This window comes from Heterodontus francisci, chromosome 8 (assembly GCF_036365525.1).
Source record: "Heterodontus francisci isolate sHetFra1 chromosome 8, sHetFra1.hap1, whole genome shotgun sequence".
Classification (NCBI taxonomy): domain Eukaryota; kingdom Metazoa; phylum Chordata; class Chondrichthyes; order Heterodontiformes; family Heterodontidae; genus Heterodontus; species Heterodontus francisci.
The window spans coordinates 40767156-41055513 of NC_090378.1; the positions used below are offsets into that span (position 1 = coordinate 40767156).

A 288358-nucleotide genomic window follows, 5' to 3' on the forward strand; every position below is an offset into this window, starting at 1 on the left:
GAATGAGATTTGATGCCAAGTTATGATAAATAATGGATACTTGTGTATAGTAGATTTGTGGCCATTAAGAGCAGGGTTAGATCAGCCCAAACTTATTTCACTTAGCCAACAGAAGGAGATGATCATTCCTGGGCTGGCCCAGAGCTGAAGGGATAATGTTTTTATCCATCATGTTACCAAGCTCACCAACCAGATGACATTTAAAGAGCCTTTGTTCTCCCCCACCACACAAAAATATGTACCTTCTCCAACTTTCCTATTACTTACAAATCTTTCAGCCAGTCGCACATACTGTAACTGAAGCCTCCATCTACAGTAAGCTCATCCATATCTGAGAGCCATTATTTTGATTGTAGCAATTACCTATGGCATGGAGGGTGTGAATGTGGATCTGCTCCTTCATTTCACCAAATAGTGAGTCCCTAGTCTGATCTCCAGTGGTTGGTGGAGGTGCCACGTGGACGTGAAGACATGCCACTCATATTTTACAGCACAAAAGGGAAATTCAGAGGGTCACTTAATGTGGGCCACTTCCATGCACTCTCCAGTGCTTTCTCATTGTAAAATGGCCCTGCCTGAGGACTAGAAGACTACTTATCTTACTGAACCTCCTGTGTGGGGAATGATGTGATAAAAGGCAAGCAAAACATGGATGATATTAAATTTTCTGTTATTTCCTGGGGGAACTGGCTGGGCAGTCTGGATTTGACTCGTAAAGGCTTGAGTTGTTGAAAAAGTTTTAATTGCCTTTTTCAGGCCAGTCAAATTAAACTTTTGCCTGAAGGAAAAATAATGCACACTTTGCATCAATTATTTCAAATACCAGCCTAAATACATACAGCTCACAGGGAAATACTTTTTTTTTGACAAACTATGATCCAATGAAGGTGTTTCTATTTATCATTAATGTGGCAATTTGGTTCACAACTAGAATAGCTTGAAATTACAGTGAAACCTGGTTACCACTAACTCAAGGGAGGGGAAAGATGAGAACTAGCCAAGTAGCTCTTATCAGGACTGTGCATCTTATTATTAAGGTTTATAATCTTTAACTTGAAACATGTTTCAGCAACAGTTGGGTCCAGGAGATAGAGGTGGAGAGGAAGTTTGTTACAATTGATGATTTGTAATGAGAGGTATTGTTACAATGAGGCATGACCTGTAGAATCTCACTTTTTAATAAAACATTCACTCAGTTTTGTGATTTCTCCCCAGTGATAGGTATTTTTAAGAGCATGAACATTGTTATATTAAATGTACAAAAAGCAAAATACAGTCATGAACCACAAATAAAAGTAACATCAGATCTCATACTGAAATGTGTATGTTTTACAGTATTCATTGATGTCTGATTTATGCAACCGACCCCAGAATGAAAGAGATTTACACAAGTAAGTAGCTTCTTTAATATATATTTCTCTGTTCTCCTAAACACTGAAAGAATCAAGTAAACTGTTCATATAAGACTACAGGTTACAGTCACTTGAAACAATATACACTATCAAGAAAATACTGTGTACACAATTATAGTTCTCATTTTGAGCTATTGGCACATTGGAAAGTAAAAACTTCCTTTATTTTCCAGCACATACATCTAAACGGAAAAGCAACTTAAATCACACCTTAAACACAGCATGAGTGTTTTATATAGATAAAGGTCAGAGGTAGGAAGGAAGCACAGGTTACAAAGGTCTTTCCTTTTCTGTGTGAATACAAAGAGTGTGCCATTCAGAAAAGGTGAAAGAGTTGGACAATTGCTAGGTGCAATGGAACACTTGATAGATTACAAATCTACATATTTACAGCTATAAATAGGCAGAAGGATTGGTAATTGTGAGAAAGAGATAGAGGAAGTGCATGCACAAAAAACAAACTGAACAGAGAGTAATGAGAACATTAAAGCGCACCAGGAACATGGTTCAATCCAGATCATTGTTTCTACTATAAAGGTGTGTGCTTGAGTGAATTTTACTGAAGAGTGAATTTCGTAATCTAACCATCCCCTGCCCCCAACCCCTCACCAAATTGAGACATATCAGTATAGCGTAAAACATCATTATGGTATGAAACCAGTGTGACCCCTTAATCTTCTATGCTGTGTGCCACAGAAGGGGTCATGTGGTGTTGCTGCGATGTTTTCTAGGATTGAACAGTCCAAGGTCTGCAGCAGTGCAAATATCATCTAGAGAGAGATGTCACTCTATATGTATGTGCAAACATATTGTCGAGATTTCCAACATTATGTAATAACAGGAGACATGAATCTGAATTTTCCAATGAGTGTTATTTTAGTGCAAGTGATAACCCATTTAAAGCAAAAAACCATTTACTTAATTTTAAATGGTTTACTGCTTGCATTAAAATAACACAGATTAGAAAATCTAAGCTCAGATGTCTGTGAATGGGGCAGCACTGTCACTGGTGGAAGATAATGTTTACTGACTTGGTTGGCAATTACTTACACTATTGCAGAAGTGAAGAACACCTGTAACTAACATGTATGCCAAATTTTACTGAGCTGTTAGTGACTAAGTATTCCCTTGCCAAACCAAATTATTACCAGTCAACCTTTACTGAATTAACCTTCATTGTCACACACATTTTGCTTAGTTACCTGACAGCTAAAGATGATTATTCCCTTAAGCTAGAACAAAGTTTGTCACTGAATATTAATACTAATTAATTAATATATCAAAGCTACAACAGCTTAGAGTCGAGTCAGGAAGCTATACAGACATAAATCAACTTGATCTAGCTTGCTTAGACTGACACACAAAGTGCGATTAACTGAACTGTGTGAGAAAATACGTCTCCCTACTGTTTGCTAATGAAAGTCAGCAAAGTGCAAGCTACAGTTTTCTCAATATGAGTTAAGGGCCAGTATATGTAGCTCAGGAGTATAACAGAACACATATTTACTAGTTTTTTTTTGGTTGTAATTTGTAAACCATTCCCCATTAGGTTGTAAAACTGATTGAATGTGTTGTTTGCCCTGAAGGCATGAAACCTGCATCATAATGGCTTGAAGGGCGAGAGACTAATTGTACACTCTTCAGGTCTCTTCTAGATCAAAAAAGAATGACTTGCACTTATATAGCGCTTTTCACAGCCTCAGGACGTCCCAAAGTGCTTTACAGCCAATGAAGTACTTTTGAAGTACAATGTTGGCCAGAACACTGGAGAGAACTCCCTGCTCTTTTACAAAATAGTGCCATGGGATCTTTTACGTCCACCTGAGAGGGAAGACGGGGCCTTGGTTTAACGTCTCATCCGAAAGACAATGCAGCACTCCTTCAGTACTACAACGGAGCATCAGCCTAGATTTTATGCTCAAGTCTCTGGAGTGGGACCTGAACCCACAACCTTTGACTCTGAGGCTACTATTACCCTCAACTGCAATCAATATGTGCATAACATTGGTTGGTATGGGCTGATAACTCAATTGCCCGGCCCAGATTAAACCACATATAGAAAGTATATAAAAAAATAAATTTGGATGATGAGTGATTTTAGGACAGAATGAAAAAGGGAAAGGGATAGAAAGGAGAACAAGGAATGAGGCAATTTAATTTGCAGCTTCATAATGGCAATATCTACTCCATTATATTACATATTTCCATGTAATCAAGATTTCACATTATTAAGCAAATGCAATGGAATCTACATAAATGTGTATCACGGCCAGGCACAGAATCCCATCACGACCATTCCCATCATGCAAGCATTCCGATATAAACATAATTCTGCTCCAGAAATTGAATCCTAATGGAACCTTCTCATTTATTTCCACTATATGGAAATTCCCAATCTGATCAAAATTTGGATCCAAGCACATCTCTTGGCATAAACCCATTCTGTATTTGTTAGGTTAGGACTGGAATGCACGCTATACAATTTAAGCATTTAACATATAATCTGACATATCAATGCAACTGTACAAGGGTTTTAAAGGGCCACCTTTGGTTCTAAATAATGAGGTGACCTATTTTGTTACAACTTGGTTTGCGGGAAAATACAGCAGCAAAGGAATAAGTCATCTGGTTGTGCTGTTCTATCTCTCTTTACAGTAAGCTCTGCAGGTTTATGAACATCTTCTCCATTTTTCTTCCAAACTATTTTAAATTATTGGGTGCAAGTTTTAACTTTGGCCTAAAATGGGTGCAGAGTTGGCAGTGAGACCATGAAAATGGCAATCAGGGTCCTACAAAAGGAAGAGGACCTTGATATGTGTGTTTAAACTGCCTCCTGCCTCATTTGGGCAGGAAGGGTGCCCATTTAAATTGAATCAGACAGGCCTTGGGTTTCAAAAGGAGTGGCAATGATGATAACCCAATATGAAATGGTGAGCAGCAGTAGCTAATCACTCCAGTTTGGATGAAAGGTCACTGACCTGAAACTTTAACTCTGCTCCTCTCTCCACAGATGCTGCCAGACCTGCTGAGTCTTTCCAGCACTTTTTGTCTTTATTTCAGATTTTCAGCATCTGCAGTATTTTGCTTTTATTATATGATAATCACTCCTGTTGTGCTTAAACGGTACTTTTCCTTCTTGGGGATATTTCGTTTCTGAAACTATTCCAATGCAGCAGGTAGGTAAAAGTTTGTGCAACAGTTCTAATTTTCCCAACTTAACCACTCCAGCACTGCTAAAGGCCCTAATGCAAGAGCTACACTGAACCAGTGCTTTAGACACTGTTCGTATCTGTTTTAAAAAGGCATTTAAGGGAACCTAGGTTAAAAAACAATCGGAAAGCCTCCATTTCTGAATGTCTCTCAACTTTGCATTAGGTCCCTCTTTGCTCCAGGATATCCTGCACCATGATTTCTAACACCCAGTTGGCCTTTTTTCCCAAAATCGATTTTTAAAAAAGACACCTCTTGAAAGTCAATTACAGTCTTTTAACAGCTACTGGCACCCAATAACCCATCTCCAGAATCTCGGTGCCCTCCCTGCATGAAATGTGCTATGAGCTAGTAGCACTGTCTAAATAATTAAATGAACTGGCTTTGCATTGTGGGGCCAAGTCAGCTTGCAACTCCTCAGATATCGCCACTGTTTAATGTTCCAGGAATGCATTATCAGCCCCAATCTCTTTGCCAAACTTCCCATTAACACATCACTGCTCCTTCTTTAAAAACTACGCAAACCCTTGTTAACAACTGCTCTATGTTGGTTAATCTCTATTCAAACAGTACCTATCAGGTAAACAACAGGTTAAAGTTTGTGACAGGGTTGTACCAATGGATTTGGGAAATTGAGCATTTGACATATCAATATTCCTATGTATTCATGCATGTCTGATACTGTGTTGGATATGCACACAGTATAGTTGGTTTACTAGTACTGCCTCTCTCATGTAGTGGTACTGATAATGAAGAGAATATCTGAACATAATATTGATGGACGAGTCACTATTACAAACGAGACAAGCTATTTCAGTGATAGGCCAATTTTCGTGGATGGATAAAAACATTCAATTATCTATTGTATCTGGTAGCTGCAGCTGTACGAAAGGTTTAGAGCTTCAGTAAAATTGAATTACATATGAGTAATATACCTTTTATCTGTTTCTTCTGTAAAAGTTAGCATGGAAAAAGCTTACGATGGGGAAAATTTATATATATTAACCCTCTGGTTAATATATATAAAACATTAAAATGCACCCAAAAAAGGTACAAAGTTACTACATACAGTGACCAGAGTAATTCGTATCCCAAGATAGTTTGGCTTGGTAGACAGTGGTCACTTTGAAATGTGTGCTGTCACATATTTCCGATAAAATGGGCATTAACTTCAGCTTCTTTCACTAACTATCCTCTCATCTTTTGTGTTACTTAATATCTATTGTGATATAAAACTTGATATCGATAAAACGCAGTGCTGTAGTGCAGAGTAGATAGGCACAAACAGATGTTCAAAAGAAAGAACACAGCCAGAAAAAAAAACTATATTGAGACTGGGAAACTTTTTGATCAGCTATCAGTTGTACTAATGTACAAATAGTATGTATACAAAGTACTGCATTCCACAAAATGACAGCAAAAATAACTGATTTCTGAAAAAAATCAGGTTTAAATATTAAGTTATGAGATTCTACTGATATCTATAAAAAAAAAGAATGAAAAGAAAAAAGAAAACACACATACCTGAAAAAAATCAATTAAGTTGTATTGGCTACTTGTCAAATTCCATAGATCAGATAAGAAATTAAAGGGAAAGAACCTTTCACCATAAGTAAAGGCTCTATTTCCCACCCACCACCCGCCCCTCCAATCCCCCCAATTAATTGTCTTCTTTGATTTAAAAGGACTTTGACTACACATTAGGCTCCTGTGTTCGGGCAGAACCATTGCTACCCTGGATGGTGAGGTTATGTTCTATATTTTCTGTTGGTAGTTGCTCCTTCTCTCGCTCTTTATCTGGATTCAGTTGTTGAATTTCAAGATTGAACTCGTAGGATGAGCTGCCCACTGTGGCGTATCGATCAGTACGGTGCTCTAACAAAGTAGGACCCCAGTCCTTGCTTGGTTTATTTGCATTTTTCAGACGCTGGAAAAGCAAGAAAGAGACTTGGTGAGGCTGAACTTGCTTATTGAGCTGTGACAGCCAATCTTAGAAAAGAGGCAGTTCTGATGAAGGTTCATCGACCTGAAATGTTGGGCCAAATTTTATTCCGGCGATGAGGGTCCCCACGGCAGGCCAGAAGTATATATGACTACTATCTAGTAGTAGATAATAAGGAAATGGCAGATGAAATAGTTTGCTTCTGTCTTCACTATCGAGGATACAGAAAACATTCCAGTAATAGCTGTAAATCAGGAGGTGGAAGGAAGAGAGGAACTTGGTGAAATTACAATCACCAGGGAAGCAGTACTGAGCAAACTGATGGAGCTGAGGGCTGACAAGTCCCCGGGTCCTGATGGACTTCATCCTAGGGCCTTAAAAGAGGTGGCTAATGAGGAGGTAGATGTGTTAGTGTTAATTTTTGAAAAATTCGCTACATTCTGGCGAGGTTCCATCAGACCGGAAAATAGCAAATATAACCCCTCTATTCAAGAAATGGAGGAGGCAGTAAACAGGTAACTATAGGCCAGTTAGCTTGACGTCTGTCCTGGGGAAGGTGTTAGAATCGATCATTAAGGAGGCTATAACTGGGCACTTAGAAAAATTCAAGGTAATTGGGAATAGTCAGAATGGCTTTGTGAAGGGGAAGTCATGTTTAACCAATTTATTGGAGTTCTTTGAAGGAGTAACATGTGCCATAATTAAAGGGGAGCTTGTTGACGTACTGTACTTGGATTTCCGGAAGGCACTTGACAAGTTGCCACATAAAAGGTTATTGCGCAAAGTAGGAGCTCATGGTCTAGTAGGTAACATATTAGCATGAATAGAAGATTGGCTGGCTGGCAGAAAACAGAGAGTATGCATAAATGGGTCCTTTTCTGATTGGCAGGATGTGATGAGTGGAGTCCCACAGGGGTCTGCTGGGGTCTCAACTTTTTACAATTTATATCAATGACTTAGATGAGGGGAGCGATGGCATGGTAGCTAAAGATAAGTAGGAAAGTATGTTGTGAAGAGGACATAAGGAGGTTGCAGACTGACATAGATAGGTTGAGTGAATGGGCAAAAATCTGGCAGATGGAGTATAATGTGGGAAAATGTGAAGTTGTTCACTTTGGTAGGAAGAATAAAAAAGCAGAGTATTACTTAAACAGAGGAGGACTGCAGAACTCCGATGTGCAGAGGGATCTAGCTATTCTCGTGCATGAGTCACAAAAAGTTAGTATACAGGTACAGCAAGTAAAGCAAGTAATAAAGAGGGCTAATGGAATGCTATCATTTATTAGGAGAGGAATTGAAAATAAAAGTAAGGATGTGATGCTTCAGTTATATAGGGCGTTGGTGAGACCACATCTCAAATACCGTGTGCAGTTTTGGTCTCCTTATTTAAGGAAGGATGTAAATGCATTGGAGGCAGTTCAGAGGAAGTTTACTAGATTGATACCTGGAATGAGCGGGTTGTCTTATGAGGAAAGGTTGGATAGACTGGGCTTGTTTTCACTGGAGTTTAAAACAGTGAGGGGAGACTTGATTGAAGTATATAAGATCCTGAACGGTCTTAACAAGGTTGATGTGGAAAGGGTGTTTCCTCTTTTGGGTGAGTCCAGAACTAGGGGTCGCCCTTTTAGGACAGAGATGAGGAAAACATTTTTTTCAGAGGGTTGTGAAACTTTGGAACTCTCTGCCTCAGAAGGTGGTGGAGGCAGGGTCATTGAATATTTTTAAGGCGGGGTAGATAGATTCTTGTTAGGCAACGGAATCAAAGATTATCAGGGGTAGATGGGAGTGTGGAAGTCGAGTCACTAACAGATCAGCCACGATCTTCTTGAATGGCGGAGCAAGCTAGAGGGGCTGAATGACCTATTTCTGCTCCTAATTCATATGTTCGTAAACGTTGGTCAGGCCACCAGACATAACTCCCCTGCCCTTCTTTGAAAAATAGTGTCATGGGATCTTTTCTGTTGACCTGAGAGGGCAGACTGGGCATCGCTTTAACGTCTCATCTGAAAGATGTCAACTCCAGTACTCCACTGGAGTGTCAGCATAATTTATTCTGCTGAAGTTCTGGAGTGGGACTAAAATCCACAACCTTCTGACTCAGAGGTGAGAGTGCTACCAACTGAGTCATGGCTGCCACCTAACTGTTAACAAGACATAAGGAAGAATTTCAATCAATGGAGACAGTGAAGAGTATGACATAGCTGATCCCTAGCACTGCAGGATTGAGTTACGAGGAAAGATTTCAGAAACCTAGGCGTTTTCATTTGGAAAGGAGGCAACATTTCTAGAAGTATAAAAAAATTAAATGGAATGGATAAAATTCATCTGAGCTTTACTTTGAAGAATGACAGAATAATAGAACAAGGAAGGGGCAGGGTTAAAACTGTTGGAAGGAATAATTAGGGTATGTCAGGAAGAACTTCATATAAAGGGCCATCAACCTTTGGAACAGATATAACATTGTATAGTTTTGCAATCTAATGCTTTCTGTCATAGGACTCATACCTAGAGCTCCTGATTCTTCCCTTTCCCCTTCAATCGGCAGGCCTTTAAAAGACAAGCCTAGCAGCACATAACCACCACTTTGTGATTTATTTTTTCTTCTCTCCTAACCATTCAAAACATTATAGCGTCCTTCACTTAGACTTCTCAATTTAAAAAAGTGTTACCCTTTCTCTGGGTGCATATAAGGAATCAACTTGTGACTTTGAACACTCACCTCCCAAAATGTGGAGCCTTCTGACATGCATATCTTCCAAATGGCATAAATCGGGATACAGATTACTGAGGAGAGTGCCATCAAGATACCGAGAGTAATAGCCCAGGATGGATAGATGTAATCATTGTAACTTATGGGCTTATACTGGACCACAGTGAACACCAGTATGAACTGGAGGAATCAAATAAAAATATGATTGAGTTCAGTCAGATCTAAATGATTAACATACTTAATAACAATCCTGCTAAAAGCAAGCTATATTTAAGAGCAAGTTTCTCATGGTGAGATTTTTTTCTTATTCATTTAAATGAGCTCAAATTAATCTTGGAGCAAGCTATCCCTCATAAAAGCAATTTTTTCTCTTCAGTCTGTCATGTCTGTTTGCTAATGAAAATGTTATAGATTTTAGACAGTTATTGTAAAATGCTTTATAGCATTCACCACTTAAAAGGCTGTTTAGAAGCAATTTATCCCTTGGCAAGCCCTGAGTCAGTTAGTAGCAGTGGGTAGTAGAAAAGAGAGTTCCTGATAAAAAGAAATACCTAACATGATCAAGCTTTTATTGGTACATTGAACTTGCTATTGGTAAGAATTGGCTATGCACAATCAGAAGGGTAGAACCAGCACAGACATGGTAATGTAGCACACTGTTATTCCTGCACACAATGGGCTGAATTTTACCGGTCCCTCGACGCCGCGACATCAAGAAGGGCCCGCCTCATATTACCGGCGGTGGCGGGAACTCTGTGCAGCCCCCCCGCTGCCTGGCGGGGGGCCCTTCATCAGCATATGTAAATGACCATGTAAAATATTTAAATAAACTTAACTGCAGGCGGCGTCCGCCCCACTCCGATATTACGGCCGTCGTTCGTGATCTGCGCGCCTTCGGAACTCCATACGGAATTCCGGGCGAAAACCTGGTGGGGAGGGGGGAGGAATAAAATCTACAGGGCGGGAGGGGTAGAGAAGCGGGGAAATCAACTTTTATTGGATGTGGGGATGGTGAGAAGGGGTTGAAGGGCAAAAGATTGGAGATTGGGGGGAAAGTTTGGGTATTGGAACAAACAACTGATGGTCATTTCATTGCCTGAAATGACCATTGAGGGGAGGGGGGGGGGGGTGGAATTGGGGAAGGGCCTCCATCACTTATCTTTCAATGTATTAAAAATCTTTTATTTTATACCCTTTAAAAATTAAACTTATTTGTGTGGGCTTAAAGCCCTTTAAAAATGGTGCCAGCGCCTGCGCGGTGGCGCCAGACGCCTTTGCCAGGGTTGGGGAGGCCGCCACGTCTACGGTCATTGGGGTAGCTGCTCTGTCCCCTCTATTTAAATGAGCCCCCGCGCATAATACTGCGGGTGCTCAGGGACGGCACATCCGCACGGGATGCACTCTGTTCTTAAGAGTGCGCTGCCGCAAACTGCGGCGCACTCATAACATTCAGCCCAATACCACAGGGTGGTAGGAACTGGGTTCCAAATCATAACCCTTCCTCCTGGTGAGTTCTTGATCCTGGCTGTGATAGGAAGGGAGGTGGTTAATAGGAGGGAAAGAGGGAAAAGGTGAGTCACCCTGGGCCATTTCTGCTCCTTCCTAGTGGTCAGTTAAATGGCACAGGCTGAGGCCTGGAAGCAGCGCAATAACTCTCTTCCTAAACGGAGGATGGTGTAATGTAATGTGACATTTAAACAGAGGAAGACAAAGAATTGTTAATAATAGGGTGAACAAAAAATAAAATTCCTCCTGTTAATTTCTACACTTTAATCCCCTTTAATAAATGTACACGTGATTCTCACAGAACGAAAAGGGCACTTTCTACAAACTTTAGTGGGGGCGTTAAACAGGTGGTAGTGGATCAATTCTGCCCCCACTGCCCCCCCATCCACCCCCACCATATCTCAGGTCAATTTTGTACCTATTAAGATTATGGAATGCAATATTCTTTTACTTCTGTCCCCAGTGTCTGGGTATATATAACTTAGGTTAGATGGAGGGTATATGCTTCCTACTCTGGCTCAACCAGCAGCCTTGGAAGAGTAAACCCTGACACCCACTGCACGACGATGACCATTTTCAATTCCTAAACCAGACATCCTTTTGTGAAGTTATCTAAATAATGTCAATTAGTTGAAAATTATGGGCAGCTAAATTTGGAGATTCCAAATTTATGGCCAGTTCCATGTGTATGGAGATTCCAGATTTATGGGTAGTTCTGAGGTGCGAAGAGACACCATACTGGGTCCTCAATTCAGCATATGAGATTCATTTCTCCTTACACCCTTATAACCTTTAAAGAGAAAAATCTAATCCTCTGAGTTTGGATGGAACTTGAATCCAGGTTCTGGAGGTGAAAGGACAGGGTTCTAACTCAATGCATTTAAGATCAATGCCATTTGTGTGTGAAAATGTGACCCATTTGCTCCACACTAGTATTGAAAGCATTTTTATTTGTATAACTAATAGTTACTTACAAAAATAATGCTGGGTGACACGAAACGCCAGCAGATTTGGAAGAAGATTGGAGGTGGAAAGCCAAGCATCATCTCAACATCCTTGAAATAGTTATGATGTCCTGTCAAAGCCAAGAGAGACAATAGTTATCGATTGCCAGAGTCTCCAGAACAGCCCATCTTTTTTACTCCATTGTTATATTTGCAACATCCTCAAATGGTGACAATAAATTAGGTAAATTTCATCTTACAAATATGTCCTTTTATGAGTTTTCAGTAAACCCTGCTAATAGGTGTTAATCAGGTGATAATTAAAGGTCTTCAGTTTGCTTTCGCAATTCAACTCTTTTTTTAAGTAACTCAAATTTGGATCAGGAATGTCACAATGGGCTGAATTTTATGAGTGCGCCACAGTCCGCGCAGGCGCTGCCGCCATTTTTAAAGGGCTTTAAGCCCTTATAATGTAGTTTCAATTTTTAAAGGTGCAGTCATCGGGAAGTCTTAATAGTAATGAATAAAGATGTTGAGGCCCTTCCTCAACCACCCCCTCCCCACCCCCCCCCCTCGGCCAATGGTCATTTAAGTGGCATTTATTCTCAAAGAATAATTTGTTCCCTTCCCGAGCTTTCCCCCCAAACCTTTGAACATTTGGCCTCTAACCCCTTCCAATAAAAAGTGTTCTCCCAGCTCCTCCACCCCTCCCGCCCTGACAATTTTATCACTCCCTCCCCTCCCCACCAGGTTCTCGCCAGGAACTCCGTATGGAGTTCTGAAGGCGCACGGAGCATGAACGGTGGCCGTAATATTGGAGTGGGACGGCAGCCGCCTGCAGGTAGGTGAATTTGCATTTCATTAGGCCTAATTTTAATATGGAGATGAAGGGCCTGCTGCCTGGCGGTGGGGGGACCGCACCGAGGTCCCGCTGCTGCCGGTAATATGCGGCGGGCACTTCTTGAAGTCGCAGGTCGAGGCGGGCCTCTCCCTGCAGTATTTTATCAGCCCCTGCACTGTGGCCCGCAAGCGTCGAGGGGCCAGTAAAATTCAGCCCAATATATATGCATGTCTTTCTTTTGCTGTCTATTAGCTGAATATGCTTTCTGAAGGTTTCTGAGTATAATCTGGACACCAACTAAAGACACAACAGATGCGTAATCATTTCCGTCTGTCAGATTTTGTTCCTCTTTCTCCCTTACTTAAATGCACAAACACACAACCTTTTTTTAAAAAAAAAGTTGTTTTATTTGAATGAAACTTCCTCTCCTCTCATTTTTTTTTCAAATAACTTTGAAAAACAACCAAACAGATTTTGTTAGACATTATCAGTTGGCTAGCTTAAATGCGACAGAACTGGTGCACTGTGCATACTCAAACTGTAGGGTCTGTCTTTAATGAACATAGTTTCCATTCTGACCAAAGATATGAAGGCGAAACCCACTGTTTTGGAAAAGCCTAAGACCCTCAAGTAAAGCCTCTAATGGAAGTACTAAAATACACCCAAAAAAATGGATAAATGTAGCCATGTTGTGAAATGTGTAACATTTTGAATCATTTGCTTGAAACCTTATTTTGGGCATTAGATGTTTCAGTTACTGAAAAAAATGGTAGATTTTTTCTCAAAAAGCATTTTGAATGATGCAGCTGGTTGATCAGCAAATATTACAGGGAAATGCTTACATATAGTTTTCTCATTATAAAATGCTCACAAATGCTTACATAAAATTTGCAAGTTTGCAATATTGTTTGAAACAGTTAAGTACTGTTTTTGTGATGTACACCAAAGGCTCATTGGACCTACAGTTCTCTCATGTTAATTTTTAATGGTAGAAATAAGAAGATTCCTTTTGTGTATCCTCAAAGAATGCTGTCTATTACCTTGCAACAACAAAAACTTCTTTTTATATAGCACTTTAAACATAATAAACTGTCTCAAGATGCTTTACAGGAGCATTATAAAACATAATATGACACTGAGCCACAAAAGGAGATATTAGGTCAGATGACCAAAAGCTTGGTCAAAGAGGTAGCTTTTAAGAAGTGTCTTAAAGGAGGAAAGTGAGGTAGAGGGGCGGAGAGGTGTAGGGAGGTTATTCCAGAGCGTGGGGCCTAGACAACTGAAGGCACAGCCACCAATGGTAGAGTGATTAAAATCAGGGATGCTCAAGGGGGCAGAATTGGAGGGGCAAAGATATCTTGGAGGGTTGTGGGGCTGGAGGAGATTACAGAGATAGGGAGGGATGAGACTATGGAGGGATTTGAAAACAAGGATGAGAATTTTAAATTAAGATGTTACTTGATCAGAAGCCAATGAAGGTCAGTAAGCACAGGGGTGATAGGTAAATGGGACTTGGTGCGAGTTCAGACATAAGCAGCAGAGTTTTGGATGATCTTGAGTTCACGGAGGGTAAAATGTGGGTGACCAGCTAGGAGTATGTTGGAATAGTCAAGTCTAGAGCTAGCAAAGGCATGAATGAGCTGAGACTGGGCCAAGTCAGGTGATGAACTTTCAAAGAACTACAGAACAGCAATGCAATCAGAGGGTTCAGATAACACCATAAACTATGCCAACAAAGCTATATTGTACTATGGGAGATGGAGATCAATGTCATACGAATATAAGGAACCAAAATATTGAAAAAGGACTTCCAGCCCATCAAGTCTGCTACTTTTGCATCTCATATACAATGTGTCTGAATATATGAGCAATATTTGGTTCTTCAATTGTGAGAAATAAGTGGTCTGCTCTGTGAGACATGCTCAGTCCATACTTGCATTAGATCAGCTTGGGACACAGTGGGGCAGTGTAGATCTCCATTGATACTTACCGTAAATATACATGATGGCGATACACATAATGCAGGAAATCACAACAAGTGAAAAACTGGCTGCATAGTTATCCATGAGGAGGAGCCAGTAAATGCCAGCCTGTGAATGAAAGATAGAAAAAAGGGGATGATCATTGTCTGCCTAAATGAATCCACTGTGAGACGTAGGGTTTTATCAACACTTGAGCTTGTTATTAAGTACCTGTTGCCTCTTCGTAGTTACTCTAAACAATGGTTAATCTTTTTTAAATTAGGTCTCAATTTAAATTTGTGATTCATCTGATATGTACTCAGCCAGATTTTTCTCATAGTATTAAATTTTTCAATTTCAATTTTTTGACACTATTTGCACAAATTGGGACCAAAAGTCTCAAAGAGTACCAGAGCATTTCAGAAACGTAAAGCATTAGACACATCCTCAATGTAATATGATTTTTTTGTTTTTAAATCTTATACAGGAGCTAGTTACTGTGAGGAATCAGAGCTTAGAAGCATGTGATATAAAAAAATTAATAAGTCTTACATAAAAAATAAGCTGAATTAACCATAATCAATTTTTGTAAAAGTATCAGGAATAGTTTATTGCTCAATGAAATTTCTTTCTTTTGGGCCTCCTTATCTCGAGAGACAATGGATACGCGCCTGGAGGTGGTCAGTGGTTTGTGAAGCAGCGCCTGGAGTGGCTATAAAGGCCAATTCTGGAGTGACAGGCTCTTCCACAGGTGCTGCAGAGAAATTTGTTTGTTGGGGCTGTTGCACAGTTGGCTCTCCCCTTGCGCCTCTGTCTTTTTTCCTGCCAACTACTAAGTCTCTTCGACTCGCCACAATTTAGCCCTGTCTTTATGGCTGCCCGCCAGCTCTGGCGAATGCTGGCAACTGACTCCCACGACTTGTGATCAATGTCACACGATTTCATGTCGCGTTTGCAGACGTCTTTATAACGGAGACATGGACGGCCGGTGGGTCTGATACCAGTGGCGAGCTCGCTGTACAATGTGTCTTTGGATATGCCTTTTAAATACGTATGGAATATACTCATCATGAGGGTACCATTAAACTCTACTGTGAATCCATTTTTAACTAGGGTCAATGTTTTCCTTTAACACAAGTTGTAAAAGCTGGTTAAATTTCCTCTTAACGTAAATGGAATAAAGCAGTGTATAGCATATGTACATTTCCAAAGGTCTTACTTGTGTAGTTAGTGGGATTCCCAGAAGAAAGCCAATAATGGCAACTGACAGAGTCACATAGGATTTGTGCTTACGGATCCAGTCACTGCCAATTTCATCAACGACAGCAGTGACCAATGTTTCCAATAGACAGAACTGGGGAAACAAAAAGAAGAATTACTATTTATTCTCCAGTATATCCTATACCATATAGGGTAAATGACACTATATGGTAGACATTATAGAGAGTGTATATTTCAAAATATGGTGTAAAGTATTAGATATTGTATTTATGTAGTGAATAATTAGGGGAAATAATTTACCTCAAGTTGAATTCTTGGGACAAATCCCAACACCTCCTGCGTTCACTGTTGTTTGTTGCCTCAGTACTGCTATTCGACAATACAGAAGCTCCTCGGAGCTGCTCCAGCTCAGCGTTCTGCAACACTTCAGTGAAGTAACGCTGGTGAAACAGGAGCAGCTCAGAGCAAGTTCCTGGACTGAGAGCCAATCTGAATGCCAGTTTCCGAACAGAATGGAGCTTTAACAAATAATCTGTCTTTCACAGAGTATAATATGGAACAGTGTGCATTGCATTATAGCAAATAGTATATAAGTGACATAAATTACACTATACAGCACAGATACTATTAAGTATATAATGCAAAATAAAAAGTGTACTGTACAGTGTAATATAAGTTACATAATATAATTAAATTACACTATGTGGTATAATAGTGTAAATATCACATTGTGTATATTAGACACTGTATAGTATACTGTAATTTTATTATAGTATAAAGTACAATATACAGCGTTAGTTACACTATATAACATAATACACAGTAACTTATACTATATACTATGTATTACAAACATTATATTAAATTGTGTATGCCAGGTTATATAGTGCGTATTTATTTCCTGATATTCATATACTGATACAGGATAGAAGAAGGCACTCAGCCCATCGTGCCAGTGCTGGCTCTTTGAAAGAACTATCCACTTAGTCCCACTCCTCTGTCCTTTCCCCATAGATCTGTAAATATTTTCCCCTTCAAGTACTTATCCAATTCCCTTTTGAAAGTCACTACTGAATCTGCTTCCACCACCCTTTCAGGCAGTACATTCCAAATCATAACAAAACGCTGCGTAAAAGAGTTTCTCCTCATCTCGCCTTTGGTTCTTCTGCCAATTACCTTAAATCGATATGCTCTGGTTACCAACCCATCTACCACTGGAAACAGTTTCTCCTTATTTACTCTATCAAAGCCCTTCATGATTTTGAACACCTCTATTAAATCTCCCCTTAACCTTCTCTGCTCTAAGGAGAACAATCCCAACTTCTCTAGTCTCTCCAAGTAACTGAAGTCCTGCATTACTGGTACCATTCTAGGATATACAAGGACTTAACATCCTTCCTAAAGTGTGGTGCCCAGAATTGGACACAATACTCCAGCTATTCCGCTGTATGGGGGGAAAAAAGCTGGTAATACCTCAGTACTAGCTACAAGATGCCAACATGTTATCTCACATGTACCAAAATGTACCTGTCAGATGATGGTTAGAAATAATTAAACAGAATGTTGCTATTTAAAATTAAGTTGTCTATAATATATTGCAGCCTGTTTGTGAGTGGAATTATGTGGTTATCGATGAGATGTTAATGATGTTGATTGTGACTCAGCCAAGGCATCATGTTAATGGTACTGCAGTATAAGTTTTTTTCCTCCCTGGGGCGGTTTAATTATTTTTTTATGCAATGAAAGTGGCCTTGGTGATTGGGCTGATGCCCTGCTCTGCACAGCCATATAGAATCTTTCACAACAGCGTGACTAGTTGTCTCAGGTACCATTCCATCTCCATGGAAGTAAAGTACCGGACCAATAAAAAAAAAATTTTGTACAATGAAAGGGCTGACATTTCTCACCACCTTCATTGTATAAATAGCAGCATAATGCAATATTTATACAATTCATGAATCCAACGGACATAACACTCTTGTAACTTCCTCATCATGTGTTACCTGGTTGGCTTGTATAAATATCGTATCGCAGGCTACCCATGGGTATGATCTTTAAAAAAACACAAGAAATTGGGTGAATTTTTTGCGCTCATTAAGGCGTGGCTGTCAGTGCTGGGGTATTCATTTCTTACTCTTCACACCCAATGTCGGCATCAAGTGCTCCCAGGCCAGCGACAGTGTGGAGTAGATGCCCAGTAAAGTTTCCTGCACTTTCCGAACTTATGTTTTTTATTCTTAATGTCAGAAAATAACCCCTAGTGCACCAGTATGACATTTCCATTTCCCACACAAGCTATGACTTTGACCTCTGTCAAGCCAGCAGACAGTAGAGACTTTCATCCCATTTGTCTGGGGTAGGTTTGAGTCAAGGTCCCATAGGTGAAAGGGCAGTGCTCTAACTTCTTACCACCCATTCCTTTAGGCACATGACATTTTCCATATATACGATTAAATATACAATATTTTAATGCAATAAGTACTAGATTATGAAGATGAATTGCTTCTTGTTCTATGCTGCAGAATTGAGAATGTAAATGTCTTCAACAATTCTTATATCACTCTAATGTCGAATTTATCATAAAACAAAGCAGAATAGCAATCTCAATAAGAATGTGATGTGTTAATGTCATGAAACATTATTTGGAAATGGCATCATGATATATTACATTGAATTATGTCCAATATACAGAACAGAAACAGACCATTTGGCCCAACCAGTCCATGCTGACTTATGCTCCACTTCAGCCTCCTTCCAACCTTCCTCATCTAACTCTATCAGCATAACCCTCTATTCATTCTCCCTCATATGCTTCCCTTAAATGCATCTGAACTATTCACTTCAATTCCTCCCCATTCCCAGCACTCTCTTGGTAGAGGTTTCTTCTTTATTCCCTGTTTGATTTCTTGGTGACTATCTCATATTGACGGCTCTAATTTTGCTCTTCCCCACAAGTACACACTTGCTCTGTGTCTACTCTACTAAAACTTTTCAGAATTTTAAAGACCTCTATTAGGTCCTTTTATGGCCTTACTAACCTGTGTCACTACTTTTAGTGATTTGTGTATTTGTACTCCTTTGCTCCTCTACCTCATTTAGTTCTTCTTTTCCAAGTAATATGTGACCTTCTTATTTTTATCAAAATGTAATACTTCACATTTATCGGTGTTGAAATTCACTTTTCGATTATATGACATAATTTACAAAAACATATGGTGTTTTCAAGAGATTCAAGATTGGTTCATTGATTTCAGGCAAAGCAGACTGGATCTGACCACTTTTTTTTCAAACCATGAAAAACTGCCTTGTCTTACTTTTAAATAGGGCCAAATCATTGAATTTCTTTGAAGCTTATGCAGCCCTCAAAGCCAAAAAGAAAGACAGAACTCTGAATACTTGCCCTCGGGTGTTTTATTCAATACAGTTTTCATCAGTCTGTCGACCCTTCATTTTAACTGAAAACTGCTATTCAAGGAAACATAATGGAAAATGTCTCTTACCTGTGTACCCAAGCCCAGCAGAATCAACATGAAGAAAAAGAGAAGGGACCAGAAAGGTGAGATCGGCAGCAGAGTCAGGGCTTCTGGGTAGGCCACAAAGGCCAGTCCAGGACCATGATCTGCTACTTCCGACACGTCGACCCCCAGGTGTGCAGCCATGAATCCAAGAATGGAGAAGATGACAAACCCAGCATAAATACTGGTTGCACAGTTGGTAATACTGATAATGATACTGTCCCTGCAGCAGTGAGAGGAAAAACAGTACTAGTTGGAGTGAGATTGCAAGTCACATGTTAAAGAATTAAAGAGCTGAAAGACTTCAGCATCAAACTGTCTTCGTTCAAACACCAATACTTATTGTTATGTCACAAATTAGATGAGGGCCTGAAATTGAACAGTGCTTCTGGTAGGCCCCACCAGATATAGTGAGACCCCTAGGAAAATGGTACCAGGTTTCTGCCATTTCTAGGAGTTTCTTCAGCACTTTGTAAGAGACAGTACCCTTATAAGATAAGTAATGAGCAGGGGTGAGAGAGGCCTTCCATGGGCTTGAAGTTTCCACCCTTACTCTTCAGTCAGGACATGGTTTTTGTGTGGAGGCTGGTACACTGAGTGAGCAGAAGCATGCCAGCCTCCACATGGGAGTACACGAACCTGATCAGTAGAGTCCAGGCTAGGTTGACGGCCAAAAGAATTGCAAAATTGTTTTTTTTAAATCAATGTAACCAGATTGGTTCCCTTGCTCAGAGTCACTGGCCTCGTTAGAGAGGCGTGGGGATTCAGGACAGTCAACCATTGGCAGTTAGGGGCATGCAGGCTCTGGAGAGGTACTCAAAGTAGTGTTTGCACCAATATCATGACCTGAGGAATCCTGGGGCCGAGAAGTGAGAGACAGCCATGCAATACTGTAAATATTGTAATACTTTAACTAAGAGTTGCACTGTTTGTATAATTCACTGTATGCACCTCTGTTGCTCTTTAGATATGTTTTCCCAACCAACTCTATACTTGAATGCTAAAACATATGGTATGTAAGCCACAAGTACCTATGCTCTACTCCCATAGGTTATCGAGAGTTCCCCTTCAAAGTGCAACAGTAATGGATAATAATATTAGAAATAAACATAAAAATGTAGTAAAACTAGCACATTGTTGACAGCAGCAGACCTCATAAAATGATATCTATTGTTTAACCACAGAAAATTCTGGTTGTGCTTCCCAACTGAAAACGTCCTAATGTCTTATTAACTATTCATAACATCATTGGGTGCAATCATCTATGCCCTATGCTTATAGTAGCACTACTCTCGGAATGAGCTGCTCCAAAGATAGGAATATCTTTAGTAAGGAGCAAGGTCTGTGTCTTATATGTGATATTAAAGGTGCACTTCCTTCAGTGAAAGGTGGTTGGAAAACTCTTTTCTTGCCTGTCCACAAACATACAATGCAAAGTATTGAAAAGAAAACTCATTTGGGATGCCTGTAACAAATAAGATGCACAGCTCTTGTGGGAATTCTCCCATTACCAGAGAAAGAATGGTTTATACTGAAGTCAGGTATTTTTGGTCTTGATTCCATGCCATAGCACATCAAGCTACCAATACAATGTCTTAAAAGTCTTCTTCCAATAAGATTGGATAGGAAGGGGCCTGTTTTGTTTTTCTTCTTTGCAGTATTCCTTTCCCAGTCCAGCCACGGCACAGGCTAATAGTAGAAAAGAAATAGACCACGCTCATCTGAATTTATATATTTGGAATCGGCCGTTATTTGGGCCTGGATTAAGAGGCCTGGCTTGACTTGGCACTAAACAATCCAGAAATTTTAAACCTTTCCATGAGGAGAGTCAAGCATAACATACTAAAGTGGAAAGTGGAAGGAGTTAAAGCAAAATGCTGTTTCTTGAGAATACTCCCTAACCTGTAGCAGTTATTGTGGAACTTGTTGTAAGATGCCATGGTTATCAGGCCACCCCAGGCACATCCCAGGGAATAGAAAATTTGGGAAGCAGCATCACCCCAGACCTGGAATAGAATGCAAAACAGACAACTGTTAACATTTTACAAAACAGAACACTAAAGATATTCACTTTTTTTTTGCTAATTCTCTGAGAATTGTTATTCCCAGATTTTTCCCCATGTGCAGTTCTGTTGGGGTGGTGCGGACATCCACACTGGCAACGCTACTTCATAATCAGAGCAGGATGGAGCTTTTTGTTTGCATTCAAGTCTTTTTAAATAAATACATTTCCTCCCATTTCTATTGTTTAACTCCTCTGAGTTCATCTGTCTACTTAGTGTGGCATACCTTAGAGCATGGCTACCCGACCCGAACCAGATGGGACCCGACGACATGTGTCGGGTTTGGGTTGGCTCGCTCTTGCGGGTCTGGCATTCGGGCTCGGGTTGGGTCGGACACAGTGGCAGTACTGCCTTTTGGTCAGGGAGGGAAAGGCACAGTGGCGCAGTGGTTAGCACCGCAGCCTCACAGCTCCAGCGACCCGGGTTCAATTCTTCGTACTGCCTGTGTGGAGTTTGCAAGTTCTCCCTGTGTCTGCGTGGGTTTTCGCCGGGTACTCCGGTTTCCTCCCACCACCAAAAGACTTGCAGGTTGATAGGTAAATGGGCCATTATAAATTGCCCCTAGTATAGGTAGGTGGTAGGGGAATAGAGGAACAGGTGAGGATGTGGTAGGAATATGGGATTAGTGTAGGATTAGTATAAATGGGTGGTTAATGGTCGGCACAGACTCGGTGGGCCGAAGGGCCTGTTTCAGTGCTGTATCTCTAAATCTAAATCTAAATCTAAACGTCATTAATTTCTGGTAGTCGAGTCGGGTGCGGGAAAAAACTAAAGGACTCGGGCCCGGGTTAGATGTGGTCGACTCAGGCCCAGGTTGGGGTTAAATTGTATACCTGAGCAGGCCTTTAGCATACCTATCCCAGGATCACAGTGATCGGCAGGCAACTTGATCAGCATCTGTTGGTGACATTTTGGAACTGGGCACTTTGAGATTTGTAAGAGTTGGCTTTTTTCCAATATTGGGTGAAACCTTCAACCTCAGTGGGGGCAAAAAACAGTGGTAACAGATCAGCCCCCAGTTGTACACCACTTCTGGTTTTCCCTTCTGGTATTGTATAACAAGTGACCAACCCACTACTGCCCATCTTATAACCCAGCTGAAGTGGAAAGTTTCATCCATTATCTTGCCCCGACCTATGCTTAGCATCCTCCCTGATCTTAATAACCAGGCTGAGATTGGGAGCAATTAAGGGAATCTTCTACCAAATGACTAGATGCTGTGTAGTACTTTAACTATTGTTTGTTGTTTTATGGGATGCTGCGAAAACTGGAAAAGTTGAGTTAGTTGCATTGGTTCTTCACTTCTCTCTCCCTGTGAGGTAGTGCCTAGTCTCTACTTGGCTCTTTTCCCTAATGGTACGTGAACACTGAATTTGTAAATGAGAACCACACAGCACAATGCCACCATACAGTCCGCAGGAACACAGGACTTTTCTGAATGAACTCTGATCAAGCCACAAGCTATGATCTACTCACCTTTGCATCTAAAATCATGTCCCACTGAGGCGTGAGATAGTACTTGATGCCATTGACAGCTCCATCCAGAGTAATTCCACGGATAAACAGAATTGTCAGAACAACATATGGGAATGTTGCTGTGAAGTACACCACCTAGAAAAACAACATAGCAAATATTCACGCTAGAAATGACAGGACTAAACCAACATTTGGGGCTGGATTATGCATTCCTGCCGTCACGAGCGGCAGCGGCTGTGGAACATGGAGGCCGTCTCCCACAGGACCCACACCACAGCGATTATGCGGTGGGCAGCCATTTTACATATTTATGGTGGCCGCACCCCCCAATTATGTGGCGGGGGCGGCCTCAGCGATGCCATTCACGGCGTCACCTGTTAAAGGAGCAGGTGCTGACGCCATTTTTAAAAGGCTGCCAGCCCTGAAGAGTACACCATAACGCAGAGATCGCCCCTTCCCCCCCACTCCCCCAGCATACCCAGAGTGCAGAGTTCACCCCTACCAACCCCCCAAATCCATCAGAGTGCAGAGTTCACCCCTACCCCCACCATACCCATCAGAGTGCAGAGTTCACCCCTACCCTCACCATACCCATCAGAGTGCAGCATTCACCCCTACCCCCCCATACCCATCTGAGTGCAGAGTTCACCCCTACCCCCACCATACCCATCAGAGTACAGAGTTCACCCCTACCCCTCCCCCCATACCCATCAGTGCAGAGTTCACCCCTACCCCCACCATACCCATCAGAGTGCAGAGTTCACCCCTACCCCCACCATACCCATCAGAGTGCAGAGTTCACCACTACCCCCACCATACCTATCAGAGTACAGAGTTCACCCCTACCCCCACCATACCCATCAGAGTGCAGAGTTCACCCCTACCCCCACCATACCCATCAGAGTGCAGAGTTCACCCCTACCACCACCCCCCCATACCCAAGAGAGTACAGAGCCCACCCCTTCAGCCCCCCATGCTCAACAGTGCAGACTTCACCCCTTTCCCTCCCACCAATGAGAGCACAGAGTTAACCCCTTCCCCCATACCAACAGAGCGCAGAGTTAACCCCTCCCCCCCATACCCATCAGAGTGCAGAGATCACCCCTTCCCCTCCCACCAATCAGAGCACAGAGTTCACCCCTTCCCCTCTCACCAGAGTGCAGAGTTAACCGCTTCCCCCTAAACCAACAGAGCGCAGAGATCACCCCTTCCCACCCCATACCCATCAGAGTGCAGAGTTCACTCCTTCCCCTCCCACCCAAAAGTGCAGAGTTCACCCCTTCCCCACCCATACCCATCAGTGTGCAGAGTTAACCTCTCCCACCCCCATACCCATCAGAGTGCAGAGATCACCCCTTCCCCTCCCACCAATCAGAGCACAGAGTTAACCCCTTACCCCCCCCAGACCCAACAGTGCAGAGTTCACCCCTTCCCCTCCCACCCAAAAGTGCAGAGTTCACCCCTTTCCCCGCACGCCCCAGACCCAACAGAGTGGAGAGTTCATTCCTCCACCCCCCCTCCCCATCAGAGTGCAGAATTCACCTCTTCCCCACCCCGGTAGCATTAGCTTTCCCTGGATGGGAAAGTGAAGGCGCGTGAGTGCTGCATGTTGCGCTGAAGATCGGGAACTGAAGGTAAGATCGCTGCGGTTTATATTTTAATTCATGCAAACATCTTATTTAAGTATGCTAACTCGGGTCCCGTTGGACAGCGGCGGAGTGGTCTCCATGCAGCTTCCTCACCACTGGGAAGATCGGGTCTGGCAATCCCAGCGTCAGGTTCCGTGGCGACCACTGCCACTCTGATTTTCTGCCTCCCCCTGACACGGAACCCGATGTCGGGCTGGGAACAAAATCCATCCCTTGATTGCCGTTTCCCATCTAGCAGGTTTGTTGCTCGGAATAATGGAGCAACAATAGAAAAAAACTGTATCAGGAAATTTATGTTCAGGGAGATCTTCCTGGGTATAAAAAATGAGTGGAATGCAACACCTATTTGTGGAGAAAGGAAGCAGCTCCTTGTTTTTGATATCTAAAATGGGGCACAAATTATTTTTTGAATACCCTAAACTCCTCTTAAAGGAGATCAGTACAGTTGAAAAATTACCATCACAGTTTTCCAAATGTGTTTCTCGACATGTATTGTAATGAGTTTTGCTTTGCAAAAAATTCACAACACTGCCTGTTTGCATTGTAGCATGACAGAATAATATTGAGCTCTTCCAGAATCTTCCACAGCCTGCTTAAATGAATAACATGGTTTCCAATATGACATTAACTGATGTGGACTATTGTGCTAAGCAACATTTCCATTTTTCAGATGAGTTCTCCTGCCCTTCCATCTCAAGACAGTTGTAGCCCAATGAAATGAAGTGCAACAGGTGAATTACCGCTAAGTTGAGAAGCTGGAGAAATCTCTAAGACATGGAGCGAACACAATTTATCAGTTATTCCCTGGTCCAGTCTCTTCCCACCTATATCCGTGGCTCTCCTGACGCACTACCTCATTTTGACAATTTCCAGTTTTCTGGCCCTAACTGCCTCCTCTTCACTAAGGATGTCCAATCTCCCTACACCTCCATCCACCACCAGGATGGTTTGAGGGCTCTCCGCTTCTTTCTTGAACAGAGGCCCAACCAGTCCCCATCCACCACCACCCTCCTCTGCCTGGCTGAACTTGTTCTCACATTGAACAACTTCTCCTTCAACTCTGCTCACTTCCTTCAAGTAAAAGGTGTTGCTATGTGTACCCATATGGGTCCTAGTTATGCCTGTCTTTTTGTGGGATATGTCGAACATTCCTTGTTCCTGACCTACTCAGGCCCCCTCTGCCAACTCTTTTTCCGGTACATTGATGACTGTATCGGTGCCGTTTCCTGCTCCTGCCCCGAACTGGAAAACTTTATCAACTTTGCTTCCAATTTCCCCACTTCTCTCACCTTTACATGGTCCATCTCCGACACTTCCCATCCTTTCCTCGACCGAATGCTGTCCTTCTATGGCGTAAAATTACTCTGTCTCCATCTCTGGGGATAGGCTGTCTACTATCCATTATAAGCCCACTGACTCCCGCAGCTACCTCAACTACACTTCTTCAGACCCTGCCTCCTGTAAGGACTTCATTCCATTCTCCCAGTTTCTCCATCTCCGACTCATCTGCTCTGATGATGCAACCTTCCACGACAGTGCCTCTGATATGTCTTCCTTTTTCCTTAACCAAGGATTCCCCCCTACTGTGGTTGACAGGGCCCTCAACCGTGTACAGCCCATTTCCCACACCTCTTCTACCCTCACCCCTTCCCCTCCCTCCCAGAACCACGACAGGGTTCCCCTTGTCCTTACTTTCCATCCCACCAGCCTCCACATCCAAAGGATCATCCTCCGCCATTTCTACCATTACCAAACGCATCGTCCCCTCCCCTCCCCTGTTAGCATTCCGAAGGGATTGTTCCCTCTGTGACACCCTGGTTCACTCCTCCATTATCCCTGACACCTCGTCCCCTTCCCACGGCACCTTCCCGTGCAATCGCAGGAGGTGTGATACCTGCCCTTTTACCTCCTCTCTCCTCACTATCCAAGGCCCCAAACACTCCTTTCAGGTGAAGCAGCAATTTAATTGTACTTCTTACAATTTAGTATACTGTATTCGCTGCTCACAATGAAGTCTCCTCTACTTTGGGAGACCAAACACAGATTGGGTGACCGCTTTGCGGAACACCTCCACTCAGTCCGAAAACATGACCCCGAGCTTCCTGTCGCTTGCCATTTGAACACTCCCCCCTGCTCTCATCTCTGTCCTGGGATTGCTGCAGTGTTCCAATGAACATCAATGCAAGCTTGAGGAACAGCACCTCATTTACTGATTAGGCACACTACAGCCTACCAGACTGAACATTGAGCTGGACCCCCCCCCCCCTTTTTATTCGTTTTATTTTGTATTTTTATTTCATTTTATTTTAGTTTGTTTCATCATGACACTTTTTTTTACCATGTGCCTGCTCACTTTTTTTCATGTTTTGCTTTTGGCTAGGGCTTTCATTATTCTGTCATTTAACACCCCTCTCTGCACTAATGCTTTGTATTTCACCACACCATTAACATACTCTTTGTCTTTGCCCCATGACCTCCTTGTCAGTTATTCTCTGTGATCCTCTGTCCTATCAACACCTTCCCATTTGTTCTCTTTTGCCCCACCCCCACTTTATTTGTTTAAAACCTATTACATTTCTAACCTTTGCCAGTTCTGATGAAAGGTCACTGACCTGAAATGTTAACTTTGCTTCTCTCTCCACAGATGCTGCCAGACCTGCTGAGTATTTCCAGCACTTTTTGGTTTTATTTCAGATTTCCAGCATCTGCAGTATTTTGCTTTTATTACAATGTATCAGTTTCTACTCTTCCCATTCTGTAGGATGAGACTGCACTTTTTTTTATTTTTGAAAATGGATAAAATTTATTGGTAAATTTTATGAATGAGCAACTATGCTTTGCAAAGCTTCTACATAAAAACATGAGAAATAGGAGCTGGAGTAGGCCATTTGGCCCCGCGAGCCTGCTCCGCCATTCAACGAAATCATGGTTGATCTTCCACCTCAAGTCCACCTTCCCACACTATCCCCATATCCTTTAATTCCCTGGGTATCCAGAAATCTATTGATCTCTGTCTTGAATATACTCAATGAGTGAGCATCCATGGATCTCTGAGGTAGAGAATTCCTAAGATTCAGAACCCCTTGAATGAAGAAAGTTTTCCTCATCAAGTCCTAAATCGCCGGCCCTTTATTTTGAGACTGTGATCCTTAGTTTTAGACTTCCAGCCAGGGAAACATTCTCCCAGCATCTACCCTTAAGAATTTTATTTTTCAATGAGATCACCTCTCATTCTTCCAAACTCGAGGGAATATAGGCCTAGTTTACTCAACCTCTTCTCATAAGGAAAATCCCCTCATCCCAGGAATCAGTGTAGTGAACGTTTATTGCATTCCCTTTAAATCAAGTATGTCCTTCCTTAGGTAAGGAGACCAAAACTGCACACAGTACTCCAGGTGTAGTCTCATCAAGGCCCTCTATGATTGCAGTAAGACTTCTTTACTTTTATACTCCAATTCTTTTGCAATAAAGGCTTACATAGCATTTGCTTTCCTAATTACTTGCTGTATCTGCATGTGAACTTTCTGTGATTTATGTACAAGGACACCCAGGTCCCTCTGAAAACCTGTAAGATTCTGTATTTTAATTTCGACCCTAGCTCCTCAAACTCTCTCAGCAGAACCTCATTCCTATTTCTACCTATGTCATTGGTTTCTATGTGGACCACGTCAATTGGATCCATCCCCTCCCACTCAAAGTTCATACTCAGCCGCGAGGAGATGTCCTTAACCCTGTCACCGGGCAGGCAAACACAACCTTTTGAACTCCCTTTTGTGACTGCAAAGAACAGTATCTATCTCCTTAACTATACAGTCCCCTGCCACTACCACAACCCTTTTCACTCCCCCACTTGAATGGCCTCCTGTGCCACGGTACTGTGGTCAGTTTGCTCATCCACCCTGCAGACTTTGCCCTTAACTATATAGGCAGCAAGAACCTCGTTCCTGTTGGATAAGGCCACAGACCGGTGCTCCTCCAGCACTGCACCTGGGGTCCCCTTACCTTCTAAATTGGGAAAGTTAATTCATTTAATTTACTCCAGAAAATGTTTGGCTCTTGTAAACCTATTGAAACTGATAAACATAGAAGATTGCTGAGCTACTAATTTTCTTCGCGTCTCCCTCACCATTGGTCAATGCATCAACAAACCAACTGGGAAGATTTGCAAGAGTGGCCACTGCTTAGCTGTGGAGAAGCTTCACAATGCATTAACTTTTATTAATTAATTCATCTTCCCTTTTAAAATTAATTTGTACCTGCCCTCATAGTTGCAGTTAATGCTGCCTCCTTTAACTTTCCTCCCCTCTCTCTCTCTCTTTAGGCGATGGCGTAAAATGGGTGATTTTGTATCAGCCATCCCACTATACACCTGGTCACTTCTCTTATTCAAAAAAAAATGTATAATCAGCAGCCAGTCTGATATCACCTATTTTGCATTATTGCCAAAAGTTAAAATTGTGAGGGAGTACCTTGCCTCTATTCAGGGCCTCTAGCTCACCCAGTTCAGACCTGAACTGATCATGTGAGGAACCACTGGTGAGAATCTGGATCCTATCACTATAGGAACTGATGGGAGCTTATAATGCTTCTGAGTGGTAATCACAAAAGCTTTGTAACTCAAAAGATTCTCAAGAGGCAAATGTTCATATGTTGTGCAGCTGGTGTAAAGTAATGGTTGGGTTATCACGCGTGATGCACAGACTATCAGTCTGTGTTCTGGTGGGCTGGTGTTTGAAGGTAGTGAATTTAGCATTTTTAATGTTTTCTTCATTTTAACTGAAGTTTCTGGGCCTAACTTTCACAGAAAGAATTGGATCTGCTCAGATCCCATAGCCAGGATTGGCATTACCACCAGATATTCGACGATGTGGGACATATTTTGACTTGAATAAAAGTTTCATTGGCATTTTTCTTCTTTTCCTCAATGTGTAGTGCCATTGTTAAGAAGCTGGGGCAGATCTAACTTTGAATGTGGTGAGACTAATGGCAGAAACCAAATCTGTCCCAATAATATATAAGAACCCCACTGACTACACCTTATAATCCACAAAATTCTCCAGGTATTTTATTTTACTCTATCTATTTGTTGGTATTGTAGTTTAAGGAAGTAAAGCTTCAGGCGGTAAAATGGGGAAATGTCCTCTGTTTTCCTGGAAACATTGCTGGAAAGACATGTCTGAGTGGAGGGTATATGTCTGCTTTGTCTATCTGTACCTGGTACTGAATTATTTATGTCTGATTTGTACAGATTCAGGGATGTACCTGTACTCTCACCTGTAATCCCATGTAACATAATAGCAGGAGAGTGGGGCCTGTGAGGGAAAATGCCTTTGTGCTCTGGAAAATTACTTGTGATCTGGAAAAGTTAGCATTTCTCTCTGTCGGACACATCATCACTCCAACCCTCACCCTTGCCCCACTTCCACCAAACATATGTCCTTAGCTCTAGCCACCTGGACCAGTGTTTCTATTCAAATTGTTCCCATTTGTGTATTTGTAAATAGCAGCAGTGCACTTACTTTTCCTGAAGATTTGACCCCTTTAATGAGGCAAAGGAAGACCACAAGCCAGGCCACAACGAGGCAGCCCAGCAATGGCAAACGAACCTCCCCAAAATTTCCAATGCCATCGGATATCTTCAGTACATGATAACTGTCAACAAATACAACCATAGTCAGAACAAATTCAAAGGTTATATTATTAAGGTCAAAGGTCAATATTGTATTCACCTCCTCCAAACTTATGCTTAACCTTCTCTCACTTACCTTGGTCTCAGCCTCTATAGAACAACTGGGATCTTTGAACGAAAAACAAATTAAGACAAATATCCTAATAGGAAGCAAGTATTTATGGCTGTATTCTGATAAAAATGTTAGCATAACAGGTGATATACTATAAAAATTCATGAGGACAAGAGCTGAGATATATCCTCTGCAACAAACAAAACTGCATTCCAAACTCGATATAGCCTAAATAGTAAGTATATTTTGAGAACTGGATTTTTGATAAACAACAATGTTGGGAACAGACTCACCGTGCAGCATTTAAAATATGCCGGTAGGTGGCAGCGTCGCCAGGCATGAGTTTGGAGGAGGTGAAAACTAGGCATACATCTTGGGTGCCTATCAGTCACAAGAGGCCCCAAAATGTGGCGGGGGGGCTGCCTATTCTGGGAGGGGTGGGGATGATGGGGTGATTTCAAGCCCAGTTACAGGACTGGAGCCAAACTGGGTCCCACATCTGCTGGTTGGCATGCCCGTACGCCTGCTTTCACTCCGTGTACTTAGCTCCCTGTTATTCTGCCAGGCTCCAGACAAGAAAACTCCCAGCCTGGGAGACACCCTGGGCCCCTCTCCCCCAACACTCCTGCAGCTATACACTCTTTGACCCAGGTGAACATATTTGGGCCAGGTTCTGCAGAAACTGGAAGAGAAGGGTGGGACCAAGTGTATCTGGGTCCAGGCCTAATTGATATTCTCAACATACTGGACTTTTGCCCCGTATAAAATGGCTTTATTGAAATGATAGATGAGGCAGGGAAGCATCAATTTTGGGGAACCCAAGTGCGAGTGTTGATCAATACTGGGAGTGGAATACGAGTCTCTAAACTATGAATCAAAAACTTGTACTCATCAGCATGTTCTTTTAAGATCAAACATTCTGGAATTCCTAATGCAATAATTCTATTTTCCGTTTTGACCCACACATTCACTATAGATTATTTCATCGATAGTAAAGAACTTACTGACTATTCTACTGAAGAACGATATTGAATGCTAACATCATGCTGCCTGCTCATCTGAATGATTTCTGCTCCTGCCAGCGCTCACCGCACTGTTCATTACCTGGACTCATCAGCAGGGGGCCAATAGCGTGAGTGGCCAGCACCAATTAAAGCCAGCTTGCACTGCTTATGGCTAGCTTTTACCTCTTAAAGGGGGAGGTGCATTGTGGCTGGAGCAGATGCTGGAAGTTGTAATGGATGCTGGAAGTTGTAATGGATGCTGGAAGTTGTAGTTGAGGAGAATGTGACCTGGGAAATCATGAGAAATGGCACAACAGGGGAGATAATGGGCTCCAAGATTTTCGGGTGCTGCAATGGAGGTGTTAGTGGAGGAGGTAGAAAGGAGGAGAGATGTCCTGTATCCACTGTGGGGGGGTGTAGGGATAGAGGCCCTCCAGACACATGGTCAATGCCCTGAGTCAAGCCCCAAGGACATGGATGAAGTGTGAAAGAAACTTGATGACCTCACACAAGTGGTGAAGGTTAGTGAATGCATCTCCAAATGCCATTTCCCATCAACTGCACTGCTAGCCTCAACCACTGCTGAAATCACCACACCCCCATCACTCACCTACCAACAATTCAATCAATCACAATTCATACCTAGCATTAATACCTTCACCTTACCCTCACATGCTTAACATTACTGCAAGCCTCACACCCACATCTCACAGCTTGCACACTCCCAGTTATTCAACCATGACAGCCACATCAGCCAAACAGACTATACCCCACTCAGTGATACATTTCCCTCTTACAGGACAAGGTGGTGCACAACTGAAGGCAGCAGGAGCTAACTACAGGGGGAGTAGGTGCGTCTGTACATCCTAACCTGTATGGAGGAGACGGTGCTGCCATTACTGCAACACACATTGCTGAGGTAATGGTCAGTGCAGGGGCTGAAACCATTGAAGATGGCAGTATCCTCATACCTAATCCTCCTTCTCACATTCCACTTCCCCCTCATTCCAAACATACATGTTTCAGATGACATAAGCATGCACTGTTCACCTGCCCACACACCACAACCTTACCCTTGTACCTTTCATATACCTGAAAGGTGCAACCTGACCAGGCAGTGGAGGAACTCCAATAAGAAAGTGATGATGAAGGCACAGTACCATCACTTGATTTCACACTCGCAGCCATCAGCTTGAATATTGACACTGCCACCTAAGAGGATAGATTAGAGGCAGGATCTGCACGTGGTGAGACACTGGGCACGTGGGCTATAACCAGGGCAGGGGCAAGCTCACAAGGGGGCAAGGTCACAAGCAGGTTCTGGCACAGAGGACTCAGATGAAGACACTGATAAGGCAGCCTACAGAAGAACGCTAATGGGTATGCACAACAAAATGCTTTGTGCATTGGGAAGCCTACCAGAAAGCCTGCGGTCAATGGCAAGGATGGTGGAGGAGTCCAGAACTAACTGGCACAGGGCTTTACGCAGAGCTTGGAGCTCATTCTTTCCAGTATGGAAGTGGTGACCCCATCTATTTGCACATTTGTGGACCCAGCCATTATGAATTGTCTGATGGGTGTTGTTGTAGATTCCATTGCATCACAAGCAGCAACCACCCAATGGCTGAGTGCTGCACTGAGAACTCAGCTTGCTGTCATGCAAACTCAGACTGCTGCCATCATGGCATCAGTGTGTAAAGGGGCTTGCAGGGTATCACAACAGTCCAGCAATCTGTCCTCCAAGAGATTACTAGAACAGGCGAGTAACCCTTGCTATTGCCTGTCAAGCCCAGACTGCTGCTGCCTGTGCCATTATGGTGTATTCCGCAGCTGGGCTTTCTAAGCTGAGAGCTTCTTAAGGTCATCCTCCAAAGCCATTTGCAGCCTCCTCCACTGAAAGTCAGCAGCCTTCCACCAGCCATGCTCCAGCTACTGGCGTAACACTGAATAGGAGCAAGAGGATAGGCAAAGGGACATGGAGGGCAGGCAAGAAAAGAATGGATAAGGATGATAAAGGTATATGGAGGACATGCACTAAGGAAATGCACAAGGGTGATTAGTTGACGTTTGTATGCAATGTGGCATGATTTTTACAAATTTGGTTTGAAATGTTTATTTTGTGGTTACTTTTATTTTTGCATTGTGACCAAGAGGATGCTGTTATGGTCAGTGACAGAGGGAAGGGAAGGTGTTAGTGAATGAGCAACCGAGGTTGCAGTTACTGGTATTGAACTCAGTTCAATCCAGTTCTTCGTGGATAGCCTGAGCAGAAATAGACTGCCTAGGATTCCTACTCCCTTCTTCCTCCTCTTCTCTCTTTTCTTCTTTCTCCTCCTCCATCTCAGCTGCTCACTGTATAGCTGGTGGCAAGGACTGTTCCTCATGATGGCAAGGTGGTGCACCATACAATATAACATGGTAAATCTAAACATCTGCTCTGCCAAGTACTGCAATACTCCTTCTGAGCAGTCCAGGCAGCAGAAGCATTGTTTCAGCATGCCAATGGTCTGCTCGTTCGCATTCCGTATGGCAGCATGGCTTTCATTGTACACATGGTGTGCAAGTGCACGTAGGTTGCACATCAGAAACATCAGCTATGTCATCAGTGGATAGACCTTGTCGCTCAGTAGCCACCCTTTGGTTTGCCATGGTGGCTCAAGTGCAGCTGGCACAGCAGACGGCTGCAGAATTAAGGCATCATGACTCCTTCCAGGTTACTGGGCACTGACCTGCCACACTGCCTATGGTCACACACCAGCTGGGCATTGAGGGAGTGGAACCCTTTTGGTTCCGTTATAGGGGAGGGTTGACATGCAGAGCAAAGCAACGTGCACGCAGTCAATGGCACCTAGCTCCGTAGGGAAACCTGCAATCCTAGTGAAGTCACTTGCTTGCTCTGCCTACTTTTCTCTGGAAAGAGAATGAAATATAGTTAGCTCTCATTGAATACAGTGTCTCAGTGACCGCCGTTGTGCAACAGTAGACAGCAAGCTGCGGCTGAATGTGTGTTCAGCTGTGTGAGGTTAAGAGTGGACATTGGCTGGAGTGTTGAACTCCAAAATGACACCAATGGCATCAAATCAGCGTAGGACACTGATTGACGTCATGATCTGTCTACTCTGCATACTTCCAGTGGATGTTCACTTCACGCACGCTAAAGATTGCGTTAATATGGCATCCAGTGGGATTGACCGTACAAATGTACGCTTGCTGTGGACACCATTTTGGAGTTTTAATGACACTGGTAACACCCAAAATACAGGTGCTGATGTACCAATTTCTCGTCCATTGACTTCGGCCAGAGAATTGAGATCAATAAGCAACCTCCAATCCAATCAAAGTGCTGTTAAACCCAAATATGACTGAATGATTTGATAGATTAATGGTAGGGAAATGTTTCAGCGGAACAACAGCTTCCTTCATTCTTGTGGTGAAGACAAAGCCCCTTAAAAATACATTCTATTACTTCCTGCTGTTGAATAGCTGGTGATAGACAGCAGTGTATTTATAGCCACAATCCAGTAGGAAAGTTTTAATCTCTCGTCTTTTCATTTAGCATTGACTTGGAAACATTGTTCTATTTTACTTATCAATTGCAGATTCCATTACAATTCTTCTCTTTAGTTTAGAATGAATTAATTGTTGTCATCATTGTGTCAAAGTCTTGCTGATCACACAGGAGGCATTTAACTTCAGCGATTATTTCTAGGGTAGAAATATGCATAATTCTTGGTTACACAGCAGTGGTGGGGAAGCCTGTTTCATTTACCTTTGACAGAATCACAATCAGAATGGTGTACTGTTCAGCATGCAACGGAACACAAGTCTGTGCCTCTGATTACCCCAGACTGGGTGAGTACCCAATCTCATTGCTGTCATTGAAGGTAGAGGGAAGGACAGGGTACGTTCATCAGTGTTGTCACTCCCAGACTTACTGTCAAGGCACATCCTAATCTCTGGTGCATTAACAGAGACCAGAAAACATTTGATTTGTGCATGGTACAGAAGGTCATTTTTTTAACATTTATTTAAAATGCACATGAAGCCAGGAAACAAGTGTTGATTCCTAAGGTCAATCTGCATCACCTCATGGCATCTCATGTTCTCTTGTCACTACTATCCTAGCTCCCAGACAGTACTCAACAAGAAGCTGGGTTGGCAGTCAGCAATCCCTGGCGAGTAAATAACCCTTCTACCATCACTGCTCCTCTTAATGCTTTCTCTGGAAATTTTAAGAACTGAAGCAATGATAAAATTTGCCTGAAGGCTTGGTTGGTAAATGAACTGGCATGGTGTGGTACAAACCATGCAGCCAAGAAGATTCAAGGTTCAAACCCTGGTTTGACAACTGATGCTGAGTTCGCTGGTCTCAGCTTGAGCAGTGAGTGGGAATGACATGACAATTAGACTCAATTCCTCCAGGCTAGGAAGGGGAAGAAAGTTAGCCAGGATTCTGGTTCATGATAGGCATCCATGATCTTTGCCCACGTATGTGCATCACGAGGACAGGATTGGGCACAGTTGTGTTGAGTGAACAGTCCCATGAGTGAATAAGCTGACTGACACTTAGACCCTGAAAATCTTTCGTCATACTCCCTGCCTCAACTTTGGTGGCATTCTGCTGGAAGGGCTGGAAATTAGACTGGGACTCAGATATGCCAGATCTGGGCCATACATCAAGGATTCCAATTGGCCTGTTAGTGCCCAGCCGGGGGATGGAGATTTCCTATATGAGGAGTTCCAGTTTTCGCAGCCCTAAGTGGATGGCAGAGTAGTCTCAGCTGACCTTACCAACGAATGGCAGATGTGGAAAATACAGGGAGGGTCCAGGCTGGAATTGTGACCAGGAATCATGAATATTCAAGAGACAATATTTTTCTTTCTATAAAGGGTACAGCAATTTCTCCTGTTGGAGGAGAGGAGTGCCATACCCCCATTCCCCCACTGCAACCCCCAAAGTACACTTTAACCAGGTTTCCTTCCTTGCGGGTGCCCTAGATATGCCCCTAGTGGCACTGGTGACCACCATAAGCAAATTAATGAACAAATCTCCCCTGGACACTGGGAAGTCTGCTAGGGTCCGGGGCAGAGGTTGCCAATGGGCCTACCAGCACTAATACTCGGATGGGACCTATCATAGATTTTCCAACTTTGACACTAAACACAGACAGTTTATATGCGTGAGGAACCAAACGACTGCTAATGCCCATGGAATTGTGCCCAATTTGTAAGCCATTGCATTCAGCAGAGGACAGAATTGGAAATAAATAACAGTAATAATGCAAGCTTTCGCTGACATAAAAGTCCCATAGCAATACATTGTTCTTAACTGGAAAGGCTGCTCTTACTTCCAGTACTCCTCACTAGGACTGGTCCGCTTTACAGTTTGGTTCAGCAATGTTGAGATGTTTTGTGACAGATCACTGATGTTGGCAGTTCTGTTGGGGTTCAGCATGCTACTGCAGTCATCCAAGTTCCACTCGTTATTGCAGTATGTCCATGGCAAAAGTGTAGTCATGGAGGAGAAGAAGTAGTAGAAGGCGATGCAAATAACCACATTGTAGTAGATCCCAATGTATGTAGACACAACCATCATCCCATACCCTACTCCTGTTCACAAGAATAAGGAATACAAGTCAAACAATTCTATTTTGTACATCTCAGGGTTGTTTAGTTTCTTGTTTCTGTTGGGAAATGTTATGCTCATTGAAGCAAAGATTTCAGTTCTTGGAAAATGTTCTTGGCAAAGCTGAGCCTTCACCTCAGGTCAGCTATATCTGTCCTTGGAGGAAGATTTCCTCTGTGTACCATGTGTAACAAAATTGTAGACTCTATTTTTAGGGAGTGCACTTGACAATTTTGTCACATATAATGCACAGTAGAAATCTTCATCTTTGTGGCTCTTGGGATGAGGGTGTCAATTTAGTATCACAGTTCTGAATTGTGGCAGCTTTGATGTGTGGGTTTTTAGGGCAAGTAGAAAATTGTGCCATTCCTGACCATAGATATCCTTCACAATGATCAGATCAAAGTTTAACAAAAGCTATAAACTTTACTAATGAGAAACTAAAAACATAATGAAACAATGCAGGGATAACCTGAGAAGCAACTAGACTGAGCAGGTAATCAGGAACAGCAGTAAAGACAAAGAATGATTTCTACACATTATCATATGACTTGAGATCAAGATATTTTCTATATGCACACAAATACAAACAAGTATAGAATCTGCTTCAGGCACATTAAATTGGCCCTGAATTTAATGCGGGGATGGTGGTCGTGGAGGGGAGCAGGTATAGTGCACGATTCCTAATGTGGGAAGTGCACCTGGGGAGTCCAGGGAGGGGGTGGCCTGGTTGAGTGGGAGTGGGAATTGAGGTGGGAGCCTGCCACCACTGGGGCCTGGGGGAATGGGCCCCAGAATAAGGTAAATGCCCAAGGCTGGGGGGTGGGGTCCCAAACTAATGTCTGTGTGGGGTGGGGGGGGGGGGGGGGGGGTGGAGTTTGAGAGGGAGGGCCGGGCCAAGAGACACACTGAGATTTCTTCCTGTTCCTCCGAACAATCAGAAATGTTCCTTATCCTGGCCCGTTCCAGTCACTCTGGAAGGTTTCTCTGGTGGCTTGGACAGGGGCAGGCCTCACCCCGAATCATTGTTACAAGCACATTGTGGTACCAATGTTGTCATCAGGGCCCGACTCTTACATTTAAATTATGCCCACATTTTGCCTGCAGCGGGAGCCTTGGCCGACTTCAAAGTCGTTGAAGATAAGATGTTGCCAGGTGGGGATGGCACATCCTGAGGCCGATAAATGGACTGAACCTGTTAACCCCTCCCAAGCACCATTCTCGCTGGGGGTGGAGGGATGTAGGGTGCTGTTAAAATCAACCCCACTGTTTATTTTCCTGGTGGGTTAGCATGAATGAACATACAGGAAATAAAAAGCACAAGGAGAACAGCTAGAAAATACAACAAAAATATGTGATGAACGTGAAAAGTCTGATCAATTTACAGGATACTGGACTCATAATTGTTTGGAATAGTTTGGTTTTCATAAAAATAACAGTTACTCTTTAATATGTCTCCCCCACATTCCTGCAATATAATTTAACAAATATGTGACAAAACATTACGATAATGATCATTTTAAAAAGACTTGTCCTAGTAAACTTATATACATTTGATTGCGACACAATTGGTGCTTGTAGTTACATAAATAAAAATTGCTGCAGATATTACATCTTACTACAGTACAAAATATTCCCTGACAGCATTTAATTTGAGTTCCAGACACAGGACTCCAGAGTCTGCTTGGAAATTCTTCCAAAATCCTTTAAATGCAGATGCTTCTTAAGTTACATTCCCGTCTCCAGCTTTCTCGTGCTGCCTATCCATTCCCTTGTTGTACAGCAAGGTGATTTTTGAAATGGATCTTCTTACCTTTGAACATAGGGTTAACCCTCCACACACCAAGGCAGCCTTGGCTGGTGAACTGTCCAAAGGAAAGCTCCAGAAAAAAAAGAGGAATACCGCAGAAGACCAGCATGATGATATAGGGAAACATAAATGCACCTTTAAAAGAAAAGACCCATCATTACAGACTGTACAGTCAGTATGTCTAAGAACAGCTTGTACTAAACCTCAGTTTCAGATTGGAATGTTCCTTTAGCCAAGAACACAACAGTGGTTAAACCTAACTCTAAACTTATAGCTGCCTGTTCAGGTTGCATAATGGCAATGATGAATAATGTGATAGGTTGGGGTAGTTATGTTTCATTCGGCTAATTATGTCAATAGTTCTGATGTTTAATGTAAGCTAAATAATAGTTATCTGTTTAAAAAAAAACTACATAGATGTGCAAATTAGAAAGTTACTATATTCATACTTAGGCTAATTTGATGCATTCATGCTGAATCTCCAGCAGCCGATTTTCACCGTCTCCATGGGGCAGGAATGGGACAGTGGTGCAGATAAAAATTGCGTCACTGAGCTGACCGTTCTGTTTCTGCTCACGAGCCGCCCACTACCATTTCCAACTGGACCTGGAAATGGGTGACCAGAGCCTGTATCACGTGGGTGCCTCATTAAGGTATGCACATCGGCACGTCCTATGAAATGCACAAGACCCCAATGCAATATTCATCTACCAATGGAGAGACTGCCTGTTTTGGCAGTTGTCTCCTGCAGTTGTTTGGGATTCTGTAGCATGAAAGCTTTATGCGTTGGTAGCCTTCACTTCTATGGGAAGGGTTGCTCTGTCTCAGATACAGTCAGTAGGTCACCTTCAGTAGATTGCACAGAACGTACAGCATGGCCATTCGGCTCAACTGGTCTGTGCTGGTGCTTATGCTCCACATGAATCACTGCCCACCCCACTTCAGCTAATCCTAGCAGCTAACTTTAACATAGTGCAATGCTGTGACAAGCTGCCTTGTGAAGTGACACATCAAAGTGCATGTGGGTGGGGGTGGTGTCTATAAACATAAGTGGTGGGATGGCTCTGGACAAAACACCTCAGGTGTTGTTGCATCTACATTCGTTGAGTCCTCAGGAACTCTACATCTAAATCCTGTAAATGCTAAAGGAAGCCCCAAATGAATTCCCACCCTCACCATTTTGTATGGTGTTATTTAAATAGCAACAGCAACAATGAATAATAGACATTGGTAAAAATGGTGGACTACCCTGCAGAAAACCATTGAACAAAATGCTGCATAATGCAACTTCAAATGCTTAAAATATCAAGCACTTTAAACAACAACTCAAACAATAACCCCTTAAGAAGCCAAGTAAGATTTCCAATGCTTCCACTTCATGTGGCCATGGGTGAAGCCTTGCCTAAGATCATGAAAATTAGCATGAGAGCTAATTTTGCTAAATATGCAATGTTATTGAAGTTTAAGTTTGCCTGCAGTACAGCCCTATATTCCCTGAAACCATGTGCAGCAATATGTGCTGTGCAGTGAATCTGGATTGCATGCCCAATTTTACACCAGACATTCAGTACCCTGTAGTACTGAGACTGTGTAGTGCTAGTAGAGCTCCTTGTAAAATTCATCCAATTAAATATTGGTTTGAAACCTTTCTTGGAATCAAATATAGAAGAGAAAAGTTTGCTGTCTATTTTAGTAGTCCCCGTCATTTCCTTAGATAAAATCAAGTTTTAATTCAACATAAGAGGCTGTTTGGTGTAATTCAACCTACAAAGTAGAATGTTACAAGTAATATTTATGATCAACATGGCTGACAAAGAATGCAAACTTTTTTACATTTATTAGGTTGTTTAGTTCTACAAGTGGCATATATTAGCATGAGGTAGATTTAATTTTGGTTAATCTGTACTCAGTTGAGCAACTGCAGATTAATCAAAAAAAGGATCAAGTCTTGGACATGTTTTGTACCTGATTATTTTGCCAGGATTAGACTGCACTCTCACTAAGGTCACAATTTGGCTGCAAAGATATTTAAATGACTTCAGGACATATTTCTGGGAGATTTGCACAGGGTTGGACTTTTTTCCTATAAAGCCCTTTCAAAATGGATGCAAAGGGAGTTTCTTCTGCACTGGAGTAAAGGGGAAGAAGCTTTGGACCATTTTGCTCTTTTGCAACAGTTTTGGTACTATTGTTCTTAATGAGAGATATTTTCAATATATTACATATTACATTTTTATTTCAATAAATTTGAGGAATTCTTTCTTGATGGCAATGTTTGCTTAGATATTCCAAAATGAGTCCATTATAGCCCACTAATCACCAGAAAGTGGATCACTTGTGCTCCAACTCACCAAACTTAATTAAGACTGCAGAAATAATGGATTTATAAATGAAAATAAATGTGAACAGTACCTCCTTAATATTACACATTCACACTGGTATCGCATAAATCTGGGATAACACAGGTATCACACTTCCAACAGAAAAAAAGTAGCCGGCAATGTGTTACATGCAGAAAAACAGTTATGAATATGATATGTAAAGAATTACAGATACTCGTGACACACGGAAAAATATAGATTCTCGAAAATTTCCAGAGAGTAACAGACATCTGATAATGTGTTACAGTAAGTTTTACACAGAGAATAACAGGTGTTTGGAAATATGTTAGACTGTGAATAACAGATACCAGAGAATGTGTTACATACAGTTACATACCATCTACAGCATAGAAACAGGTTGTTTGGCCCAACCGGTCTGTGCTAGGGTTTATGCTCTACACCAGACCAGTCTCCTCCCACCCATGTTCATCTAATCCTATCAGTATATCCTATTCCTTCCGCTCTTTTGTGCTTATTTAATTTCCCCTTAAATGCATCTATGCTATTCACTGCAACAGCTCCTCACATTCTTACCATCCTCTGGGTAAAGAGGTTTCTCTTGAATTCCTTATTGGAATTATTAGGATGACTATCTTATATTTAGAATCATAGAGAGATACAGCACCAAAACAGGCCCTTTGGCCCACCGAGTCTGCGCTGACTATCAACGACCCATTTATACTAATCCTACAATAACCCCATTTTCCCTCTCACATCCCAACTTTTCCCTCAATTCTCCTACCACCTACCTTCACTAGGGGTAATTTTTACAATGGCCAATTTACCTATCAACCCGCAAGTCTTTGGCATGTGGGAGGAAACCGGAGCACCCGGAGGAAACCCCATGTGGTCACAAGGAGAACTTGCAAACTCCACACAGGCAGTACCCAAAACCAAACCCAGGTCGCTGGAGCTGAGGCTGTGGTGCTAACCACTGCACCACCCTTAGTTTTGACCCCTAGTTTTGCATTCTCCCACAAGTGAAAACATCTTCTCTACATTTACCCAATCAAGCCCTTCCATAATCTTAAAGACCTCTATCAAGTTATCCCTCAGTGTTTTCTTTTCTCAGGAAAAGAGCCCTAGTTCCTTCAGCCTAAATATTAATTACTAAATACAGACACTCAAGAACAGATATCTGATAATATGCTAGACTTAGAATAACAGATACCTGAAAATGTTGACACATTGTGAATAACAAACATCTGAGAACATGACAGATTGAGAACAAACACCTTAGGATGTGACAAAATGATAGTGTCACACTGAAAATATGAGACACAGACAACGAGACATCTGAGAATGTGACACACTGAGAAATTGTCACACTAAGAACAGACATCTGAGATTGTGTAACAATGAGAATGTGACACACTAGGAACAGACATCTGAGAAGGTGTCACACTGAGATTGTGTCACACTGAGAACAGACATCTGAGAATGTCACACTGAGAATATGACAAAATGAGAATGCGTCAGACTGAGAATGTGACACACTGAGAATAATAGACAGCTGAGAATGTGACACAATGAGAATAACAGACACGCGTTTCTAGGATACAGAGAAAATAATACTTTATTGGAAATGTCCAGAAAATAATACACCTGGCAATGTGTTAGACTGAGAATAACAGACAGCTGAGAATATGACACCATGACAGCAGATATCTGAGAATGTGAGACAATGAGAATAACAGACATCTGCAAATGTGACACAATGAGAATAACAGACACCTGATTCTGTGATATGGAGAAAATAACACTTTATTGGAAATGTCCAGAAAATAATACACCTGGCAACGTGATACAGGTAAAAGAAGGAAGTTTCACAAAAAATAGAGTGAGTAAAAGAGACTAACTTGGCAATGGGTTACATAGGAAAGTCTTTTATGCAACTGATGGTTTTAGATTTTATTTCATAGTGACATTTACCCTGTCTGTATTTTTTAAATTGATACTTCAATTTTTAGCTTCTTTGTACAATTGAGCCAACCACTGGTGAAAGAAAAGTAGGCAGTCTAGTGTGTATTTCTGCTGATGTATAAGTGGCTTTTTGGAAATATAAAATAACTGCGGAGAAGAGTGGAAGGAGTTTGTAGAGATTGTAATCAAAAAGGCCTGCATTTTATAGAGGTGAGCAAATATAAATTGGGAATGTTCAACAGAAATGTATCATATAAAATTTTCCCAGGACATTGAGCACATTGAATTGGTGATACAGAATTAGGGCTCAGTTGACTGTTTATGATTCAGATTAACTCTTTGGATTCAGGAAGCTACTGGAATCCAGGGACTACAGTACAGTTAGCTACAAGGTATGATATTACCAAGTATTATTCAGTCAGACCTGCAGTGCAATGTGCCATGGAATGGAAAGATAAGGTTTGACTCTCACTTATGTTCATGGCAAGTTTCTAACCTTAACCATGCCATTGTGGGAGCTGCTTGGAGGCTCTGATTTCTCCACAAGGGAGGACGAGAAACATTAGGGAGCGAATAAGTCCAAGCTGTGCTCCCCTTCCCATTTGCCCCTCAGGCTCTGGGCATCTCCATGGATACCTGCATGCTGGTGGTGAGGGAGGAATGGAGTAGAACATGCTTTATATATAGTATACCTGATACACGCGCACACGTGTAAACACACATACACACAAAACATACGCATATGCAAATTCACACATGCACACATACATACACATAAACACACATACTCACAGACACACAAACACAGACAGAGGGCTGGATTTTATCAAGCCTTTGACATCATTCTCCATGGCGGGGGGTTGAAAGATGGGGCCAGCAGTGGTCCGCCACGGAGCCTGATGTCGAGAGGGCCCGGTGGTGGTGAGACTCCTTGGCCCCACCCTCCCCCCCCCGCCCCCAGGCGATGGGACCTGGATTTCAAGTTTTAATCACATGCATAAATTTAAATGGAGACTTACCTTCAATCTTCCAGCCCGCGGCAACTGGCACTCCCATGTCTTCAATTCCTCGTCTGGGGAAAGCTGGCGTGCAACAGGTGGGGAAGGGGGTAGAGTTAAGAATTTCAGCGCCGGAGTGGGTGGGGCGGGGGCGGGGAGGAAAGGGGTCAAATAAACGTAATGGGTGTAGGGGATGGTGGGAAGGGGTGAACTTCAAACTTTGTGCAGTCTGTGGGAGGAGTGTCAGATTTGAAAGGTAAGTGTTTTAGGGAGGGGCGGAGGGCAAATAGTTAATGTAATTGTTATTGGGGGGTGGGAAAGGTGAGTTAGAAATTTATTTAATAAATTTTAGGGGGGGGGGGGGTATCTTTAAAACCTCAAATTGACCAGCAGAGCTGGCTGCCCTTTAAAAATGGCACCAGCGCCTGTGCACAGGCAGCTGAGGCATTGCCGGGTCAGAAAGCCGCCCCCTCCATGAGATTGGGAGCAGCGTGCCGCCCCGACTGGCACCATGCATGAGATCGGCATATGGCACGCTTGCCACCGCTCTTGAAATCCAGCCCATACTCACAACAGGACACACACTCACACATCGAAAATTACAGAAATTTTACATACCTCCACCATTCCTGTAGCACAGGTAAGGGAACCTCCAGACATTTCCAAGACCTACAGCATATCCAACACTGGTCAGAATGAACTCTATCTGATTGGACCAGTTCCCACGTTTCACGTTTTCATCTTTCTTCACCATCTCACCTGGAATAGCACCATTCTGCAAACAAGTTCAAATAAAATTATCAGTGTTCTGGAGGTAATCCCAGTCATACTTTCTAGCACACTGCCACTAAAATATAAAATTAGTTCAATTTTAATATACTTATTTTCTTCTTTCAAAGTCTCCGTGGCCAGCTGTCCTACATGCCATCATCTCTAACCACAGGCTACCCACTCCCAGTCCTCTGCTGATGTCACTCGTTAGTCAGCCTCCAAGAAATGGACAAAAATGTCTTGTTGTGAATTTGTTTCTCTGCTTCTCTCTCCTTCCTGAGTTGAAATGTCTGATCTTTATCTAGCACCATCACAGGCTGAGTCAACCCAGAACTAGTTTTGCACCCTCCTCAGTAGCCTGTTACACAGCACCATTGTATGTAACCATGAAGCGAGTTAAAAGAAAATGACAGTAGAATCAGAATTAATAAATGGGATCTTCCAGTGGTTCAGTAGATAATGCAACTGCAGGGTGTGATAAACTGCCATACAGATCAGGAAGGTTTCAGTTGCAATCAATGCAAGCTCGAGGAACAGCACCTCATTTACAGATTAGGCATGCTACAGCCTGCCAGACTGAACACAGAGTTCAATAATTTCAGAACATGACGGGTCCTATTAGGCATGCTACAGCCTGCCAGACTGAACACAGAGTTCAATAATTTCAGAACATGACGGGTCCTCCATTTTAATTTTAGTTACTTTTTCTTTGTTTACTTTATTTTATTTTATTTAGTTTGTTTCTACTGTGCCTACCCTCTGTTTTTTTCATGTTTCTGCTGGGGGCCAGGGCTGTTAATTTTACCGTCAATTAGCACCCTCTCTGTACTAACGTTTTGTCTTTCAGCACACCATTAACATACCATTTGCCTTTGTTCCATCACCTTCTGGCCAGTTATTCTCTGTGACCTTGTCCTATCAACGCCTACTCTTTTGTTATCTCTTGCCCCACCCCCGCTTTACTTTCTTAAAACCTTTTACATTTCTAATATTTGTCAGTTCTGATGAAGGGTCACTGACTTGAAATGTTAACTCTCCTTCTCTCTCCATGATGCTGCCAGACCTGCTGAGTATTTCCAGCATTTCTTGTTTTTATTTCAGATTTCCAGCATCTGCAGTATTTTGCTTTTAATTCAGTTTCAATCTTGAACTGTGTTTGATGTGCATGAGGGAAAGTTCACACAGTCAACGGGAAAAAAATCTCAGACATGTGTCCCAAATTTCTTCTCAAACTTGTGACAAAAGTGAGTTAGCTGATTTCAGTTTGGGCGTCAGGTGGAGGGGGGGGGGGGGGGGGGGGGGGTGGTGAGGGTGACCCTCAAGGATTTAAGGGTGAAAATATCAGTTTTTTCCCCTGGCTGTTATCTAGTGACCCCTGCTGAAAAACGTGCTGGTATGGACATTATTATCCCCTCTGTAGTTGAATAGCCCAATGACAATCTGTCTATGCTCACATCTGAAGATAACCACTGCTGAAGGTGGTAGTGGGTGCCAGCTCCCGTGAAACCGTATCTCATTATGTGACACCATCTTTGAGAGAAAATAAACCTCAGGAAAAACTAAAAAGCAAAGCTGAAGGCAGCTGCTACAGTAGCAGAATTTGTGTCTCTGTAAACTCCACAAAGTAGGATTAACAAAAGATAATCTTTGTTATGTTAAGTAAAACAATGTAGCCCTTTGTTAGAATGTCAGCATCAATGAATCAGTGCTTTTATTTTCATTGGAGTGCGTGGAATTTGAATCCAGACAAAAGGAGTTACATGTGAGATTTTGCAGTCCGAGATACAGAATTAGTTTGTTACAAACAATTCCACAGCTCCACTACAGAGTATCCAGCATTGTGCACACGGCCATTGTTCTCAGTGGCCAGCTTTTCAATAGCAAATGGAACCAGTCCAACACATTCGTTGCTTGGTTTTGGTGCACAGAGTAACTTATTGCCAGAAAATCATGACCAGAATCTAATAATGCTATTGTACCATCACATGTAGCCTTGTTAAGTCACTATTTGTCTTTGCTATTCTTTGCCCTCCTACAGCATGGAAACATTTCACCTCCACAATAAGAAAGGTTAGAAAGTAAATAACTTTTCTCAACCCCAGCTAAATACTTGGATTGCACTGTGCAATTATGGTCCAATTGCCCACCAATGTGTACTCTCTAACCTCACACATGAAAACTGGCCACTAGTGCAAGATATGCAAGGGTTGCCAGCCCAAATCACCTTCAGGTGAAGAAAGGGAGAAACACTGCGGGGAGGTGGGAAACTAAGAGTAATAGATAGATGCCAATGAGATTCAAAAAGGCTGAACTAGATTGGCATGGACTGGGGAATCAATCTCCATTCCAAATTGGCAATCATAAAGGAAAACAGTATAAACATCCATAGCTTCATACTGGTAATCAGTGACTCCCACTGAGCAGGAATCAGTGCCTCCACCTGATGTGAAATATTACTTCTCATGGAGTTTGGCTCTGAACTTACATTGACTTTTGTCTATATATATTGTGAGTCACTGAGTATGGAATACAATTAATTGGATTCGCTACTTCATCACTGTTATTAGTACTAGAGACAGAAGAAAGAAGTGCCAAAAACTACTGCAGTCACTCGGTCTTGAATTGATCTCTAAATACAGGGACCACCAAATTGGATCGGGCCCCAAAGTGGATGTGGGGATCACGATGTGGGATTACCCTGTACCCATTGCTTCCGAGGAAGTGCTGGTGTTGTCAGCCTACACGTGAAAACTAATGCTGTGTTTTCGGATGATGTCGCTGAGCAGCAGCATGTAGATGAGAAATAGGAGGGGGCCAAGGATAGATCCTTAGGGGAGACCAGAGGTAATAGTGTGGGAGTGGGAATAGAAGCCATTGGAAGTGATACTCTGGATATGATTAGATAGATAACAATGGAACCAGGCGAGAGCAATCTCACCCAGCTGGATGGCAGTGGAGAGGTGATGGAGGAGGATGGTGTGGCCAACGGTGTTGAAGGCTGCAAAGAGTTGAGAAGGTCGAGAGGGATAGTTTACCTTTGTCCCAGTCACATAGGATGTCATTTGGGACAGTACTAAGAGCCATTTCAGTACTGTGTCAGGGGCAGAAACCTGATTGGAGGGATTCAAACATGGAGTTCTAGAAAAGATAGGCACGGATTTGGGAAATGACAACGTGTTCAAGGACTTTGAAGAGGAAAGGGAGGTCGGAGATTGGGCGGTAGTTTGCAAGAATGGTGGGGTCAAGGGTTTTTTTTTGAGGAGAGGGGTGATGACAGCAGATTTAAAAGCAGAGAGGGACAGTACCTGGAGACAGAACTGTTAACAATATCAATTAACAAGGGGAACAAGGGATCTCATGGACAAGATGAGCTTGGAGAGGGCATGAAGAGAGACAGGAAAAAAAACTAGAGAAAGATGTGAGTTCAAGGCTAGGGCAGAGGGGGACTTTGGAAGAAGTTTAGCTCAGTGGGTTAGTAGGTGACAGATTTCAGTGAGGATGCCCTTAGTGAAGTGGAGATTTCTTGCAAACTGCTCCTCACTCAGGTTGAGGTAGTGGAATTGCTCCCTGATATCCTGGGTGGAAAATGACCTCAGCCCGTCTCTTCCCCCATTCTCCTCTCTCTTCCAGCAGTTTGTCCTGCTTTGTTTGCCTCTGCTCATTCTCCCTGCTGTGCTGTCATCCAAGGGGCATGTATATCACTGCACCCATATTTGGAGCAAGAAGTTAGTGTAGAATACTTGGTCAGCAAAAAGTCCTTCAGCACTTGCCACACCACGCCCTGTACACTTTAGCAACTTTAAACAACACTAGAAAGCACCATAATTCTAAAATTGCAGCAACGGCCAGTAGAAATCAATCAGCAACTAACCTGAAAGTAGTTCTTGATTCCTGTAAAATAGGGCTTGTAGCAGATCTTTCCTAATGCTGAATGCATGCTCTGCTGTGTGTAGTTAAGAGAGGGCGTTAACTGGAGCATTGAGCTCCAAAATGGCAGTGCTGGCATCAACTCAGCATTATATGCTGATTGACATCACAATCTGCCTACTCTGTATACTTCTGGCAGACAGTCCATGTATGCGTGCTAATGCCCTCATTAAAATGACAACTAGTGCTGCTCACCCTAGAAGTGTGCCATGTTGGCGGCAAAATGCCATCATAGCATTGAAAAACTGAGCACCAAGGACCCGAATTTCGCGACCAGGGAGTTTATTGAGTGCTGAACTGAAGCCCACATACTGGGAGTTTATTGAATGAGTAGATCAAGCCCAGATACTGGGAGGTTCCTGACTTTTTTTTTAAAAGAGGTGCTTAAATTAACCTTGGTTAGGAAATTGAAAGATGGACAGGATTCCAACTCCTCTCTGTGACCATTGTTGAAAGTGCCACACATGGGAGCCAGGTGAAAACAGGAGGATGTTCAGTTGGATCAGTTGCATCCCTCCTCCCCCGCCCCAGCTATCTCTGTGATACAAGAATTACCGACACTCACTCCCATGGCTCAATGATGAGGAATGGGCACTTCAGCAAGGCACTGAGGAGTGACTAACATCCATGGAATCATAACCAGCAAAGAGCCAATGCTTGTAGGATATGAGAAAGTTGGCTGAGAAGACCTTTTTTCCAAAAAACAGCTATACTATAATGAAAATGCATGCGAGGCATCATAAAAAATTATACTGAAATATAAACAGTATATCATGCATGGGTTGGGTTCAAAGAACTCCTTCCAGCAGCTGATTTTATATAAAATGCACAGTCAACAATGTGTTATCGCAGTGATGCATCAATGAGCCATTAATAGCATCTGAACCTCAAAACATTGCTGCTTTGTGAACTGAAAGAGCAGAATTAATCCATTTGCAACTTTAGTCCCAGGCAATTGCGTTCCAATCAGTACCAATGTACATTGCTGCTCCTGCCCATTTCAAAGCCACATTAGTTGGCATTGCATTAAGTTCAATGGAGAGGTAAATGTTCTTGTGTCAAAGTGACTACCAATACATGCCAAGCCAGATTATGGAATCTGACGACTGGATTTTCCCTCTTGGGTTGGGAAATAGACTGTTTCTGGGTGCTAAACCTGCCCCCAGAGGAAACAGTCACTAATTGTGATTTTCAAGGGCACACCCCCCTCAATTGGCTCAGAGACAGGTTCTCCGTCCAATTAGGGATGGTGGGCGGGCTCTCAAAGCAGGAGGACCAATCAGAAGCCTTCCATCTTGAAAGGAGCTTCAGGCTGCAATGGAAGGTAAGTAAGAGAGGTACTCTCTCTCCAACTTTTTAAAATCTTTAATTAAAAAGTACATTCAGCAGCCAGCCCACCACTGTGGAGAGTGGGAGAAGCCCCTCTCCGGGGCGACCTGTGGCTGCTCCTGCACCTAGGCAGGCAGGGGGGAAGGGTCTCCTTTATTTGGCCTCAAATAGTCTCTAATGAACCTGATCAGCTACCCGCCAGGGTAATTTTTAGCCCCATCTACATCTGATCCTAGCCCCAGCATTGTTCGAAAACCCAGCCCTGAGTCTTTAGCCAACTTATCACACTTAGGAGTTTTAGGTGCCCATACATTATTTGCATTTGCACACACACAGAATGATTCTGTAGGGTGAAGTATTGAAGAGTATAAGAACCAATGTTAGAGAACAAGAATCCAACCGACTGGTTCTGGATTGGCAGTAGATACTACAAAATTCATTAGTAGAGAGTGATTCTGTACATTCTGTTTTTGCAGATGATCTATATATTTTTATTTATCATCGTCATCGGCAATCCCTTCCCCGAGGATGATTCTTTCTTGTGGATGTCTGGGTAGAAGTGAGATGTCAGTGTTACCACATCTTGGGGGAGCCTGTCGGTAATAAGTTGCAGTGTTGCTGCAAACAAGATTGAGAATAGTGCTGGGTGCAATAATATATAATAATAGCATTGTGTCACATTTTTATTAACAGTTAGAAGGTTTTGCAAATTTACAATGGAATTAATATAGAGGAAAAACAGCCTAGTGCAAAGCCGGGACATGACTTTCATATGGATAATTGCAATATGGATTAGAGCTTGTCCTACATGTGGGGTTCCCACAACTCGAGAGCGCCATTTCAAACTTGACAGAAAACAAGACTGAATATAAGGTTAGCAAACCCTCTCTTTCCAAGTGATTATGATCTGTAAAATGTTCCAGAGACAAAGCCGTGAACCCACTGGAATCTCAGGGGTCATAAAACAGTACATGCATTCATGGGGAGAGTAAGCAGATATTTTAACTGGAACTTAAAATGGAAACTTCCCCAATTTCCTTGGAAGCAGAACGATCCAAATGTAATTTGCTGATTCTTGATGGGGCTTGCATCTGGGTAGTAGAAAGTGTGTTAGCATCTGCTCGCTGTTAGTGCGCTGACCCTGCCTGATTTTCCAGTTTGCTTCATTTATATAGTCCATACCGTGTCTGGTTATGGGAGTTTGTACAATATCAGTACGTTTTGAGTATAATAAAATGCTCCATAGCATTCTTACTCTGGACAGTTTACCAGACTCTACATAAACAGGAGCATAAAGCAATGGCAGCACCATATTTAGCAGCTTCAAAGGTGTCATAAACCATGTGGGTACAGACTAATCTGGGAATCTCTGGAAAATAGAAACAATTAATAGAGAAAAGGTATGGAAAGTGACATGAGTGATTAAAAATAAAATCATAAGAATACTGCTGGACAGTCTGAGATAATATGCAGGTTTATTTAACAGCTTCATAGCAAGGAATACCAATGTCTTTTTCTTTTTCTTTTTCCTTTTTTATTTGGATATTTTATTTCAGTTTGATTAGTTTGTTTCTACTGTGCCTACCCACTGTTTTGGTTTTTTTAATGTTTGTGCTTGGAGTGCTTTGTGCTTTACAGTCAATTCACACCCTGTCTGTACTAACGCTTTGTCGTTCAGCACGCCATTAACATACCATTTGCCTTTGTTTCATGACCTTCTGGTCAGTTATTCTCTGTGACCCTGGCCTATCAACACCTTCTCTTTTGTTATTTCTTGCCCCACCCCCGCTTTACTTGCTTAGAACCTTTTACATTTCTAATATTTGTCAGTTCTGACGAAGGGTCACTGACCTGTAACGTTAACTCTTTGAAATTGTAGTCCTAGTGCTGTTCTAGTGGTAGGAGCACTCCCATTGGATGTGTCTTCCATGACAAAATCTTGTCACTCTTCTCCCAATGTATCAGACTTATGACCACAAAACCCTGGAATTTCTCAGCTCGAGAGTAGGAAATAGTGCTTCTCTGAGGTCAGGGGACTAAGAAGCATTGGTGAACAATAAAGAGCTTCACCTTGTATCCAGTCCATAATGGAGCTGAAAGTGTTTGATTTAAGGATGAGATGCAACATGTAGATAAATATTAATTTACCCAGCACTTACATCCCTCATCTTGATCAGTACAAAAACTCACCAACAAAATTAGAGTAAAATAAACCAGAAGTTGGAACCAGCTGAACATTGACACACAATCTGGTAACTAAAGTATGAACTATATTGTCCAAATTGTCAGCAAATTATGCAATCTGATCCAATTAGGTTAGCCAATCTCTTGTCATTCTCCTCATCCTGGCTCTAATCTCATCATTTAATGTATCTTTCCAGCAGCCAGAACTTAGTGCTGCTTTGTGTTCTGAAACCGTGAATTCTAACTTTCCACAAAGATCTTTGAAATGTACTTTTATATTATAGTTGTTAAACTCTGTGTGGATCACATGGTAAAACAATGGCAGTCAAGCCACCCACAGTGATAACATCTGACCCACATTGTACTAGAGGAAGGAGAAGCAATAGCACTCCAGGTGGTGGGAAAAAAATGCAGCATTCCGGAGACTTCTCCACAATTCATGTGGACCACTTGGCATACAGGAGGACTTTATTTTGTGTATCACCGATTGAAATTAGTCATGTTTTGCAACAGGGTACAGTTCTCCTTTAAGATAAAAAAAAGCACAGTTGTACCACATGGTCCACTGACTTCATTGGGAAAAGCATCCTGTTAGGCAGCTTCTGCACAAATGCGTGCCAGGCACCTGGATATAGTCAACATTACAAGCCAGCTGGACATCTTTTAAATTAAAGCTGTAAAGATTTATAATTAAGAGGAAGAAAGTTGCTTCTCAGCAGCAAATTAAGACTCTCAATTATAAGTTGTGGGACCTGACAATCTATAACGGAAATATAAAAATAAGGACAGAATGTATGTGTTTATAATGGAGACTGAATTGTGGCTGCATGCCTTGGTCCAATTATCCCTGGCCATTAATCTCATTTCACCTGATGACTACACCTGACTTCAACTCCTTGTGTGCAATGTTGTGGGTGGTCAACTAGTTTTAAAAGATGTGTGCAACAAGCATGGATGTACAGCGTACTTCCAAATATCTACTGCCCTTTCTTTCTTCACAAACCTTCTTTAATGATGTCACATCATTAATCCTCTAATGTAATGATCCATCAAGAATGTGGAGCCCATTGATAGATCACAGATTCACCCTGTAGTATGTGATTTTGGTGAAGGTTTTGTTTTCTATTTATACCGAAATTCTAAGAGTGAATGTGTGTGTGTGTGTGTGAGTGTGTGTAAAGAAGTCATTTATTATTTCACAAGAAACAGCAAACAAAAGAAATCGTCCCCCATGATACGAATTCTATGATAAGAATTTGATAAGCATTTCATTCTTCAGTATAGTTGCAAATAACAGTGAATTTAGGAGAAAAAGGGAGCATTACTCTGTGTTTAAACCATGCTATAACCTGACCTGGGAATGCTTAATACTGATAGCAGGTGCTCATAAGAGGAAAATTGTTCCGTCTCTCAAGTGTTAACATCCCTGTTATCTTGATAAATGTGAAAGTGCACTGGAGGTAATACTTTTTAAAAGGGGTCCTGATAGGGACAAGCATAATTTTGAAAAAGCATTTTAAAAGGGGCACTTGTTTTTATGATATTTTAATCACATATCTGAGCTAGGACATCTGTGCAGACCAATTACCCATGACCCCAGCCTTTGTACCTATGCTTTAGAAAAACTGCTATAGAGTACCTTCAGTATTTATTCAAAACCAGGCAGCAGAATTACTGTAGACTGTATGGCAGAGACTTCACTCAACAAGGTTAATCTAAGGACAAACTGTTCTCAAACCTTAACTCAGTGCTTCAGTGTTTTTCCATTTTTTACTGTTTCCCATTAAAAATGCTGCAGGGTAAACAGATGTACTGCAACCACTTCATCAAAATCACGCTTGACTGCTATGGATGCACTGACTGGAAGCTGGCATGTTAACATGGCACATGGTGCACCGAGGAACCAGGAATTAAACACAACTCACTGACCTCTGCAGATAAATACTGCAGACATTTTAGTTGGGCAGACATTTAAAGGGGAAGTAACCTTTCTGTAGCCATTCACTTACTGCACCCTGACAGGTCTGGAAAACTGATCTGGAAACTCAAGATAGTACATTTCAAACAAGCCATAATAGACAATTCAGAAAGAAGCATTTAAACATCAATGCTAGAAATTGCTATGAGTGATATTATTGTACAAAAGCTTAATACATTCAAATTCATTAATCCGGTTAAAGTGACTGCACTAAACCTCCGTTAAAATAGCAAAGGCGTTTATGTGACAACATTGCACAGGATCAATTTCAGCCTTGACTGTTGATGGCCTTTATTTATAAATGAAATGTAAATTTTCCACAGGATGGCTAATGTAAAGAACATCCATGTGACATGGACATCCAGGGTTGCTAGATGACCACAAGTAACTTGTAGCTCATGGAAAGGACATAATTATGTAAAAGTCAATTTTAGACAGTAAATCATTTTCCTTCCGCTGGCGCTTTACATTCTTTATGCTAGTTGACCAAATTATTTGCATTTTGTCCCCAGCATTGCTATTGGTATGTATAGGTTTCCCAACTGAATCCCTATCTGATTTTTTTGGAAGAAGAGGATGATCTATACAGAGATGTCAGACCAGCCAGACTACATGACAATGCTCTTCGATTAGTGCTGTGGGTTCTTTGATGTCTACCAAAGACAGCAGATGTGGCCTCAATCTAATATCTCATTCAAAGGAGGTTTACTAGCACTTTTTGATTACTCCATGTCTATTTGTGTGCAAAGCGCAATTTATCTAGGGCTACAACACATAGCAAATAGTTTTTTTAAAGAGGAAAGTACAGGAGCGCAGGAACAGAGCTTGAGAATTAAGTTCCATATGTCTTAAGTGGATCGAATCGTAATTTTAATATTTTAAGATTTTTCTGCACTCCATTGAAAAATATTACCGCACACCAAGGTGATTAACAGTCAATGCACCCACTATGATGTCAACCCTTTTTGTAGGCCCTGGCACACCTACCTGGCGGCAATCGTGCAAAACTATCTTCTCAGTACCGGAGTTGACCAGCTAAAACCAGCTGATTAAATGGCAAATGTGCTATGAGACAGCCAAGCTTTGTGCAAAATGAATACATGGCTCCATTTTATTGCCACTAGATAGCTTTTCTTTGCTAGGTTCTTTTAAAAATAGGATGAGAGAATTTCTCATTCGGTATGTAGCTTGTCAGTTTTTCGCCTTCCAATAGCTTGTTGATGGAGGAAAGATACTGAGGGAAAAAATGGAGAGACCCTGAAAACAGGCGCGGGGATTGCGATGCTAAATTAGCCAATGCCCACTGCTTCTGATGCAGGCAGCCGGCAACATTTTAAATGATTATAGCGTGCAGCCCAGTGCTAAATGCACTGTTGAGTGTCTGCACGCCTCAGCAGGGAGCCTACATTTGTGTAAGGGTAGCACCTCTTAAACTGGCACCAGTTAAAGCCAGCCTGCACCTCTTAATAAAGGGGAAGTGCATTCTGGCTGGAGGAGGTGCTGGAAGTGGCTGGGGAAGAGTGTCTGGCCTGCAATAAGAGTGACTAATGGTGCAACAGGGGAGACAGGGTTTGTCAAGGTTCTAAGACACTGCACTGATGGCTTTGGTGCAGGAGGTGGAAAGGAGGCATGTCAGTTATTGAAAGGTGGCCAGGAGGCCCTCCTGACAGACATTATAAAGGCAGTGGATTGGATAGCCACCATGGTCAATTTCAGCAGTCTAGCCCCGAGGACCTGGATGCAGTACCACAAGAAGTTCAATGACTTCACACATGTGGTCAAGGTCAGTGAATGCATCATCAAATGCTATATTCTATTAACTGAACCACTAGCCTCAGACACTGCTCAAATCACCACACCCCCATCACTCACCTACAAACAATCTTCATCAATCAGGACTCATTCCTAACATCCAGCTTCATCTCACCCTCACACACATAACTGCTGCAAGGCTCATAGCCATATCTCACCACTTGCACACACTGCCAACGATTCAACCATGACAGCCACATAATCCAAACACATTGTATCACACTTACTGACACACTTCCTTGTCTTTTGCAGGGCAAGGTTGTGCACAACCAGGAGCAGCAGTACCTAACCGGCAGGGGACAAGCTTGGCTGCATGTTGTCACCCCAATGAAGAAGATGGTGGTTGCCATCATTAGGGCAGCCATGGCTAAGACTGTGGTCAGTGGCCGGGCGGAAACCATCAAAATGACATTACGCTGATACCTAATCTATCTTCTCAAATCCCACCTCCCCTGCATTCCACAATCTCTTCTGATTTACAAGTTTCAGATGGTGTAAGCATGCGTCTCTTGGTTTCGACCTCTTCTCACAGCAGAGCCCTTGCACCTTTCTCCTTTCAGTTACCCAAGAATTGCAACCTGGCCAGGCAGCAGTGGAAGAGCAGAAAGACAGCGATGAATAAGAAGCACTGTCACTCACTCTTATACTCGCAGCCATCAACTCAGTTACTAACACTAACATTAGAGGATAGCTTAGAGCCAGGATCTGCACATGCTGACACACTAGACTTCAGTGGCCTGCAGCCAGGGCAAGGGACAAGGGTAGCACAGGTGCCAGCTCAGTGGAGGGTGGGGGTCAGATGAGGGTGGCCTACGGAAGAAGGCTCATGGATATGCTCACTGATATGCTTGGTGCATTGACAGGTCTGCCAGAAAGCCTGTGGTCAGTGCCAAGGAGCATGGAGAGTCCAGCACCAACTTGCATAGGGCTTTGTGCAGAGCTAAGAGCCTATCCTCTCCAGCGTGGAAGTGGTAGCCAACTCCATGAGAACAGTTGCAGACCCAAGACCCATCATGGTGCAGCATTTGATGGCTGATGGCTCAGCTTTCACTGCAGCACAAGCAGAAGCCAACATTTGGGGGCTGCAGTGTAAGATCAGACTGCTCTCAGGAAAGCTCCGCTTGCTGCCATCATTGTGCATTGATCAGTGCGCAGTGTGGAATCTGTCCAGCAATATATTGCTAAGATTGCCGAGATACTGCCCCAAGGGAATGGCAGTGTCACCATAGAGCACACATCTGTTATCCCTCTCTCAGAGGTCAGCATTTGCCCTCTCACTACTGCCACTCCTCGAGTGCCCTTGCTATTGCCTGTCAGGCAGCCAGCCCAGACTGCTGCTGTCCTGCCGAGAAGGAGCTGGTCTGAAGCCAGGAATTCTAGGACCAGAGTTCCCCGAGGTTGTCCTGCAGGACCATCTGCAGTCTCCCCCACTAAAAAGTCAGCAGCCTTCCACCAAACCAAGCTGCAGGCAATGGGGCAGAACTGGGTAGGAGAACTAGGACAGGCAAAAGCACACAGATGACAGGCACTAAGGGAATGCACAAGAGGGATTAGTGGATTTTTAAAGCAATATTGGATGGTTTGATTAATAAATTTGGTTTAGAATGTTTGCTTTGTGGTGGTTTTTTATTTTAGTATTGTGACCAAGAGGATGCTGTGATGATCAGTAACAGAAGGAAGGTAAGCTGTGAAAATGTTGGTGAATGGCTCTCATGATCTGCCTGCTGACCACCTGGTGCATGGGTTGTGCACCAGAATCATGAGCCATGTGGCCAGTGGATAACCTGCGCCACCCACTAGCCACCCTCTGGTTTGCCATCATGGCTCAAATTCAGATGGTACAGCGGATTACTGCAGAATGAAGGCATCATGACTGCTTCCCTGATACTGGACACTGACCTGCATGATATGCTGCGGGTGGTCATAACACCAGCTGGACATTGAGGAAGTGGAATCCCTTCCAGCTGTAGTATATCTCAAGAGCTAACATGCGACACCCACAAAGTGATATGTGTTCAGTCACTGGCACCCTGCATTGTAGGGAAGCCTGTAATCCTTGTAAAGCCGGATACTTGTTCCACCTACTTCTCTCTGGCAAGAGAGAATGAAATGTTTTTAGCTCTCTTGGCATACAGAGCCTCAGTGACCGCTTTTATGCAACACTGGACAGCTTGGAAGGAGCGAGACACATAAAGGTTCATGGCCATGGTCACCTTCACAGCCACTGACAATGCCATCCTCGCCGTGCTCTAAGGGTACAGTTGTGGTTGCAGCAGGTGGCAGATTACAGTGAGGACATGCTCGCTGAAGCATAGATGTCTCGCATATTGTTGCTCACTGGGTTTTAGAATTAGAATTAGAACATTACAGCGCAGTACAGGCCCTTCGGCCCTCGATGTTGCGCCGACCTGTGAAACCATCTGACCTACACTATTCCATTTTCATCCATATGTCTATCCAATGACCACTTAAATGCCCTTAAAGTTGGCGAGTCTACTACTGTTGCAGGCAGGGCGTTCCACGCCCCTACTACTCTCTGAGTAAAGAAACTACCTCTGATATCTGTCCTATATCTATCACCCCTCAAATTAAAGCTATGTCCCCTCGTGTTTGCCATCACCATCCGAGGAAAAAGACTCTCACTATCCACCCTATCTAACCCTCTGATGATCTTATATGTCTCTATTAAGTCACCTCTCCTCTCCAACGAAAACAACCTCAAGTCCCTCAGCCTGTCCTCGTAAGACCTTCCCTCCATACCAGGCAACATCCTAGTAAATCTCCTCTGCACCCTTTCCATAGCTTCCACATCCTTCCTATAATGTTTTGGGTAACAGAATTGCGCTGTGAACACTCTGGGTGGATATGGCCTCCTGCTGAGAGCCCTTCTCCCCTCCTCCTCCTCCCTCTTCCAGCGGCTTGTCCTGCTCTGTGTTGCCTCTGCTCATTTTCCCCGTCATGTAGTAGCCAAAGGAGGATACGAACTAATGCACGCACGTCTGGGAGCAAGTGTTCTGTGCAGAATCCTTAAAGTCAGGACCAAGTCCTTCACGCCACTTCCTGTAGCCTTCAGATAAATAACAGTACAAACCACCAAACACTTACACAAATTCAGCAACAGCCATAATTGAGCAATGAGCAGCTAACCTGAAAGTAGTGATGATCCCTTTAAATGGCGCTGGTGTAGGCTCCTTCCTGCTGCTGAATGCAAGTTCAGCTGTGCAAGGTCAAGCCAGGGTGTTAGCTGGGGCACTGAGCTCCAAATTGGCAGTGCTGCTGTCGAATCACTGACTGACCTCCCAATCTGCCTTCTCTGCATACTTGCAGTGTACATTCCCTGAGCTCTCGCTGATGACCTACCCGAGATGGTCTGCACCAGAAGTGTGCACACACATCACAGCACCAGTTTGGAACCAAAATGGTACCTGTAGCAGCGAGAAAATAGGCACTACACAACCAAATTTTGCAGCTGATTTTTTTTCTTTTTCTGCTAGGTGAAAGGGTCTCAGAAACTTACTTTCTTTCACATCCCATATCTACCAGACAGTCAAAGGCTCAGAAATGTTCCATCACCGGCCCAGTTCCGCAGACCTACAAATTTCAAACTATAAAATCTGCTGGCTATCCTAGCAGCAGTGGAGGACAAAACTCCCCACAATTAAACTCAGATATTGAAACAGTGAGAAGCTGGCGAGTTCGTAAGAAAAATTGGAAGATTGTATCTCATGAGGTGCTAGGCACTGTGGTTTGCACAGACCAGTCATAGCTCTCAGCGCAAAGGGAGCCAAGCAGTTGACAGGATGGTGTCGCAACAACTTTTTCACAGCAAGTTAATTTTGGCTGATTTTTGACATGAGGTTGCCCAAGAACAAAGAGGTGGTAATGCACTATTTAACCTTCAATCACCTAAATAGGTTGCATATGTTGCTTGGTTTGATTGATCAGTGATCTGCTCACTTTAATAACATTTTCGGAACCACGTTTTGCAGTTTTTTAACTGGTAGGTTTTTCACTGTAGAAACACTGAAATCAATCACACTGGGAAAAATGCCATACACTTGAGCCCAGTGGACAGTGCAGGGATTGGTGTGTTTACTGGAAATCGGCAATAAAATCATTATTTAAGTTCCTTTATTTTTTCTGCTTTACTTCTTTATTTGTTGTGCCCGTTTAAAATTTTTTTTTTTGTTTTATGACATTGGGGCTGTCTCCTTACTGGTTTATTTAGAAAAGGCATGCTATGAGAAACATTTTATCTCCTCTTTGTGCTTCTATTGTGTTCAGCTTCTGGCTGGCTGTTTGTTTGTTTTTCCTATGGTGGACCCAATCACGTACTAAAGACAAACAATCAGCTTCCCTGTCGCCTGCCATGACAGATTCCCGCTTCAATGTTCACAGCAGGCCCATAGAACATAAACAGGCAAGTCCGAAAGTATTCCCACGGCTGACTGCCCACCTCTTTCACTTAGCCCTTCCCACTTCCACAACCATTTTGCCAATAGTATTGTCTCAGCTGTAACCTGCTGCATGTCCCCTGGGCCTCCTACAGCTCATTATCTCTGCCTCCCCCCCCACACCCGCCAGCTAGGCAACTCAGCTCTTGCCCGCCTCTAATTCACTACCTTGCCAAGAATATTTAGAAAATAACTTGTAAAATATTGAGTATATTGTGGAAAAACAAAAATTATAAAGTAGCTTGGAATATTTAGGGATGCAACACATTCTTCAGTTAATGGTGCTGATTGTCTTGAGTGTGTTACATCCAGACATTAGTTTCTGTGTATGAGTATACAGTACATTTGTGAAAATATCAAGAAAAAAGCTTAGCTGAAAAAAGGTGTATCTAGGTAGAAGTCTAATTTTGAATCAAACTAAGTTTCCTTTGTGGGGGGAAAGCGGGTACAGCAATCAGAAGCTCATCTTCAAATGATATGTGCTTTGTAATGACCATCTCAAACAGTTAAACAGAAAAATATTTCACTGTTGGGAAAGCTCTTTTTTGGAATTCTCTATTAATCTATTGGAATAAAAGCCTAGTTCAGTAAAAGCAACAGTGTACCCTTTGATTTCACTTGGCACTGGTCCACAATTCTTGATTTTGATTACTATTGACATTAACATGCGTCTTGCAGTATTATTTTGGTGTGTTGTTGCTTTCTGTCACATGTCCATGAAATTCTGTTAAATTAATTAATATTGGCAAAAATTACTCATAAAATCATAAGCAACTCAATTTCCTTTTCCACGGGCTGAATTTTACCAGTCCTATGGCAACAGGCTGGGAGATAAAAGGGCTGATAAAATGGCGGGGCAAGGTGTTGGGAAGGGAGCCCGACTCCTTCCCTCCACCGTGGCATAGTACCAGTGGGAGGAACCTCAGCAACGTGGCCGCAAAGTGGGCGGCCAATTGAGCCAAATTAAAGGCCACTTCCTGCCCCGTTGGCATTTTGCCCGCGTCAGGTGGGCCCTCCTTTCTGGTTGTTCCATGACCCACTGTTGCAATTTGCCCCACCCCCTGATCACAAGGGCCTGCCTGCCAGGAACCAGCTTGCTCAGCAAAACTTGTCTCGTCTTCGAGGGCGCCTCGATATTGGACAGTGTCCTCTATTGGACAGTGGTCCCGGTGGCGGCCTTTTAATTGGCTGCCGCTGGTAAGATGCCACCCCTGGGTCTCACCGCTCGCCGACGCGAGGTGGGCTCCTGCTTTTAGTCCTGGCAGCAGAACTTCTGCAAGGCTGACAAAATTCAGCCCATGAGTCTGTGATGCTCTGTTCCCATGGCATGTTCACTTGATCAAGTCAAGGGTTATTCATTTGATCAAGATCAAGATCAGGGTTTAATTTAATAGGAGCTCCAGGGTATTGGGGGTAATGTGTTGGCATGGATTGAGAATTGGCTAACACAGAAGGCAGAGAGTCGGGATCAATGGGTCTTTTTCAGGTTGGCAAGCCGTAACTAGTGGGGTGCCACAAGGATCAGTCCTAGGGCCTCAGCTATTTACTATCTATATTAATGCCTTAGAGGAAGGGACAGAGTGTAGTGTATCCAAATTTGCTGACGATACAAAAATAGGTGGGAAGGCATGTTGTGATGAGGACACAAAGAATCTGCAAAGGGATATAGATAGGTTAAGTAAGTGGGCAAAAATTTGGCAGATGGTGTTCAATGTGGGAAAGTGTGAGGTAATCCACTTTGGTAGGAAGAATAAAAAGGCAGATTATTATTTAGATGGAGAAAGACTACAAAATACTGCAGTACAAAGGGATCTGGGTGTTCTTGTGCATGAAACACAAAAGGTTAGCATGCAGGTGCAGCAAGTAATTAGGAAGGCGAATGGAATTTTGGCCTTTATTCCGAGGGGGTTAGAGTTTAAAAATAGGGAAGTCCTGTTACAACTGTACAGGGTGTTGGTGAGGCTATTCCATGAGCACTGCGTACAGTTTTGGTCCCCGTATTTGAAGAAGGATATACTAGCATTGGAGGCAGTTCAGAAAAGGTTCACTAGGCTGATTCCTGGGATGAAGGGGCTGTCAAGAGCGGCTAAACAAGTTAGGCCTTTATTCATTGGAGTTTAGAAGAATGAGAGGTGATCTTATAGAAACATATAAGATTTTAAGGGGGCTCGACAAGGTAGATGTTGAGGAGATGTTTCCACTGGTGGGGGAATCTCGAACTAGGGCACATAGTTACAGAATAAGGGGGCACACATTTAAAACTGAGATGCGAAGGAATTTCTTCTCTCAGAGGGTGGTGAATCTCTGGGATTCTCTGCCTCAGACAGTTGTGGTGGCTAGGTCACTTTATTTAAGGAGGAGGTAGAAAGATTTTTGAAATCTCGGGGAGTCGAGAGTTAGGCAGAGCAGGCCCGAAAGAGAAGTTGAGGACTGGGACAGATCAGCCATGATCTCATTGAATGGCGGGGCAGGCTTGAGGGGCTCAATGGCCTACTCCTGCTTCTATTTCTTATGTTCTTATGTTTCTTATGTAGGCCCATTTAACAAGGCTCATGAGTAGTTTCCAGAGGGATTAAGTAGACAAACTGCGGACTGTCTGTCTTAAGCTCACTGTCTGTGAGCGATGGTTTTGGGACTGGTTTCTTAATGGATGTTAAGGGTGCTGAGAAATATTTGATACCATGAGCAGGTTACAGATTAACTAACTGGTTGCGTAGTCACCCACAAGATAACTACAGATCAGAATGGCCATTCAACGATCTTAATTCATTCATCCACAGATACACTACAGTTGCAGCATCTAATTGCTCTGACACAATTCCAGGGATTTTGACTCCACACTCTATCTGCAAGTTCATTTCATGTACTGATCACTTTTTGTGTGAAGAACTTCCTGATCTTGGTCCTAAATCTGCCCTTTACCAGCCTGAACCTATGTCTTCTTGTCCTGTACACAGTATAATTTAAAGTTATTTTCCACTTTTCCACTTTCCATATGATAAAATATCTTATATATTTCTATAAAATAATCTTTTCAAGGTTGTTGCTCAAGATTAGGGCTCATGGGATTGGGGTGTAACATGTTAGCATGGATTGAGGATTGGTTAATGAACAGAAAACAGATTGTGGGAGTAAACAGATCCTTTTCAGGTTGGTAGGCTGATACTAGTGGGGTGTTGCAAGGATCCGGGCTTGAGCTTCAGCTATTTACAATCTATATCAATGGCTTAGATGAGGGAACCGAGTGTAATATATCCACGTTTACTAAGGATACAAAACTAGGTGGAAAAGTAAGCCAAGAGGAGGGCACAAAGAGGTTAGAAAGTGATTTAGACAGGTTAAATGAGTGGAAAGAAGGTGGCAGATGGAGTATATTGTGGGGAAATGTGAAACTGTCCACTTTGGTAGGAAGAATAATGAGGCACATTAATTTTGTCATAAACATTAATTTTAAACTGTTGCTGGAGTGAGGAAATGACTTGTTAAACAGATCAGCCGTGGCTGAAAAAGATATTTGCATACTAACACAATAATTGGAAAGACAAAGGACCATTCCCCGACACAATCAACTCACAATGGATCTTGATCACCAGGTATTGTGTGTAAGAGCAGCAAGCATGGGCGTGTCATGTATCCATAAGCGTTAACTGAATTAGAGTTTAAGTTTAATAAATTTCAGCCTTTCTTCTTTAAACCCAAGAAAGCCTGTTTGTGCTAGTTTCTTTGTCTTATAATTGGAAAGCGGTGAACAAGGATTCACCAAGGGGGAGCTAAAAACAGTGTGTTTAAAATTAAACCCTGTTATGGTAAGACCAGGTGAAGGCTGAAAGGGACCCCTAGACCTCTTTCTCACTGGGTCATAACACTTGCAAATGTTGCTATGCAGAGGGGTTTGGATGTACTGGTACACAAATTACAGAAAGTTAGCATGCAGGTACAGCAAGCAATTAGGAATATAAATTACTATGGGCTTTGTTGAGATCACACCTGGAGTACTGTGTACCGTTTTGGTCTCTTTACGTAAGGAAGGATATATTTGCCTTAGAGGAGATGCAACAAAGGTTCACTAGATTGATTCCTGGGACAAGAGTGTTATCGTATACCGAGAGACTGAGTACAATGGACCTAATTTAAAATAAGAGGTGATCTCTATGAAACATGCAAAATCCTTAGAGGGCTTGATAGGGCTGATACTGAAAGGCTGTTTCTCCTGGCTGGAGAGTCGAGGACTAAGGGTCAGAGTTTCAGGATAAGGGGTCAGTCATTTAGGACTGAGATGAGGAGAAATGTCTTGTGTTATAAATCTTTGGAATTCTCCACCCCAGCAGCCTGTGGATGTTCAATTGATCAGCATATTCAAGAATGAGATCAATAGATTTTTGGGCACTAAGGAAATCAAGGTATATGGGGATAAGTCAGGAAAGTGGTGTTGAGGTAGAAGATCAGCATGATCTTACTAAATGACAGAGGAGGCTTGAAATGCCATAAGGCCTCCTCCTATTCCCATTTCTTATGTTCTTATATTTCTATCTTGTTTGAAGAGCAAACTTCTTCAATCTTTCCTCACAACTCAGATCTCTGACACTAGGAATCAGCCTCAGGCCTCTTTGCTGCACTCCTGCTCAGTTGAACTGAAGGTCAATGCCATAAATGGGACAGTCACTGTGAAGCCAGTGTGCTTCCTTAGCTTTGGCTGGGTCATTAATACGCAGTTAATACTGGGATAACTAAAGAAAAATAAAGGTATTATTTAATGAGTGCAAGTTCACTTTCATTGAGGTAAGGAAAGTCAAGTCCTGGAGACTGGAACACTTTTTCTGTATCCAGTTACAGCATCATATATTCTCAAAATACCTAAATCTAACAAAACTCTCCATACTCTTCCCCAACAATATTTCCTAATGTGCCTCCATGCTGTGCTGTTGGATATTTTTCAATTTTCCACAAATGTCCCTGTTCTTTCTCAGATATCTTAGAACCAGTTATGCTGAATTATAGAATGTTTGGCACTGTAAACATATAATCATTGAAGTTTACAGCACAGAAGGTTCTGTGTTAACTATTTGCTCGAACAATCCAAAACAAATCATGCTGCCCTGCTGTCTCCCCATATTCCTGTATCTTTTTCTGCTTCAAATGTTCATCTCTTCCCTTAGAAGGTGCAAAGGTCTCTACCTCAATTACTTCCTGAGCCAAAGATGTCCATACTCCAAATCCCTCTCCATAAAGAAATTTCTCCTAACTTCTCTCCTTCACTTGGTTAGTGAAAATATTAAATTAATGAAATCTTGTCATGGACACCCCAACCAGAGGAAGCATTTGTCCTACATAAACCCTAATGTTTTAAAAATTCTATTAAATCCCACTCTTCGCTTCCTCTGCTTGAGCAAAAATAGCCCCATATCTCCTCAAAGCTCTAGTTTCTCATTCCTGGTATCACCCTGGTAAGTCAATAATTAACTCTCTCTGTAATCTTTAAATGCTCATTCTCTAATGGGACACCCAAAACTATACACTACTGTATTTATGCCTTAACCATGACTGATTATTCATACTTTCTTAGCCCTTGTACTCTATGTCCTACTTATTAAAATTTCTTTGTGGTTTTATATACCTGAACTCAAGGAATTATGTATTGTACTCATGGGTCCTTCTATTCTCCATGCTTTTGGCATCTTTCCACTGAGCATGCACTCTATTCCTTATTTTTCTTTCCAAAATGCATCACCTTACACTTCTCTGCTTAAAATTGCATCTCGCATCTGCCTCAAGGCTTTTACGAGCTTCACTGGGAAAAAACTTGCAATTATATAGCACTTTTCACTACCATCGGAAGTCTCAAAGCTTTCCAACCAATGAAGTACTTTTTTTGAAGTATAGTCACTGTTGTAATGTAGGAATGTACTGTCAGTGTTTGTCACACTCTGTACATTTGTGTTGTGTAAAATATTTATATGGGGCTCCCTGTGTCCAACTCCAAATCATTAATATATAAATCGAGAACAAAACCCACTTACCAACGAGATACACCCCTTCCAACCCGTCTTCATTTATAAGCAATACACATTTACCCTAACCCTTTGTTTCTTGCTTGCCAACCAATCAACCTTTTATTCATGTTGGTACATTTTCTCATTGCCTAGACCTGAATTTGTCATAAGCCTCCTGTGAGACATCTTATTGAGCAGCTTCTGACTATCCATATACACAAGATCTATTGCATTCCCTTTATGTATACAATCAGTCCTTTCTTCCAAAAAAAACTATTAAATTTGTCATGCATGACTTGCCTTTAACAAAGCCATACTGGTTATCCTTTATTATCCTATCAATCTCTAAACACTCAATAATTTGATTGTGAATTATGGATTCTACAATTCTGTCCACGATTGATGATTGATTAGCTGGTCTATAATTACCTAGTTTATCCTTCTATCCCTTTAAGAACAGAGGCTATTCTCCAGTCTGGACCCAATTTACTTCCTTGTCCATGACACTACTAAGTTCCTATTCTCAACTTCCCGAGAAATCACAACTGGAAGCTAACCATGCACTTAATTTTCTCCCCATCCTTAATCAAGGGAGAGAACATAAAGCCTGGGTGCATTCCCAAAGGGGGAGAAACATCAAAAACACAGCTGTCCTCATTCTGTGCATCTCCAAGCTGCTGGCTCCATATGGCCCTGGCTGAATTCTGAGTGGAGGGCTGTGGGGAGGGGGGGGGGGGGCGGTGGTGGCCAGGCAAAATTTCTGAATGCTGTTAATGCATGGCACAGGAAGGATAGGGGAAAAGGGGAGGGAAAAAATGAGGTTTATAACCCCCCCCAAAAAAAACCTCCAGCATTAATGGCTCCAGACAGTTCCAGTGTTTCAGGCGGAAATAATGTAAATATACAAAATTCATCTAAGGCACATCATACTTTTACACGCCTCACCTGCCAGGTAATGTACTAACTTGCCAAGATTACAATATTTTTGTGATGAGTTTCACAAATACTGAATTAAAGTGTGGCAGTTGGTACAAAACAAACACAATTGGATAATCAGCTGAGGAGTGGCACTTGTAAAGAACTTCAGTCTGGAAATTACAGGTTCAGATCTTGACTTCCCATCCATTTAAGTGAATGGATGGAAAATCAAAGGCTGTGATTTCCCAACCAGCACTCCCAGGGTGCTGCTTCTCAACAGGAGTGCCCAATCATAGAATCATCCCAAAAAAGTCACTGTCAGGTGAACTATTTCAGGGTACAATCAAAATAATGTACTTTGTATTGTAATGTATTTGTTTCTCTCTCATTCTCACCTGCTGTAAAGAAAGATTGCGTATTGATATAGCATTTTCACATCCTCAGAACATCCCAAAGTGTTTTGCAATCAATGGAATGTTCATTGAAGTGAAATCATTGCTGTTATGTAGGCAAACAGAGCACCCAATCTGCATGCAGCAAGTCCTACAAACAGCAAGTGAATGAGTCACTAGATAATCTGCAGCTCCATCTTCATGTGCACACTTTCACACTCTTCTCCACCTTAGTTTCACCAAGTTAGTGCTAGGTGTTAATGTATTCACATCATTACAGTATTATGGCTGAATGTTCTGATGGAAGATCTAGAGAGCCATGAAAAAACAGATCTCCACTATTATCAGTGTAGAGGTAGAATCATTTATACTTGTGTCAGCTATACTCTGGCTTTCCATATTTGTATGTTCGTATAACCCAAATAGCCATCATTTCAAACCATGAACTCAATGTCTATTTCTCTAGAAATCAACATCCGCTAACCTCAAGCACATCATTCTTTCTTATTCAAACATGGTTATTACCATTGCACACAGACCTCCAAAATCCTTCCATGTAGAATCCAGGCACTCATCCCATCCATCTTCAAACCAAACCAGAATGTACAGAACTAGGTCGTCACTCCACCCAGAGATAGATGCTGCATTCACCTACACAATAGTAACTGTACTTAAAAAGTAATCAATTCTATATGTTTTGGGATGCTTCTAAGTGACGTAATAAAGTGCCATTTAAATTCAAGTTCTTTCTTTCTACTGATATTCTAACGGTAAATACAAATATACCAAGCAAGAAATCTGAAACCAGTAATGTGGGTTTTAATATATTTTGTGCCCAAATACTTGCCTGAGACCTACATTCACTCATTCTTGCTGTCTTGCTCAGTTCCTGTCATTGCTCTCATTCCTTCTGTGCCTTATTTGTTCTCTTTGCATCTGTCTCTTATTCTTTCTTTCCATATGTCTTGTTTCCTCTGAATACACTCAGCACAAAAAATGTCATTTTCCATTTGCCATCGATGAAAATGAGGAACAAACGTCTAGTTAGCAGTTATGGTGAAAACATTTATTGAACAACTCCAATTTTTAAAGCTTCCTCTTGCTCACACCCCTTCTGTTACATTTCATAAGAATGTATATATAAGAGTTCCGATTTTTCTTGGAAATTCCCAAACAATGTTCATTGTTTATAATTCCAAACTTGAATTCCTAATATATTCTTTCTTCACACAAAGCTTTGTACCATCAGATCTCCAATGCATACTACTAAATTTCACACAATGCAGGATTATTAGACAAGTGGCAGTGTTGGGACATATTGCACAGTACGGTGAAGGATTCCTGTAAGAGGGTTGAATTTTATCAGCCCTCTAGGGCAGGGTGGTGTGGAGGGCCATACAATAGCAAGGGAAGGCGGATGGGGGGGGCGGGGGGGGAGGTGGGGTGCCCATCATCTTCCCGACGCCATTCAATTTTGTCAGGGGTGGGGTAGACCGAGGATGGCCTTCCAGCCCAGAGGCCAATTGAAGCCCTTAAGTAGCCAACTAATGGCCACTAAAGAGCCTCTTTCTGCCACCGCGGGTATTTTATCAGTGGCTGGTGGGAGCCCTGCCACATATGGAGTAGTAGAACCAGGCAGCCTCCCTGCTGGCTGGGAGGCCTCCTGTTTGGGCAATCTGTGGCCCACGGAGGATCCCCAGCCACCCCTGCGCCCACCACCTGTCCCACTCCTCACCAGGTCCTGTCTGAATGGCCCCATTGAGCCCGCCCCACTTAGCTGCAGTCTAAGGCTCCATGACTGCTCCTGGTCATGGGCTTACTGCATTTCCAGCAGTGGCCACCGCTCCCAATGGCACTGCCGAGACTGCTGAGCTGCCAGCCCTCTGATTGGCAGTTAACTGCCTGAGAGTTGTAAAATGTGGCTGGGGATCCTCCAGAATGGCTGAAGCCAAAATCCCCTCGCCTTTTTGGACCAGCATCGGGATCCCCATCACCTGCATAAAATCAAGCCCAGAGACACAAAAGAACTCTTTATTGGAATGAACTAAAGCAATCCTTCATGATACTGCCAGACACAATGTAGTATTTTTCTTGATGTAATAAAGAATGTTGATAACATAATGAGGTCTTCCTCCTCCTCCCCTACCCCACCACTCTGGATAGACATATGCCTTCACTTCTAATTCAATTAGTTCCAAGACTCCACTGAGCAGCAACTACAGCATATTGTTCAGCTACATGGCAACAGTGCACATAATCAGGTGATTTTATAAGAGTGGATAGCTAACATGGAGCAAGACCTATTTGTTCCCCCAATATATTAGTGGGTGTTGAAGAGAAAGCAGCAGATAGCAGATAGATCAGGAATTCCTACTGAAGTGAATGCTAAGGGAGGACAATGCTGCATAGAGAGGGATATTTAACACAAGAATTATGCAGTCAGAAATTTGTCCAACAATGCCACCTGGAGCAACCACTGGCCAGTGCGGGAAAGAAGAAAACACAGTGTATTACTTCTTCTGAAGTACCGAAGCATCACATCCTCAGGTGACCTTCACAAGTTTCGCACAACCTCTCTTCCAATGTCCTGAATCATAATGGACAGTGAATTGGCAGCAAGAACATGAGGTTCATGATGAAACTAATGCCCGTAGTGCTCTCACTTTCTCACCCCGGCCCTTCCAGCAAATGACGCTGGCACTACAATAAATATTTTGACAAATGCTTTATGTGGATGTGCAATGTCATGGGTCAAACTGCAGTGTGTATTATTAAAGCCTGGGAAGGTACAGCTGATTCCTGTTAAAAATGAATAGCCTACCTCACACAAGCCATTTGTCTGTCAGAGGCGCATACTTAACAGGAATTCGCACTGAATCACTGAATCAACATTTCAATCTGAGAGTGTTTCTCATGCTAAGGTTTATGCTCATCAAGGTGAAGATGTCAATGTTGGGGAACAGAATACCTTTGCCACCCAGTGTCAGCATGGAGTATTCAAGGTTGGGTGTAGCATGGCCATCCATGTGTCATAGCACCAACCTCAGAAGAACACATTCTGCTGCACCAGCATGTGTTTTTCCATTTCCAACACAATACATCCTTATGGTTTCTTGGAGTGATACTGCCAGCCGTTAGCCATCTCGGCTAAGTTAAGAGCCCACTAGGATCTGGGATGACACTACCGAACATGTTTCACTGTAGGATCCTCATGTCCAACATGCAGTAAAGTCTTGTATCCTATCAATCTGGCTGAATTCAAATCCAGCTTCTAGAAATGAAAAAACAGTGCCATCAATGCTTGTCTTTCAAAATCTATGGAATTTGGAACTATGTGCAGACCTAGCTGGTTTGTAGTAGAATCATAGGATCTAACAGCACAGAAGGAGGCCATTCAGTCCATTGTGTCTGTGCCAACTCTTTGAAAGAGCTATCCAATTAGTCCAAATTAGTAAGTGCAAGACTATAATAGTTGTGCGAAGCAGTGTATATATAGTAGTGCGGTGTCACTGTACAAGTTATTTTTCAGTGCATATCTTTTTTGCTGGTAGCTATTTTAATGCGTAAGTGCATAACAGGAGTGGGAGTAGGCCATTCGGCCCTTTAAGCCTGCTCCGCCATTCAATATGATCATGGCTGATCATGGCAGTGCACTCTCTGAAGAGAAATTGACATTTCGCCTTTATTTTTGGAATGCAGTCCCACTACCATCTTCTTAATCCCTGTTCTGAAATGACAAATGGCAGTTTTGCTCTCACACTTCCACCAATAATATTCCACACTAGCTGTTAAGAGGGAAGTAAGAAACCTGCCTATCTTACGTAAAAAAAAATTCCCAAAGTGTGAAACATTCTCAGCTTGGGCCAGATGATTTTGTAAACTGCTTGAACTTTATCCCTATAGTGTATGACAGCAATCATTGAGCTGGATTTTACCAGCCTTTTGGGGACTAGCTGGGAGGTGGGAAGGCCTGTAAAATAGCGTGGGAAGGCTGGGGTGGTGTATCCATCATCTTCCTGCTGCCATGCCATTTTACCAGTGGTGGGGGATGGGGGGTAGGGGGGGGTTGGGCGGTGGTGGAGTTCCTCTGCTGCATGTAGACACCATCAGGTAAGCCCTGGCAGCCTCCCGGCGGGCTCTGGGGTAGGGGAGAGGGCGTCATCGGGCACTCATTGCACCATGAAGAGGCCTTCCCGATGGTAACGACTACCCCCGCAGCAACAGTGCTACCTGCCCTCACCAACATCACCCCCCACTTCATCAGGGGGTGGTGTACGTCCACCAACGTGTACTTTTCCTTCAGGGGCAGCCCCAACAGTGGCCACCGCTCCCAGTGGTGGGTGCAGGCAGGTGGTCACTGACAAAATTTGGCACAGGTCCCACTGACCACCCCCCCGAAACAGGATTGTCCCCTGGCCCCGCTTTCGGGCCCAGAGTCGGGTCCCCTGCCACCAGCATTAGATTTAGCCCACTGTCTTCAAGTGTGCTGTACTTATGAGATATTCCTGACTATCCTTAATGCTTGAACAACAGACACAGGGAAGCAAATTGTCTTTGAAATCAGTGTCAAGTATAACCTGTTGACAATGTAGATCCTGAGTTACAAACCCAGAATACTATCAGGTCTTAAAATATAAAACCAATTAATAACATAAATGCAATGGAACAAGGGGAATTGAAATTTCCAAAATTATGGAAGCAATTGATAAAATTGATCAAAACTGAAAGTTCATATTGATCAACAAAGCAACCGCATTTAGAACTTAGGGGGTAATTTCTGCCTTTAGGACTCTTGGCATAGAACTTCACACACTGTACAGTGGATATCAGGAAATTGGATATGTTTTAATGGATGGAAAGTTGTAGCACCAGTGAATAAATTCCCGGCATATGCTTTTGGTCCTCGAAGGTCTGTGCTGGGAATGCTAAAGACAAAAACTCTAGGAATAACGGAATTGCAGCACAGATATTTTGCTTGCTGTGCCCAAGATTATACCCAAAATTGCCAGGCAAACCAGGCCATATACTGACCACATGAAGTTCTAGAAATTAATCTTGGTCCGCTTTTAGGCACAGAATTGTCATGCTCCCAGCACATGCCTGAAACCAGAGGCGCTCGGCTCATCCAAGGTTCTGCCTCGGCCCTCACCTTAATAATTGAGGCACGATGTGGGAGCCTGCCACTCCTCCAAAGGCAGCTCACCAGTTTGCAAATCTCTCATATGAGCTGGCTGCCTTACTGGCAGCAATCCTCAATTATGTCCTGGGGAAGGGTGTGAGGGAGGGTGCGAAGGAGGGTGCAGGAGGCAATGCAGTGGAACTGGGACATTCACTACTGCTGTTCTCATCTCCACATGAAGGTTCTTTTTTTTGTCCATTAAGGACTATTGGTTAGGCTGCTGAGCACCTGAAAAACTAAGCTATGCACGGCCTGACAGCTTTCCACTCAGTGTTAACCAGTTTCTGAGACTGGTCCTGAAACAGGAGTTTGGCCTCTCATTAACTTATGCAAAGGGCCAAATGCCTGTTTTAAGCAGCTGACCGGAACGCCTGAATATCGTCCACTCTAATACAGTGTCTGACATATTTCAAATGCCTTTGAGGAAAAAGCACCATGAAATTGATGCTGCTTCATTCTATTCTGTGCTTGAAAATTGAGCGCAGCAGGGGCACCCAAAATGGCATCTCTTCTCTTTCCAAATGCTGACTGACTTGCTGTGGATTTCCAACAGTTTCCATTTTTATTTCAGATTTCCAGCAGTTGATGGTTTTTCTTTTTACTTTACTATTCTAAGAGTAACTGCTCCAATTTCTTTATTTTAAACCCTGTTTTCAGCGCAAGTTGCTCTGGGTCAGTATTTCACAGCACCGATTAACAACCAGGGACTGGAAACAGGGAAAAAGTAAACATGAAGCATAAATAGTGATATATTATGACTATTGTGCATTAATCTCTGGGAGAGGAACTGCATGTTTATCAGAAGGCCATTTGTCTTCATAAAAGTGTTTGGCAGTTTTTGGAATGGAGAAAAGCCATGCGCTGTTTTCATCATGACGATGTTACACGGTAATCTATTTGACACGAGCCATGTAATCACGGCATGAGTTTATAAACAAACAAAACATTTGCCAAATAATTTTTCAGGAAGATGGCGCCACTTACAGAAGGCTCCTTTGTACATAATTGTTATGCAACTGTTACTTTAATGTACCATGCAGTCCTCGTCAGGATAATATAGCAGCTGGAGCGGCAGACCCGACTGTTTATTGTGTCTATCATCGTATCTCCCACTGCCTTGAAATAGAGCATAGTGTGGGTACAAGCAGACTCATCGCCTTTTAAAACTGTTCTATAAAATATGCATTTTATATGGCAGACTGTTAGTAGTGAGATTTTGATATTTAGGGCTTTTTCTGCTGACAATGACAGAATACACAGCTCCACTGAAGAAGGAATGTTACCAACAGGATCCTTTTAATCTAATCATGATCACTCATCTTTTAAGCTGTTTATATAGCAATTGCTGATTGCACCATAGGGTGGGCGAGCCACCTAGCCTTCACTCTGCTCTTGCCCACAGCAGTGTGACCAAGGAACATTAGCAGAGTGAAGCAATTGAATGACACGGGGCTTTGGTGCCCTGATGTACACAATTTATTTTAAAAGAAGTTCTTCCTGTTTTGGTTCTCTAGAAAGACGGGGAAACTGGGGTTTTCTAGTGTCCCTTTTCCGGAAGGCCAAGTTTCTCCCTTCCGTCTCCTTACAGGCTTGTCGTTTCTGAGAACTGTTGAAAGTATCATAATTGGCCAACTCTCAACTTATATTATTGACACAGCTGAAAAGCCAAGCTCACACTCCACTCCTGGGAACAGACTAACAATTGAAGGCTGCCAGCTTCATGGGGTGCAAAAGAGAGCACAGTCAATCTGTAGCAATCCCTTCAAATCAAAATGGCATTAAAACTAACAGTTTGATTAGAAAAAAATACATGGACTCCTACTGTTACAATTACATTATTTGTATTATAGTCCATACAGTGTGTCACCGTGCAAATACCTTACTTATGAATTTGATCAGTAGTAAACAGTTGAAATATATGCAGAGAACCTTGAGTGTATCTGCATTGCTATATAGAGTTCCCTGTAACTCAGATGAGTGGCTGGGGTATAGTCAAGCCAATGAAGCTGGTAACATTTATTGGTAGAATATACATTTGTACTTATCCAAAAGTGGCAGTTCCTTGGCATGTAATACCAGAATGCAAGTCTGCATCTAAAATAATGCATGGGTACTAATTTTAGCCATGGCACTGTTGGGAGACAGTTGGCAGAAGCTCAGCATTTTTCCACAAGGAAAATAGTAAAACTAGGACAGCGAGTCACCCCACCCCAATCCCAAAGCCAATTTCATGCACCTCTAGCAGCCATTTTGTAGAATGGCCTAAGCGGACATGTGGGAGCAGTTAGCTGCATCCTCCCAAGGACAGTGCAAGGGGAGACACGGGGAAGTGGGCAGAAAAACAAAAGTAATTCCACAATGCAGCACATGAGTTTTACAGTTCAGTGAGAGTCCATAGTAGGTGAGGGAATGATCCATTGAGAAGCTACTGCCTTTAGAGGTCATCAAAGGAACAATCTATTTACTAACCACCAGGCATGAGTTATTTTCCCATTTTGGTCAAACTGAAAAACAAAGTAATTCACAAGCCTGCTTATTACGTCATCATGTTTATCCCTATGCTGCACTCTTTCAATGCCCCTTTGTTTGCTTACTTGCTCCATCTGGTCTTTTGCACAGTCTACAGTTCTTCCCTTGGCCACTGCTACGTTTCTCATCTGTACTAAAAGAAGCATTTTTTATCCTTTTGTTTCAGATTCATTTCTTTTGCTTTAAGGACTCAAGTTTTTCGCAAGGAATTTTTTTATAATACAATAGATATCTTTAGAAGGTTGAGGGGTTGATCTAATCAAGGTGCTTAAAATAATGCAAGTATTTGATAGGGTACATATTCCCTCTGGCAGGGGAATCCAGAACAAGAAGGCACAATTTTAAAATTAGAGTTAGACTGATTAGCAGTGAAATCAGGATGTACTTTTTCATACAAAGAATAGTGGAAGTATGGAACTCTCTCCCACAAAAGGCTCGGATTGAAATTTTCAAGATTGCGATCAATGCATTCTTGTTCGGAAAGGATAGCAAGTAAAATGGAAGAAAATGGGAAAATGGGGTTCATGTACAGGTCAGCCATGATCTAAGTGAATGGCAGAACAGGCTCAAAGGGTTGAATGGCTTACCCCTATTCCTATGAATCTCTAGTTCAGCAATGTAAATTAGGACGGTTGAAAAATTTGCTGCAAGTTGTCAGATTGTCAAGAAACTACAGTGGCTTCATGAAAAACCCTGATTTAGTGGCACTTCACAATGGATTGGAACGTCAAGGGATTCGGTTCACCTTTCTATGAAAGTTCCACCCCAACAGAAGGAGGAAGACAGTAGAGCCTGTGCTATCTTGTCAGGCACGAAGGAATATCAGTGGGCTGCATCACCCTGCCTTATTCGGCAAACTTGGCTATATAATGGTACTGATAGAAGTCGTGGAACAGGTTCCCAGCCTGTCATCTTGTTTGGGAATGGTACAAGTGGTAGAGGAACTAAAGAAGAACAGAGAAATAAATGCGGCAAGGAAAAATAAAACACTCGATTAATTTTCTCTTATTACAATTCTTTTGAATACTGTGTCTGACGGACATTTTCCAATGTGGCACACAATTGTATCCTACGGTTCCATGCCACTTATAAAGGTGCCAATTTGAATATTCTGCATTTACCACAAAGCTTGTTGAAACCTGCATTCCTATCACAACTTCTAAATGAGATCATGATCCACAGTTGACAAACATACACAGCTCCAGCTATTTCACTAAGATCTGACTATTAAAGAGGAATTCTAAACTGTTGTAAAGAGCTATATGCCATCCTTAAAATAATTAAAATTTTGCTGGTTTGATGCTCAATCTGTCTTAAAAGGCATTTCTTTAAGTTGCAATAGTTCTTTGCAATTGTGATTCTAGCTTGGTTATACCAGGATGTAGTTAGTATTGAGCTGCAGGAACCAATATTTAATTTTTTTAAAACTAAAAAGTTATAAAGTTGCTTAAAAGTGAATCCTACTTCCAGAAAATGCTAACCACTGATTAATATTCTAGCAATTTCAGCAAGTAAAGATGCCTTAGATAAGTCAAATGTATAGCATAAATCAGCTATGTGTAATATAGCTCAACTCTAAGCATAAGTTATCCTTTATGCCATACAAAACCTACCTATATAGAGAAGAATGTATGAATCAGAGTGGTTTATTCAATCCAACCAGTTTGCTCTCCTCAGGATTCAGACTAAACACTTTTTAAAATAATTATTTCTCTATCCCAAACCAAACTCGGCTCCTCTGTTGTGAATCTTTAATGAAAAATCTTCAATCTTCGATGCTTTAGCTGAGTCAGTATTTACTGCACTAGATGGCAGTCTGTTCCCTAGATTGACAATTCTATGTGCAAAGAAGTTCTTAATCGAAGCTTATGGCTTCTTTAGTTTATAATCAGTTCATAACAACCTTTGGTTCTGCACATGAATTTGCACAACTTACCTTACCTTGCCCATACCCTTCATTATTTTAAAAGCCTGAACCATATTCCTCGTGAATCTTATTTAATGAAAAAGATTTAGCTTCCTTAGTTTTTCTTCATAGCCTGATGACATAAAACCTGTCATGACCTCTGTGCACTTCTCTGAGTCATTTCCATTACCTCCACGGGGGTGAATTTCTGCATGTAGGTTGTGAGTGCCCACAGTTATTTGCTGTTAAGTGAATTATTCCCATGGGGAAATATGCCAGTTTCTGAAAAGTTACCAACTTCACTTACTTCCTGCAGTAAGATGAAGTGCCTCATCAGTGTTCAGGCGCAATAATCACAATTTATCACCTTATGAAACACGAAATGAGCCTCGTCAACCAGGTGTGAGGTGATGTTGACGTAGTGGAAAAATTGTAATCTAAAGCTATAAAGGAAGATGTGCTTTATTGTAGTGAAAGCAATCTTATCATACTAGGGATATAGATGAAGGATCACTGTTAAGATGCTAATATTTAAGCTGGGATCATCCACACATCAGAAAAATGGGAGGAAATGGTACCAAATGGAAGGCAATCTTGACTTTAATATCAAGAAGGACAAATAAAGAGACAAGTGTTCTGGCCAGGCAGACCACTGATGGGAAACCATGCCAACTCTTAATTCTTATTGAGTTGTAAAACTCAGAATCTGGTGGTAAGCTAAAGAAAGCTGTCATGGAATTATTCACCCTCCCTCCTGTGTTTTTTACTTTTCAGCTAATATGAGACAAATGCCTGCTATAATAATTGAACAACATGTGATTACCTCCGAAAACTTGCTTCAAATATGTCATTATCCTATACCTACACATGGCCAATACTTTTGACAATAAAATAATCTTATCCTAACAGGCACCCTGTTCCTCTCCCCAGATGAATTTGGACCTAGGTTTATTGCAGCACAGACAATTAGAATCCTCACACCTATCCACACAAAGCACCAGCATAGACACAGCCGACAACTCTACAAATGAATCAATCATTAATGTTTTAATACTCACTGAAAGTAGAGGATGGAACCCTTCCAGTGGTCAAGGGTGCCATCCTAAACATGGGGCTCAAACAGATACATGGGCAGGGATGGCTTGTTGGATCGAGAATTCTTTTCTAAACTAGATTTTGAAGGTTGTCAAAGTGAATTATCACCAACATGGTAATGAATCAGACTTTGTAAATCAAAGCAGCCAGTTGAGACTAAATACCGGCTTCAGTATTTCAACAAACACAAGTAGTTGAACTTTGGAACAGAAAGTCATAGAGACTATTTCAGGATGAGAAATAAGAAAATCAAAAAGACATATTTTGATTATAGTATGATTATGCCCCAAAATCATGGTACTCTCATACAGGCGTTCCTCAGAAATTCCTCATTCTTCTGTTTCAGTCGAGAAGTTTGAAATAATCGGGCCAATACCTCCACTGATATAGTGAAGAGAGCAATTTCAATGTTGCATGTTCATAAGCAAGTACTCCACAAGGTAATTTGAAAGACACCGATACAGCAGCAAAGTACTGCAGATGCTGAAAATCAGAGAGAAATACTCAGCAGGTCTGGCAGCATCTGTGGAGAGAGAAACAGAATTAACACTTTAGGTCGATAACCCTTTGCCAGATGTAACAGTTTTGAGACAAGGCAGGGAAACAGGGGGAAAGAGGAGGAAAGAACTAAAGGACAGGTCTGTGACAGGGTGGAAGGCAGGAGAGATTAAATGACAAAAGGGATGCTGGTGAAAGGCAAAAAGAGTTGGCAATGGGACAAGGTTCATTGCAACAGTGTAAGAGGCCAAGGACAGAAAAGGAGTGTTTGGGGCCCAGGACCGCAAGCATGGAGGAGGCAAAAGGGCAGGTGTTGCATTTCCTGCACATTCTAGGAAGGTGACATAGGAAGGGGAGGAGTTTTTTTTATTCATTCATGGAATGTGGGCATCGCTGGCTAGGCCAGCATTTATTGCCCATTCCTAATTGCCCTTGAGACAGTGGTAGTGAGCTACCTTCTTGAACCGCTGCAATTCATGTTGGGTAGGTACACCCACAGTGCTGTTAGGAAGGGAGTTCCAGGAGGACTCCCAGAGCAACTCCATCCTGCCTGTCTACCACTGTGCCATCACCACTGCTGGGTCTGTCCTGCCAGTGGGACAAGACATACCCGGGAATGGTGATGGCGATGTCTGGGACATTGTCTGTAAGGTATAATTCGATGGGTATGACTATGTTAGGCTGTTGCTGAACTAGTCTGTGGGACTGCTCTCCCAACTTTGGCACAATCCCCCAGATGTTAGTAAGGAGGACTTTGCAGGGTTGACAGGGCTGTGTTTGCTGTTGTTGTTTCCAGTGCCTAGGTCGATGCCGGGTGCTCCATCTGTTTTCATTCCGTATTGACTTTGCAGCGGTTAGATACAACTGAGTGGCTTGGTAGGACATTTCAGAGGGCATTTAAGAGTCAACCACACAGTGGGTCTGCAGTCACATGTAGGCCAGACCAGGTAAGGACAGCAGATTTCCTTCCCTAAAGGACATTAGTGAACTAGATGGGTTTGTACAACGATCAACAACGGTTTCATGACCATCATTAGACTTTTACTTCCAGATTTATTAACTGAATTCAAATTCCACCTTCTGCCGTGGTGGGATTTGAACCTATGGCCGGAATTTTACTCCACCCCAGCGGGTCGGATGGTGGCGTGGGGGTGGCGTAAAATTGAGCGGCAGGCTTCAGGAGGCCTACTCACCCCACTTCCGCCTCCGGACAAGTTTACAGTGGTCAGGCAGGGGGTGCGGGGGGTGGGAAACGGCCCACCCGCCCAAGGTCAATCAAGGTCCTTAAGTGGCCACTTAGCGGCCACTTAAGGGCCCTCGCCCGCCTCCACGGGTATCTTACCCATGGCAAGCGGGTGTGCTGGGGATGCGAAAGGCCGCCCAGCAATAGCTGCTGGCCATTACGCACCCCGGTGGGGGGACATGGCAGTTGGGCACAGGGTGCCCGATTGAGGGCCGCCCCCTCCTCCCAACCCACCCTGGGACCCAAGACACCCCCCCTCCCCCCAATCGACCACTCCAGCCTCACCAGGGAAGGACCGATCCTCCTAGTGAGGCATGCCGCTACTTACCTTCCCTCCTCGATCCATGGCATCGGCTGGGCTGCAGTCCCAGCAGTGGCCATGGCTCCTGATGGCGCTGCTGGGACTAAGAGCTGCCAGCCTGCTGACTGGCCGGCAGCTCACCGAGGCGGGACCTCCTCCCTCAAGTGGGTGGAAGTCCCGCCTCTGGACACTTAAGGCATGAGGACCTGAAAAATACAGGACAGATCCCCGGGCTAGGTGGAAGCGGGTTCACCACCAACTTTCACGTTGGAGTCCGGCTCCCGTCCATCCACCGTAAAATTCCAGCCCATGTCCCCAGAGTAATATTCTGGGTCTCTGGGTTACTAGTCCAGTGACAATACCACTACGCCACCTTCCACCCCACCAACCTCCGCATTCAACAGATCATGCTCCACCATTTCCGCCACCTCCAGCGTGATGCCACCACTAAACACATCGTCCCCTCCCTTCAGCATACTGAAGGAACCCTGTTATGGCTCTGGGAGGGAGGGGAAGAGGTGAGAGCAGGAGTGCGAGAAACGGAATGGACACAGTCAAGGGAGAAATCTTTGGTTGAGGAAAAAGACATATCGGAAGCATTGGGCTGGATTTTAAGAGCCTGCTGTTGATCTCGACGGTGAGCTCAAAAAATGGCGGCCCGAGAGCTGGCACGATCTTAAGCGTGGTGGCTCATTTAAATAGCTAGAGCAGCCTGCCCCCGCCAAGCATGTGGAGGGGGTGAGCTGTCCGTCCCAGGTAATGGCGTCTGCTGCCTGTGCATAGGCGCTGGCACCCTTTTTAAAGGGCAGCCAGACCTGCCGGCATACTTACATTTTCTTTTGCGCCTTTCCCACCCCCTCAATAACAATTACAGTAACTATTTGCCCTTTCCCCCCCAAAATCAATTACCTTTTACATCTGACTTTCCCCCCCCCGCAGACTGCACGAAGTTTAAGGTTCAACCCTTCCCACCATCCCCTACACATTACATGTATTTGACCCCGTCCCCACACTACCAACCCCGTTGCACCGATAAACATACCTCCTCCCCCTTCCCCACCACTGTGGCGCCTTGTTTCCCTAGACAGAGATCTGAAGCGCAGGATGCTGGTGGCCGTGCCGAAGATTGCGGCGGGCCCTCAAGATCTCAGGTAAGTGTATTTAAATTTATTCATTTTATTGATTTGTTTTCTAATTTCACTCCTGAAAGGTCCGGCTCTAATTTTTAGACTATGTCTCCTAGTTCTAGACTTCCCAATTCGCGGAAATAGTTTCTCCCAATCTGCCCTATCTGTTCCCTTTGTAGCTTGAAAACTTTGATCAAATCACCCCCTAACCTTCTAACTTCCAGGGAATATAACTGTAGTTTGTTTAATCTCTCCTCATAGCTTAACCCTTGGAGTTCAGATAGCGTTCCAGTAAATCTGTGCTGCACTCTCCCCAAGGCCAATATATCCTTCTTAAGATCTGGTGCCCAGGACTGTTAAAGTGGCGGAAGGTGTCGGAAGAGTTACGGATGCAAGTGGGAAAAAAATGGCCAAAGGGATAGGAAGAAATGAGTTCTGTGGAGCAAGAACAGGCTGAAACGATTGATCTACCAGAGCAGTGCAGTTTGTGGATCTTGGGAAGGTGCAGAAGCTGGCCACTCAGTAATGCCATATGGAAAAAGTAACTGGGTGAGAGATCAGGAATGCAGTTAATGTGAAAAGAGTCAGGGAACGACTGGAATGGGCAGTGCTGGAATAGTCAGTGATGGAATTGGGACAGTGCAGAAGTGGTGGAGATGGGAGGAAAGTTCATGACAGTTCGTGAGGCTGCAGTTTGTGTTACAGTCAACTGTTTGTATTGTTTTATTTAAAATCAGCGTTCTAATTTTCTGGGAAAGTGAAGACAGCAAGGAATCTTTGTTGCAAGTGGATTCACGTATGAGGTGGTTCGGGAACACTCAAGAGTAAAGGTATTTTAAGGTGTGGGTTTCTGCAGGAAACTGAACACCCAACAGAGGTAGGAGTAGAAGCGTGGGAGCCCAGGTGTGTGTGGGGCTGACAGGAGTGCACTGAATCAGGTAAACATGCTGAGGACAATGCACAGTAAGTAGTGGTTATAACAATTATGGGGCAATAAAACCATAAAGTTATACTAATTATATTAAATAAACCCTGAATCGTATCTATAATTACTGTCCAGCTGGTTCATTATTAACATATGAGCTGATCAGGTGGAAAAAAATATGTACATGGGCCAATCAGCTGCGCAAGATTTAACTTGAATAAATTTGCTTATTAATTATGTTAGGAAAGTATGACAGAGAAAGCATGGCATAAATGCACAAAAGCACCATGATTAATACAATTAATATTAGTATAACTAGAAAATCTCCAATGGCATAATAAAAGCAAAATACTGCAGATGCTGGAAATCTGAAATAACAGAAAGTGCCTACCTACTTTTTTTTTCATGTTTGTGCTTGTGGCTGTTCAGTTTTCTGTCCATTAACATCCCATCTGTACTAATGCTTTGTCTTTCAGCACACCAGTAACATGTTGTTTGCCTTTGCTCCATGACCTTCTGGTCAGCTATTCTGTGACCTTGTCCTATCAATACCTTCTCCTTTGTTATCTCTTGCCCTACCCCCGCTTTACTTGCTTAAAATCTGTCACATTTCTTATATCTGCCAGTTCTGAAGAAGGGTCACTGACCTGAAACGTTAACTCTGCTTCACTCTCCACAGATGCTGCCAGATCTGCTGAGTTTTTCCAGCACTTTCTGTTTTTATTTCAAATCTCCAATGGTGTTGCTCACTGTGCCAGCGTTGGCTCAATAGCAGCACTCTCACGCTGATCACAAGGTTGTGGGTTCTAAGCCTCACTCTGGAGACTTAAGCACATCATCCAGGCTGACACTCCAATACAGTACTTGGAGTGTACTGTAGGAGGTGCATCTATTGGATGGGGCGTCAAACCTCGATCTCATCTATCCTCTCAGGTGGATGTAAAAGAGCCCCAGGCACTATCTGAAGAAGAACAGGGGAGTTCTCCCAATATCCTGGCCGATATTTATCCCTCAATCAACAGCTAAAATCACACAATCTCATTATTTATTTCTGGTCATAAATTGGCTGCCTGTGTTTCATACATTACAACAGTGACTACACTTCAAAAGTACTTAGATGTTGATGATGGAGAATTTGGCAATGGTTATGCCATTCAAGGGGAGGTGGTGAGACTCTCTTGCTGCAGATTGTCATTGCCTGGTACTTGTGTGTCACAAATGTTACTTGCCACTTATTAGCCCAAGCCTGAGTATTGTCCAGGTCTTGCTGCATGTGGGCATAGAGTACTTCATTATCTGAGGAGTTGCGAATGGAACTGAGCACTGTTTAATCATCAGCAATATCCCCACTTCTGATCTTATGATGGAAGGAAAAATCATTGATGAAGCAGTTGAAGATGTTTGGGCCTAGGATATTGCCCTGATGAACTCCTGCAGCGATATCGTGGACTGAGATAATTGGCTTCCAAGAACTAAACCATCGTCCTTTGTGCTAGGTATGATGCCGGCCAGGAGTTTTTTTCCTAATTCCACTAACTTCAATTTTACTAGGGCTCCTCGATGCCACATTCAGTCAAACACTGCCTTGATGTCAAGGGCAGCCACTGTCACCTCACCTCTGCAATTCAGCTCATTTGTCCATGTTTGGCTCAAGTCTATAATGAAGAATGTAGCCGAGGGGTTCTGGGGAAACCTAAATCAAGTATCATTGGGCAGGTTATTAGTGAATAAGTGCTGCTTAATAGAACTGTCGGCGACACCTTCCATTACTTTGCTGATGATTGAGAGTAGACTAATGGAGAGACAATTAGCCAGATTGGATTTGTGCTGCTTTTTATGGACAGGACATATCAGGGAAAATTTCCACTTTGTCGGGTAGATGCCAGTGTTGTAGGTGCACTGGAAAAGCTTGGCCAAAGGTGCAGGTAGGTCTGGAGCTCAAGTCTTTTGCACTACAGCTAATAAGTTGTCAGGGCCCATTGCCTTGCTGGATCAAGTGTGCTCAGCCATTTCTTGATATCATGTGGAGTGAATTGAATTGGCTGAAGACTGGCATCTGTGATGTTGGGGAGCTCAGGATGAGGCCGAGGTGGATCATCCACCTGGCACTTCTGGCTGACGATGGTTGCAAATGCTTCAGCTTTGTCTTTTGCACTGACATACTGGGCTCCACCATTACGGAGGATGGGGATGTTCATGGAGCATCCTCCTCCCATTAGTTGTTTAACTGTCTACCACCATTCATGCCTAGATGTGGCAGGGCTGCAGAGCTTTGATCCGATCTGTTGTTTTGGGATTGCTTAGTTCTGACTACAGCATGCTGCTTTTGCTGTTTAGCATGCATTTAGTCCTGTGTTGTAGCTTCACCAGGTTGACACCTTATTTTTAGGTTTGCCTGATGCTGCTCCCTGAATACTCTTCTACACTCCTCATTGAACTAGTTTTGATAAGTTACTCACTAAACAAGCCAGAAAAAGTTAGGACTTGTGCACTCAGGTCTATGTGAATTTTTAACAGCATGGTAAGTTTTAATTACTGCCGAGAAACCTCTCTGGCATTAAAAATTTTACAAGTGAGGAGTCTCGTTCCTTCAGAATGAAATCATTGTTGGAGATTTATGAAAAGATTTTTTTACCATTTTTTTATGCCTCTCTCTCTCTCTCAATCCATCTTTCTTACCATCTCTTTGTTTTGCTTTCTGTACATGATTTTACAATGGATTAAATATTCTAATATTCCTGGTTTAGACTCTGCGTGTCTCAGTGAGGACTCTTAAATATGATTTGTTGAAGAAGTCACACTATTGCTTGCCCTTTTCACCCATGTCACAGATCCTCTGTAGAGGGTGCTGAGTTGGAAATTATCTCCAGGAACTGTAAGTTGCCATTCAAAAGCCCATGAAAAGTCTGTGGGCAGCTGTAAGTGTGATGAACACCATGCGCTGTTCCTTCACCACTGACTGCAAAATCTGAGCCAGCTTCTATTAGACTGTGCAGACTGGTTCCTTATTAGAAAGTCAAAAGATAATGAAACCTGGAAGGGGGTAATAAAGGACCCTTAAAAAAAGTCCCTGATTTCCATGATGATCTGGTAACGCTAAACAATTAGCATACTATTTTATTTTCCTCTCCATCTATTGCACTCTTGTTGTGCAATACATATACATTGCTAAACATTAGTTACTCTCTTTGCAGCACATCCTAATGAAATATTCTGTACATAATGAGCTAAGTTTTACTTCTCACATATGTAGGTTTTTTTTATTGGAAAATAGTTTTTATATCAGGTTTGCTAAAGACAGAAGTCAAAATCCTAAATTCTTAGAAATATATGACTCTTAGAAGATCTGGCCCAAGATATACTCATAAAGGGGCATCCAACTTATTTATTTTTTGATTTACTCTCCGTGAACAGCCTTTTGTAGTCATGTAGACACGGACATCTGTCAATTGCCAAGAACAGCTCCATTCTCCCCCGCCCCACCAAAAATAAAAAGTAAATGTCATTTTGCATTTGTTCATACTGTCAGAGGTTGGCATCAAGCATGCTGTGCACTTAACCAGAACATTTAATTAGTGCGCAGGGCTGCCACGATCTGACAGCCGGCAATTTCTGTACATAACTGGGAGGCAGCACAATCTGCTTCCTGCACGTGGCTGCAGTATTTTGTTCTTGTGAAGGGAAAAGGATACCAGCCTGGGCCATTTACTAGATGTAGTGAAACATCAATATGTTTGGCATTACTGGTAAGGATGTACAAGAAGGATTCCTCTGCTTCTTTGTGTTTATCACCATTTCTAGCAAAATAATGTAAAAGTGCACTGTTGTTTCACTTCAGATCCAGGATTTGAATCCCGCCGAAGCAGAGAAGAAAGTCTTTTGTTGTGGGATTGGGTGGAACAATTGGTTACAATACAGCTTTTTCCAATTCAGGATCTAGGCTTGAATCCAGTCCAGGCTGAAGGCACAGCTGTTAAAGGTCCTGTATTTTTGGCAGTATTAATCTAGTTTCCAGTGGGCATGATTCCAAGCTGCAAAACTGTTCATAAAGTGGCACTAATTCTCATTAAATTGGCAGTCTTGTTCAGAAAGACCATAAGGATAGTGGTGTGGAGATGGAAATGTCATGACGGATGCTGCTATGATGTTGGCATTATTTAGGCAGAGTAAAAGGAGATCTGCCTGGCACCCACACTATAATTTATTTGACATGAGAGTGACTGATGTTGACAATGGGTGAAAAAAATCAGTTAAGTGTTTCATACCCTGGCAATGACGACCCTCCCACCCCACCCGTTGAAACAGAAAGGAATATTCAAAGCATCCTATTTTCAAATGTTGGTCCTCAAGGGTCCAACTTAATATTGCAAGGTGGAAAATCTCAATTAATTTCCCACTAGACTCAAAACATTAGATTAACGCTCATAATTGTAATTCCTCTCTTACTTGCTTTATACGGTCAATGCTCCACATCATAACTGGGCTCTTGCTGCAGCATTTCTGTTTGTTTTTCTGTATGTTATCCTTCGTACAGATGAATGCAAACACATCACACCTACACCACACTTATGTTGTATGAATATTGGAAATATTTTGATCTAGGTTCCAAAGTGCTTTTCTAGTGTTCTTTTGCTCTCCCCCACATTACTGCAGCTCCTGTGTCTCTTTGCAATCCCTTTTGTTCCTGCAGTTACCTCTTGCAGTTCTTTGCTTGATGTTCTTTGCGCCACTCCTTTCCTTTCAAAATTTTGGATTGTGCTATTTTAATTTGTTTTTCTTTCCTTTCCTCCCTTACTCATTCAGTTTCTCTCTCTTCTTTCACATTTTCTTGCTTTTCCTAAACCGTTTTTACATTTTTGATGAAGCAGCTGGATGCTTCCTTGAGTCACATGCCATATTAAGTTTCACAGTGGGGTGTGGGGGTTCTCCACTGTCACTAGCCACTTCTTAGTACCTGTTCTGCCTTTTGTTGAAGCATAACATTGTATGTAGTGCTTTCCTTGCCCTATTCCACTTTGGAGTAGGGGAAGACAGCCTGAAGCCCCTCATTATGATTTATAGTAAGTCTGGGGAATCTGAAAGGAAGTCTATGGGTTGACCGTTGTGCAATTTTCTCTGCTCATCTGATGGCTTTCAATGGGAACTCTGGATTCTTTTCCCAGGGACAAACACTGTAGCTCAGAACATACCATACCGGGCATTTTTTGTTCCTGTGCTTAATTGACCGTAAAATATTCCCAACACTGAATCTTGTGCTCTTTCTGGCTGTGCAGAGACAGGGTGGTTGTCTTGATATTTACCTGGTATTTTTATATTTGTTGCCCAGCACTGCAATTCTTTTGGGGCAGAGGGAACTGGATACTTTACTGCCCTGTAAACTATCCAAATTTTCCTCTGAACATGGAACAAAGTTGGTGAGTCCGTTAGTGAACAACAAGGAAGAGCACAAAATTCAGTGTTAATAATATTTTACAGACAAAGTGAAATAGGTTAAGGAAAGCACTAAATCGCTCCACCTCTCTTCTCCTCTAAGATGCTCCTTAAAACCCACCCGTTTGACTAAGCTCTTGGTCACCCCTCCTAATGCCTTTTTCTCCAGTTCAGTGTCCTTTTTTTGTCTGATTACACCTCTGAAGTACTTTGGGATGTTTTACTACAATAAAGGGTCTGATATAAATGCAAGTTGTTGGAGTATGTAATATACTATTGCAGTTATTACTGCAATTAAAACCTCCACACATACAGGTAGCTCATTTCCTATAATTATGTTTCAATTTCAAAATAGTTTTTCCTGTAGAAAGTTACCAGATTTCAATACATATTAGGAACTAACCACATAGGCACTTTCCCTCCCTTCCTGCCTCCGTCACTCTGGTGTACTTTAGATCTTTTAGCCAGAGGTGGCATCCACTGAACAGCTTACTGTGGAATGCAGTCCAGCGAGCGAACACACGCAAACACGAACACACACACACAAATTTGCTGTGAAATCCCTCATCCACATGTGAACACTTTGGGACATATTTAGAAAATTAAATTAATGGAGTTTGCAGTAACTTTAAATATGAGGGTTCTTTTTGTGTTTCAAATTTTCAAGAGAAAAGAACTTTGGTGGGAGAGCTTGAATTTGAAGGAAATTCTAAACTATTTTTGTGCCTGCTTTATACCACATCAAGAACAATGGATACTTGAAACTGTTTACAAGGCCATAATTTAATGAAAGATCAGATGGCTATTATAGACAATGCTGGAAGCAATGAAGACAAAATTTTATTGAGTCCTTCAGATAATGTCACGTAAATTCCTAAATATTATTTTTATGGCAACCACTCATCCACTGTAAAAATATATATTTAACAGTATTATTTACAATAGTTTGCTCCTTTGCACTGCTGTCTGCAGAAATTGTTTCATTTTGCCCATGTGGATTGTGATGGGCACTAAGGGAATTGATGTGGGGATAGAAACAAGAAATGCTGGAACCACTCAGCAGGTCTGGCAGCATCTGTGGAAAGAGAAGCAGAGTTAACGTTTCGGGTCAGTGACCCTTCTTCGGAGCCGAAGAAGGGTCACTGACCCGAAACGTTAACTCTGCTTCTCTTTCTACAGATGCTGCCAGACCTGCTGGGTGGTTCCAGCATTTTTTGTTTTTATTTCAGATTTCCGGCATCCGCAGTATTTTGCTTTTATTATATTGATGTGGGGATAGACTGGGAAAGAGGAATGTTACTGTGCTGTACATTCTATGTAAAGAAAAATGAAATTAAGGTGTGATTATGTCTACATTAGAGCAAGACTGATTGTGGATGCAATTACTGCAAATGTAGGGGGATTAATTAATTGCAATTTACAGGTAGGACAGGTACAGGCTAAATGTGCTGCGATTTTAGTCTTCCTTTTTCAACTGCTTTTTCTCATCATCACTTCAATTTTAACAAACAGTGGGCTGAATTTTATAATCCTGCCTAAACAAAGGCAGCCCGCCTGTGTGGGCTGCACTTCACGGAGACGCCATGATCCTAAGTGTGGCAGGTCATTCAAATAGCCAGGGCGGCCCCACCCCACCCCACCCTCCGATCACCGACTTCATTTTTAAAGGGCTTTGAGCCCTACCGTAAATTTCAAGATTTAAAGAAACAGTGAACGAAAAAAATTAATTACATTTTATTTTGCCCTTCTTCCCACACCCTCAATAACCATAAAAATAATAACTTGCCCTCTCCCCAAAACACCTTGTCCACCTGACCTTCCTCCCCACCCCCCACCCAAAGCATAAGCTGTAACCTCAAACCCGTCCCACCATTCCCGACACCCAATGATGTTACTTTGACCCTGTTCTTCCCCCCTCCCCCAACAGTGAGAAACTTAACTCCTCCCCCCTGCCCACCAGTGTTCCGCCTCAGTTCCCTGGACAGGGATCCAAAGGCGGGGGAGTGCCGGCCAGTGGCGGGAAGATCACAACGGGATGGAAGGCATAAGTATGATTAATGCATTTATTTTAATTTATTTACATAGGCAAATGGGGGTCCTGTCCCCGAGCGGCAGGGAGGCCACCATGAGGCCTCGCCGCTGCCGGCAATATTGGGCCGGGCCCTCCCGGCGTCGGGGTGCGTTGCGGCCCTCTCCCGGCGGCATTTTCTGGCACCCCCCACCACGAAACCCGATCGCGTGGTCTGTAAAATCCAGCCCAGTATGGTTTATCTGCATTTTGTTAAGGTTCACATTAATATCTCACTTTTTTCAGTGAGAACTTTCTCCAAGTGCCTGAAAGTATAATTTATTGGCCTGGATTTTGCAATCAGCAGTGAAGCAAGGGCACTTGCCACTGACCGCGAAGAAACCCTCACTGAGGGATCTCGTGATTTCTGTGGCGAGAACTTTACCTCCTCTTGCCTTGCAACTGAATGTTAAAAAAATGTTGTTTAAAAATCTAATAATTAATCATAACGGAAACATTTAACAATACTCCACAAATACCATTTTTATTTCAGGGCTAGATCTGTTGTCCAGCAATAGTTATTACTCAGATCACAGTTGAAAACCCAGTTACACCCGATAGAAACCCCATAAAAAGTTACATATTGTTCAAACAGCGATGTGACAGCAGAAAAGGGACTGATTTCACTGATTTCTGGCTCTGGTGGGGGAGTGGGAGTGGGAGATCACACCGCAGCCTGTGGCAGAGCAGTGAGTGACACACCGCAACTCAGGACTTCTGCATTAATCAGCCCACGCACTAAATCCTGAAGTTGCGGTTAGTTTCAGAGGGATAATGACAGCAAAACGCTGACAGTCCATTGTCAAAAATCTCTGCAAAACCTAGGGCCTAATGGATGGTACTCTATAACTGAGTTTGCAACCTGGTTGTCTGCCACTCCTGCACCATCAACAGCAGTAGTGATCAGTAAATGTACCCTCACAGGTATTATGCCACATTGGCAGTGTTAGCAAACTGAAAGACTACATTTAGTTCGGGAGTCTTTTGTGCTTTCTAGATGTTCCCTCAGAATTCGTGTCTCAAGTCTGACATTTCATTTGTTCTCGTTTTATGGGAAATAGGTGGATTTTGTAGTAGTGCCTTTGGTAGAAAAAAAAAACTTCATAGGTCGGATATAATTGTCAAAACTATGCAATAGAAGAAAGTAAATAATTCAAAGTAATGGAGCAAGTCACGGGTGCTCTGTGGAGCCCTACAGCAATGAATCTCTGTTTGAAAACTTTAATCTATTAATGGGCAAACAAACTGTGACTTGGGTCTGGTATAGATGGGCCTATTTTTACATATTTGTGCTAGCAGAGTCAGTATTGTCTGTCGGTCAAGTAGTAATAACGGGGACATGGTTTAGGTTTGGACAGAACTGGAAACTTAATATTCTTGATTAGAACATTTTGAGCAGAGATATGGAGGCAAAAAAGTGGAATGAGGTCGGAGTGTAAGTAAAGGATTCTGGCACATCGCAGGAACACAAGATTGCTGAAGGGGTTTGTGTCAAGACAGAAAGAGAAATGGTAAAAATCTTGGCGTGCATTCAGGATGTAGAACAATTTTTTGAGGTAACTGTAGTCATGGAATAGGTTCTGAAGGATTGAACAAAACTCAAGGTGCATCAGTTATCAGGCCTTGATGGCATGCGCTATGGAAAGAAGCTAGGGGGGAAATGGCAAATGCTGCAATTTTTCAATTAAATATAATTTCAAAAAAATTGCAAATTAAGGATAAACGATAGACTAGTTAGCCTATCAGCTGTAGGCAAACTCTTAGAAGCCATAATTTGAGATAAAATTAGTGAGCATTTAGAAATGCACAAATTAATAAGGGACCGTCAGCATGGACCCTGGGTCCACTTAAGTGCTTATTTTGCCAACTTCTAAAGTCGAGGAAGATCACACGAAGGCATGAGTTCCATGGTCAGATATTGTTTTTGGTTCTTCTAGACAGACCATTTTTTTAGATTCATGTGATTTCTGGCATGGAAGTTAGAAATTACTGATGAAGGTAGCCCTTTAATATCTCAATATGAACCAGGGCAGTAATTTACTCCTGTTCAATATCTCACAATTATTCTTCCCAGCTTGTTTTCTTTCGTTAAGATTTGTTTTTCTTTTTAATTTGGGTAATTGTGTAGTGGGCAACATATACAATGAGAAAGAACAAAAGAAAGTTTTGTATTTATATAGCCACAATAATTTATATAGCACCTTTCACAACCTCAGGACATCCCAGAGCACATTACTAATGAAGTAGCTTTGAAATGTAGTCACTGTTATAATGTGATATCAATGTGTCAGAAATTTGAGCACAGTGATTGTTGGAAGTAAATAATGATTTGTTGATATTTTTCTAGATGGCATTAGGCAAGCAATACATTTTCCCCACTCTCAATAAATAACTCAGCTTCAGCAAATGAAAGGTTAAATCTCCAAGTAAGCTTCTGCACAGTAGATGCAAGGTTCTGGAAGAAAGTTCTGTGTAGTTAAGAGAAGCACAAGGAGGAGAAGCTCTACCTTGGCACTGATATTCTGTGTGGCCATTTTGGACTGATATTAAACAAAAAACAGTTTGGATCATGTTCATTTATACATTATAAATCTTCAATTAAAATAATCAAGAGTCTGGCCCGCTAAATGAGGTGCGTCCTCCTTCCTAGGTCTACAAAAAAGGGAGGAAGGTGAATCGTTTCCAATCCACTGTGCTTCAAACAGCTGACAACCAAGCTACTTCATCCAAAATTATAAGAATCTATTCCCAAATATATCTTACCAAACTGCTCTGGCAGCTTGTTACCATTCTAAAAGTACAACTTAACAACTGCCAACTCAAATATTACGTATTATAAGTCAAGAAAAAGGCATCACAATTTATTTGTGACATAATTCAAAAAGACAAGTTTCTTAAAACAAGCTTTTGCAGTCAGAACTATTCCAAGGTTATGCTCTGCTGTATTTTGGCTCTTCAAATCAGATTCTAATCCCTCAGAGACTCACATGCTCTTTTCCCCCACAAACTGCATCCATTGATCTTATTCATAGATTAACAACCTCTTCATACAATGTCATGATTAATAGAAGCTGACCGCAGCTAAGACAAGAGCTTCAGCAAATTGGTTGTTATCTTTATTCAGAAGATTGGAACAAATGCATCAAGACAGTAACTGTATCTCCTAAAACGTGGTGAGTGTTTGAAAAGATTGGAAATAAGTAAATAAATAAACCTAAGGTGCAATGTTTTGGAAAACAAAAGCTCACTAGCAGAAAGGGACTTTTATATTATCAATGATATAAAGTATCTGGCTGCATGTCAAAAGCGAGGGTATGAAAAGCTTCTGCCAAAAAAGTTTAACAGATCAGTTTGAAATATATTGCATAACATTGATTTACACGTACACAATCCTGGTGTCCAATCCTGATGCGATCAAACAGCAATGGTACAAAAATTATTCTTCTCGCATCTCTCCCTCTTTCTGCATTCACCATTCACTAATCGAGGAGACAGGGAGCAGACATAGTTCAAAGCTTCTGACAAAGCTCTTAAGACCACCAGAGGTGTGTAAAAACAGCCACTGATTTTCCTCTCCGTCAATCCCTGCCTCTAGCAATAAGGGGCAGCAATAGCACCATGCAACCTGCGCAATCACACAAGGCCCTGAGCGGACTCAGGTCCCATCACCAGCTGCCACAGGCAGTATCAGTCAATCTGATCAGGCAGAGCTCTCAGCTGAATGTACCACATCTTTACATGACCCAAACTGAACCTTTGCCCAGGGGCCTGCAAGGCGACTTCTGCCCCTCCCAGCAATATTCTAGTGCAATCTGGGCTCGGCAAATTTTGTCAAGTCACTGAAAAAAAAAAGACTTGCATTTATATAAAGCTTTTCACAACCTCCAAGTGCTTTACAGCCAATGAAGTACTTTTTGAAGTGTATACACTGTACTAATGCAGGGAATGCAGCAGCCAGTATGTGCACAGCAAACTCCCTCAAACAGCAATATGATAATGACCAGATAATGTGTTTCTGTGATGTTGATTGAGGGATAAATATTGGCGAGGACACTGGGTGATAACTCCCCTGCTCTTCTGCAAAACAGTGCCTTGGGATCTTTTACACCCACTCACGCAAGAACTCAGTTCAACATCTCATCCTAAAGACAGTGCAGCAGTCCCTCAGTAATGCACTGGAGCTTCAGCCTTGATTTTTGTGCTTAAGCCACTTGAACTTGAACCCAGAACCTTGTGACTCACCAGCAAAAGTGCTACCAACTGAGCCACAGTTGACAAAGCTGCCCCATGGTTCTGTTGCTTTATTAGTCAAACTTCAAAAAGATCCGATGAAAGTTCATTGGCTTGAAATGTTGGCTGGAATTTTATGTTAGGCGGGAGGCCAGGCACACCGGCCAAAAAGTCAGTGGCGAGCCTGCCTCCGCTGGGTCTGGAAGCAATGCTATGAATTTACGTGACTCAGGTCCTTAATTGGCCTCGGGCGGGGCTTCCACTCCACTGAGGCAGGATGTCCCGCCTCCAAGAGCTGCCAGCTAATCAGCAGGCCGACAGCTCTCGGTCCCAGTAGCGCCATCGAAAGCAGTGGCCATTGCTGGGACTGCACCAAGCCGGAAGAGCAAGAGGGATGCTGGCCCCGGATTGAAGGTAAATGTATGTGACCTTGCTGAGACAAGTGGCCGGGCCCCAGCGAGGTAACTGGGGGGGGGGGGGGGGGGGGGAAATGGGGAAATATAGTGCAGTGGGAGGGGCTTGTGTTGTGGGGGGGGAGGCCTGCCCTGGGGCACAGGGTGCCCTCCCAGGCTCACAAGAGGCTGCCAGGTTTTACTGAGTGGCCTCCTGAGGTCTTGAGCCGCCCACCCGCCGCTGGTACTTTACCAGCGGCAGTGGGAGGAGGTCCTTAAGTGGCAATTAATTGGCTACTTAAGGGCCTTGATTGGCCTGGCAGGGGAGGGCCGTTTCCCGCTGCTGCTAGTAAAATTGCAGCAGGGGCGGGAAGATGACAGGAATAGTACCCCCCACCTCCCACTAAATTCTACTCTCTCCTCCACCTCCAGCCTGCTCCTGCAGCGGGTGTAAAATTCCGGCCGTTAACTCTGTTTCTCTCTCCATAGGTGCCGCCTGAACTGCTGAGTATTTCCAGCATTTACTGTTCTTATTACAGATTTTCAGCATCTGCAGTATTTTGTTTTTTTTTCAATTAAGATCTATTTGGCACAATGGGATTACATGACCTACAAACTTAGCCTGTTACAATAGCAAAATCACATCCAGTTTTCACAGAATAAGCAAACACCCTAGCAAGATTCTGAGAGATGCAAATCATTACTAAATCCCAGTTTCTCATGCAACCAGTCAGGGCAAATGCAAATCTTTGCACTGAACTGGACAGACCTTGATTGAGGTCTGCATTGGGAAACTGCAATGCAGGGAGGGGAAGAAAATGGGGTGACTTGTCTCTATCTATTGGACTTGCATGCCATTGCTTTAAAGGTTATTCCAGCTTATTTTACCGGCTTTCTCTTTCCAACAGACAATGAGACGTCATTACACCCAAGGTCATGACAAAAGCAAAGAGTGACAATCGCAGATTGATTCTCTGAATCTCCTGCAATTCCAAACTCTGAAGAGCAGTGATTTGCAAAATGAGATGGGCAGCCTTGTACAGTTCTAAATGAAAGTGCATTTCCAAACAATGAGACCTTCTGACATAAAATTGCAGATTGACTGCCGAAAGATGCCAATTGTTTAACAGTATATAATAACTGACTTGTTATTAGAGTTGCTTTTACTTTATAACATCCACTGATTGTCACTCACCAATTACGTCGCAATCTTTAATCCTTAAGTACAGATGCCATCATCTATGAACTATATGCACAGAGCTGGTTATTGTTGGTTGCCGTGACATCCATCACAAACAAAGACAATGGAATAAATCTTTATCAGTTCTGCAGTAATGTACGATTAAAAATTAACAGACATATTAGCTCAAACTTAGCAACTGGTAGCCTGCTTCTCTAAGTCTGCAATTATATCAGTAGATTCAAATTTCTCAATCTCCATGGAAACTGACAGGCAGCTTGTTAACATGGAATCTCTGAATCTGCTGTTCTAACAGGCCCAGCAACTAGTATGCTTAGGTAAGAAGTCAATCTTGTCCTCAAGCAAAGGCAATTGTTTGAGATGATCTAAACACTGGGTGAAACATTCTCTGCCCGAGACCAACTATGTGTGTGAGTGATTACAAGGCCGGAAGCTTCTTGAGAGGAATGGTTCAACTCATTGTTATTAAACATGAAACTGTCAGGATTGCAATGTTACCCGGCTCCCTCATTTGTTTATTCCTTTGAAGTCACCCCCAGGTATTCATTATTCAAAACATAAACTGTGCACCCTCTAGTGAGGTCCTGGGGACATAGTTTCCTCATTCTGTAAATATATCAACACCGCTATTAAAGTGTGAGAGAGCAAAATCCGATATGAGTATGAGTGCGTTACACTTCTGCATAGTAACGTTGTTCACTTTCAGGTTTTATTGTTAATTGTCTTGACGTTTTTGGCTTTAATGGACCAAAATCAATATGGTGGGTACAGGCAATTTTGCAAAATTAGTCCATTACAGGAGTAACAGAAACTTGAACAATCAGGAACATACCTGTAATATTGCTCCATTCACACAGCTCAAGCAGTTTGAAAAAAATCACTTTCATGATTTGGGTGCTGCTAGAAAGGTCAACATTTATTGTCTAACCCATGTTGCCCTAACAAACCTGCTTGCTTGGCCACTTTCAGGGGGAGTTAAGAGTCAACCACATTAGTGTAAGACTGGAGTGACATATAGGCCAGACTAAAGTTTCCTTCTCGGAAAGACATTAGTGAATCAGTTGGGCTATTGCGGCAATCTGAGAGTTTTATCAAATTGGCATTTAACTACAATAATTAAATGTTTTCTTGATCCAGTAGCAACATGCACAAACTTGAAGGTCACAGAAATATTGAAAATATGGATTTATCCACAAGGTCCAGTATTCAAGAAAGCACCAATTTGAGCAGAGATCATGCTCTCCCAGGGAGCAAGATATAGTGCACCTCTCAAGTCTCAGAAAACTCCACAGCTCCACTGATGCACACAATAGTTGCTTGGCAACTTCCTACCTATAGCTGGGACTGTCATTATATCAAACAACTGAGCGTATACAAAATAGATGATCTTGCAATTGGTGTAATTAGATATTGCACTACAATCAAGAAATTCATCTTTCAAATGAAATCAGACCTTGTGCAGTTTATGTACTTGTACGAATGTGCAAATTTTTATTTCTGACTGCACTTCCCTATATAACTTATTTGTATTGGACTGCCCTGTGATTTCACGCGCATTTCTAACTGAAAAACACCAAAATTCTGAAAGTGCGACACAAAATTGATGGCGTGCAGAACTTGCTGTTCTAGCAAAATTCTTTATTTGGTATTTTGCTACACGCTACTCCCCAGTAACTTGTAGAATTGTGAAACAACAGGATCTAACGTATTTAAAAAATGTTTTTAATCTGGGAAGAAAAATCATTCAATGTTACAATAGTATGTAAAATCAGAATCTAAAAATCTACTTAGGAATGCTATGGTTGTACAAGCAATCCTAATAAATCGCTGGTAAATATGTTTGCCACCACCTATTTATGAAGGATGTTGACATGCATTTTGCTTCTAAGTTAATTTGCCTTAATTACTTATTTATGCCAAAGTATGTGATGTCACAATCAAAAAGCAGCCTGTTTTACAAGTGTTCAAAGAAAAATAATTTTAATTGCTATGAATGAGTAAATACAGATAATTTAACAAAATAGATAACATAATATAAATGAAGAATGCATGTGTGAACATTTGGTAAGTCTTCATTTATTTACATGTAGAAAAGGGGTAAGCATTATGTATCTATTATATATTAAATTTAAATGTGTGGTGCATGTTTCATCAGAACATCCAAGTGTCTATACTCCTATAGGTAGCACTGTAATAGGGCGTTTCCATGTTAAAGATGCCTTGCTGTCTGTCATACCTGTGTGACAAAACAACAGCTATTTTATTCTAATGGTATATTAATTTGAAATTATTGAGTTATTTTTTTTATTTCTGACAAATATTTCTTATTTAGGTCAAGTTATATCTTTATTCAGCCGTTGTGTAAAGTTATAATTACTCGTTCAGGTGCAGTCACATTCCAAATAAAAAGCTCGAATGGAACGAGAGAGACTGAATTGCTGGGGTATTGACCATGTCGACAGACAATTGTGTGCAACGGATAGTGATCGCCCGGTTACAATGAACTTGAAATGCAATGGACCTATTGCACAGATGGTCTGTGGAATATCTGGTAATGACCCTATGAGATAAGACCACAGTTTTTGGATTTACATTTCATCCTTTCGCACGATTCCTAATGAATGCTGACCATATATCGCATAACACTGAAACTTGGCACTGGAACAGTTCCCTCGACTGCAACTTGGTGACAGATACAGCCACTTATCAGCAGTAAACTTCATTAGACAAACAAGAACCTTTCAAATTTCAAGTAACTCCCTCGATCAAGCTAGTGATCACTTACAAAATACAATCAACTGAAATATTTATAGACAGGTATTGACTTGAAAGTGAGCACGGTAATCATTTTTTGTGGGTAAACCGGTTCCACCTGTTCAGATATAGCTGCAACTCGATGCTCATCTATGACTTGCCCTCCTTAAATCTTTCCCACTGAAAAACTATCAGTGAAACACTATTTTCAAATCAAATCAAATCAAATTATATTACAATAGCCCATTTGTCTCATTACAAAGCAGCACTTCTGTGCTTGATGGATAAATGATTTTTTAAAAATTGAGTATTTTTCACCTACCGCAAACAACCCCATTTCTAGAGTGGAGTTAAGTGTCGAACCTTTAGCTTTATGCGTCTTGTAGAACAAGAAATTTGCCGGAAAAAAAGTTTTGGTTGTCTACCAAAAGAACACGTGTCTGCCTCCGCGGGAAAAAAGCACAAAATCACTCAACACTTGGCTCTCGATATAAATCCCAATCCGACAATACGCCATAATGATTTTTTTTTTGCTTGTTGTTGCTTACAAGTGTTGCTGAATTGTCCACCTGTCAAATTCACATGAAAACAACAGGATACTACGTGCTGCCATAAATATGGAGATAGGCTTTCCCAAGTAACTGCACTTACTTACACGCACTCCACCACTCAAAAAGCTTTCTCTCCCCGTCTCGTTGTCTGTCCCTCTCTTCGCCCACTCTGGCCGAAGTGATTTTTTAAAAAATGTTTTCAAAATGCATACTGGCAGACTTTTAAGAAGGCTAGGGCCTGGTATCACATGGAGGAAGTTGCACTGAGTCGTCAGGGACTCCCTGAGTAATCACAGAAAGAGAGGCAGGGGGGACAATGCACTTTCTTGATAAATGCCATTCCTAAGCACCTCACGCCATCACCCCTGGAGCCTCGAACAATGCTGCTTTGATGCCGACACAAACTCCCTCTTGGTCAGTGAAGGTTTTTCTCAGTATTAGGGTTAGCTCAACACAAGACAACTCTTACAAAAGAGCTTACATTCACATTCAACCTACTGTACTCGAGTTCTCACATCCTTCCCCCGGTGGTTGCAATTATGATAGGATATTTTTTAATATAAATTATTAGGATATTTTTAAATATAAACTATTACAAATCAAACCAGCTTGTGCAAGAATACAAAGTTTCCCATTCCTTCTTGATGATGTTGTCAGACCCATTCTTGTCTCTCGCACCTTTCTTTCCCAAACTACAAACCGCAGCAAAAAAAAAGTACTCCTTGGTCAGGGTTGATTAATGTGTGAATTAAGTCCACCTCATTTCATCTGATGATGCAATAGTTCTTTCAACCCTTTTGCCACTTCCGTGCAATTATTTGCCCTCCTGTCTGAAGTTCAATGCACGAAGCCTCCTCTACCCCAAAGTTGTACTAATTTTTTGTTGCTCAGGACAGACACTTGCCAGGAGAATTCTTTGGGATACTTGTTGTCATCGCTCTGCCTGAATAAACAGCCTGTAACTCACTGCTAGAACTGGGCGATCCTGCCAAACTCACACCGGGAAGCAGGAAGCCTTGGACTAGTCCTATTTTTTTTCTGCCGATTATTAACGATAAAACAGGACCACACAAAAAGTCTCCAAGCTTGTCAAACACAAAAGTGTGAAAAACAGAACAGCATCAAAAAAAAATGTACAACTTCACATTTTTGTCATTAGTTTGGGGTTGATACAAAACTCCACATTGCCAAAAAGATCAGGTAGCCCCACCTTCACATCAAGAGGCTGAAAGGACAACTGAACAGCAGTTTCATTAAAGGGTAGGAAAATCTGACGAGGTGGGATTTTTTTTTTTAACAATTCTAATTTTTAAGAAATTCTAATTTTCTGAACTACCAGGCCAGTATATAGTATAACAGAGATCAGCGGGAAGGGTGCAGATCTGGAACTGAATGACCCCAGGAAATGGTGTCACTGGCTTGAGTAAGCTGCATCCCATTGAAAAGGTAGCTACTTGAGCAATATACTGGAAGTAGCCAGTACTTGGAGAACACAAATCAATCTCTTTATAAGAGAGGCAATAGGGAAAAAAACCACATATTAAAAAAAAAAGGGACATCCATCTGAAAAATAGCTGCGTACTTCAGCCTGATATCTGGTTGCCCATCTGGTAGAGATAGATTTGATACTAGAACCCCATGGCTTGAGTCCGTAATTGCTTTTATACTGATTTTGCATCTGAGCAGTGCCACCAGTTCCTGGCATGCGCCAGTCAACGACAACCTCACAGTAAACTTGCTAGATTGGTGCAGACCAGAGTCCAGGAATACCAGTTTTTACTGTCCCTTCCCAGTCAACAGAAGCAATATTAGAGTGTGAAATTTATGTCTAATCCATGATAAGCACAGTCAACATTGGTTTAGCACTGTAATAGTGCTCCTGCCTGGCTGTTTTGAGGATTCCGTACTCTAAAATATAACATGTATACTAAACAATTAAAAATAACATGCAAGAATTAAGGGCATCATAGATTAGGTATACAGATAGGAATGAAAGGATGAAATTCTGCTTCACACCTATCCAACCTCCACTCATACACCCACCTGTGCTCTACTCCGAGGCTAAACTTTGTTTTCATTTGATTAATTTTCTTTACTTTGCCAATCAACATACACCCAACACTCAGCTGTTGGTACTTCATAAATCATAGCCTAGCACCTACCCTTATCCTGATGCTGGCCTCCACATGGACCCAGCATCCACACATCTGGCCTGCCACACACATAACCTGATCTTCTCTTCAGCCCAAAGCACTGGTACAAAAGATCTGCCAGTACATTATAAAATACGATGTTAACAGGAATTATTCCAGGCAGGATTTAGATTTCAATTATAAACTTTGCTCACACAAAGTGAGATTTGAAGTCCTCAATTAGATGATTGCCTAGCAACCACTCCCAGGTATCTATTATCCTGGCTATTTATTTTGTTAAACCCTATTTAGACTGTAATTAGACAGTATTTAAAATCCAATTATCCTAATCAGTGGAATTAGTATTGTGCAAATTCAATACTGTTGGAAGAACTCAAGGCGCAGAATAGCCAAAGCCCTGTTCCTCCAAACCATAATTTTAGCATTTTTTAAAGTTAATCTTTTTCTTCAGGGCTCTCCTGGATAATAGAATATTCAATATTAGGTATATGGTGGCAATGGCAGGCAGAGAAATCTCCTTCAGTATATGGCTACAAACAGACGGGATTGCAGTTAAATATTGCAGACTATAATGTATGTAGAAAAGATAGTGAAGAAGGGGCCATGGAGCAGCTATGTTGATCAGAAATAACAGTGGCAGTAGCAAGAAAGGTCATGACTGACAAAGGGATAGAAACAGAATCCATATGAATTGAAATAAAGGATAGGAAGGGATTGGTAGTAGTACGAGGGATTATGAGAATACTGCAGACCACCTATTGTAGACAAATATATGAAATGAGTGGTGAGAATTGGGGACTTGATACCACTTGGAGTGATTAAAGCAGATAAGAATTGTTGCATTTAAGGGGAGGCTTGATGACTACTTGACATGAGAAGAGACTAGACAAAGGAAGCATATTCCACATATACAGGAATGTGGACCTGGAGCCCAAGTACGATCGATAACTTTAGTCTTACTCCAGGAGCAATCTTTCATTGAACTGCCAGTAGATCTCTTGTTTCCAGTTGGGTAAAATTGTAAGCTTCCTATGCCCTAATCATGCAAGGGTCCTGTTGATAAGGATCTCATTCCTAGGAGATTAGTGAGCTATGAGGAAGCTGGAACTTACCTAAAAGAATACCAATACTATGGTCACAAATTTAAGAGTAGCAAAACAGAACAGCGAAAGAAAAGCATAACAGATTAAAGAAACAAACAAGAAGAGTGTACATGGCCAACAGGCACATTAATGTTACCGAACAAGATTGAAAAACAGAAACACAGCTGGATAAATGAAAACAGAGAGCGATGACAAGCCAAAGAAGAACCAGATTAAGGTAATTAACAGCAGACTTGAAAATGAGTTCTTAGAAAGGCAGCAAACCATAGTAACGTAATCCCTGAATAGACCACTACTGCAGCGATGTAACACCTAAACAGATCACTGCTGCAGCAATGGAACCCTCAGAACAGACCATTACTGCAGCCATGTAACACCTAAACAGATCACTGCTGCAGCAATGGAACTCCCTGAACAGATCACTACTGCAACACTGTAACCCCTGAACTGACCACTGCTGCAGCAAAGTAACCCCTGAATAGACCACTGCTAAAACAATGGAACCCTGAACAGACCACTACTGCAGCAATGCAGCCTCTGAATAGACCAGTATTGCAGCTATGCAGCCCCTGAACACACCACTACTGAAGCAATGTAACCCCCTAAACAGACCACAACTGCAAGAATGCAACCATCTGAATAGACCACAAGGGCAGCAATGTAACCCCTGAATAGACCACTACTGCAGCAATGTAACGCCAGAACAGACCACTACTGCATCAAATTAAAACTAAAATTGTGTGCAGAATGGTCACAGAGCAGAGTGCAATGCAAATACAGTGGGAATTTGGTGCAAGTGAGAATTCAGAGGGAGAAGGAGATGCTGCTTTTTGCCTCCAATACTTGTAGTGCTTCACGTTACTGATAAATATTTAATTTAATTTACCTATAACTTGAACTGGATCAAGTAATTGGTTAAAATACTGAAAACTGTAAGCCAAGCATAAATAGAGCAGGAGAGAAAGCCCAGGACAGAGTGCAGAGCTGACCAGTGGCAGCAGTATATATTTTGCAAAGCTAAAAACAACAAAAAAATCAAGGAGAGGCATCACAGGACACCGTGTAGGTGATTGGTTGGTGAGTATAATCATTGTCCTTTTTTTCGAAGTTAGGACAGTGCGCTAAACAAAGAAATTTAGTTAGTAGTCTAATAGTGGAATAGCAGGGCACCTCAGTCTCACTGAATGCACATGCTGTGTCATGTGGGAGCTCCAGGACACTTCTCATGTCCTGGACAACCTCATGTGCAAGAAGTGTTGTCAGCTGCAGCAGCTGGAGCTCTGGGTTTCGGAGCTTGAGCAGTAGCTGGCATCACTGCGATGCACCCATGAGGCTAAGAGCTACATGGATTGCATGTTCCAGGAGGAAGTGACCCCACAGCTTAAGATTGTGCAGACAGAGGGGGAACGGGTGACCATCAGACAGACAAGGAGGACCAGGCAGGTAGTGCAGAGTGCCCTGAGTGCATCTTACTCTTTAACTGCTACTTGGTTGTGAATACTGTGAGGGCAATGGTTCCTCTGGTGACTGCAGCCAAAATCAAGAAGGGGTGAGGAGGAAGGTCAGGAAAGCAATCGTGATTGGGAATTCAATAGTTAGGGGAACCGACAGGTGTTTCTGCGGCCACTGACCTGATTGCAGGATGATATGTTACCTCCCTGGTGCCAGGATCAAGGATGTCACTGAACAACTACAGTAAAGGGAGGTGGGGAGGGTGAACAGCTAAAGGTGATGGTCCATATCAGTACCAATGACGTAGATAGGAAAAGGGATGAGGTCCTGCAGGCAGATTTTAGGGAGCTAGTAAGGAAATTAAAAAGCAGAACTCAAACATAGTAATCTTGGGATTACTCCCGGCGCCATGCACTAGTGAGTATAGAAATAGGAGAGTGCAGATGAATGTGTGACGAGAGAAATGGTGCAGGAGGGAGGGCTTTATATTCTTGGGGCTTTGGGACCAGTTCGAGTCAGTCCCACTCCCTCGCTCGATCCCCGCAGCATGCAAGCCTATTTCCTTCAAGCGCCCATCCAATTTCCTTTTGAAATTATGGATTGTCTCTGCTTCCACTACCCTCGTGGGCATTGAGTTCCAGGTCATTACCACGCGCTGCATAAAAAAAGTTCTTCCTCACATTTCCCCTGCATCTCTTGCCCAAAACCTTAAACCTATGTCCACTAGTCTTTGTACCATCAGAAAATGTGAACAGCTTTTCTTTCTCGACCTTATCTAAAACTGTCATAATCTTGTACACCTCCATCACGTCTTGCCTCAACCTCCTTTGCTCCAAGGAGAACAACCCCAGCATCTCCAACCCAGCCTTTTTGCTAAAATCCCTCATCCCTGGAATCATTCTGGTAAATCTCCTCTGCACCCTCTCAAGGACCCTCACATCCTTCCTGAAGTGTGGTGATCAGAACTGGATGCAATAGTCTAGTCGTGGCCTAATCAGAGCTTTATAAAGGTTCAGAATAACTTCTCTGCTTTTGCACTCAATGGGCTGGATTTTATTAGTGCGCCGCTGCAGAGCGCCAGCGCGCTTTGAACTTGGCAGCCTTCCGACATGGAAGTGCCGCCGCACAGGCCCCTCAATGATGTAGAGAGGGCAGCCGCCACGCCCCTGGCAATGGCGTCTGGTGTCACCGTGCAGGCACCGGCGCCATTTTTAAAGGGCTTCAAGCCCGCCAGTAACATTTCAATATTTAAAGGTCCTGGTCTCCAGGAAATAACAATAACATTTTATTTCCACTCCAAATTCCGTCTCCCACCCACAATGAGTAATTTATATACAAATTTCTCTCTCCCCCCATACTAAACTTGTTTTGATCTCCTGCACCTTACCCCCCGAAATTTGTTCCCTTTGACCCTCAATCCCTTCCCACCATCCCCACAGCCAATAAAAATTGGTTTCCCCACTCCCCCAGCCCTCCTGCCCTAAAAGTTTTATTATTCTCCCCTCCCCACCAGGTTCTCGCCTCAGAACTCCGAAGGTGTACGAGGTACGAGCGGCGGCCGTAAAATTGGCGTGGGATGGCTGCTGCCAGCAGGTAAGAGCATTTACATATAAGTTAGGTTGATTTGAATATGTAGATGAAGGCCCCGCCGGCAAGCAGTAATATGTGGCAGGCTGTTCTTAACATTGGGGGTCGAGGCGGGCCTCTCCCCGCAGAATTTTACAGGCCCCACCCGGCGAGACCCATGGTGTCGAGGGGCTGGTAAAATTCAGTCCAATATCTCTATTTATGAAGCCCAAGATCCCATATGCTTTGCTAACTACTCTGTCAATATATCCTGCCAAGTTCAAAGATCGATGCATATTAACTCCCAGGTCCCTCTGTCCTTGCACATAGAAACATAGAAAATAGGAGCAGGAGTAGGCCATTTGGCGCTTCGAGCCTGCTCCGCCATTCATTATGATCATGGCTGATCATCCAACTCAGTAGACTCTTCCGGCTTTCGCACCATACCCTTTGGTCCCTTTAGACCCAAGAGCTATATCTAACTCCTTTTTGAAAACATACAATGTTTTGGCCTCAACTGCTTTCTGTGGTAGTGAATTCCACAGGCTCACCAGTCTCTGGGTGAAGAAATTTCTCCTCATCTCAGTCCTGAAAGGTTTACCCCATATTCTTAGACTATGACCCCTGGTTCTGGACTTCCTCACCATCGGGACCATCCTTCCTGCATCTACCCTGTCAAGTCCTGTTAGAATTTTATAGGTTTCTATGAGATCCCCCCCTCACTCTTTTGAACTCCAGCGAATATAATCCTAATCAACTCAATCTCTCCTCATATGTCAGTCCTGCCATCCTAGGAATCAGTCTGGTAAACCTTCGCTGCACTCCCTCTATAGCAAAAACATCCTTCCTCAGATAAGGAGACCAAAACTGCACACAACATTCCAAGGCCCTGTATAATTGCAGCAAGACATCCCTGCTTCTGTACTCGAATCCTCTCGCTATGAAGGCCAACATACCATTTGCCTTTTTTACCGCCTGTTGCACCTGCATGCTTACCTTCAGCGACTGGTGTACGAGAACACCCAGGTCTCGTTGCATATTCTCCTCTTTCAGTTTATAGCTGTTCAGATAATACTCTGCCTTCCTGTTTTTGCTACCAAAGTGGGTAACCTCACATTTATCCACATTATACTGCATCTGCCATGCATTAGCCCACTCACTCAACTTGTCCAAATCACCCTGAAGCCTCTCTGCATCCTCCTCACAACTCACCCTCCCACCCAGTTTTGTGACATCTGCAAATTTGGAGATATTACATTTAGTTCCCTCATCTAAATAATTAATATATATTGTGAATAGCTGGGGTCCTAGCACCAATCCCTACGTTACCCCTCTAGTCACTGCCTGCCATTCGTAAAAAGACCCATTTGTCCCTACTCTTTGTTTCCTGTCCGCCAACCAATATTCTATCCATCGCAATACACTACCCCCAATCCCATGCGCTTTAATTTTACATGCTAATCTGTTATGTGGGACTTTGTCCAAAGCCTTCTGTAAGTCCAAATAAACCACATCCACTGGCTCCCCCTCATCAACTCTACTAGTTACATCCTCAAAGAATTCAAGTCGATTTGTCAAGCATGATTTTCCTTTCGTAAATCCATGCTGACTCTGTCCAATTCTACAACTGTTCTCCAAGTGCTCTGCTATAAAATCTTTGATAATGGACTCTAGAATTTTCCCCACTACCGACGTCAGGCTGACTGGTCTATAATTCCCTGCTTTCTCTCTACCTCCCTTTTTAAATAGTGGGGTTACATTAACTACCCTCCAATCTGTAGGAACTGTTCCATAGTCTATAGAATCTTGGAAGATGACCATCAATGCATCCACTATTTCTGGGGCCACTTCCTTAAGTACTCTGGGATGCATACCATCAGGCCCTGGGGATTTATTGGCCTTCAATCCCACCAATTTCCCCAACACCATTTCTCTACTAATACTGATTTCTTTCAGTTCCTCAGTATCACGAAGCCCTGTGTTCTCCAACATTTCTGGTATGATATTTGTGTCCTCCTTTCTGAAGACAGAACCAAAATATGCATTTAGTTGGTCAGCCATTTCTTTATTCCCCATAATAATTTCCCCTGTTTCTGACTGTAAGGGTCCTACATTTGTCTTCACCAATCTTCTTCTCTTCACATACCTATAGAAACTTTTACAGTCAGTTTTTATGTTCCCCGCAAGCTTGCTCTTGTACTCTATTTTCCCCGTCTTAATCAATCCGTTGATCCTCCTTTGCTGAATTCTAAACTGCTCCCAATCCTCAAGTCTGTTGTTTCTCCTGGCAAATTTATATGCCTCTTTCTTGGATCTAATGCTATCGCTAATTTCCCTTGTAAGCCAAGGTTTGGCTACCGATCCCGTTTTACTTTTGCGCCAGACAGGGATAAACAATTCTTGCAGGTCATCCATGTGCTCTTTAAATGTTTGCCATTGCCTATCCACCGTCATCCCTTTAAGTAACATTTCCCAACCCGTCATGGCCAATTCGCGCCTCATACCTTCATGGTTTAGTTTACTAAGATTCAAGACCCTTGTCTCAGAATCAACTATGTCACTCTCCATCTTGATGAAGAATTCTATCATATTAAAACTTTTTAGAACACTCTTTAGAACTGTGCCATTAAGTCCAAAATGCATCACCTCACACTTCTCTGTATTAAATTCCATTCAGTTCTGACCTGAAATATTAACTCTGATTCTCTCTCCACAGATGCTGCCAGACCTGCTGAGTATTTCTATAGAGGCAAAAACCCTCATTGCATTTAAAAAATCCTTGTATATGTAGTTGAAGTGCCATAACCTACAGTGCTATGCACCAAGAGCTGGAAAGTAGGATTAGGGCGGATAGCTTTTTGCAGCTGGAATAGGCATGATGGACTGAATGGCCTCCTTCAGTGCTGCAATTTTTTTATGTTTCTATGTTTGTATCTGAAAAGAGGAGAATGGGAGCATTAATCTTGTAGTGAATCTTCTGCAGTACTTAAAATATGTTGCTGTAAGTTAGGCAGGCTTTGGTGTATTTAATTTTGTTTTAAGCATCACATAAGTAAATAACTATTTTAAAACGAGCCAAAAATTGCTGTACGAGCTAGCAGTACAGATACAGCAATGCCATGAAATGCATAGATTATTTTGTGACTGCTATCTGGCTTAGTGCCTGAAGAAGTAATTTTCCACTATCTGTTAGAGCAGCAGTCTCTTAGTTTTTTTTCTTCTTTCGCTTACTTTCTGTTTCTAGCCATTACTGACCTTGGCAGCGAGCAACTTCCTCCCCACCCAAGCTTGTGCAATCACTGAGCTTTATCAAGCACTGAGGAACATTTAGCAGTCATTGTTACTTAAACAGGCTGCTTAAAAAAATAATATAATCATGGGTTGACCCTCAAGAGGTATAGAACATAAAAGCCTGAAGGCAATGACGAACCTTAATAAGACCTCAATTAAAGTGATATGTGTAATATTGGGCTTCGCACTATAGAAAGAATATTGAGGCTTTAGAAAGCATACAACACAAATTTGTTAGGAAATTGACTAGTATGGGGAAATACAAATAAGAAACACATAAAAAATTGGGCCTTGTTTCATCAGAACAGGTTTACGGGTGATATGATGGAAGTGTTTAACATTATGAAGGAATGGGATGAGCTCAATAGAAGCAGACCGTTTCTAATAGTTGAAGGGTGAAGAGTCATAGAGTCATACAGCATAGAAACAGGCCCTTCGGCCCACCGTGTCCATGTCGACCATAATGCCTATCTATACTAATCCCACCTGCCTGCATTAATTTCATATCCCTCTATGCCTTGCTCATTCAAGTACCTGTCCAGATGCCTCTTAAATGTTGCTACTGTTCCTGCCTCCACCACCTCCTCTGGCAGCTCATTCCAGATACCCACTATTCTTTGTGTGAAAAATTTACCCCTTTGATCCCTTTTAAACCTCCTCCCTCTCACCTTAAATCTATGCCCTTTAATTTTAGTCAGCCCTACCATGGGAAACAGACTCTGGCTATCTACCCTATCTATGCCTCTCATAATTTTATATACCTCTATCATGTCCCCTCTCAGCCTCCTTCACACCAGGGAAGAGGGGCCTTAGATACAGGAGTAAATGTAAAAGCTTTCAGAACAGAGGACAGGAAAATGTCTTCACACAAAGAGTTGTGAAGCTGTGGAATTAGGGGTTAGTGGGTTAACATATTATTGGAACTCGTTATTTTCATGGTGGTCACAGACTGGTTGGGTCATATCAGCTGTTTCCGTGTTGTAACATCTAACACGTTAGGTCCCAGGTAGATCTGGAACAACTGCCTTGATTCCTGTGGATGCTTTCCTGAAAAATGTTTCAGTAAAAAATGTACAGTTAATCTTTTGAATTGTTTGTGGAATCTTCCTCTAAGCAAGGATTTTCAAGGTTTTTTTTGTCGTTGTAAAATCACACAACATACACAGGAGCCAAAGCACTTGTTCCAGGTCTATCTAGGATCTACCATAAGATGTCTGGCTCCTCTTGATAAGGTCTGCCTTAATGTTTTTGAGACACCCCCCCCCACCCCTGTTCTCATGCTCATTTACCGATTAGGCACACTACAGCCTGCCGGACTGAACATTGAGTTCAATAATTTCAGAGCAGGATGGACCCCCCATTTTACTTTTATTTTTAGTTATTTTTCCTTTTTTCTTTTTTGTGTTTATTTTATTTTAGTTTGTTTAGTTTGTTTCTACTGTGCCTACCCACTGTTTTTTTCATGTTTGTGCTTGTGGCTGTTCAGTTTTCAGTCCATTAACACCCTCTCTGCACTAATGCTTTGTCTTTCAGCATACCATTAACATATTGTTTGCCTTTGCTCCATGACCTCCTGGTCAGCTATTCTGTGACCTTGTCCTATCTGCACCTTCTCTTTTGTTATCTCTTGCCCCATCCCTGCTTTACTTGCTTAAAATCTTTTATATCTGCCAATTCTGAAGCAGGGTCACTGACCTGAAACGTTAACTCTGCTTCTCTCTCTCCATAGATGCTGTCAGACCTGCTGAGTATTTCCAGCGTTTCTTGTTTTTATTTTATATATTATATGAGGGAGATTAGAACTGGGCAAACATTCTTTTCCACTTTTGTCACCCAGTGTTGGCATTAAGTACACCGAGGGCAGTATAACATAGACTAAAGGCCTGCTACCCGACCTGAACCTGATGACATGTGTTGGGTTCGGGTCGGGTCGGGTCGCACTTCCAGGTCAGGCATTCGGGCTCAGGTCGGGTTGGGCTTGATCAGACACACTCTATCACCACCTCAGGTAAGTGACTCTAATGTTAATTTACTTTTTTGACTTTAAAGGTGGTTTTGTTACAGTTATTTTAAGCTTGTGCAGGTAAGGAGCAAAGTGAAAAACGGAAGGTAGGTAAACTGATGGTCGGGTCGGGCGTGGGAAAAAATGGAAGGACGCGGGCCGGGTCGGCCTCGGATGAGTTTCTGTCGAGCTCAGGTCAGGTATCATTTGCAGACGCGAGCAGGCCTTTAGACTAAACTCAAAAGTACACCTCGTGTTGCACAGTGTTATTTTCCTACACCCCACAACAGCCTATCCTTGTGCTCTCTCTGAGCGCGATTGATAATTTGTGCTAGTTATTTCTAAATTATTGGGTAGTAACTGCACAAAGTCATAAGGCTTTACATTCAGCAGACAGAAGAGACTTTCATCCCATCAGTTTGAATTATATCCAAATTAAGATCCGAGATCTGAAAGAGCAATGGGTTGCCTCAAAGTATTTCTCTGCTTCTCTGTAAAATTACTTTTCATATTGTATATGCTACATTTTCTTTTTAACTTTTTAAAAACTTTATTTAATGCAATTTTCATTCCTCAAGACTGCCTAGCTTCTACTGAAGTGCCTGTTCCCGAACAACTAATGTAGGATGGCCACTGTAGGAAGCTGTCAGGCACATCCAGGCATGACCTACTCCTGATGTTTCCTCTTTCTTGGAAGGGAATGGTGCAGCTTCATCTCAACGTTACAGTGAATAAAGTCATCACTGGGTTTACAGTATTATATTGAAGGAATTATGTGGTAGTTGGATACAACATTAAAGAATGACTATTGACACCACAGTATATATAATACATGTGATTGACTACTGATAGAATGCTAAATATCTGGGAGTGATTTCTTTTACAAATCAGTAACATCAGATTGTTCTGAGGGTTAAAATGAAAAATAGTGAACATCTGGGAATGATTCCAAGGCAGCAGCCTAATCAAAGAATTCAGATGTCACTATTCTATCCCAGAAAACCAGTTAGTGAAGGAAAGCACTGGAGCCAATCTTTACATGCTTTTATATTTATTTAGAGTTACACATTACAAGCATACACCTCCTAACCAAACAACCACTGTTTGGGACTGTGCCCATTTATAGGGGCTCCAGTAAATCCCCAATTAATGCTCACCACCTACATACAATTAAGCACAATTAATATACAGTCACCATCAACGATGAGCAAAGCTGAAACAATGTTATCACTGTTGTCAAAGCCCCAACGCAAGTTTCCATTCTCAAAATTACTTCAAGTGTCTGTGGTATGCGTTCCGTGCAGTTCAACAGGGAGGGTTTGATTTCTTTTGGCAACGTGCCTGTTACCCACGTGCACCATATCAATTATTTTACAAGGTACATAATGATAAGATGAAAGATTTTCAGACAACCATTACAAGCTTCACAAGTGATAACCCTCTGAAGGGTTTCCCCCAATCGTGGTTTTCCAGCTGCAACGGCCATTTTCAATTTAAAGTTTGAAAAGGTTGGAGAGAGGGCACTTCCATTTTGAAGCACCCTCTCCCTCATATATCTGCCATGGCATCCTGCTGCTGCTTTCAAGTTGGAAGGCCTTCTATTGGCTCTCCAGCTTCGAAAGCCTACTGCCATCCTTAATTGGATGGCGAGCCCGCTCACAGGCCATTAATAGGCTGCTCTGGGGAAAATCACATTGAGTGACTGTTTTCCACACCCATTTGATCCTGATGACAGGGTTCAGAAGCCCACAGGGAAAATCCTGCCCCTGGTGGCCGCATTGTTGGAAGGGCCGAAAACTTCAAGGGAACTCGGGGCATTTGGCTCTGGAGTGAAAAATTAGTTTCCACTCCATTTTGTGTCAACAAAAAGTTCCTTCCTCTGATTACACACTGTCATTATGCAGAAAGCAGGTAGTTTGAGGCCAAAGTTTTGCAGTGCGGGTAGTTTATCTTTTGAAAGCTGAAAGACGTATGCAAAACACATTCAAAATATGTAGCTGTGCTGACACAGTGATGGGGTGGCACACACTTGGCCACGCATCCAAGATTTCCCACATAGATTACAGCTCTCTCAGACACATGCTTGGTCAGGCAGATCTCTGAGAGGAAGGGAGTGAAAGGGAGCGGAGGGGAAATCAAGTCCCAGTCATTCCTCCATCCTCTGCAGATCTGCATTCTCCAGCACGTGAAGAGTGATTTACGTGATGCATGACATGGTGGGCGAGAGAGGAAGATACAATAGAAGTAAGAAAATTAAACCAAATTAATATGCACTGGCAAATATGAACTCACTGATTTATAAAACTGCTTACTGCTTGACAAAGGATTTTACTACATATTCCAGCCACCTGTACTTTCAGTGAAATTTGGTTTCTGTTAAAGAACATTATATGACTCAGTTCCTTTCCCTTTTTACTTCATTGGCCCCACTGTACACTGTGTAACACCACAGGGACCTTGTGTTTATTTGGGAAGTAAACATGTCTTAGTAAACATAATTACCTTCTGTGCAATTTAAAGGCTGCATTTAATTCCACTTCAGTGAGTTCATCAATAAATGGACATTGCTATGTGAGATTACACATACATGTGAGCCTGTGAACTACGCTCTAGGTTTACTTATCTCTCTCCATACAAGATCTCGAAATGCTTTCAGGTGTCAAAGGCGTCTCAAAACACCAAAACTAACAACAAACGACTGATGGGAAGAAGAATTTAAATAAGCAATCTCTAATTTCAATCTTCTTTCTTTTTTCTCAGTTCTCCTTCCCCGTTGGCTATGTATCATCATTTAGCTTCCTGTGTTGAGGTTGTGGGAGGCTCAAGTTTGGAGTGGAAAATTCCACTCACCAGCTAGCCAAGAGTCAAGTTACTTCCAGTTCTACTTTCAACGGAGCTGAAAGTAGCTAACACGCAAAAAACACGACTGTACTACTCCCTCTGTTTTCAATCATTTATTGTTTCTGACTCAGCTTTCTAACTCCATGTCCCTGCTTCTCTGGCTAGCTCTTTGTCTCTAAACAAAGGCTGTGTTTTATTCCTTTTCAAAAAATCAGTACCATAGGATACAGTTCAAGTAATAACTCTGAGAAGTTAATTTTAATTTTTCCTTTCGTTCCTTCCCTTCTTCTGAATACAGTTAGTTTGTTTTTAAATTCTTACTGAGAATGTGGGCATTGCCGGCAAGGCTGACATTTATTACCACTCCTGGTTGCCCTGAGAAGGTGGCAGCAGTGGGCTTTCTCCAGAAACTGCTGCAGTCATTTGTAGCGGTTTGATACTGAATGGTTTATGAGGTAACTTCAGATGGTGGCCAAGAGTCAACAACGTTAGACTAGGACTGGAGTCAGTTATAGGCCAGGCTGGGTAAAGACAATTCAACAGCTTCACATTCACTGGTACCAGCTTTTTATTTCCAGATTTCTTTTTAAACAGAACTTAAATTGTCAAACTGTCATGGTGGGAGCTTAACCTCACATTTTCTGGATTATGATGCAGGCTTCTACATTATCAGTCCAGTAACATAACCACTACACCACCGTACCCCATAGTTATACTGAGATGCAGCTCCACGGGCATCTCTGCTACTTCACCCAGGTGCCCATTCTTGATGTGTGTGCCTTTTGACTGGGTATTGGACCTTGGAGGATATCAAATCCTCACCTGATATCTATACCCACGCAGATTTTCCATCAAATTTTAGCATGCTGAGCTATGTTATGCTGATTCAGCAGAAACCTGGAAACTCCTGAATTATTTAGGTCAGTAACACACCAAAAGATGGATTTTGCCAGTGTGCCATCAAGCCAGTGAAATTTTTTCTGAGCTAAGAAATAACTCCATATTATTCATAGCAAATAGCTATTAAAACATTTTGCAGCTTAGTGTGCTATCAATTCTAGATCAGTCAGTGAGGGACATACTTAGTGTTGTCAACTCAGCAATGACAATTTCCCATCTGCTCCTGACATGAAAAGTGTCTCATCTCCCAGGAGCTAGGCCATGTTCTCCTGAAATTACCTGAAGCCGACAGATTCAAGTGACAGGTCATGCTGGGAATTGGGCCTACATTTTTCTGACTAGAATGTGTTACTCAACAGCTTTCACTAACAAATCAATGCAATATTAGTATAGCCATAGGGGGAGAAAAAAACAGCGTTTTCTACTTTAGTGGCTGTGAATATTTTTTTCTTCTTCAAAGAAATTGTGGGGCTAAATTGGATAGCCCCTGAAAACAGGCACAGGGATCACATTGTGCGATTAACCTGCACCCGTTCAATACAATACAGGCAGTACAGCAACTACATTACCATCTGAATTCCCCATCAACATCCTGGGGGTTAGCTTTGACCAGCCATAGAAATACAGTAGGGATAAGAGCAGGTCAGAGGTTGGAAATTCTGTGACGAGTAACTCATCTCCTGACTCACCAAAGCCTGTCCACCATTTACAAGGGACGAGTCAGGAGTGTGATGGAATACTCTCCACTTGCCTGGATGAGTGAAGCTTCATCAAGACTCAAGAAGCTTGACACCATCTAGGACAAAGCAGCCCGCTTAATGAACACTCTATCTACCACCTTAAACATCCACTCTCCCCACCACTGGCACACAGTGGCAGCAGTGTGAACCATCTACAAGATGCACTACAGCAACTCACCAAGCCTCCTTCGACAGCACCTTCCAAACCCACAACACTACCACCTAGACTAGCAGGTGCAGCAGACTCATGGGAACATTGCCACCTGAAGGTTCCTCGCCAAGCCACACACCATTCTGACTTGGAACTATATCACCGTTCCTTCACTGTCACTTCATCAAAATCCTGGAACCCCCTCTCTAACAGCACTGTGGGTGTACCTACACCACATGGACTGCAGACGTTTAAGAAGGCGGTTCACCACCGTCTTCTAAGTTAGGGATAAGAATATAAGAACAGGGGTAGTCCATTCGGCCCCTCAAGTCTGCTGTGCCATTCAACAAGATTGTGGCTGATCAGTTCATGGCCTCTACTCCAACTTTCCTGCCGCTCACCCCCCCCCCACCCCCCCCCTCCCCATAACTCTGGACTCCCTTATGGATCATAAATTTATCTACCTCAGCCTTGAATATATTCAATGACCTAGCCTCTGCTGTTCTCTGGGGTAGAGAATTACAAAGATTAATGCCCCTCAGAGAGAAGAAAATCCTCCTCATCTCCGTCTTAAATAGGAGACTCCTAATTCTGAAACCATGCCCGCTAGTTCTAGATTCCCCTGTGAGGGGAACATCCTCTCAGCATCCATCCTGCTAAGCCCCCTCAGAAAATATAATGTTTCAATAATATCACCTCTCATTCTTCAAAACTCCAAGGAGTTTGGTGTTACAAGGGTTTTATCTTTGTACTAAATCTTAGAATTCTGTGTGTTCTAAAAAACTGACAAAAGAATTTTCAGTGGACATGGACACCTGAAAATAGCAGAAACTTTTGGATGTTGACTTTGTATACAAGAATAGGAAAAGCAAGCCGTTTCAAGGAAGCCAGCCAGGGGGTTTTGACCTCCTCAGAGCAACTTTGAATGACAGGGGAGACACTGTGTCTGGTCATGTGTTCAGCTCAGGAAGATTTACTTTTTCTTGGATCCTTTGAAAAACCAATGAGTTGGACAAAGAGCAGGCATTTGAAATTTTGAAACTTATCCCTGACCTGCCTGGACACTAGAGAAAAAGACCTCTCTTTGCAAACATAACTTTCATCTCTTGAAAAGAAACCCTGTATTTGAAAGGTGGCAGATTCTTATTGCTTCCTGTCTCTGAAGAATTCCTGCATCCTGTGTGGTTCCTGTTGCCTCCTGGGTTTTGAGAAATCCTGGAACCTGAAAAAAGCTTCTACTGCTGTACTGCTGCTGTGAGTCCGAAGCAGACCTGTTGCTGCACCCCTGCTGAAAGACCTATGTGATGCCTTCTGTAGCTGAATTGCCTTGAACACCTAGCCATCAGACTGTTCATCAACCTCGCCTGGAAAGATTTCGAGTGGCATCTGACTATTTGACTCTGGTACACCTCACCCAACCGACGAATTCCCTACCAGAACGTGACAAATGGATTTATTTTATTATTCCTTCTATTTCTAAGAAACAGCTATAAACCAAAACCCTTTTTTCCCAGTTAACCGTTTTTTTTTTATGTATGTGTGTGTGTGCATGAGGACTAGGGAAATAAGGAGCTTTCATGTATATAGATTTATCTCATTAGTGGTTAAGACTATTCTTTTTCCTAATAAATAGTTAATGTTGTTATTTAAACAAACTTGGTTGTCGTGCTTTATTCTGGGGGACAAATAGAGTCTAATTGGCTATTTTTCGGTAAGTGGGAAAAATTTATTGATATGCTGTGACCCGTGGAGAAGTGGGACTAATTAACAGTGCATTTCTCCCGCCTTGGCCATAACAATAGGCAAAACTTGCTCACCCTTTCCTCATAAAACAACACCTTCATCTCAGGAATCAACCTAGTGAACCTTCTCTGAACTACTTCCAATGCAAGTATATCCCTCCATTAATAAGGAGACCAAAGCTGTACACAGTACTCTAGGTGCGGTCTCACCAACACCCTGTACAGTTGTAGCAAGACTTCCCTACTTTAATACTCCATTCCCCTTGCAAAAAGTCCAACATTCCATTTTCCTTCCTAATTACTTGTTGTACAAGCATGCTAACTTTTTGTGATTCATGTACATGGACACCCAAAACCCTCTGTACCACAGCATTCTGTAGTCGCTCTCCATTTAAATAATATTTTGCTGTTCTATTCTTCCTACCAAAGTGGATAACCTCACATTTTCCCACATTATACTCCATCTGCCAAATTTTTGTCCACTTACAACCTATTTATATCCCTTCGCAGACTCTCTGGGCAAGATTTTCAAAGCCCGCTGTCAGGAAAACCCTATATGCCAAATGGGACATATTAATTTCATCGGTTAGAAACTTACCTTAGACTTTTAATGGAAAAAATCCTACAAGTTAACTTTTAAAAAAAGCTAGCAGTCAAGATGGCCACTGCAATTTACATTTGAAACACCAGGATATTGGACTGGAGACAAAGAGTCTAACAGAAGTTCAGCCAGGACAATGGCTTGCCCTAAGTGATTGAATTGCCTGGAATGACTTTATCAGCATGGCCGTCAAGGCCATTCCCACCCATTGAATTTGAAAAGGCCAGCCCCCTCCAAGTGTGGATGGACACCCTGGGGCATGTAGCACCTTGAATTTCATTAGATTGATTCCAGAAAATACCTCATTTGGACAAAGGGGATTGATAGAACCATGTGACTGCCAGCTCATCTCTGAGGAAACTAACGTTTTGTGACACAGATAGCAGTCAAGCAGTAACTGAGGGTACAGCAGCAAAGATGGCAACTGCTCCCCCTGTGTCTCTCTCTTTTTCTCTCTCTCACCAGAAAATATCAAGAAGGGAACCGGCTGTGACTGGGAGACCCCCTCCAAGCCGACAGGCTGCTCCCGCCAGCAGCTAGCGGAAGAGAATCAACAACCAATTCTGCCTTCAGGAGCCATGAGCAAAGCAAGGCAACAACAATGCATTTGGACCAGCTAGGACTTCAAGACTACAGCTCAACCGAGGACTGCAGGACTTACAGACTGTATTTAAGTTCCATTTATTCTGGACTTTAATCCAACCACCAAATCTGTTTCCCTCTGTAATCTGTTTGTGTGTGTGTGGCTCTCGTGTGAATGTGTGCGTGAATGTGTAGTGTATTTTTAGTATTTTAAATTGGGTTAGAGTGTTGTGTAATATAATTACCTCTTGTTTAAACTCCAGAAAACCTGTTTGATTGGCTCTTTGCAATCTCATTAGAGGAAGGGTAAAACACTCACTGAGGTGGTAAGGATGACCACTGTTTAAAAGGAATAAACTTGTTGCGGTCAAACAAGAGAAGGGACGAGAAAGGAGCCTGTGACCTGCCCCTCCTCACCTGGCCATAACACCGCTGAGTGCAGGCGTGGAGGAGAGCCTGAGTTAAAGATTGCATTCACAGAGGTCGGCACTGGGACCCGCCACCTCCGCACGCCATTTTTAAAGGGATGCCAGCAGCGGGGGAACAGGTTGAGCGCACGCCTCCAATTAATTGTCTGTTAAGCCCAATGAAGATCTCATTAACAAGCTTGTCAGCAGCAGTTTTTAATTTTTAAAGCCTGTGAACATGGAGGAAGCCATGGGGGGAGTGCGACAGGGTGTTCAAGACGTGAACACTGCGGGGGGCCATGAGGGCTATGGGAAGGGCTGATTAAAAGACTGCACAGGCCCAAAAATAAGCTCAGCTTCGAACATGCCACCGAATGGCTATTGCTGCAGCTGTAAGACTTGCTTATCTCAGTGGTGAGAAGCATGAATCCAGAGAGGGAACATGAGGCCACTGGCATCACTTGGACCGCTGTGGTTGGCAGGGGAAGGCCTGGTGAATACACAAAACCCAGCTGAGGCAGTTCAGATGGAAAAAGGCTATTCTGACTTTGGACGGAGCAGGTGCCACCTCCTGGACAGCGGGAGGCCAGAGGAGCACAGCGGGCGGCTGCAAGGGGAGGAAGGCGCTAACCAAGATATCGGGTTCACAGCCCAAGATTCAGCTACCTGCAAATGACAGAGCGCCAGTGCCATAGGAGGCATGCGCCGATCCAGACAGGTGGTCTCGGACCTTTGTGCTCTGATCCACGATGACCTGAGGCCTCATGGGCCCCATGGCTGCCCCCTACCTGGAGCTGTCAAGGTATCCGTCACCCTAAACTTCAATGCAACTGGTAATTCCAGGGATTAGCTGTGGATCTAGATGCCATCTTGCGGTCGGCAGCTCATCAGGCCACCAGGCAGGTCCCGGATGTCATTTTCAGGAGGGCAAGGACTACACCCAATTTGACAAAGATGAGCGTGCGCAGGGACTGAGGGCATTGGGTTCAGCCTCCATCACTGGATTCCTCCAGGTGCAGGGCATCATTGCTTGTGCCCTTGTGGCCATCAATGCACCCAGTGACCAACCAATAAGATCTATCAATAGGAAGGGCTTCCATTGATTCAGCGTCCAGCTGGTCTGCGATCACAACAAGAGCTTCCACCATGCATGCACTCGCTTTCCTGGCAGCTGCCATGAGTCCTTCATCCTCTGCCAGTCCAGGCTGCCTCGATCCTGCACTCCATCCCCTAATGTGCGTGGATGGAATGAAGCAGACAAGAGAAATCCCTTGAAGAGATGCTACTGACCTCTCTAGGGAAGCCCCGGACAGAGGCACAGACGCGAAACAATGAATGCCACCTGCTCAGCAGGCCAACCATTGAGCAGGCCATCAGGTTTGTGAAGATGCGATTCCGGTGTCTGATCAGTCGGGTGGCGCCCTCCAATATCCTCCTGCAAGGGTCTCTGTCATTGTGGTGGTCTGCGTCGCTCTCCAGAGCATGGCTCTCCAGAGAGATCTGGACCTTAAGGTCAGTGAGGCCCTGAAAGGAGACAGCTCATTGGGGAGGAGCAAGGTAAGAGAGGAGGAGGAAGAGGGGGCAAAGGGGGATATCACTGAATAGAGAGGTTTCTCTGTTGCATGACAAGGTGGCCTCCTCCTGATACTTCTGAAGAGGACTTCCCCCTCTCCCTCATGGCCTCCAACAATAGATCCAAGTGGGCCCCTAGTGCCAGCCCTCCAGCTCCCCTGTGACATCTCGCTTCCCTCTGGTCCTGTGGAAGGAAGATCTCAGCCTCAGTGATGGCTGATGTGGAAGTGTACGTGAGCCCCACACTTGATCTGACCCACTGCCATTTTCAATCCCACTGGCTCTAAGAGGACAGGAAACCCATCTCCATACCAGTTAAAGCTTTCCCATTTGAAAATTGCAATCTGAATCAGATTCACACAGCAGCCAGGTTTCAGACCCAAAGCCAGACCCGGTTCCTTGTTCCTGCCTCCATAATGAAGATCCAGCCCTCTGTGTCCCCCTCACAACTTGCTTTACCATCTTGCTTTGTATTGTCAGCAAATCAGTCTACAACACACTCTGTCCCTTCATCCTAGTCATTAATATGGATTGTCAATAGTTGAGGCCCCAGCACTGATCCCTGTGGCACCCCACTAAGTTAGTTTGCCAACTTGAAAATGACCCATTTATGCCAACTCTCAGTTTCCTGTCAGTTAGCCAATCCTTTATCTACGCTGTGCCTCTATGACACTATGGGCTGGATTTTACCTTCGGCGGACGGGAATCCGCTTCCACCTAGCCCAGGGATCCGTCCCGCATTTTACGGGTCCCCGTGTTTTAATTGTTCCGAGGTGAGACTTCCACCCACTTGAGGGAGGAGGTGCCACCTCAGTGAGCTGCTGGCCAATCAATGTCACCCGGAGCGGTGGCCACTGCTGGGACTGCAGCCCAGCCGACGCCAGGGAGCCTGGAGGGAAGGTAAGTGGGTTTGCCTCACCAGGGGGATCGGTCCTTCCCTGGTGAGGCTGGAGTGGTCGTCTTGGGTCCCGGGGGTGGCTTGGGAGGCGAGGGTGTCCCTTAATCAGACACCCTGTGCCTGACTGCCATGGCACCCCACCCGCCCCCCCAACCCCGGGGCGTGGAAAAGCTGGCAGCTGTCGCTGGGCGGTCTTTCATGTCCTCAGCACACCCACTTGCCACGGATAAAATACCCGTGGAGGCAGCGAGGGCCCTTAAGTGGCCATTAAGTGGTCTACATGGTTCCTACTGCATCTACTGGTTCCCCTTTATCCACCCTGCTTGTTACATCTTCAAAGAACTCTACTTGTCAAGCACAATTTCCCTTTCGTAGAACCATGTTGCAATAAATGGTGGCCTTGCCAGCAATACACACATCCCATGTATATATAAAAAAAATTGCTGCGTGCAGTAAGTGCCAACCATGCTATTCACTGGCAGAATGCATCAGCAAGTGACCCAAAATCCTAACTTCCGAGTACCACTTAAAGCTAGCCAGCACCTCTTAAAGGGGAGGTATCTTGTGGCTGTAGCAAAGTGCTGGCTGTCATGCAGGAAGTGAACCTGGTGTGTAAAACATTCAATATGGGAGAGCGCAAGCTCTAAGGTTTTTGGACGCTGCAGTGGAGGCCTTCATGGAGGAGGTGGAAAGTAGACCTCCTGTGCCCGCAGGGGGCCAGGAGACCCTTCAGACACAAACTCAAAAGGCAGGGGGAACAGACAGCCATGGAGGTCAATGCCAGGAGCTAAACCCCGAGTAACTGGATATAGTGCTGCAAAAAGTTCAATGATCTCACAAGAGTGGTCAAGGTCAGTTTATGCACCTTCAAATGCCATATCCCACCAACTGCACAACTATCCTCAGATACTGCTCAAACCACCACATTCCCATCACTCACCTACCAACAATTTCTATCAATCAGGGCTCATAGCTAACTTTCATATCCTTCACCCTCACCCAAGGATCACAGCTGCAAGCCTCACACCCACATCTCACAGCTTGCACACAATGCCAGCTATTCAATCACAACAGCCACATTGGTCAAACAGATTGCAACACACTCACTGATGCACTTCTCACTCTCTTTCAGGACAAGGTACCACACAACTGGACACAGCAGGTACTAACCGGTGGGGGCAGGCATGGCTGCATGTCCTTACCCCGACAGAGGCGACAGTGCTGGAAATTATTGGGATGCCCATCACTAAGGCTGCTGTAAGCGGCAGAGCTGAAACTATTAAAGATAATGGTATCCTCATACCTAATCCTCCTTCTCACACCCAACTTTCCCCCTCATCCCACAATCTCTTCTCATTTACAAGCTGAAGATGGCCTAAGAATGCACGTCTTCACTTTTCCCCCTCCCCAAACACAACCTTACCCTCGAGCCTTTTTCTATCAGATACGCAATAGCTGCAACCGAGCCAGGCGCTGGTGGAACACCAACAAGAGAGTAACGATGCAGATGCAGCACCAGCACTAGATTTCACACTTGCAGCCACCAGCTCAGATACTGAGACTATGCTCAGCTTAGAGGAAAGAGGAAAGGCGGGATCTACATGTGATGAGTCACCGGGCATGAGTGAGCTGCAGTCAGGGCAGGGGGCAAGGAGAGTGCAGGTGCCAGCTCACTGGAGGACGATGTCGCACATGGGTTCCACCGCAGGGTCTCAGCTGAGCATTTCGATGGAACAGCCTGCAGAAGCTGATGTGTATGGGCAACAAAATGCTTGGTGCATTGGGAAGCCTGCCAGAAAGCCTGCGGTCAATGTCAGGAGCATGTAGGGGTCCAGCACCAACTTGGTACAGGATTTTGTGCAGAGCTTGGAGCTTATCCTTTCCAGCATGTGTGGTCTGTTTCCACACTTGCGGACTTAACCATGATGCAGCATCTGATGTTGCAGCTTCCACTGCAGCACAAGCAGCAACCACTCAATATCTGATTGTTGCCAACATGGCTATGGATTACACTGTGCAAAGAGGCTTGCAGGGTTTCACAGCAATCCAGAAATCTGATCTCCACAAGATTACTAAGGTTGCCGAGGCACTGCCATGGGGGAGTGGCAGTGGCTCCTTTAATCGCAAACATGCATCCTCCCACACCTGGAACTTCAACAGTGCCCTTGCTGTTACCTGTTAGCCCAGACCCATGCCCAGATGTTGCAATCTGCAACTATACTTTCTAGGTCCAGAGCAGCTTGAGGTTATCCTCCATGACCATCTGCAGTCCCCTTCACTAAAGTTAGCAGCCTTCCAACAGCCTTGCAGCAACTACTGGGATAGCACTGCACAGGAGCACTAGGACAGGCAAAGGCACACAGAAGACAGACACCAAGGGAACACACTAGAGTGATTAATAACCTCCTGTATTCAATTTTGCATGATTTTATTTATAAATGTGGTTTGGAATGCTTATTTTGTGGTGACCTTTAGTTTTGCAATGTGGATGCTGTGATGGTCAGTGACAGAGGGAAGTTAAGCTGTGGGACCAATGTTCCCTCTAAGCTGCACAGCCATGCAGCAACCAAAAGTTACCATGCAGGCTGTGCACAAATCGTCCCATTTAAGATAGTGCACATGTGTGGCCGCTCAAGAAAGCAATAGGTACCGTGCACTGAAATGAAAAGGCCGCACGCAACACAAAAAAAATTAGAGCGGCCATTGTATGGAACTACTGAGGAATGGGGAATTGGGGTTGTAGTTACAGGTATCATACTCAGATGAGTTCATCGTGGACAGCCGGGGCAAAAAGGGACTGTCTAAGTAGACTCCTGCCTTTGCTTTCCTACTGTTCCTCTTTTTTCTCCTCCCCCTTGTGCTCCTACTCCGCAGCTGCTCGCTGTACATCTGGTGGCAAGGCCACACCACTTCCTGTAGACTTCTGCAACTTAAAGTAACTATAGAAAGCACCAAACACTCATAGAATCATAGCAACAGCCAGAAGAAATCAACCAGCAACTAATATGTTAATAGCTGATCATTCCTTTAAATAGCACTGGTGGGTGGCTCCTTCCTGCTGCTGAATGTAGGTTAAGCTGTGTGTGGTTAACAGAGTATGTTAGCTCGAGTGTTGAGCTCCAAAATGGCACCAGTGGTATTAAATTGGTGCTGCACGCTGATTGACATCATGATTTGCAAGAGTCTGACAGACACTGACTGCACACATGCTCATGCCCTTGCTAATATGACATCTGGAACAATTCACCCAAGAAGTATGCACATTGGATGCCATTTTGAAGCTCTAATGGCACTCATAATGCCCAAAAAACGGGCAGTAACAAGGCCAATTTCTCACCTACTTTCTGCTTTGATTCTGCCAATGAGCAGACTGCAGGCTCCATGTCCAGTGCTGCCTGGTGGATTCTAAGATGGATGTGTTCTCTGAAGATGAGGTAATAAAATTATAAAATTTGTGGCTGCAGCTGTAGCCATGATGGGGGGTGGGCTCTAGTGGGATGAAGTGCCACCCCTCCCAACCCCACCAAGCGGCGACCTCATTTAACTGGCCGTATTTCAGCTGCAGTGTGGAGCCCGCCTACTGACTGGAAAAATCCAGCTAATGTGGGAAAAAGGCCTTAACAGGCCCCTTAATTACCTCAATTCTGCCCCTGGCCCGGCCTTCTCAAAAATGGCTTGGGGGTGGGATGGTGCCAGCTGGCGGTGGGAAATTCCAGGCCCACCCACCGCTGGTCCCGCCCCCATCGGGCCTCAAAATCCTGCCCAGTGTCTTACTTGTATATCATTAACAGGTTAAAGTGATTTTAAAATTGGGACATTACAGAAAGTCAGATTATGACCAGGCAGCACCAAAGCAGTAGTTTTCATGGTGCAATCGTAGCAGTGTGTATTAATGAGGCAGGCCAGGCTCAATTTGTTGCAACTGTTAAAATATACAAGAACAACAGTTTGATGATAGCTGTATTTGGAATTGACAGCCTCCTGCAAAGAAGGGAACGAAGATTATATTTTAGTTACTTTTTTATTTTCTAAGTTATTTTTTCTCCACTCTCTTTTTATGTCTTGCCAAATTATGTATTTTCTCCCAACTATTAGGAGTTGTGCCAGTACTATTCACTGATTAGCCAATAGAAGCATGAGAGTGATTCTCTCCAGTGTTGGGAACGTGCTTAGTCTCGGCTCTCCCACAAGCTGTGATTGTGAATACACTGGTAGGTAAATCATGGGCCTTGAACTATTCTATCCCTCTGTTGCCATGTTGCCTCTGCCCCCAATAGATCTTATGGTAACCTGGGATTGACGAACAGTAAAATAAAAGCAAAATACTGCGGATTCTGTAAATCTGAAACACAAACAAGAAATGCTGGAAATAATCAGCAGATCTGGCAGCATCAGTGGAGAGAGAAGCAGAGTTAACGTTTCAGGTCAGTGACCCATAATCAAAGCTGGCAGATATTCAAGAAAAAAATAACTTAGAAAATAAAAAAAGCAACTGAAATATAATCCTTGTTCCCTTCTTTGCAGGAGGCCATCAATTCCAAACATGGCTGTCATCTTGCCCCACCCCCGCTTTCCTTGCTTAAAACCTTTTACATTTCTAATATCTGCCAGTTCTGATGAACGGTCACTGACCTGAAGCGTTAACTTTGCTTCTCTCTCCATTGACAAACAGTAGACTATTTAATCTATTCTGGAAGAAAGTTCAAAACAGTGAGAGAGAAATAAAGAAGACATATTTGTGAAGCACCTTTCATGTCTTTGGGATGCCCCAAAACTGCTTTATAGCCAATGAAGCACTTTTCACAGATCACAACAATATTATAGCTAACAAATGCCATCTTAATTCATCGATCCAGAGAGATCCCAATGCCCGTCGATCCATTGTTTATTATTATTGTTTCTTAAATGATTCTAGTTAGCCAGTACAATTAAAGCAAGGGTTGGGGTCCCTGGACTCCTATTGTTACAGCGGAGTGGAATCCCTAAACAACCTGATGCATAAAACACGTTTGTGTCAGGATATGTGTATTGCGTTGGCTCCCTGCCAGTTTGTAAGCTCCTGGCAAAAGCAGACTCTGCTATCAGACCCACAATAGCATGTGTTCATCAATAGAACAAAGGCTTTGATCTCCTTCTACAGTAGGATTAACGTGGCCATTTCATTTTTGTCAAAATTACAAATGTTAAATCAAGCACAATTCCTAAACTAATCCCAAGCAGTGCTATTATTTTAAATACAAAAACATTTTTTCTAATTAACCCAACCTCTTCTACTCCTGCATACTTGTTATAAAGCAGATAACTCATGGTTTATGCGACCTACTGTAACGGCAGTGTTCTATATCACTCTAGTGGCTGAACATTATTCCCCTATCCCTCCAGATAACTGTGGAAAAGGGGTACGGGCTACTGCCATGTTCCCATTCCAAGCTCCATGTCTCAAAGTATTAAGTTAGCAACTGTCTAGTGCAGCCACATATTGGTTTCCTAAATATTTTGTTCAGTGTGAGAATCTGGATTTTGCACTTGCAATGTCTGCTTAACAAATTCCCAATCTCAGTCAGGTCGTCTTGTGCAACTCTGCTGGGGAAGAATAAACGGAAAGAGGGCAACTTAATCTGGGATCCTCCCGCATACCTTGTGACTGCTGGTTCCAGAGGCCTGGGAACAGACATTTGGTGACGCAAAAGTAGGATGAAAAGAATACACAAAAATAAAGACTGAGTTGGTATACTAAGTTACCACTTGGCAGGTGGAGACTGGGAAAGGGGAGGGAAGATATTCTCAGACTCTGAAAGAAGTCTCATGGAAAGTTACTAGAAACACTAAAGTGTTTAATCACAGTCCACTCAGCTCTCAGGTTTCATCCATTACAATTCCAGAAACTCTTATTCTGTTGCAATGAGATGCAATGTCCTTGCACCTGTTTTCTTGGAACTCAAACGTTTGTACAAGATCTTAAAAGACACCCAAACCATTCAGAATTAGGTGGCTCAAGAAAGCATTCAGAGATGCCGCTAAGAAAAAGAGTCAATTTTCCTCCCCCACCTTTCCCTGCACACTGCCCCCCACCCCACCTCCCAGATACCCTTGGCCATGCCCAATTCTGTTTGGGTACAAGACAAGCTTAACACATCCAAAGTGCATTCTGCCTGAGCACATTTGTAGATCAGGTCATGACCCTAGGCCTTGTATTACCCTGGCATGGGACAGTCCCTTGGCATAAACCCATATCCAGAAGTGGCGAGAGGAAACTCAATCACTGCTGCTGGCCTGAGTAACCTACAGCCACAGCAATGGGCAGCAGCTCTAGGGCCTTCTGCCAGCTGATAATGACAGCAAGGCCGACCATCAACCACCCATTTATACTAATCCTACATTAGTACCATATTCCCTACCGCATCCCCACCTTCCCTCAATTCTCCTACCACCTACCTACACTAGGGACAATTTACAATGGCCAATTTACCTATCAACCTGCAAGTCTTTGGCTGTGGGAGGAAACCCACACAGTCACAAGGAGAACTTGCAAATTCCGCACAGGCAGTACCCAGAATTGAACCCGGGTCACTGGAGCTGTGAGGCTGCGGTGCTAACCATTGCGCCACTGTACCTCTTCCCATTTTCAATTCCATTGAAGCCAAGTTGTTATTTTTACAACCAATATCCATATTGGATAGTTCCATTGAAGAGACCACATTGTATCCACTTTCATTAGGCCAAGTGTTGAGTAAGATCTGTTTGTTAATTCTTCATGATCTCATTAAGAGATGTTGGCGTAGAAACAGAATCTTGATGAGCTCATTTTCATCCATAAAACAGACATAAGGTCCATTTCTAGGGACCCGCAGCCACCAATAACAAGTGTTAGGTCAATCACATATGTAAATGAGAGGCATAATTTTTGTTTAAGCACACTTTCAGAAATTGGTCTGTGTTATGCGGGGTAGGCCTCAGGCCTGCTTCACACAGGACATGTCAGCGACTGCTGCTGTCCCAGCTAAGAAAAGGTTAGTTTTAGTTTTAAATTCCAAAAGTGTTACTGTTGAGTCAGGAGAAGTAGGAGTGACTCCATTAGTATTCGCGATGATCTCCCCCCACTCCCTGTTCTACGTCATACATTCAGGCTGCAGCCAGCAAGGCAATTCACCCAGGTAAAAGGGTGAGTTGCATTTGGAGGCACAACAACTTTTTTTTTTCCAAAATATACTTTATTCATAAAAATCTGTAAAAATTACATTGCCAAACAGTTTCCAAACCACACCAAAAAATACAAACATTGCAAAAGAGATCAGTTTCTTTCAATACTGTCATGAGTTTCTTCCCAACCCTTCTGTTTCACAATTGTCATGTCAATTACAGTTTTACATTTACAGCAATTCAGAATATTAACGATACAGTTCGAGGGGTTTCCCATGGATCCAGCCCCTCAGTCCAGCTTGGTGGGGGAACCTTACACTGTGGTCTTTCCCCATTGAGCCTTTGCTGCGGCTGCCCCAAGCTTAAGTGCGTCCCTCAGCACGTAGTCCTGGACCTTGGAATGTGCCAGTCTGCAACATTCGGTGGTGGACAACTCTTTGCGCTGGAAGACCAGCAAGTTTCGGGCAGACCAAAGGGCGTCTTTCACCGAATTGATAGTCCTCCAGCAGCAGTTGATGTTTGTCTCGGTGTGCGTCCCTGGGAACAGCCCGTAGAGCACAGACTCCTGTGTTACAGAGCTGCTTGGGATGAACCTTGACAAAAACCACTGCATCTCTTTCCACACCTGCTTTGCAAAGGCACATTCCAGGAGGAGGTGGGCGACCGTCTCTTCCCCACCACAGCCAACGCGGGGGCACTGTGCGGAGGGGGCGAGACTTCGGGTGTGCATGAAGGATCTGACGGGGAGGGCCCTTCTCACCACCAGCCAAGCTACGTCTTGGTGCTTGTTTGAAAGTTCTGGTGATGAGGCATTCCGCCAAATGACTTTGACGGTCTGCTCGGGGAACCATCCGACAGGATCCACCGTTTCCTTTTCCCGTAGGGCCTTGAGGACATTCCGTGCAGACCACTGCCTGATGGACCGGTGGTCAAAGGTGTTTTTCCGCAGAAACTGCTCCACGAAGGATAGGTGGTACGGCGCCGCCCAACTGCACGGTGCGTTCCGCGGCAATGTGACCAGGCCCATCCTTCGCAACACCGGGGACAGATAGAACCTCAGCACGTAGTGACACTTGGAGTTTGCGTACTGGGGATCTACACATAGCTTGATGCAGCTGCACACGAAGGTGGTCATCAGGATGAGGGCCACGTTGGGTACATTTTTCCCGCCCATGTCCAGAGATTTGAACATCGTGTCGAGGCACAACAACTGCTGCAGACCCAGTTGAAATTAAAGAAACGAGGCAGGAGGCCCAAAGCCCAAACTCAAGCAAACCTCCTCAAGCCTCCCAGTTAGGACACTGTTAGAAATTAGAAATATGGTTAGAATATATATAACCAGCTTGAAAAAGGTAAAGAAATAGTTTAGTCCTATAAGTTTTGTTTCACTGGAAACTGGTAAGCGTTTTATTTCCCTAGCAACAAATCTAGTGAAATGATAATTCAGTAATGATATAATAAAAACAAAATACTGATAGTTGTTCTGAATAAGGGGTCATCACTGGATAAATGCATAAATAGATAATAATACTTCAAAGTTGTGTCAGGCTTTTCATTTAACCTTGCGTAATTAGGATGCCTGCTGGAACGTAAAAGTTAATTGGTATGGAGGAACAGAATAGGAGTTGCTTTAGTGAATCACCATGGTTCAACAGTCTGATAAGAAACAAGGACGACTGGACTGAATGGCCATTATGAACAGCTTGTTAACGGGCCGTATGAACAGCTTTGGGCATAAATAAATGGTGATAGGACAGATAAGAATAATGAAAATTCTGGGAGTTAGTTTCACGGCCAGAGATGGAATGTTTCTGAGGAGGATGCAACTGATCATGGAGAACAGCCTGAGTTGAGATAAGCAAAGGATGATGGGAGTCCTGATTGATCAAGGGCAGACGGTACGTACAAAGGCTCCAGAAGTTAATGGCAGAAGGATAACATGAAAGGCAGGTTTTCATCTCATGGTTTAGACAAAGAACTCAACGTTTTATTGAGTGGTTCTAAATAAAATAAATCTTTATAGGACCATGTTTTAGGGAACCTTGGTTGACGAGGGATATTGAGGGGCTGGTCAGGACAAAGAGGGAGGCATATGTCAGGTATAGGTAGCTGGGATCAAGCGGGTCCCTCGAGGAGTATAGGGGATGTAGGAGCACACTTGAGAAGGAAATTAGGAGGACGAAAAGGGGCCATGAGATTTCCCTGGCAGATAAGATAAAGGAGAATCCTATAAGATTCTATAAGTATATTAAGAGTAAAAGGGTAGCTAGGGAGAGAGTAGGTCCCCTTAAGGATCAGAGTGGTTATCTATGTGTGGAGCCACGGGAAATGGGCGAGGTCTATAATGAATACTTCTGATCTGTATTTACCATGGAAGCTAGTGAGTTCAAGCAAGGGAACAGCGATCTCCTGGAGCATATCAAAATTACAAAGGAGGAGGTGTTGGAGATTTTGAAGTGCATTAAGGTGGATAAATCCTCAGGGCCTGACCAGGTGTATCCTAGGATGCTATGGGAAACAAGGGAGGAGATTGCTGGGGCCCTGGCAGAGATTTTATATCATCGTTAGCCACGGGTGAGGTACCGGAAGACTGGAGGATAGCTAATGTTGTGCCTTTATTTCAGAAGGGCAGCAGGGATAAGCCAGGGAACTGCAGGTCGGTGAGCCTTACATCAGTGGTGGGAAAGTTATTGGAAGGGATTCTGAGAAACAGGATTTATATGCATTTGGAAAGGCAAGGTCTGATTAGGGATAGTCAGCATGCTTTTGTGCGTGGGAAATCATGTCTCACGAATCTGAGATTTTGATGAGGTGATCAAAAGGATTGATGAGGGCAGGGCGATGGACATTGTCCACATGGACTTTAGCAAGGCCTTTGACAAAGTCCCGCATGGTAGGCTGGTCCAGAAGGAGTGATGCAGCTTCTTTGGTTTGAGTCTAACCTTGCTGCACACCAGGGAGTGGTCAGTGTCGCAGTCTGCACTGTGGAAGCTGCGTGTGATTTGAACACTGTTTAAGGAGGCTTGCCTTTTGACGATGAGGTCCAGCTGGTGCCAATGACGCGATCTTGGGTGCCTCCATGAAACCTGGTGACAGGGTTTAGTGTGAAAGAACGAGTTGGTGATGCAGAGGGTATGATAGGTACACAACTCAGGCAGTCTCTGTCCATTCTCATTCATCCTTCCAATGCCATAGCGCCCAAGGCAGGAGGGCCATGAGTCATGGTCAGCCCCAACCCTGGCATTAAAGTCCCCCAGCAGGAACAGGTGTTCGGTGTTGGGGATGCTACTAATGATATTATGGAGTTCCTCGTAGAACTGGTCTTTAGCTTCAGGTGGGGAGCAGAGCGTTGGAGCATAGATGCTAAGTAGGTGTACTGGACCAGAGGCGGTGAGCAGTCGGATGGACAGTATACGTTCTGAGCCATTTGAGGGAGGCTCTATCATGCTGAGCAAGGAGTTTCTGATGTCGAAGCCTACTCCATGCTGTCTTGGTTCTACAGGATCCCTACCCTGCCAGAAGAAGGTGTAGTCTTGCTCTGTTAGAGATCCACTCGCAGGGAGCCGTGTCTCCTGAAGTGCTGCAATGTCTACATTGAGTCTACTGAGCTCGTTGTTAATGATGGCGGTCTTCCGAGAATCGTTGATTTGTTTAAAGTCTTCCGACAGGCCAGGACACATAGTTCTGACGTTCCAGCTTGCAAAGCGAAGGGCTGGTACCTTCTTTCCTTTTTTCGTGCTGTTTGGTGCGGTGGTGCAGTCCACTTTTCGGGCAATGACCCTGAGCTCCAAGCGCCCATTGAAGCAGGTGGACTGTGGCAGGACAGAACCTTATTGACCGGGGGCTGCCCGGTTTGAGGCAGGCGGTAGCTGTCCAGTGAGGTGCGATGACCTCTCCCACTGACAAAGGCAACCCGTGGCGCCCAATCTCTACGCCAATTGAGCTGGACTTATAACCTATAACTGCTGCCTTCTGTGTTGATCCGGTCGCTGTGAGGCGACTAAGGAGTGACCTCTCCATGGCGCATGCTTGGGTGAATGTATGGAGGTTGAGAGTTGCCCAAGCGTCAAAAGCCCCCTCTCGGCCTTTCTGGTGGGGTCCAAAGGAGTGCAGAGCACGACGTTTGGCACCGGTATGGCTGCAGGAACTGCCAGAAACATGCCAAAGGTGACACATGACCGCCTACGGGGTTCCGCTCCGGATTTTCTGTTAGGGTTTACTCCCTTAGCCTTGGTCTCTCCCGAGACGCCCACAAGGCAGTGGGGTTGTTAGGGCCCCTACACAGGGACAGGAGGATGCCGGTGGCGGGAGGGTGTGCGAGGGGGAGGGGTGGAGGGAAGGCGGTGCGAGGGGGTGCTGGGAAGAGGGCTGTAAGGGGGTAGGGGTGGGGTGCAGGGGAAGGGGGTAACCTAAAAGGAAGTAACTTATTTTTAATCACAGTATACCTCCAAGCCAACATGATCATACTTTTATCTGGATGTTTTAAATATTGCTCATACTTTCTTTCAGACAATCTCTTGGTTTGTTCTTTTCAGTTTGTATTACAGTCTTGTCTCTTCATTCTTCTTTAAGTAGCTGTTAACAGTGACCTTTACACCACTCCTATGGAGTTCAGGCCTTTGAATACAATTTTACTCATTCAACTGGTTCTGATTAGTACTGATCTATTCATCTACAAGAGTTGGATCTAATTTCCTTCTCAATCTCAAGAAAGAACTTACTTAATGCTTCAAACACAGATGGGTGCAATATTAAAAGTTCTTTCCCTGATTATCTGTATAATTCAGTGACGGTTCAGTTAAATAATTTTTCTTGAGCTATGCGCGTCATGAAACCATACATTAAACAATTTGATGTAATGATTGTTTACATTTTTATCTCCATGACAGAGAGAACGGCCGCATTTTATTCTGGTGACGGAGGTCCTGGCAGTGAGCCAGAAGGCAGGAGGAGAACCCGCCTCGGCCCTCCGTCAGACTCCCGTAGCTATTTAACGGCGGGCAGCCAATTAACTGCCCACCATCAGGGACATCGTCCCTTTAAGGATGAGCTCCCGCTTCCAGAGTTCCCAGTCAAAGCACAAAGAACAGTACCAAAGAGAGATCCTGGGAGGGGTAAGTAGGTCAAGTTTCTGGGGCCATTCAGGCATGCCCCAGTGATGGGATGGGGGTGGGAGTTTGGTGAGGGGGGGGGGTGCAAGGGTCTTCCCGGGGTTGGCGGGGGGGAATGGGATCACCTTCCAGGGGCCCTGGATTGCACCCAAAGGAGGCAGCCTTGACCCCGCTCAGAAGGCTGCCAGACTTTACCTGGCGGAGTCTGCCTGGGGCAGCGGGCCCCTCCACCTTCAGCAAAATTGAGGTGGAGGCAGGAGGGGGCCCTTAAGTGGCCATTAATCGGCCACTAAAGGCCTCAATTGGCCTAGGGCATGAGGCTGTCCTTGGCCGTCCCCACCCAGGGCAAAATGGCGTCAGGAACGGCGCCCCTTCTATTTTGTTTGCCCACCACCCCACCTCCAAGGGCAAAATAAAATTCACCCCACTCTCAGCAGTAACACTCTTGTTAAGTGTAAAAAAAAGGTCAAGGAACTATATGTTTAAGCTGATAACTACTAAAGCAAATATAAATGTTGAATTTATACATATGTCTAATTTCTAATTTTAATTTTCAGTAACAGGATTTTCAAGATGGCAGCTTCAATATTCAAGAGCGAGGTAAAAATCAATGTTACATGACATAGGTGATAAGAAATGAACTGATGGGGAAAAAAATTATAAATAAAGATTAAGATTAAAAGAATGTGATGTGGAGCATGATTGTTCCTGAATTCTACGGACCTTAAAATGTTTGGGTAGTTCCTGTGTCTCCAATAGCATTAGTCATAACAAAATCACAGAATGCAAGCCTGTGAATTCCAGCAATGCACTCCCTGATGCCTGGTATTCCCCAGGGAGCATTCAATCAGCCCTGTTATGTAGGCATGACAATTGGTCGAGGATAACAAATTGGATAGGTATTCCGCAGATTTACTCCACAGGCAGCCATTGGCAGGTGTGTCTGCCTCTATAGACATGGCGACATGGCGTAAAGCACATCTGGTACAATAAAACCTGCCTCACATCGCTTCCCCTTGTTAGAAATTAGAAATATGCTTAGGATATACATATATTTAGTAGTCAGCCGGAAATAGGTAAAAAAATAGTTTCATGCCATAAATTTCATTTTCCTGGAAACTGCTTAAGGTTTCATTTCTCTGGAAACAAACCAGTGGAATAAATATCCTTAGGTGATGACAGCTGTTGCTAGCCTGAAAAGGGGCCATGGTCAGTCAAGGCCCCTCCAATAGTGGAAGAGCAACTGGACAGATACTGGACAGTAATTAGTCACATAAACAAATAACCACAATACAAAGCTGTGTTAGAATTTTCAGTTAACCTTGCTTAATTAAGATGCTTGCTCAAATGCATGAGTTAATTAGTGTGTGGAAGTAGAATAGAAGTTATCTTAGTGAACTGAAGTACAATCGTGTGATAAGCAATTAGACCACTTAGACTAGATAGCCATTATGTGCAGCTTATTACAGGCCTTATGAACAGCACAAATGCAGCCCCTGAAAGTTAGTCCAAAGATGAGATGTGAGTTATAAAACCAGTAAACAGCCGAGGGTGAGACAAGGAAAGTTGAAATAAAGGCCTGGTTGATAAAGGACAGAAGGTATGTGCAGAGACTGAAGAAGCTAATGGCAGATGGATAACATTTGGGGTGAGCTTTTACACCATGATTTAGACAAAGAGCTTGACATTTTATTGAGCCTTATGGAAAAAAGGGAATCTTTATAGGGCAATAAGGTCTGGCAATAATCCATCCAGGTTCGCCCCTGAAAATGGTATAAAGTAAGAGATTTTGGGAGGCCTCAGTGCACTAGGCGGTAGAGAAAAACTCGTAGGTGTAGATCTATGCTAACACTCATGTGTAGTTTGAGAAGTTGTGAAGACGAGAGGCACAGATAAGAAAAAAGAAAGAGTTGTTCGTACATGCCAGCCGTCCTGCCTGACCTCGATCGATACCCGCTAGTTGTCACAGTTGTATGTTTTTGCTGTATAACTAGCGTGTTATATTCCATCTTAATCTCTGACTAAACTCAAGTTACTCACCATATTGGTTGCAACTGATCCTGATTGATTAGATAATTGACAACAACAAATTGTGCTTAAATAAAAATAACAAATTGGAAAGATTAATTTTTTTTATACCCTTTCGTTTTCTTCCTCCTCCTAAAAATCACAAAATAAGGAAGAAATACCTTTGGAATTCCAATATCCAGAATTGTGATTGTGGCAATTATTAAATTTGCTGACAAAAATCTGAAGCTAAGGCTGTTATATGTATTGGCTCTCTCCCTCTCCCATTTTGCCAACCAGGTCATTTATGTAGATTAGAAACAATGTACATGGTACCAAGTGTGAACACATTAATGGACCATAGGTGGCCTGAAATACATGTGCAATATACAGTACAGGGTTTGAGGCTATCGGCAAGTTATTGGGTCCATACTGTGACCAGAGAATATAAGAGGACTACAAACAAGAAATGAGCTTCCAATTCGAATAAACGACGGTCACCATTCCTTACAGATTTGGCTACACTTCAAAAATAATTCATTGGCTGTGAAATGTTCATGAAATGTTCAGGAACAATCTGAGGTTGTGAAAGGTGTGACATAAATGAAAGTTCTTTTTTTCTGTCACACTGTAGTAATTAGTCACATAAATGGAGAAGGCCATGAAACAATTCACAAAATCCATTTCTACACTTCCAATTTCTGAATTAACGAAGAAAATATAATTTTTACTCAGGCACAGATGAGCTATGTATATCTTTTCCTTGCTTCCCCCTAATGTCCTCCCTCCCGTGTTGCAGTGTCCAGCATCTGACTTTTTTTGTCAACAGGGGCCTGAAACCTCCTAATGTATCAATGTGTGAGGGAAGGCAATCTGTCCGAGTATCAGATTATTCACTGTGAATTCCATTCCCTAGAATGACAACTTCTTCTAAACATATTTTGCACAGATCATGCACATTTTTTGGAAGACACCACAAAGGCATCCTGCTTCTCCTGTATACACAAGCAGAAAGAAACATGGAGAAATATATGAAACAAGGCATTAAGGTATTTAGATTTAAGATAAACAAAATGCCTTGTGTTCAGGAAAAAGTAAATGTTATAACAATCATTTGGAACTTGTATTTTTCCATTTTTAATTGCTTTCTCTTGTTCCTACTTCATTTTGTTTTTCTCTTTCTGTTGAACTGATTTTGTCCTTGCTAGCTTCTATTTTGCTGTTGCTTCTCCATGTTTGTTTTGTCTACTTAACTGGAAACTGAATTCAGCACTCGAGCTGTTGGTGTCCGCAATCCTCGCTGACTCACCCTAATGCTCAAAGAATCTTGGTGGCCATTTTTGATAAATGGACAACAAATTGCAGCAGAAAACCCTGGTTGGTGATACAAATTAGTTGTTTTTCTTACCCATATTTTGATTCCCATTGGGATTCCAAATATCCTTTTTTTGTATATCAAATGTTATAAGTATGTTGGTGACAACTGGCACAAAGATTAATGATGTTGGTGGGAGCTCGCAAAGATTTTAAGGAATAACACTTGGGTACCAATGAGCAAGTTCACATTTCCCATGGGGCTAATATATGTTCTTTCAACCGTTGTTTAACAAGGAATGGTTAGTACTGTCGTTAAACAATTGAGAAGCTAAATTCCAGATTATGACTGGAAGAGAGTTCCATAGATGGAAGTGATGTGCAGCTTGCCATTTTCTGTAGACTTTCCAAATTGATGGCATCTTGAGGTATAATGGCAAATCTCTTGTGTTCATAACATAAACACTGAATACTTAAGCACTAGTCATCTTTGTGACTATAAATCAACGACAACATTTTGTACGATCTAGCCTAATCTTTCTAATACTGTAAAGAATGGATGTTGGCATGGAGTAGGATATCCTCATTAAATTCACACCACCATATGGCTTTGGATTATACTGAATCCAAGAACAAGAGATGGATTTTCTCTGCTGCTTGCAAAGCAGGGCTGCAATATTACATCAAAATACAGATATAAATCTCAACTTTGCAATGGCATCACACTTTTTGAAGCTAGCTCCTTGTGAATGAAAAATGGATGCAGATATTTCCATCAGAGTTGATTGTCATTAAAGATGAGGGGAAATTTTATCTGGCCTAAAGATCTACCGCAGACAAAGTAACCTAGCTGCATGGAAAAATAAGCCTGGAAGGAGAAATGTGATGGAACACCTCCGCCAACCCCCACCATTTACTGAGGATGCTTTGGAGGTACATAATGTATATCCTAAAGGAATAACCCGCTTTGGACCATAAGGCTTCCTTTATATCAGAGCAGAGCCACAGTTTGTATGGAGCTCACAGGGATGGACCTGTGGAATCAATGAGGAAGAAGATTTATGGTATCAGAAGTAGCAAAGTAATTGTGTCCACCTTTGCATGTATTATTTTACTACTGGGATATGGACCGCACAGCCTAACCTGTAAGCTGCAGCAACCTGAAAAAAGTAGTGGGCAAGGTAGAGCATATTTCTCCTTTCCCACAACTGCTGTAGAGCAGTTGTAAGGCATTTTTAGTTTGGCACAAACATGAACTTTTCCCGTGCCATAAAAGAGTTGAAAGGTATGCTGGGAATCAACACCATCACCAAAATTAGATGCATTCTGCATTGGAAAGGACTCACAAGCAAGGACGTGGAGTGGCCACAGCAGAGCTGAATGTGTGCTGTTTAATTCTACCATCTTCATATCTGAGACTGGCGCTGTCCAGCCTATTGCCTGTGATTCCTTATTTATAACTGTGCAATGTATTGCCATGGGGCCTCATATAATTGGGACACCAGACTCTGCAGGATTCTGAAGTTGACAAAAGTGTCTCAGCTTCCATGAGGATTCCACCTCTTCTACCACTTTTCCAGCCACCCTTTCCACGTATTTACCTCAGTGCTGACTGAATATGATTATCACACTAAAGAGATTAATTTTGTAGCTGAAGAGAATTTGTAACCTACATGAGATGGAGATGTGTGACCAACATCCTTGTCAAGGGACATTAACTTGGATTTCTCAGAAGTGAAAATATTACACCATTTATCCATCCATTTTCTAACTCTGGCTACACTAACCTTCAAGTGACTTAGTTGCTGCTTTCAGGTGGGGACTGTATAGAGTGAGGATGTTAACAAGGCAATGCATGTTACTTATCATCAAACTTGATAATTAGGTGTTGAAATGGTATCAGCTCAATGGTAGTACTGAGTCAGATGGTCGTGGGTTCAATCCCCACTCCAGAGACTTGAATACATAATCTAGGCTGGCACAGTTTTGAGGGAGTGGTAATCTGACAGGGAACCCGTCCAATTTCCATTTTATTGATCACTGCCCAGGCAGTGAACACAACAGCATAAGAATACAAGAAATAGGAGCAGGGGTAGGCCATTCAGCCCTTCGAGCCCACTCCGCCATTCAATAAGATCATGTCTGATCGTCAACTTCAATACCATTTTCCTGCACTATCCCCATAACCCTTGATGTTTTTAATATGTCGAAATCTATCAATTTCAGTCTTGAATATACTCAATGACTGAGCCTCCACAGCCCTCTGGGGCAGAGAATTCCAAAGATTCACCACCCTCTGAGTGAAGAAATTCCTCATCTCTGTCCAAAATGGCCTGCCCCTTATTCTGAGACTGTGTCCTCTGGTTCTGGACTCCCCAGCCAGAGAAAATATCCTTCCTGCATCTACCCTGTCGAGTCCTGTAAGAATTTTGTATGTTTGAATGAGGTCACCTCTCATTCTTCTAAACTCCAGAGAGTAAAGGCCCAGTCTATTTAATCTATCCTCATAGGACAATCCTTCCATCCCAGAAATTAGTTTGGTGAACCTTCATTGCATTCCCTCTATGGCAAGTATATCTTTCTTGAGGTAAGGAGACCAAAACTGCACACAATACTCCAGGTGCAGTCTCACCAAGGCTCTATATAATTGCAGTAAGACATCTTTACTCCGATACTCAAATCCTCTTGTAAGAACGGCCAACATACCATTTGCCTTCTTAATTGCTTGCTGTACCTGCATGTTAGCATTCAATGATTCATGAACAAGGACACCCAAGTCCCTTTGAAGTTCAACACTTCCCAGCCTCTCACCATTTAAGAAATACTCTCTATTTCTGTTTTTTCGACCAAAGTGGATAACATCACATTTCTCCACATTGTATTCCATCTGCCAAATTTTTGCCCACTTGCTTAGCCTCTCCAAATCCCCTTGAAGTGTCATTGCATCCTCCTCACAACTCACACTTCCACCTAGTTTTGTGTCATCTGCAAACTTGGAAATATTACATTTAATCCCCACATCCAAATCAGTGATATAGATTGTGAATAGCTAGGACCCAAGCACTGATCCTTGCACAACCCCACTAATCACAGCCTGCCAATTCAAAAATGACCCATTTATTCCTATTCTCTGTTTTCTGTCCATCAACCAGTTGTCAATCCATGCCAGTATATTCCCCTTCAATCCCATGTGCTCTAATTTTGTTATCAACCTTTTGTATGGAACCTTATCAAAAGCTTTCTGAAAATCTAAATATACCACATCCACCGATTCCCACTTATCTATTCTGCTAGTTACATCCTCAGAAAACTCCAACAAGTTTGTTAAACATGACAGTAAAGGGAATAAGAAAAGTGATAGGCAGAGAAATCAAGGGCCAGAATCAAACAGGACCACAGTGAAAAATAGTGGGAAGGGGACTGGTAATGTTAAAAAGACAAGCCTTAAGACTTTGTGCCTTAACGCGCGTAGCATTCGCAATAAAGTGGATGAATTAATCGCACAAATAGATGTAAACGGGTATGAAATAGACGGGATTACGGAGAGATGGTTGCAGGGTAGCCAGGGATGGGAAATTAACATCCAGGGCTATTCAGTATTTAGGAAAGACAGACAAAAAGTAAAAGGCGGTGGAGTTCATTGCTGGTTAATGAGGAAATTAACGCAACAATGAGGAAGGATATTAGCTCTGACGATGTGGAATCTGCATGGGTAGAGCTGAGAAACACTAAGGGGCAAAAAACGTTAGTGGGGGTTGTATATAGACCCCCAAACTGTAGTGGTGATGTTGGGAACGGCATTAAACAGGAAATTAGAGATGCATGTGATAAAGGAACATCTGTAATTATGGGTGACTTTCATCTGCATATAGTTTGGGCAAATCAAATTAGTCACAATACCGTAGGGGAGGAATTCATGGAATGTATACAGGATGGTTTCTGGACCAATACATTGAGGAACCAACTAGAGAACAGGCCATCCTAGACTGGGTATTGTGTAATGAGAGAGGAATAATTGATGATCTAGTTGTGCGAGACCCCTTGGGGATGAGCGACCATAATGTGATAGAATTCTTCATCAAGATGGAGAGCGATGTAGTTGATTCTGAGACTAGGGTCCTGAATCTTAATAAAGGAAACTACGAAGGTATGAGACATGAGTTGGCTATGATGCATTGGGAAATGTTACTTAAAGGGATGATGGCGGATAGGCAATGGCAAACATTCAAAGAGTGCATGGATGAACTGCAAGAATTGTTTATTCCTGTCTGGCGCAAAAGTAAAACGGGAAAGGTAGCCAAACCATGGCTTACAAGGGAAATTAGAGATAGCATTAGATCCAAGGAAGAAGCATACAAATTCGTCAGAAAAAACAACAGATCTGAGGATTGGGAGCAGTTTAGAATTCAGCAAAGAGGGCCAAGGGATTGATTAAGAAGGGAAAATAGAGTACGAGAGTAAGCTTGCGGAGAACATAAAAACCTACTGTAAAAATTTCTATAGGTATGTGAAGAGAAAAAGATTGGTGAAGACAAATGTAGGTTCCTTACAGTCAGAAACAGGGGAACTTATTATGGGGAACAAAGAAATGGCTGACCAACTAAATGCATACTTTGGTTCTGTCTTCACAAAGGAGGACACAAATAACATACCAGAAATGTTGGGGAACACTGGGTTTAGTGAGAGGGAGGAACTGAAGGAAATCAGTATTAGTAGAGAAATGCTGTTGGGGAAATTGAGGGGATTGAAGGCCAATAAATCCCCAGGGCCTGATAATTTACATCCCAGAGTACTTAAGGAAGTGGCCGTAGAAATAGAGGATGCATTGGTGGTCATCTTTCAAGATTCTATAGACTCTGGAACAGTTCATACAGATTGGAGAGACGCTAATGTAACCCCACTATTTAAAAAGGGAGGTAGAGAGAAAACAGGGAATTATAGACCAGTCAGCCTGACGTTGGTAGTGGGGGAAATTCTAAAGTCCATTATCAAAGATTTTATAGCAGAGCACTTGGAGAACAGTGGTAGAATTGGACAGAGTCAGCATGGATTTATGAAAGAAAAATCATGCTTCACAAATCGACTAGAATTCTTTGAGGATGAGGGGGAGCCAGTGGATGTGGTTTATTTGGACTTTCAGAAGGCTTTCGACAAAGTCCCACATAAGAGGTTAGCGTGTAAAAGTAAAGCGCATGGGATTGGGGGTAGTGTATTGCGACGAATGGAAAATTGGTTGGCAGACAGGAAACAAAGAGTAGGAATAAATGGGTCTTTTTCCGAATGGCAGGAAGTGACTTGTGGGGTACCGCAGGGATCGGTGCTGGGACCCCAGCTATTCACAATACATATTAATGATTTAGATGAGGGAACTAAACGTAATATCTCCAAATCTGCAGATGACACAACACAGGGTGGGAGGGTGAGTTGTGAGGAGGATACAGAGAGGCTTCAGGGTGATTTGGACAAGTTGAGTGAGTGGGTAAATGCATGGCAGAAGCAGTATAATGTGGATAAATTTGAGGTTATCCATTTTGGTAGCAAAAACAGGAAGGCAGATTATTAACTGAACGGCTATAAACTGAGAGAGGGGAATATGCAATGAGACCTGGGTGTTCTCGTACGCCAGTCGCTGAAGGTAAATGTGCAGGTGCAACAGGCGGTAAAAAAGGCAAATGGTATGCTGGCCTTCATAGCGAGCGGATTTGGGTACAGGAGCAGGGATGTGTTGCTGCAATTATGCAGGGCCTTGGTGAGGCCACACATGGAATATTGTGTGCAGTTTTGGTCTCCTTATCTGAGGAAGGATGTTCTTGCTATAGAGGGAGTGCAGCGAAGTTTTACCAGACTGATTCCTGGGATTGCAGGACTGACATATGAGGAGAGATTGAATCGGTTAGGATTATATTCGCTGGAGTTCAGAAGAGTGAGGGGGGATCTCATAGAAACCTATAAAATTCTAACAGGACTTGACAGGGTAGATGCAGGAAGGATGTTCCCGATGGTGGGGGAGTGCAGAACCAGGGGTCATAGTCTAAGGATACGGGGTAAACCTTTCAGGACTGAGATGAGGAGAAATTTCTTTACCTAGAGAGTGGTGAGCCTGTGGAATTCGCTGCCACAGAAAGCAGTTGAGGCCAAAACATTGTATGTTTTCAAGAAGGAGTTAGATATAGCTCTTGGGGCGAAAGGGACCAAAGGATATCGGGGGAAAGCGGGAACAGGTTACTGAGTTGGATGATCAGTCATGATCATAATGAATAGCGAAGCAGTCTCGAAGGGCCAAATGGCCTACTCCTGCTCCTATTTTCTATGTTTCTATATTTCCCTTTCATAAATCCAATGAAGGATAATTACCCCATTATGGAATGTGCTACTTTGTCAAATCCAGAGAAAATATATTTGCCATTCCTGTCAGCAATGGACACCAAGCATTCACAAAAGATGCTATGTAAGACAGTGGCATCATATTACATCACTTAATTCAGGCCCCTCAGACAGAGGCAAGAGAACCTTTCAGTTCTCAATGTGCACAGATCTCATTAATAATAAAACAGAAAGTGATGGAAATACACAGCAGGTCAAGCAGCATCTGTGGAGAGAGAAGCAGAGTTAACGTGTCAGGTCTGTCAAGTTAGAAATGTAATAGGTCTTAAGCAAGTAAAGCGGGGGTGGGGGGAAAGAGAACAAAAGGGAAGATGTGTGATAGGACAGAGGGCAGGAGAGATTAACTGACAAAGAGGTCATGGGGCAAAGGCAAAGAGAATGTGTTAATGGTGTGGTGAAAGGCAAAGCATTAGTGCAGAGAGAGTGTTAGTGACAGAATAATGAACAGCCCTAGCCAAAAGAACAAACATGAAAAACCCAGTTTAAGGCAGGCACATGATAAAAAGAAAATGATAAAAACAAAATAAAATAAAATAATAAAAAAGGGGCCAATCATGCTCTGAAATTACTGAACTCAATTTTCTGTCCGGAAGTGCCAAATCGGAAAATGAGGTGCTATTCCTCGAGCTTGTGTTGATGTTCACTAGAACATTGCAGCAGGCCAAAGACAGCCATGTGGGCATGAAAGCAGGGGTGTGTATTGAAGATCTCATTCCTTCTCTGAGTAAAATACTTGTGTAGAGAATCAAAAAACATGGCTATAAAAAGGCTATAAAAGTGAATCAACCGTGAATCTACAAGGGGGAAAAATTAGAAAAGATAGCATGTTGTTTTCGGGAGACAATTTCTGAGGGGTATTTCCAGCATAAATGATCCTTAATTTGTATAATTTAAAAATAATGATGTAGCTTACATGGAATGTTGTCAATTCCTTTACTTTCCCTCCCACTGAAAGCAACCATTCCAGGACTAGAATTAACCCAATGAGGAGGGAGTCAGTGTCTTAAATGGATATGAGCCAGGTAAACAATAAAGCAGGAACTAGCCTGTAGTATTTGTTGTCAGTTTAGATGGTACTACATCAGACTCGAGACCAGTTCCCACGTACCAACTTTGTGTCAATGAATTGCATCACATGTAGACAACCTCATTACCTATAGCATAAGTAATAGTGAAAACCCAAAGGAAGACACAGATTTATAATTTGGGTAAATAAGTAATAAATTAAAATTAACCTTCTTCTAATAATGTTTTTGGTAATAGAATTGCTTGACAATCTGAGTGGAGACAACAATTTATTATTTCCTTGGAGACAATGCAGTTTTCTTTTCGTTTTGTTTGCGTTTTTTGTTTGGTGTGAAAAGGCTTACGTCTTTTATAATATTCCTGTCGATGTGTATAAGCCAAATAGAGATTGACTGTAGCATGCAATGCCACATCTACTTGTACACATTTAATATTGGGCATGTAGACTGTGAGAGAAATTGAGCTGTTTTAGAATTGCAGGTCACTGACTTTTTTCAAGGTAAATATTTAAAATATCATTAAAAAGCTTTGTTCATGACACTATATAACAAGATTGTACAGTGTACGCTTAGGTAATGTGCAAACAGTGGGGGTAATTCTGTCTTTGTGTGATAATATGATAATGTCAAATGGATGATAGTGAATCAGCAACAGGTTTTAATCTCCCCTAATTCTTATTTTCATTGACTTCAATGGAAATAAAGAAAACAGGAGAGATGTAAAACAGGCTGCTGATCCACTATCTCCAGTTTTGCATGATCACAAAGTCAAAATTACTCTCATTACATATGCTTCAATGGGATGTGCCATCTATTGAGTTGTTCCATAGTCCTGAATGTCAAAAAGAGACACTGGAGTGTATTGGCTGTACCTTATACTTTGTTGATGTGTAATGAGATTCAAATCCCATGAGTCCTGGAGTAAGCTGGTGGTTTCTAGGATTTTGCAACTGCCAGCTGCAGCAATGGCACAAGAAAGCCATGGACAGCACTGACAAGGTCAAGTGGCAGCATCTGGGTCACCTTGCAGCTATCAATCAAAATACTGACAAAGGAAAAGGTAGCTAGCAGAATGGTCCTCCCAGTTCTCATAGTCATTGAAACGATGGTGGCAGGAGGCAGCAGTTGGGACCTCCAGGGTTAGCAGTTAAAATCCTGGGCTGTCAGTGAGGCATTTGTTTTGGGTGAGCACGCAAAGGTAATCTCTGGAGGATGGCGCAGAGCAGTGAGGAAACAAAGCACAAGAGCTTCCTTGAGGGCAGTAGATTCCTGAGGAAGGAGAAGTAAGCTTGAATAGAGGAATAGAGAGGCAGAAAAGGAGAACAATAAAATAAGCTTACATGAGCAAACCTGAATATAGGAATCATACAGAAATTGCAGGACAGCATGAACGAGAAAAGAGATGCCATTTTGTGCATCAAGCCCACCCTTGCACAAATGGTTTGCAATTACTATGAACTCTCTCCCATCAACTTAACCTCCGGCAAAAACAGTCCTGGGTGGATACATGCAGAATATTCAAGCCATCCTCACATCAGTACTATTCAGAACTAGCCAGCTGCCTTCCACATATCAGATGCTGCACTCACTCCCAGTCTCATCAAAAATGGTAGTTGGAGGCCATCTGAGAACAGGTATTTCAGAAAAAATTATGGAAAACAAAGTTTAAGGGAAAACATAAGACGAATGTGGATCAGTTTGCCAGCACACATGGTGAAACAAGAAACCTTAATGGGTTTAAAGAAGGAGCTAGTTGGGTTCTTTTCAACAGATGGGATTCATGGTTATTAGAAATGTACTAAGGAAATGCTGTAGCTAAGTGGGTTAGATGGACCAATGGTCTTCTCTTGCCTGAAATGGATTGGGCTGAATTTTTCCAGCCCTATGGTGATGGGCTGGGAGACAGGAGGGCTGGTAACATGGCGGGGGAAGGCATCGGGAGGTGCGCCCAACATCTTCCCACCGTCATGGCATATTACCAATGTCGGGAACTTCAGCAGCATGGAATTGAGCCACTCAAGCGCCCAATTAAGGGCCACTTCCCGCCCCCACCGGTGCCAGGAGGGCCCACTGCCGCATGGGGAGACCACTAGGTTAAGCCCTGGCAGCCTCCCAGCGAGTTTCGTCGTTTGTGGTAGTGCTGCCGAGGCTGCTGAGCTACCAGCCCTCTGATTGGCACGGCTGCTCTGGGGTGGGGGTTGGCATCGGGCTGCCATCCTTAATTGGATGGCAGCCACAGTGGCAGGCTGTTAATTGGCTGCCACTGGTAAAATGCCACCTCAGGGTCCCGCCACTCATCGGCGCGGGGTCAGCTCCCGCTTTCGGCTCCAGCGCTGGACTTCATCTTTGTTGGGAAAATTCAGCCCATTATGTTACCATAGACAGCTAGATTATCTGCCAGTAAATCTCCTAGCAAGAAATACATTTTGAAGCCGAGGCATCTACGTTTGTAAGAATAAAAATCCAGACGGAAACCATACGTCTAACAGATAGATTTTTGTGACTAAAATTTAGACATGCATGCCCATTTTGAACTGAATTATAACTTGAGATCTCGTGGTAGCGTGTATCTCAAAAGATCTATCTATTTTTAGAAAGATCCAGACTCATGGCAAGTAAGGCTCGTGTCATAAGAAGCCTTGTAACATTTATTCTTATATGGACTTAAGTGATATTACAGATTAAGATATTAATGCTTTGTTAATTAACTGAGTTGGACAAATCTCTTGTTCAATTGATATGATGGAGTTTTGTTCAATTACCTTTGGAGATAGGGTTCAAATTTCTGTGGAAATTAAATAAATTTGGGGCGTCGGTGGGGTGGGGGAGGGGGGGGGAATGTGCAGTGAAAATTGTTCATAATCTTTTGAAGAAATGTTTGAATGGCCTATTGTGATTCCACACTTTCCTACATACTTACAAATTGAAATCAGCTGACAGCCACTCAAAAATAATAATACTCCATTTAGCAATAAGTGTAAAAATATGGGATGCTGAGAATATCACAGAGATCATTTGATCTGGAAAACACTGGGTTCAATTTATTAAACATACTCAGAACAGGGCAATACTATATTGTTTTACAGCTGTCAGCGTAAGGGATATTGAAAATAAAATTGTTTGCAGAAAATATTTGCCGAGATCTTGACATTAATCACTACTTTATTGGGATGAGTTCCAAATTTATTTTCACAGATCATTCCCTGGGCTAAAGGTTGGAATGAATATCCACTCCTAAGTGACATTCACTGTGTATCCATCTTTTAACAAGGTGTTCAAGAGTGGCTAAAGTGAATCCGAAGGCAAGTGATGTTTACACTGGGAAATGGAGCACTTTTCTACTTCAAGCACCTAATGACAGCATCAAGTACTCCCAGGACAGGTAAAATAAAGACTTGCATTTATATACTACATTTCACAACCTCAAGACATCCCAAACCACTTTATAGCCAATTAAGCTCGTTTTGAAGTGTAGTTCTAATGTAGCAGAGGGCACAGCAGCCAATTTGCTCACAGCAAGTTACCACAAACAGCAATATGATCATGACCAGATGATGTTTTTTTTTAGGTATTATCTGAGGGATAAATGTTGGCCAGGATACAAGGGAGAAATTCCCTCCTTCGATCTTTTACATCCACCTGAGAGGGCAGAGAGTGCTTCAGTTTAATGTCTCATCCAAAGGACAGTACCTCTGGCAGTGCAGCACTCCCTCAGTATTGTCTGGTTGAGGGATGAATGTTGACCATGACCCTGCTTAGATCTTTTACATCCACCTGAGAGGGCAGAGAGTGCTTCAGTTTAATGTCTCATCCAAAGGACAGTACCTCTGGCAGTGCAGCACTCCCTCAGTATTGTCTGGTTGAGGGATGAATGTTGACCATGACCCTGCTTAGATCTTTTACATCCACCTGAGAGGGCACACAGGTCCTCAGATTGACTGTCATCTGAAAGACAACATCTCTGACAGTGTATAGCATTCCAAGCAAAATCAATTATGGAGTCAAGTCTCTGGGACTTGAACCCAAAATCTTCTGACACAGAGGCAAGAGTACAACTATCTGAGCCATGGCTGACACAAGTATAGCATGGTACAATGAAAAGTAAAACTTTGGCTCAAAAATGTATCTCAGGCCAACTCCAGAAAAACAATCTTTACTAATCTAGTTCCATTTTGCACACCAGACATCTTGTGCCCTATCAGACAGCACAGACAGGAGTCTTTCATCTTATTAGCCTGCAGTGGAGTTGAAGCCAGGTTCCAAAGGTGAAGGTTCAATACCCAACCATATGGTATGTTTGCCTTGCAAATGTAGTTGAGTATCTTTGCTCGTGGTATTGTGACAACAGCTGTTGTGGATCCCTGCACCATTTAATCCACTTTGGGCTTTTGGTGGAACCATTGTAGCTTTCCCCCGCACTATATTTTAGGTATTTTACCAGTCAGTTCAAGAGAAGTCAGAGGCGATGTGTGTGTAAAGCAACGTGTGATAGGAAGAATCTTCTGCTGAAGGCCAGTCGCTAAGTTTTCATTGTCACTTAGGTGAAATCTCTTTTTGTTCAGTCTCCCTTGTGCAGGTGCCATTTTAGAACTCTGAATTTGGAGAAGGGCAAAGCAGAGGCCTGATGTTGGGTAAATCCAACCTCAGTTTAACAGTATAACATGCCACAAAAGAGGAGTTCAGGAAAAGTGATTGTAAAAGTTTCTTGCACAAAGCATGCTGCAGGAACCAATTAGCTGCTGGCAGGCAGCTTTACCTTGACCTGCAGCAGGAAGTAATGCAACATTCTTGTTGACTGAAAACAGTTTTATATCAAGTTTTGAAAATAACTAGCCTGTTTCTAATAGTTGTTTAGCCCAATTAACAGCAGACAATACACAACAAAAAAGCACTGCCTGCAAAAGAAGCAAAGCCAGTGTCTCTGTTCTGCCCCAGTCACTCACTCAGAAGCCCAGCTTCTCCTGCAGAATAAACAAATCAAGGTTGATTCTCCACATGATCCAAGCAGAGAATACCAGGCATGTTATAATGCTAATTTTCCAGTAAATCAAAAGCGACACTATAACCCTAGAATCTGATCCCAATCTGCAGAGGTCTTCTCACACAAAACCCCATTAAGCATAAATCCAGTGTGATTTTAAAGCCATGTTTAGAAAATGCTCACACAATCTATTGGCTGTTCTTTGAATTTTATGAGCATAAGCACAGTTTCTCTTAATGCTTTGAGAGTGTGGACACTCCCAACCGAACTCTCAAAGCATGAAAATATTACTTGTGGGGATTGTTGTAGGTACTCTTGCAAGTTTGGTCACGTGACATCCAACTATGTGATATTGGATCATATGATATCCAACCACGTAACATGTAATTTCGTACCATCTGGCCAGGTAACGTCCACAAATATATTGCATTTACCTTATAAAGGTTGAGCCCCCTATAGTTGAGTATCTTTGCTTGTGGCTTCATGCCAACAGCTGCTGTGCAGTAAGTTCCAAGAAGCAGAAGGCCACCTGTGGGCAGGTGAAGAAGGGAAACCAAGGGTGAGGAGGAGGGAAAACCGAAGAAAGGTCACTGACCCGAAACGTTAACTCTGCTTCTCTTTCCACAGATGCTGCCAGACCTGCTGAGTGATTCCAGCATTTCTTGTTTTTGTGTTAGGGAAAACCGAAGGTTTGGGGCTGGGGGATTCACACAGAGGAAACCAGTAGTTGGAGGACTTTTAATTTCATCCTTGGCTAATAGTAACTCACTGAAATTGCACCAATGACTAATATTATTAATACTGCTAACTCAGATTCCCTTCATAACTAATAGCAACACAAATGTCTGATGACTGCCTTTAAATCAACTTTGGCAAATGCTGTAAAAGTCTATGGAAGAATACTACCTGGAAAGGGGCTGTGCAATTGCACTTTACTGCAACATCATGAGGCCTCAGGCAATTACAAACACTTGTAAAGCAAACAATGGAAAATACAAAGTTTAATGCAAAATGGGTGACATTTTGTTCAGCAGAAGTGTGAAATAGCATGCTCACCTCTGAAACTTTTTGTAAAAAAGGGATTAACACAGCATGTTTCTGCTCTGAATCACACGGTTGGACTAAGTAAAAAAATGCAGGCTGGACCTCCACCAACATGTGGTGATGAGGAAGTATCAGAATTAGTCTAGTCACACATAAGCTCTGACATTCAGCTCAACAGCAACAGAGGCTTTGTGAGCTTCTCACCAATGCTGCAAAATGCAAAAATATCTATTACTACAAAAGAATGCCCCATCTACAATGTTTTTATTTTATCACTTGACTACATGGCAACACTCTCTATGTTATCAGGTTTCACGAATACATGGGGTTTCCTTCCTTTCTAAATTGACAACCCTTTCTGTTCAAGCATGTCTAAGCATAAAGGCTTTGCCAAAATCTTAAATTTGTTTTTCTTTTGAATCACCATACGTATTGTGATTATGACAATGAAGGAGAACGAGATGGCATTATGGCATCAGGACTGGAACATCCCACTTGAAAAAATGAAGCAACTCAGCCAATTATGAGTAAGAGAGGCATCTTCATCCCTCTCCCACAATTTCTGTTTTACTGCTACCTTCAATCTTTTATGCTGTGTTGCAGCTCTGCTCTCCTCTCCAGTATCTCGAATGTACAGACCTGATCTAGATTACTCCTTTATAAAGGTGAAGGTAACTTGCAGTCACTTGAATTATACTAATTAAATGCCCTCCCTTATTTTAGGTTTTTAAAAAATGTTTTTATTTTTGCAGTGTCTTCACTAGCAGGGCTATTTCTGTAAACAACGCGCATTTATAAATTCCCCAAGTCACTATATTGATCTTCTATACAGACGGTCTGTGGAGCAGATACACTGAAGGTGATCTTCTTTGCTGACATTCCTCCAAACTGTTGTAGAAAATGTAATTTTCTTTTGTAGCTTTTCTACAAACTGCTACAGAAAATGGAAGCTTAGAGAGACTCCATAAAAAGTTCTCAATCGAGAAGAACCCAAAGTACAGAATCTTTTACTTAAGAATCAATGTTTGTACTTAGCCACAGATTTATCTGACCCATTTTTCTTTTCAAATCACTCTCTTTACCTCTCCCCTACTGAAGGTAATGATTCATAAGATCACCTTTCATTCTTCTAAACTCCAATGGATACAGGCCCAACCTGTCCAACCTTTCCTCATTAAGATAGCCCCTTCATCCCAGGAATCAATCAAGTGAACCTTCTCTGAACTACTTCTAATGCAATTATATCCTTTCTTAAGTAAGGAGACCAAAACCGTATCCAACGTCCTGTACAACTGTAGCAAAACTTCTCTACCTTTATATTCCATTCCCTTTGCAATAAACGATATCATTATATTTGCCTTCCTCATCATTTGCTGTACCTGCATACTAACTTTTTGTGAATCATGTACCAGGACACCCAGATCCCTCTGTTCTGCAATCTCTCTCCATTGAAATAATATACTGCTTTTCTATTCTTCCTGCCGAAGTGGACAAGTTCACATTTTCCATATTATACTCCATCTGCCAATTTTTTCCCCTCTCACTTAACCTATCTATACCCCCTGGCAGACTCTTTGGGTTGGATTTTACAAGCTCGCCACCTTCAAAAATGGCGGGTCGCCTGTGTGGACTGCACATCGCAGAGCCGCTGCGGTATTCAGCGAGATGGCTCATTTATATGGCCAGGGCGGACAACCCTCCCCTGATGGCCTGGAGGGGGCAGGCGGTCAATCCCCGGCAATGGCATCAGGTGCCACTACGCAGGCATCAATGCCATTTTTAAAGAGCTTTGGGGCCTTCCATTTAATTTTTTAAAGATAGTATTTTTAAAACATTAAATAAATTTATCCTGACCCTCTTCCAACCTCCCCAATAACCATGTTGTTACGACCCGGTGAGAAAGGTGTCTAGGGTTCCCTTTCAGCCTTCACCTGCTCTTATTGTGACAGGGTTTTAATTTGAAATGTACCATGTTTTTAGCTCCCCCTTGGTGAATCCTTGTTCACCGCTTTCCAATTATAAGGCAAAGAAACCAGCACAAACAGGTTTTCTTAGGTTTAAAGAAGATAGATTGAAATTTATTAAACTTAAACACTAATTCGGTTGATGCCTATGGATACACGACACGCCCACGCTAGCATGCATACACGATACACACATGCAAAATAGAGGCAGAAATGAGCAGAAGAAAAAATAAAGTGGAAAGGTTTGAGGCAATATCTGAAGAATTTTTGTTACAGTTCTTCGAGCTCACTGTAGAGTCCTTGATTGTAAGTGGATCTTGCTTTTCGTTGTGGCCCAGTGTTCTTCTTAAACCTTGTTCGCTGTAGGAGACTTTTCTCTCTTGGGGTTCATGTGTCTTCAGTGGATTCAGAGGCTTGTGAGAAAGAGATGGGAGCAGACAGGAGAGATCTTCTCAGTCCAGGAGCAAACACACACTCCGAGTTCAAACTGTTTGTACAATTCAGAAAACCCCAGCTTGCCAAGAAAGTTAGTCGTGTGACTAACTGGTCTGACCACGTCTTGGAGTGTATCACCTTAGCAGTCTCTGGAATGCTCCTCTTACACACAATACCTGGTGATCAAGGTCCATTGTGGGGTAAATATGTCAGGGAATAGTCCTTAGTCCTTCCAATCGCCGTCTGTTATTACGCAAATGTCTTTGCCAGCCACGGCTGATCTGTTTTAACAGCCCTTTCTTCACTCCAGTAACAGTTTAAAATCAATGTTCATGACAAAATTAACGTGCCTCATTCTTGGCAGGTGGGGGCCTAGCATAACACATGGAAATAATAACCTGCCTTCTCCGCGCTCCCCCCACCCCCCAAAACACTTACCTTGAGCTCCTAACCTTCTCCCCTCCAAAGTTCATCAACATTCAACCTTAGCCCTTCCCACCGCCCCTTAGACCAATGAAATTAGTTTTACCCTGCTCCCCCACCCTCCCACACTGAGAAACTTACCTGGATCCCCCACCCCACCAGTGTTCTGCCTTAGATCACCGGACGAAGATCCAAAGGTACGTAAGTGCTGGCCACCAGCACCATAATGGCACCAGAACGACGGTGGAAGCGGATAATTGATTAATTCATTTATTTAAATAAACTTACCTATGCAAATTTGGCTCCCGTCGCCGAGTGGCGGGGGCCGCAATGAGGTCTCGCTACCACTTGCAATATCATGGTGGGCCTCTGCCAGAGGCATTTTCCGGCCCCCACCCCACCTCCCGCACCACCCCCTCGCCACAACCCCTGATGTTGTGGGGGGGGAGCGGGGGAGGGGGGCTGTAAAATTCAGCCCTTTATGTCCTCTGACAACTTACTCTTCTAGCAATCATACCTTCAGATCCTTGATCCAAGTCATTGATATAGATTGTAAATAGTTGATCCTGATCCCTATGGCACTCCACTTGTTACAGTTTGCTAATGCAAAAATGCCCCATCTATCCCTACTCTCTGCTTCCTGTTAGCTAACCAATCCTCTATCCATGCTAATATGCTATCCCCCTACACCATGAGTTCTTATTTTGTATAGTAACCTTTGATGTGGTACCTTATCGAATGCCTTTTGGAAATTCAAGTACACCACATCGACAGGTTCCCCTTTATCCACAAGCTTGTTACTTCCTCAAATAACTCTAATAAATTAGTCAAACACGATTTCCCTTTCACAAAACCATGTTGACCCTGCCTGATCGCATTAAGAATTTCTAAGTGCCCTGCTATGACCTCCTTAATAATAGATTCTAGCATTTTCCCTATGAAAGATGTTAGGCTAACTGGTCTGTCGTTTCCTGCTTTCTGTCTCCCACCTTTCTTGAATAGAGGAGTTACATTCGCTATTTTCCAAGTTGATGGGATCATTCCAGAATCTAAGAAATTTTGGTAAATTACAACCAATGCATCTACTATGTCAGCAGCCACATCTTGTAAAGCCCTAGGATGCAGGCCATCAGATCCTGGGATGTTGTCAGCCTTTTGTTCTAAGAGTTTTCTCAATAACCTTTCCCTGGTGATTGTATTTGTTTTAAGTTCCTCCCTCCCTTTCACCTCTTGATTTATTTCTGGGATGTTATTTATGTCTTCTACAGTGAAGACACACACAATATTTGTTCAGTGCTTCTGCCATTTCCTTATATCCCATTATTAATTCCCCAGATTCTCTAAAGGACCAGCACTCACTTTACTTACTCTTTTCCTTTTTAAATACCTGTAGAAACTCTTACTATCTTTTTATATTCCCAGCTAACTTTCTCTCATACTCTAATTTCTCCCTCCTTATTATTTTTAGTCATTCTTTGCAGTTTTTAAATTCTGTCCAATCTTCTGACCTACTACGAATCTTCGCAGAATTGTATGCTTTTTCTTTCAATTTGATGCTATCCTTAACTTCCTTAGTTAGCTACAGATGATGTGTCCTTCTCACAGAGGCTTTCTTTCTCACTGGAATGCATTTTCGTTGAGTGTCTTAAATGTCTGACACTGCATCTCTACTGTCCTACCCTTTAACCTAATTTCCCAGTTGACTTTAGCCATCTCTGCCTTCTTACCCTTGTAACTGCCTTTATTTAAGTTTGAAACACTAGTCTTAGACCCACACTTCTCACCCTCAAACTGAATGCGCAATTCAGTGACGTTATGATCAGTGTAACCCAGAGTCTCCTTTACTATAAGGCCATTAATTAATCCTATCTCATTGCACATTACCAGGTCTAGAATAGCCTGGCTGGCTCTAGAATGTGCTGCTTTAAGAAATTATCCTGAATACACTCTACGATCTCATCTTCCAGACTACCTTTGCCAATCGAATTCATCCAATCTATATATAGATTAAAATCACCCATGATTATTGCTGTAACTTTCTGATAAGCCTCAATTATTTCTTCCTGTATACTCTGTCCTACAGTGTAGCTACTGATAGGGGCCTATAAATTACTCCCACAAGTAACTTTCCTTTACTATTTCTTATCTCTACCCAAACTGATTCTACATCTTGATCTTTAGAACTAATGTTATCCTTAATTAACAGAACTATCCTACCACCTTTTCCTCATTTCCTGTCCTTCTGAAATGTCAAGTACCCTTGAATATTCAGGTTCCAGCCTTGGTCACCTTGCAGCCATGTCTCTGTAATGGTTATCATATCATGCATATTTATTTCTATTTCTGCTGACAATTCATCCTTTGTTATGAATGCTGCTTGCATGAGACACAGAGCCTTCAGTTCTGTCTTTTTACTATTTTTGAAAACTCTGGCCTTATCTGCTGGCACAGTCTTAAATTTGTACGCTCTGTCTTTCCCCCGACCTTTTCAGCCCGGCGCCAGAAGTCCCGCCTCCAGCACAAAATCCAGCCCAAAGTGTCCAGGTAGCTTTCCCCCTTCCCTGATGTATCGCAGTGTCTGTAGCTCAGCCACCAACTCACTGACTGTGAGCCGAAGCTCCTCGAGCCGCAGACGCTTACTGCATAAATGGTTGCCATGGACCACATTGGTGTCCACGAGCTCCCACATTCTGCAGCTGCAACATCACCTGCCCTGCCATCCTTACTGTATTCTAGTTAACTAATCAGTTAATTATTTTCTGAATTTTTTTAATATATTGTTGCTTGTTGGAGCTTGCTATTTTGAAATTCACTTCCGTATCTGCCTAAAAGTATTTGAGTCATTGGGTGTGGTCTGTTATAGTAAAGCAAGTTGTTGTTATAATTTAAAAACTGCAAAACCCACAGACACATTCAAAGTGGCATTGCATTCAGTTATCACTGGAGACTCTGAAATACTGAATTCACAACCATTAGAATCGGCCAAAATAAGAAAACAGTACTGAAACGCTTCAAGCTATTCTTTGAGCTAAAGGGTGTTATTTGACTTTATCTAATCATTGATCTACTTGCACAGTTCATGAAAGTGCAAATGTTCCTACTCTGTCTTCCCTTAAAAAAGCAGAAACTAATTATTGAAAAAGTACAACATCAAATGACTTGACTTTGCATCTATTTTTCTGAGCTTTGCCAGTCAGAGCATTAAAAGGAGAATGTTGTACAGCCACATAGAAAGTTACATACAAAAACACTCCACTTTCAATTCACAAGCTGGCCTTAAACAGGCTTTTTCTATTCGCGGCACGAAACTTCATTTGCAAATTAAACAAGAAGCTTTACTGTGGAGCAAATGAAAGTCGCCTCCCACTGACAAAACATATAATTTGCTCATCTTACTCAATATTCAAATGTGTTGAATCTCCTTACAAACCTGCAGACCAATCTGGGATCATAGTCAAGGCTTCATTTTCAAGGGGAGAGGGGTAATGGAGCGTAATTGCAATGAACTCACCATTACCTCCAAAGACAGACATTAAAATTGGAACTCTGTTTCTTGAAGGTGCTGCACATTATTTGTTATTAGTCATGTATACTACACTATGGACATCCAGGGTTTTTTAATTATCAGAGACAAAAGGTCATAAAATGCTGATCCAATACTGTCAACATTTTGCAGCATAATCCTGACAAACACAGTTCTTTTAAGATATCAGTCTCCAGATACTCATACAGAGTACAGTGCTGTCAAAAATGGCCTATATGCAGGCTTCAAAACTGCCAGTATGATTACGTAAGTAAGCTATTGGCAAACCATTGCCTCCTACTCCTACTAGAGGTTAAAAAACAATGATTATTTGCAGAGTATTCGAAGTATTCATCAACTGACAGGTCAGCCAATTCATGTGATTGGGCTAGAGATGGCAACATGTTGTGCAAAGAACGTAGGCACATAATCACTTACTGTGTAAGCAACTGAAAAAGAATGATGTCCTATGGGTCAGTACTGTGAATGGTAGGTTACTTACCCATAGATATGGTTGCATCGTTAGTTGGGAAAATAATGTAGGCTTAAAGTGTCATCCATTTAACCCTAGCAGCCCCCCCCCCCCCCCATCTGATGAAAAACACAGTACTTCAGTGATGCTAACCCACAAAAACATCACAGAATAAGTTATGCCCTCTAGGTTTCACACCAGTGTGTTTGGTTAGTTTTTGTATAACAGAAGGGCATACTGATTTGATGTTCTTATAATTTTTCAGTTATCCATTTTAATGACCAAAATTTAGTAGGGCTGCCCATTGGGTCCACTGACCTTCATACCAAGAATGCTACCTCAAAATTTATTCCAGCAAGAAAATTCAACTTTGAAGGCCATAAGAAAATACCCGAGAGATTTCACAATGTAAAGCTTTTCACATTACCCAGTTACTTTCTTCTTAAAAGCAAGTATTTGTGATAAACTCTGTGACGCCCCTGCCCTGTCCTTTGCCCACCAAGCATGACTACTGTACAGTTAGCAGAAAATGCTAGAAATATCTCTCAACAATATATTCCATTGATAAAGAAAGACTCTATGAGAAGGATGAACCATCTGTGGCTAACTAAGAAAGTTAAGAATGGTATCAAATTTAAAGAAAAGGCAAAGACAAGTGGTAGGCCAGAAGATTGGGAACATTTTAGAAACCAGCAAAGGATGACTAAAAAAAAGAGAGAAAATAGATTATGAGAGTAAACTAGCAAGAAATATAAAAACAGACAGTTAGATGTTCTACAAGAATATAAAAAGGAGGCGAGTAGCTAAAGTAATCATTGGGCCTTTAGAGGATGCAACTGGAAAATTAATAATGGGAAACAAGGAAATGGCAAAGACTTTGAACAAATATTTTGTATCTGTCTTCACGGTAGAAGACACTAAAAGTATCCCAACAATAGTAGAAAATCAGGGGACAAAAAGGAGGAACTTAAAATAATTATTATAAGAGAAAAAGTACGAGGCAAACTAATGAGACTAAAGACTGGGCCCGATGGTGTGCATGCTAGGGTCATTAAAGAAGTGGCTACAGAGATAGTGGATGCATTGTTGTAATCTTCCAAAATTCCCTCGATTTTGGAGAGGTCCCAGCAGATTGGAAAATCACAAATGCAACATCTCTATTCAAGAAAATGGGGAACAACAGGAAGCAGGAAACTAGGCTAGTTAGCCTAACATTTGTCATGTGGAACATGCTCGAATCCATTATTAAGGACATTTAGAAAATCATAATACAATCAAGCAGAGTCAACATGGTTTTATGAAAGGGAAATCATGTTTGACAAATTTATTAGTGTTCTTTGAAGATGTAACAAGCAAGATAGATGAAGGGAAACTGGTAGATGTAATGCATTTGAATTTCCAAAACGCATTCGATAAGGTGTTGCATAAAAGGTTACTGCACAAGATAAGGGCTCATGGTGTTGGGGGTAATATATTAGCATAGATAGAGGATTAGCTAACGAACAGAAAACAGACAATCGGGATAAATGGTGCATTTTCAGGTTGGCAAGCTGTAACTAGTGGGGTGCCACAGGGATCAGTTCTGAGGCTTCAACTATTGGCAATTTATATTAATGGCTTGGATGAAGGGATCAACTGTATTTTAACCAAATTTGTTGAAGATACAAAGATAGGTGGGAAAGCAAGTTGTGAGGAGGTCACAAAGGGAAGGATTTGCCCTGCGGGCTCTGCACCTAGCCATCAGGATGAAATGTGGGTCAAAAAACAGCACCACTGTGTAGGAAACAGTCACTCATTGTGATTTTCCCTGGGGCAGCCAACTAATGGCCAGAGACCACACTAGCCATCCAATTAAGGATGATGATGGGGTAGTGGGGCGTGGTCTCTCAAAGATGGAGGTCCAATCAGAGGCCTTCCAGCTTGAAAGGAACAGCAAACTGCAATGGAAGGTAAGTAAGTGAGAGGGCGCTTCAAAATGGAGGCAACATCACTGTAGTGGGGGGAGCCCCTCTACATGCCTGCCATGGCTGCTGCAGCACCCAGGTAGGCAGGGAAGGCCTCTAGTCTTGCCTGAAGAGCTGAACCCACCCCCCCCCCGCGCCCCCCCCCCCCCTCCCCACCCCAGGCACTTAAACTGGCTCCTGCCGCCTGCAGAAACCTGGAGGCCAACTGGCAATCAGCCTCTGTTAATTGGCCCTAAATGAGTCATGTCAGCTGCCCACCGCATGCAGGCAGGTAGCCCTGCCGCACCCCCCCAACCTCTGCAAAAATGGCCTGGGAGCGGGATGGAGCTGAGGACCCAGCATGCCAGCTGGCAGGGCTACTTTTAGCTCCTATCCACCTTTGTTCCTTGCCCTGCAGGGGCTCAAAATTCCTGCCAAAGGGTGTGCAAAGGGATATAGGTAGGTTAAGTGAGTGGGCAAAAATTTTCCACATAGTTTATAATGTGGGAAAATGTGAGGTTGTCCACTTTGGTAGGAAGAATAGAAAAGCAAAATATTCTTTAAATGGAGAGAGACTACAGAGGGATCTGGATGTCCTCATACATGAAACAGAAAAAGTTAGCATACAGGTACAGCAAGTAACTAGGAAGGCAAATGGACTGTTGATCTTTATTGCAAGGGGGTTGGAGAATAAAAGTAGGGAAGTCTTGCTACAGCTGTACAGGGCATTGGTGAGATCACACCCAGTGTATGTGAACAGTTTGGTCTCCTTATTTAAGGAGGGACACACTTGCATTGGAGGCAGATCAGAGGAAGTTCACTAGGTTGATTCCTGGGAAGAAGGGGTTGTCTTATGAGGAAAGGGTGGGCAGGTTGGGCCAATACTCATTGGAATTTAGAAGAATGAGAGGCGATCTTCTTGAAATACATAAGATTTTGAGGGGGTTTGACAGAGTAGATATTGAGAGGATGTTTGCCCTTCTGGGGAATGTAGAACTAGGGGCACAGTTTCAGAATAAGAGTTGCCCATTTAAGAGGGAGGAATTTCTTCTCAGAGGGTCGTGCATCTTTGGAATTCTCTACCCCAGGGAGCTGTGGTGGCTGGGTCATTGAATATACTCAGGACTGAGATAGACAGATTTTTGAACTATAGGAAAGTCTAGGGTTATGGGGAACAGACAGCAAAGTGGAGTGGAGGCCAAGGACAGATTAGCCATGATTGTATTGAATGGTGGAGCAGGCTTGAGAGCTGTATGGCTTACTTCTGCTCCTGTTTCTTATATACAGTAGTTCTGACAGTGCCTGCTAATTAAGACAAGTGTAATGTCTTGTGTGGAGTCTCTGCTTTGCAACATAGAATGAATCTTCTCTCTGCTTTTATGTCATGCTTCCAGCAATTGCCATTTTTTTATCCGGGCAATGTCAGTCGATAAGAAAAAATGACACATGTCTACAGAGGATGTCAGTCCAATGTTTTGCTTTGTGCGGCTATGACAGAAGACCAATGGTTGACTTCCACATCTTGGCAAAACCACTCCAAATGCAGCAAGTTCTCCCTGGTATTATGTTGATAATTGTGGGAGTGTTACAACAGGAGATTAGATCAAAAAAAGCACACAATATTCAAGAACCTCTATAAAGTAAAGTCTGGGAGCTTTTTATTGAAACAAGTTCCAATCCCCAACCCCTGTGGTGGGTGGTGGGCGTGGGCATTAGTGGGGGGAGCACGGGAGCACTTGGGTGGCCAAGAGGAACCAATCCCGCTCCTCCTGGCCCAGAGAAGTACTGTGAAGGGAACAATGAACAGGCGGGGTCCCCTTTCTCTTGAAAAGAGATGGCTGAAGGATAACCTAATACAGGTCTTTAAAATTATGAAAGATTTTGATAGAATAGCCGCAGAGAGAATGTTTCCACTTGTTAGGAAGAGCAAAACTAGAGACCAACAATATTAATATAATTACTAAGAAATCGAATAGGGAATTCAGAAGAAAATCATTACTCAGAGTTATGAGAATACGGAACTCACTACCATAGGGAACAGCTAAGGTGGTTAAGCGGAAGCTAGATAAGCACATGACAGAGAAGGGAAAGAGCATTATGCTGATAGAGGTAGGTAAGGAAAGGCTCAAGCATGGACTGTTTAGTCCTGTTTCTGCACTGTATATCCTATGTAATTCCATGAACTGTTTCACAAAATATAGAAAAGACCTGCATTTATGTAACGCCTTTTACGACCACAGCATATCCCAAAACACTTTCGAGCCAATGAAGTCATTTTTGAAGTGTAGTCACTGTTGTGATGTAGGAAATATGGCAGCCAGTTTAGACACAGCCATGTCCCAAAAACAGGAATATGATAATGACCAGATAATCTGTTTTTATGATGTTGATTGAGGGATAAATATTGGCCAGGACACTAGGGATAACTCCCCTATGCTTCTTTGAAATAGTGCCAGGATATCTTTTACACCCACCTGAGAGCGCAGACAAGGCCTTGGTTTAACATCCAAAAAAAGTTGCCTCCAACAATACACCCCATCCTCAGTATGCACTGGAGTGTTTGCCTTGACTTTTGTGCTCAAGTCCTGGAGTGGGTCTTGAATACACACCCTTCTGATGAAAGGCCATCCACCTGAAACATTAATTTTGTTTCGCTTTCCACAGATGCCTGACCTACAGTATTTTCTCTTTTTATTTCAGATTTCCAGCATCCACAGTATTTTGTTTTTGTATATGTAATAGATGCTTTACTGAACAATTTTGATCTAAGAATGATAAGGCAAATATTGACATTATTAACAAATTTTAGAATGTCCCAACATTAGTTGTTAGACATGTAGTCAGGAAAGCTAAGAACTAACATCTGCCACAAACAAAATCTGACAGCCAATCTCGCAACTTATTTCCATTGTCTGTAAATCTTATGCAAACACTAGGATATATTTTCTGTTCAGAAATTTGAATGACTGATAGTAGGTAGTTAAGATAACCAATCAATCAGGAATGAAAAATCCCCAAAACTTCGCTGAGGACTAAAAATTTCAGGTTCACCTTCAGGCGACAACTAACAATGGGGCTGATTATGTGGTCAGGTTGCCAGTAGTGCCAATGTTGACTGAGCTTGTTGGGACATATAATTGTGTGAGCAGGATTGTAGGCTGTTCCATACCCAAAACTGCCATTCAAAGATCAAGCTTCTTTAAGCTGCAGGTTTTTGGTTGTGGCCCAGTTTTTACTATTCTATGCTTTTTTTTGCAGCCTTGATATTTCACTTTCATTTTGCGGCTTCTGAAAATAGTCATCTGCTGGATTGACCACTTTACTTGCTGCTTGTGGAGGATGATTTGAAGAGGCGTCAGAGTTAGGTTGGTACCTGACGGTCTTACCTCCTAAAGTAGCCACTTTTAACATGGTGCTCTGCAGTTAAAGGCCTGCTCAGGTCTGCAAATGAAACCTGACCCGAGCCCGACAGAACCAAATCTGGCCCCGAGCCCGACCCGGCCCGAGTCCTTCCATTTTTTCCCGCGTCTGACCTGACCATCAGCTAACCTACCTTCCATTTTTCACTTTGTTGCTGATCTGCACAAATTTAAAATAACTGTAACAAAACCACCTTTCAAGCCCAAAAAGTAAATTAACATTGGAGCCACTTACCTGAGGTTGTGATAGAGCGTGTCTGACCCGGCCCGACCCGACCCGACCCGAGCCCGAATGCTGGACCCGGAAGTGCGACCTGACTCGACCCGAGCCCGACACATGTCATCAGGTCCCGTCAGGTTCAGGTCGGGTAACCAGCCTTTATCTACAGTTCAGTTCGGTAGTCACACGACACTGCACCGATGCAACTACTGAACTCCTCCATAATCACTCCCACATTTGACGGCCTACCCTGCACAAATCAAATGACTATATTAAATGCGAAGTGCTCAGATATCAGACTTTGTTTCTTGGAAAGCCAGTGAGGTCCCAGTCCCTGGCCTATGTCCTTGAAGGAGACTTCAGCTGGCTAACTGAGCAGCATGTTTTTCCTTGTCTCCTGTTACCTGCACTTTCTCCTCCTCACTCATGTTCTATAAATAACCATGGGCTCACTCCTGCCTCTCACTAACCGAACCTGCAGAGCAGATGCATTTGCATTACTATTCACCATTGTCAGAAAGAAGGAATGAATCAGGCTGATGTGAGGTGATGGGAGGCAGAGCAGACATTGTCCTCTGGTGTCTCCTTCTCATGGTCATTTGAAGGATCAAAAAAGAAAGACTTTCGTTTATATAGCATCTTTCACGACCATGAGATGTCTAAAGTGCTTTACAGCCAATGAAGTACTTTGTGAAGTGCAGTCTTCGTTGTAATTTAGAAAACGTGGCAGCCAAATTGTGCACAAGTTCCCACAAACAGCAATAATGTCCAGATAATCTGTTTTTGTGATGTTGATTGAGAGATAAATATTGGCCAGGACACCGGGGATAACTTTTCTCGAAAACAGTGCCATGGGATCTTTTACATCCAGCCGAGCAAGCAGCTGAGGCCTCAGTTTAACATCACATCGAAAAGACAACAACTCTAGTGCGGCACTCCCTCAGTGCAGTATCAGCCTTCATTTTTGTGCATAAGAGCTGGAGTGGGACTTAAACAGAAAACCTTGTGATTGAGAAGCAAGACTGCTACAAACTGAGTCACAGCTGAACCTGGACTAGAAGGTATCGCTTTAACTGCAGCTTACATTGTATGTTGTGCTGCAGTGAACTGTACATCAGTGAATAATTAAATAGGGGAGAGAAATAATAATAAACTATATATATTGCTGGCTCAGAACTTGGGGAAGCCTCCAGTTTAATCCTTCTCCATTCCCTCTATGGACTCAAACCCAGAACGTGGAAGTCTTTCTCATGGAGAGCCAATGGGCAGTAGTTGTATGGGCTCTCTCCAATACTCTGAGCTATCATAGAGGCTTTATTGTGGTAAAAAGATATAAAAGATAAATATGTTGGAATTTGGAAGTGCAGAACCAATGCGCAGTCTACAAGTCATTTTGTCAGACCCCTATAGGCAGCTTCTACTGACAGTGAGCTTGGTGGTCCTAACTTGCCAAAAAGCAATTCCTATCTTGACAACAAAGTGGAAGGTGCAGCAAAATGTATTTGTGTGGGCATATCCAGTTGTAAGAAAAGTGCTATATAAATGCAAGTCTTTGTTTTCTTTCATGCATAAGTATTAAGAACCTCAGAGGGGCATTCTTGAAGATAGCAATCTTGCTCTTACCCCTTCTTGATGCCATCCAGAGGCTATCAACGATGCTTTCAATTTGGATATACACAACTTTGCTTTAAGTGCAAGTAGCAACCCTTTTGAGATTATTTTGTACAGCTAATTTACCCAACAAATAACTGGCTATTATCATGGTAACTTTTATTCAACAGGAATTTGGATTTTAAAGGGCTTACATAACGTACAGAATTTGTGGGCCAAAACTTTTGGACTTTATTCAGCTTAAAACAGAACACTTTTGTTTGTGTTGTGGGTTATTAAGCCTTTTGCTCGTGGCAAGCCAGCTGTTTAATAAAGAGAATTCATGTCCCTTTGAAATCCTGTGTGGAAAGAAAATGCAACGGAAGCAAGTGAAGCGCAAATCAAGCAGAAAACATGAGGACATCCAGATTTCATGGAACATATGGGCCCAAGCTGGGCTGTTGATGCTGCTGGAGGCAGCCCACCTGACCACACATTTCAGTCATACGTCCTTTGTAAACATGTACAATCCATCATTTGCCCACAGACACAAGCACCACAGAGTTGTGCTGTCAGAAAATTATCTCCAGAATTTTAGCAAGTTTCAGAAAGTGATTAAGACTCAAACAAGGAAGTGTTTAAGATATTATATGTCTTATTTTATGCCCTGAAATTTAAAAAAAGTTTTGGTTTATGAGGCAGTACTCTTAATACAAAGTAAATCCCTTCCCCCACAGACTGCACTGTATCAATTTAAAAACAAAAATCCTTTTTAGGAACAGACATTATTTATGTTGTTGATCTTCCCCTGCCAGCACCCACCCCTACCCCTCCCCGGCCATCAATAAGATCCAACGGTTAGCATAGTAGAGTCATAAGTTTTTGTTCAGCTGATGTTAGCCATGGAATCCCCAAGGGATGACTGTAATTATGTTAGTTGTTGTTGCTATTGAAATTTAAAAGGCTACAACATCAATTTGGCTGTCAATTTTGTTGGAGGAAACTGGTTCCACATTAAAGAATAAGAGTTGCTTTATCCTTGGCCCCCTCCTATTTCACATCTACATGCTGCGCCTCAGCGACATCATCCATAAGCACAGCATTAGTTTTCACATGAATGCAGATGACATCCAGATCTACCTCACTACCACTTGTCTTGACTCCTCCGCTGTCGCTAAATTATCAGACTGCTTATCTGGCATCCAGTACTGGATGAGTAGAAATTTCCTCCTTTTAGATATTGGGAAAACGAAGTCATTGTTTTCTGTTCCCACTCAAAACAACATTCCCTAGCTACCGACACCATCCCTCTCCCTGGAAACAGTCTGAGGATAAGCCAGTCTGCTCACAACCTTGGTGTCCTTTGTGACCCCAAGATCAGCTTCCAACCTCAAAGTCGCACGAACATCGCCTATTTCCACCTCTGTAATATCACTCAACTTGGCTCCTGTCTCAGCTCATCTGCTGCTGAAACCCTCATTGACCACTTCTTTAGGATGTTCCCAATGGCTGGGGAGTCCAGAGCCAGGGGTCACAGTCTCAGGATACAGGGTATACCATTTAGAACCGAGATGAGGAGAAATTTCTTCACTCATAGGGTGGTGAACCTGTGGAATTTTCTACCGCAGAAGGCAGTGGAGGCCAAGTCATTAAATATATTCAAGAAGGAGATAGATATATTTCTTAATGCCAAAGGGTTCAAGGGATATGAGGAGAAAGTGGGAACAGGGTACTGAATTAGACGATCAGCCATGATCTTTTTTGAATGTTGGAGCAGGCTCGAAGGGCCGAATGGCCTACTCCTGCTCCTATTTTCTATGTTTCTATTACCTCTAGACCTGACTATTCCAATGCACTCCTGGCTGGTCTGCCACATTCTAGCCTCTGTAAACTCAAGATCATCAAAAACTCTGCTGTCCATGTCATAACTTACAACAGGTATTGTTCTTCTATCACCCCTGTGCTCGCTGATCTTTGATGTAATAAAACGTACCAAGGTGCTTCACAGGAACTATATAAAACAAAATATGACACCGAGCCAGATTAGGAGATATTAGGTCATTGACCAAAAAGCTTGGTCAAAGGGGTAGATTTTAAGGAGTGTCTTAAAGGAGGAAAGCAAGGTAAAGAGGTGGAGAGGTGTAGGTAGCAGGACAAAGTCAGAAAGGTCAGAGTTGGAGCAAGGTGGAGAATTAAAATTTCGGGTGACTGGAAGCTCGGCGTCATGCTTGTGGACTGAACGAGGGTGTTCTGCAAAGTGGTCACCCAGTCTGCTTTTGGTCTCCCCAGTGTAGAGGAGACTGCATTGTGAGCAGTGAATACAGTACAATAAATTAAAAGAAGTACAAGTAAATCAGTGTTTCATTTGGAAGGAGTGTTTGGGGCCATAAAAGGTGAGAACGGAGGAGATAAAAGGGAAAGTGTTGCATCTCTTGCGCTTGCATGGAAAGGTGCAGTAGGAAAAGGAGGGGGTATTGGGGGTGACTGAAGGTGTCATGGAGGTAACAGTTCCTGCAGAATGCTGAAAGGGGAGGGGAAGATATGTTTGGTGGCAGCATTATGCTGGACGTGGTGGAAGTTCAACACAAGCTTGAGGAACAGCACCTCATCATTTGACTGGACACTTTACAGCCTTCTAGACTCAACAATGAGTTTAACAATTCTAGATCATAACCTCTGCCCATTTTCTTGTGTGATTTTTGCTGATTTGTTTTTTTTCTCTCGTTTCTTAATTCCTTTACTTTCCGTTCAGATGACAGCTATCCTGTCATTCACACCTCTTCTAGACACATCTTTTGTTTCTTTACTTGTCCCATTAACACTTCCTTTGGCTTTGCACCATGAAACCTTTTGCCATTTAATTTCTCCTACCCTTCATCCTAATACAGACCTTCCCTTTTGTTCTTCTTCACACCCTCTCCCCTTCCACTTGCATAAAACATTACATTTCTAACTTTTCCCAGTTCTGACGAAAGGTCACAGACCTGATACATTAACTCTGTTTTTCTTTCCACAGATGTTGCCAGACCTGCTGAGTATTTCCAGCGCTTTCTGTTTTTATTTCACAATATCTCTTGGTAGACAGGCCAGATGCATGAGGTCTTTTCCTTTAAATGCCTGTAATGCAATAGAAGTCTCTTGCTATTAGTTGCAGGGCCTATGTTCCTCTAACGAAGGATGTTAAGATGTATAAGGAAAAGGTAGGCAAACTGGAATTAAAATGCTAAAAAGCATTGTGAACAAAATGCGGCAGCAAGCTCAATGCAACAAATGGCTTCTTGTTTCTAAGCTCTGATAACATTTTAAATATAACAAAAGTGCTTTATTACTAAGTTGAAAGAAGTTTGTATTCAGGTGTATTCAAGAAGAAGAAGTGTACAGAGGAGTATGGAAGTAAGGTTGGCACAGTGGTGCAGTTGTAAATTGTCCCTACTGTAGGTAGGTGGTAGGGAATATGGGATTACTGTAGGGTTAGGATAAATGGGTGGTTCTTGGTTGGAACAGACTCGGTGGGCTGAAGGGCCTGTTTCAGTGCTGTATCTCTAAATAAATAAATAATCAGAGTGAAAAAAGAGGCTTGTGTGGCGTATAAACACCCAGCTTAGACCAGTTGGGCCGAATGGCCTGTGGATTCAATGTAATTCTTTGACTGTTCCCGGAGGGAGCCAGAGGGTGGGGCACATAATTGGCATTACATTTACATGGTTGAGGATAAATTGCATGCAACAGCAAGTAAAACAGGAATAAATGAATAAGTTGATTCAGCTGTCAGGAGTATAATGGAGGTAGGCAGAAGGCATTAATCAAAATGATTATCTGACAGAACAGCATCTGACAAAATTAGGTAAATAAGTTTGAGTTGTGGGTGTGACCTTCATTGTTTTGTCTGTCTCTTTCAGATGTTTACCATCCCATACCCACCCTTTCTGATTTACAGTGAGAAAAACATGACCCCACCATCCAGAAAATGAGTGCAATATCAACTCCTCTAAAGGAAAAACCAGTATCAAAATGTTAAAGACCTCACATTGGAAAATGGGAAGCATCAAATTCCCACCCAAAGTGCCCCTTCTTGAGCTGCACCTCTGAATGAAGAATTGATTTAACCTTTTAACCAGCATTTTCAGGGAATTCCAAACTCCATGGTCTGCACAGGTTTTTTTGCAGTTCACACCTTGTGATGCTGAAGCAAACCTAGTATTACAGTAATAATTCTATTTAGATTAAAAATCAAGACCTCTTCTCATCCTGATCTTCAAGGGTGAAACAGTACTGTAAATCATGATTTCTCTTAACCATACAAGAGATTTTGTTCTGAATTTCACATCAGGCAAACATGAACATGCAATCTTTATTTTTTTCAGGATGATTGCTTTGTTAAAATTGAACAGCTGACAAGGACATTTTCCAAAAAATGCACAAAATGCCTTTGCTGCTGTCATCTGAGTGTCATACTGTCCATCTGCCAATCATTACTTGCTTTCTGGCAAACCAACTGAAAGTACAAAAATTAAACTAAATATATAAAGTGAATAAATAAACATGTCATACTGCCCCAGAGGGGGGAAGGCAGACATCTGTTCTCATGTTCCTAGCAGACATGATGGACAAAGTGGAACGATCACCTGGTCACAGACGTCAGCTCTTATGAATAACAGACTGAAATAAATTAGATAATCAGATGGCTGTCATACTCAACAACAGCTTGCATTTATATTGCACCTTTAATGTAGTTAAATGTCGCAAGGTGTTTCACAGGAGCACCGTCAGTCATAAATTTGACTTCAAGCCACATAAGGAGATATTGGGGCCGATGACTCAAAGCTGGTTCAAAGAGGTAGATTTAAAGCAGGGTTGTCCAACATATGGCCCATGGGCCAGAATCCGGCCTGCCGAAGATTTCCATCCCGTCCCGGATGTATTTCAAAGATGAGAAATTTTCCATTGTCTTCTTCTTTCAGATTGTCTTTTTTTTAAAATCACGAGTCAGTTTCACAGCTGACAGGCGCTGACATCGGGAACAGCAGTTTCCCAACCTCAGACAGATTCAGGGTTTTCCGGTGGGTTCTGACTTTTTTAAAGCCCACTGGAAAACGCTGAATCTGTCCGAAGTTGGGAAACCGCTGTTCCCGATATTAGCACCTGTCAGCTGTGAAACTGACTTGCGATCCTTTTTAAAAAAAACTGACCAACCACAAAGCTGCTGTGCTGAGTGCGCCGCTCTCTGCAACTGTCAGAGAGAGAGAGAGAGAGAGAAGAACAGAGAAAGAGAGGGGGGGACAGAGAAGGGGGAGGGGGAACAGAGAGAGACACACAGAGAAAGAGAGGGGGGGGGACAGAGAGGGAGGGAACAGAGAGAGTGGGAGAGAGAGACAGAGAGAGAGACAGACAGAAAGGGGCACAGAAAGAGAGAGAGAGGGGGAACGGGGGGGGGGGGAATAGAGATGGAGGAACAGAGTGAGAGGGGACAGAGAAAGAGGAGGCCAGAGAGAGAGGGGGGGGGCAGAGAGGGGAGAGAGAGGAGAGGAAGGGAGAGAGGGGAGAAAGGGAGAGAGAGAGGGGGGACACAGAGAGTGAAGACGACATGGGGTGGGGAACAACACAGGGAGTGGGGGAACAACGCAGAGAGGGGGGACACGGAGAGACAGGGAGAGTGACCAAGAGCGCTCCTGACAGATGGACATCTATCCAGAAAACTCTGCATCACTACGTGTACAGACAAACATTGACTACTTGTACAAAAAAATGCCAAGTATCTCACTAAATCAGTGTCCATCAAAGTGACAAGAAAGTAAATCAATAAATTAATCTCTTTTAAAGCTTCTTCACAAAAATGCATATTTGTTGTTTTGATTAATAGTCAGATAAGTTTTTAATGTGTTTATGTTTCCAAAATTGTCTCACCGGCCCCCTATGTAAGACAAAAATTGTGCTGTGGCTCCCCATGCGAAAAGTATGGGCCACCCTGATTTTAAAAATGTCTTAAAGGAGGAGAGGAAAGAACTAGAGAGAGTTAGGGAAGGAATTCCAAATCTTAGGCCCTTGGCAACTGAAGCCACAGACACCAATGGTGGAATTATTAAATTCAGGGAGGAACAAGAGGCCAGAATTGAAAAACTATAGAGATCTCGGAGGGTTGTAGGGCTGGAGAAGGTCACAGAGATAGGGAGGAGCGAGGCCATAGAGGGATTCGAAAACAAGGATGAGAATTTTAAAATTGAGGCAGTGAGATAAAATTCAACACCACTGCAGTTTAATTCAATTCAACTTAATTGGCTAAATCACATGATTTGCTCATAACAAAATTCCTGTCACTAGGTAACACAAAATTATCTTTTGCTGTATCAAAGCGCATTCACCCAAAGACTTGTGATTAGACCACACTTAGAATACCATGCACAGTTCTGGTCTCCATATTACAAAAAAGATATAGAGGCACTGGAGAAGGTGAAAGACATATTTACAGTGCCAATAACAGAGCTGAGAGATTATAAAGGAAAGATTAAACAAGCTGGAACTTGCTTTCTTAGAAAAAATGTTGATCTAATAGAGTTCTTTAAAATTATGAAGCGGTTTGATAGGGTAGATGCAGAGAAGTTGTTTCTGCTTGTAGGAAGTTCAAAACTAGGGGGTCATATATATAAGATAGTCATTAATAAATCTAATAAGGAATTCAGGTGGAATTTCTTCACCCACAGGGTGGTTAGAGTGGAACTTGCCACCACATGGAGTAGTTGAGGCGAATAGCATAGATGCATTTAGGGGAAGCAAGGGAGGTATATGATGGAGAAAAGTATAGAATATGCAGATAAGATTAAATGAAATAGATTGGAGGAGGCACGCGTGGAAAATAAGCATCAGTATAAACGACTTGGACCGAATGGCCTGTTTCTGTGTTGTAAATTCTATATAATTCTATGTAACAGGCTTTATGACTGGCTCCCAAAGGTAATCTTACAGAGAAGGATTAAAAAGAACATGATTTTCTCTGAGACTGTGGGGAATTCAAGACTTCTGGTTAATCTGCAGAAGTGGATTACTAATAATAATATTCACAGTCACATTACTGCTAGATGTAAGCTTTGGCAAGCTTTTACAAAACTGAACACCATGATTGTGTAAGACAGCTAATTCCTGTACTTGTTACAGCCAGTTCCAGGCATGCAAAAGTGACGTAAGTAAAGTTTGGTGCTGTAGCAAATTTTGTCAATCCTACGCAAACTCCCTCTGGTTTGCACAAGTACTGAGAGCTGCACTTTATTGGTTAAATATCTAGGTCAATGGCACTGTATGGAGCATGGTGAGGTACAAGTAGGCATTTTGTCTTCCATTCAAAATTAAATTTGAAATGACAGGCTGGTTACAGAACCATTCAAGCTTGCTATAGTTTGTTGAATAAGTGTTGGGCGCCTTCGTCTTCTAATACAGTAGCAACTTTCAATAACTGTCACCACTGATATAGCCACTTGTAAATTGAGTAGCTGGAACGATAAAGGCCAAGTTATTTTTACTACATAGGATCAGTTCTCTGGTAGTTCAAGCTATGCAGTGAATGCCATGCAAATCTCAAATGGTTTAATATGAAGATTTTCAAGTGAATCATATTGATATTGTCCAAATCTTCAAAGACGTTACCTAATCTTCACCTCATTTGTGTTCATGTGAGCAACAATGGTTTACTGCTGGATTGAGCAAGTTTTGCTAATTGGGACAAATCATCATCAATGGCAACAACTTGTATTTATATAGCGCCTTTAATGTAATAGAATGTCCCAAGGTGCTTCATAGGATCATTCTAAAACAAAATTTGACACTGAGCCACATAAGGAGATTTAGGACAGATGACCAAAAGCTTGGTCAAAGAAGGATGTTTTCAGGAGCATCTTAAAGGAGGAAAGAGGTGGAGAGGCAGAGAGGTTTAGGGAGGGAATTCCAGAGCTTAGCACCTAGGCAGCTGAAAGCATGGTCACCAATGGTGAAGCAATTAAAATCAAGGATGCTCAAGAGGCCACAATTAAATAAGTGCCGAGATCTTGAAGGGTTGTGGGGCTGAAGGAGATTACAGAGGCAAGAAGGGGCGAGGCCATGGAGAAAGTTGTAAACAAAGTTGAGAATTTTTAAAAGCAAGGTGTTGTTTGACCGAGAACCAATGTAGGTCGCTGAGTACACAGGTGATAGGTGAATGGGTTTGGCATGAGTATGGACATGGGCGCAGAGTTTGGATGACCTCAAGTTTACGGAGAGTAAAATGTGGGAGACCGGCCAGGAGTGTGTTGGAATAGTCAAGTCTAGAGGTATCAAAAGCATGAGGGTTTTGTCATGAAGACCCCCAGCTGCCAAGAATGAGGCATATTAATTTCGTCATATGAACATTAATTTTGAACTGTTGCTGGAGTGAAGAAATTACATGTTTAAAAAGAGATCACCAGACACTTGTCTGGAGGACATTTGCATATTAAGAAACAGTGTTTGGAGAGACAAAAGAATTGCTCACAGATTCAATTAACAGAGATTGGTCTGGGCTACAGTGATCCACATTTTGTCGGGGTAAGAGACAGCCCTACACCCCCCCACTGAGAGCTTTGGAATCCACAAACGCAGAGGTGGTTAGACCAGCTGGTCACATGACTAACCTGCTGGTCCAAGCTTTTTGAACTTGACACAGGACAGTTTGAATTCAGACTGCAGATTTTAACTGAACCTGGAACAAGACTCTCTCCTGGCTGGCTCTCTCTTGCTTTCTCACACATTTCCAGACCCACTGAAGACACGTAGACCTCAAGACAGAAAAGACTCCTACATCGAAACAAGTTGAAGCGTGCACTGGGCCCCAATGAACAGTAAGACTTACCAGCAACCAAAGACTCCACATTGAACTTAAAGGACCAGACATTGCCTCAAACTTTTCCCTTTTATTCATTCTACTTTTTCTGTCTCTATATGCATGTGTGTTTATCATGTATGCATGCTAGCTTGGTCACATCGTGTACTCGTAGTCATTAACCAAATTAGAGTTTAAGATTAATAAAATTCCACCTTTCTTGTTTAAGTCTAAGAAAACCTGTCTGATTTATTTGCCTTATAATTGGAAAGCAGTGAACAAGAATTCACTGAGAGGGAGCTAAAAACATGGTGTTTTTAAAAGAAAACCCTGTTACAGTTAGACCAGGCAAAGGCTGAGAGGGAACCTCTAGACCGTTATCTCACCTGGTCATAACAGTTTCAGCAGCAATGAGCTGAGGCAGGCCAGAGTTGGACCATGTTTCAGAGATGAAAATAGGAGGTTTTGGTGTGGTGTAGATTTGTAGGCGGAAGCTCATCTCAGGATCAAATATGACACTAAGGTTGCGAATGAACTCAGACAGTTGCCAGGGGGAGGGATGGAGTTGATAGCTAGGGACCAGAACTTGTATAGGAGAACTAAAACAATGACTTCAGTGTTCCCAATATTTAATTACAGGAAATTTCTGCTCATTCGGTACTGAATGTAAGACAATGAGTCTGATAATTTAACAACAGTGGGTGAATCGAGAGACATGTGAAAACTAACATTGTGGGCTGTCGGCAATGATAACCAGGGCAGGGAGGAGGACAGGACAGGAATACACTCTCCTCCCAATGGAGGCCAATTAAGTTAGTTGAAAAGCTTGTTAAGAGCTTGTTGATGGGGGTAGGGTGGAATATTTAAAGGGGTGCACAATTTTCAGAAGCTGTCAGTTTCTAATCAGCTGAAGGGAGGTGGTACAGAGTGGGGAGTCAGTCAAGGCTTCCCCAGGGCATCACCCAGACCCATTAGAGGGTTGGTGAGGCAAAGGGGGCTCAGAACTTGGCAAGGTGGTGCCCTTGGCACTGCGCATGTGGCAGGGAGAATGGGCACTTAGTGCTCAGGGATTGAACAGGGTCAATGCTCCCCTGGCATCATGGGGGCAGAAGAGCAGGGGACAAGGCTGCCGAGGACAAATGGACAGCCACCTGTTCAAAAGGAAGGCTGAAACTGGTAATGGGGCATGACTGTCAGACATTGGGCCCAGTGACAATGAGGGGCAACACCCTCCACAGGCATCACGGGAGGTCAGGGGAGAGGGACGAGGGGCAAGAAGGCAATGGAAGCCAACCCCTCCACACAGGATCTGCTACTGAACACGGAGCTTCCTGTAGATGACTGAGAACCAGTGCCGCAGGAGATTGTGACTTTCCAGGCAGATGGTCACAGACATCTGTGCCCTCGTCGCTGAAGACCTCGCACTTCACAGCACTGATCACCATGCCTTGCCAGTGGCCATTAAAGTCACTGTGGCCTTGAATTTCTTCACTTCTGGCTCCTTTCAAGGATCAGCATTGGACCTTAGCGGTATCTCAAAAACAGCTGCACACCACTGCATCTCACTGATCACTGATACCCTCTTTCCAGACAGCACATTCATTTCACAACAGACACAGCCTCGCAGAGCTAGAGGGCAATGAGTTTCACCACTATTGCTGGATTCCCCCAGCTGCAGGGCATCATTGTTTGCACCTATGTGGCTATCAAGGGGCCCAGCTACTGGCTAATTGAACCCATTAACAGGAAGAGCTTCCACTCCCTTAACGTTCAATTGGTCTGCAACCACAGCAAAAGCTTCCTCCATGTGTGCGCTCGCTTTCCTGGCAGTTGCCATGATTCCTTCATCCTCTGTCAGTCCAGGCTGCCTCGGTCCTTCATTCCATCCCCTAAAGTGTTTGGATGGATCCTAGGAGACAAGGGATATCCCTTGAAGAGATGTCTACTAACCACTCTGCGGGCACTCAGACAAAGGCACAGAGGAGAAACAACCAATGCCACCTGCTCAGTAGAACAACCACTGAGCAGGCCATTGAGCTTCTGAAGATGTGATTCCAGTGCCTGGACTGTTCGAGTGGTGCCCTCCAATAGCTTCCTACAAGGGTCTCGGTCATTGTGGTGCTCTGCTGCACTCTCCGTTACATGGCACATCAGAGAGGTGTGAACCCTGAGGACAACGAGCCCCTGGAAGAAGATAACTCATCAGTGGAGGTGCAGAAGCAGGAGCTGAGAGGAGAAAGAGGAGGCAGAGGGATATGGGGCTGAGCAGAGAGGTGTCCCTGCTGCACAATGGGGTGGCCTTCTCCTGCCATGCTCCAAGAAGAGGACCTCCCTCCTCTCCCTCACGGCCTCCAGCATTAGATCCAGTTTGGCATCGATGAAGCGAGTGGCAACCCTGCTCTAGGTACCAGGCATCCAGCTCCCCTGACATCTCGCTTTGGCACAGACTGCAGATCTCTCCCTCAGGGCAAACAACAGCATCAGGGATGGTTGCAGTGGGAGTCTAAATGAGTCTCACACTTCATCTGTCCTGCTTGTGTTCCCACCCCCCCACCCCCTCCCCCACTGGCTATAAGTGGACAGGAAGCCCCACATGAAAATCTTAACTTTAATCAGTTTCCCCCCAAAGGCGGGTTTCTGACCCGAAAACAAACCTGGCTCCTGTTTCTTACCTCTCTAGCAAAAATTCAGCCCTACATTTTTGTAGGATGTCACTGAGGGGCAGCATGTAGATGAGAAATAGGAGGGGGCCAAGGATGGAACCTTGGGAACACCAGAGGTAGCAGTGCAGGAGCAGAAAGAGAAGCCATTGCAAATGTTACTTTGGCTACAATTCGATAGATGAGAATGGAGCCAGGTGAGTCAGTTGTACCCAGTTGGCTTTGGAGGAGGATGGTGTGATCAACCATGTCAAAGACCGCAGACAGGTCGAGAAGGGCAAGGTGCAATAGTTTACCTTTGTCACAGTCAAATAGGATATTATTTGTAACTTTTATCAGAGGCTATTACTCATTCCCAATTTTCGCAAATGCAGGCTATTAGTGCAGCATCTGGTAAAGAACAACTTATTTTAGAAAAAAATGGTGTTAAAACAGGCCACTTGGGTCCCCATAGATTGAGATGCCAACATAGAAAATCTTAGGAAGAAGGCCATTTGGCCCAACACTTACCCTTGTTTTAGTCTCAACCACAGCTTCCTGACTTCTCCCCATATCCATCTACCAGCTTTTACACTTCAGAACATATTCAATTTCCATAAAATTTGCATCAATCAAATAGCTCTGTTAATGTTTCTTATATTGCGGCTGGTATTTGGAGTGGAGTACCTTCCTCTTCGTCCTCTGATAGTAATACATGCTTCAGTTGTAAAACCACTTAAAAAATGTGAGTTTTAACATGTCTTTTGTTTGGCAAAGGCTAACTATTTCTCAGCAGCATAGTTCCTCTAAAAAATTCCTACCTATCTATTCATCAGAATTATATAGGAACTAAAAATGTATTTAACATATTTCATACATGCAGTAGTGTTTGCTGGAGCCAATTTGTAAATAAAAGAGAACTTCCAGCGTATGCAGCTGCCAGGCATGGGCAATAGATTCATCTAATGGTGAACTGGCTACACAATTTCCACACCTATCAGTCAATGGTTTAAGCTTCATTGTAAGTGACACTGATTTATAGAAGGTGTTCCTTCAGCTCCAGGTCCAAGAGTTAAATCCAGGCGGCTGATGTGATGATTATAAATATATGCCCTATTCCTCCACTGTAATGGTGACCAGGTTCGCCATGGAAAGTCATGACCTAAATCAGATGCTACACAGGAGTGAGGATGACGCTCAGGCCACAGGCCAACAAACAATGGTGCAACATTAGCTCTTTGTCCTTCACAAAATAGTGAATTATGATTCCTGACATTTACTAATGATTTACTAATGTACAGTGCATTGCACTCAAGGTTGAAGAAGCAGTGTTACAAGTAAATCTGATTGTCAAAGTAAATGTTGCAATAACATAAATTTTACTACCCTGCACTTCCAGTTGTAAATTTTGCAATTTGATAGAATTTTGAATATGGATACAACTTCTGTTCTGTTGTTAGTATTCAATCAGCAAGAAATTTTGTTTCTTCTTTCTTTGAACCTGGTGCTGATGGTTTTACAGCTGTATGGATTTTTACAAGAAGGCAGGTCCTTCACAGCACTTTTGCAGACTTATATAAGGTCTGGCAATATCTCCCTGTTTTATGTAACGAAGGTTGTTTTAGGAGCACAAAGCACACACGCGCGCTGCGTGCACACACACACTATACAAAGAAAGGAACTGAAAGTACATAAATAAAGGCAGTGTGGGTGGTTGAGTCGAGTTATTTAAACTGTTATTCAATATTGGAAATTTCTAATTAACCTGGTCAATTCATATCTGCTGTGGTGCACAGGGACCTTGGGACAACTCAAACATATTTTAATTTACATTCGTATCCATCAGAATATTTTAATTTACATTCGTATCCATCAGAAAGATCTCTATCCCATCTGTCTGGATCATTTAGGAAGATCTGCATCCATCTGTCAGCAGCAACATCAAGATTGGATTTCCAAATAATCTAATTTTATGAATACTGGCTCTCTCTTTAAAATCAAGCAACATTCTTGACTAAAATAGTCACAAAAAAGTTGTACTTAGTAGTTCAGAGAGTGACTGAATAAAACGTTTGGATAATAACTGTTAGAATGCTCTGAGCAATCCACTTTACAGCTTGCAGACTGAAAGCTGCACCAACTCAACAGACTATCAAGATCAAAGCTTTATAGGGCAAATCAAAAATCGTAAGTGTCAATCTTTCGTAGCCTATGTATAAGCTGTCAAATGGCATCCAAAATAGAATGGGATCATGCGGACTGACATTAGAAGGATATTTCTACATATTAAGAACATCGGGGATAGTGAAGGAAAGTGGTGTTGCAGTAGAAGATCAACCATAATCTCATTGAATGGTGGGGCAGGCTCGGCGGGCTGAGTGGTCTGCACCTGCTCCTATTTCTTGTGTTCTTGTAATGTTCTTTAACTTTAAAATGTATAGAATTCTGTGAAGCATTATGTACATTGTGTAAAACTGGAATTTCCTGTTGTTTTTCTTAAGAGAGACATTATTAATTCTCAGAACTGCAAGTACAGCATAGTTCTTAAATATATTATTCCACATGTCAATGTTTAATATAACGCAATATAACGCAAGATTGTTTTGAAGGTCAGTCAACACAGCTGTTGTCATCCTTCCACAATATCAACTCTACCTTCTTCCCTGGCCTCAAACATTCTTTCTACCCATTTGTTCTAGCTGCTGATTGCCCTCAGTGCTTAAAAATACTTCTTTATATCTGTCTTAAACCTTCCCTTCACAATCCTGAACATGTGCCCTCTTGCTGTGCTGCCCTGGCTTATCTGAAAGCACTGTTTTGAATTTATGTTCTCTACCTATCCTGTTCACTGTCTTGCACAGTTAAAAAGAAAGAAAAATGTGTTGTTTCACTGGAAAGAATTAATAGCCCACATATAGAATCATTTGAGCTTAAAAATGAATTAGTGCTTGTATAGGTCAATATTGTCTCTTGGTGTAAGAGGACACGAGGCATAGTGAATTCACAAATGTATCCTTCATAAAGTCATTTATGATTTCATTGCACTTAATGCACAAGGATATTTTTCCACCTTGATGATCTTTTAGTTAGCTAAAGACAATTAACTAATTTCTGTAGAGCAGTAATTGCAGCACTCAAGTTATAAACCTTCCATGCTCACAAGACTCTTATATGTCATTGCCATTCTCAAATCCTATACCTGATGATTTCAAGGAAACTGAGTGCAAAGTCGAATACAAAAGCATAAAAATATTTTCTAAATTCCTGTGACAATTTGAAAATTTGACACTTGATTGAACGTCTGTTTTCACCTAAGTTGAGATGCAACACTGTCCCCAGGAAAAATGCCTTTTCTATTATTCCAACAGAGAACCAGTGGCAATCAATCTGCAACTATGTGACCACATGTGTAATCAGAACACAAGTATGAGCTTCACACACACACGCACACGCATACACACTTCAATCCGTAACCAATGAAAATGAATACAATATCTTGCTGAATAATCAAAAATATCATTGAACGATTTGAAACAATAATTGGTAGTCTAAAGGTTTAATTCTTCAAAATGTATAGGATACCATAATGGTGAACCACCAGAAATGTGAACCAGCAATATTAAGCCACATACGTAACTCATAAGCAAGGAAGGCATGTTGAGATCTAAAATAATGATTGTCTTTATTTTTTTTTATTCATTCATGGGATGTGGGCATCGCTGGCTAGGCCAGCATTTATTGCCCCTCCCTAATTGCCCTTCAGAAGGTGGTGGTGAGCTGCCTTCTTGAACCGCTGCAGTCCATGTGGGGTAGGTACACCCACAGTGCTATTAGGAAGGGAGTTCTAGGATTTTGACCCAGCAAAATGGACATCAGGAACAACATAGGGCGGCACAGTGGCGCAGTGGTTAGCACTGCAGCCTCACAGCTCCAGGGACTCGGGTTCGATTCTGGGTACTGCCTGTGTGGAGTTTGCAAGTTCTCCCTGTGTCTGCGTGGGTTTTCTCCGGGTGCTCCGGTTTCCTCCCACAAGCCAAAAGACTTGCAGGTTGGTAGGTAAATTGACCATTATAAATTGTCACTAGTATAGGTAGGTGGTAGGGAAATATAGGGACAGGTGGGGATGTTTGGTAGGAATATGGGTTTAGTGTAGGATTAGTATAAATGGGTGGCTGATGGTCGGCACAGACTCGGTGGGCCGAAGGGCCTGTTTCAGTGCTGTACCTCTAATCTAATCTAATCTAATATTCAGTTAGCTTGATTGATGAATTAACCTTGACCTGTAAGTCATAACTGAGTTACTGTCTGAGCAGATGTGTAAGCCAGACTGAAAGAAAATACTACTGGGCAAAGCAAAGACAGGGGCAGATCGAACAGAGATAACTGGCAATCATTAGAAGACAGAGAAAGCCAGGTCATGCCCAGGAGAGAGAGAGAGAGAGAGAGAGAGAGAACGAAAGAGAGGGTGGGGGTGGGGCAGAAGAGAGAGAGAAGGTACAGAAGCTTTAAAAGCTTAAACTCCCAAAAAATGTCTCTAGCACAAATGGGAATGAATGAGACCGCACTGGGTGTTACGGATCACAATAGACAAGAGCATCAGCCAGACTGGGACTATATGCATTTTGCAAGTTTGACTTTCATACCAAGGCTGCATTTCTGCCTTCTCATCTCCTCAAAACTGTTTCTCATGCAAAAGTCCTAAAGTGCTGATTGCCTGCTGGTGCATTCTTACATGTGTATAAGTCAGTCAGTGGCTCAAGCTATTGTGTGGAACATGTGAGCACTAACAGGATATACTGAGGAATTCATGCCAGGCTGCTTTAAGATTGGAACTAACCAAAGCCTGGAACAGGGCTGTCTTCCACTGATTTTGGGAATGGAATCATTGCTATGTATAGCACAGTAGATCCAAAAAGATGGGGAGCAAAGCATAAACACCATAAATACACTAAAAATGTTGCAGTCAAGAGGCCTGATGAAAATCTCCTTATAATCTGATTACTAAAATGAGAGACGGTAGCTTTATTAAGTCAAAAATTCTGCATTTGTAGCGATTTTGTCAAAATTTCCCAAGAATAACTCGTACAATGTTCTGAAGACTGCTGACAATATAACTGACAGTACATCCTGTATCGGAAGACTGGAGATTAGTTATGTGGATGATTTTGTCTACACAGATGTATACACTAGGTTTTCTAGAAAGTCAGACAATGTCATTAAAATTGTAGAATTATTCCGGCAAGCAAGGTTAGTTACTGTCTGAAACTCAGTTGTAATTACCAATCTTTTGTAGGCAAGAAAAAAAAAGACAGTCTTGTTGAGGTCCGCTGTCATATTGTTATTTTGGCAATTGCTTTTTGCACAGCTCCTCCTGATCCCCATCTTCCACTTCTCTTTGAGACCAAGGACAAGATTTTCGGAGCTGTTGGGGGCAGGAACTGAGGCAGGCGGGCACATAATTTTGCGCCGCTGACTGGTGTGCCGGTTTGCCAGCACCATTCCATCCTCAGCCATTTCCAGGAAAGCCGAGGTAATTAAGCAGCCTATTAAGAACTCTCTCCCATGCTGAGTGGAATTTTCAGTTGGCAGGCAGGCCCCACACAGCGACTGAAACACAGCCAGTTAAACAAGGCAGCCTCCTGGCGGAAGAGGGGAGTGCCTTTCGTCCCACTAGGGACTCCCCAGCACACTCGTCATGGCCGCACATGCATGATCACGGCCTGGCTGCTGTGGCCCTTTTTAAATTTAATTTTTTCACCTGCTTTTCAGAGGACACCTCCATTGTGAGGCTCCCTCTCTCTTTCGCTCTCTGTGCAGGCATTGGCAGGTCCCAGCTTGGACAGTGGGGCTGCCAATGTGTCATTGCTGGAGGGCCTCTTATTGGCCCTCCAAACTCAACAGCCTGTCAACCGTTCTTAATTGGATGGTGAACACACCCTCTGGCCACTAATTGGCCAATCCAGCAAGATATCAATGTCGGGTCACTGCTCCCGACACGGTGCAGGGTCAACATTTGACCCCATTGATCCAAAATTGAAAATCCTGCCCGAAGTCTTTGATTCCTTCCTTTGGGTCTCCCTTGCTGACCAACTCTCTAATTCTTATCACTTATTTCAGTTTCGGGAGGAAGTGAGCCAAAGTTGAATAAATCTGAAAAACAGTTACACCTTCACTGCAGTCGGATTATGCCCTTCTCAGATGTTGTTCTTCCCAAACTTTTCCAATCGATCTGGCATCACATACAGCAGTGGAGAAAAACAGATGAGTATCTGCAATGCATGCAAAGCTGGGTAAGTTGCACCTCCCACAGCATCAAATGGTTCCCTTCACATCAAGAATGGAGCAAGAGTGACTCAGAAAGGTTCAGAACTGTGGGATACAAAGTAGGAATTCAACAGCAGTCACTTAGTACAGTTATATGAATGGAGGAGTTGGGAAGATTCCAAGTTTCTGCTGTTCAAAGTCAAAAGATAGAAAGTGCATGCGCACACTGCAACATATTTTCCATAGTTTTGCTGAGCTCACAGAAATCATGCAGATTTCCTGCAGCAGTATTTTGGAACCCTATTAAATTTCAGAATCTCCACAGTAAATAGAAAGGGATGTGGTACCTTGCTGTCCTGTACAAAAGGAGTGAATGGGACCTGGTTGGGCACACTGGATGCATTCACCTGGATTGAACTGCACTTCTAAAATACTGTCTGAAGTCAAAAGATCTGTCAGACTGTAGTTTATCCCCTAATGTACTTTCTCTCTTATTTATATCAAGATGCATTCACAGCGAGAAAATGCGATGTCCTCATATCAATCTTGTTAAATATCACTGAAACAATGGAAAAGTACTGGAACCATATAGTTGATGAAAGAGGAAGTGGTTACATTTCCGGTGTGACTTTTCATCAGAACTCATGGTTGTACAGTATGTCGTAGATAAATTTTTTAGAACATTACAGCGCAGTACAGGCCCTCCGGCCCTCGATGTTGCGCCGACCTGTGAAACCATCTGACCTACACTATCCCATTTTCATCCAAATTTAAATCACAAATACTGGAAATATTAAATAAAAATCAAAATTTTTGGAAATACACAGCAGAAGAGTCAGTGCCAGGAACAGAAAGACCAGTTAATGGCTTGTTGCAAGTATTCAAGGGTTTTGCCATGGTTTCTGATCGATTTTAACAACACTCAGGAGAATGGGTACTGCCTGTGTGGAGTTTGCAAGTTCTCCCTGTGTCTGCGTGGGTTTTCTCCGGGTGCTCCGGTTTCCTCCCACAAGCCAAAAGACTTGCAGGTTGATAGGTAAATTGGCCATTATAAATTGTCACTAGTATAGGTAGGTGGTAGGGAAATATAGGGACAGGTGGGGATGTTTGGTAGGAATATGGGATTAGTGTAGGATTAATATAAATGGGTGGTTGATGTTCAGCACAGACTCGGTGGGCCGAAGGGCTTGTTTCAGTGCTGTATCTCTAATCTAATGTCTGGTGCACATCTCAAGCTTTACTCCTAAATGTCAGCTCTTTTCTGTAAAACCATCCAGAACTTTTACACTGATGGGGTTTTTCTCAGTTTTACCTAATCATGCTTGCCATGTGAGGGGATAGGGTGCCATGTCCACAGCTATTTGATGCTCCTTATCATCTATGCAGTCGGTTTCAGCCAGGCAGTTTTGACACAACTCAGCCACTGTCAAACCTTTGCAATTTAAGTGCCAAACTCTGTAGTCATAGTGGAGTTTCATGAAGAGTGTTTTTCATAATTATCTTAAGTTATTTACGGAAACACTCCACCTCAAAGATTATTGCGTAAAAGATCGAAAGCTGCAACTTCTTCATCAATCTGGGCAGTAGTACATTAAGTTGGGTAAAAACTGCTGAGCATTTGCTTTGGGTTGGTCCTCCTATAGTGAGACTGCACCTATTTCTGAATTTGGAGCCATTTTCTGTTCATTTTCTTCCAGATCACGATACCATCTATAATAGCTTTCAGTCTGTCAATGTCATCCAGCATTTGTAACTGGAGCTGATGTGATCCAGAAGAGGATTCTAGTGTACATATTTCTGCCCAAACGACTATTAAATGTCTGATATTTTGATGAGATGACAGCAATCACAAGTTGCACCAATAGTGGTAAAGATTTTGCTATTTGATGATGGTGACATTGGCTGGAATTTTCCCAGACCCGTGGAAGCTGCTCCAGAGAAGGAAGTGTGAGGCAATTTGCACACCCCGATGCATTCCTGCCTTCGCGTGTGATTTCATTATGAGTCCTTTATCAAAGATTTTAAGATTTTATAGCAGAGCACTTAGAGAACAGTGGTAGAATCGGGCAGAGTCAGCATGGATTTACAAAAGGGAAATCATGCTTGACAAATCTACTGAAATTCTTCGAGGATGTAACTAGTAGAGTTGATGAGGGGGAGCTAGTGGATGTGGTTTATTTGGACTTTCAGAAGGCTTTCAACAAAATCCCACATTAGAGATTAGCGTATAAAATTAAAGGGCATGGGATTGGGGGTAGTGTATTGCGATGGATAGAAAATTGGTTGGCAGACAGGAAACAAAGAGTAGGGATAAATGGGTCTTTTTCCGAATGGCAGGCAGTGACCAGTGTGATACTGCAGGGATCGGTGCTAGGGCCCCAGCTATTCACAATATATATTAATGATGTAGATGAGGGAACTAAACGTAATATCTCCAAATTTGCAGATGACACAAAACTGGGTGGGAGGGTGAGTTGTGAGGAGGATGCAGAGAGGCTTCACAGTGATTTGGACAAGTTGAGTGAGTGGGCTAATGCATGGCAGATGCAGTATAATGTGGATAAATGTGAGGTTATCTACTTAGGTAGCAAAAACAGGAAGGCAGATTATTATCTGAACGGCTATAAACTGAGAGAGGGGAATATGCAGCAAGACCTGGCTGTTCTCATACGCCAGTCGCTGAAGGTAAGCATGCAGGTCCAACAGGCGGTAAGAAAGGCAAATGGTATGTTGGCCTTCATAGCGAGAGGATTCGAGTACAGGAGCAGGGATGTCTTGCTGCAATTATACAGGGCCTTGGTGAGGCCACACCTGGAATATTGTGTGCAGTTTTGGTCCTTATCTGAGGAAGGATGTTCTTGCTATAGAAAGAGTGCAGTTACCAGACTGATTCCTGGGATGGTGGGACTGACATGCGAGGAGAGATTGAGTCGGTTAGGATTATATTTGCTGGAGTTCAGAAGAGTGAGGGGGGGATCTCATAGAAACTTATAAAATTCTAACAGGACTTGACAGGGTAGATGCAGGAAGGATGTTCCTGATGGTGGGGCAGTCCAGAAGTCATAATCTAAGGATACGGGGTAAACCTTTCAAGACTGAGATGAGGAGCAATTTCTTCACCCAGAGAGTGGTGAGCCTGTGGAATTCGCTACCACAAAAAGTAGTTGAGGCCAAAACATTGTATGTTTACAAGAAGGAGTTAGACATAGCTCTTGGGTCTAAAGGGATCATAGGGTCTGGGGCAAAAGCGGGAATAGGTTACTGAGTTGGATGATCAGCCATGATCATAATGACGGGCGGAGCAGTCTAGAAGGGCCGAATGGCCTACTCCTTCTCCTATTTTCTATGTTTCTATGTTTCCGGAGGTGGACCAGCGGGTTCAACAGCACCCCACCCGGCAGCAACAGGATGCCAATTACCTGCAATGTTTCGCGCTGCAAGAGATTTTCCCCAGGACACATGGGCCCCCGGCTGTGTCAGGGACCCAGCAACAGATCAGAGTCAGCTTCGTAGTGTGAGGTCCGAGCTGCGAATCAATTGCGGGTTTACATTTATTTGCTGACAGTAATCACAAAGGGGATCTATCCCCAAGCAGCAAGCAGATCCGTGCAGCCAATTTATGGAGACTGATGTCTCCACTAATGCTTCAATAGCAGCTACTTCTATCGCACTGAAGGTGCCTCCAAGGGGCCACTGCTGCTCCTGCTGATGATCAGGCATCGCCCACACTGCAAAGGCGGCTGGCGGCCCTACCCACAGACAACTGGATCTCCCGATGCTGGAATCCAGCCGCCGTCCCTAATTGGATGAGACTCCCGGACACGGCTTCTTAATTGGCCAGCTCCGAGAAGATCACATCCAATGTCCTCTTCTAGGTTCCCAACCCAAAATTCATCCTGACATTGGGTTTGGCATGTTAGCGGCAAAATTCAGCCCATTATTTCCTCTTTGGTCTGGATTGGGAAATGTTTTCAAGGGCTCCATAAAACAAACCAAAGCTGCCCGACAACTGGCAATTTGCTTGATGGCTGTTGAGAATTGGACTTTATTTGCATGCTTTGCTTTCTTTCTTTAAATAAATCAGCATATTTTTGTCTGTTGCCTTTAGGTCTTGACTGTTAATGGCACCTTTTGAAAAACCAGGTATACTACATCTACTGGTTCCCCTTGATCTAGCCTACTAGTTACATCCTCAAAAACGCTAATAAATTTGTCAAACAGGATCTCCAAATAGTAAAACCATGCTGACTTGTTCTAATCATACTATGCTTTTCCAAATGGAATGTTAAGACTTCTTCAATAATACTTTCCAGCATCTTCCCAGCAACTGATGTTAGGCTAACTGGCTTGTTGTTCCTTGATTTCTCTCTACCTCCCTTCATGAAAAGTGGTGTAACATTTGCCAACTTCCAATCTGATGGGACCATTCTTGAATCTACGGAATTCTGGAAAATCAAAGCCAGCGTACCCACTATCTCCTTAGCTATCTCTTTTAGAACCCTAGGATGTAGGCCATCTGGTCCCGGGGAATTGTCAGATTGTCGTCCCTCAAATTTCTGCAATCCTTTTTTTCGGCTGATATCAGTATCCTTAATCACCTCACTCTTTTTAGCCCCTAGATTACTGCTTATTTCTGGTATAATGACCATGTTGAACTTGAGAAAGCCCAACCACCTCTAGTTCAACATCACTGTACAGTTTGCCCACCATCATCATCCTGGGGTCACCATCGATCAGAAGTTTAACTGGATCAGCCATATAAACACCATGGCTACAACAGCAAATCATCAGCTGGGTACTCTGGGTGAGTAGCTCACATCTAGATCCGTCATTGTCTCACTACAATGTGAAGGCATGTTCATCAGTTGCCTGGATGGGTGCAGCTCCAATAACAGTTGCGAAACTCAGCAAGTTGCGCACAGTGGCACAGTGGTTAGCACCGCAGCCTCACAGCTCCAGCGACCCGGGTTCAATTCTGGGTACTGCCTGTGTGGAGTTTGCAAGTTCTCCCTGTGTCTGCGTGGGTTTCCTCCGGGTGCTCCGGTTTCCTCCCACAGCCAAAAGACTTGCAGGTTGATAGGTAAATTGGCCATTATAAATTGCCCCTAGTATAGGTAGGTGGTAGGGGGATATAGGGACAGGTGAGGATGTGGTAGGAATATGGGATTAGTGTAGGATTAGTATAAATGAGTGGTTAATGGTCGGCACAGACTCGGTGGGCCGAAGGGCCTGTTTCAGTGCTGTATCTCTAAATCGAAAAAAAAATCGAAAAAATCGCAAAGTAAGTCTGTTTGATCATCCCTGGGTCCCCGCCAATAATGCTGTCCCTATAACTCAAAATTTGGCTGTGTTCCAATGTCACATTAAAGGAACTACAGTAATCAGGCCATTCAAAATAGTTAGCTAAAAACAGCTTCCATTAAAGTACGGTTCAGATTTAACGAGAACAAAATGAACTGGCAACATTTTAAATTCTTGAAAAACAGTTGTGTTTTATGGTTGTGATTTTCAACAAATGGCTTATTAAAAATGTCAGAGCTCTACCTTAAGAGGACAGTTTGTTTGATCTTTATTAGTTTTAAAAACCTGCCAGTGGCGGATGAACAAGAGGTAGAAACCTTGCTAAATAAAGCCCATCTAGCCTGGAGATGCTGCCTCCTCAAGAACTAAGCAAGGTGCAGAATGCTGTAAAATTTTAATAAGCAAGTACTAATAAAATCCATCTCCTTTTACATAACCAGACACTAAACACAATGGAAAGAAGTCTCTTAGCAAGATCATTCTAAAGCAAAGGAAACACGCCCATTAGCCCACTGAATTTATGAAGAAAATAACATAATATTTTGGGGAAATTAAAATCGTTGCCTCCAATGTGCTAGTCATCATTGGAAGTCCGCCATTAGGAAGCAAATCAATCACTGGCAGGTAACCTCAAAGAACATACATGGGGTGACAGGCACTTGTGGAACTTCAGATGCATCTTCAGTGCCCACCCAGAAGAACTGGCACCTAATTGTAAATGGGGAAATGCTCCCAGGCACCTACTCAGACCCCAATCATATCACCTTTGGGCTCCTGTGTAAAGGTACTGATCAAGCAATTGCAAGATAAAAAGTGTTCCACTCATCAGAGGTCTAACCCAGCTTCCTTGTCTGAACTCCCAATGTAGCCCATTCACAACCATCTGAAGGTTGGTTCACCTATCTCACCGGGTGCACAGGATCCCAAATGAACTGGGAAAGCAGAACTCTCGAAGTAGAGAGTCCCTGCCCCAGCTCCAACCCTCCATTCCTTTCCCTAATGAAATATGCCTTGCAAAGGGTAATGTTACAGCCATGTGGTGAGGGGTTTGGGTAGTTCCCACTGTTCAAATCACACCTGATCCCAACAAGTGTGTTTTTTAATTAGGGTTTAATCCCTCATGTTGTATTTGTCAAATAAATAGAGAGCAACAGGTTTACTGGTATTAGGTTTAAAACAGAAGATTAATTATTTATTGATCAATATACCTTAACCTGAAATTGTAGCGACCGCATCCACTCACAAATTCAGTCGTGCGTGCACGCATACACACACACACACACACACACAAAACAGATAGAAAGGAAATGGGTTTAAGGGGGGTAGGTTTCGGGGGTCATGGTAAACCTGTTGAATTCTCACGGAAGTCAAGTTCTTGTCAGTTGCAGGCCTAAGGCTTTTGTAGGTTTCTCTTGGTTGAAAGTCCAGTTGAAGACAGTGGATCACTTCTAATTCACTGCTGTATAGGTATGGATGTAGAATTCTACAGCAGGATGCGTTCCTTCTTGCTGGATTTTTCTCAGCCCCTTAGCAGGAAACAAGTTTCTTGGATGCTTCTCTCTGGATGTCTCTCCCTCTCTCTCTCTCTCTCAAGGGCTGTCTTTTAAGGTAAAAAATGTGTTTCATCGCGCCTCTGCGGGGAGACAGGTATTTTCTTCCCTGTAGTGACCGACAATGGTCCAGGATGTGGTTACTTCGTACCTTTGTTTCAGAAGAACCCATTCAATTCAAAAGGGTCTCTTGATGGGTTTAGGATGAGAATGATCTGGTTCTGATGTTTCCACTTCACACCTTCTTTGTTTCAGAAGAACCCATTCAATTCAAAAATGTCTCTTGATGGGTTTAATTGACGCCTCTCAACCTAGTTAGGCATCCTTTGTTCCAAACAGTGTGGCCATGTTCGAATACACATGCAGCCATTTTTAGCAGCCTTGTTCCCTTTTTAAAAGCAAGGTCCATTTTTTAAAAATACAATGTCAGTTTTTAAAACTGTTCAGTTTTAGTCCGTAATTTTTCATCTTCGCACTTCTTCTATGCGTGACAGTAAACAGAGTTCCTGCCCTTTATAAAGCAGGCTGGAAAATCCCAGAAACAGTAGAGACCTGGTGCAATTGGGTTTGTTAAATGCATTAAAAATTTGCCTGCTATTGTCACCAATGGCGACTCTTAGAATATAATACAGACTACTGAGAAATAATGATCTTCCTGGGAAATTATTTTTTCAAGCTGACAACTCTTTGACCAAAAGAACTATTTGTACCCAAAATTATCCTGAGTGGTTGCTACAGTGTTGCTATCCACTTCATCCAAAAGATTAATAGGGCACTGTCTTCCACCGAAAATGTTCCATAAATGTTCATCCTGTTTCATTGTAAACAGTAAAGTTTAACTGAACATCGCCTGTGCTACTCAAAAAACACTCAGCTCAACAGTGGTATCAAAGGCTCACTGAAATTATCTAATAATACCTAATTAAATGTTTCATCATGCAAATCACAATGGCATCTGAACTTCATTACCATTAATAGCTTTTGTGTTTTTTTTTAAAAGTTATACATTTAGGATTGACTTAAGGACCTATCCATCCAGAAATGGTATCAACATTCAAGATTAGATGGAATAGATGGATGAAGGAAAGGGGATTGAAGGGATAAGGGATCAGGGTGGGTAAATGTGACCATTTTCTCGCATGGAGGTTAACCACCACCACGGACTGGTTGGACTGAATGGCCCACTTCCGCATTCTAACTTCTATGTATACATTTTTGTATCAAAATTCAAATCTTAGGCCTACAGAAAATTCAACATCAAATCAATTGAAGTAACATTGATCAACTACTAATTTGGTATGAATTGGTATTAGTTCCTCTACTGTGCCAAAATAAATTATCTTGTAAAATCAGAACAGTAGTCCAATACCAAATATAAATATGACACAATACGCTTCTGGGAGTAACAAAGATTCGACCTAACAAAGGTCAACCAGTCAAGACTCAAGACGTGACAATTTACATTTGATATGGAAGGGAAATTTTGCTCAGGTAAGTGGCTCCTTGGCACGGATTCTCCTTCTGTTGGCGGGTTTGTCACAGGGTAGTCCTAACAGCCAATGTGAAACTGCCTCTAACCCACTCCCAGAACCCTCACTGTCTATGCACCAAGAGGCTCGCAGTCCAGAAAACTGCCCTTCATCAGGGTACTGAAGCCAGGAGGGAGTGAAATAAAAAGCTGCAGTCAGTTAAAGGGCAACATCCCTTCCCAGCAAGATGTCAGAAAATGTAAAAGCCTTGAGAGCCCAAGTACTTGGATGGGCCCTAGATTTTTCAATGTACCCTTGTGTATTCCTGGCAGAGTGAGGAACAGAGGGGATTGCTTAATGTGCATTGAAGGCAGGTGTCTGCATAGAAAAATAGTGCAGACTGCCAGGAGGGAGGTAGCAGAGGCAGTCATTGTAATCTCCCCATTACACAAACTATCACACAATGCAGGAAGAATGCAATGTTCCAAGCAAAAAAGGATATACAAACAGAAGGACAGCCAGGAGAACATCACCATCACTGAAAATCATGAGTTCTTTATTAAATCAAATGTTATTTATTGAAAGTTGTGGGCTATAAATTGCAATATCCCTACTCTGACAGTTTGCCGCTGGTTCTTGCGTTCCACTTCCTCCCATTCTTGTGCACCATCTTGTACTGTGGGGATACCTAAGTAAGGCTTCTTTGATCTGTGGACCCTGATAGTGAGAGGCTATGTGGAAGGAAGCGATATCGTCAGTGATGCCGGACACTTAAGATCTTCTAACCTGGCCTCTTCCATATCTTCAAAACATCAAAATAAAATTATTTCTATTGAGAAATCCATGGCGGGAATTCAAAGTAGTATTTTCAATAATCCATCTGCTAAATGGCAAGAATGACCTATATAAAAGGTTTCCCCCCAGAACCGATTAGAAAAGTGTTGTAACTAAATTTTAATTTTAAAACAAAGTGCACTTGTCTAAGTTTTAAAATAAATGCTGCAGACTGCAGTCATTTGGAGAACATGTCTTAAAGTCAGATACTAATTCTTATCTGGGGTATTCAAAAACAATTCCGGGCCTCCCAGCAAATGTTCACTGGATAGAGTTGGAATGCCCCTTCCTGGTGAGCTTTGCATGAAGCTACTTTCAAAGAGAGGGACACAGGAGCAGGTTTGATTAGCAACTCTTTCGGCTAACCCCTGTACTAGGAGATGGGGTCAGAAACAATACCCCAACTTCTGTGGGTCATAAGTGAGGTGATCAAAGATCCACATATTAGTAGTTAGGTTTTTAAAGAAAAAACTTCAAAAGCTTTAGTCAAGCTCAGACAATCTAACATACTGGAGGAACAGTGAAAAGACACCTTGATGAACTCATTGAAATAGGGATGCATGACATATTTCTTATTTTGTATTTTTACACAAAGATATGTTGTACTATTTGAATTAAAGAAGTCTGATCACAACTGCTGTTCTCTATGTTCACTTTACGATGAAATAAAGCAACTAATAAATCCATATCTCATTTTTAAAAAAATGTTATTTTAGAGATACAGCATTGAAACAGGCCCTTCGGCCCACCGAGTCTGTGCTGACCAACAACCACCCATTTATATTAACCCTACAGTAATCCCATATTCCCCATCACCTACCTACACTAGGGGCAATTTATAACAGCCAATTTAACTATCACCTGCAAGTCTTTGGATGTGGGAGGAAACCGGAGCACCCTGAGAAAACCCACGCAGACACAGGGAGAACTTGCAAACTCCGCACAAGCAGTACCCAGAATCGAACCCGGGTCCCTGGAGCTGTGAGGCTGCGGTGCTAACCACTGCGCCAGTGTGCCGCCCTATGGCACCATGGCACCTCATGGCACCAACTGTTTACTTTTCAGAGAGATTGAAGCATTTGTGCAAAAACATGACTGACCAGTCGAGATAACAAGGCAATGTTAATGTTACGTCGCTGGGTTATGCTCATGCAAGTTAAGATAAGGCTGTGTGATTCAACCTCCCATAAAAATAAGATGCTCAGACCATTTACAGGAGCAACTGACACCACTGGATCCAAGAAAACATCTACAATCGATCCAAGCTTATAACAGGTCCCTTTCACAAGAAAGCAAGACTGCCAAACAGGCAAAATCAAACTGATTTTTAATAGATAATAAATTCCAGGTTTTACCAACATAGATTTGGAACTTAATTAATTTTACATTTTTTTACAATAAAAAAGTTATTGTTCAGGTCTTACCAGCATGGCTTCAGAGCTTTTGTCGACCATGGTCTGAATGAATTGTTCAGAGCTTTCACAGCACACTCTTCAAGAACTTCTGTCCAGTTCAGTTCAGTTCTGTTCAGTCACTGTTGCCCTCTGTCTCTCTCTTGCTGCGACTGTAACAATATTCTCTTTACTGTGTGACTAATCCAGAAACCTTGAACACTCTGAAATGACATGTGACACAGTTTTATTTCAGTCTATGGCAACTCTAGCAGTCAGCCTCCACACCAAGAGGTGATATTATTCCATTTTATTTCTTCAACCTGTAATATCTGGGTAGCATTTCCCCAGTAAAATTTATACGCATTTTAATGTATACATATATTAACTTGAAGTTCTTTTTTTTCTCACGACATTGCACTATCTTGCAATTTCCCCCTCTTTTTCTTTTTTCTTCCCCCTTTAAATGATAATGATGAAATATCTCATGACTCTTTTGAAACCTTTCTGCTGAGGTACAATGCAAAATTTCCACAATATATTTCCTCTTCTCTGCTGCTAGATGACACATATATGACTCAGTATTGAGTAATATAAATGTTTGCTGTAAACTTGGTGAATTGCAAACTCACTGCAGTGCAAAGGCAAGTAACAAATAGCAAAGTGTCATGTTGACAATTGTTACAACCAGGGGAGAAAGAGGTCTAGGGTTCCCTTTCAGCCTTCACCTGGTCTTACGGTAATAGGGTTTAATTTTTAAACACACTGTGTTTTGAGCTCTCCGTTGGTGAATCCTTCTTCAGCGCTTTCTAATTATAAGGCAAAGAAACCAGCACAACAGGTTTTCTCAGGTTTAAAGTAGAGGAAAAGTGGATTTTTATTAAACTTAAACTCTAATTCGGTTAGCGCCTACGGATACACGACACGCCCATGCTAGCATGCACATGCGATACACCCATGCAAATCGAGACAGAAAAGAGCAGAAGAAAAATAAAGTGGAAAAGTTTGAGGCAATATCTGAAGAGTTTTTGTTATGGTTCTTCGAGCTCACTGTAGATTCCTTGATTGTTGATAGATTTTGCTTTTTGTTGGGGCCCAGTATTCTTCTTAAACCTTGTTCACTGTAGGAGACTTTTCCCTTTTGGAGATCATGTGTCTTCAGTGGATTCAGTTCTGTGAGAAAGAGATGGGAACAGGCAGACAGACAGGAGGTCTGCTTCAGTTCAGGAGCATTCTGCTTTCTGCAGACTCTCAGTTCAAACTGAAAAATTCAGAAATCCCAGATTTCTAAACAGCTTTAGTCATGTGACTAACTGGTCTGACCATGTCTTGACTCTGTGTATTGTATCATCTTAGCAGGGAATGGAATATGCTTCCTCACAGAATAATACAGTGCAGAAGAAGCCCTTCGGCCCATCGAGTCTGCACCGATACATTAAAGACACCTGACCTGTCTACCTAATCCCATTTTCCAGCACTTGGCCCATAGCCTTGAATGTTATGACGTGTCAAGTGCTCATCCAGGTACTTTTTAAAGGATGTGAGGCAACCCGCCTCTACCACCCTCCCAGGCAGGGTATTCCAGACCGTCACCACCCTCTGGGTAAAAAAAGTTCTTCCTCAAATCCCCCTTAAACCTCATGCCCCTCACCTTAAACATGTGACCCCTCATAACTGACCCTTCAACTAAGGGGAACAGCTGCTCCCTATCCAACCTGTCCATGCCCCTCATAATCTTGTACACCTCGATCAGGTCACCCCTCAGTCTTCTCTGCTCCAGTGAAAACAACCCAAGCCTATCCAACCTCTCTTCATAGCTTAAATGTTCCATCCCAGGCAACATCCTGGTGAATCGTCTCTGCACCCCCTCCAATGCAATCACATCCTTCCTTTAATGTGGCGATCAGAATTGCACACAGTACTCCAGCTGTGGCCTTACCAAAGTTCTGTACAACTCCAACATGACCTCCCTGCTTTTGTAATCTATGCCTCGATTGATAAAGGCAAGTGTCCCATATGCTTTTTTCACCACCCTATTAACCTGCCCTTCTGCCTTCAGAGATCTATGGACAAACACGCCAAGGTCCCTTTGTTCCTCGGAACTTCCCAGTGTCAGGCCATTCACTGAATACTTCCGTGTCACATTACTCCTTCCAAAGTGTATCACCTCACACTTTTCAGCGTTAAATTCCATCTGCCACTTTTCTGCCCATTTGACCATCCCATCTATATCTTCCTGTAACCCAAGACACTCCACCTCACTGTTAACCACTCGGCCAATCTTTGTGTCATCCGCAAACTTACTGATCCTACCCCCCACATAGTCATCTATGTCGTTTATATAAATGACAAATAATAGGGGACCCAGCACAGATCCCTGTGGTACACCACTGGACACTGGCTTCCAGTCACTAAAACAGCCGTCTGTCATCACTCTCTATCTCCTACAGCTAAGCCAATTTTGAATCCACCTTATCAAGTTACCCTGTATCCCATGTGCATTTGCTTTCTTGATAAGTCTCCCATGTGGGACCTTGTCAAAGGCTTTGCTGAAATCCATGTAAACTACATCAACTGCACTACCCTCATCTATACACCTGGTCACATGTTCAAAAAATTCAATCAAATTTGTTAGGCATGACCTCCCTCTGACAAAGCCATGCTGACTATTCCTAATCAAATTTTGCCTCTCCAAGTGGAGATAGATTCTCTCCTTCAGAATTTTCTCCAATAGTTTCCCTACCACTGACGTGAGACTCACTGGTCTGTAGTTCCCTGGCTTATTTCTACAACCTTTCTTAAATAGTGGGACCACATTAGCTGTTCTCCAGTCCTCTGGCACCTCCCCCATGGCCAGAGTGGAATTAAAAATTAGGGTCAAAGCCCCTGCAATTTCCACCCTCACCTCCCACAGCATCCTGGGACACAAATCGTCTGGACCTAGAGATTTGTCCACTTTTAAGCCTTCCAAAATCTCCAATACCTTGTCACTCCCTATGACAATTTGCTCAAGAACCTCACAGTCTCTCTCTCGAAGTTCCATATCTACATCCTCATTCTCTTGGGTGAAGACAGATGTGAAGTATTCGTTCAACACCCTACCAATGTCCTCTGGCTCCACCCACAAATTTCCCCCATGGTCCCCAATGGGTCTTACTCTTTCCCTGGTTATCCTCTTCCCATTGATATACTTAGAGATTATCTTGCCTTCAATGTCGGTTAGTATGTAAATGTGTTTTTTCCAGCTAAGGTCTGGCAGTCCTTGTAACAGGCCTTCTCTTCTTCCCAGCAATAATTTGAAATTTAATGTCCATGTGGCGAAATTAATATGCCTAATTCTTGGCAGGTGGGGGCTTCCATGACACAATGCATGAGTGAGCAGGAATGAATATTTAGACTAGTTTTCACTTTAAGGATTCTTCAGTCCAATTTGTGTGTTTGTAAATTTGAATGAGCTTCAGCCTTGTTCCCTCAATGTTTCACGCATTTAAAATCAGCACAACATCTATTTGCAGTATTTCTCCATGTGCACCAAATTTTCCTTTCGTTGCATTATTCATGAGCAGACCCCATGGTTTTTATATGGAAAACTTCCATTAGATTCTACAAAGTCCTTAATGTTTTGGCATTTTTCACAGTACAAGCAGCCAACAATAAAAGCAAGAAAACATTTCTCCAATTGAGAAGCTGATTACTGCTAACACTAATTAATACAACGCTTTGATGGAATCCTTTACATAAAGTTGAAATAGCTTGGGTATAATTTTGACGTAGCATGGGAGTCACAGTAAGAATTCAAAGGCAGAGTTGAGCCTGGCCTTTACAATATCCATCCATTACTGAACATTACTTTGTAAAATGTCCCCCAGTCTCTTTTAAGATTGTTCATATAAAAATAAATAAAAACAACTTCAAATGTTCAGCAATTTTGATAATCTGTGTCCTATTCTGAGCAATTCTTTTTATGACTGAATCCTAAGGGTTTCTTTGCGCACCTCTGGCTCAGTGGGTAAATATTGGTACAGCACCATATACCCTTAGAAAGGTTCCAGATCCAGTTCATGCTTAGTAACCGAATAGCTTTGCGGGTGCTCATATACAGGCTTAATGCTCCTACCTGCATCATTCTTTATAATAAATGCCTCTTCAATTATTTCTTATTCATCTAATTCCAGGACATAGAGAAACGTACTTAAAAAATAACCCTAGCAATTGAATCTTGTAATTTAAATAAAAGTGCTGTTATAATAAATGACTGAACGCCAGTACTTAATTGGAGTTTTTCATTGCAGGTTACAGGTTAGTAGCATGCCCTGTACATACTATTTCAAAAAGTCTATTGAAATTTTTGGAACTACAAAGCTCTTTTCTTCCAGACATACAGAACCATAGAACATTACAGCACAGAAACAGGCCATACAAGCATCAGGAAACGAGTACTTTCAATTAATCTGTGAATATTTATATTTATAATTACATTTAAGATATTCTATTTTTCAAATGGTCCCGTTGAGTCTGAGGAAACATAACTCATTTGAGAGCAATTCCGACTGAAGTATAAAGGTACAATCCTGAACCACCGCAACAACATATTTGACAGTATCAAGTGATCTGACCAAGTTAAGAATTATGATTAGTTGTGCGACAAAGTGTGTGTGAGAGTGCAAGACTTTCAAGGAATCTCGTAAACAACTCACCAATTCCTTACTTAACAAAAGATTTATTTGTTCATTTGCAAAAGCAATGAACTATTAAATGTCCTTCAGACTTCACCCAGTCCAGCTATTGTGTTTACTGTTCTCCTCTTTCTTTACTGGCTCTTATCCTTTGTTAGATATGCTTTATTCAACAATTCCTGGTATGCAAGAGAGCCTTTAAACTGTAATTAAATTGGCTATCAACTCTCTGTGTTCTTTTTGATTCCTCCTTCTCAGATTCACTCTGTCTGCTGAAAAGCTAGCCCCTTTTGCAACATCTTTTATGAAAGCCCTTCATCCATTTTGCACCTTGACTTCCTTTAGTTTCTGTCAATCTTCTTTCCTTAACTTCTGGCTATATATGTTGAATTTCCATTTCTTCTTCAAGGTTTGTTTTTATTTACAATTATGTTCTGCTTCTAGTTTTCAGTTCATCCACCAATATTTCTGTTCACTTTCATTTTTTACCGGTACTTGCCTATTCTGATAGCTTTAAAGAAACTTTATTCTTGTACACTAAAATAATTGAGTCACTGACCTGAAACGTTAACTCTGCTTCTCTTTCCACAGATGCTTCCAGACCTGCTGAGTATTTCTAGCACTTTCTGTTTTTATTTTATTTTTGTACACCAGTCTTTCTCACTTTCTCCACTTCCAGATAATAGCCTAGAAATAACTGCTGGTGATATTAATAGATGAATGCTGAACATGTTCCTGTGACAATCCTCTGTCCAATATTTCAGTGACTGCAAAAACCCACTTGCAAGAAATGTTTGCATTAAAAATGACAGACAAATTAATGGCATACGGACACATTAAGCATTCATGCGCTAATCCTGTCAATAACCATTTTTATCTTTCTTTTATTATCATTTACTGTCCTGTGTCCCTTCCCTAAACTTCTGATCCTTCAGCTCTCAGTCAACTACCTGGCATTATGCCAAAACAGCAAGTCTTCCTTTCATTACTCTGGACCACACCTGCAGCTTGTGCTACACTTTAAGTACCATTTCAGGATGAAAAACCAGGAATGGGAGTATACACTCAAAGAAATAACACTGAGGGTGTGATGAATAAAGAGATCTAGGGATTCAAATATTCCATTCCCAGAAAATGTGAGTGGCGGTAGATAAACTGCGCAGTGGTTAGCACTGCAGCCTCACAGCTCCAGGGACCTGGGTTCGATTCTGGGTACTGCCTGTGTGGAGTTTGTAAGTTCTCCCTATGATTGTGTGGGTTATCGCCGGGTGCTCCGGTTTCCTCCCAAAGCCAAAGACTTGCAGGTGATAGGTAAATTGGCCATTGTAAATTTTCCCTAGTGTAGGTAGGGAATATGGAATTACTGTAGGGTTAGTATAAATGTTTGGTTGTTGGTTGGCACAGACTTGGTGGGCCGAAGGGCCTGTTTCAGGGCTGTATCTCTAAATAAAATAATAACTATTTTGGATTTTATAAATAGAGGGACAGAGTACAAGAGTAAATAATAATAAGGTTGTACAAGGCAATGATTATGCTACTCTGTCTAGTTCTGGGTGCCCCACCATAAAAATGACATTAAAGCCATAGTGTAAGTACAGTAGCTTCAGAAGGACGATGCCAGGAATGAGAAACTATAGCAATGAGGAGAAACTTGAGGTACTGGGACTATTTCTACAGAACAGAAATAGCTGAGAGAAGATTGGACATTGCTTTTTAAAGCTATGCAAGGTTTTGATAGGGTGAACAGAGACAACTATTTCTTTTGCTTTGGAAGTCAGTAATGAAGAGTTATCAATTTAGGATAGTGGCCAGAATTTTACAGTAGGCAGAGGGGAACCGGCCACCGACTGAAAAGTCAGTGGCGAACCTACTTCCGCCTCACCTGGGGATCCGACCCGTATTTTGCTGGTGCCCGGGCTTCAACAGATGTGAGGCAGGACCTGCTTGAGGTAGGAAGTCCCGCCTAATAGAGCTGTTGGCCAATCAGGGGGCCGGCAGCTCTTAGTCCCAGCAATGCCACCAGGAGCGGTGGCCACTGCGGGGAATACACCCCAGCATGAAAAGAAAATGCCTGATAGCCAGGAAGGCAGGTACAGAAGAAATTGGGGCAGGAGTAGGCCATTCAGCCCCTCAAGCCCGCCCGCCATTCAATAAGATCATGGCTGATCTGCCCCAGACCTCAACTCCTCTTTTGTGCCAGCTCTTCATAGCCCTCAACTCCCCGATATTTCAAAAATCTGTCTACCTCCTCTTTAAATACTTTCATTGATCTAGCCTCCACAACTCTCTGGGGTAGAGAATTCTAGACATTCACTACCCTCTGAGAGAAGAAATTCCTTCGCATCTCAGTTTTAAATGAGTGTCCCCTTATTCTGTAACTATGTCCCCTAGTTTGAGATTCCCCCACTAGTGGAAACATCTTCTCAACATCTACCCTGTCAAGCCCCCTCAGAATCTTGCATGTTTCAATAAGATCACCCTTCATTCTTCTAAACTCTAATGAATAAAGGCCTAATCTGTTTAGCCATCCTTGGTAAGTCAATCCCTTTATTCTAGGAATCAGCCGAGTGAATCTCTTTTGAACTGCCTCCAATGCCAGTATATCCTTTCATAAATACAGGGACCAAAACTGTACACAGTACTCCAGGTGCGGCCTCACCAACCCCCCTGGACAGTTTTAACAAGAATTCCCTATTTTTAAACTCCAACTCCCTAGCAATAAAGGCCAAAATTCCATTTGCCTTCTTAATTACTTGCTGCGCCTGCAGGCTAACTTTTGTGTTTCATGCACAAAAACACCCAGATCCCTCTGTGCTGCACTTTTTTGGAGTCTCTCTCCATATAAATAATACTCTGATTTTTGATTCTTCCTACCAAAGTGCATGACCTCACACTTTCCTACATTAAACTCCATCTGCCAAGTTTTTGCCCACTCACTCAATCTATCTATATCCTCTTGCAGATTCCTTATGTCCGCATCACAACTTGCCCTCCCACCTATTTTTGTATCGTCAGCAAGTTTGGATATATTACACTCTTTCCCCTCCTCCAAGTCATTAATATAGATAGTAAATAATTGAGGCCCTAGGACTGATCCTTGTGGCACTCCACTAGTTTAGGTCTTTCCAACCTGAAAAGGACCCATTAATCCCGACTCTCTGTCTTCTGTGAGTTAACCAATCCTCAATCCATGCTAATACATTACCCCCAATACCGTGAGCTCCTATCTTGTGCAATAATCTTTAATGTGCACCTTATCGAATGCCTTCTGGAAATCCAAATACGCTACATCGACTGGTTCCCCTTTATCAACTCTGCTTGTTATATCCTCAAAGAACTCTAGCAAATTTGTCAAACATGATTTCTCTTTCACAAAACCATGTTGACTCTGCTTGATTGCTTTTCTAAATGTCCTGCTATTTCTTCCTTAATAATGGACTCTAGCATTTTCCCAACGACCGATGTTAGGCTGACTCGCCTATAGTTTTCTGCTTTTTGTCTCCCTCCCTTCTTGAACAGGGGCATCACATTAGCAGTTTTCCAATCTGCTGGGACCCTCCTGGAATCCAGTGAGTCCTGGAATATTTCGACCAATGCCTCCACTATCTCTGCAGCCACTTCCTTTAAAACCCTTGGATGCAGGCCATCAGGTCCTGGCGACTTGTCTGCCTTTAGTCCCGTTAGTTTGTCAAATACTTTGTCCCTCGTGATAGAGACTGTTACAAGATCTTTCCTCCCGTTAGCTCCTTGCTTATCTGATATCTGTGGGATGTTTATAGTGCCCTCCACCAGGAAGACCGATGCAAAATATTGGTTTAAATTATTTGCCATTTCCCTGTTCCCCGTTATCAATTCTCCAGTCACATCCTCCAAGGGTCCCACACTCACTTTAGCGACTCTCTTTTTATATACCCGTAGAAGCTCTTTCTGTTTGTTTTTATATTTCTTGCCAATTTACTTTCATAATCATTTTTTCCCTCCTTTATTAGCTTTTTAGTCATCCACTGCTGGTTCCTAAAAAATTCCCAATCCTCTGGCCTATCACTAGTTTTCGCCGATTTGTATATCTTAGTTTTTGATTGGATACTCTCCTTGACCATCTTTGTTAACCACGGGTGGTTCATCCTTCTCATCGAGACCTGATTTTTGACCGGGATAAATTTTTGCAGAGCGTTATGAAATACCTGCTCAAATGTCTGCCACTGCTTATCCACTGACCTTCCCCTTAGTCTATTTTCCCAGCCTGCTTTAGACAACTCTTTCTTCATACTTCTGTAATTACCCTTGTTTAAGTTGAGAACACTGGTTTGATGTGGGCTGGCTCTGATGATTTCCAGGGAACAAGGGGAGATAGGTTGACACTTTAGCCAGAATTTTATGTTGGGGGCGGAAGCCCCGCCCACCGGCAAAAAAGTCAGTGACGATCCCGCCTCCGCCAGGCCTGGGAGACACGCAGTGATTTTACGTGGCCCAGGCCCTTAATTGGACTCGGGTGAGACTTCTGCTCCTCTGAGGCAGGAAGTCCCCCTCCAAGAGCTGCCATCCAATCAGCGAGCCGGCAGCTCTCAGACCCAGCAGCACTGGGAGTGGTGGCCACTGCTGGGACTGCACCCAGTGAAAGAAGCAGCAATGGACGAGGGCCCGGAGTTAAGGCAAGTGTGCGGGGCCTCGCCAGGAACTATTGGGTGGGACCCGGCAAGGCAAGGGGTTGGGGGGTGGTGGAAATCGGTTGGGGGTATGGGGGAATATGTTCAGGTGGGGGAGGTTTGTGCCAAGGGGGGGCCCTCCATGGGGCACAGGGTGCCCAATCAGGAGGCCCCCCTTCCCAGCCTGCAAGGAGGCTGCCAGGTTTTACTGGCCGGCCTCCTGAGGTGCTGAGCTGCCCATCCACCACTGGTACTATACCAATGGCGGTGGGAGGAGGACCTTAAGTGGCAATTAATTGGCCGCATAAGGGCCTTAATTGGCCTGGGGCAGGCAGGTGGGCAGTATGTCACCTCCGTCACTGCTCATAAAATTGCAGCAAGGGCGAGAATGCAATGGGAAGGGCACTCCCTGCCTCCCATTTAATTTGATGCCCTCCTTCCCCCAGCCCGCCTCCAGCCCACTCCTGCGGGGGGGAATAAAATTCCAGCCTTTTGAGTGTCGACCCTTCATCACAATATAGTGCTGTTCGTCTGATTCCTTTTAATTTCGAGGACTGACAGACTCAGTAGGGCTGAAAATCCTCAGCTTCATTCCACCAGTGGAAGTGTGATGCAGTGGGCATTGGCAATTTCTACTCCCGACTCTCCACAGTATCCAGAGTCAGAGCTGGGTCACATAACATGTAGGCAATTCAGCAGGCACCCCCTGCATCATGGTGTATCTGCAGCCTTTCAGCACAGGAAGCAAAAACTGGCTAAGGTTGCAGATCACAACAACTCGCTCCATAAACAATTTCTCCTCTCTGCCTGCTTTTACCATCTTTCCTCAATCAAAACCTCTCATGATTTTGAACACCTCTATTAAATGTCCCCTTAACTGCCCCTGCTCTAAGAAAAGCAATCTCTCCATGTGTCTGAAACCGGTCATCCATGAGACCATTCTAGCAGTGCGTGAGACAGAATTCAAAATGAATGCAAATGTCACAGGAGTGATTTCATAACACCTTCTATTGATGACACCAATGACACACCTAATCCCAAAAGATCACCTCGGGAAACAAATCACTGGAGGTTGTAGCGCTGATCCTCCAATCGGAGCATATGTATAGAGACAGCAGCAACTTCCATCTAATGTGGTTAAATGTTCTTTTTAAGTTCTCACACGGTGGGACAGGGTAGGAGGCCAATTGGTTGCAGTTTATTAGCAGTCACCTGACCAAGCAGTGCCGTGTCTATGTTACTGGACCAGCAACCCGGAGGCCTGAACTAATCCTGAGCGCGTGACTTCAAATCCAACCAGTTCAGTTTGAGTATATGAATTCAGTTAAATAAGTCTCAAAATAAAAAGCTGGCACCAATAAAAAGGAAGCTGTTAGCTTGTCATTAAAAGCCCAACTAGTTCCTTAATGTCATTTAGGGAAACAAACCTGCTGTTCTTACCTTCTCTGGTCCTAAATGTGACTCCAGACCCACATCAATGAGGTTGACTCTTAACTGCCTTCTGAAGTAAGCTTCTCAGTTGCATTAAAGTCAGGGAACTAGGGATGGGCAACAATTATGAGTCTTGGCCCATCCCTCGCACTCACTCTAAGCACAGTGAGTGCACAGCTTGTCCTTGGTACAGCCTGATCGCATTTATGACTATTGGATGAGCGCTTGATGAGATGTTGTTGTTCTAAACTCCTGTAGCAGCAGAAATTCAGGCTACTAGTTGGCCAGTGACTGATGCAGACAGTAGTTGAATGGCCTCCATGCCTGCAATGCAATCCTGCTGCACCCAAGGACTTCAAAAGGAAAATGTACACCTGCATACCTCAGAATACGCACATGGGGCCAGGCAGGAACCTCAGTTGTCCCGAGCTCAGGGGTTACTTGAAGCCAACTGCAGACTTTGTAGGCCTTACAGCACAAAGATCATCCAATCTCTGCTCATGTTAGTTTCCCGTGGGATTTCAGCCATAGTTCAGTGGGTAGATTCTCACCTCTGAGTCAGAGGTTTTGGATTCAAGTCCCACTCCAGAGACTTGATCACAAAATATAGTCTGACACTACCAGTGCAGTACTGAGGGAGAGCTGCACTGTCGGAGGTGCCATCTTTTGGATAAGATATTAAACTGAGAATACAATGCTCCAGCAATCAAACAGGCTGCTGCTACTCATTGAGCAATAGCTACATGTAGGGGTAACACAGGGCAACTGGTGCCTGATTGACTGATCCTTGACAGATCTCCTTATGTCTTCCCACTGCTTCCCAGGTCCAGTGGATGCCAGGAAGCTGCAGCAAAGGCTCTGAAATCGTCTAATGGATGGAGGGCCTTGTAGTGATCTTCCATCAACTTTCCTGGCTGGCCATCAGACTAAATCCACTGATGCACATCCCTTCAAAATATTATTACCATAGCTCCAATATTCAGCTATGCCAGACACCCAAACACAGAGCAACACATTCACTGACTTTGTTCTCTCTCTCTTGCATGACAAGGTGGTTCACAACTGCAGGGTGGAAGTGAGAATCGGTGGGGGACAAGCACACCTGCATTGACTGAGCCCTCTGAGGAGATGGTGCTCCGCATCATGGGGCCAGCTGTGACCGAGGCTATTGTATTCAGTGCTGCCGCCAACATCCAGGATGATGATATGTTTCTGCCTCATGTCCCTTCTCACATCCCAGCTCATCCTCATCCTGCAATCTGGCATGAACTGCAAGCTGCAGATGGTGTGACCATGGTCCTCTTGCTTTCCACCCAACCATCCTTTCCCTCACCCAACCTCCTGTTCTGCAGTTTTGCTTTCAGGTACCCAAGAATTACCGTCTAGCCAGTCAGTACAGGATGAGAGCTACACCAGGCCCCTGATGAAGAAGCACTGTCACAACTACCAGCTCAGATAATGGAACGGCACAAACTTTAGAGGGTAGTATAGAGTCAGAATAAATGATGAGTCACAAGGTACGAGTAGGTTGCAGCCAAGCTGGACAGTTTGTCTGCTAGCTTACCAAAGGGCAAGGTCGCAGACAAGTTCTGCAACAGGGAACTCAGACGAGGACTTTGATGGGGCGGCACACTGATGGGCATGCACAATGAGATCCTTGGTGCATTGGCAGGCCTGCCACAGAGCCTCTTGTCATTGACAAGGAGCATGGAGGGGTCTGACTGCAGAGCTTGGAGCCCATCCTTTCCAGCTTTCAAGTGGTGGCCAACTTCATGAAAGCAATTGCGGATGCGATATCCTGTGGCCGATGTCCTCCGACACACTTTAGCATTGCTGAGGCGCCATCCCGGAGAGTGCCAGTGGCTCTGTGGAGAAAAAACCTGCTGTCTTCTTTCAGAATGGCAGTGTTCATGCTCCCACCATTGCCACTCCGCCAGTGCCCTCGCTGCTTGCCTCTCAACCAGCTAGTCTAGACTACTGCTGCCCACCCCAAGGTGGTGTAGTGTGAAGTTGGGCCCACAAGGCCCAGAGCTGCTCGAGGTTGCCCTGCAAGGCCACTTCCAGTCTCCCCCAGTGAAACTCAGCAGTCTTCCACCAGTCATGTTGCAGCCACTGGGGTAGCATTGCATAGGAGCACTAGGACAGACAAAAGCATCCACAAGACAGGCACTAAGGGAATGCAATAGGGCGAATAGTTCAGTTTTCTGTTTATTGTTGGAAGGCAAGACCTGCACCCACATGATAGCAAGGTTATGGAGGTTGCAGCAGACCACCATGAACTTGCAGACATGCTCTACTGAGTATTGGCAGGCTCCCCTAAGCAGTCCGGACAGTGAAACCATTGCTTCAGTACACTGATGGTTTGCTCCACGATGTTCCTAGTGGCTGCATGGCTCTCATTATAGGCGCACTGCCCATGCATGGTCAGGTGGCGGAGGAGAGTCATGAGCCAAGTGTAGAGTTGGTATCCCTTGCTACACAGCAGCCAGCCTCTGGTTCTTCGTGGTGAGCCAAAGATGGTGGGTACAGCAGACTGGCACAGGATGAATGCTGAAGGATAGCAGGCATTCACTGAGAGGATTTTGTAGGCATGGTCGCACATCAACTGGATGTTAATAGAGTGGTACGCCTTGCAGTTATGGAACATCTCCCCATTAACATGTGGGGCCTGCACAGACCCAATGTGCAGTCAATTGTTCCCCGCATCAGCCTGGCAAATCCACATGCTCTCCCTCCTGTTGCTTCTCTCTGGTCAATGAGAAGACATTGAAGTCCCCTCTCTTTCTATACAAGCCTCTGTCATCTTCTTTGGCCAAGAGGTACGTAGCAAATGGATTGAAAGGTGGGGAACTGTGGAGCAACTGTGATGTGGGGATGACATATCAATGGAACCGGAGTCTGAGTAGCCACTCACAGACAGCTCATCCAGAGTGAAGGGGTCTGGATGCCTCCTCCCTGCCTTCTTCTCCTGAGGTGGCCTCCAAAGGCCACATTTCAGGGATGGACCGCAAACTGACAGAAGTTACTAATATCACCAGCTTCCACCTGGAAAGATCCACTGACATAGATATTGAGGGGGTTGGTGACCTTGACGGCTACTGGCATCACCATCCTTGCTCTGCTGTGAGGCTGCAGATTGGACTGTAGGAGGTGGTACAATTCAATGAACACCCCCGTGGTGAAATGGAGGTGCCTCAGACACTGCTCCTGGCTGATGTGGAGGTTGGCAAAATGCTCCCTAAAGACTCTTGGTAGGTAGGGCCTTCTTTGAGAGACCTCCTCCTCCCATACACTTGTTCTCTCTCTGCTGCTTGTGCTCCATTTCCAAATCATGCTGCAGCACAAGAGGAACTGCAACCAAAACCCCCATTTCTGAAGCAGACTTTCTCCTGAAAGGCCTTCTTAACTCTTCTGACTTTCTTGTTAAACCCAGCACTACTCGCTTGAAATTCAAAAAGCTTACAAAGCTCCTACAAAAACACAGTACTCCACCAATGTAGTCTAAAATGGCAGACTGTGCAGCAAATCAGCAGTAGAGGCTGTTTGACATCACGATCCACCCGTTATGCATGCTTCCAGTGCACGCAGTCAGGGCTCGCGGACGTGCCAGATGTGGCCGGATGTGTACTGACTCCAATTTTTTGAGCTCAGTGCTTCCACTATGAAGCCCAATTTTGCAGTGCAGAAATGCGGGGCCTAACCTCTTTGAATATCCCTCTCAGAATAAATTCCTTAATTTTCTGTTCAGTATCAACCGTGTAAGTAAACATACCATACTCCGAGATGTTTATCTATGCAAAAAGTGCTATATATATTGCAAGTTCTGTGAGTAACCCCTCCCATGAGGGCAATATTCAAATACTGGAAAGTATTTGGCTCTATAGGCTGTTAGGACTTAGTGAAGGAAAAGAGATATTTAGTACAAAAAAAGAAGCCAAGGAAGTTGGAGGCACAAATTTGCATTTATACAACAGCTTTGTAAAAAAAATCCCATAAGGCACATCACAAGGAATAACAAGGAAAATGTCACCAAGAAATGGGTGAATTAGTGGAGGAGACTGATGGAAAGGGTAGGTTTTGTGGATAGTTTTGAAATAGAAAAAGGAGGTAAAGAAGTGGAGAAGTTTTTGGAGGATCTTTCTAAGAAAAGGGTCAGAGAACTGAAATCGCTGGTACCAATGCTGGGGTAAAGGGAGAGGGGAGGAAAGCCAGAGTCAGAGGATTTAAGGATACGAGAGGAGCTGGAGGACTAGTCGAGGTTGCAGAATTAGAGAGGTGCAAGGATGTGGAGAGAGTTGAACATGAGAACAAGGATTTTAAATTGACTGCATTGAGGGGGAGGAGGCAACCTGTGTAAGTCATGAAGGGGAGAGGAAATGGAATAGTGGAGCTTAGCTCAGGACAAGCTGTGGCCAGCTACATTTGGGACACATTTCTGGAAATGTGGATAATGGAAGATCACAAATGGAAAAATAGATTTTGGACATGACAAAGGCATGGATAAGGGTTTCTGTGGGATGGAGGGCAGAGGTAGGTTTAGCAATGTAGTTCTACTGTACAAGAAATAGTGAGGCCAACAATATTGATAGATGTAAAAGGGCTATCGGATGTTCTGATTCAACATTAGGAAAACTGAATTGTTATTACAGTTGTAGATCATTTCAAAGTATACACTTTATAATTGTTAAAGTACCATGAAGAAAAACAAAAAAATGTTTAAACTTGAGATCATTAATTCCTACTTTCTCGTGGTTAAGGCCACTGTTACAGCCAAGTGAGGAGGAGCTCACAGTTGCCCCTCTTGCTCTTTCTCTTATTTGACTGCAACAGGGTTTATTCCTTATAAACAGTGGTTGTGCTTACCACCTCTGTGAATGTTTTACCTTTTATCTTTACTGTGATCATGAAAGAACCAATCGGACAGGTTTTCTTGAGTTTAAACAAGAAAGAGGACAGTGGTTGTGCTTACCACCTCTGTGAATGTTTTACCTTTTATCTTTACTGTGATCGTGAAAGAACCAATCGGACAGGTTTTCTTGAGTTTAAACAAGAAAGAGGTAAGTTTATTATACTTAACAATCTAACCTCGATTTAAAAATAATTTTTAAAAAATACGCTATACGTTCACGCGCACATTCACACGAGAATCACACACACGCAAATAGATTACAGAGGGAAAAACAGATTTGGTGGTTGGATCAGAGTCCAGAATAAATGGAACTTAAATACACAGTCTGTGAAGTTGGATGATTCGGTGGTCTTAGGAACATAGGAGAAGAAGTAGGCCATTCAGCCCATCGACCTTGCTCCACCATTCAATACGATCATGGCTGATCATCCACTTCAATGCCTTTTTCCCACATTATCACCATATCCCTTTATGTCACTGGTATTTAGAAATCTGTCAATCTTTACTTTAAACATACTCAATGACTGAGCTTCCACAGCCCTCTGGGGTATATATTTCCAAAGATTCACAACCCCCTGAGTCCTCGGCTGGTCAAAGTCCACTTTGTAGTTGGCCCACTTGGCTCAAGGCTTTCTTGGAGGCAGATTTGTAGTTGGTTCACTTCCCCTGGTCTCTGTTTGTAGCAATCAGTAGGCTTGGAGGGATTCACAGTCACAGATGGTTTCAAACTTGTGTTATCTGGGGAGAGAGAGAGAGAAAGAGAGGCACACAGCCTTTTTTTGCTGCACAGTCTGAGTTACTGCTTGTCTCTTTATCTAAGGGAAAAAACCAGCTTCCCGAGATGGACAGACAGTCACGTGGCTATTTCAGATTTTCTGGAACCGTCTAATGAAATTCAAGGTTAGGAATTGGCTCCTCAGGTCCCAGGATGCCAATTTATACTTGGAGAGGGTTTGCTCTTTCAAAGTCAGGGTGTTAGGATTGCCTTGACTGCCCTGCTAATGAAACAATTCTAGGTAATTTAATCACTTAGAGAAAGCTATTGCTCTGGGTCTATGTTGCTCAAACCTCTGGCTCCGGGTGGATCTTTTTGAATATGAAAAGATGTTTCAGATGCAAACTGTGGTGGCCGTCTTGGCTTACAGTTTTTTTAAAATGTTAACTGCAGGGGTTTTCCCATTAACTGTTTAATGTAAGTTTTCCACCTATTAATTAAAAATTCCTCATTTGGCATATCATGTTTTCTTGACACCACTGATTCATTGTGAAAGTGTAAGTCAAATTCCAATTCTATTATTTGGAGGTCTAGGGTTTTTAATCAGTGTTTTTGAGATTGCACACTGTGTTAACAACTATTTTTCTGTGAAAACTGCCTCAGTAGGTTTGGTCTTGCAACAGAAAACAAATAATCAACCTTCACGGAAGAAGGGACCTCAAAGACAAGATATTATAGTTCTTTTCGTGGGGAAAAGATTTCACCTATGTCTCTCCCGATCAAGAATGCTCTTCTACAAAGCTACCATCTTAAAAGCACATTTGGCAAAAAGGGCACACTAACGTGAATAGAAATCTTTGGCTGATTTAATGTTGGCTCCATTTTCATTTGGATTTCAGAAGACTGATGTCCATGGTCCAGTTTTGGTGTTTACGCTGCTATATCCACCTCCCAAATCCCAGTGGCAGATTTTTTACCTCTAAGAGTACCGGTGGGAGAAGGGAATTTGATTTAGTGGCACGAACATTAAGAACCAACTCAGACATCAGTCTTCCAGAATTTGAATTAAATGGTACCAGTAGCTTTATAGGCCAACACTTCCTTGATACCTCCAGGAACCCTAACAGTTATTAAGTAACTAGGCAAATTACACATGTAGATATAAGCAACGAGTTAGACCAGGAGAAGCAGGTGTTAATTCTCACACAGTGGTGACTTGGAAGTGGATAAAACTTTAGTTGTCCAGTGACCACATTTTGTATGGTAAATCCAGGAGAAACATTTCTTTTTAAAAAAGTCTTGGAATGTGGTGAAGCACCTTATCTCTGTACGAACGCTCAACTCTTTGCGTTACAGATCTCAACGGTTAATGCCTGGCAATCAGAAAACAAGGGGTCACAATGAAAGTGTGAGTTAGAACTTCAGTTGACAGGTTTTTTTTAACTATATATCTTTATGGATGAATTTTGCACTCTAGATAAGCAATCTTGGTGTTGAGAGCTTTGGCGTCAATGGGTAACTTTTCCACTTGTGTGCTGCCATTGTGCAGTCTTACCCATCAGGAGCATATATCGGAAAATTGGCAGCTATGATTTTCTGTCCATTAAACATAATAGGTGGAAAATCGTGGACTGAGTATATGATTTCCTGATTTCTGCTCCTGGGTTTGAGGATCTACACCAGGAGCACACAAGTAGAATATCTAGTCTCTATTGGCAACACCTACTACTCCCAGTTTAGGTATTGCACAGGTTAAACAGAGAGCAAAACTCCCTTCACTCTGGCCCTGACATTGCAGCTTAACCCTGCTTTCTCAAAGGCATCTCTCTTGTGCATCAGTATGGTATTACACTTTCCCAAACGTGCCATTCCAATGGTCTCTTCGAGGGACCAGTTGGTAGAAATCTTTGTAGAATTTATGACTCTGTGAAGCACCTTGAGACATTTTTTTCTATGTTAAAGGTTCTATATAAATGCAAATGGTTGGTGTTATTTAAGACACTTCCCTGTTGGGGATCACAGCTAGTAGGGAGCAGCACATGCTGGCCAAATGAAGGACCATTAAAACTGGCAGTCAGAAAAAACTTTTATCTAATCCCCAATGTTTACAATGTCTTTAAATAATTCACATGGTGGTCACTTGTATAGTGCTCACAGTTGATGCAAATGAGTCCCCTATTTAACTCTGACTTTTATTTACTTATGCTAATTTAATTGTTGTGGTATTTTAGTGTTTTAAACCCAAATGGAAAAACACATATGGGGAAGGGCTGGGAAAGCTCTGTGATAAAGTGCAGACTGGATAAATGAAACATTTTAATTTCACTTTCCCTTTAACATTGCTCCACAGAGGTTATGAAGTGGCTCGCACTGTAATAAGTATATTTGTTGACATCACGACTGATTAGTAGCAGTTATAGTTAACACTCTCGACACGCCCCCACACCCGCGCACCCCCCCACACATCCCTCACCACTGTTGGGTTGGCCAAGACTGAGAAAGCATCATCTGGGAAAATTCACAGGCTCAATCCCATGTTCTATCAGTCAATGACATGCTGCATTCTGTCACCCAGCCAGTTCTTCCATATCCCCACACTAAATGAAACAGAATTTGAAAAGTTTTGACTTCTGCATTAATTGCTGAATTCTGAACATCAAACTCAGCTTGAGGGCCCTGACATTCCTGAGCAGGCCTTGGGAGCAGAACTGGAGATGAGTGAAACCCACTATCAATGTTCCTGACCCTATCGGGGACTGGCAATTTGAAATATCTGGAGGGGGCATCCACACAATTCCTGGCGTGATGGATGCTCCTAACTGAATTGGGGCATTGGGCGGGTGGTTGGGGAGCCGTGTTAGCAACTTGCAGGACTTAGAATCACTTTCCTAAACAATTTTATATATGCTGCTGCCTATACTCAGTTCCAGCATTGCTAAAAATGTGTAACTGAGGAAACAGACTGAAAGACATGTTATCCTCATTTAAATTGAATTATAATATCCCCAGAAGTGCTCTACCATGGCTGAAGAGGGAGAAATCCTGTTGGAATCCTTGTTCTATCTCGAATTCTGATCCTCCCTTGCTTCACCTGCCCTAGTCCCAGGGATTTCAGGGCCATGTCAATGTTCCGAGCCATACAGACAAGATAGGTCCCAGCCCTCCTATGGCTAAGTATAATAGATCTATGCCCTATGATAAGTCAACTCATCTCAGGCAGGTTAGCTTAGGGAAGTGATATACTACTAGTCCTAGAATTCTAGGCCTTGTGGTGACAAAAATTAGCAAAGTTCAGGTTTACAGGGCTAAGGAGGATGAACAAAATCAAGCAAGATATCCACGCTTTATTGTTATCCAGTGACACTGCTAGAAATGTGACTGTGATCAGGAGAAGGTTTATTTTAAAAAGTAATGAAATGTGCTGCAGCATTTTACCTCTGTGATCACCATCCTTTTCCCTAGTCAAACAGCCAACAAGCTCAGATATGAAGAATCGCTACTTAGGTGAGATACTGGAGAGGAAGGAAAAAAAGATTAGCCCAGAAAATGCTCATTGGTGTAGTGTTACTGTACATTTAGCATAAAAGTGTGCAAGTGAAATCAACCGATTGGCTGTGGAAGCTTTTGAGTCTCAGCCTTGGCTCTGTAGTAGCACTTTTGCTTCTGAATCAGAAGGTTATGCGTTCAAGCCCCACTCTAGAGAATTGAGCACAGAATCAAGGCTGATACTTCAGTGCAGTACTGAGGGAATGCTGCACTGTTGGAGATGCTGTGTTTTGGATGAGACATTAAACATAAAGAGATATTTTTCCCTCTCAGGTCATCATAAAAGATTCAGTGTCATTATTTGAAGAAGATTTCTCCTGATGTCCTGTCCAATATTCATCCCTCAACCAAAATCACCGAAATAAAACAGATGTTCTGATCATTTATCTTATTGCTGCTGTTTGTGGGATTGGTTGTAGTATTTGTAGAAAATGCTTCATGGACCGTGAAGTGTTTTGGATATTCTGAGATCATGACCGATGCTGTACAAATACAGGTTCTTTCTTTCTTAAAACTGCCATTGGTCTGAGAACTCAGATCAGTTTGTCTGGAGGCAACCTGGTATGGACCCCACTATTAATCAAATTGGACAGTAATAAATGTATAGAAAAATCCCTCTTTGGTTTCACACCAATAGGATATTGGGGTCTTCATAGTGTAAATAGGGCCTGGCTTTTCGATGATATAGCCTCTCAATGTACTACAGGAGATGCTAGTATGGCATCTTGATATCAATCAGTGGACATCCTTGCAACAGAATAGCTGCATTTAAAATGCACAGGTTCTGAATTTGTACAAGTACAGGAATGACTAAGTGTATCAGGCTACATACATGAGTAAAGAAGTAAGTGAGAAAGTCAGACACAAAAACAGAGCCATATAGCAACACAGAGAACGGTTGATGCACGCCAACACCTAGAATAACAAAGATACATAGAAATATATAAATATGCAAACAAAGGATTAAGATTACTGTTAAATTCAGCCAGAGGCTGTCATGCAGTGAGAACTCTGAAATAAAAATGAAAAATGTTTCCCATCAATTTTGTATCCAAAAGCCACAATGCTTTGTATTTATTGCAATTCTTTGCTGCAACATAGTTGCAGAAATTAAACATATCAGCTTGATGCAAAAATTCTTTCTCACATTGCCCATATTTCAAGCTTTCACTTAAGAGGTCAGTTTCAGGAACACATAGGGGGAATTTAATGCCCTACCCGCGCTGGGTTTGGAGGCGGGGAGAGCATATAATCGGGTGAGATGGTGGTTGGGAGAGGGGGAGGGAACCTCGTCACCTTCCCGCTGCCACCAAAATTAAGTCTGGGGTGGGAAGGCCTGTGAAAAGCCTTCCTGTCCCACCGCCAGCTGTGGCCCTTAAGTGGGCAATTACTGCCCGATTAAGGACCTCATCCCACCGCCGCCATCAGCCCAGCGGCGGGTGGGCCTGTTGCCGCAGGGGGAGCATGGCGAGAAAAACCATGTGGGTCGCTTGTCGGCTCCGATGGGGCGGGGAGGCAGGTCCCTCGTTAAAAGGCACTTAGTGCCTGTGTGAGGTGCCCGGCATTAGGAAAGGGGGGCTTCCTGAGAGCCATACCCCTGCCCTTGCTGAAACCCCGCTACACCCTCCGTCCCCCGGGACCCCCATCCCGCGAGACTCCTGCCACCCTGACCTACCTGTGGCCTGGGTATAGTGCCACTTCTGGGTCTCAGGTGGGTGCTCCACCGGCAGCAGCCACCGACTCTGCAGTGGCGCTGCTCAGTTAAAGAGCTGCCAGCCTCTTATTGGCCAGCAGCTCTCAGAGGACAGGACTTCTGTCACTAGGGTCCTTGATCCCGTGAAAGGCCCGCCTCTGTCCAGTAAAGTGCCAACTGGCACTTGATTTGATGGAGCTTCCACAGAAGGGGCGATGCGGGTTTCTTGCCAATGCTTTTGCCAGAGGTGATAATATCCCGGCCACAGTCTGTGCACTCCACACCATCAGCCCCAGTACTCAAACTTGTATTCCTGAAACTTCACTTTCATGAAAACATGAATGCCTCAGAATGGTCGGCGCTACCAGGAAACCCTGTCAAGCTGGTCCCAATGTCTATGGATGGACAAATGTACAAGGGAGCCAACGACTTCACTGATTTAAAAAAAAAATCATCTTAGGATGTGAGCGTCACTGACAAGGCCAGCATTTATTCCCATCTCTAATTGTCCTTGAACTGACTGGCTTGCTCACTATTTCTGAAGGCAGTTAAGAAACAACCACATTTATGTGGGTCTGGAGTCACATGTAGGCCAGACGGTGTAAGAACGGTAGATTTCCTCTCCTGAAGGATATTAGTGAACCAGATAGATTTTAACAACAATCCAGTGGTTTCATGATTATTATTAATGAGCCTAGCATTTTACTTCACATTTATTAATTAATTGAATTTAAATTCCCCAAGCTGCCATGCTGGGATATGAATGGGCCTCTAGATTACTAGTCCAGTAACATTACCCCTATGCGACTGCCAGCACCAACCTCCCCCCCCACCCCGATCGTTTCATTCGTCATTTAAAAAACTGATCACAAAACAAATGTCGAAATGCAAAATCATCATTGCAACTGTGCACACATCAGCAGCTGTAAAATTATGGGCACAGTACCGTCATGGTTAATGGTACTGGATTAGGCCCTCGGAAGCTCATAATCTCAAAAAGGGAAATTGCAAGACTGAATGTAACTTGTTTACATGAAAGCTTCCGTGAAACGACCATGAAAGCTGCTGGATTGTAAAAAAAAAACAGCGAGTTCACCGATGTCCTTCCTGGAGAGGAACCTCACACTCGATCTAGTTTGTTTTTAGGTTTCTCCAATTCCACCCTTTATGATTATCAGGGGTTCCTAGAAATGGTTGTAAAACAGCACCTTTGCCTTTGCTGCCTACAAGAACATACAATTAAAAAATCTATTTCAACCCAAACTTTCCGGGACAGCCGAATACTGGCAGAACAGTCTGAGCCTGGAGTCCAACCTGGAAATGGAGAAATGTTGAAAATGCACAGCAGGCCTGCTGACACCTTCAAAGAGAAAAGACAAAGCTGATTGGAAGGAAGGCCCTTTCGAAGTCTTGTTACTTCCAAAATGTTACCCTGTCTTTTCTCTTACAGCGTGCTGACTGAGTTGCTGTATATTTCCGTTAACAACCCCCCAATCTGTATATTTCCGCAAACGAGTGAAACTCCCTAATCTGCATTTTCTCTTTGCAGATGTCATATATTTTCATCACGATCTACTTTTAATTCAGATTTCCAACGTTTGCAGGGGTGTTTTTCTTAATCGTTGGAAAACCTCCGCGAATACTCTTGGGCAATTCATTTTTATAAATACGCTTCGTCGCCTCAATTAAAAAATGTTGTATTTAAAAAGACTGAAGCATTCTACACAGGCAAAGCACGATCACCCGACGTATAAATGCGGCAATCATTTCAACGTGATCGTCTTGTAATCGGAAGAGGCGCACATTTTGTGATGCAGAGCATGTACAGAATCGAGAAGGTTACATTATGCATTGGCAGCACGCGGTCTCCAACAGTGACGGCGGACTTTAATGTTGTACCGATCTGTGGGGATACACTTGTCATAATTTTACACTATTCCGGACTGCTGTTACGATAACAGATGAGGTGACTCTGGCGCATTTCCCCCCCCCGTTTAGTTCGTTACAAGAATAACGTTTCAGTCTCTTGGCAGCAGGATCTGCCACGTGTTCGAGTCAATATCACTTTGCAATGAAAGGAGCCCCTTCCCGGGGAGTAAGTTTCATTGCAGTCAACATATAACACATACAAACACACACACAGACATACTTCAACACTGCGACACCCAGTCCCATACTAACCACGTCCACACGTCCGCCCAAAAGCCAAACCCTAGTCTGATCATATTGAACATGTCGCTCGCTGCGGTAACACAAAGAGAAAAAAATCCCTCCAGTCGAATAGAACATGCCAATCCACCGGCAATGAGAGAGAGATGAGTATTGAGACAGAAAATGCAACACAATGTAATAGCCCTTACCTCTCTGATCTGGCCATCAGTGAACGGTTTTACAAATAAAACGCATACAATTCTTCTCTTTGTTTTATGGCGGAGATCTTCCAGGCAGATTTGGTCCTGTTAGTTGCGTCAGCCTTTCTTGTACTGAATAATCAACTGAAATCCACTCGAGTCTATAACTCCACCTCCTTTTACAAAGCCTCACATTTCATTTGTACTGGGGCTGTACCCTCCACCCAACCCCCCGGCCTCGGACGAGCAGCAGACTCTTTCGCATTGACGTGACAGTCGAACATTCATTGCTGAGAAGAAAGATCGTAGAGATTTCTTTGAAAAGAAATGCAAGAGCAGAGCAATTCTTGATATTCCTTTTCTCGTTCTGCTACTAATTTTTTTTTTTTGGAAGCGATTTCAAATATTTAATGCAGGGAATCTGGTGCATTATTTTGTAATTCGTCATCCAGAAGACAAATGGTACCCTATCGTACTGATATTTCGTGAGGTCTTGTATAATGTTACACCAGAGGCCTAAATATGCTGGAAGTCTGGCATCAATTCGCAGGACAAGCTTAATCTACCACAAGCAAAACACATTTATAAAGCTGGCAATCTGCCATCAATGGGATCTACCAGTGCCAAACCTAAATGCACCTAATCCATTCAGAACTCATCTTTGAATCGCGCTCAAAGACAGCAGTTTAATCACAATTGTGAAAATAAAAATACCCACTAAATAGGCAATTTATCTCCAGCAATCTTTAGAGCCCATTTGCAACATTAGACAATTTGCCAGCGATGGTGTTTTCTGAAAATGAAAATAGAAGACACATTTCAACTACAGGATCTTGAGGGAACATTGGGTAACTCCAGTGGTTCAGCTCTAATGTTATGGGAGCTCACTTCATCCTGTAGACTTCATCAAATAAACAGTAAATGGAAATTTAACAAATTAAGTGAAAGCAATTGACTGCATTACTAATAAAACTGAAAATGCTGGAAATACTCAGCAGGTCCAGCAGCATCTGTGGAGAGAGAGCAGAGAGAAACTCGGGGCTGAATTTTATGGAGTAAGTGGGTTTCCAACACCGGTCCAGGAAGGCAGGGGGATCCCCCGTTTTATGGCCGTCAGGCAGCTACCAGCCAGACACCGAGGTTCCCATCCCTTTAGGGATGGGGATCCCTATTCCAAGAACTGCTGGCCAATCAGAGGGTCAGCAGCTCAGCAGTCTCAGCAATGCCACCTGGAGCAGTGTCCTCTGCTGGGACTGCACCCAGGTAGAAGAGGCATCATGCACTAAAGCTGGCTCGGGTATAAAATTAAAACCGGACCCAGGCCCAACCCGACAACAGCCAACCCGAACCTGATCCAGGCCCGAGTCCTTTAATTTTTTTAAATGCCCGACCCGAACCCGACACATGTAGTTGGGCTTGGTCGGGTAGCCAGGCTTTAATGCAGAGTGCGGAGTCCGGACTGCATGTTTCCAGCCTTGACATCCTGAATGTTCATTTGAAGATAACTTCCCGGAGCAAGGCAGCAATGTCCATGTCCAGCCCGACCCAACCCGAGTCCAAATGCTGGACCCGGAAGAGAGATCCAACCAGACCCGAAACTGACACTTGTTGTTGGGTCTGGTCGGGTTCGGGTCGAATAGCCACGCTTTAACAAGGATGCTGGCCTTTGAAGCAGGTAAATGAATGCGGGTTCACCAGTGCCAGTCAAGTAGGCCTCGGTGAGGAGTCAGCTGGTGGTGGTTGGTGTGGTCAGGGGGGGCTGTTGGCACCAGGACAAATTTGTTTCTGGGGGGCCCTCCATGGACCACAGATGGCCCAAGCAAGAGGGGCCCCTCCCCTAGCCCACAGGGAGCCCACCTGATTCTGCTGGTGGTCTCCCCTCATGGCAGGGGTCCCACCAGCTGCTGGTAAAATACCAGTGGCAGTGGGAAGAGGCCCTTAAGTGCCGGTTAATTGGCCATTTAAGGGCCTCAGTTGACCTCTGGTCAGGAAGGTTGTCCTCGACCTTCTCCACCCCTGACAAAATTCAATGGTGTTGGGAAGGCATTGGGCACTCCACCCCACCGCGTTCCCTCGCTTTCTTATGTGCCACCCTGAACCCCCCCCCCCCCCACCACCCCCCTGCTCGTCCCTAGAGGGCTGATAAAATTCAGCCGTCTGTTTTTCTCTCCACACATGCTGCCAGACCTGCTAAGTATTTCTAGCATTTTCAGTTTTTATTTCAGATTTTCAGCATCTGCAGTATTTTGCTTTTGTATTAGTGACAGCATTAAGTTTCACTGACACAGCCATCCCATAACTGGTGTCGTAGGAGCTGGTTGGATCCCAAAATCTGTCCATTTTCTTATATGTATCCGTGTCAAGCCTGGCATATACAATACCTTCAGAAGAAGAGTATAATAGAAAGAAGAGCTTGCATTTATAGGACATCTTTCACAACCTCAGGACTTCCCAAAGCCACTACAGCTGATTAAATAGTTTTGAAGCATAGTCACTCTTGTAACATAGGGAAATTTGATAGAAAGCTTTTACGTGACATAATAGCTTTGTTATACCGCACGTTTCAGACTGTTACCTGCATACAGCAATGCAGAGCCAGAAATGCTGTTATAGGTTCTGTTGGTCTCTACCAGAGAGCTGGATTGACACTGAAGATCAGAACCTTTTATCAGAGCTCAGTTCTGTAGTTCAAAAGGGTAGGTGGAGGGGCTGGTTGCGACTGGACTGTTGAACTGTTCTTTCTCTTTTCCAGCGCTGGTGAACCTATTGTGTTTTTCCAGCATATTGTGCTTTTTTACAGATTGTCTGACATTAATTGAGATGATTTCCATTTACCAGTTTTCATCTATTGTCTAGCTTTTCAATGAAAACCTGTTTGGACATACAATTCATAATCTTTCCTGCTCCTACTGAAGCCAATGAAAAAGAAAATCAGGCACAGTGTAAAACAGGCAGCTGATTTGCTTTGAGCCCATTTTGAAGTACTGGTGAAGTCCAGTTTAACCTCCTACCCCCACCCCTCGTGTCTTCCCTGTTCCGCTCTGTTTCTTTCTGACTCTTAGTCCTTTCTTATGTCTGTGCCCTCTTGAGCTTCTGTCTATTTTTGGTTTTTTTCCCCTTTTCAGATATAAAGGGAAGGATAGTGAGACAGAAAAGCAAAATCACAAAGGGGAAACTTTCATATTTTCCACCGAAAAGGGTGGATCTCCCATCACCGGACAACATGTTGATTTCCGATGTAATTCCCCTTGGCCCACTCTACATTCCCACATCCCATTGTCTGTGTCACTCCCATGTCACCTGGTAGAGTATGTGTACCAAAGTTATGCTAAGGCACTGGACAGACCACACAAGTTAAAAATTATGGGGTTGATTTAATTTCCAGCAAATTTCTGGCAATGGGGCGGCACAGTGGCGCAGTGGTTAGCACCGCAACCTCACAGCTCCAGTAACCCGGGTTCAATTCTGGGTACTGCCTGTGTGGAGTTTGCAACTTCTCCCTGTGTCTGCGTGGGTTTCCTCCGGGTGCTCCGGTTTCCTCCCAGAGCCAAAAGACTTTCAGGTTGATAGGTAAATTGGCCATTATAAATTGCCCCTAGTATAGGTAGGTGGTAGGGGAATATAGGGACAGGTGGGGATGTGGTAGGAATATGGGATTAATGTAGGATTAGTATAAATGGGTGGTTAATGGTCGGCACAGACTCGGTGGGCCGAAGGGCCTGTTTCAGTGCTGTATCTCTAAATCTAAAAAATGGTAGCTTGAGACCACAACGATTTCAACAGCCCAGAATGGCCCGGAGGGAGTGGGAAGCAGCTTCCAACCTGGGTAAAATCTTTTGTCATGCAACTAGCTGTGGGGAAGGGGGTTCGAGGAGGATCTCACTGGAGGGAAGGTGGAGGAATCCAGCTCAGGAAAAGCCTAAATTTTCTTTGTGGGGTCAGGAAAAGCACTTCTGCTCCCACAGAGGGAAGTGAAAAACAATTAATTCAGGGCATCTTCATGTTCTAATCTCCTTCTGACCTGCTTAAGCCTCATAGGAAAATTGCTGCAGCTTCCCTACTCAGGCCAGAGTTAAAATTGCAGTTGGGGCCCAAAGTCGTCATTAGACCCCGATCTACATATTTAAAGAAGGACAATGCTGGCTTTGGGTGGGTCTACTTAGCTTCCTGTCCAAAGGTACAGTAAAAATTAGAAATAGGGCACAGGACATTCGTGGGTAAATTACTTGATGGATTTTATTTTGTTTACCTGCCAGGGTGAGGTATGGTTAAAATGCATACTATGTAATATTCTATGAGCATTTAAAAGATTTGTATTAAATTCTTTTGCCCGCTGTTTTAATAGTGTTTGTAGACCATTTTAAATGAATGCTTTTTAAAACAGCAAACAATGGAAATTGAGATGAATGCATTGTGTTTGTACAATAATATCATGCAGAATCATTTCAAATCTTTTGAGTATTGTGTCTACTTTTGCTTGAGCAAGGTTCAACATATGCAGTCTTAGCTTTGTGTGCTTTCTCAAGGTATTGTAACGCCCTTGCACTCAACAACTATTTCTTCAATTGGAAATGCCTGTGTGAACCATTGAACACTCGTGAGAATGAGGAGCTGGGAGTAGAAGAGAGGAAGAGTGTTGTTTCTCCACACAGGCTAAGGAAATAACTAACCTTGCTGAGGAGTCGAGGGACCCAAATTTCAGGGATTCTGTCTCCAAAAGAACCATGACTAGGAAGCATAAATCTCATGTGGTGCCAATCGATAGTTCCACATATATGTTTGAGATAATATTTGAGAGGAGACAATAACCCCAACAAGGATTTATGATTATTTGGAAAAGCATGGTTTGATTAGAGACAGTCAGCATGGCTTTGTGAGGGGCAGGTCATGCCTTACAAGCCTTATTGAATTCTTTGAAGATGTGACAAAACACATTGATGAAGGAAGAGCAGTGGATGTGGTGTATATGGATTTTAGCAAGGCGTTTGATAAGGTTCCCGATGGTAGGCTCATTCAGAAAGTAAGGAGGCATGGGATTCAGGGAAAGTTGGCTGTCTGGATACAAAATTGGCTGGCCCATAGAAGTCAGAGGGTGGTAGTAGATGGAAAGTATTCAGCATGGAGCTCGGTGACCAGCGGTGTTCCACAAGGATCTGTTCTGGGACCTCTGCTCTTTGTGATTTTTATAAATGACTTGGATGAGGAAGTGGAAGGCTGGGTTAGCAAGTTTGCCGATGACACGAAGGTTGCTAGAATTGTGGATAGTGTGGAAGGCTGTTGTAGGTTGCAACAGGACATTGACAAGATGCAGAACTGGGCTGAGAAGTGGCAGATGGAGTTCAACCTGGAAAAGTGTGAAGTGATTCATTTTGGAAGGTCGAATTTGAATGCGGAATACAGGCTTAAAGACAGGATTCTTGGTAGTGTGGAGGAACAGAGGGATCTTGGGGTCCATGTCCATAGATCGCTCAAAGTTGCCACCCAAGTTGATAGGGTTGTTAAGAAGGCGTATGGTGTGTTGGCTTTCATTAACAGGGGGATTGAGTTTAAGAGCCGCGAGGTTATGCTGCGGCCCAAAACGACCACACTTGGAATATTATGTTCAGTTCTGGTCGCCTCATTATAGGAAGGATGTGGAAGCTTTCGAGAGGGTGCAGAGGAGATTTACCAGGTTGCTGCCTGGACTGGAGGGCATGACCTACGAAGAAAGATTGAGGGAGCTAGGGCTTTTCTCATTGGAGGGAAGAAGGATGAGAGGTGACTTGATAGAGGGGTACAAGATGATGAGAGGCATAGATAGAGTGGATAGCCAGAGACTTTTTCCCAGGGTGGAAAGGGCTATCACCAGGGGGCATAATTTTAAGGTGATTGGAGGAAGGTTTCGGGGAGATGTCAGAGGTAGGTTCTTTACACAGAGAGTGGTGGGTGCGTGGAATATGCTGCCAGCGGTGGTAGTAGAAGCAGATACATTAGGGGCATTTAAGCGACTCTTGGATAGGTGCATGGATGATAGTAGAATGAAGGGTAGGTAGTTAGTTTGATCTTAGAGTAGGTTAAAGGTTCGGCACAACATCGTGGGCCGAAGGGCCTGTACTGTGCTGTACTGTTCTATGTTCTATGTTCTAACCCACATATTGAGGGAGGTTTCCCATGACCTGAAGATCACCATGGAGACAATGACACCCAGGATATTTCTGTGAAGGCACCAATAAATAGCAAGTTCCCCTCTGAGCCGCAGACCATCCTAAACGGAACTATATCGCTGGTCCTTCACTGTCGCTGCATCAAAATCCTGGAACTCCCTTAGAGCACTGTGGGTGTACCTACACGATATGGACTGCAGCGGTTCAAGAAGGCAGCTCACCACCACCTTCTCAAGGGCAATTAGGGATAGGTAATAAATGCTGGCCTAGCCAACGATGCCCAAATCCCGTGAAATAATTTTTAAAAATTTGAGCCGGTGCCAGTGTACTGTAAGGAGTAGGTACAGATGTCACTGTCTTCCATAAGGCCCCCTCCAGTGATGACATATAAGGGAGCTTCAGATATGGGCTTGATATTCCTCACCACTGCAACAGCTGGGACTGCTGTAATCTGGTCCCTCTGGGACAGCAGCTTCCCTGAGATGACAGGCACCTGAGGCACTTCTAATGTTGCAAAAAAACATTCCATTCAAGGGAGCAGCAGTAACAGGATGGTTGAGTCTTCAGGTAAGGGAGCAGCAACATCCGCAGTAACAGGAGGGCTGAAGGCAGCAGTAACAGGATGGAGGCCTTGCTCAGGCAGCAACAAATGCAGGGCTTGCAGCCCTTTAAGTATGGTATCTAATATTGGCCTCACTGCTTGACTTCCAGCTTCGGGCTCAGGATTCAATGGCCCCCGCGCCTCACATTCCTTAATTGCCTGGCTGTTGTGAGATCGTGTGTGACCAGCCACTTAACAACCATATAGAAATGGCACCGGCTTCCAGTGCTGCTGCTGTGATCTTCGCCCTAAGGACAAAATTCAGCCCCGTGTTAGACAGGAGTTCTGGATTTTTTAAAATTCATTCACGGATGTGGGCGTCACTGGCCAGGCCAGCATTTATTGCCCATCCCTAATTGCCCTTGAGAAGGTGGTGGTGAGCTGCCTTCTTGAACCGCTGCAGTCCATGTGGTGTAGGTATACCCACAGTGCTGTTAGGAAGGGAGTTCCAGGATTTTGACCCAGCGACAGTGAAGGAACGGCAATATAGTTCCAAGTCAGGACGGTGTGTGACTTGGAGGGGAATTTGCAGGTGGTGGTGTTCCCATGTATTTGCTGCCCTTGTCCTTCTAGTTGATAAGGGTTGCGGGTTTGGAAGGTGCTGTCTAAGGAGCCTAGGTGCATTGCTGCAGTGCATCTTGTAGATGGTACACACAGCTGCCACTGTGAGTTGGTGGTGGAGGGAGTGAATGTTTGTAGATGGGGTGCCAATCAAGCGGGCTGCTTTGTCCTGGATGGTGTCAAGCTTCTTGAGTGTTGTTGGAGCTGCACCCATCCAGGCAAGTGGAGAGTATTCCATCACACTCCTGACTGGTGCCTTGTAGATTGTGGACAGGCTTTGGGGAGTCAGGAGGTGAGTTACTCGCCTCAGGATTCCTAGCCTCTGACCTGCTCTTGTAGCCACATATTTATATGGCTACTCCAGTTCAGTTTCTGGTCAATGGTAGCCCCTAGGATGTTGATAGTGGGGGATTCAGCGATGGTAATGCCATTGAATGTCAAGGGGAGATGGTTCGATAGGGTGATTAGAATTTTTGAGACTTCTTGGTGAATCTTATTTTGTCAAATAAATACAAATTGTGCGCACAGATGTGAGTTGCTTTCTGCATATGCTTTCAACTTTTAACGGTTTAGATAATGACAGGGACATCAGCGACACGGGGTACAGCAGTGGGTCAGAAGGCAGAGGGAGACCCTGCCTCAGTCTTCCATCAGACCCTTTGCTGCTATCTCATGATGGGCAGGAAATTAACCGCCCGCCATCGGTGTTGCCATCCCTTTAAGGAATGAGCTCCCGCCTCTAGAGCTGCCGGCCAATCAGAGCGCCAGCAGTTCTGCAGTACTGGCAGCGCCACTGAGAGCGGTGGCCACTGCCGGTACTACAGGAAGCCCTGCAGTACAAAGACAGGAGAAGACTCCAGGAGAGGTAAGTGGGGTCGGGTTCACCAGGATCATTCAGGCAGGCCATGGCATTGGGATGGTGTTAGTGTCTTCCCGGGAGTGACCTCCAGGGGCCATGGATTGCCCCCAAAGGATGGACACCACAACCCCACTAGGAGACCGCTAAGCTTTACCTGGTGGCATTCCCCCATGGTGGATGGCCCTCCGTTTTCAACAAAATTAAAGTAGAGATGGGAAGAGGACTTTGTGGCCAATAATTGGCCATTTAAGGACCTCAATTTGCTTGGGACAGGTAGGCCATCCTTCACCACCCTGGTCAAAATAGAAGAAGGCCTAGCACCCCCCTGTCTTTTTGTTTTCCTCCCCCCCCACTCCACCTCCATGCTTGCCTCCAAGGCATAACAAAATCCCACCCATAGCCTAATATCTCATGAAGGAACATGACAGAAGTCTTTGATAGTGAAGGACTTTGTGAGGAAATGATGAAAAGCAGACAGATATGAAGTAAGTTTATTAAGTGAGTCAACTTTTTTTATTGAAAGCACTGAGCTATCAGCTGTGAGCTCCTTTTTGTCTGTTGACTGCTGCTAACTGCCTGCTGGCTGTTCTGTTGCACATCCATTGTTCCCTGTGAGCTCCCCTCATGTTGTGGGAAGGGATATCCTTTCACTGCCTTTTCATCATGTTCACCTCTAACTTTCAAAAGCAGCAAACCTTCTTTCATCATTATGTTATGCAGAAGGTAGCATGCTACAGAAATAAACTGCATTTACACAATGCCTTTCACGATTTCAGGACATCGCAAAGAATGTACATGCACTTCTTGAAATAGTGCCATGAGGTCTTTTAAGTCTGCCTGAGAGGTGATCGGATTTCGGTTTCATGAGTACATAGAATTACACAGCACAGAAACAGGCCATTCAGGCCAACAAGTCTATGCTGGTGTTTATGCTCTTCATGAGCTTCTTCCCATGTTACTTTATTTCACCCTGTTAACACATCCTTCTATTCCTTTCTACTTCATGTACTTATTTAGTTTCTCCTTAAATGTATTTATACTAGTCACTTTAACCAGACCATGTGGTAACTAGTTCTAGTAACTAGTAACTAGTCACCACTTTCTGAGTAAAGAAGTTTCTCCTGAACTCCTTATCAGATTTATTAGTGACAATCATATATTTATAGACCCTACTTTTAAACTCTGCACAAGTGGGAACATCTTCTCTACTTCTACCCTATCAGCCCCTTCATAATTTTAAGAGCTCTATAAGGTCACCTGTCTAGGAAAAAGAGCACCAGCCAATTCAGTCTTTGCTCTCTCACTTCTGATATTGTCCTTGTAAATCGTTTTTGCACTTTCTTCCAATGCTGCTATATCATTTTTGCAATATAGAGAGCAGAAATATGTACAGTATTCTAAGCATGGTCTAACCAAGGTTCCATATATGTCTAACATAAGTTCTCTGCTTTTGAATTCTCTTCCCCTAGAAATGAACCCCAGTGCTTTGCACTTTTCATGTTTTGTTAACCTGCATGCTAATGTTAATGCTTTTTGAATCTGTATCCTTTGATCGCTTTGCACCTTTACCCCATTTAGACTCTTATTTCCCAAGGTGTCGGTTGTTTCCCTATTCCCCCACCAAAATGCATCACCACACACTTACCTGTTTTGAAATTAATTTGCAATTTACTTGCCCATTCTGTAAGTTTGTTAATGTATTCTGGTATTTTATCACAATCTCCCTCAGTATTAACTATAGCCCCCCAATTTGGTGTTGTCCACAAAGTTTAATATGGTACTTTTGATTCCCGAGTCCAAATCATTTATGTAAATGGTGAACAAAAGAAGTCCCAGCAGCAATCCCTGTTAAACATAATCTTCCACTTTATTTTTTTATTTTTTAAATGTATTTTTATTTAGAGCTACAGCACTGAAACAGGCCCTTCGGCCCACCGAGTCTGTGCCGACCATCAACCACCCATTTTTACTAATCCTACATTAATCCCATATTCCCTACCACATCCACACAATTCTGCTACCACCTACCTACACTAGGGGCAATTTTACAAATGGCCATTTTACCTATCAACCTGCAAGTCTTTGGCTGTGGGAGGAAACCAGAGCACCCAGCAGAAACCCACACGGTCACCGGGAGAACTTGCAAACTCCACACAGGCAGTACCCAGAATCGAACCCAGGTCGCTGGAGCTGTGAGGCTGACCACTGTGCCGCCTAATGACCTCCTAACAGAAATATATTGACCTCAGATTTTAAATCTAACAATTGACCTAGCATCTTGTTATTTGCAGAAGAGAATTCCAAACTTTTACCACCCTTTTTGCATGTAGAAGTGTCTCCTAACCTCACTCGTGAAAGACCTGGCTATATTTGTGGGCTATGTCATCGAGTCCTAGACTCCTTAACCAATGGAAATAGTTTCTCTCTATCTCCCCTATCAGTTCCTCTTAACATCTTGGAAACTTTGATTAAATTGAATTCACCCCTTAAGCTTCTAAATTCCAGTGAATACAAATGATTACAGTTTACATCACTTGCTTTTTTTCATTATGGGCATGCAAAGCTGGATTTTAAGAGCTTGCCGCTGCTCTTGGCGCCAAGCTCAAAAAATGGTGGCCTGCATGCCGAAGAGCTGCTGCGATCTCTGCGCAGTGGCTCATTTAAATAGCCAGGGCAGCCCACCACCGACCCCCCGCACCCACCACCCCCCCCTCCCACCCAGTCATGTGGAGGGGGAGGGCTGTCCGTTGCCGGCAATGGCGTCAGCTGCCTGTGTGCAGGCATTGGCTTTTTTTTTTAAAGGGCAACCAGCCTTGCCAACAAATTTGAATTTTTAAAATGAATCCCCCCCAAAATTTACAAAATAGTGACACCCCATTCCAACCCCCCAATAAAAATTACATTAGGTATTTGCCCTTCCCCCCCAAAAAAACACACTTACCTTTGAATTCTGACCTTCCCCCCCACCCCCGCTGACTGTACAAAGTTGAAAGTTCACCCCTTCCCACTATCCCCTACACTGATGATGATTATTTGACCCTGTTTCCCCCCCACCGCACTGAAAAAGTTAACTTCCCCCCCCACCCCCCGACCAGTGTCACACCTGCTTTCCCCAGACAGGGAATTGAAGGCACGGGAGTGCCAGCCGCCTCACTGAAGATCATGGTGGGACAGGAAAATTGCCAGTAAGTATATTTAAATGAATTCATTTTAATGATTTAATTATGGAAATTGAGGTCCCGTCGTCTAGTGGCGGGAGTGGGGGTGGGGCGCCACGTAGGTTTGCCGCCCCCGGGAGGGCTGGGCCCTCCCAGTTTAGATTAGATTAGAGATACAGCACTGAAACAGGCCCTTCGGCCCACCGAGTCTGTGCCGACCATCAGCCACCCATTTATACTAATCCTACACTAATCCCATATTCCTACCAAACATCCCCACCTGTCCCTATATTTCCCTACCACCTACCTATACTAGTGACAATTTATAATGGCCAATTTACCTACCAACCTGCAAGTCTTTTGGCTTGTGGGAGGAAACCGGAGCACCCGGAGAAAACCCACGCAGACACAGGGAGAACTTGCAAACTCCACACAGGCAGTACCCAGAATCGAACCCGGGTCCCTGGAGCTGTGAGGCTGTAGTGCTAACCACTGCACCACTGTGCCGCCCAGTGTTGGCCTCCATGGCAGGTTTCTGCCAGAAGTATCATCTGCCCCCCTCCCGCCACGGAACCCACGTATTGGGCTTGGTAAAATGCAGCCCGCAGCGTGAGGGGAAATGTGAGTGCCTCTGCACAAAGTTTTCCCATAATAGTCCAAAAACATCTTTCCAATTTTCGCTCAGTTGTCGCATGCCAGTTAACAAAAGTTGAAATTCTCTACCCCAGTGGGCTGCGGATGCTCAGGTGATGAGTAAGTTGATGAGATTGATACATTTTTGGACACTAAGGAAATCAAGTTGAGGATCGGACAGGAAAATGATGTAGAAGTTCAGCCATGCTTTTGATTGGTGCAGCAGGCATCTGGCCTTCTGCAGCTCCTGTTTCTTATGTTTGTGTAATCTCTCCTCGTGACTGTTGCTGTGACGGAAGACTTCAAAGCCAGGACACACCTCACTGCAATGGACCTAGAGTGCTTCTGGAGACTGGGAACCAGCCTAACCTTTTGAAGTGGCAAAAGCTGTAAAACTAGTTATTTTTGTGCTAATTTTTTATGTGACTGCTGACTTTGCAAATACAGGAAATTAACAACAAAAGTGCCACGTGAATAGCTGCAGGGGGTATGGTAGCATGGTTATCCTGTTACTCATGTTACCGGGCCAGTAATTAGAGGTGTGGACTAATGATCCAGAGACGTGAGTTCAAATTCCACCACAGCAGCTGGGGAATTTAAATTCAAGAAATCTAAAATAAAAATCTTTAATGGTGACCATGAAACTACCAGATTGTCATAGAAATCCATCTGGTTCACAAATGTCCTTTAGGAAAGGAAATTGGCTGACTCTTTCTTTCTAGCCTTTCCGTGACTCCAGAGCCACAGCAATGTACTTGACTCTTAAGTGCCCCTTGAAATGGCCATGTAAGCCACTCAGTTGTATAGAGATGGGTGATAAATGCTGTCCCTGCCAGTGAGGTCCAGCATCTTGTGAATGAATTAAAAAAAAGACATATAATAAAAAGAGTGAGCCTTGACTCATTGGTAACATTCTTGCCTTGGGAAATTTAAACCCAGCTCGCTGTGGGAACATTGCTGGATTGGGTGGAACATTGGTTTTGCACCTTGCCTAATATGACTGTCCACAACTGACAGTAAAACAGAGAGGGTTTGTAAAACCAGCATGGCACCCAATCCTAATGGGCAGGCAAGGTTAAAACTTCCCCCTTTAAGTGTGTTCAAACCCCAGTCCAAAGATGTGAGCACACAATCCAGGCCGTCTTTCACCAGTCTGAGTAACTACCTTTAATCCTTACTCTCTGTTTTCTGTTTTGTAGCCAGTTGTTTATCCATTTTGCAACTTGTCTTCTGACTTGACATGCTCTGACCTTAGTCATGAATCTGCACTGCAGTACATTATCAAAGGGCTTTTGAAAGTCCATTTATATTACACGTACTGCATTTCTATTGTCTACCCTTTCTGTTACTTCTTCAAAGAATACAATAAGATTTGTCAAGCATTTCCTTTCTCTTTTGAAATCCATACTGACTATTCTTTATTATATTTTCAGTTTCTAGATGTTTTCTATTAATTTTTGAATAAAGATTACAATATCTTTTCTACCACCAATGTTAAGCTAACTGTTCTGTAATATCCTGGATTTATTCTATTTCCCGTTGTGACTATAGGAATAATATTAACTCTCTGCCATTCCTCTGGCACTATTCCCTTTTATATAGAGTGTGTCATAAAGGTGCTTCCATTATTCATGTATATTTTTTGAGGATTTGTTTTTAAAAGGCTGTGGAAAATAGACTGTGGAAAATACCACAGAAGATGCCTGGACTTGTTATTTTTTTTTAAAGGATCACTGGAAGGACACTCGGGACTTTGCTTAGAAAATTTACAGCACAGAAAGAGACCATTTGGCCCATTATGTCTCTGCCTGCTGAAAATGAGTTATACAGTCTAATCCCACATTCCAGCTCTTGGTCCTCTATTGTTTAAAAGCAAAAACTTCTGGGAAGTCACATGTCCTAAGCTAAATAAACAGACAGAGCCTTATGGATTATGGAACTGTTTGGACTTAGAGAAGTCACATGTCTGGGTTTATGGCTGTCAGGAGTTTTGGTTTCATTTTTGGATATTGTTTGGAATTCAGTTGGGGTGTATCCTGATAAGAGAGAAGCCGCCCATCTCATCCTTTGCAACCTGTTTTGAAAAGTCTTCTGAGAATCCAGTGTGATAGCTGAACATTTCTCTTTCTTTGGCCTCCTTATCTCGAGAGATAATGGGTAAGTGCCTGGAGGTGGTCAGTGGTGTGTGGAGCAGCAGCTGGAGTGGCTATAAAGGCCAATTCTAGAGTGACAGACTCTTCCACAGGTGCTGCAGAAAAATTTGTTTGTCGGGGCTGTTACACAGTTGGCTCTCCCCTTGCGCTTTTGTCTTTTTTCCTGCCAACTGCTAAGTCTCTTCGACTCGCCACACTTTAGCCCCGCCTTTATTGCTGCCCGCCAGTTCTGGCGAATGCTGGCAACTGACTCCCACGACTTGTGATCAGTGTCACAGGACTTCATGTCGCGTTTGCAGACATCTTTAAAGCGGAGACATGGACGGCCGGTGGGTCTGATACCAGTGGCGAGCTCGCTGTACAATGTGTCCTTGGGGATCCTGTCATCTTCCATGTGGCTCACATGGCCAAGCCATCTCAAGCGCCGCTGACTCAGTAGTGTGTATAAGCTGGGGATGTTGGCCTCCTCGAGGACTTCTGTGTTGGAGATATGGTCCTGCCACCTGATGCCAAGTATTCTCCGGAGGCAGCGAAGATGGAATGAATTGAGACGTCGCTCTTGGCTGACATACGTTGTCCAGGCCTCGCTGCCATAGAGCAAGGTACTGAAGACACAGGCTTGATACACTCGGACTTTTGTGTTCCGTGTCAGTGCGTATTTTCCCACACTCTCTTGGCCAGTCTGGACATAGCAGTTGAAGCCTTTCCCATGCGCTTGTTGATTTCTGCATCCAGAGACAGGTTACTGGTGATAGTTGAGCCTAGGTAGGTGAACTCTTGAACCACTTCCAGAGCGTGGTCGCCGATATTGATGGATGGAGCATTTCTGACGTCCTGTCCCATGATGTTCGTTTTTTTGAGGCTGATGGTTAGGCCAAATTCATTGCAGGCAGCTGCAAACCTGTCGATGAGACTCTGCAGGCACGCTTCAGTGTGAGATATTAAAGCAGCATCGTCAGCAAAGAGGAGTTCCCTGATGAGGACTTTCCGTACTTTGGACTTCGCTCTTAGACGGGCAAGGTTGAACAACCTGCCCCCTGATCGTGTGTGGAGGAAAATTCCTTCTTCAGAAGACTTGAACGCATGTGAAAGCAGCAGGGAGAAGAAAATCCCAAAAAGTCTGGGTGCGAGAACACAGCCCTGTTTCACGCCACTCAGGATAGGAAAGGGGTCTGATGAGGTGCCGCCATGTTGAATTGTGCCTTTCATATTGTCATGGAATGAGGTGATGATACTTCGTAGCTTTGGTGGACATCCGATCTTTTCTAGTAGTCTGAAGAGACCACGTCTGCTGACGAGGTCAAAGGCTTTGGTGAGATCAATGAAAGCAATTTAGAGGGGCATCTGTTGTTCGCAGTATTTCTCCTGTATCTGACGAAGGGAGAACAGCATGTCAACGGTCGATCTCTCTGCACGAAAGCCACACTGTAGCTGAACATACTGATGCTGTAATTCTCCCAAAAAACCTGCAAGACTACTCCTCGACATCTCCTGAACAGAACTGCTCCAGATAAATCCCAGTGACAGCTGGCTACGCGGACCCGGATGCCAGACTAAAGGGCCATCTGGAACATTACATATATTATCCTTTTCCTTCAAGAATTGACAATAACTTGGCCAAAGTATTTTTTTTTAAAGGTGATCTTTACAGAGCCAGTTTTTTCATTTTTCTTTATTTTTTTCTTTAACCGGCGTGTGTGTGTGCATTTGGATATATTAGCAGGGTAGATATTTATACTTCTGTATTTCAAACTGTGTGTTAATAAGTTTTTCATCTTTATTGAATAATTCGTGTTTTATAATAAATCAATAATTTTGTTGTTTATTAAAGAAACCTGGTTGGCAGATTTTTATTCTGAAACTGCTATCAATAAAGTATATAGTTGGCCGTATCAGTAACTGGGTAAAACATTTAAATATATGCTGTGACCATTGGAGCTAGAGAAAGACAATGCATTCCTCCAACCTCAGTCATAACAGGTGCCTCTGCTATATCTTGATTAGCTTCTTTGAGTATGCATGGTTTCAATCCATCCAGAGCTGTGGTCTTATCATAGAGTCATACTACACCGAAACAGGCCCTTCTGCCCACTGAGTCTGTGCTGACCAACAATCACCCATTTATACTAATCCTACATTCCCTACCACCTACCTACACTAGGGGCAATTTACAATGGACAATTTACCTATCAACCTGCAAGTTTTTGGCTGTGGGAGGAAACTAGAGCACCCAGCAGAAACCGACATGATCACAGGGGGAACTTGCAAACTCCACACAAGCAGTACCCAGAATTGAACCTGGGTTGCTGGAGCTGTGAGGCTGTGGTGCTAACCACTGCACCACTCTTAGTTTATTAATTGCCTCCTTGCTATCTATCTTAAATGTTTTGTTTTGACATCTATTTTGATCTCTTTCGCTAATCTCATGTCCACCTTGTTAGTATCCCTGATAAAAATTAATTTTTCTGCCTTAGCTCTTCATTCATTCCTTATGACTCATTCTTGTTCTTTAATAAAATCTGTTTCTTCCAGCTCTATTCATAATCTTTTAAATATTTCTCATTGCTATTCTATCTCTTTGTCAATATATTTTTCCCATTTACCTTCCCTAGTTCCATCCTCATTCCCTCATAATTAACTTTTTTCCAATGTTCTATTCCTTTGGTCTTGCTTATGTCTCTCTCAGTTATTATCTTAAAACTTATCATATGGTGATCGCTATTACCTAGATGCCCCCCTTCACTTTCTGTTCTTATCTCCTGCTTCAGTAACTAGATCCAGCAATGATTCCTCTCTTGTTGAGCTTCTTAAGTATTGGGTAAGAAACAATTCATGTACAAATTACAAAATGTATGTTCCCTTTTCCTTTCTCACTAACTCTGTTTGCCAGTTTATTTGTGGGTAGTTGAAATCTCCCATAATTATTATTCTATACCTTTTACTTATTTAATAAATTTGCTGACATATTTCTTCTACCACTTCCCTTCTACTGCTGCAGTAAACCTCTAATAGCATGACTGTTTCTTTCTTATCCTTTATCTCAATCCATATGGGTTCTATTTCTAACTTAATGGGCTGGATTTTAAGGCAGAGGTAGATAGATTCTTGATAAGCAAGTGGAAGGTTTATCAGGGGTAGGTGGGAATGTGGAGTTGAGGTTACAATCAGATCAGTCATGATCTTATTGAATGGTGGAACAGGCTCGAGGGACCGAGTGGCCTACTCCTGCTCCTAGTTCATATGCTCATATATTAATATGTGGTCTAACAATTGCCCCTGCACCTGTGAGAATTCTGCCAGTCATAGCCGTCTCTCTTTGCTTCCACTGGGGAGGTTGTGACCTATGCAACCCTTATGAGTAGAGCATCGATGACCTTTCCGATAGAACTGTGCACAACTGCCTGACTAATAAAGAAACGAAGAAGGACTTGCATTTCTATAGTGCCTTTCATGACCTCAGGAGCACTTTACAGCCAATGGAAGTACTTTCGAAGTGTAGTCACTGTTGTAATGTAGAAAATGCGGCAGTCAATTTGCACACAGCAAGCTCTCACAAACAACAATGTGATAATGACCTGATTATCTGTTTTTGTGATGTTGATTGAGGGATAAATAATGTGACAAAGGCCACCTGATGCCATCTGGAAGGGTCTAGTTGCAAAGAAATTTAAGGCAATAGTGACATTGACTGGTATGTGGGTTAGCCATGCCACCTTGACCTATTTCCATGTGGCAGATCAAAGTCCCGGTTGGCCTAAAGGGCACTGATGCCAATGTCTCATGAAATGGAACTCCCTCTTTCCTTCACCATTCTTTCAGTCGTGCATTCAAATTCCTGATCAGTACTATCTATTCAAAGGACTTGCTTGTTTTACAGAAGAAAATAAATCGCTCATTAACATTTTCTTCACATGAAAAATTTTTTTTTTTACCTGCATGAAGACCCATGAGCTGCCCTGTGATGTTACTGAGAGAAATCACTCCCTTACATTGGGAGTGATCCACTGGAAACTATCAGGTTGTAAAATCAGACTGAGAACCACAGAAGCACAGAACCCTGGGGAACTATGTTATCAGCTGGGAGATTTATGTGGTGCGTGGGTCAATAATGTAGGCCAGTGAATTGGCATCTAGTTCAGATGGTTGACCTTGAACAATAACACGAGATCAATCGATTGGCATGAAAACTGTGGCACTCCCAGAATGTTTTGCATGTGGGTTTAGAGGGCTCAGAAGCACACTTGGGTTATCTGGCTTCTGCCCTGCTCCTGAAGAGGAAGAGAAATGGCCCGAGCAGCAGAGTGGGTATATTTAAAGAGACTGCTTTGAAAAAGCTGCTGAAGGAGGTCTCAGGAAGAAGGGATGTCCTACTTGAAGCTGTTGGCCAGTGTCCAATGAAGAGCTGCCTTTTTTTTCTGTTTGAATACCCTGGCAAAGTTTGCTTCCCTGAAGAATATCGGTTAACCAGTCCAACAGCTTCTGCAGCCAAGCCATAGATTTGTTTTGAGTTCAATTTTGTAACTTTCTATTTCGCAAGTCAGAGATTCTGGCTTGCTAGTCCAATCCCAAAACCACAAGCTTGAAGCATAAATGCTGTTCCATCTGTAGTGGGAGCAGATGAGAAGGAAATTGCTTGCCTCAGGAATGTATGTATGTCCACTCATACATGTATGGACATATATTGCTGGGGCATGAGAACATCTGTACATTAGGTATGCATATAAACAGTTGCCAGAATACTCTACATTCTCCCTCCATGATAATGCTTCGACAAAAATAAGTTTTTAGTCTAGTTTTGACTTAGTGGCTGTTCCTTTAAATCCTGTCACAGCACAGTGTTATATAAAAAGAAACTGCAGTTAACATTCCTGTGCCAGAGTATTTTCGTACAATGTTACAAGTTTTATCAGTTACAGGCTGAAGTGATAAACAATTTAACTTAAATAATGCTGTGTGTTTTGTTAATTTTGTATGTGACTGGCAGTTCTTTTTTTTTTAATGAATGGTAGGATACTCAAAATCCAGGAAATCCAGTAACCCTTTCCTGGTATATGAGATACTGATTCCACCAGAGTTGGAAGTAATTGAGGTTATTTTGAACCCCTGGAAGAGAAACTACAATAATTAGTTTCAATTTCAAATAAATAATTTATGTATGCGCCCATGGCAAAATTTAAGGAATCAGTGGATGAATTCAGGGAAGGACCAAAAAGCACAAGGGAATTTGGGGTGATCGTTTTTGGGGCAGGAAATAGATGTAAATGGATTCCACCCCATTTTGCTGCAAAGAAAATTACTTGTCCTGATTATACACTGAAATGGTGTTCCTCATCAAATGCTATGACTTGGGCATTATAGACATTGGGTTCCAATCCACCAGTTCGGGGTACCAGTAATGCAACATTGCAGCAACATTAACAAGTCTGCTTCCACACTTATCTTTGGCCATGCTGAGGACTGCCCAGCAGCAGGGGAATGGCAGGAACAGGCAAAAATTGTGCTCTTGTTTATGATGGTGAAACCATATCTTTTTCCACCCACCTGTCCCACACAAGTGACTATATACGTGTTACATAGCACACAAGTTCAGGTAGCCACTATGTAAAATCTGTGGTGCCTGTAGTCTCAAGGTTATCTACTAAACCCACACATAACAGGTGATAGTGCATGCAGTAAACAGGCGGCAGGCATTGTCTTATAACAGAAGCATTAGCTGCACTCAGTGGTAGCATTCTTGCTCCTGTTGTCGGTTTAAGTCCCTCTCCAGAACTTGAGACCATAATCTATGCTGATATTTCAGTGCAACACTGAGGAAATGCTATCTAGAGGTGCTGTCTTTCGCATGAACACTAAACCAAAGCCCCATCTGTTCAGATGGATGTTAAAGGTCCCATGGCACTAATCAAAGAACAGGGAAGTTTCCCCCATGTCCTGGCCAGCATTAACCCTTAAATAACATCCACCAAATAGATTTATCTCAGACTGGGTGACCACTTTGCAGAACACCTCCGCTCAATCCGAAAGCATGACCCCGATCTTCCGGTTGCTTGCCATTTCAACACTCCCTCCTGCTCTCATGCTCACATCTCTGTACTGGGATTGCTGCAGTGTTCCAGTGAACATCAACGTAAGCTCGAGGAACAACATCTCATTTACCGATTAGGCAGACTACAGCCTGCCGGACTGAACATTGAGCTCAATAATTTCAGCGCATGATGGGCCCCCCATTTTATTTTTATTTTTAGTTATTTTTTTAATATGTTTTTTTGTTTTATTTTATTTCATTTCATCTTAGTTTGTTCAGTTTGCTTACCTACTGTTTTTTCATGCTTGTACTTGCGGCTGTTCAATTTTCAGTCCATTAACACCCTATCTGTACTCATGCTTTGTCTTTCAATACACCATTAACATATTGTTTGCCTTTGCTGCAGGACCTTCTGGTCAGCTATCTGTGACCTTGTCCTATCTACACCTTCTCCTTTGAAATTCTTGCCCCACCCCCACTTTACTTGCTTAAAACCTTTCACATTTCTAATATTTGCAAGTTCTGAAGAAGGGTCACTGACCTGAAATGTTAATTCTGCTTCTCTTTCCACAGATGCTGCCAGACATGCTGAGTATTTCCAGCATTTCTTGTTTTTATTTCAGATTTCCAACATCTGCAGTATTTTGCTTTTATTTTAGAATTATCTCATTGCTGTGTGTGGGACCTGCTGCATGCAAATTGGCTGCTGCATATGCCTACATAACAACGGTGACTATATTTCAAAATAGTTTCAGTGTAACACTGAAGAAATGCTATCTAGAGGTGCTGTCTTTTGCACGGACATTAAACCAAAGTTCCATCTGTTGTTCAAAATAGTTAATTGGCTGTTAAAGCTTTTTGGGACATTGTGAGCACTTGAAAGGCAGTATTTAAATGTAAGTTCTTTCTTTGTTCTTTACAACCCTTGACTCCTAACAAGAAGAGGATTGCCCAGATCCTGGACATGGATGCAGTTGTGGGGTTAGGAAGGGTGAAGTCAATGACCTCACTAACCATTTTCTTTTTCATTCCTCATCCCCTTAATCAACCATTTTTTTACTCATTCAGACACCAGCATAACCAACAGCATAACACACATCATCTATACATCTCAAGCCCCATCCCATTGAGGAAACTCTTAGAACGACAATATATTTGGAAGTAATGATGTACATCATGGTCCATCGTGTCTGTGCTGAAACAAGGAAGGTATGAAGTGGACACATCATAACCGAATTATTCTCATCCTGGGCCATTGTGTGATCACTATGGGGTAGAGACCAAAGCGTCTCCTACCAGAATATGATGTGTCAAACATTTACCTTAAAAAGGCAGCCCTTGAGAGAGAGAGAGACACCAAAAGCATCACCAAGAAGCTTGTCCAGCTAATAGCTGGGAGAAAATCCAGCAAGCCAGCCAGCCAAAAAGGAGGCATCCTGCTGTAAATGCTACATTTTTAACTTATGCAGCAGTGAAATTGGAGCCGGGGGGGTGGGGGGGGAATGGCCGGAGAGAGCGGGCCGGGGGGTTGGGAATGGCTGGAGAGAGCGGGCGGTGGGGTGGGGAATGGCTGGAGAGACCGGGTGGGGGAGTGGGGAATGGCTGGAGAGGGCGGGTGGGGGAGTGGGGAATGGCCGGAGAGAGCGGGTGGGGGAGTGGGGAATGGCTGGAGAGAGCGGGCAGGGGGGCCGGAGAGAGGGGGCAGGGGGGCCGGAGCGGGCTAGCCGGCCGGCCGGAGAGAGTAGGCGGGTGGGGTGGGGGGCCGGAGAGAGCGGGCGGGCGGGGTGTGGGGGGGTGGGGGGTGGCTGGAGAGAGCGGGCGTGGCGGCCATGGCGGCCGGAGAGAGCGGGCGGGTGGGGGGGGGCAGGAGGAGAGCACACCCGCCGCCACCAAGGTCTTTGGCTGCTCCCTCCCCACTCACTTCCCGCTTACCCCCCCAACCCGCTCTCTCCACGCTTCTCCACTTGCTCTCTCTCCCGCGTTATGCGATGGCGTAATTTGACCATGTGTGTACCAGTCCTGGCAATTTACATGATGACGTCATCTACGTATGCACCAACCGGTCCTGGCAATGCGGAACGCAGCGCATGCGCATAGAGCAGGAGCCCGTTTGCGCATGTGCGCAGGTTGGCGCAGTCAGATGACGTCCCCACCGGCTGCGTTGTCAAGAATCACTTTGTTAATAAAATTTCAATCTTTTTTAAACCTGAGAAAACCTGTTTGTGCTGGTTTATTTGCCTTATAATTGGAAAGCGGTGAACAAGGATTCACCAAGGCGGAGCTAAAACACAGTGTGTTTAAAATTAAACCCTGTTACAGTAAGACCAGGTGAAGGCTGAGAGGAACCCTAGACCGCTTTCTCACTGGGTCGTAATAGGGGTTAAACCCGAATAACAAAAAGAAACACTTGCAGCACTCAGATGGGAGTTGAATGGCGGGAACTACCCACACCCCTCACCACATTGCTGTAACAAGGGGGATATGATTAAAAAGTTTGCAGATCATACAAGAATTGGCCTTGTGGTTGATAATGAAGAAGAAAGCTGTAGCCTGCAGGAAGATATCAATGGATTGGTCAGGTGGGTGGAGCAGTGTCAAATAGAGTTCAATCTAGAGAAATGTGAGGTAATACAATTGGGGAAGCTCAACAAGGCAAGGGAATACACAGCAAAAGGTAGGGTATTGAGAGGTGTAGAGGAACAGTGGGACTTTGGAGTACATGTCCACAGATCCCTGAAGGTGGCTGAACAGGTGGATAAGCGGGTCAAGAAGGAAAACAGAATACTTGCCTTTATTAGTGGACGCATCGAAAAAAAGAGGTGGGAGGTTATGTTGGAACTATATAAACACTAGTTAGATCACAGCTGGAGTACTACTTGCATTTCTGGTCACCACACTATAGGAAACAAGTGATTGCACTAGAGGAGGTACAGATAAGATTTACAAGGATGTTGCCTGGACTGGACATAGTTATGAGGAAAGATTGAATAGGCTAGGGTTGTTTTATTTGGAAGAGAGGAGGCAGAGGGGATATCTAATTGAAGTGTATAAAATTAAGAGGGGTCTAGATAGAGTGGATAGGAAGGTTCTATTCCACTTGGTTGAAGGGTCCATCACCTGCAGATATAGATTTATGGCCTCCTTCTGTGCCGTAATTTTTCTATGGTTCTATGGTTCTGTGGTAAGAGGTAGGAGGTTTAATGGAGGTTTAATGGAGGTTCAAGGGGAAACTTTTTCATCCAAGGAGCTGGAACTCACTGCTTGAAAGGGTGGTAGAGACAGAAACCTTCATAACATTTAAAAAGTACTTGGATATGCAGCTGAAGTGCCATAACCTACAGACCCAGAACTGGAAATTTGGATTAGGCTGGATAGCTACTTGTCGGCTGTGCAGACATGATGGGTCGAATGGCCTCCTTTCATGTTGTAAATTTCTATGATTCTGTGACATCAAGGCAGCATTTGGCCGAGTGTGACATCAAGGAGCCCTCTTAAAATTGAACTCAATGGGAATCGAGGAAGACTGTCTACGGGCTGGAGTCATACTTAACACAAAGGAAGATAATTGTGGTTGTTGGAAGCCACTCATGCCAGCCCCAGGACATCACTGCAAGAGGCCCTCAGGGCAGTGTCATGGGCCCAAACATCTTCAGCTGTTTCATCAATGATCCTTCCTTGATCATAAGGTCAGAAGTGGAGATGTTTGCTGATGATTGTCTGGATGGGTGCAACTCCTAACAACACTCAAGAAGCTCGACACCATCCAGGACAAAGCAGCCCACTTGATTGTCAACTACCCACCACCTTAAACATTCACTCCATCCACCACTGGCACACAGTGACAGCAGTGTGTACTATCTACAAGATGCACTGCAGAAACTTGCTGAGGCATTTTCAACAGCACCTTCCAAATCCGCAAGCTGTACCATTTAGAAGGACAAGGGCAGCAGGTACATGGGAACACCACCACCTGCAAGTTCCCCTCCAAGCCACACACCATCCTGACTTAGAACTATATCACCGTCCCTTCACTGTCACTGGGTCAAAGCCTTGGAACTCCCTTCCTAACAGCACTGTTGGTGTACCTACACCCCAAGGACTGCAGTGGTTCAAGATGGTGGCTCACCACTGTCTTCTCAAGGGAAATTAGGGATGGGTAATAAATGCTGACCTTGCCAACAACACTCACATCCCGTGAACAAATAAAGAAAAACCTTGGCCAATGGGACTGTATGACTCCTCTGATCCTACCCTTTCTCCTCCAGAACTAGCAGATGTGGAAGGATGATCATTGGTTTTATTTAGGTTGAGGTTAATTACAGCTTCTTTAGCAATTAGCAGATGGAGTGCAGTTTTAAGAAGGTGTGAACAGCAGTTAAACCTAAGGTCATCATGAAATAAACGATGGATTTGTCAGGTCAACATGCAGATATTAATGCAAATCAGATGCCCACTTAAGGATATGGAACCAGCAATCAACCAACCATTCAGCAACCATTTTATACAGGCAATGGCCTCCTGCAGTCCTGTTCAGACGCTGAGACTGCTGTATGTGAAAGGACCATATTTATATTTATATTAATGGGCTTGATGCATGCCCGGTGCAAGATCTCAGCACCACAAGTGGTTTTGCATCACATTATACCATGCTATGAGCAACAGCAGCACGGAAAGCCTCTGGATTCAGCACTCAGTATTAAAGGTCACTTGCACCTGATGCTAGGAGTGCTGAGCATCTCAAACATGTGAAGGATGGGGACCTGGTTTTATAGCCGCTGCTGCACAAGAATGCTTCAATTTAAAATATTAAAATAAATTATTTAAATTAAGTGACTTGTTGTATGCTTCGGTAATCTGAGATTTTACTTATTTGACCTGGAAGGGATTTTGTTTTAATTTATATCGCGTTATGGATAGGAAGTTAGTTTCCGTTTACAAATATTTAATTTCCAGAGATATACAAGCCATTTAGGACATTGCTTAGCATTGATCCAAAGTGGAATATTAGATGGGCCAGCCATGTACTCATGGTAAACTGTTTACTTTGGCATTTTGTATTAAACTTGTGATAATGGAGGTTATTAAGGGTTGGTCCTGGGTATTTCATGCCATTATGATAGCTGAAGAGACAATAATGTTATTGAAGATTCAAATCAAGGTGACTTATCGATCAAGGTGATTACTCTTAATTGGCAGTACAGTGACTATTTCTCATCACACAGAGTTGGGGAAGATGTCAGATGGCAAACTTTCTCTGAAGATGGCAGTTTGGAATAATCAGAGAGCTCTCATGCTCTAGTCTCTCAGGAAGGCTGAGAGATTCCAGGCTGATGTATGCACACAAACAAAGGCTGTAAGAGATAAGGTGAGTGCCAGTTTGTAAGTGAGCTTTGTCTATAATAGAGGCAGATTTGCATGTTTGTTGGTTTATGGTATAAAGAGCAATCGGAAATAGATGTAGCTCAATGGAAAACTGAGTTTTGTATATTCATTTATTCTGTGTCAAATAAACCAGTTTGTTGCTTTTTAATTAGTCTTATCTCTCGACAGTGCTTTTCAGTCTGCCTTCTGAAAAAAACAGAATGTGGCAGCACATGTGAGATCACAATATCCGATACAAACATGAGGGATCTATGGTTACAATCTCTGGGTAATGCTATCATTTAACCAGATATTGGGCAGTAAAGGTACACACAAGATCATGGGAAACATGAGGCCTGCTTACAGGAGTGGCTGGTGATGCTGAAGCTGAGAGAACTACAGACCTGTGAAATTTAAAATAGCTGCCTCTGCAGGAAATCTGTACACGCATTTGACGCATCTAGTGTGATCTATCAGTATGTTACGCAGTGTACATAAGGGATGGGGAGCCTGTGCAAAGCAATCACTTGTCTAACGTTGCTTCAAAAGTGAATCCTGCAATTTCAGCTTCTGCCCACACAAGACAATTCAAGAAAATGTGCACATCAACATGAATAATGCAGTAAAATGCAAAATCCTCAGGAGAACAGGAGTCGACTCAGACTGTGGCAGTCACTAAATGCAGGGAACACTAGCTACCAGGCTGGCACAGAGGCATAACAATTTCTATTCACAGAGAGTCCTCCATGCTTCTGCAGCTGTATAATGCAGCTCCTTGCAGCTAAAGAATTCCAAGCAAGGACACTCATTTCATGGTTTAAAACTTCTATAATTTGAAACCTTGCTTTATTAATTCTCTATTAATAAATTATATTTAAGAATCTACTTTTGCCACTCAGATTTTCCTCCTAATTAATTTTCTTCTACGCATTCCTACAAAAGACTACTCAAGGATTGTATTTTTTATCATAAAACCACAAAATAATCCTTCTGATATAAAAGTAATGGATATTTGAAAGTATTACAAGCAGTAATCCATTCTTAGGTTTAAATGATATACACCACATGAGCTTTCTCTTGCAGCTAACACCTTCATTGGATTTCTGCCTTGTGATCTACTCACACTCCAGCAGCATACTAAATGTACATAGCCATTATCTACATTTTCCTGTATTCTGCTGGTATTGCTAAAGCGGATCAGTTAATTGCCTTGTGATCACTCTCAGATACCCATCATTATTTTTTTTATTCATTCCTGGAATGTGGGTGTCGCTGGCTGGGCCAGCATTTATTGCCCATCTCTAATTGCCCTTGAGAAGGTGGTGGTGAGCTGCCTTCTTGAACTGCTGCAGTCCATGTGGGGTAGGTACACCTACAATGCTGTTAGGAAGGGAGTTCCAGGATTTTGACCCAGCAATAGTGAAGGAACGGCAATATAGTTCCAAGTCAGGATGGTGTGTGGCTTGGACGGGAACCTGCACGTGGTAGTGTTCCCATACATCTGCTGCCCTTGTCCATCTAGGTGGTAGATGTCGCAGATTTAGAAGGTGCTGTCTAAGGAGCATTGGTGTGTTGCTGCAGTGCATCTTGTAGATGGTACACACTGCTGCCACTGCGCGTTGGTGATGAAGGGAGTGAATGTTTATGGACGGGATGCCAATCAAGCGGGCTGCTTTGTTCTGGATGGTGTCGAGATTCTTGAGTGTTGTTGGAGCTGCATTCAACCGGGCAAGTGGAGAGTATTCCACTATACTGCTGACCTCTGCCTTGAAGATAGTGGATAGGCTTTGGGGAGTCAGGAGGTGAGTTACTTGCTGCATGATTTCTAGCCTTTGACCTGCTTTTGTAGCCACATATTTATCTGGCTACTCCAGTTCAGTTTCTGGTCAATGGTAACCCTCAGGATGTTGATAGTAGGGGATTCAGCAATAGTAATGCCATTGAATGTCAAGGGGCGATGGTTAGATTCTCTCTTGTTGGAGATGGTCATTGCCTGACACCTGTGTGGTGCAAATGAAACTTTTCACTTATCAGCCCAAGCCTGGATATTATCCAGGTCTTGCTGCATTTCTACATGGACTGCTTCAGTATCTGTGGAGTCGCGAATTGTGCAGAACATTGTACAATCATCAGCAAACATCCCCACTTCTGACCTTATGATTGAAGGAAGGTCATTGATGAAGCAGCTGAAGGTGGTTGGGCCCAGGGCACTATCCTGAGGAACTCCTTCAGTGATGTCCTGGAGCTGAGATGATTGACCTCCAACAAACACAACCGTCTTCCTTTGCGCTAGGTACAACTGCAACCTGTGGAGAATTTTCACCCGATTCCCTTTGACTCCAATTTTGATAGGGCTCCTTTTATGTATGAATCATCTGAATCTCTCAATTAGATTGTAAATACTCCAAGATATTCATTAATTACTAGGGATGATTCCCCAATCAGGACAAAAAAAATGGCTCTCTACTCTTCTATGTGCACCAATGCTAGTTGTGTGGTAAGTCACTCATACTTTGATTCCATGGAGTTTGATCATTTAAATAATTTAACTATGCTACCTGTGAATATTTCTTAAGCGCAGGGAGCTTTAGCTAACCTGGACATGAAAAATCTGAAGTGCAGCAGCACTTAAACAACTTCCGGTATTTACAGGGATGCACATGTTTCATTTTGTTTGGGAACTGATTGCTGGTTAGGAAAATGCAGAAGCACCAAGTGCTAGCCTCTTCACTGAAGAAATTGGAGGTCTGACAGAGGAGGCAGTACTGAGGAAAACAGTAATGTTTCAGGCTAAGGAAAACACTTGTTACAGAGCCAATATAGAAACATAGAAAATAGGAGCAGGAGTAGGCCATTCAACCCTTTGGGCCTGCTCTGCCATTCAAAAAAGATCACAGCTCATCATCTAATTCAGTACCCTGTTCCCACTTTCTCCCCATATCCCTCGATCCCTTTGGCATTAAGAAATATATCTATCTCCTTCCTGAATATATTTAATGACTTGGCCTCCACTGCCTTCTGAGGTAGAGAATTCCACAGGTTCACAACCCTCTGAGTGAAGAGATTTCTCCTCATCTCAGTTCTAAATGGCTTACCCCGTATCCTGAGACTGTGACCCCTGGTTCTGGACTCCCCAGCCATCTGGAACATCCTCCCAGCACCTAGCCTGTCTATTCCTGTTAGTGTTTTATATGTTTCTATGAGATCCCCTCTTATTCTTCTAAACTCTAGTGAATATAGGCCTAGTCGACCCAATCTCTCCTCATATGTCAATTCTGCCATCCCAGGAATCTGGCTAGTAAATCTTCTTTGCACTCCCTCCATGGCAAGAACATCCTTCCTCAGATAAGGAGATCTAAATTGCACACAATACACCAGCTCCGGTCCCACCAAGGCCCTGTATAGCTGCAGTAAGACATCGTTGCTCGTGTACTCAAATCCTCTTGTAATGAAGGCCAACATACCATTCGCCTTCCTAACTGCTTGCTGCACCTGAATGCTTTCTTTCAGCGACTAGTGTAGAAGGACACCCAGGTCTTGTTTCACCTCCCCCTTTCCCAATCTATCACCATCCAGATAATAATCTGCCTTTCTGTTTTTACAACCAAAGTGGATAACCCCACATTTATCCACATTGTACTGCATCTGCCATGCATTTGCCCACTCACCCAACTTGTCCAAATCACATTGGAGCCTCTTTGCATCCTCCTCACAGCTCACATTCCCCCCCCAGCTTGCTGCAAACTTGGAAATGTTACATCTAGTTCCCTCACCCAAGTCAATTAATATATATTGTGAATAGCTGGGGCCCAAGCACTGATCCCTGCGGTACCCCACTGGTCACTGACTGCCACCTGGAAAAAGACCCGTTTATTCCTACTCTCTGTTTCCTATCTGTCAACCTATTCTCAATCCATGCCAGTATATTACCCCCAATCCCGTGTGCTTTAATTTTGCACACTAACCTCTTATTTGGGACCTTATCAAAAGCCTTCTGAAAATCCAAATCCACTGGTTCTCCCTTATCTATTCTACTAGTTACATGCTCAAAAAACTCCACTAGATTTGTTAAGCATGATTTGCCTTTCGTAAACCCATGCTGACTTTGTCCAATTCCATTCATGCTTTCCAGGTGTTCTGCTATCACATCTTTTATAATAGATTCTAGCATTTTCCCCACTGCTGATGTAAGGATAACTGATCTGTAATTCCCTGCTTTTTCTCTCCCTCCTTTTTTAAATAGTGGGGTTACATTTGCCACCCTCCAATCAGTAAGAACTCCTCCAGAGTCTATAGAATTTTGGAAGATGGCCACCAATACATCCACGATTTCCAGGGCCACTTCCTTTAGTACTCTGAGATGTAGATTATCAGGCCCTGTGGATTTATCAGCCTTTAACCTCCTTAATTTCCTTAGCACTATTTTTTTACTAATATTGATTTCCTTCAGTTCCTCCCTCTCATTAGACCCTTGGTTCATATGCAGCTGATATGGGAAGAATCAGATAGGGAGAGAAGGGAGAACGTGGTGAAACACAAAGCATTAGCCTGTACCTTGCTCATTGCGAACAGCGGAAGGAACATGTTGTTTGAAATGATCCACCAGTCTTTGGGCCGTACGCAACCAGCCCATGCTTGCACGTATTTTCCTTATTCTTCCTACCAAAATATACTACCACCCGTTAAAGTTAATTTGCCAATTACACGCCCATTCTGCTCTGTAAGTTTATTCATATCTTCCTGCATTTTGTCACATTCCTCTGAATTAACTATATCCTCCACTTTGGTGTCATCCACAAATTTTGAACACACACAGACCTGAAATATTTAGCAGAATTTTACCAGCCCTTCAACATTGGGGGCTGTGGCAGGGGGGCCCCATAAAATTCTGCCAGAAGAGGCCTGCCTCGACCCCTGACGCCAAGAAGTCCCCGCCGCATTTTTACTGGCAGTGGTGGGACCTTGGTGCGGCACCCCCACCGAAACAAAATGCTAATTAACTTATCTGGTCCTGGTGGCTGTCCCATGCCGATTTTACGGCTGCCAGCCACAACTCGCATGCCTTCAGAACTTCATTTGGAGTTCCGAGGTGAGACATTCGTGGAGAGGGGGTGGACTGAAGTTATCAGGGCGATGTGGGGGGCGGGGGGGTGCGGTGGTGGAGAAGCGGAAAAACAATTCTTATTGGCTGTGGGGATGGCGAGAAGGGGTTGAAGGGCAAATGTGAAGACGTTGGGGGGAATTTTGGGGTTGGGACTGAACTGGATTTTATTCATAGCCAATAAAAAAAACATAGTGGGTGTTGGGAAAGGGCCTCCAGCTTTTAATATCTTTTTGAATAAAATGGCCAGTATTAAACCTTTAAAAATTCAAATCTATGCTAAGGGCTTGAAGACATTTAAAAATGGCAACAGCACATGCTTGGTGGTGCCAGACACCATTGCCGGGGACAGAGCGGCCTCCCCCTCTACATCATCAGGGTTTGCCGCTCCGTCCCTTCCACTTAAATAACCCCTGTGTGAAAAATCGTGGCGGCTCAGTGGCAGCGCTTCTGCGCCTGAAGGCCGCCGAGTTCAAAGTGCGCTGCTGCAATATGTGGCGTGCCAATAAAATTCAGCCCATTGACTCTGTTTCTCTCTCCACAGATGCTGCCAGACCCATTGAGTATTTCCAGCATTTTTTATTTTTATTTCAGATTTACAGCATCCGCAGTATATTGCTTTTGTATTTGCAAATTTTGAAATTGGACTCCTGATTACCGAGTCCAAATTGTTTATGTAAGTTGTGAACAACATTATATGCCTGCCACCTATAAGGAGCAGCCAACAGTTGGGGTATGGCAAGCGGAGAGATGGTGTAAGATTATTAAACATTTAAACCATCTAAAGAACTCTAGTAGTATAAAATAGTAGAAAAATGGGGCATAATACAAATAATGCCAAGGTAGAGGAACTGCGAGAAGTTTTGCCAAGCTGTAACAAGCCTACTAAAGCTGATGGGTGGGGGGGTCAGTTAGCTCAGTTGGTTAGACGGCTAGAGTATGATACATGAATGATGCTAACAGCATGGGTTTAATCCCCATACTGGCTGTGGTAGTTTATGGACGCCTGCCTCCTCATCTTACTTGGAGTGCTTGGAGAGCTTGGAGTGGTGATCCTCAAGCTATACATCACCAACTGTCTCTCTGTAATGGAGAGAAATGTCTATGGTCCTCTCAGACTATGACAACAACTGCAGTTAGAGCTAAAAGTCATTGAAGAGCTGATTGTGAACTGTTTAGCAGGTGTTGGGCTGTGCCAGAAGAGGTCTAGTGAAAGCAAGCTCCATACATAATTCCCTGCTAAGCTTCTGCCACCATTTTTTGTTGTATATTTATTATATATAGCTTTTAAAAATGATGGATTGCATATAAATCCTAAAAACCATCTTTGATTGCATCATTAATGAATAATAATTGTTTTATATGTCCCAGGAGTTTTGTTTATGGCAGAACATACTTGGCAGATTTATGGGAAAGCATTTCTTTAACAGATTGAAGAAACCTACAAAATACTTAAAGGGATAGACAGGTTAGATGCAGGTAAGATGTTTCCCCTGGTTGGGGAGTCTAGAACCAGGGAACACAATTTCAAAATAAGGGGGAAGCCACTTAGGACAGAGATGGGAAGAAATTTCTTTACTCAGAGGGTTGTGAATCTTTGGAATTCCCGACCCCAGAGGGCTGTGGAAGCTCAGTCATTCAGTATGTTTAAAGCAGAGATTGAAAGATTTCTAAATACAAATGACATAAGAGGATATGAGGATACTATGGGAAAAAGACATTGAAGTGGATGATCAGCCTGAACAAATCGAATGGCTGGGCAGGCTCGATGGGCTGAATGGCCTACTCCTGCCCCTACGTTCCTTGTAAACTTCACTTCCCATGTGTCTTAGTTTACAGGTTTGGCACACACTAAAACAGTTACAGATATCAGTTAAATATGGCCCTTAATAGTTGATTTCATTATTTTGTGCAAGTTCACAGTTGCTATCGTTAGTCAGTTGTGAAAATTGGAGCCAAAATAATTATACTCAAAATAGGTTTACCAACAAAATAGACAATTGGTATAAGTGCAAAAGAAACAGTAGAATTAAGACATATAGGAGAATTCTAGCCTGTAGCTTTTATTAAAGATCCAACATTTCTTATTATCTAGGAGAGTTCCATCATCTCACTCCAGACCCAAATAAAGGTCACAGAAAATTGTTATACTTTTTTATGAAGTCACTAATTTAGAACAGATTTACAGCTCTCATCGTGCCAAGTATTACTAAGGTCAGACCACTGGAAAGGTTGGGATTGTTTTTAGATACAGAATGACAGAAATTGCTAGCTCATTGAAAAAAAAAATAGATCTGGCTATTATTTTACATTGAAGCACATAGAAAAATGTTATGTCGTCCACCAAAAATGATTCACTTAATAAATGAGTGAGACTTAGCAGATCCCAATTCCTCCTCCCCTTGACTGTGACTGAAAAACTGTACTGTGCACTATTCTAAGTTCACCATTCCTGTCAGGCCTTGTTCCTTATTCTCTACTGCAATTTTAGACAAAGTTAAGCCCAAGCGTAAGCAAAAATGAATATTGACTGTAGTTTATGGAAACTAATATAAATCCTTGCTCCATCTGTTACAAAAGTGACAAAGTACATTGCCTTCAGACAGTAAAACATCCTCAGTCACTTTTTCGACTGAGCCATTAATTGCTTATAGCCCTCAACAGCACTCAAAACATTTTGTATATAGAGTTTATTTCATTAAAACTCAAAGATAGTTTCTCATTGCTCAGTGAAGACATGTTTTATCATTCAACAAAAGTTTAATGTATATGACTTACCACAAAACAGTAATGGATAATGTTGTCGAACATGTGTTAGAACTATGGCAGCATGTTCACAATTGACAACTGTAGTTCTCTGAAGAAAATAAATCTGCAGTCAATATGAAGTCTACAGCTTTATTTTCTCTTCTCATACTTCTATGGTTTGACCAATTTTAGAGATGGTTCCTCCTCCAGTAGCACCTCTTGTAACAGGGAGCAATCACTACAATGTCAGGGTCTGCTGGTGGTACAGATTTAAAATGCTCTGTTCCCTAATTTGCTTTTGTGTTGGGACCTGCAAGACAGGGAATAGATCATAACTGGTAAGAGGCAGACAATGTACAAGAATTCATCAAATGAGATCATTTAAACTAAATATTGTGTCTCACATCATCACCAATCCAGTCATGTTGAATAAAAGAAAGGAACAGTTCACCAATCAGTATGTTAAGTGCTTGTTTTAGTGTGCGTTGTAGCAAATACTATTACTTATACTCTAGTTTGCGACGTGTCGCAGATGTTGATTGAACAGTGATTTGTGCTGCTGATACTTCGTGAGCTGACAGTTTACTGCTCCATCAGTCATTGAAATTTTTATCTAACATGGCTTGCTCCATGACTTATATTGCTGAGAGGTATTAGATTGTAAATGTCTTTTAATGGGTCACAACATATTTCACTCCCTCATATACATTATTTTTAAAAATCTTTTTACCTTCCCATATTTGTGTACTGCTAAATTGCAATGGTAAAAATAAGGAAGGCTGAATTGGATTGCCCCTGAAAACGAGCACGGGGATTTTGATACATGATTAACCTCACTCGTTCAATATGATGGAGGCATCATGCCAACTTCAGACTGCCTGCTCAGTTGAATGATTGATGCATGCAGCCAGCACTAACTGCACTGTTTATTGGCTGATTGCATCCGCAATGGGTGAAAAATTATACCATGCTTGCACAAATCTAGCTGAGATCTGATGAAAAGTCATAGACCTGAAACGTTAACTTTGCTTCTTTCTCCACAGATGCTGCCAGACCTGCTGAGTATTTCCAGCACTTTTTGTTTTTATTTTAAATATAGCTTGCACTGCTTAAAGGGAAGGTGCATTGTGGCTGAAGCAGGTGCTGGCAGTCCTGCAGGAAGTCAATCTTACCTGGGAAACAGTGAACAATGGCACAACATGGAAGAGAGTGAGCTCCAAGATTTTCGAACTGGTGGAGGAACTGGAAAGTAGGAAAGATGTCCTGTATTCAAAGGGGCCAGGATGCCTTCCAGATACATGCTAAAAAGGCAGTGGGAGCAAATAGCCGTGAGGTCAATGCCAGAAGTAAAAATCTGAAAACCCAGATGCAGTGTCTCAAGAAGTTCAATGACTTCATACGAGCAGTCGAGATCAGTGAAAGGATCTTAAAATGCCACATTCCACCAACTGGACAACTCGCCTCAGATGTTGTTCGAATGACCACATCCCCAACATTCATCTACCAACAATCTCTATCAATCAGGACTCACACCTAACATTCATATGTTTCACTCTACCCTCACATACTGCTGTAAGTTTCGCACCTATATCTCACAGCTTGCACACATGGTGGCATGGTGATAATGTCACTGGACTAGTAATTCAGAAACCAAAGCTAATACTCTGGGGACATGGGATCAAATCCCATAAGGGCAACTGGTGGAATTAAAAATCTGAAATTGAAAGCTAGTCTCAGTAATGGTTTTCGCAGCACACACAGTGAGAATTGAGAAGTTTCAAAGCTTGTAGAAGCAGCACTGCAAAACCATCACACAGTGCAGAGGAAACATGGTCACCACATATACAGACAGTTCAGTGCCATAAACTTGTTAAGTATACATAATTGTAACAGCATGGTTTACTTGACATTTTCTATGTCATGGCTTGTTTCCCAGGCAGAAATGTCAAGAAAAGCAGTAGCTGAGCTGACTTGCACAAAAATTGACTGAGTACAATAGGCTAATTCCAGTTAGAAACTGTACCTAGCTGTTACAATAACCATTTTCTGGCTTACCAATTCCAAGCATATATTGTTTAAATACCATCGATTGTCGTAAAAACGCATCTGGTTCACTAATGTCCTTTAGGGAAGGAAATCTGCCGTCCTTACCTGCTCTGGACTACACATGTCTCCAGACCCACAGCAGTGTGGTTGACTCTTAACTGCCCTCTGAAATAGCCTAGCAAGCCACGTAGTTGTCAGGGCCATTAGGGATTGTCAACAAATGCTGACAACAAAAGTCATGCCCACATCCCATTAAATTTTAAAAATCTATCCATGACAGCCACATCAGCGAAACAGATTGCACGACACTCACTGACACACTTCCTTCTGTGTTGCAGGAGAGGGTGCTGCAGGAACTAACTGCAGAGGACAGATACACCTCTAAATCCTAACGCCCATGGAGGAGATGGTGCTGCCGTTATTGGGATGCTCAATGCTGAGGCTGTGGTCAGAAGTGAGACTGAAACTATCGAAGATAATATATCCGCATACCTAATCCCCCTCACCTTCATCCCGTAATCTCTTCTGATTTACAAGCTGCCGATGGTATAAGTTTGCACCTCATACAATCACCTTCGCTCAGCCCTGCCACCTCCCTCTCCACTCACAACCAGTCCATGCGTCACAGTCTTACCATTGTGCCTTTATCCTTTCAGATACCCAGGGGGTGTAACCTGGTTAGGCAGTAAAAGAACACCAACTAGAGACAGTGACAGAGAGAAGGTAAAGTGTGGACTGTTGTTGAATGTGGAATTGTGGTTGTGGTTACTGGTGGCACACCCTGATGAATTCTTCATGTACAGAAAGGGGATTTCTAGGTTGCTACCTCTCTCAACTTCCTCTTCTTCCTCACGCTCCTGCTCCTCAGCTGCTCGCTGTATAACTGATGGCAAGGGCTGCTCCCTCATGATGTTGAGGTTCTGCAGGATGCAGCAGATCACCACAAATCTTGGCATCTGCTCTGCCGAAAACTGAAGATCTCCTCCTGAGCAGTTCAGATGCCAGAAGTGTTGTTTCAGCACACCAATGGTCTGCTCTATTACATCTTGTGTCGCAGCATGTCTTTGATTGTATGCAAGCTGCCCATGTGTACATGAGTTGCACACCAGATGGATAGTCCTTGTTGCCCAGTAACTACCCTTTGATTTGCCATGGTGGTTCAAATGTAGCTGGCACAGTGAAGCCAGCTGAAGCCACAGCACTGCCAAGATACTGGGCATTGACTTGCATGATTCACTGCATATGGGCACACAGCAGCTGGAAATTGAGGGAGTGGAATCCCTTTTGGTTCCAGGATAGGGCAGAGTTGACATGCAGAACCCACAAAGCAATGTGCATGCAGTCAATGGCACCCTGCACCATCAGGAAGACTACAATTCCAGTGAAGTTGCGTGATCACTCGGCCTGCTTGTCTCTGGCAAGAGAGAATGAAGTGTAGTTAGCTGTCAATGAAGAGGGAGCCTCAGTGGCCTCCGTTATGCAACAGTGCACAGCAAACTGTGAAATGTTGCAAATGTTTCCTGCTCCAGCCTGGAAGGAACTAGACGAACAAATGTTCATCGCCACGGGCACCTTCACAGCCACTGGCAATGCTGTCTTCACTCTGCTCTGATGTTGTAGTTGTGGCTGCAGCAGATGAGGATGTTCTTACTGAAGCACAGAGGTCTCACACATCGTTTCTTGCTGAGGTTCAGATCGGAGAATTGCTCCCTGAACATCCTGGGTGGATATGGTCTCATGCCGAGAGCCCTTCTCCCCCTCCTCCCCCTTCCAGCGGCTTGTTTGCTCTGCGTGACCTCTGATCATTCTCCTAGTTATGCTGTATTCCAAGAGAAATGCCTACTTGTACACACATGTCTGGAAGCAACTGGTTTGTGCAGAAACCTTGTAATCAGCAAAAAGTCCTTCAGCATCTGCCACATCACTCTTTGTAGACTTTTGCAACTTGAAACAACTGGAGAAAGCACCAAATACTTGCAGAAGAACATAGAACATAGAACATAGAACATACAGCACAGAACAGGCCCTTCGGCCCACAATGTTGTGCCGATCCTTTGTCCTCTGTCAAGGACAATTTAATCTATACCCCATCATTCTCCTTTATCCATATACCTATCCAAAAGCCTTTTGAAAGTCCCTAAAGTTTCTGACTCAACAACTTCCCCGGGCAAGGCATTCCATGCCTCGACCACTCTCTGGGTAAAGAACCTTCCCCTGACATCCCCCTTATATCTCCCACCCTTCACCTTAAATTTATGACCCCTTGTAACGCTTTGCTCCACCCGGGGAAAAAGTTTCTGACTGTCTACCCTATCTATTCCCCTGATCATCTTATAAACCTCTATCATGTCACCCCTCATCCTTCTCCTTTCTAATGAGAAGAGGCCTAGAATGTTCAGCCTTTCCTCGTAAGACTTATTCTCCATTCCAGGCAACATCCTGGTAAATCTCCTCTGCACCCTCTCCAAGGCTTCCACATCCTTCCTAAAATGAGGCGACCAGAACTGCACACAGTACTCCAAATGAGGCCTTACCAAGGTCCTGTACAGCTGCATCATCACCTCACGGCTCTTAAATTCAATCCCTCTGCTAATGAACGCTAACACCCCATATGCCTTCTTCACAGCCCTATCCACTTGAGTTGCAACTTTCAATGATCTATGCACATAGACCCCAAGGTCTCTCTGCTCCTCCACATGCCCAAGAACCCTACCGTTAACCCAGTATTTTGCATTCATGTTTGTCCTTCCAAAATGGACGACCTCACACTTTTCAGGGTTAAACTCCATCTGCCACTTTTCAGCCCAACACTGCAATCTATCCAAGTCCCTTTGCAGACGACAATAGCCCTCCTCGGTATCCACAACTCCACCAACCTTTGTATCATCTGCAAATTTACTGACCCACCCTTCGACTTCCTCATCCAAGTCGTTAATAAAAATCACAAACAGGAGAGGACCCAGAACTGATCCCTGCGGCACGCCACTGGTAACTCGGCTCCAGGCTGAGTATTTACCATCTAAGACCACTCTCTGCCTTCTATCAGTTAGCCAATTCTTAATCCAACTGGCCACATTCCCCACTATCCCATGCCTCCTGACTTTCTCCATAAGTCTACCATGGGGGACCTTATCAAATGCCTTACTAAAATCCATGTACACCACATCCACTGGTTTACCCTCATCCACTTGCTTGGTCACCTGCTCAAAGAATTCAATCAGGCTTGTGAGGCAAGACCTACCCCTCACAAAACCGTGCTGACTGTCCCGAATCAAGCAGTGTCTTTCCAGATGCTCAGAAATCCTATCCCTCAGCACCTTTTCCATCAACTTGCCTACCACCGAAGTAAGACTAACTGGCCTGTAATTCCCAGGGTTGTTCCTATTCCCTTTCTTGAACAGGGGCACAACATTTGCCACCCTCCAATCACCTGGTACCACCCCCGTCAGCAGAGAAGATGAAAAGATCATTGCCAGCGGCTCTGCAATTTCATCCCTTGCTTCCCATAACATCCTTGGATATACCCCGTCAGGCCCGGGAGACTTGTCTATCTTCAAGTTATTCAAAAACCCCAACACATCTTCCCTCCTAACGAGCACTTCCTCTAGCTTACCAGTCTGCTTCCCACCGTCCTCTTCAGTAATACACCCCTTCTCATTCGTAAATACCGAAGAGAAGTACTCATTCAAAACCTCACTTATCTCTTCCGGCTCAACACACAGTCTCCCGCTATTGTCCTTGACCGGACCTACGGTCCCCCTAGTCATCCTCATATTTCTGACATACGCGTAAAAGGCCTTGGGGTTTTCTTTTATCCTACCCGCCAAGCATTTTTCATGCCCTCTCTTAGCTCTCCTAATCCCTTTCTTCAGATCCTTCCTGGCCATCTTGTATCCCTCCAGAGCTATGCCTGTGCCCTTTTTCCTCAACTTTATATACGCATCCTTCTTCTTCCTAACAAGACTCTCAACCTCTCTTGTCAACCACGGTTCCCTCACATGACCATCCCTTCCCTGTCTGACAGGGACATGCTTATCAATGGCCCCTACTATCTGCTCCTTGAAAAAGTTCCACATTTCGACCGTGCCCTTCCCTGCCAGCATATGCTCCCAACTTATGCTCCTCAGTTCCTGCCTGACAGCATCATATCTACCCTTCCCCCAATTGTAAACCTTGCCCTGTTGCACATACCTATCCCTCTCCATTACCACAGTGAATGCTACAGAATTGTGATCACTATCTCCAAAGTGCTCGCCCACCAACAGCTCTATCACTTGCCCTGGTTCATTACCTAGTACCAAATCCAATATTGCCTCCCCTCTGGTCGGGCAGTCTACATACTGAGTCAGAAAAGCTTCCTGGACATACTGCACAAACACTACCCCATCCAAACTATTCGATCTAAAGAGTTGCCAATCAATATTTGGGAAGTTGAAATCCCCCATAATTACTACCCTGTGACTTCTGCTCCTTTCCAAAATCTGTTTCCCAATCTGCTCTTCCACCTCCCTGCTGCTATTGGGGGGCCTATAGAAAACTCCCATCAAGGTGACTGCTCCTTTCCTGTTCCTGACCTCAACCCACAGTGCCTCAGTCGGCAGATCCTCCTCGAAAATTCTTTCAGCAGTTGTTACACTATTTCTAACTAACAATGCCACCCCCCCACCTCTTTTACCACCATTCCTAATCTTATGAAAACATCTATAACCAGGTACCTCCAAAAACCATTCCTCCCCCTCACCTATCCACGTTTCAGTGATGGCCACAACATCGTAGTCCCAAGTGCCCATCCACGCCTTCAATTCACTCACCTTATTCCTGATGCTTCTTGCGTTGAAGTATACGCACTTTAACCCTTCTCCGTGCCCATCTGTCCTCTGTGACAGTGCTACCTTCCCCAATACCTCACTACACTCTTTGTCTTTCTGAGTGGACCCACTGGTCCCTGGATTACAAGTCCGGTTCCCATCCCCCTCCCAAACTAGTTTAAACCCTCCCGAACAGTACTAGCAAACCTCCCTCCCAGGATATTGGTGCCCCTCTGGTTCAGATGCAGCCCGTCCTGTTTGAACAGGTCCCATCTTCCCCAGAATGCAGTCCAATTATCCAAGAACTGGAAGCCCTCCCTCCTACACCATTCCTGCAGCCACGTGTTCAGCTGTGCTCTCTCCCTATTCCTAGCCTCACTATCACGTGGCGCCGGCAACAAACCAGAGATAACAACTCTGTCCGTCCGAGCTTTCAGCTTCCAGCCTAACTCCCTAAACTCACTTCTAACATCTGTGCCACCCTTCCTTCCTACGTCGTTGGTGCCAATGTGCACCACGACCTCTGGCTGCTCCCCCTCCCCTTTAAGGATCCTGAAGACGCGATCACAAACATCACGGACCCTGGCACCAGGGAGGCAACAAACCATCCGTGCGTCTCGCCTGCGCCCACAGAACCGCCTGTCCGTACTCCTCACCATCGAGTCCCCGATGACTAGTGCTCTCCCATTCTCCCTCCTTCCCTTCTGAGCCACAGTGCAGGACCCCGTGCCAGAGGCCCGGTCACTGCAGCCTGCCCCCGATAGGCCGTCCCCCCCAACAGTATCTAAAACTGTATACTTGTTGTTGAGGGGAACGACCACAGGAGATCCCTGCACTGACCTCTTCCCACCTCTAACTGTTACCCAGCTGCCTTTGATTTGTGGAGTAACGACCTCCGTGTAGCTTCTATCTATCAACCCCTCAGCTTCCCGAATGATCCTCAGTTCATCCAGCTCCAGCTCCAATTCCCTAACACGGTCTGATAGGAGCTGGAGACGGATGCACTTCCAGCAGGTGAAGTCGGCAGGGCCACCGGAGGTTCCCCTCACCTCGAACATTCTGCAGGAGGAGCAATACACTACACTGGCTGCCATTTCTTTTATTCAATTACCCCTTAGTTAAGTACAACTATAGATATTAACAAAAACAGTAAATAGCTTACCTGCTCAGTCCTTTTTGGTTAGAGGAGGAGGGTAAAAAGGGTCTTATTATTAGGTTAGAGGAGGAGGATGGGTGGGAGACACTACATGTGTAGTGGCTCGGGTTTACTCAGCTCCGCACCTTTAAGGAAAATACCTACCCAGGAGTCCTCGCTGCCGACCAGCTTCCGGTTCCTCCGGTGCCAAAAGAAACTCAAAGACAAGGAAAACAGTAAGTAAAACAGTAAGTACTTACTTTTAAAACACAGCTCCTGATGCCTTCACTCACCCACCGAAGAGTCGCTACCTTCTCCTGCTGCTCCGCCGGGAAATGAGGCCGAGTCCACGGAGCTCCGCACCTTTAAGGAAAATACCTACCCAGGAGTCCTCGCTGCCGACCAGCTTCCGGTTCCTCCGGTGCCAAAAGAAACTCAAAGACAAGGAAAACAGTAAGTAAAACAGTAAGTACTTACTTTTAAAACACAGCTCCTGATGCCTTCACTCACCCACCGAAGAGTCGCTACCTTCTCCTGCTGCTCCGCCGGGAAATGAGGCCGAGTCCACGGAGCTCCGCACCTTTAAGGAAAATACCTACCCAGGAGTCCTCGCTGCCGACCAGCTTCCGGTTCCTCCGGTGCCAAAAGAAACTCAAAGACAAGGAAAACAGTAAGTAAAACAGTAAGTACTTACTTTTAAAACACAGCTCCTGATGCCTTCACTCACCCACCGAAGAGTCGCTACCTTCTCCTGCTGCTCCGCCGGGAAATGAGGCCGAGTCCACGGAGCTCCGCACCTTTAAGGAAAATACCTACCCAGGAGTCCTCGCTGCCGACCAGCTTCCGGTTCCTCCGGTGCCAAAAGAAACTCAAAGACAAGGAAAACAGTAAGTAAAACAGTAAGTACTTACTTTTAAAACACAGCTCCTGATGCCTTCACTCACCCACCGAAGAGTCGCTACCTTCTCCTGCTGCTCCGCCGGGAAATGAGGCCGAGTCCACGGAGCTCCGCACCTTTAAGGAAAATACCTACCCAGGAGTCCTCGCTGCCGACCAGCTTCCGGTTCCTCCGGTGCCAAAAGAAACTCAAAGACAAGGAAAACAGTAAGTAAAACAGTAAGTACTTACTTTTAAAACACAGCTCCTGATGCCTTCACTCACCCACCGAAGAGTCGCTACCTTCTCCTGCTGCTCCGCCGGGAAATGAGGCCGAGTCCACGGAGCTCCGCACCTTTAAGGAAAATACCTACCCAGGAGTCCTCGCTGCCGACCAGCTTCCGGTTCCTCCGGTGCCAAAAGAAACTCAAAGACAAGGAAAACAGTAAGTAAAACAGTAAGTACTTACTTTTAAAACACAGCTCCTGATGCCTTCACTCACCCACCGAAGAGTCGCTACCTTCTCCTGCTGCTCCGCCGGGAAATGAGGCCGAGTCCACGGAGCTCCGCACCTTTAAGGAAAATACCTACCCAGGAGTCCTCGCTGCCGACCAGCTTCCGGTTCCTCCGGTGCCAAAAGAAACTCAAAGACAAGGAAAACAGTAAGTAAAACAGTAAGTACTTACTTTTAAAACACAGCTCCTGATGCCTTCACTCACCCACCGAAGAGTCGCTACCTTCTCCTGCTGCTCCGCCGGGAAATGAGCTAGTAGCAACAAGCTGAAGAAATCAACCAGTAACTAACCTGTAAGTAGTGATGGAGGGTCCTTCTTGTTGCTGAATGCATGTTCACCTGTACGAGGTCATGTTCTGCTTGCTCTACATAGCTCTGGCAGATGAAGACTACATTCATGCTAACACCCTCACCAGTATAGTGCAAACTGCCCCACAGGCATGTGCCATTTTGGACTTCTAATGGCACCCATAGTGCCCAAAAAAATGGGCACAAACAAACCCAAATTTTCATCCAAGAATTCCAGTATATATGGAATCTATCAATTTCTGTAAAATCTGTAACAATTTAGTCTGACACTTAATTTGAAGAAACCTGATCACCTGATCCTATACTTTAGATTTTCACATCCAATTGCCTGAATAAAGCAATGGGTACTGCAGTTGGTTATTTTAAATCAAAGTCAGACATTTTCTACTTAGGTTAACTTGGTGACATAAAGTCATTTATTTATGGCACAGAAGGAGGCCATTTGGTCCATCAAGGTCATACCAGCTCTCCATACAACAATCCAGTCAGTCCCACTCCCCTGCTCTATCCTTGTAGCCCTGCAAGTTTATTTCCTTCAAGTATCCAATTTCCTTTTAAAATCATTGATTGTCTTTGCTTCCACCATCCTCGTAGGCAACAAGTTCCAGGTCATTACCACCCACTGCATAAAAAGCTTTCCCTCACAACCCCTCTGCATCTCTCGCCCAAAACCTTAAATCTGTGCTCCCTAGTCCTTGTACCATCAGTTAATGAGAACAGTTTTCCGCTGTTTACCTTATCCAAACTTGTCATAATTTTGTATACCTCTATAAAATCTCTGTGCAATCATCTTTGTTCCAAAGAGAAAAACCCCAGTTTCTTCAACCTAACCTTGTAGCTAAAGTCCCTCATCCCTGGAACTATTTTGGCAAACCTCCTCCGCACCCTTTCAAGGACCCTCACATCCTCCCTAAAGTGTGGTGACCAGAACTGGTTGCAATACTCTAGTTGTGGCCAAATCAGAGCTTTATAAAGGTTCGACATAACTTTGCTGCTTTTGTACTCGATACCTCTATTTATGAAGCCCAAGATCCCATATGCTTTGCTAATCACCCTCAATATGTCCTGCCACCTTCAAAGATCTATGCACATGAGCCCCCAGGTCCCTCTGTTCCTGCACACTCTTTAGAACGGTGCCATTAATTCTATGTGATCTTTCCCCATCCTTTCTGCCAAAATGTATTACCTCACACTTCTTTGTATTAAATTCCATTTGCCACTTGTCTGCCCATTCTGCTAGCTATCTGTCATGTTGCAGTGGATTTCCTTACTATTTGCGACTCCTCCAAGTTTGGTATCATCAGCAAATTTTGAAATGTTACCCTCTGTTTTTTCCCATATCCAACACCTCCAGTCTGAAAAATAACCATTTACTATGACTCACTATTTTCTGTCCTTTAGCCAATTTTTTTTTATAAAGGCTGACACTAACCCTTCTATTCCAAGAGCCTCAATTTTGTCAACCAGTCTTTTATGTGGTACTTTGTCAAACACTTTGTTAAAATCTAAATAGACAACATCCATTGCATTCCCTTCATGAACCTTCTCTGTTGCTTCATTGAAAAATTCAATTAGATTAGTAAAGCACAATCTGCCTTTTCACAAATCTGTGCTGGCTATCCTTAATTAGCTCAAATCTCACCAAGTGCCTGCTGATTTTGTCCCTGATTATTGTTTCTAAAAACTTACCCAGCACTGATTTTAAACTAACTGGCCTGTAGTTATAAGGACTGTCTTTACATCCTTTCTTGACATGTGCCACTCTCCAATCCTCTGACACCACCCCCATATCTCGGGATGACTGGAAGATTATGGTAAACCCTTCTGCTGTCTCCATCCCCACTTCCTTTAACAAACTTGGATGCAAGTCATCCAGACCAGGTGACTTATCCACTCTAAGTATAGCCAGCCTTTTCAGTACATCCTGCCTCTCAATTTTCACCCCATTCATTAGCTCTACCATCTTCGCTTCTACCTATATTTTGTCAGCATTCTCTTCCTCAGTAAACACCAATACAAAGTACTCATTAAGGATTCTAGCCTTGCCTTGTGCCTGTAAGCATATATCACCCTCTTTGTCCCTAATAGGTCCCACTCCATCTCTTACTACCTCCTTATTATTTATGTGCTAGTAGAAGATTTTTGGGTTCCCTTTTCTGTTGACTGCCATTCTATTTTCATATTCTCTCTTTGCCAGTCTTATTTTCCTCTTCAACTTATTGTATTTGGCCTGGTTCTTGTTTGAAGAATTCCTCTAGCATGCATCATATACCTTTTTTGTTTCATCATATTCTCCAATCCCCTTGTCATCCAAGGAGCCCTGGCTTTGATTCCCCTACCTTTTGCCCTTGTTGGAATGGACCTAGCCTGTACCTGAAGCAAACCCTCCTTAAAGTTCATTGTTCTGTTACAGTTTTTCCTGTCAGTCTTTGGTTCCATTTTAACCTGGCTAGATCCCTTCTCATGCCATTGAAGTTAACCCTCTTCCTATTTGGACATTCTACTTTAGATTGTTCCTTGCGCTTCTCCATTACTAGTCTATGATACAATGATCACTCTTCCCCAAGCGTTCCTCCACAAACACTTGTTGCTTTGGCCCACCTCATTCCCCAGCACCAAATCCAGCAATGCCTCCTTCTTAGTTGGACTGAGAACATACTGGTCAAGAAAGTTCTCCTTAACACATTTCAGAAATTCCTTCGCCTCCTTACACTTTATTATAATATTATCACAATCAATATTTAGGTAATTAAAATCTCCCAATATCACCCCTCTATAGTTCTTGCACATCTCTCTGATTTCCCTGCAAATTTGCTCCTCTATCTCTCTCTCACTATTTGGAGGCCTATAAAATACCCGCAGAAATGTGATCATCCTTTTTTTGCTTTTTAATTCTAACCAAATGGATTCTATCCTTGCCCCCTCAAGGACATCCACTCTTTCCACAATATCTTCTGTGATCAGTACTGCCACCACACCTCCCTTTTCCCTTCTCTATCTTTCCTTAACACTTTGTATCCTTGAATATTAGACACCCAGTCCTCACCATTTTAAGCCACGTTTCCTTTATTGCCACTACATCAGATTCCCACATGGCTATTTGTGCTTGCAGCTCACCAACCTTATTCACTACACTTTGTGTGTCTACTTACATGCATTATAAACCTGTCCTTGTATTCCTAGAAGTCCTTCTTAGTCTGCTCCTACCTAATGTGGTACTGCTCCCTTCTCCAACACTCTCACTTTGTATATCTTATTCCTCTTTTCTACTTCTATATTCTGGTGCCCATCCTCCTGCCAATTTAGTTTAAACCCTCCCAACTACATGAGTGAATCTTCCCACGAGAACATTGGTCCCAGTCCTGTTGAGGTGCAACCCGTCCCTTTTGAATAGATACCTCCTGCCGCAGAACGGGTCCCAATTCCCCAAGAATCTGATGCCTCCCTCCTGCACCATGCCTCAAGCCACACATTGATCCTCCCTATCTTCCTATTTCCACCCTCGCTAGTGCAGGGCATTGGGAGTAATCCAGAGATAGCTATCTTCGAAGTCCTACTTTTTAACTTCCTCCCTAGCTCCTGAAAATCGAATCGTAGGACCTCCATACCTGCTCTCTCTATGTTGTTGGTACCGACATGTACCACAACTTCTGGCTCAGTACCCTCCCCCTGCAGACCTGCTCCATGATTGTCTTTACCCTGGCACTAGGGAGGCAACACACCATGCATGATTCATGATGACGGTTACAAAAACCCCTGTCTGTCCCTTTAACTATGTAATCTCCCATAACGACTGCATTTCTACTCTTTGCTGTTCCCTCCTGTGCATTCCCTTGCCCATTGGTGCCATGGTCTGAAAGTCTGAACTGCATTCCTTCAAGGCATCATCACTTCCAGCATTGTCCAAAACTGAGTACCAGTTGAGAGTGGCACACACCCTGAAGACTCCTGTACCTCCTGCCTCTTCCTACTCTCCCAAATGACTACCCATCTGCTATCTTGAACTCTCACTGCCTGTGGGGTGACCACCTCCTGGAATGTACGATCCAGAAAAATCTCCTGCTCCCTGATGCTCCGCAGTGACTCCAGCTGCCCCTCAAGCTCGGAAATCCTGAATTTGAGCTGAAGCAGCTGGAGACACTTCTTACACACATGGTCACCCAAGACACTTGAGTGTTCTGGAGTTCACACTTGGCTCAGGAATTGCAAGCAACAGGTCACAGCTGCCATTCCATGATCTAAAAGAAAACTCTATTCCCTCTTTTATGATTTAGTTGGTACCTTGTCTAAACTACTAATTTTAATTAATGCCTCTAGACCTGCTCTTATTACTTCACTCACTGTTATACTCACCTTGATTGAGGTCATTAATTTCCCAGCTCCTAATTTGAAAGAATGATCCAGTTTAGAGAGAGAAAAAGAAAAATACTCACCAACCAATGACTTAACTGCTTTCCAGTGATGTTACACTTTTTTTTTCCGAATGCTGTCGGTCTACTCTGAAAGCTCCCAGAACTCTTTTATCCTTCCCGCTGCTGGTTGTGCTGTGCTCTCGTTCTCAGGGGTGGCTCTTTTATCCTCCCGCTGGTCTCGCTGGTGTATTACTATCTTCTTTTGAGGAGAAAATCAGTCTACATTTCTATACTGTCCAAGTTTCATGAAATGTATTTATTATAATTGTTTTGCCCAGTTTCAAATAGTAAGCACTCCCTCCCTTCAAGGATATTTCTTGCAGAATGTGTCATTTCTTGGCCAGGTGGGATGTGCTCCCTTGGCCTGAATTTTACCGATCGGCTGTGTTGTGGGATGGCCTTAAGACCGGACCACCTTATGGACTGCAAGTGCAGGTCATCAGAGGAAGTGGCGTCGAGTTCATGTGACTAGTCAGTCGTGGGTGGAGCCCGAGATAGTATGATGTGTTCAAGACTAACTCGTGCAGTATCCTTTTGTGTATACATGTTCCAGTTCAGTTATAGTAAAACCCCAAGTTCATTTTAGATATTGCTTGTAGTTCTGTGACTCTTAACAGATCACACACCAAAGGACAAGTAATATTACAGGGTGGATGACCCGACATCAGTTGGAAGTGCGGGCCAGCAGCACACACGGGTGGGCAGTGGGACTTTCTACAAGGGTCAATTAAGGGCCAGTAGGTGGAATAGCGAGTCCACTGCGATGAGCCTCTTCAGAATGTTATCCTTCCACTAGTGATTGCTATGCCCTGGGAGACACCTTTCCACTAGCAGCACTTCATTTTGACCCCACCCTCTGCAGTGCCTCCAAACTTGATAGTGTTGCTTCTTCAAGACACAACCTGCAAACAGCATCACAATGAAGCTGGTGCTGAGACCTCACCTTGTTTGAGTAGGTGAGACTCTGAGCCTCCATACACTTTGTGATCCATTGGTAAAATCAGAAAAAGGTAGGAAAATACCTGACAACTGGTTGTTTAATAATCTTAATTACCTGCCATCTGCCGATCTGTCAGTCACTGATTCTCCCACTGCCCAAGTCTGGTAAAATTGGTCGGTTGTGCAAAGACCTTGGGGAGCCAACCTGATGCAGGCCAATGCTATTGTACTGCCCCTACCACCTCAATTCCTGCCTCCATGGGGCCAGTAAAATTCTGCCCCTTATCTCAGTCAGTGTTATATCTGTAACCAATTTGGAAGGACAAAGGTAACCTGGCCTTCAAGCCTCTCTCTTTGGGGGAGACGCCTGCCTCCACTCAGCCCATTTTGCCTCAGTTGGGGAATTGCTATCACCACAACTCATCAGTCCTTCAATGAAAAATGAGAAAAGAAGCCAGGCTCCAAACCTCATCTGGCCTGCAGTATCTTTTCTTTAGAATTTCATATACTGCTAACAATTATAGCATAATTATAAAGTGTGTTAGTGTTGTCATGCTAGGCCCCCTCCCGCCAAGAATGAGGCACATTAATTTTGTCATCATTGATTTTTAACTGTTGCTGGAGTGAAGAAAAGACTTGTTAAACAGACCAGCCGTGGCTGGAAAAGACCTTTGCACATTAACAGACAGTACTTAGAAGGACAAAGCACCATTCCCTGACACATTCAACCCACAATGGATGTTGATCACTGGGCAGTGAGGAGGTGTGGAAGCACGTTCCAGGGCCTGTAGGGGTGATGCAATCCACAGGGGCCAGGACTGGTCAGACCAGCTGGTCACATGACTAACTGGCTGTTCCAGGGTTTTCTTTTGAACTGGCCACAGAAAATTTGAATTCAGGAAAGACTGTTTGCACCTGGACTGAGAAGATCCCTCCTGTCTGCTCCCACCTCTTTCTCACAAGCCTCTGAATCCACTGAAGACACATGAACCCCAAGAGAGAAAAGTCTCCTACAGCGAACAAGGTTTAAGAAGAATACTGGGCCCCAATGAAAAGCAAGATCCAACTACAATCAAGGACTCTACAGTAAGCTCGAAGAAGCGGAACAAAATCTCTTCAGATATTGCCTCAAACTTTTCCACTTTATTTTTCTTCTGCTCTTTTCTGTCTCTATTTGCATGTGTGTATCGCGTATGCATGCTAGCGTGGGCGTGCCGTGTATTCGTAGGCGCCAACCGAATTAGAGTTTAAGTTCAAGTTTAATAACTTTCAATCTTTCTTCTTTAAACCTAAGAAAACATGGGTGTGCTGGTTTCTTTGCCTCATAATTAGAAAGCGGTGAACAAGGATTCACCAAGGGGGAGCTAAAAACATGGTGTGTTTAAAATTAAACCCTGTTACAGTAAGACCAGGTGAAGGCTGAGAGGGACCCCGAGACACCTTTCTCACTGGGTCATAACAGTGTTATAGTTCCAACGCCCATAATTAAAACCATATTCATTATTGTATTGTGGCATGTAAACCAGAAACATTGAGTCTTTCTTGATTGATAACACATATCTCCACTGATAAATTGTTTATCTTTGATTTTTGTTCAAATACAGTCTCTGTTCAACAAATATTGAACGCACTAGAGGGCTATAAGCAACTATTGACTGAAGGTTGAAAAAGTGACTGAGGATGTTTTACTGCCAGAAGGCAAACAGTGTTATTGAATGTTCTTATTCGATTCTATAACAAATGGAGGAACGGTTTATATTGGATTCTGTAAACTGTATTCTGTAATCGATATTTATTTATTTTACCAGTGGGGCTTAAATTTGTTCCACAAGCTTGGAGGGCACAGGAGGAATGCTTTTGAATTGGGTGGAATGTTGCTTGACAGCAGAAGAAGTATAGTTGTTTGCAAGTGGAGTTGAATAAGCATGGAAGGTGGTAATCAGTAGGCTATTTCAGGGATCCGCATTGGGGCAGTTGCTGCTTACAACACACATAAATGACTTGGAAGTGAAGATCGAAACAACATTCTCCAGGGGCAATTTTAACCTGGCCCAACCAGCAGGAGCAAGGCGGGTGGCTGTTAAAACAGAGCAAATAGGCTTATCACTGGATCACCGGTGATATCACCTGCTGACTGCCATTTTAACTTGGGAGATGATTCAGGTACTGAACGGAAACACAGAAAACCATGGGCTGAATTTGGTGAGCCCAGTTGCAGACCTGGAAATGTGCAAGCTTCCCGCTAGTCATGTGAGTGGCCGGCCCACCGCAATCAGGTGGTGGGTCACTTTATATAATGGAGGCATGGGGCCCGGCCAATCACGAGGCGGGGCATGATGTCAGATGCTGAATATGGTGACGTATGACACCAGAGCAGATACTGGCGCCATAGTTAAAGCTCTGTCAGACCTGCTTGCATATCTGCCTTCGATTCATTTACTGTTTGCTGTTCATTGCTGAGACCGGTGTTGGAGTGACTGTGGACCCCCCAAACCCCTCCCCCACCACCCCCACCCCCACCCCAGACAAGGACCCCGCAGGATGGCAGAGGCAAGACACAGGGTGGCTCCACAGTTTAGCAATGTCTCCCTGGAGATTCTTCTCCAGGCAGCAAGGGAAAGGCAGGAGGTTCTCTTCCCTGCAATGGCAAGAAGAGGACCTCCCACCTGACCAGACAAGCCTGGATGGAGATCGCAGAGGAGGTCAGCAGCCATGAGATCACCCCTGGGACATGGATCCAGTGCCACAAGAGGGTCAACAACCTCCTGTGTTCTGCCAAAGTGACTGCTCCATACCTTGCTCCTTTTTAGGAATTGTGAGTGGCTACACAGGAGGCAGTGGGACATAAGGACGGAGGCACCACAACTGCGCTGGCAGAGAGGGTTAGGCATCATTTCATCCTGACAGATGCACGGTAGCATCTCGGCCACAGGCCACCTTCTTTCACAGCTCACCCCCATTAACTCCCCTGAGAACGGATGGGAGCATGAGCTATATGTGATACCCCAGTGGGGGAACAAGGGGCTGCCACTACCAGAACTGTCATTTTGACCTCTCTGAAAAGTATGATTATCTCCCCCTTTCCACTTGCAGTACAAGAAGGCTTTTAACAGGAGGGAGACAGCCCAGACCGGTGGAGTCATCCCACAGCAGCGGAAGAGGCATTCTAATTGGCAGGGACCCAGGGCAGCTGCTCCATATCAGATGGAGAGACTGGAGTCTCCGCGCAAGAGAGTGAGGATTGTTTTCCATCGACATACAGTTCACTTCTGGAGACCTACATCATGTTTGATTGGCATGACGAGATTTGCACAGCCAGACCCACATAATGTTTGTGTTCTCTCATGCAAGTTGGCATCCACAGGAGACTCAAGCAGAAGGGGAATAACTGTCAATCTCTGAGGAGGAACCCCTGTCAGAGGATGCACCGTTCCATGACTCACCTGCACCTTCCACCAGCACAGATATTTTCACCCCAGTTCGCTATCGCGTGGCTGTAGTATCAGGGTCACAAGCTAGTGAGAGCACCAGACACACATCCGAGCAGCTGGCTGAGGCTGAGACAGCCGAAGCCTCTGACAGTCGGAGGACTGTGGGTGGTCAGGCCCATGCTGAGCCTCAGGCTGATGAGAAGACTTTTGAGTCGACAGCACAGAGCATGTTGGAGTTACAGAGAGAGGTAAGGCACTATATGGTGGAAATGCCAGAGGCCATGCGCAGCCATGAGCGGATGATGGAGGAGTCCATCCATGCCATGAATGTTGTCATGTCTCAGGCATGTGAGCCCATGGCTTCCTCCATTGAGAGGCTGGCGACCGTCACAGAGAGCCAGATCCCACAAATGCATGCAGACCTGCACACTATCACTTTGTCCATGAGCTCAATGCAGCAGTGGCAACATGAGAGCAGGTCAAGGTTCCTGGAGTCTTCTACCGCTCCTTCCTTCTCTGGTGAGCAGGGAGGTTCAAGTGAGCCTTGAAAGTGAGGAGGAGAGGCTGACCTCCATGGCTGGGGTCTCCTCTCAGGGCACTCTGATTGTGGTCACTGGCTCCTCAGCCCCTCTGGCAGTGAGCTCAGCTCCAGTAGCTGCAACGACCGAGGAGAGTCCTTCCTGCACCAGTGCAGGAAACCCTCAGGTATCCTGGACTCTCCAGGCCTCAGGCTGCCAGAGGACAGCTACCAAAGTCATCAGAGGCCAAGGGGCAGCCTGATCAGCAGCCTGACTCCAACTCAGCTGCTATCACTGGGATCACACCTCATAGAAGCACATAAGCATATAAAGAAAACCATCTCGTTTCATGGGTGTTTGAAATTTGACATCTACATCATCATATAAAGTACTTCTGTTCTTGCAATTAACCTTCATTGTATAAAAGTGGTTATTCTATCATGCATTAATTGTGAGCTGTTAACTTCCCCCTTAGCTGATGTCAATGTAGGCACCGCCCTTCTTTGAATAGGGTCTCCAATGGGCCATAGCGCATGGTTCAGCTGGGCTCTAGGCAGATAACACAAATAAAAAGGAGGCGATAGACTACATGCATTGAGTTGAATTGTTATTGCTTTTACTCTGACTGACCATCATGGTGGTAAATCATAGAGTCATATACGGCACAGAGGAGGCCATTTGGCCCATCAAATCCATGTTGGCTCTCTATGAATCTATCCGGTTAGTTCCACTCCCCCTCTCAATCCTCGTGGCCTTGCCAGTTTATTTCCTTCAAGTCGCCATCCAATTTCCTTTTGAAGAAACTGATTCTCTCTGCTTCCACTATTCTTGTGGACAGCAAGTTCCAGGTCATTATCACCCACTGTGTAAAAAGTGCTTCCTCATATTCCCCCAGAATCGCTTGCCTGAAACCTTCAATTTGTGTCCCCTAGTCCTTGTACCATTAGTTAATGGGAACAGTTTGTCCTCGTCTAACTTATCTAAGCCTGTCATAATCTTATACACTTCTATTAAGTCTCCACAATCTGCTTTGCGCAAAGGAGAACAAATCCAACTTTTCCAACCTAACCTTGTAACTAAAATCCCCCATCTCTGGAACCATTCTGTTAAATCTCCTCTGCACCCTCTCAAGGACCATCACATACTTCCTGCAGTGTGGTGACCAGAACTGGACACAATACTCTAGTTGGGGACTGTGCCATTAAGTATTTATTGCCTTTCACTATTCCTTCTGCCAAAATGCACCACTTCACACTTGTCAGTATTAAATTCCATCTACCACCTATCTGCCCATTCTGCTAGCCTATTGACGTCTTGTTGGAGGCAGTTCACATCATCCTCACTCTTTGTCACACCTCCAAATTTGGTGTCATTTGGCTAATTTTGAGATTCTACTCTATTAAAATCCAATTTATTTTTATATAGCAAAAAAAAGCAGTAGGAGATTGTCTCTTGCCTCCTTGGTCAGTTGTTCAATCTGCCTGGCCTCTGGTGCAAGGGCTTCAACATCCAGTGCTGCCTGCTCAGCTCCTTGCTCCATATCATCTCGTTGGTGGAAAAGTGTTGTTCAATCATGTCCTCATTAGGCAAGGCCTCCCCCTTCTGCAAGGTTAGATTGTGCAGAGCACTGGGACCACAGCGATATGCAAAACCCCCGCTTGGACATACTGCTGGGCTCCACTGGATTGATCCAGGCAACGGAATCTCATTTACAGCAGCCCAGGCCGGTGATCGATTGGCCTACGGAATGCTGTAGATGCAGAGACGACCCTGCCTTGGCAGCTGTGCCTTTGCTACTTCTCCCAGCAGACTCCCTGATGGCCCTCAGTGCCCATCCTTGCTGATAGCTGACCCTCTCATCCAGCAGTATGGGTACCTAACCCCCTCACCCAACAGTTTGGACACCTGATACAGCCACCCAAAACCAAGACCCCTTGCCGACTGCCCAAGACCCTGCTCAGCCGGCACTCCCACCCGAGACCACGACCCCCTTACAGACCATGACCTCCACTCCCCTCTGTTCCCCTGTGCAGTGCTGGACATGGCTGCCTACCCATCCCAGCACTGAAGTCCTGGGTACCACCAACTTTTGACAGCTGGGTATCTAAAGGCACATGAGGGCCGCCTGTCGAACACTTAATTCCAAGCCCCCCATTGAATTGAGATGAATTAGATGCTGATGTATTAAAACCAAGTATTCAGTGATGCAAATTGCATTCCCGTCACTTCAGGGTGGCAATGCCACCTTAATGCTTTCCAGCCACTGACTAAATCCAGAACCAATGTTGTGACGTCGGATTTCCAGCGGACCCTTCCATTGTGATTCTTCACTCCCCCATGCCACCATTCCCACTCCAAACAGCCGCACTAAATTCAGCCCAGTTTGTGCAAAATCAGGAAAACTGGTGTCTCATTAATAAATGCAGATTGTCCTACGATGTAAGGAGGGCTCCAATGTGATTTTAAGAGGACAGACTAGAAGAAGAACTCACTGAGAAACCTTGTGAGGTTGGCTTCCCAAACTGATTGCCATGACTGGAAGCGCTATTTAAAGGGGTACTGAGCTGCAGGCACTCAGATCAGAGGGATCTGTCAGTGGATTTCTGAACCTGGAGATTAATTGGACTGAATCCTAACTCCTGAAAACATGTCATGTCAGAGGTTAAATTTCAAAAAATCTGAAACAGGAAACCAATGGACCTTGGACCAGCAGGATTAATGGAGGTGGTATTTTAACTCCTGGGCTTCATTTAAATCTGACAGGTGGATTTCCCACACAATTTGCATCTGAACAGGAAACTCCCAGTTTTTTAGTGGCTTAAAGTGAGAGGTTGTTAGAGATCGTGGGGGAGGGTCTTGATGATGGTGGGGTGGGATTCCCATTTGTAAGGGGTGTGTCCAATGATGGTAGGGGGCAGCGGTGGTGGTTGGTGGGGGGGGCTGATATTGGTTGATGTGAGTTAAAAGTAAAATGACTGTTAAAATGAAGGCAGGCAAGCTCACTATAATAGTTAAATGCCTCCCATGAATGGATTAGCCGCCTGCCTAGGGCCTGAAATATTCTGCAGTGAGTGTGTCTCAAATGCATCCCATCGGAAGTCCACCCAGGATTAAATTTGACGCCTCTAATTTTGCTGCTGCTAGCACTTGGGAGGAACTGAAAACAATCAAGAACAGGCTAATGAAATAGATAAATAAAGAAATCAGAATGCTGAGCAGATGACTGGCAGATGTCATCTAATTTGAAAAAATGCAAATTCATGAGACTGGAAAGGTTAATAAACAATGGCACTATAGGATAAATGGTGTTATATTACAGTGCACAACACAAGGGAAGGAGTTGAATGTAACCAGTGGATAGGTTGCTGAAGCCACCAGCACAGTGGTGGTAAAGGGAACAAATGGAGTTTATATAGCTAAACGAATGGAGCATAAATCCCAGGGCATAATTTTGAACTTGAATGAACAACAACAGAATGTATTCATATTAAATAATTTATGTACAAAATGTTGGTCCAGCCTCACCTGTAATTCTGTGTACAATCCTGATCGCTATATTGTGAGAAAGACATCCAGGCTTTCTCGACTTTTTTCCTTATGTTGCCATTGCTTCTTTTGTCAATCGCCTTAAATTGGTGTCCTCTGCAGCTTGACCCTTCCGTCAATGGGAACAGTTTCTCTTTATCTAATCTATCTAACTCCCTCATGATTTTGAATATCTCTATCATATCTCCTCTCAACCTTCTCTTCTCTAAGGAGAATCACCCCAGCTTCTCCAATCTATCAATGTAACTGAAGTCCCTCATTCCTGCAACTATTCCCATAGATCTTTTCTGCATCCTCTCTAAAGCCCTCACATCCTTTTTAAAGTCCCAGAACTGGACACAGTACTCTATGGCACTATTTATAAAGCTCAGGATCCTGTATAACTTTTTAACTGCTTTCTCAACCTGCCCTGCCACCTTCAACAATTTATGCACATATACTCCCAGGCCTCTCTGTCCCTGCACTCCCTTTAGTTTATGTTGTCTTTCATCATTGGTCCTACCAAAATGCGTCACTTCACACATTTTTGCATTAAATTTCATTCCATCAGCCTATCTCTCTTGAAGTCCATCACTAACCTCCTCACAGCTCACAAAACTTCCAAGTTTTGTGTCATCTAAAAGTTTTGAAATTGTGCCCTGTATACCCAAGTCTAGGTCATTAATATAGATCAAGAAAAGCAGTGGTCCTAGTACCGACTCCTGGGAACCCCACTGTATACCTTCCTCCAGTCTGAAAAACAACTACTCACAACTACTCTGTTTCGAGTCACTCAGACAACTTTATATCCATGCTGCCAAGTTCCCTTTTATTCCAGGACTTCAACTTTGTTGGCAAGCCTATCATGTGGGAATTTATCAATGCCTTTTGGAAGTTCATCAAGTGCATTATCCTCATCAACCCTCTGCTTCCTCGGCTTTTCTTAATTAATCCATACTTGCCCAAGTGACTGTTAATTTTCTCTCAGATTATTGTTTCGAAATTTTTTTCCACCACCGAGGTTAAACCGGCTGGCCTGTAGTTGCTGGGTTTACCCTTATACCCTTTTTTGAACAAGGGTGTAACATTTGCAATTGTACAGTTCTCTGGCACCACCCTCATATCTAAGGAGGATTGGAAGATTGTGACCAGTACCTCAGCAATTTCCACCCTTACTTCCTTCAGCATCCTGGGATAAATCCAATCCAGTTCTGGTGATTTATCAACTTTAAGAACAACCAGCCCTTCAAATAACTCCTCTTTATCAGTTTTTAGCCCATTCAGTATCTCAACTACCTTTTTTTCCACGATCGGCAGCATCTTCTTCCTTGCTAAAAACAGATGCAAAGTATTCATTTAATACCTTAGCCTGCCTCTGCCTCCATCTGTAGATCTCCTTTTTGGTTCCTAATCTACCCCTCCTCTTACTACCCTTGTACTATTTATACGCCCATAAGAAACTTCTTGATTTCCTTTTAGGTTAGCTGCCAATGTCTTCTCATACTCTCTCTCTTTGCCTCTCATTTCTTTTTTCATTTCCCCTCTGATCTTTCTCTCTTCAACCTGTTATACCTATATAACACTTGTATTATCAAGCTGACATTTGTCATACTCAACATTTTTCTGTTTCATCTTACTCTCTCTCTCTCTTTGGTCATCAGGAAGCTCTGGCTTTGTTTGCCCTAACTTTTCCTTTCATGGGAATATACCTAGACTGTACCCGAACCACCTCTTTACATTAATTTTACATGCAAATCTTTGATTCCAATTTATCTGGGACAGATCTGTTCTTACCCCACTGAAATTGGAAAGATAAACAATATTTAACATAGATATACGCCATAAAATTCAGATTTAATTGTGTAATTGTGGCACAATAGGTGTCTTTTGGGGTCCAAAATAGCGTCCGTGCCACTCATGCACACTTCTGGTGCAGACCGTGTTGGGCGCCGTTTTGTGGGCACTGGGAGAGTAAACAGATCATGACGTCAGTCAGCATATCACATTGATTTGACTGTAGCAGTGCCATTCTGGAGCTCAACACTCCAGCTAATGCCCTCTCTTAACATTGTTCAACAACAGGAAGGACAACACTGGCCTGTTTCCCACCACCCCCCCACACCCCACCAGCGCTACTTAAAGGGATCATCTACCACTCTCAGGTTAGTTGCTGATTGATTTCTACTGGTTGATGCTGAGTTAGTAGAAGGTGTATATTGCATACTCAGCAGCCTTCTTCTGTAGGCCGTGCCATTGACATTGCTTATCTGAGTCCTCTGCAGCAAAACCTCATTTGGTGAGCTGGCACCTGTACTATCCTTGCCTACTGTTCTGGCTGCAGACCGCTCATGCCCGATGACACACCACCAAGCTACCCTCTAAAGCAGGGTTGTCCAACCTTTTTGGGTGGAGGGCCACATTACAATTTTTGCTAGGCTCAGGGGGCCAGTGAGCAAACTTGAAAAATAAAGGCACTAAAAATTTATCTTACCAATAAAACAACAAATGTGCATTTTTGTGAAGAAGCTTGAAATGAGAAAACTAATTTATTGACTTACTTTCTCATCACTATATTGAAAACTAATTTAGTGACATACCTGGTATTGTTTTTGCTTGCATGAGTAGTCACTATCTGCCCGCACACTTGATGTAGTGATGCAGAGTATTCTGGATAGATGTCCATCTTTCAGGAGAGACCTTGATCTCTCTCCCTGCACTCTGTGTGTATGTGCCTTGTTCTCTCTCCACCCTCCCCACTCTGCCCCACCCCCTCCCCCCCCACAACCTCCCCTCTAGGACTAGGGGACACAGGTTGAATGTTTTGTGCAAAAGTTGCAGGGGGAATGAGGAAGCACTTTGTTACACAGCAGATGGTAATGACCTAGAACTCACTGCTCACAAGGGTGGTGGAAGTGGAGTCAATGAATGACTTCAAGAGGAGGTTGGATGGCCACCTGAGAGTAATAGATTTGCAGGGCTACAAGGATTGAGTCAGGGAGTGGAAATGATTGCAGAGCTCCGTGGAGAACTGGCATGGGCTCGATGTACAGAATGGACTTCTTTTGTGCTGCAAGTAAATGACTCTTTGACTCTCTTTCCCCCCTCTCTGTCTGTCTGTCTCTCAGTCTCCCTCTCCCCCCTCTCTCTGTCGCCTTCACCCCCCCTCTCTCAGTCCCTCCACCCCCTCTCTCTATACCGCTTCCCCCCTCTCTCTCCACCCCTCGTGCCTCCAGTGTTCTCCGCTCTCCACTCAGTGTTCCTCACTTTCTCTGTCCCCCTGTCTCCCACTCTCCCCCTTTCTCCTTCTCTGTCCTCTTTTCTCTCTCTCTCTCTCTCTCTCTGTCCCCCCTCTCTGTCTCTCTGTCCCCTCTCTCTGTCTCTCTACCCCCCTCCCAACTGTCTCTACTCCCTCCTCTGTTTCTGTCCCCCATCTCTCTGTCTCCATCTCTCTCTCTGCCCCCACCTCTTTCTTCCTCCTCTCTCTGTTACCAGTTCTCTCTCTCTCTCTGTTCCTCCCTCTCCTCTCTCTGTTCCCCCTCTCTCTGCCACTCTCTCTCACACATGAGAATGGAACGCTCAGCAGATGGTTGGTCAGTTCTTTTAAAACTGTCAAGTGGGCTGCTTTGTCCTGGATGGTGTCAAGTTCTTGAGTGTTGTTGGAGCTGCACCCATTCAGGTAAGTGGAGAGTATTCCATCACACTCCTGACTTGTGCCTTGTAGATGGTGGACAGGCATTGGGGAGTCAGTTGGTGAATTACTCATCACAGAATACCCAGCCTCTGACCTGCTCTTGTAGCCATAGCATTTATTTGGCTGGTCCAGTTCAGTTTCTGGTCAATGGTAATCCTCAGGATGTTGATAGTGGGGAATTCAGTGATGGTAATGCCATTGAACATCAAGGGGAGATGGGTAGATTCTTTCTTGTTTGAGATGCTCATTACCTGGTACTTGTGTAACACGAATGTTACTTGCCACTTATCAGCCCAAGCCTGGATATTGTCCAAATCTTGCTGCATGTGGATATGGGCTGCTTCCGTATCTGAGGAGTTGTGAATGGTGCTGTGAATATGGCATTTGAAGATGCAATCACTGACCTTGGCCACTTGAGTGAGGCCATTAGACTTCTTTCTGTACTGCATCCAGGTCCCTGAAGCTGTACTGCTTGCATTGACAGCGATGGCTATCTGCTCCCACTGCCTTCACAAAGTTTCTCTGGAGGACCTCCTGGCCTTCTGTGGCTAGAGGAGCTCAGACCTCCTGTCCACCTCCTGCATCAAGGCCTCTGGTGCTGTGTCAGAGAATCTTGGTGCATGCTCTCTGCTCTGTTGTGCCATAGTCACAGTTCTTACTGGTCAGATACTCTTCCCCAACCACTTCCAGCATCTGTTGCAGCCAGAATGCACCTACCTTTTAAGAGCTGCTGGCTGAATTTACTTATGCAAGCTAGCTTTAAGTGGTGCCAGCTTTGAATGAACTTGGGCTCCCTGTTTTTGCTTGCAGCTACTTAAGGGTGTGACTAGCACTGGGTTGCGTGCTACTATCAAATAAATAAGCAGGCAGTACCAAGTTTGCATGCTGCTTGCATTAGAAGGAACAGATGTCGGTTAATCCCATGTCATGATCCCGATGCTCGTTTTTGGGAGCTATTGAATTTCACCCACTTCACCCCCTCCATAGTTTCTGCAACAGAATAACTTATTATCAAGCCTAGAAGAGGGAGGATGTGAAAACAATTAAGATTTAACTACACTATTCAAGGATCGTGAATACTTGGAATAGATGGCCAAAGGTGCTAGTGGGTGTTGACTGTATTAGAGTTGTATCTGGAGAAAAATTCAAAAGAGGGGAATAAGAAGTATCTTATGCTTTTTCTAACATATGGAGTTCAAAGAAGTGGACTGCAATAGGTTTCCCTAGTCCTCTACATTCTTGAATCCTTATGTTCTTATTTGAGCTCATTAATTTCCCCTTACAGACAATGGAAGATGAGGAAGGTCATTGTCAGGAAACGGTGCCTGTCTCTAGTGGGCTGTTAAATATACGGGCAAAGGAATTCATAAAGTACGTGACATATTCCTTTAAGGCCCTCATGTGTAGCTCACCTGGTTGCCAGTCTGATTAATTTTGAGTTTCCTTATTCTATCTGTGATGATATCCTCGTCGAGTTTTAATATTTTCAATTTTGTTCTCAACAGTGCAACTTGTTGCTTACAATTAAGTACCATCTTCAAGAGTAAGGGTGTTGTGAAGAAATCATTTAGGGCTAGAAATTGATAAAAACTAATTTTTGGGCGCAGTATTCAAGTGGGGATGAAGCAATTTTCATTTATCCACCTCATCTGCATGATTTTTGCAATTGCCTGAGCAGCTCCAGTGCACAGCAGGAGGCTCTGACAGCGTTGTTTGCCAATCATGTGATCCAGGCAACCTACTCCTTTTAAAGGCTCACTGGTTATTAAAGGGAGCTTGCGCACCTTGCCTGACAGAAAATCAGTTTTCACCATTCGAAGGAGAGATCAGCAGGTATGGGAGATACATTCCATTGAAAAAGAAAAACTCAGCACGAAAGACCCATCCGTGGTCCGCTCAGTAAATTAAGGATAGTATTAGATTAAAAGAAGAGCCTTACAATGTTGCAAAAAAGAGTAGCAAGTCTGAGGATTAGAAGTGTTTTATAAACCAGAACAGGGCAGTCAACAAGTTGATGAAAAAGGAAAAAATAGAATGAGAGTAAACTAGTTAGTGATAAAAAAACATATTGTAAGATCTTTCATAGGTTATATAAAAAGGAAGAGAGAAGATAAAGTAAACGTTGGTCCCTTAGGAGCAGAGACAGGAGAAATTATCATGGGGAATGAGGAAATGGCAGAGGCATTGAACAAATATTTTGTGTCTGTCTTCACAGTAGAAGACACAAGTTTTATACCAGAAATAGACGGTAATCTAGGGACTAAAAGGAGTGAGGAAATTAAGGAAATTAATATCAGAGAAAAAGTATTGGAGAAACTTAAGGGACTAAAATCTGACAAATTTCCAGGACCTGATGGCCTACACCCTAGGGTTCTAAAAGAGATAGCGGCAGAGACAGTGGATGTGCTAGCTATGATTTTCCAAATTCCTTAGATTCAGGAATGGTCCCATCAGATCAGAAGTTGGTGAATGTTACACCACTATTCAAGAAAGGAGGGAGGATGAAAACAGGGAACTACAGGCCAGTTAGCCTAACATCAGTCATTGGGAAAATGCTGGAATCTATTGTTAAAGACGTTTTAACAATGCACTTAGAAAAGCACAGTATGATTAGAACAAGTCTACATGGTTTTGCTAAAGGGAAATGCTGTTACATACGAACATACGAATTAGGAGCAGGAGTAGGCCACTCAGCCCCTCGAGCCAGCTCTGCCATTCAATAAGATCATGGCTGATCTGATTGTAACCTCAACTCCACATTCCTGCCTACCCCCAATAACCTTTCACCCCCTTGCTTATCAAGGGTCTATCTACCTCTGCCTTAAAAATATTCAAAGACTCTGCTTCCACCGCCTTTTGAGGAAGAGAGTTCCAAAGACTCATGGCTCTCTGAGAGAAAAAATTTCTCCTCATCTCTGTCTTAAATGGGCAGCCCCTTATTTTTAAACAGTGACCACTAGTTCTAGATTCTTCCACAAGAGGAAACATTTTTTCCACATCCAGCCATCAAGACCCCTCAGGATCTTATATGTTTCAATCAAGTCTCCTCTTACGCTTCCAAACTCCAACCGATACAAGCCGAGCCTGTCCAGCCTTTCCTCATAAGACAACCTTCCCATTCCAGGTATTAGTCTAGTGAACCTTCTCTGAACTGCTTCCAATGCACTTACATCATTCCTTAAATACGGAGATCAATACTGTACACAGTACTCCAGATGTGGTCTCACCAATGCCCTGTATAAATGAGGCATGAACTCCCTACTTCTGTATTCAATTCCCCTTGCAACAAATGATAACAAACTATTAGCTTTCCTAATTACTCGTTGTACCAGCATACTAACCTTTTGTGATTCATGCACTAGGACACCCAGATCCATCTGCATCTCAGAACTCTGCAATCTCTCACCGTTTATATAATATGCTGCTTTTTTATTCTTTCTGCCAAAGTGGACAATTTCACATTTTCCCACATTATACACCATTTACCAGATCTTTGCCCACTCACTTCATCTATCTATATCTCATTGTAGCCTCCTTATGCCCTCTTCACAACTTACTTTCCTACCTATCTTTGTGTCATCAGCAAATTTACTAACCATACCTTCGGTCCCTTCATCCAAGTCATTTATCTAAATTATAAAAAGTTGAGGCCCCAGCACTGATCCCTGTGGCACACCACTCATTACAACTTGCCAACCAGAAAATGACCCATTCTCTTTTTCGTGTTAGCTAGCCAATTTTCTATCCAGGCCAATATGTTACCTCCTAAACCTTGAGCTTTTATTTTCCACAATAACCTTTGATGTGGCACTTTATCAAATGTCTTCTGGAAATCTAAGTACAGTACATCCACTGGTTCCCCTTTATCCACAGCATGTTACTTCTTCAAAGAACTCCAATAAATTGTTTAAACATGATTTCCCTTTCACAAAACCATGCTGACTCTGCCTGATTACCTTGATTTTTTCTAAGTGCCCTGCTATAATATCTTTAAATACTAGCTTCTAACATTTTCACTAAGACAGCTCAATTATGTGCATACTGAGAAAGAATGGAGCAATCATGGTGTGTCTAGATCCGAGGCATCTAAACCTCTTCCTAAAGTGATGCCCCCACAAGATTCCAACATTAGAGGAACTGAATCCCAAGTTCACAGGAGCCAATTTCTTCTCCAAGGTGGATGCTAAACATGGATATTGGTCGGTACATTTAGCTAAGGAATCTTAAGAAGTCACCACCTTCAGGACACTGGAAGATATTGCTTCCAGAGACTACCCTTCGGATTCTCTGTCAGTCAAGCTCTGGTTCAGCAGCATATGGACAGAATTATAGAAAATGTGTCTGGATGTATATGCATTGTTGATGATATTGTGGTAATGGACAAAACCAAAGAAGAGCATGATCGAAATCTTCATTCACTAATGGCAGGAGCTCATCGCGAAGGGCTCATTTTTAACAACAAGATGTGCCAGGTGAATGCAAATCAGATCAACTTCTTTGGCTCCATCTATTCATGTTGCGGAATCCGCCCTGACCCAGGCAAAATCAAAGATGTAAAGCATATGCATACTCTGCAAGACAAGGAAGACCTCCAGAGATGTCTTGGATTTTTCAACTTCTTGGCACCAGAAATTCCAGATTTTTCTGACAAAGCATCATCACTGAGAAGGCTTTTAAGGAAGATGTACTATTTGTATGGTAGGAGGACCATCAGCATACGTTTGAGTCTCTCAAACAAGCATTGTCAGCAGAAACCTGTTCCCTGCAGTATTATGATCCAAGGAAGAAGACAATCCTGGAAGCTGACACCTCACAGAAAGGACTAGGAGCATGCATCCTACAGGATGGCAAATCAATTGCATTCGGGTCCAAATGTTTATCTCTAGCACAATCCAATTACTCAAACATAGAGCATGAAACACTTGCTCTGGTGTTTGGGATCACAAAATTCCACACCTACCTGTTAGGTAAGCAGTTCACGGTGGAAACTGACCACAAACTACTGGGGATGATCTGGCACAAATCATTGACAAGCATACCACCTTGACTACAGCGGCTTTTAGTGAAAGTACAAGGGTACAACTCTGACGTCTGCTATAAACCGGGTACCAAAATGGGCATCTCAGATACACTGAGCAGACTGCCAAACCCGAGCAGCAATGAAGATGTTCCACTGGATCTACAAATAGATCGACATGGACATTGAGGTGGAAGATGTGCTCAAAATCAATTTATTGCATTTTGGTCAGCACAAATGTGACCAACTACAATCAGAAACAGCCAATGACCCACAACTGAAGGCACTGTGGAGTGTCATCATAGAAGGTTGGCCGGAAACGGTAAAAGAGGTGCAGAAACCCTCAGATGTTTTTGGCCTTATAGAGATGAAATCAGTATCTCAAGTGGCATCACCTCCAAGGGAAAACAATTGATTGTGCCCAAAGCTCTCCGACAGGACATGTGGTCACAACTTCACCAAGGCCATATGGGCATAGAGTGAACAAGACGACTGACACAAGACACTGTTTATTGGCCAGGGATCAACAGTGACACATTGAGTGCCATATTCAGTTTGTTCGGTGCACCTGAAGAAATCATTTCTGACAATGGGCCACAGTATACAGGCAAACCTTTCAAGGATATGTGCGCCAAATGGAGCATAAACCATGTGACGTCCTCACCGCATTACCCTAGATCTAATGGTCTTGCCGAGTGAATGGTTTGCACAGTCAAAGCACTTATCTTGAAGTGCAGGACAACAAAACAAAATTTTTGTGTTGCCATGTTACACCTCAGAGCTACACCTATGGCTATGGGCTTACTGTCACCAGCAGAGATCATATTTGGCAGACAGGTGCGAACGACTCTACCAAGTCATCATCAAATTCTCTGAGATGCAGGAAACACTGCTTGAAAAACAAGGGAGAATGAAGATGGTGCATGACCAACATGCAGGGGCAGACCTACCTCAGCGACATGTAGGACAAATGGTCAGGGTCATACACCCCACAGTGAGACATGGTTACCCACAGATGTATCCAAAGTGAGCCTAGGTCCTACGAGATTACAAGATCTAGTGGAGCAGTGTTGAGAAGGAACCTAAGCCAACTCACAGAAGTGTGCAATACTCCAATTGCACACAGCGAACTCGAAGGACCACATTCCAACGATGACGGTGTGACAAAACAACAGGACAACAACATTGACAACGTGCCTGCAAACCCAATACAGCCAAGGGTGAAATCCAAATCCCCAGAAGGTTATACCAATACCAGATCTGGAAGAGTTGCCAAACCACCGAAACAATATATGGACTCTTAAGCTTCTATACTTGGAAATTTTATAATCTATATCCCGTATAGCGAATTTTGATGTTAACTAATTTTATGTGTTTTTACTTGCAGCATACAAGACTTATCTTTGGAAAGAAAGGGGATATTATATGATCACCTTAAGAGTGATGTCCCTTTAAGATCTCAGTATGCTAAATAGCTAAGGATGCAGTCATGTGACTACAAGCCAGAGTCACTGTGCAACTGTAACACCTAGAGGAAAATTCTGTAAGTAGTTTGCTCTGTACTGTACATACTAGTTCAACTGTTAATAAACCTGTTAGAGATCTTCAGCAAACTGGACTCCACACATCTCATTTATGTTGCATCAGACAACACAAAGAACTCATCCAACCCACCCCTGTAATAGTTAGAAGGGGAAAAAAATCACGTCAGTATCCCAACCCGACATCATTTTCTGTAATTATACTGCCTGACACTGAGCTTCTGAACCTGCCTTCATTGGTCTGGGAAAATTCCACCTTAAGGGTTTGCAAAGGGATATAAATAGGTTAAGTGAGTGCACAAGAAGGTGGCAGATAGAATAATATGGGGAAATGTGAGGTTATTCATTTTAGTAGAAAGAATAGAAAAACAGAATATTTTTTAAATGGTGAGAAATGTTTGTTCAAAGGGAAACATATGCTATTATGAGACGGCTCACAGGGTAGATGCTGAGAGGCTGTTTCCCCTGGTTAGAGAATCTAGAACTAGGCAGCATAGGCTCAGTTTAAGGGGATGGCCATTTTGGACTGAGTGAGGAGAAATGTCTTCACTCAAAGGTAGTGAATTTTGAAATTTGCTACCCCACATGGCTAATGATGCTCAGCCCTTGAATATATTCAACGCTGAGATCAATAGATTTTTGGAGTCTAAGGAAATCAGGTGGGAAAGTAGAATTGAGTCATGGAGTCATAGAGTTATACAGCACAGAAACAGGCCCTACGACCCATTGTGTCTGTGCCGGCCATCAAGCACCGATCTGTTCTAATACATTTTCCAGCACTTCGCCCGTAGCCTTGTATACTATGGCATTTCAAGTGCTCATCTAAATATTTCTTAAATGTTGTGAGGGTTCCTGCCTCTACCACCCCTTCAGGCAGTGTGTTCCAGATTCCAACCACCCTCTGGGTAAAAAATCTTTTCCTCAAATCCCCTCTAAACCTCCTGCCCCTTGTATATTCCCTTGCCTTGTTAGTCATCCCTCACACATCTCAGGATTAAATTCCATTTGGCACTGCTCCGCCCATCTTACCAGCCTATCTATATTGTCCTGTAATCTAAGGCTTTCCTCCTCACTATTTACGACGGCACCAATTTTTGTGTCATCTGAGAACTTTCTGATCATATTCACATCTAAATCATTAATGTATACTACAAACAGCAAAGGTCCCAGCACCAATCCCTGCGGTCCACCACTAGTCACAGGCTTCCACTCGCAAAAACAGCCCTCGACCATCACCCTCAGCCTCCTGCCACTAAGCCAATTTTGGATCCAATTTACCAAATTGCCCTGGATCCCATGGGCTCTTACGTTCTTAATCAATCTCCCATGCGGGACCTTATCAAAGGTTGAGGTTGGGGATCAGCTAGGATGTTACTAAATGGCAGCTTGAGGAGCTAAATGGCCGACTCCTGCTCCTCTTTCTTGTACTCTTAGGTGGGTTTTTTGATGTGTTCCCACCTCATCACCATTTTAACTTAACTTGCAGACAGGCATGCGCCTAATTTAAATAATGAAGTCACATCCTGATAACGCCTTTGGGCCACTTACACTGTTTTAACCCCTGGGATTGGGAGGTCCACAAGCTGGCATCAATCAGCATCATGCCACAAAAGGCATAGGTAAGTTATTGTTTTACATGGTCTTATAGACTCTTAAGGTTCCTTGTGGCTCAATAGGAGCAAGAGTGCCAATCCTAGCCCAATAGGGAAGCCAAGGGCCTCTTCTTCCCTGGTTATTCCTTCACGCCCCATCTGCGACCGTGAATGGACTGGACCTTGCCTCCCTAACCTCTTGGGGATGGTTCCCTGGGGTTCGTGGTGATATTGGCCTTCTGCTCAATTTCACACTCCCACCTGTTGGCTCATGTCATTCCTTCCAGTTCTGGGTGGGTGACAGAGCAGGGAAATGTAAATGTGGCCTGACTCTAAGGTATCTATAGAGGCTTCCTTCATGGTCCGCACCAAGTGCACCCCAAATGCACCTTGTGTTGTAGAATTCTTGCGTGTTCACTGCTTCTATCTTACTTAATGGTAATACCACTTCTAACATAGTTAGCAGTTCACATTTTCTGCAGTTAATTATACTTGGATGAAAAATGTTATGTATTTGATAGGCACAATGACTACATAAATGATACCCCGGCTAAAGGGGTTAAATTATGAAGATAGGTTAGAGTCATAGAGTCATAGAGTTGTACAGTACAGAAACAGGCCCTTTGGCCCATCGTGTCTGTGCCGGCCATCAAGCACCTAACTATGGTTATCTTCCAAGATTCTATAGACTCTGGAACAGTTCCTACAGATTGGAGGGAAGATAATGTAACCCCACTATTTAAAAAGGGAGGTAGAGAGAAAGCAGGGAATTATAGACCAGTCAGCCTGATGTCGGTAGTGGGGAAAATTCGAGAGGCCATTATCAAAGATTTTATAGCAGAGCACTTAGAGAACAGTGGTAGAATCGGGCAGAGTCAGCATGGATTTACAAAAGAGAAGTCATGCTTGACGAATCTACTAGAATTCTTCAAGGATGTAACTAGTAGAGTTGATGAGAGGGAGCCAATGGATGTGGTTTGTTTGGACTTTCAGAAGGCTTTCGACAGAGTCCCACATAAGAGATTAGCATGTAAAATTAAAGTGCATGGGATTGGGGTAGTGTATTGTGATGGATAGAAAATTGGTTGGCAGACAGGAAACAAAGAGTAGGTACAAATGGGTCTTTTTACGAATGGCAGGCAGTGACTAGTAGGATACCGCAGGGATCGGTGCTAGGACCCCAGCTATTCACAATATACATTAATGATTTAGATGAGGGAACTAGATGTAATATCTCCAAATTTGCAGATGACACAAAATTGTGTGGGAGGATAAGTTGTGTGGAGGATACAGAGAGGCTTCAGGGTGATTTGGACAAGTTGAGTGAGTGGGCTAATGCATGGCAGATGCAGTATAATGTGGATAAATTTGAGGTTATCCACTTAGGTAGCAAAAACAGGAAGGCAGATTATTATCTGAACGACTATAAACTGAGAGAGGGGAATATGCAGCGAGACCTGGGTGTTCTCGTACATCAGTCGCTGAAGGTAAACGTGCAGGTGCAACAGGCAGTAAAAAAGGCAAATGGTATGTTGGCCTTCATAGCGAAAGGATTCGAGTACAGAAGCAGGGATGTCTTGCTGCAATTTTACAGGGTCTTGGTGAGGCCACACCTGGAATGTTGTGTGCAGTTTTGGTCTCCTTATCTGAGGAAGGATGTTCTTGCTATAGAGGGAGTGCAGCGAAGGTTTACCAGACTGATTCCTGGGATGGTAGGACTGACATATGAGGAGAGATTGAGTCAGTTAGGATTATATTCGCTGGAGTTCAGAGGAGTGAGGGGGGATCTCATAGAAACCTATAAAATTCTAACAGGACTTGACAGGGTAGATGCAGGAAGGATGTTCCTAATGGTGGGGGAGTCCAGAACCAGGGGTCATAGTCTAAGGATACGGGGTAAACCTTTCAGGACTGAGATGAGGAGCAATTTCTTCACCCAGAGAGTGGTGAGCCTGTGGAATTCACTACCACAGAAAGCAGTTGAGGCCAAAACATTGTATGTTTTCAAAAAGGACTTAGACATAGATCTTGGGTCTAAAGGGATCAAAGGGTATGGGGCGTAGGCCGGAACAGGCCACTGAGTTGGATGATCAGCCATGATCATAATGACTGGTGGAGCAGGCTCGAAGGGCCGAATGGCCTATTCCTGCTCCTATTTTCTATGTTTCTATATTCAAATCCCATTTTCCAGCACCTGGACCATAGCCTTGTATGCTATGGCGTTTCAAGTGCTCATCTAAATACTTCTTAAATGTTGTGAGGGTTCCACCCTCTACCATCTCTTCAGGCAATGCGTTCCAGATTCCAACCACCCTCTCGGTGAAATTTTTTTTCCTCAAATCCCCTCTAAACCTTCTGCCCCATACCTTAAATCTATGCCCCCTAGTTATTGACCCCTCCGCTAAGGGGAAAAGTTTCTTCCTATCTAACCTATCAATGCCTCTCATAATTTTGTATACCTCAATCAGATCCCCCTCAGCCTTCTCTGTTCTAAGGAAAACAACCCTAGCCTTTTCAGTCTCTCTTTATAGCTGAAATGCTCCAGCCCAGGCAACATCTTGGTGAATCTCCTCTGCACCCTCTCCAGTGCAATCACATCCTTCCTATAGTGTGGCGACCACAACTTAACCCAGTACTCCAGCTGTGGCCTAACTAGCATTTTATACAGCTCCATCATAACCTCTTTGCTCTTATATTCTATGCCTTGGCTAATAAATGCAATTATCCCATATGCCTTCCTAAACAACTTATCTACCTGTGCTGCTGCCTTCAGTGATCGATGGACAAGTATACTAAGGCCCCTCTGACCCTCTGTACTTCCTAGCATCCTACCATCCATTGTATATTCCCTTGCCTTGTTAGTCCTCCCAAAATGCATCACCTCACACTTTTCAGGATTAAATTCCATTTGCCACTGCTCTGCCCATCTTACCAGCTCATCTATATTGTCCTGTAATCTAAGGCTTTCCTCCTCACTATTTACGACACCACCAAGTTTCGTGTCATCTGCGAACTGATCATACCTCCTATATTCATGTCTAAATCATTAATGTACACTATAAACAGGAAGGGTCCCAGCACCGATCCCTGTGGTACACCACTGGTCACAGGCTTCCACTCGCAAAACAACCATTGACTATCACCCTCTGCCTCCTGCCACTAAGCCAATTTTGGATCCAATTTGTCAAATTGCCCTGGATTCCATGGGCTCTTAACTTCTTAACCAATCTCCCACGCAGGACCTTATCAAAAGTCTTACTGAAGTCCATGTAGACTACATCAACTGCTTTACCCTCATCTACACATCTCGTCACCGCCTCGGAAAATTCAATCAAGTTAGTTAGACACAATCTGCCCCTGAGAAAGCCATGCTGACTATCCCTGATTAACCCCTACCTCTCCAAGTGGAGATTAATCCTGTCCCTCAGAATTTTTTCCAATAGTTTCCCAACCACTGGTTAGACTCACTGGCCTATAATTACCTGATCTATCCCTGCTACCTTTCTTGAATAATGGTACCACATTCGCTGTCCTCCTGTCCTCTGGTACTTCTCCTGTGGCCAGAGAGGATTTGAAAATTTGTGTCAGAGCCCCTGCTATCTCCTCCCTTTCCTCACATAACAGCCTGGGATACATTGCATCTGGACCTGGGGATTTATCCACTTCTAAGCCCGCTAAAACATCTAATACTTCCTCCCTTTCAATGCTAATATGTTCAAGTATATCACAATCCCCCTCCCTGATCTCTACACTTACATTGTCCTTCTCCACAGTGAACACAGATGAAAAGTAATCATTTAAAACCTCACCTCTGTCCTCCGGCTCCGCACACAGATTGCCACTTTGGTTCCTAATGGGCCCTACTCTTTCCCTGGTTATCCTCTTGCCCTTAATATACTTATAAAACACCTTAGGATTTTCCTTTATCTTGCCCACCAGTGTTTTTTCTTCGCTCTCCTAATTACTTTTTTAAGAACCCCTCCACAATTTCTATATTCCTCCAGTGCCTCTACTGTTTACAGCACTCTGAATCTGCCATAAGCCTCCTTTTTTATCCTTATCCAATCCTCTATATCCCTGACATCCAGGGTTCCCTGGACTTGTTGGTCCTACCCTTCACCTTAACGGGTACATGTTGGCTCTGAACTCTCACTATTTCCTCTTTGAATGACTCCCACTGGCCTGATGTAGACTTTACTACAAGTAGCTGCTCCCAGTCCACTTTGGCCAGATCCTGTTTTATCACATTGAAATCGGCCTTCCCCCAATTCAGTACCTTTATTTCCGGTCCATCTTTGTCCTTTTCCATAAC

The 288358-nt window shown here is 43.3% G+C and overlaps 1 protein-coding gene and 1 long non-coding RNA gene across 6 annotated transcripts; one reads left to right on the forward strand and one right to left on the reverse strand.

The window, feature by feature from the left end:
• Positions 1-1160: 1160 nt before the first annotated feature.
• On the reverse strand, positions 1161-216545 carry slc6a9 (solute carrier family 6 member 9). 5 transcript variants are annotated; one of them, XM_068037007.1, is made up of 15 exons: positions 216359-216544; positions 212195-212271; positions 192416-192606; positions 44552-44708; positions 38635-38766; positions 36544-36805; positions 29970-30102; positions 22802-22936; positions 21165-21268; positions 19248-19485; positions 15746-15880; positions 14556-14655; positions 11755-11855; positions 9284-9454; positions 1161-6549 (listed from the first exon to the last, which is right to left on the reverse strand). In XM_068037007.1, the coding sequence occupies exons 3-15, from the start codon at positions 192443-192445 to the stop codon at positions 6316-6318; spliced, it is 1932 nt and encodes a 643-aa protein (XP_067893108.1). In that variant the 5' UTR covers positions 192446-192606; positions 212195-212271; positions 216359-216544; the 3' UTR covers positions 1161-6315. The 5 variants fall into 5 exon arrangements, with proteins under 5 accessions (XP_067893108.1, XP_067893109.1, XP_067893107.1 ...); XM_068037008.1 differs by lacking the exon at positions 212195-212271 and having other exon boundaries at positions 192416-192555; positions 216359-216545; XM_068037006.1 differs by lacking the exon at positions 212195-212271 and having other exon boundaries at positions 216359-216543.
• LOC137372777 (uncharacterized) lies at positions 177303-187374 on the forward strand. The gene is made up of 3 exons (XR_010975498.1): positions 177303-177760; positions 181691-181863; positions 183535-187374. It is a non-coding gene; the product is annotated as an uncharacterized lncRNA (long non-coding RNA).
• Positions 216546-288358: the final 71813 nt, after the last annotated feature.

Excerpts from the sequence above, each read along its gene's own strand:
- slc6a9 (XM_068037008.1), bottom strand. The coding sequence starts at position 192,445 with ATGGTCGACAAAAGCTCTGAAGCCATGCTG. Across the intron at positions 14,656-15,745 it reads GAATCCCACTAACTACACAA|GCTGGCATTTACTGGCTCCT; the intron begins GTAAGACCTTTG and ends TTTCATTCACAG. Across the intron at positions 6,550-9,283 it reads AAGGCTCCACATTTTGGGAG|CGTCTGAAAAATGCAAATAA; the intron begins GTGAGTGTTCAA and ends TTGCTTTTCCAG.